Below are 251,756 nucleotides of genomic sequence, written 5' to 3' on the forward strand. Positions count from 1 at the left end.
GAGGTGGGGGAAGTCCCTTCAACAAAGAAGAAAATTAATATTCTACAGCACTAAATGCAACGTATGTATTTCAATGCATATTGTGTGTCTACTGTATTTCCGCTAGCTGAAATTCCAGAGCGCTGATTAAAAATGGGATTGAAACTTCAGCAAACCAATTATTTTTAAATACTCTTTTAGGTCCCAACCCCGCAAAGATTAACTTAAACAGATTAGGTTCACTCAAATGAGCAGCTGTGAAAGCTCTTCAAGTTTGTGAAGTCAAATGTGTGCACAAGTCTTGGCAAAATCAAATTCTTTGTACACAGGTCTGGCCCCAGCCAAATTATTTTCACTGTTTTCACTGATGTTGGTTAAGAACTGATTCTTGTCCTTGGAGCCAACTCTGTTAGGTACTGAGCATCCTTGACCATAGTTCAGACTTTACACTATTTCCCCTGGTGTCTGAAAAAGTTCAAGACTTTCCAAGACATGCTCAAGACTGATTTTTAGTTATAAACTAATGTGTAACTCAGATGAGAGTTGATGTATATGAAGTTCATGTATATGAAGACATGAAAAATTGCCACATAAAAGTACAACTAGGTGCATGTCACCCAGGAACATAATGTTATACAGTTGGCTTTGGGAATTCCTTTTTTTTTTTTTTTTTTTTTTTTTTTTTTTTTACATTTCATGGCAGAATAAAGAGAAAACACCTCATTTCCTATTAAAACCAAGGAAAATTGCAGTAATCTTAGCTGTAGTGTTCAATCTTTGCAGCTGTAGAATAAAATTATATACATAATTTACATTTTTACTTACTTTTTAAGTATTTGCTGATCTAGGGATTAACTTCTTGTCCAGGGCAGGATTATTTCACTTAGCAGGCATTGGCCCAACCCAGCAATTTAATGTATTATCCTCACTAAGATGTATGAAAGCTGTGACAGTTCACTTTTGCAAGAGGTTTAGAGGTTTTCAGAGTGCTACAGAATTAAGTAAATGTCAATTCTCATCTTCCAAAATATGAACCAAGTTAAAACTATTAACATCACTTGGCAGTTTTAATTTTTTTTTTTTCCCTCCTTATTTCTTTTTTATTATTTTTTTTTAAACAGGATGGATTCTGAGTCATTAGCACCAACGCTTTTATTTGCACAGGCCCATGAAATTCAGTAGGGATACTTCTGTGGATAGCAACTACTCATTTACTAGTCACACAAAATTAAGGGCCAGCTGCAATTACTAACTTCACATTATGGTCATAAAGATGTAACCTGCACCGAAGAGTCAGCGGAGTTCACATCACCCAAGCCAGAAGCAGTATCAAACCACTAAAATGGCATCCAACCTGAACTAACTAATCCTTCCCAGGGATAGGGCTTATTAATTTGGATACCATTCTATAGTCATAGAATCATCGAATAGTTTGGGTTGGAAGGGACCTTTAAAAGTCATCTAGTCCAACCCCCCTGCAATGAGCAGGGACATCTTCAACCCCAACCAACCTGACCTTGAACACTTCCAGGGATGGGGCATCTACCACCTCTCTGGGCAACCTGTTCCAGTGTTTCACCACTCTCATGGTAAAAAAAATTTCTTCCTCATGTCTAGTCTGAATCTACCCTCTTTTAGTTTAAAACCATTACCCCTTGTCCTATCACTACAGGCCCTGCTAAAAAGTTTGTCCCCGTCTTTCTTATAAGCCCCCTTTAAGTATTAAAAGGCTGCAATAAGCTCGCCCCAGAGCCTCCTCTTGTCCAGTCTGAATAACCCCAACTCTCACCCTTTACTCTTATTATTTTAGATCTTTACAGTAATGAGCGGCATACATATACCTGCCTTCATCAGCCCTAAGCCAAAGGTCTTCACATCACGCTCTGTTATAAGGTACAGACACACCCCATGTTACTCTGGGTTTGTGTGAGCCCAACAGCCTTGGCATCAGCCACATTCTTGAGTGCCCAACATACCAGATATCCACTATGGAGCTCAGCTTAGCACATTTACCACTGATTCAACAAAAAACTTCAAGCACATAATTTTAAGCAGACACTACTGAAGATCACATAGCGTTATTTATAGTTAACCAATGCTGTTTTATTGAACCAAAGCCACAGCGTTCAACTTCTTGTGAAATCAAATTTCACATAAACTAACATTTTTTTTAATAGATTTGAGTTTAACAGCAGAATTAAAGTTCACTTGTTCTCAAAACCTTACCATACTAAAAACATTATTGCCTGGGTAATTTCCACAGTTTTAAGAAACACAGAATCCTCTCTGCCTTCTGTAATGACGCTAGACTGGGGCCTTGAGACTAGACACGGAGCTAGGGACTACGTGCTGTAGTTGGTATGGCATTGAATATACGTCCTGCTAATGAACATATTCTTACGATGAATCCGCTGCCACATGTACAAGTGGGCTTTAAATAGTTACTGCAGGATGTAGGCATCTGATGATCACTTGCCTATTTATAGCACTATTTAAAAGTACTTCACCTACCAAAAGAAATGGAGGGTACAATAGCTCTACAAAATGTTTATTCTCAAATTGACTTGCAGACTCTAATCCTGAAAGCACAGACTTCCATAAAAGAGCAACTTAGTATGAAAATGTTTTCCTGTCATAAAGTATTTCAATATCACAGAAATTATTCTCAGACATTAGTAAGGACTAATTCTCACAAAATGCTGTCTTACTTTATACAGTGTCTAGAATCTTTTCAAGGCTAAAAGACTGTCCCACCCCCTATAGCATTAAAAAAAACCAAACCACAAACAACCAACAACAACAAAAAAACCCCAGAGATAGGAAGGACCACACTGTTCTAAGAACTGCTTGACCATTTGCTTTTAAATTTATCTATCTTGTACTATTCTACATTAAGTCAGGTTACAGGTTCTGTAACCCTGGATGCAGAAAACAGGCCAGCAGCTATATTCTTGAAATACTAGAGAAGCATTGGTAGTTTTGAAAGTCCACAAGAGAGTAAATATCCCAATTTGCTAAATTTCCAAAAAGAAATGGATGAGTAGGCATCTTGCAAGTACATCTTTCACATAAGGCTGGTTTGGAACTGGGATCAAGCACAAGGAATATGTTTAGATGAGTGCAGTTATTGTCCAGGTCGCCCATTCTGTCCCTCTCTGCTGTAAAATGCTATTATTTAAAATTAACTTTGTGTTTTAAGGTAAAGTGTTTTATTGTGCAGCTGGAGGCAGGGAAAGGAAAGGTCAGTAGGTTGCTGACTAGATATGGGTTGTTATGCTGCAATAACTTCATCATTACAGTTATATGACTCTACCCATGCAACCTTTAATAGGAAGGTTCAATTAATAAAATTAAGCCATTAAAAGCTTCTTAGGAAATAACTCATTAATACAAAATAATGAGGTAAAATTCTACATTCCTTACTGAATGATCCTGCATTCCTTAAACACCTAAAACTTTTGCCAAAGGTAAGTAAATGTTAGTGTTGAACTGTTAGGCTTGTCTACACTTGAAAATTACTTTGGATTGAGGCAGGGAATGAATTTCAAGTGCAGCAGCAAATCTGGAGTAATTCCAAACACAGACAAGTCATATACGACCCGATCATGGAAGGTACCATGGGTTTTGAACTCAAAACTGATGCTACATATCCAATTCAAATAACACATTCTTAAAGACTTCAGATTAAAAAAAAAAGGAAGGAAAAAGACCAAAACCCTCCAGCATGTCTAACCATCCCCTTTGTACCTCCCATTCTTTCCTGCGTGCCTTGCACAGGCTCCCCTATACCCAGCACTCCTCTTTTACTGACTCTGATATGCCCCTTACCCTCCTTCCAACATTTTTCTGATAAGATGTTTATAGGCCCTCAACCTAACAAGTGCAAACACAATAGACCAGAAGAGGGAGGAAAGAAAGGGAGATTGTATGAGAGAAGGGAAAAATCAACAAAAGATCAAACAAGAAAAATGTGAAACTAGCATACCTTCACTGCTCAATCACTTCTTTCTGGCTGGATCCCATTCCTCATATTGCATGTTGTCTGTTTAGAGCTCAATCCAAAATCTAATCAAATAGGTAGAAGTTAATAGGTGACTTTAAACTCTTCAGTTCTGGACAATTCTCTTTACGTTTGATCATAACACACCTAGAACTTAGTCATATAAAAATTATTTCATAAATAACATATACACATACTTTCAGATTCAAGCCCACATATTAAATAACTCATATTCACCCCTGTTAATACTTAAAATATGGAATTACACATATGAATAAAATTGCACATGTGGTTTGCAGGATCAGGTCCCAAACTGCTGTATTCTGTTTTGAAATTTATACTGCATGGTTGTGGTTTCAAGACCATATTATGGGTGGATTTCTTTGCAGCCAAGATGTAAATATCACAGGCTAAAATCTTCTCGTGTACACAATGGCCTAATTACTTTATTGGGTTTTATTTATATAATATCCACAGGGTGGCAAATGTTTCACTGAAAAACTTCACGACAAAGCTGCTGCATAGACACCCAACAACTTCAGTTAGCAAAGGTAAGTGAAAGAAAGGAATGCAAAATGAAGTAATTGAGCATTGAAGCTTGACACATTGTATTAGTTATGTGGCTTGGATATTTTCTCTTAGCCCTTTTGATCTTTTGTTGATTTCTTTTTCTCTTTTTCCTCCCTTCCCAATCTGATTTGATTGCAAGGACACAATCCACTGGGTCATGACACAGAAATGGAAGGAAACTCAAGTACAGTCTGCCTCACAGATGAAGCAGAGCCAAAAATCAAGCAGCTAGGTACATAGTCATTATCTTTCATAAGGTAAATTTCATCCAGCACAGTAAAAATGCCTGAAATAAAACTGCTTAAGTGATATTTCTGTCCCAAACCAAAATTGGCTAGATGTTCAGAATCTTGCTGTAAGTCCCAGTAAAATTAGAAAATTTCATGTGAATTAAAAAAAAAAAAAAAAAAAAAACACAAAAAAACCCAAAACACAAAACCAAAACCAACACAAAAATAGAAAAAACAACCAACCAAAAAAAAACAGAAGTTGCACGTCCTTATGTTATATAAAGCTACCATTTTATTATCAGTCTGTTTGCAAAGGGGCTTGAGGATGAGGAGGTCACTAGATGTTTATAAGATGATACAGTATGATATTTTTGGAGCCCCAATGAGTCTCTCTTTAGTATACAGTTTGTTTCCAAAATTGCTCCCCCACAAGGAAAAGTCACTCATTTAAACCTACTAGCTATATGAACTTAAATACCAACCTGTGGCAGAATTTCTGGATTTGGGAATCACTGCGTGATGTATCACCCAGGCTCAAGTTTATCTCTTGTTTGAACTTCAAAAGTTCAAGGAAGGAATTCTGCACTGCTGCTCTGTGCTCATGTTTAGAACTGCCCCTGGAGAACACATCTTTATTTTTCTTTTGTAATGGAAATTACCAATACTACTACAAAAGAAATGTGTAAAAGTGCTTAATTTTATACCTTCCTATGTGACTTAGAGTTTAGATCCGTCTGGAATTATGAATTAATGTAAAAGCTTTTCTTCCACATATACTGTGCAGTGTTAAACTATTTCAGAGGACATATTCTTTTGTCTTTGTGTATAAGAGTTAGAGTCTTTTTGCAAGCGTAGGATCTCAATTTCATCCCTCCAAGTGATCTGTAATACTTTACATTCCTCATTTTGCTTTAGACTGCTACTGATTAGTGTCTAATGTTGGATATTTGTTTTTCCCATGTGTTAGTTCATCATCCTTGGAATTACAATAACACATGTGCCAGGGAATATGACCTATCAATCTTAACTGTCCTCCATTAAGTCTGAGTGGAGATATAAGACAAGTGCATACATAAAATATTTGAAGGGTTTATGCTTAAATTTGACACATAATTTACTGCTGGAAGACTTTCATGTCATACATTGATTCATAAAGTATCAATTATTTAGTGTAGGTGTGTGTGAATTGCTATCAAAATCCATTCTTTGTTGCCATTCACACATTAAAAAAAGCCAAATGCAAGTTTCCTTTTCCTACACAAAAGATCAAGAGAGGGAGGAGGTAAAACAACCTAACCTCCTATCTGCTGCTTTACCAAACCTTGAGAGAAAAGATTGGTCTATCCAGATGTTGGGTCCCTTGATTGCACTAGTGAGAATGGGGCTTGTGGGGAAAGACAATCTTTCAACATGGAAGTCCATGCAAATAAGCTGAAAGCACCTTGAAACAAGCTGACTGACAACAGCAATCATAGCACACATCCAAAGACAAGCAGTCCAGAGTATATTCAACTAGCTGTATTTTCATTACTATTCCTCACTAAGGGCCCAAACACAAGCCTTGGTAATTACCGCAGCTGCTTCTTGTAACCCACCAACATTCCCTGCCTTGCACAATTTAACAAAAATTTTATGTATTTCTGAATTACTTGTTCCACAGAACTGACACTGTCAAATATGAAGGCGATAATGAGCTGAAGGACATCAGCAAATGTAGTACATCAGAGCCAAGTGACCCCAGTGTTATCACATGGAAATTGCCTAAAAGCAAGGACAATCCAGGCCCTGCTGTATCACAGGGCCGAGAACCTTTTGTACAAAACAGGTTGCTTACACTCGCCACATGTGAGCTGTGCATCTGTTGAGCCATCTGAAGTATATCAGACAGACAACAAAATTCCACACTCAGTGCTGTTGAAAGCCATGGACAAAAAGAAACAATCAAAGGCAAGTTATACTTTTAGCAGAGATCATAAATTTCCGTATCCACATATGAATTTGCTATTTGGGTCTTTCAATTTTGCTGTTGCCTTAAGGATTAATTTTATCTTGAGGACTGGGAGCTCCCTCTGCACCAAAAATCTTTTTTCTGAGGTATTTACAGCCTGGCATGGTAGGTGTCCACCATAGCAATATAGGCTGCAGGAGGTTTCAAAGCTCATACTGAAAAATGTATGCTTTTCTGAACTAGCCAAAATGTACCTAAAAAATTCAACTTGCATAGGGTGTAACAGACCAAAATTACTATAAAAGAAGCATCATGTGCTTGCATTTTCTTTTTGATACTTCATTTGTTTCATTCAATTGCTCTTGGGGGAGGGGAGGGAGAAAAGAAAAAAAAAAAAACCAAAACCAAAACACAAACCATTTCTACACAACATACTCTTTTTAAAACATGGAAGGATAATATTAACCTACTCTAGAAAACATACTGATCCATCCAAGTACATATAGACAGAGAAGATGTAGATGTCACGATATTTTGATATAAAGAAGCAACAGAAGCAGAATAGTTAACTATATTTAAAATTGTTCCTAATGTGCGAGCCACAAAACTATCACTATGAGGGTGAGAAAGGCCTCATGCTAAAGAACATTGGCTGGCCTCCATCTGTCTCATCCTGTTTCTCCCATGAAATAGACCAACCACTTTGTTAATGAACAGTAATTAATTCCAGAAGGAATAGGAGATACAAGAACAGATTCCCATAATCATTTTTAAAAAGAACAAGACGTATTAATGATCAGACTGTGGGTATCTCTCTATTAACAACTAGCGCAGGACAACAGGAAGGGGTCTACAGAACAAAACTGTATGTGTTGAGGGTCTGAAGTCTACTATACACACAGTTTATGGGGAGGTTTCCAACCATTCCAGTGTGGACTGCACGTCCATTAGTTGTTGGAGCATGTTAGGTCCTGGGTCACAGTTTAATTTCACCCAGGAGGAATCCCATTTGTGTACTCTGAGACTGCAAACCATCTTGCGAACCAAAGCCCCACATGTGGGAATGGCCAGGAGGTTCATTTCCAAAGCCTGCTCCTGATCCAACCTAAAATGCTGAAATAGGCATTTCCTATTATCCCAATACCTCACAGGACACAATTTTAGTCTAACTGCTCTACAGGGACCCACATGGGCCAGAGAAACTTGCAGACCAGATACTGCAGGGCACTGACAGCACTAACACTTGCTGCCTGCCAAATAGATGCATCTGATACTATTCTGAGATGTTCACACTCAAAGTGAATACAAATTCACAAAACATTTTTAGATCTCTGCTTCTAGGGGTTGAAATCTATGCCAATGCAGAGAAACAGCTTTCATGTACTGCTCTGCCCTTCTTCATTCCTGTTTTGACTCCATGTGGCGTCCAGGCTTTGTACTGGCCCTCTGCTAGGGAGAACTTCATTGACTGTCCATGAAGGGATTGTAGAATCCTTCTCCCCAGCCCTCTTTCTCCTCTCAAACAAAACACAAATGACTCTTGCATTACACTTGGAACCTTACGTATCCATACATGTATGTGTGAGGCATATATACCAGAGGAGATACTGTCTTGTGCTTACCTTTATTTCTTAAATGCTTTTACTTCTTCACGGTAAAAATATTCAACACAGTCCTATTTCATTGTATGGAATAGAACTCAGATCCCTGAAAAGAAAGCAGCTGAATTCTTTGGGTCCAAATTTTCAATGTTAGAAATCTAAAAGGTAGCAAATTCTCTTTAATGCAGAAGGGATTACAAAGGTAATTTCTTAATGGGTGCATAATAAATCCCACATACATTCATGATAAAACAGATTTATTTAGCATAGGTATGAGAACACTTTTGGGGTTTTTTTTTAACCAAAACCAAGAGTGTTTTCTCCGATGCAATATACTTTCTTTTACCTTTTATGTACAAAAGCATGATGGCAAGAAATGAAACCATCCATCCAGCAGAAAGGCTAAGTTAGCATCTGTTAGGTCAACTTAGCAAAAAGACAGACAAAACATATGACTGAGTTGCTCTCTTTTCCAATTACAAGAAATGCAGTTAATGTTTGAGAGTAATTCCTATCCTAAGTAGTAAAACTAAAGCCCATATTGTTTTTTTTGTATTTGTTGAATTTCTGTGGGTAAAAAAAAGTCCAAACCAACATATTCAGCAGTTTAGTTGAATTTTCTTGTTCTACATGTAGTTTTTCAAATACAGGTTTGTGGTACTACTCAAAACTTAGTCCTTGGTAACTATTAGCATTTTATTAACAACGCCTATGTGTACATTTTTTTACTGTAACCATATATATCTCTCATAGGGGCATAAGCTGGGGACCATCCTTAGCTCATAGCTGTTTTCCCCATGCAGCCACACATGTGGTGAACAGCTGTAGAAGTTGTAAAATTGTCTTTACACATTGCACATGCTGTTGAATATAATATGCATACACATTATGTATGAAGCAAGTCCTGAAGCAAAATAAAGCACTGAATATTTTTTTTTACTTATTTTTGTAAATATTTGGCTTTCTTTAAATGAAGACAAATGTTTCTTGCCTAATTTTTTTCAACAAAATAATAGCACTTCATTATTCAGAATTGCAGGCTTACCAGTTCTTACCATGAGCAAGCCTTTTAACCACCTCCACTATGGCAAAGAATCAAATGCTGTCAAAAGTGAAGCTGCAAAGCAACTGTTACTATGGTATTGTGACCAGCTCCGCTGCAATAAAGTATAGAAATGAAAATGTAAATTGTTACTTAGATATACATTTTTCTCCAGGGTGCTATAAGCAAAAATTGAAAACAGCTGACACTGAGTCACCCTTCTAGATAATAAATATTGCTAATATGAATCTGATGTGTTAAAGGGTGGGAGGAAGCTCCAGAGACTAACACTCCCCTCGTTAATATACTATCACCAAATTGAAAGAAAGGTGAGGTGATTTCCTCACCTCTGGTGAGTGCAGCTAAATCAATCCCCACAGAGATACGTTATCTGCAAGGCTCAGGAAAAAATATCTGAAGAGTAAATGGTTAGCATTTGGAATGGACCACACTGCACGAAGTAACAGCTATTTCATAAGAGATTCCCCATGGTAGATATTCCCAAACCCAACTACAAGGTCTTTGCTCCCACACCCACCACAAATGATATTATTTGAATGCTGTGCTATACTATTAATATGCTCAGGGCAATTTTAAGCAACAAAGTACATATAGGCAAGCACACTAAAAGGATACCTTATTTCTTGGTTATTATTAAGAAAAAGAAAGCAGATCCATTTAAATGAGAAAAACCTCCCTCTGCTCCCATCTTCCATCTGCCAACAAATACAGATATTGCACGTGGGGCTTATCACACACTCGAAAGGAAAGCGTTATACAAGCCCACTGTTAATTTAGCTATGTAAATGTGAGCAAGATTTTTTTGGTTCAACCCTTTTTCTGCTTACAGTCCTTGTAACATGTTCAAAAGAATAAGCATTATATTGAAAACTTTCAAAATTATTTGTATTTTAATTCTATTTTGATCAACTATATACTGTAGAAATGTATCACTTCAATTTTAAAGTTAGCATGTATGAAAAGAGAAGCAATCAATTGCACATTTGTCTGCAAGTTTTTCACACTTACCTACCACACGTTTTCTGTGTACACTAAAACTGGTCAGATTAAACTTAAATATCTTTCCATTTTAAAAAAAAAAATAGCAAAAATCAATTTCATCTGATTTATGGATCTGACAAAAGAGTTTACAAAAATTGTCAGCTAATTTGAGAAATTTCACAAAATATTTTCATTTTAATATCTAATTACATTGCTCTTTCCCTTTTCTGTATACTATATGTCCAAAAAAAAACCCAACCCAACTTTTACAAAGTGGTTTTACTTTACTACTTTTAGTACCAACATATGTTTGTTCTGCATGCATGCTAGAACAGTGCATGGATTATTCTGGTACTCTGATTTAGGGTACTATCTTACCCATCTCTGCCAGTGAAGTTTTTAGGGAACTTTCTCCATAATGCACATCTTTGTTAAGCCCCAGTTCAACCAATTACTGATGTGTTTACCAATAAGTTAATAAGTTGTTCCCCTCAGAGTTAATGAAATTGCTTGAGTGTCCAAGTTCTGTTGACTAAATCTGTAATGAGTTCATCTGCCTGGAGAGATGCAAGTTGGAACCCCTCACTATTTCAGTTTACATTAGTTCAGATCTCCTAGTGGTACTAGCAAACAAATACTAGCCAAAGACCAAGACTCAAACAAAGATGAGACTCAGGCCAAAATAAGCGAAGAAAAAAGTACATACTATTTTGTAGGATGCTGTATTTTGTTCCTTGTAGGACACTGCATTACTCAGCCAAGGCCCCAGTCCTGGTAGCTCTGCTTATTGGGAAAATTCACACATTATCTGACACAACTAAGAGTGACTGAATCAGGCCACTTCAGATTAAAGAGCCTGCGAACTTTAGCTTTTAGACAAATGTTCACCAGGCGATTTCCTCTCCCAAAAGTTCGGGATTTTTCTATTATCGCAGTAATTTTCATGTCGTTAAGCCATTGTTGATACACAGGAGAGAGACCGGACTTCTACCGTAAGGATTATCTGCATAGCTACTATAAGAGATATAAGAACCAGTTTCTTCAAACATAGAGGGGCTGGCTGTTTTTTCCAGCAGAGATCTGGGAGAAGGGGAGGAGGGGAGAGTTGGAGAGATCCTTCACCCAGGAATGTAACTTCCAATAATGACTTACAGATGTCAGAGTAATGTTCTAGGATCTTCCTATTAGTCCAAAGCTATTATTTGTAACATATGCAGAATAAAAGCCCCTTGCATAAGACTGTAAACAAACTTCTCTACTGAACTAGTTGTGGCTAAGCCGATTTCAGTCCTGGAGGTAGGGAGGGGCAAAGGTGGTAAAAGGGGCCTAATTTTGTAGTATCAGACTCAGTTTTTCTTAAGATGTTGCCATTACTTTAGAGAGGAGATGCCTCTACTATTTAGGTTCCAAATCACCACCACAAAACTATTGGAAATGCCAATGATAAAGCAAGTAAAACCACACTCAGCATTATAAGAGAGATATTTGAATTTAGACATGCAACAGTAATGAGAAAAGATGGGAGTTTTCACTTAGAATGTATGAAATTCACTGCCAAATGAGAGAATGAAAAAGCATCCAAGTTGGGCAGCTCATATATGTCGAGGAGACTATATGTTTAAGGGCATCCAGCTTTCACAGTAAATAGCATAGTATAAAATTACTTATATTTCAGCAGTAAATGTTAAGATGCTGAATACCTTATTTACTATAAAGCGCTTTCAAGGTTTCATTTTCAGATAGTCTCATTCATAGAAGCTGTTTAATAGAAATTATTTGTATAAATTAAAATCAACATTTGGTCTTCATGCTGGTTCTTAATTTTCAGACAAAACTCTCAACAGTGTGTCTTTGATGTAAAGCAGGGTCACATTGGAGGTGACATATTTCCTTTACACATGAAAATAAACTGTTTACAGCATGTGTCACCACAGAAGAGACTTGTTACCACATGCACTTCAGGATCAACAAGAGACAATTTGATTGCATCAATTAGATTTTCATTAGGATGCCAATCAGCATTTTTTACCAGCAAAAAGACACTAGAGTGTGCCTGGAAGCATCAACTGTGTCTGTCACCAAGGTTTGCTGAAAGGGGAGCAGACAAGGAAAGAAAAGGCACACCTGGAGTCTTACAGACCACCATGGTGGAGGTTAGCAGAAGGTGGCCCAATACTCCCTTTCCCCAGTCCTAAGCAGTAACTATGGCAAGATGTACCTGGCAATGCCCTGTCTCTGCAGAGGGTCACAGGCCTCCTGGCAGGAGGAATGGAAGCTCCTGCTCCTCACCACCTATGCAGGAGTCAGCACAACCTGTGTACCTGGTGAACTTACTCAAACTACATTTATGTCTCCAAAACTGCAGTAGCAGTTTTTAACACCTGGTGCTTCTACAAGCTAGGGCAATGTAGGAGGTTGAGCTGGACTTCTCTTACCTGGTTGTGATGGGTTGACCCTGGCTGAATGCCAGGTGCCCACCAAAGCCGCTCTATCACTCTCCCTTCTCAGCTGGACAGGGGAGAGAAAAATATAACAAAAAAGCTTGTGGGTCGAGATAAGGACGGGAGAGATCAATTAGATCACTAATTACCATCACGGGCAAAACAGACTCAGCTTGGGGAAAATTAGCTCAATTTATTACAAATCAGCCAGAGTAAGGTAATGAGAAATAAAACCAAATCTCAGAACACCTTCCCTCCACCCCTCACTTCTTCCCGGGCACAACTTCACTCCCGGATTCCTTCACCAAGCCCCCCCAGCGGCACAAGGCGGACGGGGATGGGGTTTACGGTCATCACACGTTATTTTCTGCCGCTAATCCTTCTCAGGGGGAGGGCTCATCACACTCTTCCCCTGCTCCAGCGTGGGGTCCCACCCACGAGAGACAGTCCCTCCATGAACTTCTCCAATGTGGGTCCTTCCCACGGGCTGCAGTTCTTCACGAACTGCTCCAGCATGGGTCCTTTCCACAGTGTGCAGTCCTTCAGGAGCACACTGCTCCAGCGTGGGTCCCCCACGGGGTCACAAGTCCTGCCAGAAAACCTGCTCCAGTGTGGGCTCCTCTCTCCACAGATCCACAGGTCCTGCCAGGAGTCTGCTCCAGCACAGGCTTCCCACGGGGTCACAGCCTCCTGTGGGCATCCCCCTGCTCTGGCGTGGGGTCCTCCCCGGGCTGCAGGTGGATATCTGCTCCCCTGTGGACCTCCCTGGACTGCAGGGGGACAGCCTGCCTCACCAGGGTCTTCACCACAGGCTGCAGGGGAATCTTCGCTCTGGCGCCTGGAGCATCTCCTCCCCCTTCTTCTTCACTGACCTTGGTGTCCGCAGGCTTGTTTCTCTTACATGTTCTCACTCCTTGCTCCGGCGGCTGTTTCTCTGCGTCCCAACTTTTTTTTCCTTCTTAAAAATTTTATCACAGAGGCGTTACCGCTATCACAGATTGGCTCGGCCTTGGCCAGCGGCGGGTCCGTCTTAGAGCCGGCTGGTATAGGCTCTCTCTCGAACACAGGGGAAGCTTCCAGCAGCTTCTTACAGAAGCCACCTCTGTACACACACACACACACACACACACACCCCCGCTACCAAAACCTTGCCACACAAAACCAATATACTGGTACTACCTAGGAAACTGCCCTCTTTGCACACACGCCCATTCCCCCTAAAACTAGTAGGTGCCAGGGCACTGCAAGGACCTCATTCTACACCATGGGGGAATTATTGCTATCGGAGTGGAGGTGTAACAATTGTTGTGCTGGATCAGGCCCGTGGTTCAGCTGGTGCAGAGCTTTGTCCTTGGCCACAGCTGTTTCATAAAACTTCAAGGAGTTTTGCAAGAGGTAGTTAGGTCACATCTGCCTCAGGTGAAGATTCTTCTAGACCCTGTGAGTCAGTAACATAAGAATTTATCTCGTCTAAAATACTTAAATCTTTACTTAACAGTATGTCAAATCTGAGTAAGCTTGGGTTTTAGTTTTGTTTTGTTGGGATTTTTTCATTGCCAACTCCTTTTCTAGATCCCACTGAACTCTAGATATCAAACAGTATCCTGAAATACTGATTTCCCCAAGGAAAATACACATTGTATGAAAAAACTTCCTTTCAATTTTGCAGGCAAAACATTTCAGTTTCATTAATATCTTAATCACCATGTTTTGTAAGATAAAGTGAATAGCCATTCCTGCTCTAACTTATCAACATTTGCTATTACTTTGTAAAAGACTAGATGCATCCTGGCACAGCTTATTTATCTAAGGTATATAATTATCATAATCAGAGTTTCTCACCTCTCTTAGTTTGAAAGCTTTTCTGTGTTTTTATCATTCTTTTTTTGACCAAACTGGTCTTGCTGTAGCCTGCTGTAATTTGGGGCGAGAAAGATGTTGCGGCCGCAGGAGTCTTATCAACATATGTGACATACTCTGTCTTTTCCACTCCTTTTAAATTCACAGTACACAATGACATGATGCAGGGAAAGTGCCTTGCATGAGTGGACACATAGGGAATTGAGGATGTCTTGCAAGCAGCAGCACCTGGCTTTCTCTGTTTGTAGATGTCAAACAGGCAAGTAACAATATCTCTATAATTTTACTTAGGGGCAAAACATATTGCCCAACAGCTACAGAGGACTGTTTCCTTCTGTAATAACAAGAAGCAGCAATGCAGAAAAGTGAAATGTTTCCAGCACTGAGGTTGATCATTTTAGGACAAGTCCAATAGCCCTTGTTCAGAAACTCTGCAGAACTGAGGACTGGCATTTGACAAAATTTTTGATTGTAAGGGAACACTGAAAGAATTGAAAACTATTTCAAATTAATGGACAAGTACGTGGCATGTTAAAAACTTTACAGAATATCACTTCAAAAGAGCTTCAGCAGCAACATTCAATTTAAGTTTCCTATGAGCCTCAAAAAAAGAAAGTATTGAATAGGCCTTTATTCATATTTCATGAACTATTGGAATTATTTATGTTCTTACGTAATTTTGCTGAAAACTACAGCTAACTGAGCACCACCTGAGAAATTTACATATTCTGTGTAAAAATCATACAGACAATACAAGATTTCTTCATGTTGTAAAATCTGCTTTGGTCCTCAGATCCTCACTACAGGACAATAATACCTGAACATAAGCAGATTTTACACTGAAAAACCAATCTGAGATTTATCTCAGTGTTTCATTTTTCTTAATAGCACAGCCAATGAGCAGGTGCTTATTCTGCAAGAATTCCTTGATTTCGGCTTCTCTAAGCTGTCATAACCCTCATATTTACAAACTGCAGCAGCTGTAATGAAGCTCATTCCAGCTCTGTTCATCGCATCTATCAACACATAACACTTCTCAAAATTTACCATTAATGCATGTAGTACAAAGTGTTCACAGAATATCTTAAGTGTCCTGTAAGACTCCACTTCAGCTCCTCAATCTATCTGTTCAACTGCCTATAAATAAATTGTTCAGAATTATTACCATAGAGTTTACAATTACGCAGCTTTAAAATTAATGAGATGCAATATGAAATGCTAAACCAGATTTTCATTTATTCATACTTTCCTAGATCATAATTTCTAATAAATAGAAGTAGAAGGGACAAGACCAAAATCTCAATTACAGTTAATAGTATAAATACTTCTATTAAAAAAAATCAATAATTGCATAAACAGTATACGTATGGATCTATACATGTGTAATATTTTTTCTTCATTCTAAGCAGTGCAATGTCTCAGTTATAGGATTAGATAAATACAAAGGAAGAATACTGGCCATACTACAGAAATAACTGCTGTCTCTGTTCTGTGGCAGCAACAAAAGAAGAAAAATATCTGTGAAAATGCAAACAAACAAACAAACAAATTCTATCTCACTTCCAGCAATTTGTAAATTATATTGCAACTGCAATTCAATAAAATGTTTTTAAAAGGGCAGTAAATTATTTATTATTCTACTATAAACCTATTTGCACTGTCAGCCTGAGATTTTAGCTTGATAAAGATTGATACCTTTATCTGATTAACTTCTTTTCATTTTAGATACAATTGTAAAATATATAGTTTTGTATTCCTAAACTGACCTTTGTCTCTGTTTCAGTAGTTCTCCTGTAAGAAGAAACAGTATAGCAGGACCTGAAATAATGTAAGGTATTTGGTTAATTAAAAAAGGTTTAATAAAGCAAGTTTTACCATGTTAAATCTACCCAGGAGTTATTTCTTCTTTAGTGAATAGAAAGATATAGTTCATAATTATTCAGTTGTAATTCTTGATTAGTAAAGTCAAGAGCTGTGGTGCCTCATGAGAGCTGTAAGAAGTCCTCGGTTTGATCCAGATCTTATTAACTTTAACAGCAGCTGAAGCAGGCTCCATTTTTCCTTTGATATCTCCACAGTACTACAGGCAAACAATCCTTTTTAATTTCTATTCTTTCACCCTTCCAGAGATTATATATACTTGTCCATAACAAAGTAAAAAAAATATTTCCTGCTTAATATAGGGATATATTCTTAGTCACTTTTTGATATTATTGATTCTTTCTAATAATTTTTAAGTTGATTAATTGGATTAATCAAATACATCATTACACCTTCCACTGAATTACAGGGGTTTAGATATATCCAAGTACTAAACCCTCAACATGTAACATTCTTGGCTATAATTTTATCTGCCACTCACATAGCACAAGAACCTACACAAATAACTGAAAATATACAAAGTACCTGGACATAATTTTTTGCTTCAGTATGGACATTGTACACATTGTATTCAAAATGATAAGTACACAAAGTACAGTGGGATTTGCCCCCTGCACACAGAAATTTTTACAAATAGAGAATGCTGAAAGGTCACACTGTTAATGAGTCACATTATTTCTCCACATTTAGAATATTCCAGTGCTGGATGGATACTACAGTGGATTTATGTTTGCAGGAATCACCTGGAAAAGGTATAGGAAGAAATGAAAATAAGTTGCACAGTTTTTGTTACTCAGAAGCAGAAAAGCTGTCCAGAACAATTTGCTCTTAATGGCTGTTTTAGCTCAAAAGAGGCCCTGAAGTGAAGAATAAACAAACTGTCACAGGAACAGAGAGTAAGTCTCTTAAGATCAGGGTTAAGGTTCATTGGTACAATTGCTCTAAGGCAAAACATTACCGCATCTTGGATTAATCTTGGCATGTAGATAAATATAAAGGTACAGCAGTAATGCACATATAGTGCCTTTTTTGTAACCCTTGCACGTGCAATACAGCCAAATGCATAACACAAAATGTAGTGTCTTGTGAAAATGAAATAGGAATTCTAAATATGTTGAAATGTAGAAATCCAGAAAACTAGATAATAATAATAAAAGATAAATATGCTGTGCTGTCACAGTCTTACACAAGTTGTATTACCCTTGTTTCAGCTAAAACACAGACCCCAGCCAGCCATCTATCTCACAAAAAAAAAAATTTCCCATCTACAACTTGCCTTCAGCTTCTTTCTCCTCAACAAAGCCTCAACATTTTATTTTTTTGTTTTAAAAGGTTATTTTAACATATTTTGACCCTCCCATGAAGAAAACCAGATTGCATAGTGCAATTCAGTGTTGGAAGACCAAGTGCAGGATTTAGAGAATCAGACACAGAAGCTTCTGCCCACACCCTGTGAAGGGGTTAGTCCTCCACATTTATTTAAATATTATTATATCATGTTACTGAACCAACATTCAATTTAGCATCAGTTAAAAGAAAGATTGTACCAAAACCCTCTTCCCTTCTCTCTGCTCATTATTGATTGTCCATGAGTACCAGAGTCAAGAATTTAGCCACATGTCTCTCACCCCCTCCAGAAACATGCCTCTCCATACACTCCTCTGGCCATTCCAGCTAAAGGCATTTCTGCTCTCGGAGCTGGGTCAGAAGCATCAGCACACAGGCTGCAGTCTCAACCCAAATCATTTGTTCTCCTTTGCCACCTTCAAAGCTGCCCCCGTATCAATTGCTCAGCTTCAGCTGCGTCCAAGGACGTGCAGAAGTTGGGACAGTCCTAGCTGCGAGAGTTAGACTTGGCAAGGACCTCTCATCTCATCACATGTGAGGTTCCTCATTCCCTCGCTATGGGCTGTAGTTTTAGTTAACACCTCACCCCATGCAAAAGTCACATATTGCCATACCGGTACAGTGATACACATGTCTAACTAGTGAAGGACTGTTACTATTGCAAGAACAGAGCTGTATAAAGCTGTATGTCCACACTGCTTATCCTTCCTCATTTTTTGCAGAACATAGCTGAGATAAGAGGATGAAGGGGGAGAAGCCATTCTTCCAGTAGCAAGCATCTGCATCCCAGTGCAGCATTCCATTATCATTTCTCCTCCCTAATAAGTAATGCTGGCCAGCATTATTTATTAGAGCAAGAGCAGTAACAGTCTATCAGATTTCTGGACAGGGCAAACTCCTGAGGGCTGCACTGGTCACTTACTAAGCCTCTCCATTTGCTGATACATGGCTCCCTTCACAGGCTCCTTGGCACAGAGAGGTGGAATATTCCCACTGGCCTCAAATATTAGTTCTTTTTTCCGTTATGGTATTTTGGCAACTGTTATGCTCTCCAGGACTTCTCTGGCCTGAAACAAAGTTAGAACCGGCACTGGTAACAGAGGTTTTCCCAGGCCAAATTCTAACATTATTAAACTGTTCTTAACATAATGTGCCTGTAGACACTAATAGCAAGAGCTGCTGCTGACATGCACAGAGGGAGGAGTATTTAGCGATGGAGGAAATTCAAGCAGGCCTTGGATGAGTTTTCCACAAAGTGGATGCAAAATGCACAGGCAGAAATTGCAGGGCAGGTTCCTTGCAGGACAGAGGCTTAGGAGCAGGACCTTGTGCTCGTGAAATCACTCACCAGTCTGTGGCCAAGAGCTTGAAAATGCAGTTTCATAGCAGCTTCTCTACCAGGTTCAATACCAGTGCCACTGCTCTGAATCACCAGCATCCATACACTCAGCTTCAAGCCACTTCATACAAGCAGTTATAGGAGCTGCTAAAATCTGGGGATGGGCAAGAAGTGGAAAAGTTCTTCAGATAGCCATTACCAAAGAGACTGACCTTCAATAATCTTATTTGTGACTCACATAATTTCACTATAACTATTTTAGGTGTTCTGAGCACATAAACATACAGGTCATTTTAATTCACACTGCACATGAGTTATTTTCTCTGTATATGAACAAGCAGCTAATAGGCTTAGAATGGCTTGGCTTTAATTGAATAGTTAATGATTTGGTTTGTTTTTAAAATATGTTTCTACATGGGTTCTGCACATGCAGAAGAGCCAAGGAACAGATTACTAAGCTTTAAAAAAGTTGCAAAATGTCACAATCACCTAAAAGCTGAAGCCATATTAAGCCTGTAAAAACATATGGTCATTTAACACTTAAAAATCTCACTAAACCTATAATCCCATAAACCCTGTGACAAATTAACTGATGGTTGTATAGTGAAATCTAATTACAAATTGATTAAAATTGTTCAAACCATTATAGCCCCCCTCAGAAACTCACATCCTGTGTCACTTGGATGTAGGTGTGCAGGCGTCTCATAATTCCCCACCTGCCTTGATCCAGCCCCAGGAACGAAGGGACTCTCTCTGGTTGCCCTTATCAGCTCTGTAAACAAGCAGGCTCCTGGAAACACCCATATGAAAATACGTCTGGATCTACAGGTGCAGGGTTTGTTAGCTCAATCTAATTGATGTCCCCGACCACACTGGTGTCCAAATGCATTTTTGTCACCAGCATCACCCTTCACTCAGCTCAACAAAATCACCCTCTTGCCACTGTCAAACATGTACAGCCAGTTCTACTGTGCCTCGCCTTCTGACGTTAAAGAAGTACTGTTTGTTGGGCAATGGCAATAGTGACAAAGCCTTCCCCCCAAAAAGTAATGACACATGGTAAGCAGCAATGTTACTGGAGTCAAGTTTTTAAGCAAACAGGCAGTTAATCTCCTAAAGACCTTGGAACTGTGCAAATTGACTTTTCTGAATTTGATATATTGGTATTCACAATTGTGCATTGAGCTAGGCCACAGTCTGCAAAATAAGGAATAACATTCCCTTGGAACTGATGTATCCATTTTCTCTTTTTAGAGGACCAAGTGAGAGCAGGTATGCCATCTATAAGACACTTACCAGTTCAAAAGGCCTAATCTCTGAAAATCATCCTTTATTTCTTATCCTCATGAATGTTGAGGCGACACATCCTTAATCACTTTACAGACTCCATGGTACTAGTTCAGAGAACTGAACAGCCAACACAAGTTCAATTTTAACTTATACATGTACTTATAATTTGTAATATACCTAACATAAATCGGCCTGTGATAGCCACCCATTAGTAGGAGCATGCTGGCGTCAGGGAGCAGCAGGAGCTGGCTGCTCCACCAGGGAAGGTGAGCATGGAGCCAGCGGTGATGGCCTCACCAGCAAGGTCCCCATCCCAAAGCCCCCACGCAAGGTGAGCAGAGCAGGTCTGACAAGAGGAACCAGGGTCAGCTGATAGTCCAGGGATCTCAGACAAGTTCGTGGTGACAAGGCAGGTCCTAGGCCAAGCTAGGAAGCCAGCTGGGGGTAAGGACTAGCAGGCACATGGCCAGGCATGGGCACAGGTACCACAGAGCTCAGGCAAGGGCAAGGGCCTGAGCCAAAAGGGGGAGATCCCGAGGAGGCCCCTTCCTCACACTGCACTTTTCACAGCAGTCTCAGCCAAGGCGACACAGCTGCCCTGTGTCAGGGCTGGCCTCGAACACAGGCAGGCAAACCCACTCTCAGGCAAGCAGAAGGGGCTGCCGAGGCTGCTGGTGCGCTCAGGGTCCTGACAGCTGGGAGGAAGCTCCTCATTCAGCCCCATGGTCTAGTTCCTGGTTGCCCCACTGTTGGTTCTCCCAGATGTGTACAACAACGCGGCTTCGGCCCATCCCAAAGCCCCAGTCCCTCCACAGAACTGCACGGTAACTGCAGAACTGGCACACCTGGTAAGTCTGTGTCCTTGTCCTCCATGCCCTCTGCCTCCTGCATTTCAAGGGGAGAAAACATTTCTGGATGCCACTAATTTCACCAAACATCTACTCCACGGCATAAACAGCTCACCTGCAAGTCAGACGAACCAATCCAATTCTAAAATGCCAATTTAGGCAGGCAAGGCTCAGAAACACACGCGATAGGAAGAGCCTTGGTTAGATGTGATGGTGGGCTAAAGTCACTGCCTCACAGGGCACAGCAAGCTCTCCCAGCATACCACAGACCAACTCAGCATAGCTCCATGGCTGAGGCACTAAGATCTCTGGGGTAGGCCTCCAGAAGTCCTCAGGAGAAATAGCTACAGCAGCATGGAAAGTGTGGGAATATACTAATAGCATGCTTCTATCCCTGAAGCAGGAATTCCTCAACCTAAGACTGACCGTCCCATACATGCTAGCTCACAAAACACAGGAACACACTGAAGCAAGAACAAGTCCTAAGAGAATGGTAGTAAGTCTTTCTGTCTGTCTGGAGAGCAGATGCCATAAAGCAAGCAGAGACAGCATTACAGCACCCATCTCCACAGTACATAGTGAAATATAACTCTTCCTGTTCCAGCATGTGGTTGTACATACAGTGCCACGCTACTCTAGAGACCAATGGTCAAATTTTTGCCTCTCAGATGATGTTCCAGGAATATATACAAGCTACAAATAGCCCTATAATTCCAAGGGGAAAAAAAACTCACAACAGAGCAGTACAGACCAAGCACATCCACCCTCACATTGTCTCGCAGGGGTAACCAGTTCACTGGCGAAGAGACTCCCCCGAATGCTCCGGTAATTCCGTTTCTGGCAGCATAGAGGCTGCCACAAATTACTACCGCCCTCTGCTCCACAGTGGTTCCTTTGCCCTGGCTTATTAGTTTAATCTAGAAGTATGTTGACTTGGAACTAGAGTCTGATCTTGAAAAATCTTTCCTTAAAGTTTAATAACTAGCAGAATAACTGGCTTTCTGTTTTCAATCACACATTTATTCAGCCTGAATTCTCTCTTTACAAATGTCACAGTGTGCAAATGTCACACTGGTCATACGTTGAATGTCTGAGTATCATGCTTTCTGATGTTCTGAACAAACAATCTGATATTAAAAGTCAAGGCCAAAGCCACAGAACCACTAATTTTAATTACCTTGAAACAAACAGAATAAACTTTCACCAGTTCTGAGCTGACATCTACTGGTAAAAGATTGCAACAGTTTAGGACCCTGGACAATGAGGAAACGCATGGCAAGATATTTTGTTAAGGATCACCAAGTGGTACCTGGTGAATGATCTGGGACTGGAAAGGATGAGAGGTCATAAAAGTATAAATTTCATGCAATTCTGTTGTGAGGGTAGTAATCTCTTGCAGAGGGATCAGGCACATAGCTGGGGGATGTAACTCGTCAACCATCACCTCAAGTTTTGCATTTCAAGCATAACTTTGAGACAATTTTATTAATGCAAGCAATTGTGCTGAAATTAATTTTAGTCAGATCTGCTTTGGGTTAGCTTAGATCATGAAGGGTATGAGCACATAATATCTTGCAACTGTGTTAGAGCAGTTCAAAAAGTTCTTCAGTCTCAGCTGAGGCACAGTAATTAATAACATGCACATCCTCCTAGCCAGCTGCAATGTAGAGTCAAGCTAGCTTGCACAAAGCCACCATTGAAGAGGGTTTAAAAATTCAAATTATGCTGAAATAAACCATTACTAAATCAGAAAAAGATTGTTTTCTCAGGGACTTGAACTAGTGCAAGGACAATACTTCAACAAAATCAGTTCAGTATGCAGGTAAGGCTGCAGATGCACCTTTTCCACCTTCAGTTTCTCACATAGCATAATGAAGAGATTGGCAGCGTGGGGAGCTTCCAGACCTTTCAATACACATGAAAGTGGCACTCAAATTCTCTGGAGTCAGTCATATGACAGCAGCACTGCCACACCATAGCTGCACTTGAAAATTACTGCCACAGATTCTGTCCAAACTACTATAAGTTACATGATTTAACATTTTTTACATAAGAAAAATTAGATCCCTAATTTATGACTAAGCACTGTTCATGTACTGTTGCTTTAGGTGACATTAGAGGACCCCTTAGAAAAGAACAGCTCCCTTTCTGACATATTCAAAGAGGGCATCCCATGAAGAAAAAGGTGAAATTCAGACTCAGTACAGTATTTTGTTTCTCCTTTTCTTTGCACCCTTTGGTTCTAATAACCACAAACTTTACACAAATTTAGTGCTGATATGGAGTATCAACATCCTGGGGAGTACAAAAATATACTGAACAACCCAGTCATTTTCCCTTGGCAACCTATTTAAATCTTTGTTCTAAAATGCATGCTGAGAATTTGGTTCTGCTAGTTTTACACACCATGAAGAGAGTCCCCTTTTCCACATCAGGGGAGTTTGTAAATTTTTTTTCCCATTCTCTCTGTATGCCTAAAGGTCATGGGATGTGACAAGAACTGATATGTACTTGAACTCTTCAGAAAAATGCATTGAAGTCCTATATAGGGAAGACTGCACACCAATCTTCTAGTAACCAAGGGCTTCTTCTCATGCTCAGTGTACACAGTAATGGGCGCTTTCACAGGATTCCCTCCCTTTCAAAGCAGAGCAGCCCCATGTCTGCATTCAGGCATGATCGCTGGAAGTACAGAAGCAAGCTAGCTGTCACAAGTGAAGGCCTGACCAGAGAGAAATTATTTTGAGGAGGTAATTAGTGAAGGAAATATGGGTAAAGAAATAACTTAGAAGATCCAAGGAGTAAGCAGACATCCATTACAAGCCCAATGAACAATAAGGCCAGGTGGGAGCAAAGCAGCTGGAGGGACACGCTTGTTCTGGGTGAGAAGATGAAGTGCCAGAAGGGAAAGCACAGCAGAGGAGACTGCTCGTCCACAGGCTGGCAGAGACCAGGAGAGCAGAAGCAGGGGTACAGGGAGCATCTCTCTGGCTGAATGTCAGAAATAATTGACTCAATTGTAATGAAAGAGTTTAGAAATTAATTTTCAGGGAGAGAAATAGGTAGGTGCCAGCTCCATCAGCTGATGATGTAATATAGCCCCAATCAGGGATCATTCTGCAATAGTCCCTTGGTTGGACACTAGCTGAAGGCTGAGTTAATGAGGCGTGAGATTTCTTTAGCAAGTGAGACCACCCTACTGGGTCAGAAAGGCAGCAGTAAGCAGGAACAGCACAGCTTTCTGGGATGGAGGAATTTTTTCACTGTCATTTCCTGTATGTGCCAAAGACCTGGCTGTACAGCTTTCATGGGTACTCTGCCAGAGAGTCTCAGATGGACATAGTTATAAATAACTAGGAAAATGATACAATGAGTTAAATGACTAGCATAGGGCAATGACATTTTGCTATCATTTACCCTGAGAGAAACCTAAGGCAACTCTGTTGAAGTTAGTAGAGTTATTACAAATTTACAGTGGTATTTGAAAGCCAAATTTGGCCTATAAATTAAAGCAGTAGTCATCAACTTCAATTTCTGTGTCTTGCTGTGATGCAGAGCTGACTCCTGCAATCACAATTTGTTTATGGGGAGCTTCAGTCCCCGTTACTCTGTTGCCCATGGTTTTTGAAGTATTTGTTACTTGCATAGTTATGTGTCCTGTCACACAGCATTCACAGCATGAAGCAGTGCTTTAAATGCTCACTGGGAGAACAAAATTAACATGCTCTAAGTGAATACTTTTGGGAAATACCATTCAACTGTAATAAATTAAAACAAATCAAAGTCTTCATTCACAAGGTTTCAATTTTGATTGCATTTTGTGTGTTGCAAGGCTGATTCAGCAGTCTCAGAGCAACAGCCAAAAGCACAAAGCATATATCAATGTGAATTATTAACATATGCATCAAATTAACGCTACTATCTAGGATAGTGCTTTCCATACATGAACAAACCTAGAAAGTGCTAAAATGTAAGTACAGGGCAAGGGCAAAGAAAAAAAAACCCACAAACAACCAAACAAAAATCAGGAATCTGATTTATAAATGATTTATAAATGATCTTGCCTCACTTATCCCCATTTCTCAAGATCTTATTTGCAGAACACAGCCCATACAATTCTGCAAAGCATTTGCCTTTGTTCAATGTTCTGTTCCAAACAGAGACAATATTGCTGAAATGCAGTAATAAGTGCAGCAGCACCTTGAGGGTTGTTTGTAAACTAATAATAGGAAGTAATGCTACAGCAGCTCAGACACCGTGTCATGAAACCCTATTCAGGACAGATCTAGGTGGGTACAATAGAGAGAACTGCTACGGGAATGACACTGTCAGCACTCTTGCCAGTGCACTGTCTCGAGGGAAGTACCCGAGCATTTTAGAATAAGTACAATAGATAGGAAGACTATAGGCAGCTGCTGGTATGTTAACCACAACATCACCTTACATTATTATAAGGGAGGGATAGCAGAGGGTTCTTTTAGTATAGACAACTATGAAAATACAGCTTCCCGTTTCCTTTTTCTTCTTCCATTGAGTATTTTAAAGTTACTAGAAAGAACAGGATCCATTTCTAAGAACTTAGTTCTGACCCAAACATATCACCTTCCTTATCACAAAGACTCCAGTATTATAAATTGTTGGTTTACATTGCCAAAGCATGATAACCTCCATGCTTCTAAATCAAACTAACTCTTTATATGAAAATTTTATCCAGATAATGACTATAATCACTATCCTTTGTCCACAAAGACTGATTTCTTGTCACCTTCTTCGTGTGCCTTCCTCCTGCAACCAGGGATCTCTCCTTCCCAGCTTCACATTGATTGCACATTCAGTATTAAAACTACGTCACGTATACAACACATTTATAGCTTTGCTTAGCCTCTTGCTACTGGTCCAGGAATAATAATAAGGAAACCTGGCCATTGCCAAAGACAAGATTGCATTTATCACCAAAGTTATATATGGTAAAGGTGTATCAGTGGCAGACAAAGGTTTTCATAAAGGAGAATTTCTACTGGATGGCACACACTACAGCAACTCTAGAAACTATACTTGGAATATGAACTTATATGAAAGATACAAGGATTAGTCAATGAAACAATAATAGAGTTCCAAATGCTAAGGAACAGGGGCTGAAAATCCAGCTATCCTTAAGACATAGCCTAAACATTTTATGAGGGATAAAAGACATGGTTGCTGGTGACAAGAGGAGATTGAAATCAGTGAGGTCCTTCCAGTCACAGTTTAAAAAAAAAACAACAACAAAACAAAACCAAACAACAAACCCCTCCTTGTTAGCTCAAACTGGTGCCCAAATTTCTTTTTGACAATACTCTTTTTTAATTCCTGAACCTGTGCTGTCAACACATAATGATCCAGTATGCAACTGGCATTGTTTATCATCACTAGACAATTTTTACATGGATATTTATAATCAGGAAGAGTTCATCATGATTCAGGGATAAATGACTATCTAAAAGAAATTTTCACCAGAATGTATAAAACTTGCAAACCTCAGCTAACATGTTCTATAGCAACTGAAAAACGTACCCTGTAGCAAGATACCATTTTTTATTTACAGATGACAAGAAATAGATACTTCCCTATTTCACATCTCCTTAGCAAGCATTTAAAAATTTACCTTCTACCCACAGGACCTTCAAATGCCTCTCTCAAACCTTTGTTCAGTAGGTCAGATCCCAATCATAACATATTTTCTACCTTTGTAGACATTTAGGAATGATCAGTGATACTTGCTTTAACATTCTAAACAGATGAATAATTCCAAATATAATGCCCAATCCAGAGTCATCAATCTATTTTCATGTCATGGAGTCTCAGGCTACTACCTCAGACATTATCTTACAGTCCCCGAGGTAGAAGTGATTAAAAGTTTTTACAGAATAAGATATGTTCCAAAAGATACAGTCTAACCCACTGCAGGAAGAGAGAACTGTCAAGAAGTCTGCCACTGAAATACTACTCCATCTCAGCCATCCTATCAGACTTGCAAAAATTCATTTTCTGGAGCATGTCAGTAGTGTCATTCCAGTCTCTCATGTAAGTGGATGGCACTAGGACCGTTCTGGAAATAGTAGATACTGGGTGAGGACAAAAGCATAGAGGTGACCACCTCTTTCCACTCTTTTGTTGTCCTCTTCTCCTCTCTACTCAATTATCACCTTTGGGAGAACTGCCAAAAGTATTGTTGGCAGCTACTTGCCTACAGCTCAGAGACAGCCAGAATCAGAACTTGTAGCAAGTGCTGCAACTGCGGAGCCAGCAAGGAATATTGCAATATTTTTCAAGTCTTTTTTTCAACAGCATATTTAAATTAATCAACAGTTACTGTAGTACGCTCTTTTTCAGCTTATTTTAACATCAGATACACAAAGATAGTGATTTCGTTAAAACTCAGTTTTCCAAGTGATTACAAACCAAACCAGTATAATTTTCAAACATAGTGTTTCCCCATTCACGACATAGTCTAACAAATCCAGCTGACAAAGTTTTTCAAGACAAAAACAGATTCAAAGGAGGATTAAGCAGTTACAGTCTGAAAGTTAAAGGCAGAAAGCAGAATAAGACAGCAAACAAGTATGCTTAATGGACAGCAGCTTCTCTTTTCTTTTGCCACTGATGGGATTTTTGCCAGTAGCCTTCCCATCTCACTGCCCAATCCTACCAATAGAAGAAAACCTCACACTGCCCAATAACAGTATGCTAGCGAGATCACTCAGTTCAGCAAACTTTGAGACCTACTTACAGAGAATTCTACTCACATTCCTTGCTTTGCTTTATTGAGCAAGGTTTCTGTTACTCATCCTGCTTCAAATACAGGAATTGATTCCACCCCAGTAAAAATATCCCCTTCCTGTCACCTGTAAAGAATAAACTTTGCATTACCTTCTCCCAGCTCAGTAGAGGTACCAGAGGAAGCGGCTGTTTGCTGCTTCCCCCAATGACTTAATCCATATGTTCCTAACAGATTGGGCTGCTTAAGTCAGAATACATGCTGGATCTACCTAGATATTTTAGATCCTATACCAGTACTTCATACTTTTGCCAGAAAAACAAGGTCATCCAAGTAAAGTTGGTCCATTCACCAGGATATCTTGCTGAAAAAAAAAAAAAAAAAAAAAAAAAAAGAGGGAAATCACTTGGGTGATAAGAATCTAAGCAAGTTTTGGTCCCAAGTTGACACATGCACCCGAATGGAACAACATATTAAATGCAAATGTGATTTTGCAGAGCTACCTTGCACTACAACACACTGGGGATGAAGTTTTCAGGTGTAATGAGAAAAACAAAAGCTTAGTCAATAGACAAACAGCTTCAAAACAAGCTGGCTAAATTCCAAATCTTTGTAGTTTTAATGACAACAAATCAAATTTATTAGGAAACAATGTGTTCCTCATTTTTATGCTACCATGCATTTACTAAATATATTTGGTTTTTAATTTAAGTAATGGATCTGTAGAGCAGAGGAAGGTGTGAATACAGTACAGCCCTAAACCAGACATACTATTTATGCATCCCTCATGTCATAAGACAATATGACCCAGCATAATAAATAAAATATAAGTATTTCCATTACCTTAAACTTAAGACTTTAAAGCTAAGAAAATCAAACCAAAACTGATCTAAGTAGAATCACTCATCTTTTTGCATCTCTCCACTTTGTTTTATTGACTAACTAGTGAGTAGGTCTAACATAAATAACCATCTGGTATATCTTAGCCCTTAGCAGCTGTTCCTATTTTATACTGATAACTTCCCAACGAGAACTCTTGATAGGGCAGGTTTTAGTCAGGGTTGCAGGTGTGTGGCTGAGTTAGTACTAGAGAACAAAAGAAGGGAGTGAGTAGACTATAAAGACTTCTCTATCTTTTTTTCTAAAACACTGTTTTTTCTTTCACCTATTAGGTGGGGAGGAAGTGCATTGTGGTTTTCCCTAAAACTAAGGTAAAAAGATGTCTAGTCTGTTCTGAGGGTGGTAGTTCAGTTTTGAATTGCCTGAAGTTAGTAAGGCTTGTTGATTATGGTAGTAGCTCTAAGTCAGTGGTTTCTCAGGATCTAATATTTATATGGCTTGTCATTATAACTAATGTTTAATGTATCCCAGGAGATGTCTTAAGAGTAATGAAATGCTGTTTTATGGGTATCCGTAAGGAGATAGCTGTCCTAAAAGAAGAGATTGTGCTACTTAGGATAAGAAAGCTGTGCTCTGGTTTGGGTGGCCTTAATATATCAACCTAAGGGGTGTTTCAATATTGTTTATAAAATTTTGATGTGATAATTGATTATCAGATAAACAAAACTTGTTAAAAAGGTCTTGAAGAATGAAATGTTTGTAGTGTGTAGAGTACGGTAGACTGTATGCTTCTGTTCTCTATGTGGTATGCTATAATTTCTCAGAGTTGCTGTTCCTGACAAGTGGGATGATATATACAAGTTCTATGCTGGTAGTTATAATGCTGAGCTGAAATAAGGGGAAGTATCTGCCTTTTCAGTAAGCTAGTTAATGTATGCTTTTAGAGAGCTATCAGTGATAGTAAATAATCTTTTCTTAAAAAAAAAAAAAGTTTGATTCTCACAAGATGCGTTATTTTGTCAAAAGCCTTGAACTCTCTAGTGTAGTAATTTATGTGAGCTATTTCCTTTTTACTTTTAATCTTAAAAAACATACCTCCATCAGGTTAGCTAAAAATTTCAAATTGGGCCTTAAGGAAACACTTAAGGTTTCTCTTTGGAGACTGCTTGACCTTTGGGACCTGCCTCAGTAGCTCAAGGACACATGTAGCTGGGAAGGGGTGCTTCGAAAAATATTGAACAATTTAGCTGGCTGGAATCCGATCACACTTTTGCTTCAATATACAAACTTAAGTTTTATTTTAAGCTAGAGAAGAGTGCTATGTGACCAGGGAGAAGGTGAGGGGGAGGGATTGACCAAAACATAAACCCTTGTCTGTCCTTCAGAAGATGCAGTCTTAGCTCTTTTGTTGGCATGGAAGTTAATTTCCACAGCAAAAATTAAGGTTTTAAAAGCTAGGCATCTAGGCCCAAGACACTGTGTTATGTACACAAAACTTCAGTTTCCTGGTTTCCTCGGGCACTCTTAATGCCAAGTTTGAGCTTCCTTCAATTCCTTCCTGCTAATTTATAAAATGTTCAAGAAATTAGATGTTATTTTATGTTCTTATTTCAGTCTTAAATGTTGTTTATTTGCTTTTTATGATGTGATTTATTTTTTTTTTAAGTTCAAACCGTAGCCTTTTCCTTTCTGTCTTCAATTTCTAGCCTCTGTGCTTCAGATGGGGAAGGTGAACAATTTGCAGTTTATATCATATAATGTTTTTTTTGGCAGAAAGAATCAGGGAGAAATGATAGCGTGGCCTAATAGATGAAGGCAGTGAATGATGGACTCGGCTGGGTTATGGGGTTCTTAAAACTGCTTCAGAACTTTCCCTGGTTCTTCTAACACTGACCAGTTATAGGAGAGGCAAATCCTCTGTGTGTCTGGATTTTTCCATTCTGAGATATATACATTGGTGAAAACGTTAGCGTTTAGCACAATGTGTGATGGTGTAAACTATATGCACTCTCCTTTTCTAAGGTATAATATATATGGAGCTCAACTTAAGTTTTTCAGCTTTTTGGCTTGTTTTAACTTCTATTGTAAGCTCTTGCTGGTGCAAGAAATGCCATACTGCGGTAGAAATGGTTTATATTCAAAGCAGCTGCTCTTGGGACTGCCTGCAGCTGTATGTTGTTTGGGCGTGGGAGTGTACGTTCCTTTAAATATGAAACATATATTGGGGTGGAGGGAATGGAGAATACCACTTCGTTGTTTGTGCATGTTGTTATAAAATCTCTGTGTGTCTGTATTGCTAGAAAGGATGAGGAAACTGCAGCTTCTGCAGCTGTTATTCCCTTCATCTTTGTGCTCTCGTCCTTCCTTTCCTCCCCCTCTTGCTACAGTACACAAGACAACTCAATATTTGGAATTTACTTGGCCTTCCAGACTCTTAAGTTCAGCATAAAACTTTCTATTAAGTTCTGGTCCTTTCTTGGTTTGGATACTGCTACCTGCTTGTGCGTCTCCATCTGAATAAAAGACATGCAAAGCTTGAGACTGTACTTGGTAATAAAAATTACATTTGCAATCACTTTTCATATCGGGCAGCTTTTGCTGTCTTCCAAGGCATGTGAACTCTAAATGTGCAGCAAACTCCAGAAAACGAATGGATGTTGCTTGTGCAGAGGGAGAGCAATATGGATGCCCGAACTGTGGTACGGCATCAACAGAAGGTGTCCAGCGAGCTTGCCGCTGCCTCGTGCCAGGAGGCAGGCAGGGCTCTGCACTGACTGGAAGGACAGTGCCAGTAAGGCTGTTCTCAACAACCCAGCTGGTTGAGTTCCCTCTGGGTAGCTGCAGACATCTCCAACTGTACAGAATGAGTGGTCGAAAAGAGCAGGTTAGTCTGATACCAGCCTTTCCCTAGGAGAAAATAAGTTGCTGCAAGACTGACAACTGCAAAAATGCAACATGTTTTGTGCTGTATTGTTAATGCCTCAGCACCTGAGGCCAAAATGATACCTAACAGTTTAAAACTGCTAACTTTTCTGTAAGAAGGTAGCTGGGACTTCAGTATTTTACGGGGAAGCATTGTGAGTTATGGTGTTTCTAAGCATCTCTGGAAGGAAAGAGTGTGAACAGCGGGGAAAATAATTAGACTGTGAAGTCACTTCTGAATTAAGGAGACCAAGTTCCCTTCAGCAGCATACTCCAGTATCTACCACTGCATCAACTAGCTTTGCAAAAGCAGGCAGCAGAGAAATGCCTAACTTCAGAGTTAGCACGCTGTTAAGCACAAGGTAGGCTCTATCTTCTCCGTCTGTAGCGTGCAAGCCGTTTTGCAAATACCATACCCTAGGAGTTGAGTATCTTATTCCAGGAAAACTAGGTTCTCTTTGGGTTTTCTGAAATTTGCTTTAGAGCAAGTGCTAGATTTGGTTTCATCAGAAGACACAGGTGACGGAGGATGATTATTCTCCAATTTAAAATTAACACAAATTGTCATTTATGACTTGAAACTAGAACTTCATGCCTAAACTATTAAAATTGTCCTATCAAGTGAAATCAGTATTATGAAAAATCACAGTAGTTTTGATACCTGCTTTACTGTGGACCTCAAAATAATCTGATCTTGTACTAAATTTGTTACTGATGTAGTGTCTACGTAGGTATGCTGGCTCATACCCCAGAACTGTTCCTGGTGTTAACAACTCGGGTTTGATACACTTTCCTTTTTTAAGAAAAAAGAAAACTTTTGCCTTGGTAGCAGTACTGCTCATTGAAAAGACATCTGCGTTCTGTAAATGACTAGACTGAACACATGGGGGAGAAAACAGTACAGCTCTTTAGCTTCAAGAGCTGTTCGAGAAGAGGCATGCTTCTGAATGCTGAAATAAAGAACAAAGATGAAAATGTAAGATGTATGATATGTAATGCCTGATGGGATGTTACAGTTGTTGTCAGAATGGGGCATAGATACTATTCAAGTAGTGTGCTGATAACAGTAGCTATCTAGCTTATTATGACCTGTTCTGAAACTCATTAAATACCTTATAACATGATGAAAAGCAGGTTATTGGATTTTTTTTTAGCAGAAAGCAGGACAAATGGAGAATGGAATAAGTAATGTTTGATCAAATGAATGCACAAAAAGAAACCATTACATTAGTAAACCAAGGAACTAATATTAGAATGAGAAAATATGGTGCTTTTTTTCTTAATGGGGAGAAGAAAGTGAGACCCTTGACTGAGTGTTTGTAACTCGGTGATGAGTTAAGGAGGTGGGCAAGGACTGCAACATCTGTAGTTATGCTCGGCGATGGTCTTGCCTAGCTTAGTGCTGGTGTTATGCACCACAAAACACAGTCTCTGCCATTCCTAAGTACCTGCACGTTCTGCTCCAGCGCAGCAACATTGCATTGGCTAAAGACAAATTACCATGGTTACTCCTTGCAGTAATCTTTAAATGATCCAGAACTGTTTTGTCAGGGGAATGAACCTTTTATAGTCCTCTGGTACATAACAAAGCTGATGCACAGTGGCAGAAAATACTGTTGTCAATATACACAGACTTGAAAAACACCATTTCAAAATACACTTATGCTAAAATGTTTTATCGGCAGTTGTCGGACTTCTGCGTGGTGATTTGCTGAGATGCATGAGGAAGGTAATACCTAGCTATTGCTGTGTGCTAAGTAAGACTTGCAGTGTGTGCTGTAAAGCTGCTTCTTAGGTTAAACCTCTTCTATAGGACTCCATCTGTGGAGGGGGAGGCAGAGGATGTATTCCTAGGCTCTAGCAGTCCAGCACATCCAGTTATGCACTGTAAGACAAATGGGTCTTGATTAAACTATGAAGGTATCCCTGTGACTACAGTATTGACACTCTACAAACAGAAGTGAACATGTAAACAGCATTAAATCTAGGTATCTTCACTGAATACTATTTATTTTTCCTTTCCCCACCCCAGGTTAGACGTATAATGAAGATCTTTGAACCAGCGGATATACAAACTTGCTAAAGATGTCTGTTCCAAGCCAACACCGTTCTATTATTATTAACCCTCCCCCGCCAGAATATATAAATAACAACAGTAGTGGTTGTCAAACAAACCAACTTCAGTACTTACAGAGGGTGGTCATGAAAGCCATGTGGAGACACAACTTTTCCTGGCCGTTTCACCAGCCTGTAGATGCAGCAGCACTGAACCTTCCTGTAAGAACCATTTTGGAATTGGAGTATCAGTATATAAAGTATTACAGGACTTATGAATTGATGTTAGTTTAAAAGAGTTTTTGTCTGATGCAACAGATCATGGAAGTCTACTTTTGTATATGAAGTGCTTTCATTAATCCAAGTCTGCAAGAAAACTGTGGTTTTCTCTGGTTCATGCTAAATACTGTATCTTTGTTCATTTGCTTTCTGATCTGAGACTGTAGTAAATCAATATTTCTAAGAGATAATAAGAATGCTTAGACAGGCCTCTTGGAGTTTCTGGATGTTGGTATTCTGTCTTGTCTTCTTTCCACCTCCCTGCTGGTTTAGCCATATCTCTTAACAACAGCATATGATGAGTATTTTCTGTTGTCTTTGAGATTTTTATTTTCAATAGGAGGCAGCTAGCCTCTTTCAATGTCAAATACTTTATGATGGGAAAGCAGACCTGATTGACCCTAAAGTCAATAGGCAAATCTGGACGCAGTTTGGTGCATAGAAGTAATTACACTTGTAGTACTTCTTAATTTCAAATCAACTTTGGCATCTTGCTCTGAAGTTTCTAGAGGAATTGAATGTCCCTGCAAAAATAGGGAAGAGAGAGATGTGGTGTTATCATTGTACCACAGTGGTAGAATATTCTAGGAAATAGAAGATATGATGCTTAAATTCTTGTTCTGTATTGCCTGGTGGGTTTTATTTACATTACAATTTAATTGCAACAAAGTGAATCAATATAATGTCTTGTGACAAATTGTTTTAATTCAGGTATCTTTAGACTCCAGTTTTGGTTCACCCCAGCTTTTTCAGTCAAATGAAAACATTGCTTATTTACACAGTGGTATTTCAAATGACCTGGAAGATACTGCTCTTGGTAGAGAAGTAGAAAGGTGTGAAATAAAACCATGGTACATTTCCTTTTTTTTTTTCTTTCTTTCTCCTCCAGCTTAAGCAATTTTATTTAGTTCTCTCAAATTGAGAGACTAATTCTACAAAATCATTGATTCTGTTTAGAGCAGACAAAAGCCTTTATCTGCAACTGTTTCTCATGACAAACTCATTTTGTCAGTTTGTCCAAAAGCACAGACTAAGTGACTATCTTTCTGTGTCTTTTCTTACCCTTTTTCCTTCTTGGAAGGAACTGTCACTTAAGGTTAATATTAAGGGTCATTCAATCAGAGTTGCAAACATTTGCAGCTGGCCTCAGGCCAGTTCTGCCTCTCTGGATTTCGAAGGCAGCCACTTAACTTCCTAAAAGTATGTGTTAGTTCAACCACTGCACAATAACAAGCAAACCTCTGGCTCCGTGGCAAAGACAGTTAAGGCATTTGCCTCCTTTGCCCCTCTCCTCCATGTGTTAGAAATGCAGAATGGACAATATTTAATTATTAGCTGCATTATTTAAAAGTTTCCTTGGTTTTGTTTTAGTAAATCCAACAGTCTGCATTTAGCTTTTTTTATTTCACTGAAACAGTTTGTTAGCACAGCTTTAGAAGACTCCTGAAGTAGTAGTAACTTAGTAATACTGTTACTTAGTAGTAACAGTAGTAACCCAATTACGATGCATATGTGAATTTGGTGGGGATATTCTTGTTCTGGTTTCTTAAATGTGCCAGCAGGGAATTAGCCTCATGCTGTTAATCATAAATTTTTAGCTATGCTACTGAAATAATCACAATAGTTCACATTCCAGCTGCCTTTCAGTCATTGCCACATCTTCACTAGACTAACCCTGAGAGGAGAGGAAATATAGCCCAGGGGATGAAGTATTTGATCAGCTACTGTGAAAACTCAGCGGCTTCTTTTTGTCAGTGACTGAGTCTTTGTCAAAGTCTGTCTTTGGCTTCTTTTCCCCCTGTTCTGTAAACTGGAGTGCTACTTCAAGTAAATGGCTTTGAGATAACAAATGAGAAGTACGTATACTTTTCATAAGTACTGCTACTACCAGTATAGCTTTGGATCCTATTGAAATTAATATTCTTTGGGGCTTTGAATGGTGGATTTTATATAAAAGAGCAAGGAGGAAAATATGAGGTGAAGAGTTCCTGAACACTTACTTCTGTGGTACCTACGATTATAGTTTTCCTTTAAATAAAATATTCATTCTAACATAAATTGCAAGAGAGAATTGCATTAACTTTCATAACTTGATGTGTCAGAATCTTCATGTCCTAATATTAAAGATATCTGTTGTGTGACTAACTCTTTCAAAACCACAGGATTATTACAGTATTATAAAGAAACCTATGGACTTGAGCACCATTAAAAAGCGTCTGGAACACAATTACTACACAAAAGCTGCAGAATGCATTGAAGACTTTAAAACTATGTTCTTGAACTGCTACATATATAACAAGGTATGTGAAACGCAACCTCTTACCAGTAACCAATTCTATTGAACAATACAAGTTTAAAACAATCAAATAGTTATTAGAGCCTGTGCTAAATCAATGTCTTCATGATTTTTTTCGAACTATTTTCTCTGAAAGGTGGGAAGGATTTGTTGCTAGGCTTGACTGAGGGCGTGTAAGGGATGTCTAGCCTGCTGTTACAACTAAGTGCATAGTCTTTTCTGCACAAGGATTCCACCTGCAAAACCTCTGGGTTTTAGTTGCAGAGCCCATGAACAGCAAGCACCATGTAACTTCTGTACAAGTTTAAGGCTAGTACCCTTGGCTTGGGTTTAAGGCTAGCCATGCTCTGCTCCTTCAACAAGTTTAACCAACCTTGAAGTATGAGCGTCTCCCTGTGCTTGGATGTTTGTTGGCTCTGTCTTCATACATTTAAGCTTCAACAGCTTTCTTCAGAACATAGGAATGAATAAAGGAGTTACAGATCTGCCCCCTTTTCCCTTTGCTGTGGAAAGTATGTGGATATAAAACAAGTAGGACTGTGCAATGGAACAGTGGGAGAAAAAGTATTTCAATAAAGAAGCAACTTGTATTAGAGTGAGTTGGGGGTGGGGGGGGCAGGGATTGCAAGGACTTGTAGATCCCTCTGGTACTGGTGGCTTCTTTCAATCTGTTGGCGTAGGATGCTGTAGACTGTTTATTTTATGAGGTAGCCCTCCATTACTGCAGCCTCTCCTTTACTCTGAATGTTACTGACTATATTTTGCAGCCAGGTGATGACATTGTGTTTATGGCCCAAGAACTAGAAAAAGTATTTATGCAGAAAATAGCCCAAATGCCACCAGAAGAAAAATTAGTGACTCTCAACAAAGGAAAGAGGAAAGGAAAGAAGCCAGAAGGTAAGGCCTGTATTATGTGTTGAATTGTCAATATATTAAACAAGCAAAACTGGAAACAGGGAATCCTCTGTAGCTTGTCACAACTCAACCCTGGGGCAGTCAGGGTGTTCTCCACTCTTCCCAGAACGTATCAGACAAATAACAACATTGCTACAAGGCTTTAGCAGATTCAGAGCAACCATAATATTTTCATAGGTACTAGCTAAATTTCCTGTTTTCTACTAATGAAGTATGTTTAAGACAGGGTAAAAATCAGAATTAACAACTTCATCAGTAGTGTGATAGCATAGCTTCACATGCAGACTTCCAGTAAAATGCAGTGCTCTTGCCCACAAAAAGGATGATTCGGTCAAGACATCTCAAACTTTTGAGGAAATTGCATAGGAATTGCTTGAAGCAACATTGGGAAGCCTAATTGCAAGCGGCCAGGTGATTAGCTGCAGCTTATTACTCATCACTGAGTTCCTATGTCTTTTTAATTGCTCTTACAACCTGTTTCACTTGTACAAAGTACTCGTTTCTACATCTAAGCTCTCAACATTTTCAAAGAACAAATATTTATATTGATAGAAGTAAGACTATATAGTGCCAGGAATCACATGTGCATCTCAATGGGTTAACTTGGAGACCTCCAAGGTAGTATTCTAAATTGGCCTGGAGGTACTGCTGTCAGTTGTTGGGGAAATCTTAGCTGTGTTTTGAAAGAGCTGCAACAGTTCTTTACCCCTATATCTCTTAATTATTTGCCTTCTGACAGCCATAGAGCAGGGATGATCTTGGCTAGCTCAGTTCTTACTGGGTCACTTAACAGATGCTCTTGATGCAACTATACAGCTCTTCAGGGTCTCCTGATGAATTAATTTGCTTCCTGTTACTGCTCTTTGTGGTGCAGTGGTCCTTGTTGCTGGTAGTATATGAAACAAATATTTCTTCAAAATAGTATTACAGTTTGATAGATCTCTGTAGCTTTCTCCTCAAGGTATGTTTGAGGAGCAACACTACCTTTCAGTGATCTGGTAGACAGATATGGAAAAACAGTGGGTTTCTTGGTCCTTTCAAGAATTTTTAGGGGGTTAGGAGGAAGAGCCTACTCAGCTGCCTTCCTGCTCTTACTAGCATATTTGAGTAAAATCTCAAGCAATTCATTGCCTTGGCAGAGTATCTTGATTGAAGAGGTAGAAGTGACTCCCAGAAAAGATTTCTGTTGAGAAATGTGTTGGAAGCTGAGTTAGCTTTTTGGTTCTCAAATGATTGCAACAATTTATTGAGATGCTTTTGTAACACCATCTTGCTGGTATTAATGCTGTTTAAGTCCCCTCATTCCTTTTGCGCACACAAACATGCAGCCTGTACAAATTTTGAAATGTTCTAAGCACTTCTTGAAGTGGATAGTAGAGCACACTGCTATGATCAAGGAAATATTTCTGTCCTGTCTTCGCAGACTTTGGCTCTAGAGACAGACCTATACACACAGTTTATTTCCCTTTAAAAAAAAAAAAGGCAACCGAATTCCATTTCAGAGAATGTTATGGTGTTTCTCAGTGTTGTGTTGTATAAACTAACAGGTGTGAACATTTGTGGGAACTAAACAATCACACAGCTGGAAAAGACATTACTAATCTAACCAGCCAAATCAAATGCAGAAAAACATTGGTCTAAACTGTCCTCAAATCAGTGATGGAGATCTGTAATATGGCTAAGCAATATATGCAGGTCTTAACTATGCTTATAAAACTTGAACTTTCCTGATGCAGTTTGATGCACCCTTTGCTGCTTGGTCTTTGTCCTGGTTTTGGCTGGGATAGAGTTAATTTGCTTTCTATTAGCTGGTATTGTGTTATGTTTTGGATTCAGTATGAGAAGAATGTTGATAACACACTGATGTTTACAGTTGTTGCTAAGTGTTGTTTAGACTAAGTCAAGGATTTTGCAGTTTCTCATGCCCAGCCAGTAGGAAGGCTGGAGGGGCACAAGAACTTGGGAGGAGACACAGCCAGGACAGCTGCCCAAACTGGCCAAAGGGGTATTCCATACCATGTGACATCATGCCCAGTATATAAACTGGGAGGAGTTGGCCGGGGGGGGGGATGGGGAATCACTGCTTGGGAGCTAACTGGGCATTGGCTGGCGAGTGATGAGCAACTGCATTGTGCATCACTTGTTTTGTATATTCCAATGCTTTTATTATTGTAATTTTTTTATTATTATTATCAACATTATTATTTTCTTCTTTTTTGTCCTATTAAACTGTTCTTATCTCAACCCGCAAGTTTTATCTCTCCCCCTGCCCCCCTGCCCCAATTCTCTCCCCTATCCTACTGGGTGGAGGAGAAGTGAGTGAGTGGCTGTGTGGTGCTTAGTTGCTGGCTGAGGTTAAACCACAACAATGCGTATGTAGAAAACAATTTGATTCTGTTGGCAAGAACATTTTTACAATGTACAGATTTTAGTGTGATGTCTCTTTAATCTTCCCCCTGAGGTTAATCCACAGCTTAGCTGAAACCAAATATGCACAACTTGGTACAATATTCTAGCTGAGGTACTAATGGTGCTGAGTAGAGGAGGATACTAATATTGCTATATGTAACACTGCTCATTTGTATTTATTTGTATAGTTTTGGTGTGGAAGAGTGGTTCTGTTGACAACTGCTCCATTTGATCATGAAAGAAATTACCTGCAACGTTTAAGATCTAACTTTAAAACTTTGTTTTAAAATAATCAGAAACACAGCAATCCAACCCTGGGACTTCAAACGAACAAAGCGCAATGCAGAAACAAGCTAAAAGCAATGAGCAGCCTCCAGTGATGACTCAAGAGCTACAGCAGGTTACACTAGCTCCTTTGTCTGCAGCTCAGCTGACTGCTTTAATGCCAGCTGCAGTCCGTATAACAAAAGTAAGTTTCCTCAAATAACGTTCAGAAAGAAAGGTATTGAAATTGATCCTTCAGGCAGTAATAGCAAAGCCATAGGAGCCATGCTTATTGCAGTATCTTCTCAAAATTTCTATTGTGTTAGAAGATAGTAAGAGATCTCTATTAAATCTTCTAGGTCTCTGCTAAATAACTGGGCCAGTATTAATTCTAGAAACTAAGCAGAAATTGGGATGACTGCTTGGCACCTCTTTTCTTATAAATGTGGTTTTAAAAATGTTGTTCTCAAAGAAACAAAGTGAACTTTAAGATGGTCATTCTTGAAGTATACTACTATACTTCTACAAGCTTCACGTTGATGTAGAAACTATTCTTTTCTTGAGGTGTAGATAATGGTTTTAGTATTAAAATAAAGCTCTTTCGAAGTCTGCTTAATAACTTCTCATGGTTTTCAACATAAATCAAATGCTTGATTTCCCAAAAATAGCATGTTAGCTTAAATGCTGTGTAACTAGCCTGGAAGGTGTTTGTAGCTCACAAAAGCAAATTCTTGTTAACTGTAATCTGAATTGTATGTGAACATCTGACATTTTCATCAGATAAACACTCTTGTATTGACTTAGTCTTGGTTTTGCTCTTCCAATGAGGAGTAGGGACGAGTGCCAGGCTCTCCTACAGTGTATATTTACACTTTACTGAGAAGTCTGAACAGTGATGACAAAGCGCAAGTTGTACCACTTCCAAACCAAATACCACCCAGGTTAAAGAAAAATAGAGATAAACCTTGTACGTAAAGCCCTCAACTAGGCTTAAAATGAATTGCAGTAATGTTTCCCCTTCCAATGGCAGTCATCCTGTGGTAACTTTATAACCTACCAGCTTCTTGGAGTCTTCTCAATTGGCTACAAACTGACCACAACCTGACCTGCAGGTACACCCTGTTCTTTCCTTTACATCTAAGATTGTGTTTGGCATGATGATCTTGTAATGCCTTGTAGGTTTTCAGCCTAAACTTGGGGAAGTGCCACATTCTGCTCTGACTTCAGTAGCTGTAAAAGTTCTGACACTTGTGTGTAGTCTGAAATCTGACCGTTCTCTCACTGTGTTTTAGACTGTAAATACACCTGTATTTTAGACTGTAAAATTTTCTTTTCCTAGGCAAAAAAAGGTGTGAAAAGGAAGGCTGACACTACAACTCCTACTACTTCAATATTCACAGCAAGCGGTGAAGCTTCTACAACGTTTAATGAAAGAAAAGCTGTTAAAGCATACAGAGGTGAAAATGAATGTATGATACCAAATAAACTTCAGAAGAGACGCTTGCCAGATTCTCAGCAGTCACCTGAAATTCTTAAAAAGATTCAGTTGCCAGAACAACTAAAACATTGTAATGAAATACTTAAAGAAATGTTTTCAAAGAAACATGCAGCGTATGCGTGGCCTTTCTTAAAACCTGATGTTGCATCTTTCTCACTTGGTGAGAACCAAGGGATTGCCAAGCATCCTACAGACCTGGGAACCATTAAAGTAAGTATGTTTAAGACAGAGTTGGACTACTTGTGTGCTTGCTTGAATAACTTGTGTAATGACTGGATTTTAATAGTGTTAGCTGAAAAGGTGTCATGAAAGCTGCTTCTCCTTTGAAAGAAATAATGGGCATAGAAACCATAATACATTTATCTCTCTCAACAAACTAAGCCACAGCTCACTGAAGAAAGTCTTCTAAATCTCGTTGTGACTATGTGCACAGTGGCTAATCTACTTACCTGTTGAACAAGCTAATGTAAGTAGCAAGGGAATTGCCATCTTCATGAAGCACTTCCAAGCAGGCTGCATATTATGTATCTTTCAGTCTGTATACACAATGCTGTTGCTAATGCCCTATAAAACAAAATACAATTCTGTAATGTCAACTTCTGCTTCTCTCTGAATCTCATTATCCTTGCTGAAGTGCCCTGGAACATCAACACTGGATATTTATGTGGCACCTTTCAGATTTTCTGTGAAAATGAACACTTCTAGATGGAGTTATGTGGCCAGTGCTTTGTGAACACAAGGCACATCTGTCTGGGGTTGAAGTATTTAGCCATGTTAAGATCCACCTTTTGTGGGGAGGGTTGAATTTCAATAGTCTATTGAATTATGTTGAAAACTGGCTTGCACAATATAATGGTTATTTCCCAATTTCTAGCCCATTACTTTGAGTCAAACAAGGATGAAATAGGCTTTATATAAATACCATGCCTAGAATCAAAAACAAGTGCTGAGTACATGCCCAAATCAACTCACCTGAACATTGTTGTCTGGACCTAGTGCTGAAACTAGTACTACAAAGTCCTTGGAGCAATTACAGCTAGCAAGTCTTTTTAAAAGAGGAATTCTCTTACTTTGTTAAAGTGACAATGCTGAAATGAGAAGCAGGTCTTTCCATAAAGGCTCTTACAATATTTATTGTCTTGATACAAGCCAAACCTTATACTGGATGTCAAAATTCTCGTTCCTCCTCTTTCTGCCAGTTCATGGTGATGCTCTCTACCTTTAAGCTCTAAACGTGTGTTAATTTTCTTTTCCTCTAGAAGAAAATGGATAATTTTGAATATAGTGATATACAAGAATTTGCTACTGATGTTAGATTAATGTTCATGAGCTGCTACAAACATAATTCTCCAGACCATGAAATAGTTGCTATGGCAAGAAAACTTCAGGTGAGTTATCACTTAAGTCAGATTTGAAAAAGAGTAGGACTATGAGATTCCTTTGCAGAAATCTCATACCCTGATGTAGCATCTACTAATGTTACCAACTACTGTGTTGCTGTGTAGCCCTAGAAAACAAGCAGCAACTTCATAATGCTTTTAGAAATCTGAAAAACGTGCTGATCTCTCTGGTGTTCCCAAACCTAACTCTTTAGGATGTTTTTGAGATGCACTTTGCCAAAATTCCCGATGAAGCTGTTGCAAGTGTTCCTTTGCCACAGCCTACAAGAGAAATGACAGAAGCTTATTCCAGTGAGAGCAGTAATGATGACTCTTCAGAAGAAAAATCATTCGAAGACTCTGAACAAGAGAGAACAGTGCACCTTGCAAAGCTTCAGGAGCAAGTAAGCATTAGTAGTCAATGTGCATGACTCTTATAATGTCTCTGATAGTGCCACTTGCAATTGTCCATTCGAAGGCTTAGTACCAAGAATCAGTATTTAAAAGATTCTGTAGTCATTTGCTTTTCTTAATACAGAACTTCATTCCTGTTTGGAAGCACCTGAATAGTGCCTTAGCAAACACATGTGAACTGGTTTTAGTGAATCATTGCTTTAGTACTCTTGCCTACCATTTTTTGCTCAAACTTTTAAAAAATAAAACTGTGTTGCTGTGGTATGATGAGAGCATTCAAATACTCTACACATAGCTTAGTGGCATATTCTTCTAACAATGGCATTTCCTTCAAATGGTTAAAGAGCTCTGTTCTTATGCTCAGTCTCTTTTGAGCCACACCTAAGCAAGTCATTAAGTTCTACTTCAGAAAGCTCAGTATGAAGTAAAATTGAAGGAATCTCATGCTAATGTGAAGCATGGCTTTGCTTCACTGGTTAAGAGTGGAATGGGTCTTGCTTTTTCTTGAACATAATGCTTTAACCTGCTGCTGCTATATTCATAAACTGTGGGGAAAATTACAATTTGTTCTGCTAGTCGAATGAGGGACAGTTTAGTTTTCAGTATTTGTCAGAGTAGCATCTACAACCTCAACTTATGAATACAGGCATGAGGACAACTGAAAGTCTACAAGAAAGCCTTTGCAACAGTGAAGTATTTCAGTGTGTCTGAATTCTAATTCTCATCATCTGTCCATCTTCCTTCTAATTCCTATGAGGTTTAAACAAACTTGCATTAGCTCTTTCTCTGAAGCTGTTCTTCCCAACTAGCCATTTTATATCGCAAAATATCTGGGGTTTATGCATTGAAGATGCACAAGCCCAGTCCCACTAGCCTAATTCAATAATGCTGTAGAGATCTAACCTAATAAGGCACTTATGTGCTTCCCAAATGCTTGAAATTAGAGAGGCTGCTGGATACTCCCACAGTGATTCTTCTTTTTATTTTTTTTAATTCTTCACAGGATGCTAGAAGACATATGTTGTTAGAAATGCCTACATAAAATAAGTAGCCTTACATCTTCCATATCCATAGGCAGTGACTAATCTATAATATAGTAAGATGCTTGGAAAATAAACCTCATTTGGAAAGCAAACATCCTATTAATATCCACTCAGCTGCTATAAATCTCCTGTGATATTTAGGACCAGTTTATTGTTCTTCCTATACTGCCTAAGATTATCAGCTTTTTTTTTTGCTTTTGATAGCTTAAAGCAGTTCACCAGCAGTTGCGGGCTTTGACAAGAGCATACTTACCTAGACTGAAAAAGAAAAGGGAGAAGGCTAAAAGGGAGAAAAGTAAAAACAAGGAAAAAGCTAAAATAAAAAGCCTGATTCAAAAGAAGAAAAATCTAAAACACAAGAAGAAATCTAAGAAAAAGCTGTCTTTAAACATGTAAGTGTGTGGGACTTGTGTGGGTGTCAAATTATTTTAAAGTGCTGTCACTGCAGTATCCTTTTTTCTTGCAGTCAATCAAAGAAAACCATGCAGCAGGTCTTGTTGGCACGTAAGTCAGAAGATGAAGATGGTGCCAAACCTATGAATTATGATGAAAAGCGACAGTTGAGTTTGGACATAAATAGGCTCCCTGGAGATAAGCTTGGGAAGGTAGTCCATATAATACAGTCAAGAGAACCTTCACTGAGGAACTCTAACCCTGATGAGATTGAAATAGACTTTGAAACTTTAAAGGCTTCAACACTCAGAGAACTAGAAAAGTATGTGGCAACCTGTTTGAGGAAGAGACCAAGAAAGCAGCGGGGTATGTAGCATAAATGATGCTTTAAAAAAAAAAAAAAAAAAAACAACCACAAAACAACAACTAGATTTGTTTTCTGGTTTGCTGCAATGTTAACTTCTGTTTCACAAGCAGCTGAAAAAACAACAAAGTCAAAAGAACAACCTAATTCCAAGAGGAAACAAGAGCTAGAGAAGAGACTACTGGATGTCAATGGTCAACTGAACCCAAAGAAGGAGAACTTCAAGTGTAATGTTACCCTTACTTTTATTCATTTGCAACAGAAATAGCTTAAAGTGGCATTCTCCACTTGAACTTATGTACTGTTAGACAGCTGGGGACTTTCTCCTCAGAACAGTTGAGGTCTTAAGCTTCCCATTGCTGGTCTTAAGATTCTTCCGATGTTGAGTGAGCTGGAGTTACAGCAGTAAATTTGATCAGTTACTTGTCCTGTCTAAAACAACTTCCTTATTCTTTACCTAACCCTTTATTACAGGTAAAGATGATAACAGCTTCAGAGCTTAAGGGGCACTGAACACCTTCCTTACACTGACATATGAAAACATGGTGGGGAGGAGTGTCCCAAAGACTATGTATTTGTTTGAAATTCACTTTTTGTGTCTTAGAGATTCAAGAATAACAAAATCTAATTATACTTGTTATATTACAGCCTCACTAATGGTGTCACACTAGCAAAACTTCTGCATCAGTGACAGGTGTGCCATGTTGTCCTAGTCTTAAAGAAGTACCCTAGGAGAACTAATTCAGTTTTTCAGGCAATAATGTGTTTCAATATCAAAGCCAGAAATTCAGTAGATACTTGAGCATATCTACACTTACCAGTGGTTCTTGTCAGGGACTGAGAACAGATCAATGCAGCTGATGCAACCAGTAAGGTCGAGTTGCTCCTTATTAAACTAGTGAGTGCTATTATTGCCCTCTATTGGATATCTATATCTATTAAGCAGTTATAAAACTAGTTAGCTAAAATGATAGAAGCAGCCCTGCAAGACACAGGCTTGCATCCAGCATTAGTTCAGCCAACAGTCTTCCTGTCTGGTATACATGATGGCTTGAAACCATCCTAGAAAGAAAAGCTTCAAGAAGCAGCTGAAATCAATTGTGAAGGATATGTTGCAGGGAGAGGTAGGAGGCAGGCCAAGGAATCTTTACAACTGGCATCTGGCTTGTTTACAAGGAAGGGCTTAAGCTGGCCCTTAAAGAGTTGTGTCCAGGGAAACAGGTATCCATGTAGCTTCTTGCTTTCAAAGCTTCCATCAGAGCAACACACTTTGAAAAAGCTTTTTGACTGCAAAATCACTAGAAACAGAGTTAAATCAACCCTGCAGATGCAAAATAGTCAGATGGTGGGGAGGTGGTAAAAGATGACAATTTTGGCTTGGGAAAGAGGAGAGTTGGCTATAGACAAAGACCTCAGCATGCAAGTATCTCATCAGCAGCAAGCACAGAAACAGGCTCTTAACTGTGGGAAAATTTATGGGGGAAAATTGGTTGAATTGTGTTTTAAGACAGCACAGTTTTAACCCACTTTAGGGTTGTAAGCTGCGTGATTACAGCTCCTCCTTGGCTATTTCATTCATTCAGCTAGCTTGCTGCTGGTAAATGTTCCTCTATAAAAGTCTCAAATCTACTGCTAAATGGATAGTGGACAAGGAAATGGCAGATGATCAACTGTTATGTGGGAGAATAGACCTAACAAGGTTGATCCTAGTCTTGTATGCAAAGACTGCTCTACTGCAGGTTGTTCTAAACTCTTTCTTTTTCTCCTGCAGTTGAGAACAACGCTGAGTCCAGTATGGGGCCAAGCAGACTAAGTGACAGCAGTAACAGCAGCAGCTCCTTAGACTCTGGCAGCAGTACTAGCAGTGGTTCTGGTTCTAGCTCCTCAGATAGCAGTGACCCTGAATCAGGTCAGAAAGCTTTATTTTGTGTTTGTGTAGGCAAAACATCTGCTTTCTCAGTTAGCATCTACTGTTCTGCATGCTTACCAAGGATTTCAGTTACCCTTGTAGGTTTGCTCCATGTTGAAGGCTCAATTCCAGTGCTATTAAATGTCTTAATGCTGAGTTTGTAGGTTAAAAACCCCAAAAACCCCAAACACTACAACATCCTACACTACAACATGACTTATCAGTGAAAAACTCCAGGGACCAAAATCAGCTAGCAAGAGGTTTGTGTGTCTAACCTGGAGACTTGACTATTAGGTTATAGCTTACTCTTGTGGTTTTTATTCCTTTTTGAAAGTGTATTTACTTTATTTTCATCTTCTGGTCTGCAGCATGAAGGGTGCCTTACCTTGTGGGTAAGGCTTAGTCTGTAAGCTGAGGGACAAAAGTGCCAACAGCATTGACTGTAGAGCCGAAGTCTACCATGGTGCTTAAGCTGTCCCAAGCTTGTTCAAGGAACAAGCTGCAGCATCAGGATATCAGAATGTTGTTTCTCTTTGTACACAGAGCTCTTTAGTTTTCTAGGACAGAATAGATCTGCCAAACTGGAGGTCTACAACGTAGATCTCTGTGTGAAGTAATGGTGTAAGGTGAGATGAATGCTCAACCTTCTGCAGTGTGGGGAAGCAAACACAGTGAAGTCATTGATGGTAGCAAAGGCCTTGATCCTGCAGTAATCTTTGTGGTCTCTTTTTATATCTGGGAGAAGCTCTCTAAACATATCAAGCTGAAGTTAAAGTATTCAAGATAAGAATGTTCCTTTCACTGTGAGGTTTGGCTCTCTACATAAAACTGCAACTCACATCTTGTATGTGTGAATAATGAAACATATGCGAATAACTGATTTTTTTTTTTTCTCCTCTATCCCCCTCTTTCTGCCCACCTCGCGGTATTTACAGTTACAGAAACCTGCTCAAAACAGACTGGAGCCATGCAGAACTGTCCAACTTCTATGGAAAAGCCTAAGGTAAACTGATTGGAACAGATACAACATTTTTGCCCTAAAGTTATTTGTTACATACAATGGTACTGGAAATGACACAATTTTATCAGGAAATAATGAATACGGCTTGAATGCTACTTGTTCTTTAGGATTGATTTACATGGAGATGTAAAATCTGCTATTTAAGAGTAGCTTATGTATCTATATAGAAACTGATGTACTGGGAGAACTCCTTAGGCTTTTACCTCTTAAAATCATTGTGAAAATTCCATGCTGGGTGGAGGAGAAAGGAAAAGAGGGGAAGAATGCTCCACACACCCCCAAAAAAGGAAAATTCTCTCCAACTTGATCTCAGAGTATAGAATTGACCTAATAAACAGTGTGTACCCCACTTAAATATTTTTTCTTTATCTATGAATAACCTCACTTCTACACATGAAAATAAATAAATTGTACAATATACTAGTCATTTTGGGGGTATTTTATATTACTTATTACTATGGTATTATTATGAGAAACAGCAGTTTTTATGTAGAAATAATTTTTAATGCCTCTAAGACTGACTTGCTCTATTCCTGTATATACAGTGGGTGTTAATTTTTGTCAGGGTTAGGTGCCTTTCACAATTTCCTTTGAAGCTACCAGAGATAGAGACCTTGGATTTCAAATCAAGATCACGGCAAAGCCTTCATTCTTCTTGCAATAGGCTAGCTTTCACTTAAAGTGCTTAGCTGGATACAGGAAACCAGGCTGCAAACTTATTCAGCTGCTCCTTCTGCATCTTCATAAGCAAAGACTGAGGGGAGGAATTATGCAACACCCTTTTTTTTTTTTTGTTGTTGTTGTTTAAAAAGTGCAGCCTCTGCAGTAACAGAATGACAGCAATAAACTTGAGAAAACAGGATACAGGAATTAAGCTTTGGCTTGGTTATAACAGCCCCAACCGACTTTGAGTAACAACAAACATCATACTTCAGATCCTCACATTACATTTTGTTCTTATGGGTCTTCTGTATCTGTCAGACCAAGGCAGTCCACTTTACCTCATGCGTTTTTGTCATCTAAACTCTCAGAAAATGCTAGACTAGTATTGCAATACAAGGGGATAGGGGATCAAATAGCTATAAAAATTAAGATTTGGCTGTATTAACTACGGCAATCTATTTCTAGAGAATACCGCTGTGTTTACAGAGGACATCCTGCAATGCTGTTCTGCAAGCACAACCCTCACCTCATACTAGTAGCTTGCAAAATCGTGGATCATCTGAACTCCAGCAGCCACCTCCCAATGTACTGCAGAGGCTCCAGCCTTTACAGAATAGATCATTTAAACCACCAGAACAAAATGTCCTGTCTCCCTCAGGTAACATCTTTATGGCAAAAATCATGGCTATATTTGACTGCTGAAGAAAGAGATGGCAGGACTAATGTTTGTATTGCCCAATAAGTTTATCTTGGGGTTTTGGAGGCTATCAAGTAGGTAATAGAAAAAGTTCTTGCAGGGTATGGATTATACAGAGCATGATGTAAATACAAGTGTGGCAGCACTGAGGGTTGGCTAGGATTTCAGATTACTGGGGCACTTGTGGTGGGGCAGAATAGTATTAAAACAGGAAGTGTTCGTGCCTCCTTCTGATGAGATGGAAAATGATACCTTAATGAATCTAGGGTTACAGGAAGTGCTGAACATCTTAAGGCAGGAATTAGGTGCTTAAACCCATCACCACCACTCAAGTTCACGCTGGAAATCCCTATTAGCTGAATTTAAGGCTTGGTGCCATAGGCCCTCTGAATTGATTGCTGTTGTCCAGACATATCAAATATTAACTTGCTTAGAAACTTGATCCAAGCAGCTATTCTTTTCCCTCCCTCACTTCAAAAGGTCTAATAGCTTCAGACACTTCTGAGTTTTTGGTAAAAGACAACTTGAGCTGCTAGCTGATTAACTCAAATCCATTAAATACTAATTAAAAATTACTGTCTCAAATCATACAGCTAGGATCCATATCTCCATATCCAGTTAATCCACAGATCTAAACAGTGTCCTAATTTTGAGATGTAGGACTGCACTTTGCATGTTGGGGGAAAACATACACTACTTCTTCCTCAGGTATAATTTCAGCTGTATCTGCTCTGCATGGTGCTCCAGACCAGCAAACTCCTCAGAGTACTTCAAGGACAAATCAGTCTTCTGTCACCCAGTGCACACATGCTTTTCCAGAGGTGAATACATGCTTCTCTCCATGCATTAATTTCAAATAACTTGTTTAAAGCATGTTCTTATTCCTTTAAGATTTAAATAAGATTCCAGGCTTGAATTTGATGCAATGAAGGCCACCTAACTGTTGTTGTGAACCTTATCTAAAACCCCACTAACAAAGTGATTCTTATTCTTTAATAGGGCATTAATTCATTGACTGTTGGCTGCAACACAAGAAAAGAGTTTGGCTTATCAATGTATCAAGTTCATAATGTACTATAAAGCTTACTTCATTTCTTTTTGGTGCTATAGCCTAAACTTAAGTAATTCTTGCACACTTACAGGTTAAAAGCCCACCTACAGTTTCACAAAAGAAATGGGCAGTTTATATCATATATTCCTGTTTTCTAGAAATATCAATCTCATAGGCTCAGTAATACTCTGAAGACTCCAGGGGCTATCCTGGAAATGTGTGTTACTTTTTCTTCCTGTTCCTAAAGCCATGGAAACTGTGGCTTTCAGGGTCAGAGATGAGGTTGTGAAATATTTAGTCACTGTTGATTTCTGTCTCGGTGTGTTCTTAGAGAGTATCCTGGTTAGAAGGGCCTCTGTGTTACAACGGAAACTATTCATGTGACTGCAGCAGCATCATCTCTTCCATATTAAGATGTTTAACTATCTTTCTCAACATGGCTTCAAACATAGCTGCTTTAGCCAGGTTTTAATAGCTTTTATTTTTTGAAATGGATAGAAATTACCTCTATGAGTACAAGAAGGTGTTTTGCAAGAAAGGAAGAAAAGCAACTCCCCCTTTTCCAGTTGCGTCCACTATCCAAGGCAGCAAGTAGCATATGTTATGAGACTCGGGTTTGTGCAACAGTTTCTCTTGTTCAAGGGGATTACTACACAATCTTGCACAGAGAAAAACTACCACTGAACTGAAGTAATACAGCTGCCCTTCACCCTGATCCATAAGCTAGAGTGAAGCAACTGGCTTTACAACAGTCAAAGCCAACTCCTATTATGTTGTACCATGTTAAAGAACTTCTATCAGTTTCTCATACTCTACCCACTCTATCACTTGGGATCTCTGAGCAGTTTGTGTGCTAAATTCAAAGTGTTAATGCAAGAACTTGCTTTGACTACCATAGTATGAATGAAATCAAATTCTGTCCTCGTGTTTACAGAAGCTAGAGCTGCAACAATTTACTGCTCTAAGCTTTTAAATCTTTAATCCTGCTGCTGTATAATAAAAATCTAAGTATTTAGCACTTCAGAATGTATTTTGAAGTCTAACTTGTCTTCTAGGTATCCAATGCAACTTCTCAGGTTGACAGTGCTGATTGGAGTAAACAAGATGAGAAAACAATACATCTAGACAAATCAAATAAACTTCAGAACAAGGCCAGTGAGAGAACTGCTGATTCAATATCCATAAGTCAAGGAGAGAGTATGTATTGTCATAATAAAAACTGTAACCGCTATCAGGGGTGCAAAGTTAAAAATGTATAAGAACCTGGTTTAAAGAAATAAAATGCTGAACACTTGTACATTAATAAGTTTGCAGAATAATGGAGGGGGTACAGTTTTCCTTGCTCTTTCTTTTTCTTTTTGGTTTGCTGCTTTAAAAAAAAAAGTTAAATGAATGCTTGGTTCTTGTTCTGTGTTAAGATATATAAAACATATGACTTTGATTTAAGAACTTAGCTTTCTGAATTTAGTACTAGGGGTAAGTAACCTAGTCTTCCAGGAAATCTGAGAGAACCGATGCTCCAATCTGTTGAACTTCACTGGCCTTTAAGCTGTCTTCTACTGAAGCTTCATGGAGTTCTTTTCCCAGGGCACTTTGTGTGTATTTTGAGTTACCACCTCCAGCTCTTGGTGACAAGGATCTGACAGTAAAGCAATGTCAAACATGCTTTCACCATGGAACAAACTTGCAATTATTACAAGAACACAGGTTCTCTGAAAGCTGCATTCCATATAGAGATGCATCAGACTTCATACATCTTTCAGATAAAGAATTCTGAACTGGACACTGAACATCTGTGCTGAGAGCCTAGTGTTACCAGACATGACCATTTTGGTTCCTCTGTTACTCTCTCTCTAGACTATCTGTATAGGCTTGAACAGGGGAGGGAACAAGCTTCTGAAAACTTGATGAAAATAAAAGGCACAGCCTTATTACTGATGAACTCTTTAATTGTTGCCAAAGAATAACTGAGTTCTTGAGTTGTATTAAAGCAGCTCTAAAAATGGAGATTTAATTCTCTAAGATGTTTTACTCGGTATTTTCATGGTCTTAACACACCTATCCATATACCTACTGACCCCTTTTGTTTAGATTTGTAGCAGCTGGAGCTGGTACATGGGTTCCATGTATTCAGCTAATGATCTTCACTTATAAAGTGTTGAGGCTGCCCAAAACTTGAATTCCTGTCCTGTATACTGCATGACTGTAACTATCAAGATTCTAGTGTTATCTTAATATGTTAAAGAGCTGTGAAAAATGAGCAGGAATAAATCAAGCTCACTGTTCTAATATTCATAGAAAAAAAGCATAGCCAAAATTTTTGAGAAAGCTTGCTCCCTTCCACACTTAATTGTTTACTGCTTAGTCTTTATTCCTCTTAAATGAGGATTAGGAATAGAAACTTAAGTTGTACTCTATCTATCTCTTCGCCTTTTTCAAGAGACAGTTGTGTGGACAGTTGTAGAGGACCTCCCGTGTTGAATACAGGAACTATCCAGTAATGAGACTCTGCCTTTGAGTACACTTGAACTTCACCATTATGTTGCATAACAGAACTTATAATGCTGTTATGTGAGTGTAGTTATCTGCCCCCTTCCATAATACAGTGGTGTTTAACTGTTCCTGCAATGATACATGCCCCAGCTGTGTTCAGTATTGGTATCTTAGCATTTCTGCTATTAACTTCTGTAGAAAACAAGAAGGAGGCGGGGGGGGGGGGGGGGGGAAGACAGGATTTTCGCTTTTGTTTTTTTGAACAACAACAAAAACTTTGCTAATCTGGAACTGTTGTAGGGCATGTAATCTATTGATAGAAAAGTGTAGAGAGTGCTCAGTACTGTATGTGTCTGCTTAGATCAAACCAAGGAAACTCATTTTAGAATTGGATGCTTACAGCAACTTGTTGAATTTTGTAGAGAATCCCACAGTCTCAGGCATTTCTGTGAGGTAGGTTACATCTTTGAAGCGAGTTCTTGACTTTAGGCTTGTGACGCCTCCGATGGTATGGGTGCAGGCTTGGTGTATTGCTGAATTCAGTGGTGGCTTGATGAAACTGGTAACCACAAGCTTCCCTTCAGATTAAAAAGCAGTGTCTTTCAATGAGAGGTTCTGTGAAGGCTGATATTGCTGTAAATAGCTCTAAAATGCACGTTTCAAAGCCCATGGCTGCAAATGCTTTTGATGCAGCCTCACCTTCCTGTGTTGTATCTAGAGCTTTAAGACAGACATGACTATAAACTTAAATTCATCTTAAGTTTGCTTCAGGTAGATCTTCTTGGTGGGTATAACAGGTTGATCGAATTGATCTTAACAATGGGGTTAGACATTTCTGGGTATGTGAAACTCTTGCTTTTTTGTGGGGGGGGAGTATTCAGTGCTCAAGACTGTCAAGCTTCTTACGTGAAAATTCAAGCTGCCTGTATGACAAAAAAAATGATTGATGAAAGAAAGATGACTATTGTATTGAGGGATACCTTAATACACTAGTCCTCTATTCTGGAGGAGAACAAGTCTCTGGTAACAGAATTTGTTCTAGGTAGACTTTGCTTAACTGGACCTGGAATCTACAAGAATGGAAATATCAGGATTTGGAACACTCCTCAATTGTACTTGAGTGACTTCGGAGATCTTTATTTTATTCCACTGTATAGTAAAAACTCTCCTGCTCACTTGCAATTATACTATCTCACAGGCAATGCAAGGGAGCATAGGGTAAAGGCCAGGCATTGTTCTTGTCTTGACTTTTGGAGGCTGTGAGGTCTTTCTGAAAACACCTTTTAAGACAAACTGGCTGGGGGTTTGATACTCTGCCTTCAGCATTCTAGATTCAAACATCCAAAAGCTTCATCCTTAGCATAAAAAAAAAAAGTTATCTTAAGTTTCTTATTAAACATTCACTTAAAATAAATACTGAAACATCTCAAACTGCAGTAGAGGATCATTGCTGAATGATATAAAATATGTGTTGTTTATATGGGGTTCTAAAATAGTGGCTTTTTCAGAGTATACCTAAATTTTTATCCCAGAAGCTCTTTAGAAAAGGAATATAACAAAGTAGTACATAAAATTAAAAAAACAAAACAAAAAACCTACCCTGCAATACATGGCTTTTGTTAACCATGTGGTATTCTGGCCCACCCCTACTATTACAAAAGTCTATTTTCAGGCTTACCATAAGGACTGTAGGATATTTTATGTGTTCCTGCATTTAAAAAGTTTTTTGAAGTCTTAAAAGGTTTGTGGAGGGTAGCATGGATCTTCTACAGTAACACAGCATATCAGAACTGTTAATCTGAAGTTAGTATTCTCAAAATAGCATTTCTGCTTTGTCTGTGTAAGTGTTGGGGACTTTTTCCCTCACAAGTAATAAAGAGGTAACAGCATGGAGCATTCATGCATCCTGTAGGCAACTGGAAATGTGATGACTAGCTCTTACTGGCTGACCTATCTGCTTTTTTTAAAAAACCAAACAAAGCCAACAAAAAAGGAAATAGGCTGGAGAGCTTTAGGCAAAATAAGTTTACATGATGAATAAGGCTGGAATCAAAATGAAAGAGGGCTGGGTGGGGAGGGAACAGGAGGTGAGAAACTGGCAAGGTGCTGCGTTGAGACTTTCTCACAAAACTTTTTGGGCATTCTGCTGGGACCTCTCCCAGAATTAACCAGAAGTTAATTTCTCATCTGTAGTTGAGCTTAACCATTCCTTTCTCTGCCCCAAACTGGAGGGAAGTGGTCCAGTTCAATTTAAGCTTAGGAAATCTTTGGGAGCATATGTGTCTTTCTGAACTAAATAGAAAAAACTGTAGTGTAAATTCTTAAGTCAATTTCTAGAATGACTAAATTTTTATCACTTTAATTTGAGGAAACATAGTCCATAAAATCAATACGAGCAAAAAATCTTTTTTATTCTTCCGTCAGGTCATCGTACACCTAATGATAAACCTAATGATAAAAACATGCTAAAGCTAAATTCCAAAATTCTTCCAAGACAGGTAAGTGTTGCTCAAGTCCTGTTTGATAAGGGCTTGAGTATACTTACTAGGATCAGCAATTCCTTGTCCTGGGATCTTCTCTGAAAATCTGGTCTTTGATTCAAATATTTAGTGTCTGATAGGTCTTGGGCATTGTTATAACTTGTACAGATTTATCTCATTTCTAGTGCTAAAAAAAACCCAAAAAATCTATGGGCTTTGATCATTTCAGAAGGTAAATTACAGAAGATTGTTAAAAATAACATATTCATATTTTCGTAAAAAATATGGGTTATGTTATCTAGTTTCAATACTTAAACAAGAATCTAGAGTTCCTTCATTTGGTTCTAATATTCAAGCTATCAGTGTGCTTTCCTTTGCTGATCAAGTAACAAAAATAAGACTAGTGTGGAATATAGCCTTGGGTACTATTGAAAAACCTGTTCTGAAAAAGGATGGTTCACTTTTGATGACATTATCACAATTGGGAAATAATCTGGAGGTTTTTATGGAAGTTAAGCAAAATATTTCCCAGCATACAATAGGTTATCTTAAATGGAGGAACAGAGGAATTTTCTTATCTGTTATTTAAATTATTCTGTGGTAATCAGCTATTAGAAAACATCAGATCAGAATTACTAGTCTAAGTAATTAATTGTGTCAGTCTCCCAACCTGAAAAGTTTGTATACAGTCTGTTGAATTAAAATATTCTTAGGATTTTTCTTTAGGCACTTGGCTTTCAGAAAGCTATTAACTAACTTATTGAATTAAATTCCAAATATATCTTTCCTTCATAAACATGTGACCTTCTACTAGAAGCAATACTTCTTAAGAATACTGTGTTTATGCTGTTTTATACTGTGAAGAAAATGCTATGGGTGGGAGAAAACACAGATATTTAAAAGAGACAAAATCCACAAGGCTAACACAAAACTGTTGTTATGTAAGGACTATGTATAGAAATGAGATGGATGTTCTCTGTATTAAAATATTGTCAATGGACCTTGCATAAGCTCAGTCTTGTGAATTCATATGTTCTGTAGTTAAAAAATGGAGAAGTGGACATAAAGGTTTGGGTAAGAATAGCTACAAATGCTAATGATCTTTAGCGTGTTGCTAAAGAATCTCAAAGTTGATGAGAACACATATTGAAGTCTGCTTAGATTGCTGTATTTGCACTAATATTCTGCCAAAGTAAGGATATTTTGTTGTAGGTATTCCCAAATAGGTCCACTCAAAGCAGCATTGTGCTAATGTAAGAGTTAAGCAGATAATGGATGATAAGTAGTTGTAGAGTATTTTTGCCTCTTCCATGTTTTCCTTTTTCTAATAACTTCAGGATACAGGATTTAAGAATATAGATTCCTGGGTAAGCTTATGTAAAACAATGATGCTTCCAGCTCCAATAAAAACATCTGCTGAGAATTTCAAACAGTTCAGGAAAGCAGCATTAAAGAAAAAGAGTGGGCAAGCACAGGAGTTAAAAAGGCCTCTGGTGCAAGCTGAGAGGGAAATGCACAACCTTCCTCAAGAAAAAGAGAGGTTTGTAACCACGTATGTTTAAATATTATTCTATTTTTTGCTTGTATGGTACTGGGTTATTCAGCCTATGGGCTTAGTTATTCAGCAACAAGTGGTTTGCATTAGGTAATTGCCAGGTGTCAGCTGAAAGGGGGAGCTGTACCACTCTAAGCACAACTGCACATCCAAAATGCACGAAGTGGCTCTTTTTCCCTTGCAAATCAGTTTAATTTCAGCAGTCAAAGAAACTCCTCAGGTACTTTTTTTTTTTTTTTTTTTTTTTTTTTTTTTTTTTTGCTCCTGGAGCACTCAATTCCTCTGGTCATGACCAGAATTCACACCTGTCCTCAGTATCTTACTTCCCTATACCTGTAGCCAGGAAAATCCCCATCTTATTGGTGTCATAAGGGGGGAAGCAGGATAATCTAGTCTTCAAGAACTTGGTGTTCACATAGCTAAAGGAGTTCCAGTATGCACCACTTCAGACAGCAGAATTCTTTGCAATGCTGTAGAAAAATATATTCAATAGGCTACTGCTGTAGTATTCTTCCCTGGTTTTTTTGCAACCACTGTTTTAGTGAGTGCCTACATATGTAGCCCAGTCTGAGGTCTATTAATATGCTGAGTAGGATAAGTGACTACCTACTAATTACTGCATTGCAGTTATATCTTAGATTGCTGTTTGCCACCTTTTCGAAACTCCTGCTTCCTGTAATATTTCCCACTTCAGGAGTGTTAATTTTTTTTCTTGTCTGTTTGACCCAGTGAAAGATAAATGCGAGCTGGTTCTTAAATTCTCCTGCTCCTGCCCATTGCTGGCTGTATTAGAATAGGAAACTTGTCTGGAGTGTATTATTTTAATAAACAGAGCATTTGAGAGACTTAAGAGTACGCTGCTTGTTCAGAATGCATAGTGAGCAGTCCAGGTACCTTCAGCTACTACAGGTTTCCAAGAGGAGGAAACCAGGCACGTAGCTCTATGGAATAAGACATTACAGATGCTTGCCTTAAGTAAGTGAGCTCTACCTTAAACTAGTTGAAGAGGAGTAAGGAGAAGCAAAACATCAGGGGGCAAGAAAGTAACAAAAAATCAAGCGTGTATGTCTTTCAAAGAAAGTGCATGTAAGTTTTGTGTAGCATATACGTAAGTCCTGTGTGCATATAGATTGGAAATGGAACACAGGAAACCTTAACTTACTGCAGCCCAACAATTGCGTGCACATACCTTTTGCAAAGGGAAATTAGTGTGAATCAACATGTAAAATAGAACCACAGTTTGAATGCTATGCACTGATTTAAATTATTTGCAGAACTCCTGTTCAGGTGCAAAGGCTTGTTATGAAGAAAAAGAAACAACTTTCATCCTATACCAATCTCTTTTCCTGTCTTTAAAGGGGCCATGAAGGCACAGGATTGGATGCCATAGCAGTGACAGACTGTGAGCCCCAAAAAGAAGGGCATAAGAGCAAACAACTGCCTGAAGCTCAACAAGGTACTCTTGTTCAAGACCGTAATTTGGCTAGAAAAATGGAACAAGAACGCAGGAGGAGAGAAGCAGTAAGTTGCTGACTCTTGCCAGCTGATTTTGTTTCAACTTCAGTAGAGAATAAAAAAATGTTAGTTCAGGTCCTTATTTTAAAGGAATATTAAAAAAAAAAAAAACTATCTGCTTGGTCCTATTACTCCCATAAGCTTAGAATAATTGTGTGGTAAAATGAAGTTTTAAAGAGGAGTCCCTGCCCTCTGAATAATTTCAAACCTCAAGTCTTGCAAGCTGTCTATCCTCTTTAATATATTCCATGTCAACAAAAGTGGTAGTCATACTGTTCTGGTCTGAAATATCAAAACTGAGCCTTTTCAAAACTAACTTACTGGCTTTATTGGTGTAGGTAACGAATGTTTTTTAATTGCTACTTTTTTTTTTTAGATTAAAATTTTTTTTAAAAATTCATAATATTGTGTAACGGAATGTGAGAACTGCAGTACGCGATCATGCTAGATTCAGATAAGGTCTACTGAAGCTTTTGTCCTGTTCAGCTCTTTTCAGAGGATTTCAACAACATACGCACTCAAACTTGTAATAACAGAGCAAGTATACACTTTTGGGGAAGAAGCTTTGTAGTTTTTTCTTAAATCTTTAAATACTTGACCTGCATAGTATTCATTAATGTCTGATTGCTCTGAAAATACACTAATTTGCTTTCTTGCAGATGGCTTGTATAATTGATATGAATCTGCAGAGTGATATTATGGCATCTTTTGAAGAATATCTTGAGTGAAAGCTGTGGTTAATATAGAACTTCAACACTACTACAAACTGTACAACTTTGAAAATGTACTAGTTAGAAGCTTAAACGTTAAAACCACTTTAAAGACCATGTAAGCTCCCCTAAAATGCTTAATATTAAAAGCTTGTTCATTGACACCTGAAGCATCACAAGATCTTTTTGCTGCTTGTTTATAATATATGTAATCTAGTCTGCTACACAGTGGACTGTAGTTATTTCGATTACAGTTTCATATGTTGTGTGTGTGTATATATATATATGAGAAAATACCAGCTTTTTGATTCTTTTCTCATTTTTTTAAACCAATTTTTTTCAGAAGCACTTGAGAATCTGTTATACCAAGCATAGCCAAACTCTTGTTTGACTGTATTAAATCATAGTATGCTAACTATGCACCTACAGAAACTACTTTAAACCAAGGTCTTGTCAATTATGTGATTGCTATTAAAACAATCACTTTACTATGACACACTTGCACAGAATCTGGGCTCTGACAAAAGACCTCTATAATAGTGATAATTTCTAAAGGGTGTGTAAGATTATTTGTAATTGTAAAAAAAAAAAAAAAATGTTTCCTGGAACTCTAATTTCAGCAGCAAATCCTGTATACTTGCATGTCTTTTTTAAGGCCCAGACACGTTTAATGTATTTTATGTTAACGTAACATTTGGATAAGGGTGCCAGCATGTTTGCCAGATAGTTCTGGTTCTTCACAGAAGGAAATTAGCTAAAACATTCCACCTCTGGCTCCAGTTTGAAAGGCTTTCTGATATAATGCAAGTTTTTATTAATGTTGGGATACTTGTCTGAAGTAGAAACTACAGTGTAAAAACCTTATGTTCTCATTGATTACATATAGCTATCTCAAATAAAGTATGGGACTAATAAAACATTGTTTTATAAAATTAATACCAAAACACAATGTGTATTACAAAAATGTTGGGTGGAAGGGGCCTCCTTCAGATAATCTAGTTCAGTGGTCTCCAAACTTTTTTTTGTCATGCAGCCCATTATTAAAAAATTTTAAGCATGCATCCCAAGATGTGTATACAATTTATAAATGAATAAATACATGTTCTACTGTACTAATATATTATTTACATTATTTTAAAAATACACAAAAGGGGAAACTAAAAATATTTTAAGTAGTGTTTACTTAATTTTGCTTAGTTATTTTAATTTTGTTTATTTTGTAAATTAAAAAAAGTTTTGTATTAAATGTTTTCGTCCCACACTCCACTTTGGAGGCCACTGATCTAGTTGAACCTACCCCTCAAAACTCTCTCTCCCTATGGAGACCTCTGGTCTGTCAAGCTCCTGGATCAAGCTTGGAAGTGAAGGTAACACTGCCAGTGTTGTGGTGAGGGTCTGCCACAGACACCCAACTAAGTGGACAAGACCTTCTACAAAATAACTGAATTTTCAGACAAAGGAAATAAATTTCATCTAAAGTCATAAATGACAGCTAAAGTGTGCCTAAAAATGGTAGCCTGGTCTTTCAGGTAGCAGGCTGATGAGCTAGTGCTACCTCCAAAATACCTATTCTGCAGTCTCTTCTGCCATTGTTGGAATGGTAGGATTTCATTCAATAGCAGAAAGAGCTGTATACTGACAAATGCTCAGATTGGGGTATCGCCCCTTGAAACGTCTAAGGAGGTCTTCCTACCTGAGCCGTGCCAGGACGCATGCTCAAGTGTATGGTGTTTGGGAGATCTGAAGTACTTGGCTAGGAAGGGGACTTAGGGTGAAAGGTGGGTTGTAATGTAAAGTGGTGCTGTTAGGATGTCGTGTTTTATATCCACATCAAAAGTGATTTAGGCCTGCCTTCACTTATAGTTTATACATCATTAATAGCTATTTGCCCTGCAATCAAGTATTACCGTTCACGTTCAGGACTCCCTACCTTGCTGTCATCTGGACATACTTTCTGACTGGGTTAATGAAAACTCAAGATCTCTTGCTTTGGAAATACAAGGTGACAGAGGGAAGGGCAAGAATTTATCCTCTGCGTTTCATCCCTTCTATATGACTATATGGGCATTGCTAATGGTATGAACTGGTACTTTCACTCCTTCAAACGCTAATTCCAGCTTCCATGACTCTATATGGTCATGATGACTTAAAAGTCACAATGTCAGTGCTGCTAATGCTAATCTGATAAACCCTTTATTTGCAACCCACAAGTCACTTAAAGACGATAATCAGCTCCTACCTCCAGACAGAAGGCTGAGTTCAGGGGAAAGGGAGATGGCCTCCAAATGTAAGTGAGCAGCAAGCACTGTGTTTGCCCAAAGCTGTCACTACACTGAAGAAGTACCACTTGTCTAGATACCCCCTGCAAACAACAAGCTGCTTAAACAGACTAAATATTGTTAGTTACCTAACAGTTAAAATGTGTACTAAGTTCTGTCATGCCATTAATTCACCTTGATCATTTGTGAAAATAGCTGCACTAATGTGTCATTTTTATACTTGTGTTTACACTAGGAGATTGTATCTACACATTAATGATGGGTAAGATAGTTAAAGCTTTAAAAAGTTCCTCTGTCACTAATAAACAGAGCATGTTAAATTTTTTACTATCAGCTATGAGTTGGTCAGGCTGGAGGCAGAGTCAGCGATGTGCAAAGTTGTCCTCTTTTGTCTCAGAGAAATGGGATTAGTTAAACTGACAAAAGATAAGCAGGCAGATGGCAAATTATGGAGGGCAAAGCACACTGTCAAAGCACTTAAGACAATCTGCCCTGGGGTTGGTTTGGCTTGGCACCCATTAGAACAATAATTTAGAGCAGAAGATGAGAAAATCAAAATATAAGGAAGACAGAAAAATAACTGTTGGCGTTCTCAATTTTTCTTATTCATATGGGATATATAGAAGATTCTAAGCTTTTTTTTCTGCAAAATGTTGGAAAACGTGTGGAAGGTATTTGCCTTCTACAAACAGGTTTGCCACACATACGTAGACAGTGTGGTCCTAGATTACAAAGAAAGCCCTCCTCATTAAAAGAGGAATTCTATCACTTCCTTGGCAAACAGGCCACCTAAGGTAGCACAGCTGGAGGTGCCTAGAAATGCTGAGCTAGGGTGTGTAGCAGGGTGTGCAGCAATCTCATTGTGCAAAAGCTGCTCAGAACTGCTAGGTCCCCAGCACCATCTTTTTCTCAGCTCTGATACTGGATCCATATCTAATATCTGAAGATAACATAGCTAAATTCCACAAGCAAAAGGTTTGTATAATGTAGAAGTTTGACATAGAACTACCTAGGTAGTTAGTGATGTATAAACTAAAAATAGACTTAGTTCCATTCTTGTGGAAAAATTAGCTCTCCTGTTTGTACAAGAAATATGGTATAGCTTGGCCAAATACCTGCTTGTAATAAGACACATCATGGTTCCCTCTTTAATCCTTCTTGTATTCTAGCTGGCTACTATAATTCTGTGAATGCTGTGTCTAACCTGTTGCTGAGTTTTCACCAACCTTTCTTTAGAGGTAAGCGGAAGCTTGTGGTCAACTCCAGGATTTCCAACCTTGGTTTCCCAGGGTTTTTTAGGGGATGTTTTCTACCAATTCATTCTGATTACAGGTTTATTAAGGAATTTGATGACTTCTGCGATATAAACAACGACATTGGTTGCTGTGCTCCTGCCAAACTTTCTAATTCATCTAACTGGGTTGCTGGTTTACTGAGGTGCACTTTAAGGGGAAAATCCTGCTGCAGCTAGTCTGCTCTTGAGAAGCTGTGAAGGCTTCTTCCCTACAAAAAAAAGGTTATTAGTACAAAGTCTGATGCATAAAAAATTAGCTATATGCTAATCCTGGGGTTGGTGGTGTGACTAATCTGAGCATGAACGGAAGGCTCAGGCTTGGTAGGCATGATTCATATAATCCTACTGGAGTCTGCAGAGGTTAGTGTCTTAACTGAATCATCAGCTTCTGATGTTGTTCCTTCTCTTCTCGCCCGAGAGAAGGAAGGAGCCTTAAACAGCCTAGCAGCTTTTTCCCAGCAGCCTGATAAAGCTCCTGACCTTAAGTTTGTAGGGCTCACATTCAAAGAGCAGGGATCGAGAACAGCGTGATTCAGCGTTGTCAGCTGATGTGTGTTGCTGATAAGTTCATTCGTGTTATTGATAAGAGGAAGCTAGGCAGCTTTTTACAGCAACTTGAAGATGTTATCTTTAGGAGTAAAAAATAAATTCAGAGAATGGTTTTGTATCTTATTTAAACTTTAGAACGCATGAAAATGCAGCAATGGGCAATTCTTTGTAACATTCCTTTCTGCTGCTTAGGCTTTTTATTTGATTTTTTAAAAAGAAGAATTTTGAACTTGTTGAAACAGGCATTAATTCTGTCACTGCCTTCAGTGGGACTAGGATTCAACATCAGCGTCTATATTTGTAAGTCTGAATTTAGAACAAGTAGGAGAAAGCATTTGGTATGTTACAGACAAAAATTGTCTACAAGCTGTGTTCCATGCACAGTGAAAAATTATATATATTCTGTTCGCATACATGCTTATCCAATTTGTGTTTTGAAAATAGCTCGTTAAATTACATATCTTAGAGCTAAGAGATGCATGGTGTCTTTCTACCAGCTTCTACTTGCACTGCCGGACAGAGCAAAAAAAAATTTCTTGGAAGCTAAGTTCTAATCCTCCAAATTCACCTGAACCAAGAAAACGTTGTAGTCTTCATCAAATTCCAAGTAAAATTTGGCAGCACCACCCCCGCCCCCAAAGGCAGGCAGTTGCACATAGGCCTATGTTATTAGCTGTGACTCTCAGGTGGTCTCTACAAGTCTCGAACCTGGCTGTACCCTCTAGTCTGAGAAGCAAGGGGTTAGATCAAGGAGTAAAGGCGAGCAGGCTGTGCAGTGAGGTGGATCAGGACTTGTCAGGATTCGACATGCAAGCTCAATTCCACTTTTCTTGCAGTCAGCAACTACAGTGTCCACATTCCGTTATCTCCCAGAACTAATAAACTCATTTTTCACAACCTGCATTTTTATAACCTGTAGAATCAACTGCTTAAAATAGGTATGCTTTTTCTTACATTTTTGGATGACACGAACCATTCTCATTCAAAATTACCCACTTTCCCACTCTGTGTATCAGTATGTCAGTAACAGATACGTGCCAACCGGAGCCTCTCTCCTTACCCCAGCATCTGCGGCCTCGTATATGACTGTGACTCCTTGGCTTGTCCACGTAGCAATTTACAGCTAACGGACAGGCGTAAGATTGTTCAGCTTCTACCGTCAGCTGAGATCTCGGTACTAAATTAACTCTGCGGGAACAGAGTTAGTAATGGTGATCCCACTTCCTCCAGGAGCAAATTTCTCTATTGGAGTAAGTGAAGTTTAAAACACTATAAATTTTGGTGCTGGAGCTGGAAGTTTGTATCTTTTTAAGAAATACTGTAATAACTGAAATCGTCGCACGTTTACAAAATCATCTTTAAACGGCAGCGGTGTAAGCGGCACTGAAAGAACGTACAGTCTCGAAAAGCACTAAATTGCACCCGCACCGCCGCATACCTACGCGCTTCCCTTCCCACGACAACAAGGCAAGTGCGAGGGGGTGCGTGGGGCGAGGGGGTGCGTGGGGCGAGCGGGCGAAGCCATCGCCTGCAAGGACCTCGGGCGGGCACCGGCGGCGGCGGCGGCGGCGGGGCCGTCCCGCGTAGCCCCGGCGCGCTTTTCGCAGCGACATTTCGCGTGAGTTTGGGTGTATTTGGCAGCTCTGTCAGCTCCTTCGCTCCGGGGGCCCATTCTCCTTACTTCGCTACGGCACAGCTGGGGGGGCTGGGGGGAGCCCTCCGTGGCCGAGCGGCTGGGCGCACCCCCGGCCGCGGCGCCGCCGCCCCCGCCGCGCCGCCCGGGGCCTAGCGCGCCCGGGCCGCGGCAGCCGGGCGGGGCGGGCGGTGCTGTGCCGCGCCGCGCCGCGCCCGCCGGCGGCGAGGGCCGCGGGGGGCCGCGGGGCGGGCGGGCGAGCGCGCCGCCGCTGCCGGTGCCGCCGCTCCCGGTGCCTCCGCTCGGGCGGCTCCTGGCGGCGGCGGCGGCGCTCCGAGCCCCTTGCCGGCCGGCGGGGACGGCGGCGGCGGGGCCCGATGGCGAGACCCGGCGCCGCGTGCCCGCCGCCCGCCCGCCGGGTGATGGTGGCCGCCCGGGCGCTGCTCTTCTGGGCGCTGGTGTACAGCTACTGCGGGCTCTGCGCCTGCATCGCCGGGCTGCGCCTGCTCTGGAGCATCGGCCGGCGGCCGGGCGAGACCTTCCGCCGGGTGGTGCGGGAGAACCCCCCCGCCTGCCTCAACGACCCCTCCCTGGGCACCCACTGCTACGTCCGGATCAAGGTGAGGGCGAGGGCGGGGGCGGGGGGAGCGGGCCCCGCGGTGCGCACACGCGTCCCTGCCGCGCAGGGCAGCCCTGCCCGCCCTCCGGGGCACGCGTGTGCACGGGCAGCGTGCGCGCTCCCCTTCGCACACCTGCGCGCCCCCGTGCGCCTGCCCCCCTCCCCCTGCCCCTGCCCCCAGGGAGCGGGGCCGGGCTCGCTGGGGCGCGGCGCGGTGCGGCGCAGGCCGGGCCCGGCCCGGCTGCCCGGGGAGGGAGCGGCGCCCGGCGGGCGGGCGGCCGGGGCGCGGGGCGCCTCGGCGGGCGGGAAGGGCGCCGGGCCACCCCCGGTGTGTCGCAGCCCGCCTGCGAATTACGTGCGCCGTCGCGCCCCGCACCCCCGTTATTTACGGCGTGCCTGGTGGCGGGCGGGAGCGCCTGTCGTGCGTCAGGGTGGCGGGGAGAACGGAGCGCGCAGGGCGAAGCCCCGTCCCCGAGGTGGTGCGATTAAAGCCGCCCGTCGGTTCCTACGCTTGTCTCGGACCTCTGCCCGCGCTTTGCTCCTCCGCCGAATGCTCTCAGTGAAGTTGGTTGCGCTAGCTGGGCTTCTTTCGTAGTTAGGGGTGAGCAAAGAACACGCAGCAGATTTTGTGGAGCGTTGTTTTTCATAAAACGAGCGCGAAGATCTCGGGGATCTGGGCGGACGGTTTTGTGCCAGGCAGTACTAATGCGAATTATTGAGCCTCGCCGTTTCTCGCGATTGGCTCGTTTTCTTTTTCGAGCGTTATTAGGGGGCACGTGCGCGCTTTTTTTACTCCTGTGCCACGTTCGTGGCAGTAAGTGAATGGGCTGGTGGGGAAATGAGGGGTAGAGCGGTAATAAAAGAGCATTTGGGGGCAAGACAAATGGCTGTCAATATGGCAGTCTCGCTCGTTTCAGGAAATACGAAAACTCTTGCCGCTGGGTAACAGCAGGCTAACGTGTTACCTCCCAAACACGTGTACCCTACCGATCTGTACAGATGTCAACACGACAAAGAAAAGAGTCTGTTTTAGGAAAGATGGCAACATCCTATGACTGTTTGGGGGGGGGGGGGGCATAAAAAAGGGGACAGAAAGGAGCAACTGAAAAGGTAGAGGATGGGCTTAGTTGGGGGCACATGACCTTTAAACTGCTGCTGTGCAAGTGGTGACTGAATTTGTATGAGTAAAGGGGATGCCCTTAAAAGTAATAAATAGATTAAAGTAAAAACTTTGAGTGTAAATCCCTAGAGGACACTAACTGAAAGCAGCAGGATGGAGAAGGGCTTACCCGCTACTCACTAACTTGAGAAGAGAAACTGTGGAAGGAAACTGAGAAAATTCTACTTTTTTAAGTATAAAAGGATCAAAGGAAGAGTGATATGAAGAATGGTGAAGGTGATGTAATGGCCTTAAAATTTACTAGGAATTTATTTTTACCTCTAGGGACTTCAACTTCATTGGCACCCCAGAGGAGAAATATCAGTGTAATTTGGGGCAGAACTGAGCAAAAGTCCCTATTATATCCCTAGTGAGTAGAAAAAAACCCCTAGATGTTCCCTTTTCAGAGCCCTTTCAGAAATCCAGACATAAGTTAATGGGTTTGTAGCTGGTTAGTGAACTTAGCAGTGCTAAGGTAGCTCAGAGAATTTGAAGCATCTCTGGCAAGAAAAACTTGTTGTTTGTGTTGGTGATCCTTGGCCTGATATAAGCCCTTGATGTACAGCAAAGGCCTGGGGTTTTCTCCCCTTTTTAGAACAGCAGAGATGGTGCAGGCTCGTGACATTTGTTCAGGAGCTGTACAACCTTTCTTCCTGCAGTTTCCTTCACTTGACTTCTAAACAGCATGTTGTATTTTGTGAGATAGCTCTTTTCCCAACTTCTGTATCTACTTCTGTGCCAGAATTCAGTAAACCCTCTAGGTCATAATTTCAGTTTATTTAAATTCTACTGGATTCGACCTTGAGTTAATGTAAGTTTGTGTACATCCATTCAGTTCAATGGCATTTCAGTGTTCAGCCTCTGCACTGCTAACAATAAGTAACTTGCCTGCCGGTAATTCTTATAGGACCCATTTTCTTAAAAGATGCATCAGAAATAGTGACTATAGACAGGGCAGAAAGAAAACTATAACATTAAGGCTTTCTTTTCTGAAGCAAGTCTGAACCCTTGAACAGTAAAACCGAGCAAAAACTACTTGCTTTCCAGTAACTTAATTTTGATTGCTTTTGGTTCTTAAGAATCCACGCAGTCCTTTATTGTGCCAGAATGCAATGTGATTGTTTTAAATAGTTGCATAATCTTACAAAGTAACTGAAAGTTTGAAAGTGCATTTAAAGTATACTGTCTGTTAAAGTCTTTCCACAAAGCACGTGACTTGTGTCCGTGTGAAAGCAAGGTGCTAACTTCAAGAATAATCTGCATTTCCTAGCCACCGTGCCAGGAGCGTTAGCATGCTCATGGCTGAACTGGCACATAGTCAACGTAGCCTGACATGTATTAAAGATGGTCCTCCCTGGAAGAAGCTGTGGCAGCCGGGCGGGGTGGGGAATACTCAAAATTGCCAGGGTGTAGCAGATACCCGATCTCAGAATTGCAGAAGACTTCAGCTTCAAAACCTGACAATTTGATATTTTTTTTTTCAGGGGCAATATATTGTTTCTTAGAATATTGTCTGAAACCATATTCATTCTCAAATCCCAGTATAGCAGTACTATGCAGCAATAAAACCATGCTTCTTTTTCTCTCGTTTTAGGATTCAGGGTTAAGATTCCACTATGTGGCTGCTGGAGAAAGGGGTAAACCACTCATGCTGCTGCTTCATGGCTTTCCAGAATTCTGGTAAAACTCCCTACATGCTTTTCTTGTATAAAAGAGGCTGCTTAAGATACCCAAGAGTGATCATCTCAAGCTTAAGTATCCCCAGTGTGATCCATTTTATGTATCTATGAGTACTAACCAATGGGATGAATTTTTAGTAGTGAACAAACCATTCAAACATTTTTTGACTGCAGCATCCACAAAAAATTCCTGCAGGCTAACGCAAACCAACCATCTTTTTTTGCACAGTCAGTCCATTTTTCCCCAAGTATGTACACTTCTCTTCAAACTTTGGGGAGGAGCTGCTCACTTTTAATGAATTTCCTGTTTGAATAACATTGGTACTATATGGCTAAACTTATGAACTATAGCAGAGGGTGTTAAATAAGGATCCATTGTATGTTAAGTGCAATATGGGTTGCTACATTTATTAAAAATTTAATTTTTAACTAGGGGAGGGGAAGAAGAACTATGAGTTCTATAGGCCTGATTTCAGAATGCTACTCAGGGAAAAAGGTTCTATTATTAGTTCATCACAAGATGAATGATGCATCAAACCCAATCCTAAATGTTTGTTTATAACAATGAAAAGCAGTCATGTGTCTAATGATTTAACCAAATTGCTCAGGCTGTCATTGCCAGGTTTAACTAGTGAAGCATGGCTTACATAACTGGCACTGAAAAAACAGTAAGGGAGTAGGGGAAGTGATAGTGCCAGTAATTCAGCCAGTTAAACGATCCTTTTCCTTTCTAAACTCAGATATGGAGTTAGGGTCCACTGTTGGAATTGTGATCTTTCAAGCGGGACTCAGGTCATTCCATGATAAATTGACCCAGGTAAAGCAGAGGTCAGTTCTCTTCCCTTAGCAATTTCCTATAGATACTAATGGCCTTGAGAATGACGGTAGAAAGTCATATTTATTTTAAGATAAATTTTTGAAGAGGTAGATTGTCCTAATAAGAAATTGCTATCTAAAATGATTAAAACTGTAAACTTTCATTAAAAAGACAGTTAGATGGGGGGGTGCATATTCTATGCAAGCATTATGCATACCTGGCATAACACATATTCTAATACAGTAAGACAGCTGAGACTACAGCTGATGTCCCCTACAGTGGGAATAATAACAGAAAATTTAGCATTTTTATATACGTATTCTACTGAGATCTGGTATATTACTTTCAAAAAGCAGAAAGCCATTCTTACAGTTCAGAATGGTGAGTCATGCTTTAAGTGACAGTTAATATATTTTATTATCTGACCATTCAAAAGGAATTAGTAAGAAACTGTTATATGGGTCACTGGGACCACCAATAGATAGTTTATGTAACTGTTTTTAAAAAGAAGACTACATGCTAATAGTCTATAAAATAGTCATGCTACCAATACTGATATTGGTTTGTTGATTCAATCAGTGAAGAATTTTGTATGCAAGAATACAGATTATTCTGAGAGCAGAAGATAAAATAATCACAATTTAAGAGATATCTAAAGCAGTGTCAAATTTGTATTGTTTGGTTAGGAAAAAAAAAAAAGGATATGATTTGTAGTTACAATTCTTAATTGTAACAAATCTCTGCCTTCCAGTGTCTCAAGGTTATAAGTAGGACAACCATAACTGGACAATACTAACCTTAGCGAGTGATTGAGAATGTCTGAAGATGAACGATCACTTAAGAATATAATGCTCCAGAGCCATTAAGTGCTTTAGTTGTATAAGAACTTGAAAATCAGTACCAATGTTGTGGAAAGACAAAATATTTGAAATTGGGCATAATGTGTTGAGGCAGCTGGGTACCTGTAAGACCTGTGTGTGAGCTGCTGAATTTTGTACAAGCTGCCTTTCAGAAATAATGTGATCAGAAAGTCACAAAATAGTTTCCACGATTCCACCGCATGAACATGAAAGCATTCACCAACATTTCCAAATTCTGCTTGCAAAGCAGCTGTCCAATAGTTACATTTCATATGTTGTAAAAGGATTTCTTTGAATATAAAACCTACCCATTCAGTAGGTCAGACATTTGGTGATTGTTGGACTGTTGTGAAAATGGAAGATGAGGATAGGAAGTAGACATTTTCTTAAAACAAAAACAGTATATTTATTTATTTATGGCCCTCCTTGTTTCTTCTTAGTGAAATATATAGGATAGCTACAGCAGTTACCATGGCAAATTCAGCTTCCAAATCATTGTATAATGCCTTTAAAAATTTCGTTCTTGGAGATCTCAGCTAAATCTTGTGTTTGCATTATGACGCTGGAATGAAAAGGTTCTGACTGTTCTGTTTATATGAATACAAATTTCTATAATTTATCAGTGTTACTGTAACATTACCTATGTCCCTAACAGGCTGGAGGCAAAGCTAAGGTGGAAGAGCCAATGGTCTGATATAGACACTGTTTGAATTGAGGTAGAATTCTGTGCATCACTCTTAGGATCGCTGATGATCCAAATGTTACATAATGTTTATCTGAGACTGTTGAAACAAGCGGAAGTAAAAGCTAGATCCTAGCAGAGAGGGATGCAGCCATTATTGTATATGCCTAGAAGGATCATGTTTTTTGTATATCTTATATTGCAGTATAAGATAAGACCGTGTCTGTCTTGGTACTGGCTATTCTGTAATTTATTGGGTTTCAATAACAGTTGAAGGGCAGGTAGTTCTTGCAGGATGAGACCCACTATTTTCTTGTTATTTTTGCTTCATAACACACATCTAGTCACTACATACTATTACAGAATGAGGAATAGCCTTTGCCTTTGTCTGAGCTTGTAATTTTGTATGTCTTTTGATATGTGTAATGTTACCACTCTCTTCCATAGAAACACAAGCAATGAAATACTTTCTGTAGTACCAACACATTGAGAGATAGTTCTAGAACAATTCTGGTAGTATAGAGACACAGATGAAAGTGTACGTAATATAAATCATATAAACTTCACCAAGTTCATGTGATATTCATTGTATTTCTTTCTTTGGTTTATTTAGTGTATGAATTATCTGCCATTCCTTTTCTGAAAAGGAAAAAAAAAAAAACACACACATGCCTTGAGGCGTGTTTCCCTACTCCATCAAAATGCGTGAGCACGCCAGGGAGAAGAGAAAGCTTTTCAGACCTTACTTTTTTGATGGTACTATAGCTGCAGGGATAAAACAGAATAGTCCTCTGCATGCTCTGGTTTCTGCCTGCTTCCTTTGCAGCAAAGGGACCATGCCAGGAACTGCTGAAAAACCCAGGCTCTGGCCATGCCCCCTTTCTGACAGCCACACTTCCTTACTGGGGAATTCAAGAAGGGAGCACAAAAGTGTTATAGCCACAAAGGACCACCAGCGTACCACAGAAGGAAAAAAGAATCTTGTTGCAAAGCCATGCTAATTTACCCTCAACTATTTGGGAGCAAAAGCATTGAGTACTTTTTGGTATCATACTGCTTGACCTTATAACTCCAACTTCTTTTTTTCCCCTTTGTTAGGTATTCTTGGCGCCATCAATTGCGGGAATTTAAAAGTGAATATCGAGTGGTGGCCCTGGATTTGAGAGGTTATGGAGAAACAGATGCTCCTTCTCACAAAGAAAATTACAAGTTAGATTGCCTGATAACAGATATAAAGGATATTTTGGAATCTCTAGGTGCGTTAGTAGAAGACAAACTACTCGGCTCATAGATGACTTGATTTTCTGGCAAAAATCCCATAAAGATCTAGCAGTGATTTTTTTTAAAAACTGCATTCTCTTTAATATATACACATAACAGATATGTATAGATAAAAATCTAAGGATACTCATATTTTATGGACTGTTATCAATGAAAAAGGTTTGTTTTCTAATTATGATGCGTATGTCAGTGTAAACAATATGTAAAGATGCTTTTCCATCATGGGTTTAAAAAAAATCTTCCCTATGTGCTGTGAAATCCAGCAGTACAAACCTATGGTCTTCTTCCCTAAGAAGGTCTTTGCTTACTCCTAACTATTGCACTTAGTGGATAATGTTCTGAATTAGAGTCTAATAGCACTTGTAGACCAAAGAATTTAAATCAGGTGACATTTTTCTTGCACAAACAAGATAGAATAAATACTGTGGGCTTTATAAAGATGATGACAGTGCATCTGCTGTATTAAAAAATAATCCCAAAATACTACTCCTGCACAGTAGTCAGTTCTCAAGAGCTGAATCACTCTGTCTTATACACCAGTGAGAAGAACAGAAGGGAGAACAAGGGGCACATTGCTGCTCCCTGTGGCAAACACACAGTGTAATGGTCTAGAGCTGAAGTGGGTCTGCAAAATTTGCCCCTCCGAGTTCAGTTTGAAGTGTAGCTGTTCTGGCGATAAATTTTAATACCTAGTGAAGGGTATTTCCCTTCCATTCCAATAGCAAGACAAGGGATTAGACTGTCATTCCCTGATTCATTGTAATTTCCTGGGTACTCTAGGGATAGTGAAACAACTTGCTGTATTTCACATGAAGAAATAGTAAAACAGTGATTCCAGTTCTAAAATCGGAGTTTAGGATTTGCTCTGCTTGTGATGTTTGAATATTGTCAAAAGATTGGGCAGGCAGTCTCCACACTGTGTTTACGTGTTCCAACCTTTGCTGGTTGTGTTAATCTCCATGGTAATGCCATGGTTATGCTTGAGAAGCGCTCTCGTCATAATTCAATTTCATAGGGATTTAAAATTTTTTTTGGAAAAGTATTTCTGAGGCTTGTTATCTTTGTTTGTTCTAACCCCACATTAAATTCTTTTGGAGATCTTGATTACATCAAAAGTGCTCCAGAAGATTTCTATTCAAGAGAGGGGTTATAAGGTGCGTTGATAACTGTGTCCAAATTTATGTCAGAATTCTAAACAGTTTGGCTTTTATACATTTCATTTGTAGTGTATGTGCTCAGCATTACAATCCTCAATGAGGAGGGTGATGGTATCTGACACTATAGTATGTATTCCAGCAGTTAGGCTTTCAAAAACTCAGTCATGATTCCTCTCCCCCCTTTCATTGCTGTTAAATTGCCATTTTTATCGATGGAAGAGTAAGTATGTGAATACCGAGAACTTTAAAAATTGCCATCAAAACAGTATATGGAGAAAAGCTACAGGTCTACTAAGTATATAAATATGTGTATTTATGTGTGTATATATATACATGCTATATATGTGGCTATTAAGTATAATGCCCACTTTTTGCATAATGATGATGTTCAGTGCTTAGATAACCTCTCATACTCAGTGAAATTCATAAGGATTAGTTTTGTTCAGGAGGGGCTCAGGAGATGGCTTAGTCTTTCTGTCTGCAGTTTTAAACTCCAAATACCCTAAACGTACGTGCATTATAATGGCTGCAATTTGAATTGTATATCTGACCCTACATTGGCCAAGATGTGAACAGGGTGGCCATTTGCATACCAAGTGACTTTAGTTTGACATTGAGGTAGCATAGTTAAAGTGTAATTGAAGTCCAATTAAATAATTTTAATTATCAGTTAATTTTTTAACTATAATAGTGCAATATTTTTTCTTGCCATTAGTAATGGAAGCAGTGTGGTATTAAATAGTTACATTAATAAATGTGCTGGACCACCTATTTTGCCTAATAATTATTTTATTGTATGTGATAATTTGTATGGATACAAACTCTACTGAAATAAAAGCACAAATCTGTGTTTATTTGATAGGATACAACAAGTGTGTGTTGATTGGCCATGACTGGGGAGGAATGATCGCTTGGTTAGTGGCTATATGTTACCCTGAAATGGTGACTAAGCTGATTGTGGTTAATTTCCCTCATCCTTCTGTGTTTACAGGTGAGTTTTATAGTAGTCTTTGTTAATCCAGAGCATCTGCATTTTCATTATGATTCAGAGTGTTTGCTTTGAGGTTGCTAAAGAAGAACAAGCTACTTGCCCCTTTAGATATTCAGTAGGTAAGTTGCCCATACTCAGTGCCTGTCACGATGTGGACTGTATGTTAGGAAGCAGTAAGGTATCAAGTATTTGACTTTTGGAAATAATTTATTGTAGGAAGTGGGAGTGCTTGCAACCAAACTTACTGATGTTTTTCTTAATCCTTGAAGATTCACAAATATAATTTTCATATACATGAATCTGTTTTATACCACTTTGGCAGGATAAAATTCCCTGAAGAAGGGTGTATATTGTATTACACCTAGGTTAAGGCCTCACTGCATTATTAAGTCTGCATAAAACAGCCTTTGTATAAATGTGAATCAGACATTAGAATTTAATCCTGATTTAGATGACAAGTGACAACTTATGATCTGGTACAATATTCATTGGAACAAGACAGCCTTTCCGGGCCACTTACTAGAGGCTCAGGAAGGTACTATTAGTGAGCTGAATTCAGGATTTAGGTGCACTAGGAGAATTTGTTGTGTGATAGGCTTTGAGCTTGTCTGCTACCCAGAATTACAAAACATTTCATAGGGATTAGATCAACATTCAGTAATTAAAATGGAAGTAATATCTCACTGATTTTAATTTCTTCAGTTGCTGACCTTACCCTATTTCCATTTAAAAATTCATCCCATTTACCCAGAAATAGTTAAGAATATTTAGTGCAGCTTTCATTTTCTTTTCAGTTGAATGTAAATCTGACCTTACACCACCCTGGAATCAGAACCATTCACACATGTTGTTCTCACAGTGTTCTTGAGCACCTTTCTAGGATATTAAAGAACATTTTGCCAGGTAGTTAGGCCTCACTTACCCAAGGAAAGGTCTGTTCACCACCACCTGAGCAAGCAGGAGCTTTTTGCGGTATTTTCACTGAGAACAGAAGCCAGGCTGTATGGAAGACAAATACATTTTAGTATAGTATTTCTTCGTATTCGTTTGGATATTTGTTAAAGTACAAAATCTGTTCTGTAGCTTGATAAAGTCTCCCTGGATCAAATTTGTTGTACTGTGGATTAAATGAAAATACACAGTTTATAAATTGTGAGGAAAAGTGAACAGTGTTGATGATGCTCCATCAAGGAAAAATATAACGGGTGATGCAATTTAAGAATGTATAAGATAGGAAAGCTTAGAAGATAGCTGACACTTCAATTTATTTGTTTTAAAACCCATTTTTGTTCACCCAATTTTGTTTTAAAACCCAAGTTGTTCAAAATTAATATTTCAGAGAGATCTCCTATGTTGGGAGTGCAATTTTGCCTTCCTGAATTTGCATCTGTACAGGATAAGTTCTAGACTTCCTAGCGCCTGCATACATTCTGTGCTTGCTTTGAGGAAGTTAGGTATTTGAATGTCATGTTGGCTCTGCAACTCATTGGAGACACAAAATTATAATTGAAAAAAAAAAAAAAAAGACTTAATGCAAATTTGGCTATATCATTTTCTTTTGTTACATATGCTTCAATGTCTTTAAAAAGTGATGCTATGTAATCTCGATTACGGTCCCTGAAATTGCCAAGAAGGCAACTGTTAGAAAAATTCTGTACTTTCATGAATAAGATTGATGCTGTCTTTAGAATGTAAGTGGATTATCATCTACAGATTTCTGTGCATCACGTCTTTGATGAGAGAAATACTTAAAGACTTCTATTTATGCCTCTTATTCCACAGCTGACAAAAATGCTTTGGACTAGCTACACAAATAGATCTCTCAGTGAAAACCTATGATGCAATTAAACTCTCCAGTGTCACTGCCCTCCCCTAATCTTTGGCAGGCTTCTGGTTTCCTGACTGTTTCTGTTAACACATATAAAAGATGTTTTAATGGCCACATCATATACTTACTCCTGAAACAATAATCATCTTTTGTCACATAGCATGCTCTAATGTAATATTTTTAGAACATGCCTTTTAAGTTTAAAAAATAGTAATATTAACAGTAATTTTGTTTGAATCATCAGTTTTCATTTTTAATTCATGGGCATTTTTGTTTCAGAATACATTCTACGACATCCATCACAATTGATTAAATCTGGTTACTACTTCTTTTTCCAAATGCCATGGTTTCCTGAATTCATGTTTACAGTAAATGATTTCAAGGTGAGCAAAATGAGTGCTCTTGTTTATATATTTAACTATGAGTGATTGAAGAATTGCTTCCTATGTTCATCTCTTCTGATGTAGTTATAATTACTGGAAAAAATACAGAGCTTTCTGATTTTTCTTATTTAGCTTTATATAAAGTAGGATATAAGTGTGTATAGTCTCTGAGATTAACTCCTGCTTTTGCGTTTCTGGGAGGTGTTCAGGTACATACTTTTAACCTCCATCACTACAGTGCATAACTCCACCTGGACAGTCAGCTGGTTTTACTTGTGCCCATGCCAGTGGGACACATTTGGTGCTTGGGGAACTCCTGCTGACTTACCTGAAGCTCCTGTGTGCAGTGGGATATCCTCTTATCCCTCAGAGCCTGCTACAAGGCAGGCAGCCTGGGAGTCTGGGCATCAAATTCAGCCAGGTGATTAATTCTGCCTGAGGAACCAACAAGGCCAACACCTTGTATAACCTTAAAAAAATAAGTACAAGTGTATAAAAAGGGAAAAATCGGCTGCGGGCGTGCATCCTCCTACATGCATACAGCCCAGTGCGGAGCTCCAAGTGCTGCATGCACACAGGGCACAGCAAGCTGGGGAGGTCCTGAATCATTCTCCCTCCCACCCTGTCAGCTGCTGGGATCCATCCCAAAGAAAAGTCTGTGCCTGCGCTTGCCTTTGCCTGTCACAGGTGGCAGGTCAGGGTGCAAAACTGAGTAACTTGGTAATGCTGGTATTTGGCTGTACTTGATAATTCTGAATTAAGTTATACCAGAAATAAGTTTACTGTGTGCTTTACACATAGCTCTCTAAAAAAGCATTTAAACCATTCATTATACTCTAAACAATGCATAAATAGATTTTAGAAAGATGTGTCCTGTTAAAGGAGAGAAATCACGTTTTCTAGCTATCTTACATAGTGGCTGCTTATGCTTCCTTTTGTAGGTTCTGAAAAGTTTATTTACTAGCCAGGCCACTGGAATTGGAAGGAAAGGCTGCAGATTAACAGCAGAGGATATTGAAGCTTATCTCTATGTCTTTTCACAACCTGGAGCATTAACTGGACCCATTAACCATTACAGAAGTATTTTCAGGTCAGTATAACATTCTCAAACAAGGTAAAATATTCTAGGGACCCCTGGAGGCCAAAAGTGGTATTGCACCTTCTGCCGCTGAAGTAGAAGAAAAACCGCAAATTCTGAAGTCTCGCCAGGTAACAAATGCATTCAGTGTCAAGCAGTGTGATGCAAAGTGAATTGTATGATGTATCCACACAAAACGGTGAAACAGCCCGAGTGCAGATAAGGAAAAGCTTTGTTTCAAAATCTAATAAAGCAAAGGCCCTTCCTTGTTCACAGAAACCCTGGCAATCACAAAAACATCTCTAAATAATACTTACAAAATTAACATCAATTAATTGTTGGCATTACAGTTCATATTATCTAATAATAAGATCTATGAAGAGCTTATTATTAGATAATACTGCTAGATAATATGGCATCCAAGTACGTTGCCCTCACTTGTAACTTTACAAAACCATGTCTGACTTTAATTTTATTCTGTGTGGGCTGGTTTGTTGTGGGTTTTTTTTTAAAGATGGGGTAATTTGTTTTGTAACTAAGCCTAAAACTTTTATTATTTTTTTTGTTGTTGTTCCTGCATTGGTCTCGTCAGACTCACTGGCAGCAGTGAGCACATATAGCAGGAAGCATGCGTAGACTAAAATTGAGAGATAGTATCATAATAGGAAATATTTTTGCAAGCTTAATTTTTATTTTATTTTCTCAAACAGTTTTCTAATGGTTTTAACTTTCTTGGAAGGAGTTGGCTTGGCCTTAGAGACTGACACCCCCTTTTTATCTACCAAAAACTTAACAGGGACAGAAGGTCTTTCAATCTGCATATACTCTATTTATGACTTACAGCCCTAACTTGAAGGACTATACCAAGAAGAGTGGGACTGAACTCTTCTTTCCTTTACTGTCTCCAGTCTTCAACAGTGCTAAATCTCCTGCATGCTTCTCTAACACAAGAACAGCTTCCCAATATTCTTTAAAAATGACAATTCTCTTCATTCCCTGAACTCAGGCAGTAGGTGTTTGAAGTAGATTAACCTTTCATTGTCCCTGGTCTAATTTAGTGCTACCTTTACTGCTCTTTCTGTGCCTTCCATGCTGTCACTGTCAGGAGAGCGGTCAGCAGGGAAATACTGGGAGGAAAATAGGGATCTGAGCTAGGTGCTGCCTTGTACAGGCTAAGAAACAAAACTGGAACGAGAAAGTAGAGAGGTGGTATATTTTCTTCTAAACCCCAAGCACAGATGCCAATGGGGAATAAATGAGATGGCTGTGCTGGTAACATTATACTTATTTAAAGCTATGCAGAGAGTGGCTGAGGACATCAGCTGGCACGTCCAAGGGTGACTGGGGGAGCTCTGCGGCTGCATGGCAGCTCCCTGGCCCTGCAACTGCACTGCAGGAGCCCCAAGGGTAGGGCTAATGAGGAGCTGGAGAGGCATGGGCGCTCCGAGCCTTGTTTGTTACGTTTGCCACAGCACCTCGCATCAGTGAGTGTGCGTATTAACCAGATGCTTCTCTGACAATAACAGTGAAATATCTGTGATAGCTGATAGCTGAATTGCTATGGGATTCAGATAAGATGAATGTAAGAGTTGCATATGTTTAAACTATTGTTCCAGGCCTTTTCAGGCTCAAAAAAAAGCCTAGTATCAGTTATTAATCAGAACGTATCTTTACAGATATTAATTCCTCTGTGTGTATGTTTGTGCACTGTTTGCTTTATTTTCCTAATGAAAGTATATCTGTACTGAATTCAGAGAATATTATTTTAGGTGCTGTCAGCCACAATTCAGCAGGCTTTGGACTAGAAGGAAAAGATTAGTCTTCAGCTCATTCAGTTCTTGCCACCAATTTTGATGGTCACACTTTATGGGATCTGAATCATTAAATATTAAAACTGGATTGAAATTTTCACTTCCTCTCATATAAGCCATTAAGCAGCACTTAGATGCTAATGACTTGTATTCACCGTAACTCCCAGTGGGCTGGCACTGGTGACCTACATGTTAGAGGTTTCCAACTCATTACTATCCACCTGGAGTTTCATTCTTCAGAGCTTAATTTTTCTGGAAAGTTATTTCCAAAGAGACGATTGAAATCACCTACTTCCACCCATCACCAACACATCCTTTTATAAAGAGCACAGCAATTGTTCCTTTCACTATACTTTAGATACAAACACTTTTGTAACAAAATCATAAAGCTTTTGTGTCATGCTTGGTTAAGAGAGATAGGTAAGCATTTGAAGCTTGAATTTCTTCTGATACGCCATTTTTTTAGAAAATGGGATTAGTTCTCTTATAGCAGTTAAGTATTTCACTTGTTTACAGAAAAACTGTATAACAGTGCTGTATGAAGGTTTGAGTCTGTTTTTCAAAGACTTAAACTTCACAAGTGGAACTTCCCTTTCTAAATGTGAAATCTGCATGTTAATCCTTGTTAAAGGAGATTTCTAGAAACTTCAGGCATGATACCATGTCCCATACTCCAGGCTGAAAAGAAATATTGCTCATAGGCAATGAAAAATGACAGGTTGTTTACCTATGCAGCATGTGTAAAAAGCCCAGAAGAGTTTTCCTAAGTGAGGCTACAAATCTCGCAAGGCACTTAGACACAAAAGAAAAATAGTAAACCCTACAGTAGTGAAAAAATACACATATAAATAGTGAAGAGATCCAGGATACTGGATTTAAAAGGCAAAGGGGTTAGTCTAAATGCACTGAATCAGATTATCACATTATCAATTTTTAAAACTGATACTATGAGTAAGCTATGGTTCAGTGGGTGAGGTCAGGTGCTTGCAAAATGAGATTTTAAATCCACTGCTACAAAAGCCATTTTAAGAATTTTCCTAATTTATCAATGAAAAATTAAATTATTATTTAAAGTGACTTTTTATTAATATTTCTTGACATCGTGTGTAAGTAGAGAGGAAGAATGGCTTCAAATTCTCTATTTCTTTGTCTTATTTTAAACTAATGCATGCCATCTTCTTTGTCTTTCCCTTTTTACAGAGCATAGTCTCTTAACTAACTCCTAAGTTTCAACCTAGCACTTAAGTATGTAATTAAATTTTTTTCCGAAACCCTTTTTTATACATTACTGGTTTAAAATAATTGTGTTTGAGCATTAATATAATAGAGATTTGTGTCTGATCAGATGGAATCTGTTTCAAATTGTCACAGCTAGTCTGTTACAATATGTGGCTAAGATTAAACAATTCAAGCATAAATTAGATAAATTTTTCAGTATCTCTAAAATAGATGAGCTGGAATAAATTCTGGTGGGTTAGTATTGTTTATGTTGAAATAGTCTTTCATTTCTAGCTACTTGTATCTTTCATAATGCCTACCTTTAATGTGAGGAAGTATTTATAAATATTCCACTTAAAAGAATTGTATTAAGAAAAAATAATAAATTTTTACTGAAAGTTTAAATAGGTCATTGTGGTGGTATAATTTTTATTAACATTTTACTTTCTAAGGGCTTTTCTTGAAAGTACTCTTCAAATGTCTTATAATGTATTTATCTTTAAATGCTTTCTAGTATGCCAAAGCTTTAGGTTGTGATGTTGCAGTTTTAAAGAGGTTATGACTCCATGAAAAGCAAATTTTTAAGGAACAGTTTTCTTTCACTGTGTACGGTTGTAGGTATGTAAGTCCAAGGCCTTCAAAAACATACTGTAGCTCTTTGTAAAGGGAACTCTGATGCACTTTGAATGTTAGCGTGAATTTCGTAGATGAGTGAATGTAACAGAATTCAGTTCAGCATTTCAGACATCAGTGTTCTATAGAACATCTTTTTCTACAAATATTTTTATTTTTAGCTGTACTACATGATATTTAATTTTGAATAAGTCTGAAACACTCTAGCTGGTATCTTCCATAGTGTCCAAAAATGGCAGCCTGCCATTTCCTGGACGACTGTTTTCTGGTAAGACAATTTGGCTACTCAGCTAGCTAGATGCCTTGAATACTGTAGTATAAATGTGATTCAAAGCATCATATTGCATTAAAACCTACTTGCAGTAAATAATGCAGGTTCAGAAATTTGCCATAGCATTCATCCACCAAGGGAAAGCCACTGACCTACAAAATTCTGGCCATGTTGTTCCACATTCGCTTTTACAGGTATCATGGGGTTCCTGAGCTGTGCATCATGCTGAAACATCATTCATGTTCCAAAAGTAGGACCTCTGTTGCAATCCACCGCTAGTTACAGACATGTTACAGTAAAAGTATCTTCTGACAATTTCACCATCCTTAAAAACAAAGGACTTTGAGTCACAGGAGTGTTTTCTGGGTATTGTAGGAGATATCCTGCAACCTAGAACACTTGCCGTGAGATTCACTGTGTTGATTTCAAAAGCGAAGTTGACTGAATTCTGTCTTGGTGATTTCTTTGTTAAAATAAGACCTAAATAAGTGTGTTTTATTTTTTAAGCTGCCTACCTCTGCAGCACCATGAAGTCATCATGCCAACCCTGCTGTTATGGGGAGAAAGAGATGCGTTTATGGAAGTTGAGATGGCAGAAATTACACGGATTTATGTTAAAAACCATTTCAGATTAACTATTTTGTCTGAAGCCAGTCACTGGCTCCAGCAGGATCAACCTGACATAGTGAACAAGTTGATATGGACCTTTCTAAAGGAAGAGACAACAAGAAAAAGAGAATGACTGTTCATACATGTTTTAAGGGGTCTACATAAAAGCTTTTCAGATTTAAAAACTAATTGTTATCAGGGCCATATTTCCAGCCTGCCTTCTATTTTGAGCTCTGTTAGAGAAAAGTGTTTTCAATGTACTGTACATTTGGACACCAATGTTACTGCTAAAAGAAGTGGCGAGTATGAGAATGTATGATACCAACATTGGTTCTACCTGTGTACTTGTATTTTGCACATAAAAACACCTGCCTTAAGATATATATGTATTTGTACAGAAAGAAAATCATGGAAAGTTGCTTGGTTTTGTTTTCTCCCTTGCTTTACAGTTTTCATGTGTGGTGCCTTTTACAAATTTATAATGAAACAATAGAGTGGTGCCATACTGAAGGAAGTCATGAGTTTTCATTCTAGATTCACCTGAATTTTTTTAATGTATTTTGCCATTAAACAGTAACTAACTCTTTTTATTGTCTATATTTTAGCATACTGAATGATTGAAAAATTTCTGGGCACATTTCTAGTCTTCAAGTGAATAATGATATGTATCTTGTTGTATTGTTGAATGCAGCTGCTTTGTGCGATGTGTTTTTCTTTCATGACTAAAAAATGGGAAACCTGTACACTCGACAAGTCTGAACAAGGAGAATGGAAAATTAACTGATAACATGTATCAAATCCACCTCTGTCTAATAAAAAGCAACTTACACTACTCCCTTTATCTGACTTGCTATGGAGAGATTTCTTAAGCTAAGAACTGGGTTTGAATAGCTGAAGCGTGTGTCCGCTGTGTGGCCCTCCTCATGCTACGATTGTTGTAGTTTCTTGGAAATAATGCCTCATTGTTGGCATTATCCTTCCTATGTTAGCAACTACTGTTCTTGTCTCCAAGAACTGCTGCCAAGTTCCTGTGTTTATAGGAGGAAGAGACACAGTCATTATGGAAACAGAGGGTAGAATTAACTGGCGTGTGGTGGCAGGGGAGAAGAAACGTGGATGCTAACTACAAAGAAGAAAAGAAGCACGAAATGTGAGTCCCCAGAAGAGGTGAGTCACTTGCCCATAGGGTTTCCAGAGGCTCCCACTTCACCTGCAGAGCCAAGCGCGGTGCCCTGGGAACAGGCGAGGATGAACGAGGACCCACGGGGGTAGGCAGCGGAGCCAGCGGAGCCTGAAGCAGCTTTCCACGCCAGAGTAGAAGAGAGCTGACAGTTACCGGGGAGTCCCAACGACGCCCACACCGCCCCGTGCACCGTCTCTCGCGAGCCAGCATGTCGCTAGGCGCAGGTACGTGGCGCAGCCCCTGCTGGCGTCGCGCTGGCGTAACGCTCGCAAGAGAGTGGGTGCGGGGGTGCTGCGGGCCGGGCACCACCTGGTGGCTGGTGATCTGCTTCCTCTGTGTGCAGTGTGCAAAATCTGAGGAAGCGTCCCCTCAGGACCGCGATGACGGTATCGATCTCGCCTTTTCCACCCACGGCTGGTACCGGCCTTTCAAGGATAACTTTCCCCCGACTATTTTCAGCGTTTATCAACTTAAATGGTTACATGCTGCTTCTAGTCGAAGTCGGAAAGGCCCTTCCTCGCCTCAGAAGGGTGTTGTAGAGCGACTTCTATCGCCTACGCAACAGCTTAATGTCTTGGCAAGAAAGCGGGCGCTGGGGAGCACGGTTTTTCCTGAGGAGCACCAACCCGCTGGCTGGGACCCGCTGGCCGCCAGCGCGGCCGCGGGGGACTGCCCACCCCACCGGAGCTGCGGCTTGCGGGCCGGTGCTCCTGTTCTCGGCCAGAAGCGCAGCAGGTGGCCTCGTAGCGGGCGCCAACTCAGAGCCAGGCTCTGCTTTTACGGCAGCCGGCGCTGCTGTCCCGGGCGGGGCAGGCACCGGTTCCGTGCGATGGCGTTACTCTTCTTCTCGGAAAGAGAGCGGCAGGGAAAAGACGGGCCTCTACGGCCACCGAGGCGCGGACGCCGGGCCCTGCCCGGCGCGGGGCGGCGGCCGGCAGAGGGCTCCCCCACTGCGGCCGCCGAGGCTCCTGCCGGCCCCGCCCCCCGCCCCTTGCAGGCCGGTACCGCCCCGCCCCCCGCAGGGGAGGGAAGCGGTGGGGGGGCCGGGCCCTCCCGCCCCTCGCCGGGGAGCCCGCGGCGAAGGGTGGGGCCAGGCGGAGCGCCGCTGGCCCTCATTGGCGGAGGCCGCTGCTGGCCGCGCCCCCCGAGAGGGAGCGGGGAAGGCGGCGCAGCCCGCAGCGCGGGGCCCCCGCGGCTTGTCGAGAGACGGTGCCTTGGCTGCCCGGCGGGGCTGGCGTTGGCGGGAAGGGAGGCGCCGCCCCGGTTGTTTTCGTGAATACGGCGGGCCGCCCCTTCGGCGGCGTCGCTAAGGGACCGTCTGTCAGGCCCCGCCCCGCGTTGCCGCCGCCGCGCCGGGCGCGGAGCGGAGCGGAGGCTGGCACATGGCGCGCTGCGGCAGCGGCGGCGGCGCCGCCGCCGCGCCGAAGGGCCCCGGCCCGGCGGCGGTGGTGGAGCGGCAGCGGCTGAAGCAGGCGCTGGCCGAGCAGCTCCGGCAGGACCTCGGCAGGTAGGCGCGGGGCGGTGGCCGAGCCCGGAGGGGCGGCTCCAGGCGGGGCGGCGGGGCCGGGCCGGGCCGGGCCGGGCCGGGCGGGGAGACGGCGGTAACGGTGCGCTCCCGCAGGCTGCTGACGGAGGGGACGCGCTCCGACGTGACCATCCGTGTGGGCGAGGCGGCGCTGCGGGCGCACCGGGCGGTGCTGCTGGCGCGGGCGCCGCGGCTCTTCGCCGGGCTGGGCCGGGGGCGGCCGCCCCGCGAGGTGCTGCGGCTGGACGGCGTGGGGCCCGCGGAGTTCCGGCGCTTCCTGCGGTGAGTGGGCGGCCGCGGCGGGCGGGAGCGCCGGGGCAGCGGGCACTAGCCTGGCTCTCCTCGGGCTGAGGGGCTGCTGGCCTCAGCACTACTTCTCCTGTGTCCTTCCTCTTCTTTTTTCCCCAGTATGAACGCCTGTTCTAAAGCTTTCCCGTTCAGAGCAGTATCTTCGTAGCCTTCCTGCAGCGTTTGCAGAGGACTTTCCTGTAACTTACTAACTACCCTCTGCCTTCGCCCCTCTGCTGACAGCACACAGGTATACTCTCCACCGTAGCGTGTTTTTTATGGTATGTAAGGCTTTGCAATAGAACAAGAGAAAAAACAGCAAAAAATCTTGAGTGTGTCCTTTAAAGTTGTCTGTGCTTGCTAATACCCTTGTTAGCAAGATTACTGAGTGAAAACAACAAACAAAGACCACTCTAGTGTCGTGTTAAAAAAAAAAACAACCCAAAAAAACAAGTTATGAATCCGGAGAGCTAGGAGGACTTAGTCAAGTTAGATGAAGATACATCAAGAGGATGCATCTAGTTAGAAACTGCGTGGTTATCACTTAAGTCCCAGCGATCCATGGCCTAGGCCAAACACAGCACAGCTTTCCTACCAAACTGGGATCCCAGAGCGAGGCATGCCACGCTGCCGGTGCAGCGTGGGGGCTGGCTGCTCCCCAGGGACTGGCACAAGGGCCACCGTGTTTTCCCATTGCCAGCTATTACCACGTATCTGACGTCTCGCTTGTCTTGCTCCAAGCCTTAGGTGAGTACATCAGGGGTGTTGGCCGGTGCTGCCACCAGACCTTGCAATCCTTCTTGCCTGTAAGTGCCTCTAATCCTTCTTTCAAAGAACTGGGCAGCGCGTGTTTTTCTTTAATAAAGCTGTGGTGGTGCCACCTACCTTCTATAAAACAGCGTCGATGTTAGAGCCGATCCGCACTTTGGGGCATGCACCGGAGCAGTGGTAGGCATTCTGGGATTTCAGATGAATTCAGGATGTGCCTAGAAAATGTATGGACTTGGAGGCTCCTGGAACTGTTGGCAAGAGGAAGGGGAAGGTGTTGGCAGTTCTAAAGTTTAGTGCCTAAAATATAACCTAGGCTGACCTCTTCCTATTGGTTTCACTCATTCTCTCCTTAAATTTGTAAATAAGGCAGCAGATGGCTAAAAAAATGTATTCAGAGTACTAAAGTTTTAATAAGTATGAAAGAACTTTTTGAACTGAGAGTAGTATCTAAACTGTGGAATCATTGTAGTTGAACAGGCTGATAAACTGGCATTTTTTAGGTTACTGTCAAAGTCTGGCAGGAGCATTAGCAAAAGAAGAGGTAAGAAACAAAATAACATGGGTTTTGTTTCATATTTTTCTTAACGCCATTATTTCTTCCATTTTGTTAATTTGCTTCACATTCATCTAAGTGGTGGTACAGAAGACTTTCATACAGAAGCATGACAATGCATATTTTTTAAAAATCCAAATTATTTTAATTTGGAAATCAGGAAATAATTATTTTGAATAATTATTTTAATTATTAATATACTGTTGTATCATTCCTTTGTTTTCCTAATGGTAGGCACTTAATATGTCTACAGTTCACTGATACTTGCTTTCAATTTTGTCTGTGTTTGCTGGAAGGCAAGTAATGATCTCTAGAGTCCTGCATGTTCTCCAAAAAACATGGTATTGAAAACACCCTTAAACTCAAAACAGCTCATGTAATTATGAGCCTTTTATTTTTTCACTGTGTGTTTAGATTCTTCAGATGAACACCCCTCTATATTCTGAGGTATGTGTGAAGGACATTTTGCAAGATGGTTGTTTTTTCTTAACTTTGTCTTCAGTGCTGTTTGATACTTCAGCCTTTGAATCCCCTAACCTAGCACATTCTGTGAAAATTTGTGTACCAGAATGCACTGGAGTTTGTCCACAGTGAACTGCTTTGGACCAAGGAAAGAAAGCAGCTTTGGTTGAAAATAGCCTTATTTCATTGTTCAGATGATGATTTCTGCTAGTATCAGTGGCTGTTGAATCTCAGTGGTTTCTTATTGTTAAGATGCAAATTAATTGGATCTTCACAAATCCAAAACAGTGCCTGAAATTACAACCTGAAGTTTACTGGAAGCTAGCCTAGTTCTTGGAGCACGTGAATAGCCATGATGAGTTGTAACAAAGACCTGTAGCTGCAGTTGAGCTCCTGAGAAAAAATTCTACAAAAGTACTAGGTATTCTGGTTATGAATATTGTTTCCCTGTAGAATAGAAGTGGAATACTAGTACCGTATTGGAAGAGTTCATCAAAGCTATAAAAAAAATCTCATTCCTTTTCCTGTTTGTATTCAGCTCTTCTTTTATCTTCCCAAGCAAAAATCATCTTTCCTTGGGGATTTGGGGATTTTTTTTTTTCTCACAAGCTATATCTGGCGTGCATCTCAGTGAGATGTACTTCCTTTGGTCCTCTGTCTTTCTTAATCAGGAGAGATGTGGGCTATGTGTCACTTGTGTGCTGAAGGCTGTGCAGCTCCTCTTGCCAAACTTCTGAGTGTTTTTGAGCAGGATGGAGGACATGGTGACCCCACACTGATCTTTCTGCATTGCCTCAGCATGAAATAGATGCAAGCACTGCTTTGTTTCCTTCCCTATATTTGCACTGTCTGAGGACACCACCAAGAAACTGCTGGTCACCAAGAAATGCAGCATCCGTATTGTAGACACCATTCACCTTATGTTTTTGCCTGATGAAGCTAATGTAATATTGACTCTGCCCTCCAGTAGCCTTCCGTCACTCTCCATAACACAACTAGAAAAAGGTCAACAATTTCAAGTACATTGATGGCAGGAGATTACTGCTCAAGCAGGGTTCTGCAGTCTGCCTCAAGAAGAGAGAAATTTAGCATCCCTGAAGGACAACAGCCTGTTGCAAATCATTAATAGGTTGCCTGCTAAGAGGCAAACTGCTTTTTATCCTTTAAGTTGGAAAAAATATAGCTTTAGAAATAAAAATCTAGTTATTATTCTCATTGTCTCCTGATATTTGTATTAGAGGAATCTGATTTAAGAAAGGACAGAGAAGGACGTGCTGACAGTCACATCCAGTTAAAAAGCAATACATACGGGTCAAATACAAAGGAATACAATTGTCATTGTGACGTTTACTGCCACAGGGGTTAATTTGCAGTACCAGCAGCTGATTCAAAGTAGACAGCCAAGGCTTCGACCGTGCTATGTTTGTATAGTTCTGTACTAGGCAGTAGAAGGATGCTGCATCTGGCTGAAGTGCAGGCAAAACCATTCCTGAAGGTAAACTCCTAGACAGCGTGGTGACAGTAACTTCTTTCTGTAGACTTTATGCACACCTTTCCTTTGTAGGAAAAAATCTTAGGCTGTAGCAACTTCTATTAATACAACAGATACCATATAGCATTGTTCCAGTTTCATCTGTCACTTAGTCACACCTCTTGCAATCTCATTGTTGCTCATATCTATCAGAATCTTTTCGGGGAGGGAGGGGGGGGGGGGAACGAGCCAGAAGGTCGGGTACCTGTTAAAATTACATGACATCAGACTGATACTACAGAAAATGATGGCTTAGCTCTACTTTCAGCTTGACCTTCTCTTGCATGTGAGGTGTTCATAAAGCAGTTGCACCAAATACAACACAACTTGTTTGTGAATATTTGTTCTTTGAATACAGTTCCATAGCATTGGATTACAAAACAGTGAAAAAGGGAAATATTTCTTTAAATAACCTGTGCACGAGATTATTCTTGCTGATTGCTAGATTGTCATAGTCCCCATTGGATACTGGCTATTTTGGAAGAAACAAATGTGATTTCTGCTCATGTACACTGAATTCCTTTACACTTATGCCTTAGCAATCACCCTTAATATCTAGGCTTGTGCATTCCCCTCTTGTGGGTTATGATTGCAGGCCACTGTTTCAGAAGAACAGCATGCCTCCCATATTCTTGAGACTTTGTGGGTTATACAGTTTATTCTGATATGGTCCTTCCCTATTATCCTCTTATTACTTGTGCCTGTTGATGTGGTGTACCCTACCATGCAAGGAGTATCTTCTCTTGAGTGACTGATTCATGTAACTTGAAAACAAGCTAACTGCAAAAAATGCTTTCTGTGGCACTTGCAGGTGCATTTTTTGGCTCAACAGCTATTCTTTTCCTTGTGTTAAGACATAATCAGCAATATAGCTGAAAAAAATCATCCCTCCCAAAACAAATGGAATTAACAAACCCCACCCTACAAATATGGGTAACATGGAAGATTTGATGTGACTGTTGTAAACTTTGTGAAACAATAAATCCTGAATTGTGGAAGTTAAAATGCTCCGTAAAGGCTTATCTCCAGTGAACAGTGAAAACTGAGAAAGTTAAGAACAAATTATTGTGAACCAAAGTGTTTATTTCCCAAGTTAAGGGATTAAGGAATTTGCTCCTCTGAATAGCTAAGCTGTTCAAACTTAATGGCTTTCATTTATACAACCATATTCTCTGGTCTAAGTTTGTTACTACAGCACCAAGTTAGTTTGTGGTTATAAATATGAGCTAAGCTAGTCATGAGAATAATTACACTTTGCTAAGCAAGGAAAGAGGGAGGGAAATAAGTAAGATACTACATGAAGCTTGTAGTTTAGATTTTATTCTATATCCTGTTGTGGGAAGAAAGTCTTCACCTTGATGACTTGTTTCTTTTGATGAAAACAGGCTTTAAACACATGCCAAAGAATGGCAAGCTTATCTCCTTTCCACATACATAGAAACAATGAGTTTGTCTTTTTTCTTATTGGATTTATTTTTTTGATCTATGTTTATATCTAATCTCAGTTTCTCAGAGGAAGTTGAGAAGCTAAACTGTCAACTCGCAGTATATTCGGTATGTGTGTGATATTAACATCTTGCTTTGGAAAACATAGTAACAATTGCCATGGATTTATGCCCCAAGAAAAAAAAAGTAATTCAATTTGTGAGAAATGGGTAGAAACCTTGCAGTGGGACCATGACTGCTTAAGGTCCAGATTCTTCTGCTTTGTCTGAAATGCTTAGCTTTCACAAGAAATCAGAAAATTTAATCAACACCTGTGTGGGGCAGCAAAGCAGTTGATGTTGCATCTCATGAGAAATTACTGAAATACTTGTCTCAAGAAATCAATTAAGTTAAAATAACCATCTTAGCTGCAAAAATCAAGCAGATGGTTCTTTTAGCAAACCTAAAGGGAACTGGAAGAATCTGAAGTGATTAAGATAGGTTGAAGTTGTGCATATGACATGCCTAACTTGCACTAACAAAGATTCACTGCTATAGGTGTATTGCTGAAATATTTTTGCAAGCCCACCAAGATTAAATGCAGCACGTGAGAGTATTTGCTGCAGTTGGGTTTGCTAAACCCATCAATGCATTAAAACCATGGGCATGGAGTAGTTTAGAGACTTCCTACATTCTCGGTGTTATTGTTATTAACAAATGTTAATAGATCTTGTTTTTATTTTGGCATTTAATTGTGACAACACATAGCTTTATTTAAGTAAAACTGTATAATATGGTATTTTACACATGTACAGAAGATATTTCAGCGCTCATCTAGTTACTACATGAGGTTCTGGTATGTGCTATGCGTAGTTCCTATTGAAAACAATACACAGTATCTATACAACTTGTAAATAAAAGAAAATCATAATTTGTTTTGTCTGTTTTCATTAATTGTGTTATCCCTCACACTACCAAGTAAGTATCCTGTTTTGGGCATCTGTACTTGTCCCTCTATTCTAAAGTTACCATACTATCTTTTTTTCAGGGCAATTAAACTGATGCACTGTCAAACAGCAGAATTTCCTCTTTTCCTGTGTGTCAGACTGTTGTGCTGACAGCTGCTTGTTATCCATAGTACTTATGATGGAGAAGTTTCTGATTTTGATAGATTTTAATGTTACCAATCAGTTTGTGTTGCTAGCTGATAGAAAAAAAAAAACATCCAAGATTGAAAAAAAAACCAAAAAACAAAACACCAAAGCAAACACCTCTCCCCTGGCATTAATAGCTTTTGTTCAAGCCTACTTTGTAATCTCTATACTAATGCTCTGCAAATTTGGGCATATATGCAACATATCCATAACAAAACGTACAAGCTCCTGTCTGTTCAAACAGCTAGTGTCTAAGAATTCAAAAGCACTTCTCTGGTGACATCAATGACGTGTGTATGTATAACTTTAAGGAGAACATGGGTAAGGAGAAGATGGCAGGTAACTCTTCTCCAGATGCGCTCTTGGTGAAGAATTCTCACTGGGAGCAAGTGGATGCTGCTGTAGGGAGCATTTGAAAGGCAGATGCCTAATTAGTTGAGAAATGTTATTTAGTTAGTTAGTTAACGACTACTTTGGGACAATGGAAAAGGCTGTTCTAACAGCTTTCAGTAAAGTTGGTGATGATGGTGTTAATTCCAGTGACTTTCAGTGTTCTTGGAAATAACAAAAAATGGGTTCCTCATGCTTTTAAATATGGGATTTCATGAGAATAAAACTGCCCTCTTTCACTTCCCTTCTTATTTGTGTTATTTCTATGGTCATTAGTGGCATACAACATTTCTGTTTGGGATTTTGTTAGTCTTTCAGACAGTGGGTGTGGCCCACAGTAAGGAAATGTACCTCTTGACTCGAAGGACCAAAGAAGTGGATCATAACTCAAAATTCTTTTTCAACCAAAATTATTAGCTTAGGATTTTCTTGTGATCATGTTTTTTATATTTTTAGTAAGCATAAAAATGTCTTACTGATTCTAGTCAGTATTGGCTTTGTGGCTGTTCTGAGAACAGAATTGCATGATTGTTCTTCTAATAAGACTTGTATGGTTTTCAAGACTGTGTGGAGTCATGCATCAACAATTGATAGAAAGAGGTGGGCCTTAGAGAGTTCTAAGGCTGAGAAACTTCCCAAAGAATTTAGCCTAAGTGATTTGGAATGAGAAGAGAGGTAACTTCATGATACCTTTAAAACCAAAACTGAATAAAATCTTTACACGCGCAAAAGTAAGTTTGTTTGGGCTACTTATGTGTTTTCTTAGTACTTTGCAAACTACCCATAACATGCTTTTCTTCAAAGTACATTTTTGAGATGTCTATGTAGGCTATGTGTTGTTACAAAAACAAAATAATTCCATACTGGTTTTATGTTCTAGGAAGCTGTTTGGTCACAGTGAGTACAATCTAGTACTTTGCTGATCATCATTAGGGATGTTGGAAGAACTGGAACATTTTTTATGTTGTCTTAGATTGTTCAGATAACTATGAAAACTGCTTTCTTCTAAATACCTAATTCAGTTCAAAACTGGTCAAGCTCTAAGACCTCCTGATGATAGCTCTATCTGATTTAAAGAAGAAATTTGTAACTTTATAGAGTTGTAATCTTCTGTATTTTAACTTGCTAAATTAAGGTGTCACATTGAATGATGCCCACTTAAGACGTTTGGAACAGTAAAAACTATTCATATCATAATTCTGCAGTAAGGGTCCTGGTTTCTTACAACAGCTGTGTTTTAAAGAGATAATTTTACATTATCACTAAAACATCTGAGCTCCAAGGTCCGAGCTATGCATTTTGCTGTGGATGAAAGATTTCCCTAGCTTTTATTCATGCAGGAAGGCACCCTTTGACACTCTGTAGAAGACAGTCTAGAAAACTTCACTCAGCCTTTAGAAATGAGCCTATAAAATAAAGGGTGTTGCCAAGCCATGTTTTCTATAACAGGTTTTAGAAAACTGCGGAATCTTCCATTATGGAAAGAACATCTAATGGGATTTAGCTGAGATAAAGGAAAATTTCTAAAAGATGTGCCAAAATCATTATTGCTGTCTGTGAAGCAGAATAATGGATGCTTCCATGAGACTTTCTAAGTAGTAAATTTACAGTCTGTATTAAGCAGGACTCTAGTATACAGATACTTGGCTGAGTTTCTGGAAGTAATAAATCCAGGACTGTGGCTGGATTTTAAATGTTAACTGAAATAATCAAGGTTCCTTGACTTTTTACGGGAAAAATCTTATTTCAAATACAATAACTTTTTCAGATCTAGAAACCAGTTACTTAGTTCTGCTTTAACAACATGCCACTTGTTTTATTTACAGAATTTCTAGTTGTGGTAAGGGTGCCATTTGTATTGACTTAAGCCTAGTGATAATAAAATTGCATTCCTGAGGTTTCTTATGTAGATTATCTGAAAATACCCTGAGGATTCCCAGGAGATTGTTGCCTCACTGCCTAGCTAATCAGATTCCCTATGGATATGTTTTTCAGGTACTGGCAGAAAGCAAGAAAATTAAAATAATTAATTTATGACAAAGCAGTGTATCTGTTGCCACTAATCTTCTTTCTCCCTCAAAGTCAATTTGTACTGGTTTTACCTGTTGAATATGTAATAGCTCTGCAGCAACAGAAAAGTGAATAAGTAACGTTCCAGTGCAAATTTAACCTAACATGAAACCCTTACTAGGGATCTTCCTGCAGTTTTTCACATTCCGTATGTGTTACCAGTTTACTTCTGTAATTGTGGTATTTGCTTACATCTGGTGAAGATGCAGGGATAAAGTGGGAATGATTGGATTTTGTCTAGTAGTGGCATTTTCTATGTGACTTTTAAGTGACGTTCTTGGAAGATCTAATGTGGAGAAACAACTTGAAGACAATACTTCAGAATACTTCTGTGGAATTTTAAAATGTTTAGGTTAATTGGGTTTCTACTCTGAATTTCTTTTCTTGAGTCCTACTGCAATAGTCCTAGTTAACATACAAATGTTAAGTACTGAGAAGCATAGTGAATGGGGAAAATGTGTGGAAGTCATGGTCTTGAATTTTCTGAAGAATTTCAAGTCTCCCTGTTCCAGTAAGCAACTTGTGGTCCTGTTCTTGGTAATATGGCATGTTATTGTCTTTCCCTCATGCTATTGTTACACTGGGTTGGAAAGCACTGTAAATGGGAAAAGCAATAGATGGTTGGGCCAAATTCGCAGGTTAGGAGTCCTGAAAGCACATACAGGTACAAGAACCTTAAAAAACCATGTAAAGAGGGTCTACCAATCTTACTCTTTCAATGTGAAATTTTATTGCTCCTGTCACACATTTTCCTGGACCTTGCTTTCAAAATATAATAAAATATTAAAATTCCCATTCCCTACATTCTTGTTTCTTGTCATTCTCTTTTGGGTGAAAACCTGTATCACACAGACAAAAAAATTCTACCTAACTCAATCCTTTAAATACAGAACTTAAGAAGGAAGATGATTTCTTTGTATGTTTTCTCTGCCTCTTTAGAGGACAGTGTTCAAATAGCATACTCAAATTATTATGTTCCCAGTATTGACAATAAAGCTTCTTTGCCATGGAATGAGTGACTAAATGCAGATCTGTAAGTACATGTCTGCTAAATCCAAAGTAACTGTAGCTCTTCTGTTAAACTTTGCTAACTTCATCTATATGGCATGAAAGCACTGATAAAGCATGTTATCTGTTCACATTGACTTTTTAAGGCTCCATTAAGTTGCTAGAGTGCAGTATCTTTCTATAAATACGAGATCTTTGCAGTCACAGACTGTGGGCTTTGTTAGCCTTTCCAGATCTTGAGCCCAAAATAAGCTGGTGAAACAGATGGGAAAGTGGGAAGCTGGAATTACATGGGCAAAGTGAAAGCTCTTGGGTAATCTTAACTGCAAATTTTCATGCTTTCAAGCACTTCCCTTGAAATTAAAATTTATATCTCTAATGCCATTCATTTATATCTTTATACCATTCTTACGGTTAAGTACTTGTAACCTGGATGTTAGAAGGTTTGTATTTTGGACTTTGTAAATGTCATTATATTAAAGCACAATCAAATGCCTTCTCTTGGTTATTCTAAGACTTATAAATCAGTCATCTGTAATTACTGATAAAGCTTGCTTCTGCTTTTGCCAGTAGATTATTACAGTAGATGAGCTATAAATAGCAGACAGAAGTTTGATTTTAAGAGCAAAGTGAGTGAGAGAAACCTTTGTTCCTTTTAACCTGATACTACATTTTACTTGTAATGCTTGTTTATGCTTTTCAAAGCATTGCAGAAATAAGTTTTCCAGAGATAGTTTTAAAAAAGGGGGGTTTATTATTAAGCACTGTAGAGTCCAGCTTTTGTTTTCTGGTCATGAACTTTGTTAGACAGAAAAGGTTGGGTTTTATTTGTTTGCTTTGATTAATTAACAAATTACAGGAATAAACGTAGTGTCATCTTCTAGGCTTGTATATTCATCTGATAAAAATCTGAAAGAAGCTGAGGAGCTGGCTATGATGAAAAAAGTATTGGAACCCAAATTAATACAAGAAAACAACATTGCTACTCTTCAGAATACTCAAACAAATGTAAATTGTCTTGGAGATGGTAAAAAAACACTTGTTGATCAGAATACTCTAAGTGGAGCTGTGCAGAAAGAAGTTGCTTGTTCATCCTGTATTGAAGATGAAATTCCAGAAGTAGTCACTGATGCAGAAAGCAACAAAGCCACTGCAGGTAGCTTTGGAATTATACTTTTGTTTGTTTATTTTTGTCTTTTAAATAATTATCCAAAGACTTATACAGATGTAAAAATGCAGGCAAACATAAAAGCTATTGTTATAACACAAGTTACATGGATATTCTTTGCTATGGTCTACCTCATTCTCTCGCTCTTTGAAAAAATGAATTGCTGCAGAAGTTTGGCAGGAGTGGTTCCCAGCCAATGTGCAGCATAATAAGACAGGACTTGCAAGGCATCGGGCACGTTCATCGGCATTGTGTCCAGTCTTTTCTCTGTAATATGGCAAACTTAAGTATTCACCACGTGGTACTTCCACAGAGCAGAATCCCTCCATTCCTTTCCTTTTCCAGCAAATTAGAGTAGTTCCACTTGTTTTGTGAGGATTTTGGAATCTTTCAGAACCTTCCCTACTACAACCATGAATGAAGTAACACAAGGAAATGTGTAATTGCATCTACACCAGAAGTGGCTGCTACAGCTGTGTCAGTAAGACAGGATCAAGCAACAAATCTGTTCAGGCAGAAGCTTGTAGCACTACATGACCCTGAACTTCTTCAGAGTCTACTTTTCTTTATTGCAGAGTTACCAGATCTCTGTAGAAAAAATGAACTGGCTACATAATCTTACAAAAGAGTAACTGTAGCACTTCTATAGATGTCAAATATGAAGCATTGGTCAAATTTCTGATATCTCAAGTCAAAACAAGAAGTAAAATGCAAGGTCTAGAAAACCTTTCAGGAAAATTCTAGCTTGAATATGTAATGTTTAAAAAAATTATGTCAGATTCTTCTTTTCAAATATTTTAAGTTGTCTGTACTGTCAGTAGTCTAGTCTACACCGGACAAAGTGGAAATAGCTGTTTCTCTCCATCTGCAGGTAATTCCAAACTAGAAACTGCATCTGTGTTAGGAGAAGACTTAATGATGCTCTACAAGAAGTGCTGTTGTCCAGATATTAATATTTGCATAGAAGGCAAAGATTTTCAAGCTCACAGGTACATAAGTATTTACTGTAAAGTATTTCAACCAAAATCCTTCTCGTATAAAATGCTGCTGGTATTCTGTATCTATAGTAAGTTATTGCTGGTGCTGTTATCTAGCTGTGAACCATTATAGTTTTTAGGTCTTATGTGAGAAGTGGCCATACTTTGATACTCAGGAAAATTATTTATCTCATTAACAGCAACTATTGTGAAAACAACTGCATTTTTAGCACTTCTAAGATTGCCACTGTAAACTCATATGAGTACATACTTGTGTATAAATATTGTGTAGGTTTTCTTTGCTAACCTTTTTTTAAATAGTCTGTGCTCTCTGAAGAAAATGAAAAATTGATCAATAAACTATTCAGCTATTAATGCTGAATAAAATTACCATACAGGTAGAAAGTTTCTGGAGTAGTAATTTTTTCTGCTTTTCAGAACTGCATATGGAATCTGATTCTACTCTCATTACTTCAGTCATGTAGATGTAAAGATTGTCAGCAGCCTTTAGTAGGTCTGAAGTCCAAGACCATTTAAGAACTTCGGCTTATCCTAACCTTCTGTAGGTTGGGAAAGCAAATAAAAGTGTCAGTACCATTCCTTGTACCTTTGATATGAGTCTGTTCGCATTTGAGGTAGCAAACTAGACAGCCTGTATTTTGTTCCCTTTGAGTATATAAATAACAGAAAGATTATAAAAAACCTTTACCACTTTTAATATTTTCTCAACACAAAACCATTGGGGGGGTTATATTACTGACGTTACAAATATCTTTGCAGAAGATATGTCATAATGGGGCGGGGGTATTTATTTTTTTAAATAATAGAATTAGGATATATACTACATTTCCAGAATGTAATTAGACAGATTTCTTTCTTCTGGTCTACACTGTAAGAAGACATGTTCTCAGGTCTGTAACTTTGCGAAATGAATAGTTTATGCAAAAAGAAAGTCAACAAAAAGATTCCATCAGCAGAGCTTCTTTAATTTAGGCCATTTGCTGCCTGGAGCAATGTATCTACTCTAACCAGCATCAAAAAATATGGAGTAAATCAAAGAGAAAACAAGGGTGTTCTGAAACAGGCACAAGACTTGCTTATTTTAATACTGTATCATGTGAACAGTAGGAGTCAATAAGGGAAATCTAACTTTGGGTATAACTGTGGTGAAAGCACCTGTATGATTTACTTATTTTAAGGTGTTTTTTTTAGGTTCTCACCCAGAAGACAGTTTAAGTCCCCATGCTCGCCCACCCACTTATCTCAGTATTCCTTACTTTCTCATTAAGTCCTATGAACTTCCAATAGACTTTACAGTGTGAGCAGCAGTGCTGTGAGAGAGTTGCCAAGTTACATCTTCCTAGTACTGTGTTGCATTCTTACAGAGCTCTGAGTGGAGCAAGTCAAATTTGTGGCATAAACCATGACAGTAGGAAAGCAGAGACAATTTTACTTCAAATTAATTTGGTATCTCGATGTATTTTATAAGTTGAAATTTTATCAATGTATATTTAGGTAATACATACTTGTCCACATTCTACTGAGTAGCTGACTTATTTAAAATGAGTCTTTGAAATATCTACTTCAACTATGCTCTTGAAACTGATCTAGCCCTGTTCATTTCTAAAATTTATTTGGAAGAGGATGACAAGTTTGGAGATAGTGTACTTCATATCTCCATGATATTGTGTTACTGTATCTTACGCACATGCGATCCTGTTTTCATATTCAAAATTTCAAATACTCAAAGTTGTGATGTAATGCCCATTTACGTGTGGACATACTTCACACTGAGAAATGAAACATTCTGTAAAAGCATTATTATTATTATTATTGCTGGATGAATCACAGGAGGAATGTGCGAGCAGTTCCTAATTTAAAGTTTTGAGACTTCCGAAGCAGGAGGAGGGAAGAGAGATGAGAGATTCCAGAATATATAATGACTACAAAAAAGACCATAAATAGCGTTCTTACTTCTTCCTACGCAAAATGAGAGTGCTCTGAAACATTTTAAGAGCCAAAAAATACATGTAAGAGAAAGGATTCTCATGCTTGATATAACACTTTGCTTTTTCTGCCACAGGAAATACATTACATAAAGTAATTTTATAAATAATAGGAAGCTTAGTAAGTGTCAGGAAAAAACCGTATGTATGAGAATATTACTACAGCTGTGATAGCCCAGATAAGATACATAAAAGCTAACACTATAACTGCTGTAAATCTGGAAGGGCGAAATCATAAAGCAATTTTCATTCACCATCTTCTCTTCCTTTCTGCCCTTCCACTTCCACCTTGAGAAGCTCCTGTTGCAAAGGTCTTCTCATCTGGTTTTTTGAAGACTGCGATACTGGTGGAGATACTGAGATACACAGACTACTGGTCTGGGGTTTCTTTATTGTCTGATGGAAGTAGTAGTAAATCAAATTAGCCCCTTTATGGCCAGTTATGCTTTTAAATATACAAGGGCGGTAAGTCTAAACAGAAGTAATTGATAGTTTTTCTTAAACAGTGCTGGAAACACACATCATATTGTTGTATCAGATGTTAGTATGAAGTTTGTTTGACTTTTATGATGTGCTGGTAGGTGGCCAGCCAATTTTGAGTAAGAGAAGTTTTATACTTCTCTTTTCATTTTAATAAATACACGTTCTGTAGTATAGAAAGAATTTAAAAGATTCAGGGTATAATTATTTGGCTAAAATGGGCTGTATAAACAACATTGTTTATTGTTATTTGGTAAATAAACCAGAAGAAATAAATTTGCAATTTGATATCGTGTAAAAGGAAAATGCTTGTGATAATAGGTTTCCTCTGTGTGAATGTTGAAGTCACCCTAGAAAAAAGTTTTAACTGAGAAACTTAGAATACTGTTTGTTTTTTTTTTTTCTCTAGCATATTTTGAAATTCCAAACATACTGGAAGAAAAGGCATGCAGTATACAGATGACACCTTAACGCATAAAGGGCAAAGATTTAAGTCAATGTTATCAAAGAGTCTCATAATAAATATTTGTATCTAGTGGAATAATGTTTACTTTTTCTCTCTCAGGGCCATTTTATGTGCCAGATCTAGTTACTTTGCTGCTATGCTGAGTGGAAGTTGGGCTGAAAGCTCCCAAGAGCACATCACTCTTCAAGGGTAAGTGTTGTCTTTGCAAGTCATGTGGGAGCAAAGGTAGGCAATTTAAAATCACTGCAAATATGTAACAACTGTGCTGTGTATAGAGCGCTGAAGATTAATCTGCCTTGACACTTTTCTTCAACCTGATCCATTTCCTGAGTACTGTTTTGACTTCAGTATGAAACAGCTTGTGTGGTGTATTTGTTAATATTGTCAGATGGTTCAGGGAAGAAGAAGTCTCTTTCATCAGCAGAAGAGTACTAATCCTTTTTTGTAGAGTAAGTTTTAGTATTCACAGTCTATTTTACAATTATATTCTTTCACTTCATGCTGTACATGTCGTGAAAAGTATTACAAATGTCTGAACAGTGTAATTTATTTTCATATCTATTTGTACAGTAAGAGTATATTTACAATGTAAAGATGAATAAACAATTACATTTCTTTAATAGTGTTTAATAATGATATTTCAGCATCATACACTAAAATAATTTTGACTAATGTGCTTGTTCGCAATGGCTTCCTGTGTGAGAGCTGAAAATAATGGAGCTGTCAGTGTAGGATAAATACTTAAGACTTCAAAGATAAACTGGGGACTGCCAGGTTAGTTCTTTTCAGTATCAGAAAAATCAACTGAAATATATTAAATTTTCTTTAAAAGCAAACTAATACTGATACTTGTACGTGTTAGCCTTTTTTGTTCAGGCATGATGTTGGCTGACTTGGCTTTCTTCAGAAAGAACTGTGTACCTTGCAGTGCTGCAAAATATAATTTGTGTTAATATAAAATTGCTTGGCCAAGTGATACTTTATCCTATTTTCATAATTTTAGTTTTCTGTCAGTGTAATAATACTGCTGCAAAATCAGGAAGGTTATCTGTTGATTTGTTTATAACTTCCTAATCCTTATAAAACAATACACTTCTAATTTAATTGATTCCTTATCTTTTATGCTATATAGAGTATGTTTTAGAGGCTGATAATCAACAATTACTCCGGTATTTATACTTCTCTCCCTGTAATTGATTTCTACATGGTTAAGAACTTTTTTGCCCTTATTTTTCAGTAGAGGCTTTTTTCTGAGAAGTACTTAATCTTTATAGAGTATATTCTCATGCCAATATCTCTTAATTTCTGTAATTAAGAATCATATCCATAATTTTACCTTTCCTAGTTCAGTTTTCTGTTTGGTGCAGATTTCCATGCTGTGTTTTTAAACACTTATAAATAAAGTACATATGGCTTACTCTGAAATAATGAAAATTCTACATAGGTAACAGCTGTCAAGACTGCGGGAAACTCCTTCTTGCTGATTTTATGGCTATCACGTACTGATATGCCGAGGCACAACTGTGCTGATTTCACTTCTTAGGGTGTTGCAACATGGTGGCTTTTTTCCTTTTGATTTTAGTCATCAATGTCTGTAGCTTAAACATCTAATGTTTTAAGGGTCTTAGCTCAATCTGCATGACTATATTCCATTTATACTAATGTACACAGCAATTGTGGGTTCTGAAGATTGCACACCAAGATGTACATATGTAAATACAATAATGTATTGTTCAGGAGATCGTGTCCACCATTTAAAATAGACATTCTGTGCTTTTCTGCATTATGGTATTGGGATGATGCAAGGATGCAAACATTACTCTGTGTAAGAATTCCATATTTCTTAATCTAAATCTAGGCATAAAGATCTTTTCTAAGTAATTTGAAATGCAAAATTCCTACTTAGCATTGCAATGAAACTGTTAAATGTATTTTTTATTGTGGGAAAAGCTTAAATATATCATAAAATCAATCATTTTAAAAAATCATTGTAAAACAATTTTTTAATATATGATTGCTTAATAATTGACTTATTACTAGTAAAGAGCTTGGAGATGATGAAAAAATCCTTTGTATTATCAGTGTAAATAATCTAGATACTAGTATTAGTCTGTTTATGACTTACATTCAAAGATTTAAAGTATTACAAAGTTTCAGCAAGACTATTGAGTAGCAAAATTCACCCAAAATATAGTCCATCTAGATACTTTCACGTTGCAGTTATCTTGAAAATAGCTTTAAATTTATCAGATCATTTACCTTCCATTCACAGAACAGCTGGATGATATATCAGGCTTTTGACCAACTTCCTTTGGCTAAGAAATGTGATGCGTTTTATTCTGGACACGTCTTCATTTGTATTTTTTTCCTTTCTTTTTTGCAGCATAAGCCATGTAGAAATGAGTGTCATCTTGCATTTTATATATGGAGCTATTATGGACTTCCCCGACAAAGTTGATGTTGGGTATATGTCAACTTTTATTATTTTTTTTAATTGTAATTTGTGCTTGTTCTGTATTTTCTCAGTTAAAAGTCAAAAGGAAAATCCTTCATATAATATAAATAAGACAAAGATGTCAAATATAATAATCATTACACCTAAACATACTTGAGGAAATTCAAAAAATAAAGCTGCTGAAGAAATCTTATTTATTTGACAGCTACTGGAAAAAGTGTGCCACCCATTTTTGGAATATTATATGAGGAGAGTGGAAAAACAAGAGGGTGTTTTATACCAAAATAATTCCCAATTTGCCTGTACGTTCCTTTTAATTTTCAGAATAATATATACAATGTGTGATAATAAGTAACAGTTAATATTTGGAATTTATTTTTAAATAATCAGTTGGGTTGATGCAAAGGCTAAGTAGTTAATCTTAGATCCATAAAAGATGATACATAGCAACCAATGTAAATGTTGGCATTTTCTTCTGGGATGGTTTTTAATCACAGTTTAATACATAATTGTGTATTAGTGAAGTAGGTTCTGACGTGTAAATTCCCTGAAACCATTTATATATTAGCTGTTGAACTCTGCCACTAAACATTAAAATGCTACAATTTCTTAATGTTAGAAATTGTTCAAAGCTTGTCTATCTAAAATAAAAATATGCAATTGTTTATAATATGCCCCAATGTCAATGCTTAGGTAACTAATTGATACAGAAAATAAAACTATGGTGTTGATTATTATATAACATAATTAATAGTTTGCTCACTGTGCTTTTTAGTATTTGGAAGGGACATAATTCTCAGATACGATGACATCAATAACATTTTACATAATCCTTGGAAAAAAACTACAAAAAAACCCCACCTCTGCTGGCACAAATATATTTTTCACTTGCTACCTTTAAAATAGAGAAACTGAGAGTCTTCTAAAGAGTTTCTCAGTCAATGGCTGAGGCTTGCTTTTATATAGACTGAATTCAGTGGTTGGGAGATTATTATTAGGTCAATACGTGTTCCTGTTTGAAGATTATTCTTTGGCAAGTTTCACACTTGGTTATCAATCCATTTCTGAAGTAAATTCTGACTGAACAAAGAGGTGAAATTAGCATGTAAATTGTCTTGTAAGCAAAATGCATATATCAAAATTATTTTTGATTCCTGTTGCTACTGCTTTCTCTTTAGTCGCATGTTGGGCATTGCAGATATGTATGGGCTAGATGGGCTGAAAGAAGTAGCTATCTACATTTTGAAAAGAGATTACTGCAATTTTTTCCAAAAGGTATGTCAGTTCTCATGCTACTTCATGAGCTGTAAAGCTTAAGAAGAATTTTGGTTTTATTACTTACACATCACATTGACGAGATACTTAACTGTGTGGTCAAGGTGTCAACTTTAGTCAACGGACCCTATTCTTATGTGTAAATCTGCTAAATTCACTGTGATTGATGATGGGAGTAAGGCCTGTGGTTATCATCCACATATTTATAGAAACTTGTAAACCACAATTGATGAAAAGCAGTATTTCACACAATTCAATATATTAAATTACATGGAGTATAATTTAATACATCCCATTGTATATGTAATTGTACTTTAATAGGAATATGGAAATACTACATATTTGCATATCAGGTTTCCTGGGCATATACTTAGAAAATATTTCTGTTCAATTATTTTGAAAACAAACAACTGCTCAGAGGTGAGCATTTTCTTGCACTAGGCTTACTAGACTGAATACTACTTTATTGACATGTGTGGAAACAGATGACTTCCCTATTCTACATAAAGGCAAACAAACTTAAATATCATAGTAGCTAACAGTCCTTCTGTTTTAACTGAAGATTTTGTACTTCTGTACAGTCTCTTCTGTAAGTCAGAATGTACAATAATTGTGACAATTTGCTAACAATTCTAGCCTGTTCCTGGAAAACAGCAACCTGTACTAGAGTGCATGGCTATTGCTTATTCATTGGGAGTGGAAAACCTATATGCTGCTTGCATGAAGTAAGTAAAATAAAATAAATTATGGTTTATGTTTTTCATTCCTTTGCTTTCTGTTGAAATTATTTTATTTCGCAAGATTGGGTTTATTTTGGCATATAAAATGTTCACATTTAAAACATTTTTTTTCTTCACAATACTTTAGAGGCATCATTTATGCTAACAAGTGAAGATGGATCATTTTTCATCTTCCTTACCTAAGAAAGGCTCTCTTTTCAACAGATGGGTAGGAAAACATTTTGCAAAATGTTTGTCAGAGAGAAGCTTTGCCGGTTTACCTACTGAACTTCAAAACAACTGTCTTGTTATGTTGATTAACTCTTTGGTAAGTAGTATATAGCGTGCTTTATATAAAACTAGAACAATGTAAATTTTTTCCTTATTTAGCTGTACAATGTAATTCAAGACATAATATAGTATTTAAAATCTGTAGTACACCTAAACTATGTAAAAAATCCCATTAAAATAACAATTTACAAACAGATTTTGATGTGCAGATGTCATTGTTATGCTTCAGGGCAGACAGTCTAGTGATAATCACATCCAAGTCCAGCATAATAATACAAAATAAGTTTTTGAAACACAGCTGTGACATCATAGCACAACATTATGTATTCAGATAGCGGGGAACAGCAAATTGATTTATCAATTTCTATGTTAGGTGGCGGCATACATCATCTGTGATTGCCTTTTCCTCTTCACCTATGTTCTAATTTGGAAAAAATGTACTTTTTTTTTCAGACTTCAGATGATCACTGCCATTTGTTTATAGGCAAGGTGACTTTTCAAAAATAAAGTAACAGTATAGTATACATTTCTTCTACTTCTCAGATAGCAGTACTGAATTGGTCCCCTCAAAGCTTGGCATTCATTTTTTGTGGCACATACTTACATTGTTCCGTTTCAGGTCTGCCTAAACTTAAGTATTTTTTGTGTTTCTGTATAAAACTAGGCTCAGAGCTGACTTAAAGTAACTGATTTGAACTAGACCTATTAACAGGAATTTGGTCCAGTAATTAGCCTATAAATGCACTCAATTGGAACAGAGATATGAAGAGTACGTAGAGGAGCTAAAGGTGAATCTGTACAGCTGCTGCCAAGCATGACTATGTATGTGGCTGTAATGTGGATTGGCATATGTGAAGTTTAATCTAACTAACTCGGGTAACATTCACAGGACAGCTTTGGTTCTAGCACACACCAGACAGCTAAGGATGTGATGTCTCGTATATCTCATGCTGAAGTCCTTGGCCCCATGTCTCTGTTATTGTTGTTATCCAAGCTAAATAGCTCAGGTACGGCTACCCATGCTGCCAAACATATCTGCAGTTCAAGAGATGCACTCTTAAATGGTTCTGGCCAAAAGCTGCCCCCCACTGAGAGGCCTGTGAAGGCTTCTTGGGACAGTTTTTTCTCAGGACTTCTTTGATAGAGTACTTGCCCCATCAAGTGCTGAGGCCAGCAGGTCAGCTGTGAGTGGTGGCTGCTACTGCATATTCAGGTGGAAGCCTGAAAAATGAGATTTCAGAGCTATGTGGCTGTACCCAGAGAAGCTTGAGAGTATCCACAGTTAACAGAAACCAAACAGTCCTTCTGCCAGAATGCATAAATTCTAACAGAATAAAGATAGTAGCTGTAGCTCTTAAGATATTATGTGTTCTGCCACTATATTAGATCAGTATACTCAGTTGTTCCTAGAATATATATGTAGCTTTGTATGTCATATGTTGTATAAATATTTGAGAAGTTTTCAGTTCATTCTGATCTACAGGTGTTCTTAGTTACACCGTCACGCATCTCTAAACTAGCTTAGGTATGTACTGTAGCCAAGAGTGTATGTAGACACAGTTCTAGGCTCTTCTCCAGGCACCCTTGTGCAACATTATCGGAACAACTTACAGGTAAACCTAAGGCACTTCAGGCTTTCCTTCACCTCTGTGCCTGTTATATCAAGATGCTGTGGTTACAGTTTGTGTTGAAAAAGCTACCAGCATTTGCACTGTGGTCCTTAGTACTGCTCCAGTTGTGTACCCAGCTTCTCTGGAAGATTTTCGCAGTCTGGACTAAACTGTGTTTTGGTTCCCATTTTACTGACTTAAAATTTGTGTTGGTGTGCCTTTCCAAGATTCAGTGGTATTTTATGGACTGAAGCCTCGAAAGCTTTCAGAATTGCAAAATTAAAAATAAAGCATAAGCCTCTTCTGCCCACAGAACAGTTCTGGGGAGTGATCATTAACTCTGAGCTCTTAAGACACCCAGTCCAAAAACTTGTGGAACTCCCAGCGGAGTTTTTCACAGTCTGCAAAAATGCTTAAGGCTGCCTGAGGGAGAAAGAAGAAAAGGTCTGACATTAATTTTGCAGGGGATACTCTATGTTTTACAATCATCTTTTCTCTGCTGCTACAATTCTCTGCTGTAAAACTTGTCAACAGTTACACCCAGTTAAACAGTATGACTCTACTGATCCTTTCCTTTACCAGTCTTGGAAATGTAAAACAATGTGGGGCAGCCCTTCAGAGGAAGAAAAAGTGCAAAGAAAAGGAGATTGCTGATCAGGAAATCTCTGGGAAGCCACAATGATGAACACAGAAACATTAAAAAGGGAGTGCAGTTTAAAACACTGTTCAGGTACTTATCCCTGGTGTCTAAACTACCTGCAAGAAAATTACCATTTTTTTAGATAAGTGGACTCCACTTTAGAATGGTTAGGAAAGAAATATAACAAGAGAAGTAAAATTCAGTTAGAGCCACTCCTACGAAGTACTGATTTAATTAGAAGTCAGTTAAGGCATTTTCTGTTTCACTGGAAGTGTGTAATGGAGTAAATGCTTATTGCCTTGTGAGCAGGGGCTGAATTCTGGACAATTCAAAAAACTTGTAATTGAGTCCAGTAGGTGCAAGATCAAATAATAAGCATATACTTAATCTTTAATCTACTTTATATGCATAGAAGCAAACTGGTTTTGCCCACAGATGAGTAAGATGAGTAAAATGATAAAATACAGTTGAACAATGCCTGGCCAGATTTTATGTTTTAACTATAATATGCATGAGGAAAATCCTCCCTGCTTTCTACTTTGCATGGGACAAACATGATTATAATCTGAATTTACAGCAGGGGGTTTTGTGTCAAATATTTATCTGAATTGTTGCTTTCTCCAGTGTTACTGATCTTACTGCATAATTTATCAGTGACATGCTAGGCCATGTTGAGTAGAGCTTTCAATCCATTCTAATGTGGATAACAATAAATTGCAAGTCTTTTTAAGTGATGTGTTAGCCAGTAGAAGTTGCCCTCAGGTACCGTGCTGATGCAATGCATGCATGTAGTGCATGAAAGACACAGAGCAGGGGGATAAATATTAGCAAATCTGTTTGTTGGTTTCAAATGTAACTATAAAGATAACAGTTATGTTGCTTAGAGAAACATTAGACAACAAAGAGGGTAAGTTCAATTAAAACTCTATCTGGGAAGTCAAGTATTTGATGTCCAACTCTTTTAAATAAAGCAAAAGGATTCATAACTATGAAAACGCTTGGGTATTTCTGTATCCCAAATGCTAGGCCATCCATACTCACCGAAAACTTTCACTTCCCCATTTTACTACATCTTTCAGTGACCTAAAAGGTTCTTCTCTATTCAGTTTCTCCCATTAACATTTGCCTTACATTGTTCAGGACTGCAGTATGTAATGATACACAGTTGAAAAAATAACAGTAAAAGCCACTGAAAACTTTACTGCCTAACTTCAGCAGGCAAAACAGAAGCAGTAGATTTTTCTTCTGCTGTTTTAGTTTCAAAGGTAGGTATAATGTTCAGAATTATCAAAATCCAGATTTACTTAAAGAAGGGAAATAAGTACATGATTGGATCCTTGTGTAAGTGTTCAGTAATTGAACAGAAACTATTTTAGAGCAGCAATTCTTTAGATGATTACTTGGCAACAGGCTAATTTCTGGTTTTATTTTAAGAACAACAAGAATGCTGCTTTCCTTTTGATGGAGAGTGACCGGCTGATCAATAGTCTTCCCCAAGTGAAATGGACAGAGACAGCTGTGGCCTTGGCATCTAGGCTACAAGAAGAATGTGTAACATTTATTGTGGCAAACTTCCTACACGTAGTACAAAGTGAAGGCTTCTCTATTTTGTTGCAGGTAAAAGTGCCCTCAAGTTATTGTATGCTTCCAAATTGAATTGTATCACACTTTGGATAGTTCAGGCTGCTAAATAATCAAAATACTTTCAACTTGTGCTTTAAAGTACAATTCTATGGAAAATTAAAAAAAAAAAAAAAAAAAGGCAGTGCTCAGGTTTTTTTGGCGGTGGTTTGGTTGGGTTTTTTTCACTGTGGTTTTAAAACACGTTAATACTTTGATATGCAGGGTTGATACTGCGTTCTGGTTATGTGCCTCTGTTAAGCAAAAGTTCTAGTGAATTTACTGGGACAGTTGCTGTGTTGGAAAGAGGTAAATATATACATAAACTTCGAAAAAGCTTTCAGACCCCTAGAACAACAGCATGTTCTTACAAGAATGATCATGAGTATTGGCAGTATACTCAAACTTCTACTGATTTTTGTTGCAAGTTGCAAGAATGTGGCAATGCTGCAAGTCCTAGTAAAAACACACCTAGTCATCTAGCTGGTTCATTTCTCCCAAGAAAGATTGCTTTAATATGTATAGCGGATTAAAAAAATAAATAGGGAGATGTTAAAACATTTTGCCTTTGAATCTAGAGTTGCATGTGGCTGTAAATTCATCAGTGTGCTTGCTCCTAAAATTTGGGTTAGTGAGAAGCCTGAGGATGATTTGCTAGAGGCCTGGAGAGGGGTGGGGTTACGGAATGGATACAAAGGAAGATGCTCAGCTTTGGAATACCTCCTGCACAGCGTGATAGCAGATTGCTCAGTAATGCTTTTGCATACGAAGTACACGCTTTTGTTTTAAACGGCTGCCTTTTGTTGTTTCCTCAGGCACAGGCGATGAGCAGCAAACCTGACCTTCTAGAACTAATTTTTAATGCAATTGAAAAAAGTATTAATAATGAAAATAGCTGCTTGCTTCTTGTAGCTGTGGATACATTGTTGGACTCCACAAATGTGAAGGAGATGGTAGGTTTTTCAATGTGCAGTGTTTGTAGGAAAAACTATTCTGGTATTGTTTCGTGCAGTGGTTCAAATCAAATGATGTGGTTTGAGCTCAGGTGGCTTCTGCATAAATCCAAGGTCCTGTTGGAAGTGCAGAAAATGTTGGCATTTGTTTACTGGATATTAACACTTTTTTCCTTTAAAGAGAAACCCTATCTCTGGCAACAAAAAAATTTATTATCTATTACTGAGAATGTAAGTCCCATGGGCACCACTGCTCTGCTGATCTTTACTATCACTTTAAATTTGTGATGAGAAAAAAACTTATCAAAATGTTGCATTACCTTAAATTTACAGGGGAAGAGAGCTTATTTTCCTTCTATGTATCTTTGCCCCCCTTTTTCTAAGTTACAGCTACATTTGCTTTTGTTTAAGACTGTCCTCTGAAGCAAGGACTGCCTCTTAATCTAGGGTCTGGTTTTTCGGATTGGGGGGAGGTGTCAGTCTCCATATGTGTAATATACCATGTATATCTGCACAATCTAAATAATGGTATTTAAGCTGTGGTTGACTGTAATGCTGGGGATAATTCATGAATAGCATGACATACTGATTAAAATCCAGAATGATGCTACAAGCAAAGAATCAAAAATAAATGCAAAATGATTTACTGCAATCTGGTGTTATTGTAGATCTTCGTGGTTAAAGCAATGAAAATTTAATCAGATACATTATTTTTCCCTAGAGTATTTGACCTTGTTGTGACACAGCTGACAGTAAAAAGCTATTATGGGGTTCATTTATTAAAAAAAAAAAAAAAAAGAAAGAAAAGAAAGGGAAAAAAGAGCAATGTGGTGTTTTCTAGTGCTGTAGTATGCCTGGGTTCTAAAGTACTGTAAAAATCACTGTGGTGGGCAATAATCCTTCAAAACCAGCATCTCCATCCACCAGACCATTATAAAATATAAGTGATGACATCATTGATCTAGCTTAGGGAGTAAGTAGATTCTGAAAGGAATAATGACTGGTTGCTATGACAATATGCCCCTCGCCAGCTGCTGATTTGTTACTTGAACACAGGGTTTTACGTGCAAGATCCAGGCTCTGCGTGATAAGCTCTGGGTCTTCCTCGTTCAGTCTTTTTATGCTGTTCGTCACACAGAAAGCTGGAAGCTGATGAGGCCAGACCATCAACATAAAATACAAGCAGGTATGTCTGGCATCAAATGGCATTAGAATTTTTTAGCAGTTTGTTTAGTAGATAAAATGTAGGTGGTATTGTGGATCCAGATACAAATTAAAGCAATGTTTGTGATGCTCTAGGTTTTTGAAGTGGTATTTTAGAATACAAGCATGATAGCATGCTTAGCTTGTTTCAAACATGGAAATCAGTAAGTCATTTTCTGTGAAGAGTCTCCCCCTTTTTTTCTTTTTAGCAGTGCATGTAATAGGAACCAAAACCATGTAGATTGTTTCTATTCTTATTTACAGCTACTCTAAATTATTGAAAATACTGCAGTAGGATTAAAAACCTTATCTGTCTCATTTTTAAGGAGATAAGCACTGTGGATTAATTAAATTTGCACAAAGCAGATTATGTGTTCTATGAATTCAGTTTCTATCCTTTACTATTTTCTCCATAATGTATAAATATTGCTTGTCTCTTGCATAATGCTTATCTCATGCACTGTGAGTAAATGCAGATAGCTTGAGTTCACAGTTGATTGGTATTGTGATATTGTGTATGCTACTGCAGAGAGCCCCTAAGGAGCTGCATAGTGTTCTCTCCAAATTTTAACAGACAGCACTCCCAAGAAAAAGGAGGTTTTGTTCTGAATGTTTCTTTGTTTTGAAGTACGCAAGTATTCTGAGGATGCGGAACTGATGATGGAGTTCGGGTTATGGTTGAATATTAGCTTTGACAGTACAGTGTTATAAAAGAATGTGTTGAAGGCTTCTCTAAAATCAAATTAGTTTTGATTCAAAAGAGTTTGGGTGTCCTTTTTGTTAAAGATATTAGTAGCTAGGATATGATAGTTATAAAATTGTTTATGCCTATAGGTAGATGAAAATTTTATTCTACAATTGCATGCTGAGAGAAGGATGCAGTGACAGTCTTTCTAAGCATGATTTAGGGATGTAGTCAAATAACATTTCACTGCTGCTGTATAAAACAGGTTTATGATTTCTTTCTGGATTATAAAATCCTTCAGAAGCTTAGGAGCTGTCTTTAGAAACAAGTGTGTGGGGTTTTGTTTTGTTTTGTTTTTTTATTTGAGGTGTTTTAGTTTTAGGATGATCATGTCCTTATTGTAAATAATGTTTAGGCTGCTTTGCACTAGTGCTTTCAATACAAAAAAATATGTAAGACCAAGGTGTGCCTTAGTTGTCCAAAGTGCATCTTGCCAGAAATTGTTTTGTTTTCTTTTAGATTAAATTATAACTCTGAGCTAGCATACATTTTATATGTAAACAGACAGGCTGAAATGTTTGCATAAATTATCTGGTTTTAATTACAGCCAAAATGATTACACAATACTGGTGGACAGATTTTAATCTTCAGTTGAATTATGTCTGGGATAACTTAAATCAACTTTCATCTTAAAGACTTCTGGTGGTGCCTTATCTTCTAGAGGTTTAACCTATATAGAATTAGAAGGCTATAATAGAGGAGGAAACATGCCAAAATAAGACAGATGATATTGTGGGTTTTTTTCATTCACAATGTGTCTTGTGTTTTCTTAGGCACAAGTTTATATGGATTTTGTCTTAATATATTGGTATGTATTAATGTGCAGAGTCATTGCTAGAAAAAGGATTAGATCCCTGGGGTGCCATTTTCAGCATACCTTTTGTGTGATTTTTACAGACCTATATAAAAATTATTTTTAGTATCTTCAATAAGAATTCAGCAGAATTTTTATTTGTGTTATATATACAAAAAAATGTATCCATGTATAAATAGTATGTCACAACATAAGGCACTGAATGCTTAAATTTGTTAATACGTTTTTTGCAAAACCTTTTTCCAGTTGAAATATTAGTACAAACAAAAATGAAACCTTATCGATTCTGGGTCTGTACACTGTCTATAAATATCCTTTTTGTATTCTACAAGCGCAATTGATTTAAAGGCTTTATTGAAAAATGCTTCCCTTCCAGAGTAGACCCGTCAAAAAAAAAGGGGGGAGGGGGGCATTCACTGCCTGAAAATTCCACATGACAATCACAGGGATAACTCTCATGACATTATGCTGCATGCAATCTAAAGAGGCACTATGATCTTACTGTGTACATTTAGATATTTTGGCTTTACCACTTTTGAAAACTGATGTAATTTGCTTTAATGTAATTAATCTCTTCTTTAAATAGTATAAATAAATATTCTATAAATTACAGTACATCCCTTAAAAGTCATTAGTACTCTAAATTTGAAGGTCTCTTTTTTTTTGTAAATTGTGTACACTTCCAAAGGTCTCAGTGCACTGCAAGCTTTAAGTGAGCTGAGCTTGGATAAACAAAAGTGTGTCTTACTATGGAAATGGGGAAACAGAACAGTTAAACAATGTGCTTATGGCCATGTGACCTCATTACAGATACCACATTTTTTGTTCTGAGCATAAAACCATGTATTTCCACTTAACATTTGCCATGTCACCAAAATTAGCCTTCCTAGAATAATTACAGGACCCAAAGAACTGCTTTCTGATTTCAGATGATGTTAATTGAGTAGGCTGGATTGTTTCTGACTCCCTTCTTTTCTGCTAAATAGTAAAGAAACCACTTGTTTCTTTTACAGCTGCATTTGACAAGGGTGATGACCGAAGACTTGGTAAAAAACCTGTATTCAGTAGTTCTCAGGTAAACATTTATATCCAAACATTAAAAATACTCAGAAGCTTGCAAACAAAATTATTTTCATCATGTGTTTTAAATTAAATATTAATTTGTAGTATTACTTAATGGAACTTGCTTTTAAAAAAATTTATTTTTTTCATGAACTGTTATTTCTGCAGAATCAGTAATGTCCATTACTGGAAACATCTTAGGACTCAGCCTATGGTCTGCTACATTTTCAAACAGATAATCTCAAATAAAAGACAGGAATTTGTGTTCAGAATCTCACATTCCCCTGTTGCTACGTAATGAAACTGATCTGTTTCCCAGTGCAAATGGTTTGCTACTGAGCTAATGATTCTCTGCTATTATCACAAGCCACCACAGCACTGAGTCTGTTACGCTCCCTGCCCTGAAAAAATATTTTTTAAGTGTCCTCGACAACTCTTCTGCAGAGACTCACACTCAAACCTACATTACTATTTGGTAGAAAAACAGTATGGGTTTGACATGATTTGATGGTCTTGGATATGCTGCAATGACACTGGTATCTCAAAGTTTCCATTTCATGCATTTAATTCTCGATGTTTCAGTATATGTCTTTACCTGAGAGAGAGAATAAATGTTGTCATTTATCTGGTGGGTACACTGGTGGTAATGGTTAAAAACATCACATGTATTATAAATTAATTTGGTGGGTTTTGTTTGTAATAATTCATATTCTTTATTCCTCTTTGGAAAATATGCACATATAACCCATCAGCAGACACTAATAATATAAATAAATATTACAGAGTAATTTGTCCATAGGAAAAGTGAAACTCTACTTAGATATTTCTATATCTTCCATATAGAGCAGTATTTCACATGAGATTTACTAGACATTTTAGTTATTTCTGGTACTTTTATATGTTTGAAAGCCAGCAGTCTGAGCTAAATTTTTTTTTTATTATTATTATTTCTATGCTGAATCTTGTTGGTTTGGATTCATGTACTACTTTAAAAGTAGCTGTGTTTCAGAAATGAAAGATTATGGATAGTTTGTTATAAATGTCTTCTGTTTTTTGTTTGGTTTTCTTTTCACTGATGCTTTTTTTTCTAGCTAAACAAATCTATTACCGACTCTGTTGTTATAAGGAATACTTCCTGGACAGAACACAGCAGGAAAGATTGCTGGGGAGATTCTTCCACTAATCAGGATAAAATGAAATCTGATGGATTAGGAGCATCTGGACATACGTCCAGCACCAATAGAAACACTGTTAATAAGGCTTCAAAGCATGAGGATGTTAAAGGGAAAGATGGCAAAAAAATGGTTTCCAAGATTACTAAGGATTCAAAACCTGGGGAAAAGGCCTCTTCACCAAAGGCTAGAGCTGTTATAAAGACAAAAATAGAAAATAATGGAAATGTGAAGGCTGAAAGCATGCTTACCAAGCAAGATATAGAAAAGACATCATCTGCAAGTGGACAAAAAAATTCCGGAAGTGGCAAAGGACTAAAGAACCATGAAGGAAAAATTGCAGGTGCCAGACCTAAAGTGCTCACAGTAACATCAAGCATGCAGATCAAAACAAAACCGTTGAAAAAAACTACAGGGAAGGAATCTCCCTCCTTAGTGACTGTTGCAGGAACTTCCAGCAAGTCAGCAAACTCAAACATAGATACCCAGACTGCCACTGAACAGGCAGAGGAAGTCAAAGAGGATAAACTGGTAGAGGAAGGGAAAAAACAGACTGGTAATTTTTTTTAATTCTTTTTTTCTTTTTTCTTTTTTTTTTTTTTTTTAACATTTGTCCCAGGCTGGTCATGCACTGAAAAACCAGCCTGGGAAGCTTTAAAAAAATCTATAGATGGATGAGAGTCACCTTATTCCCCTGTAAATGAATATTAACTTGAGATAAGAATATTACATTTCTCCTCTATTAACGGACTTAATTTTATTATCAACTGATAGCTATATAAAATAGTACAAGTTTTACAAGTTTAGCATCTATGTTGTTTTCAATAGCTCATCTTCATATATTATAATTTTTTCAGTTCTTATATGCAATGCATTTCCCCTTATAATTAACTTTGAATTTACTTTACAATAGTAAAAACAAAGCCATCTGTGAAGACACCAAATGGAGTTGCTAACAAAAAAAAAAAGACTGAGCTTGAGGCTAATGTCACAACAAGCAGGTATGTTACAAACCAATATGCTGTGTTACATGTATGTATGTGTGTGTGTATATGTTTGTGAAAAAAGCTTCAGGTGAACTGTTAAACTTACTGTTAAGTCAACATGTTCTTTTTAATCTGAGAATGGTTGTCTATTACATGTTATTAGCAAAACAATTTGAGTTAGATATTGGAAACATTGCTGTGAAGATAAAATTGGTTTGGCTTTTGTGTTTGATTGTTCCATGTGAATAATTTTAAAATTGTTATAGGTCATTCAGAATTCTGCATACTGGAACAGTTAATTATTACACAAGGTGGTGTAAACTTACTCTAAACTTTCTGGGATAGCTTAGATTAAATTGGACAGGAAGACAGCTGAAGCACTATGAAATTGTGAAATAGGTCATTTACAAAAATAGATACATACATACAGATTTTATTTTCAGAAAGTATACCTTTTAGGTTACATTTCCAATGTTTATATATGTGTGCATATGAAAACACATATATTGCTTTTTTAAATGTAATTAAACATTGCCAAATCTTAAGCTTGGAAATAATGGATATAGTAATTTCTTTGCAGTCTGACAAAAAAATCAACTGGAAAAGGGTGTAATGAACAAAATGTACAAGCTGTTCTAAAGAAAAAAGTGAATGTGAGTAGCAATTCTGCAGCACAGCAAAAGGCTCAAAACACACCTACCAATTCTCCCAAGAACCAAGGTAAAGTTTCCTACCGCAATGAAATGGTCTGCCATTGTTATGTAAATCTTTGGTTGTTGGGTGTTTTTTTTTCTTTTTTTCATGGAAGCATTTGGCAAAATCTACAGACCAATTCTGTCTGTTTCCCATATTTCACTTTTGGTGACAATCCTAAACTGTAAAATGCAAATGAATGTGTTTCAACTTCAAAATATTTAAAAGATGGTCTTCACTGCCAGTTGGTGTTTTCTTCGCCTTGTTTAATCTGCTTTGCAGAGTCTTTTATTCACTGATCCCCTGCACTTCTGCACTTGGAACCATGACTGAATTCAATAGAAATTCTGTAGGTCAAGCATTTATAATATGCATCAAAGATCTGGACTGCAGACTCCTTTATGAACTGTTAGCTCACACCTCCCTTTTTTTGGTGATCCCCCCTAGCAGTAGCGCTACTGATACTGACCTACCCCACAAAGGAACACTTGATTTCAACAGCTATTTATATCAAGTGTGAGAAATGACATTGTAGACCACAGACAGGAAACCCTGCTTTTATAAAGATACAAAGTGTTAAGGATGGAGCTCTCTTTAATCCCATTTGGACTTGGCAATTACTGGTTGGGGAAGAAGAAAAAATATTCAAGTTAGATTATCTTAAATGCATTATGGTACAGAAAACACAGGTCCTGTCAATTTGTGGTCATTAAAGATATGGCAGTATTTTCTGACTGAGCAGGGACATTAATTCTGGTATTCTAATCCCATTATAACTAATGTAATTATTTTCTGCCTAGTTTCATTTCCTCTACAATATAAATTGAATATAGTACTCATCACTTCCTGTGCTAAGCTGCTGTGCAGTGCTTCTATGCACTACTAGATAGCTGCTGCTTTCTACTCCAGTGATGACTACTTCGGTTACAGGTTGAAGTAATTCCTTTACGTATAGTCTATGAAGTGCTTTAGTTTTAAAGATGGCAGGTAAATGCAAGATGGTATTTTTGTCTACTATTTAAGATCTCAATTCTTAATTCTTTAACAAGCCTTAAATCCCTAAGTTACATAAAAAGTTAAGTAACTTGCTTCTCAACATAAACAAACACTAACATAAATTTGGTGAATATACTTTGACTAGCATATACAACCTTTATAGTCTTTTTTTTACTGTTTGTCAGGACCTCAGGGAGAATCACCAAATTCAGTGAAATCAGGAATGTCTCCAAAACATAATGAAGAAAAAAATGTGTTGCAACATCTTGTTCAGACAACACTCCCAGAAAAACATCCTTCAGCCAAGAAGAGGAGCATTAAGCAGTCACAAACACCTGTAGCAAAAGCCACCGCAAAAGTAACACCTAAAACTTTGGTTCCGTCAAAGCATGCTGAGATGATGAATAACAAAGACCCAAAACCAAAAATGGCTGGGCAATCTGTATTAAAATCTCAGTCCTCTGCCCAAAAATATTCAAGGAGTGAATCTCCTGTTGTCCAGAAGAATGTGCACACCTCTGAGCACAGAAATTCAGGACAGAAACTTGAAAAAAACATGGCTGATGCTGTGGCAGGTCAGCTTCATGACAGTAATGAATGCTATTCTGCAAAGCAAAGTGAATCTTTAAAATCTGGGATGGAAAGTAGCAGTGAAGATAAACTGCTGGCATCCTGTCAACCCAATAAACAAAAATTATCAGATCCTTCTGAAAACGTGGAATACAAAATACAATCCGAATCTTCTTCTCCACTAATTACAGAAGAAACTATTTCTAAACTGCATATTTCACTGCAAAATGAAATGGAAGCAAGACAAATCTGTGGAGATCAGACTGGAATTAAACAGATTAAAGATAGAGAGAAAGATGATAATGCAGCTGAATTTCACTGTCATGCACAGCCTTCCAGTGATGGATACTCAGACTTTTCCAAGGAAACGAATCAAAAGGCTACTGCTTCAGGAGAACTGGTGAAACATTCAAGAGCAACTGAAGTCTGTACTAAGCAAAGTAATAAATTAAACTCTGAAACAGACCTTAACTACAGTGAAAATGTTTTACCAAGCTTTTCCAGAATGATAACCAATAAAGAGGATGAGACATCTCCTCAGATTCATATGGAGGGATTTCTTAGAGCTGATGAGCTGCATGATACATCAGCCTTGACTGAATACAAATCAGTTACAGCAGATTTAGATGATGTTTCGGAATGTTCTACAGAACAAATAACAGAAAAATGTTCACCTAGTTACACAGAGCCTATAGATCCTACAGAAATGCCAGAAAACCAAGAAAATGCAGAAATTCCCTTTGTGGACCACTGGAGTACCGGTGCACTAGATCCAAAAGAGAGTCCCGAGTCAGATACTGGCAGTGCAACCACATCCTCTGATGATATAAAACCAAGATCAGAAGATTATGACGCTGGAGGCTCTCAGGATGATGAAGGATCCAATGAAAGAGGGATTTCTAAATGCAGCACTATGTTATGCCACGATTTTCTTGGAAGAAGCAGCAGTGACACAAGTACACCTGAGGAATTAAAAATTTATGACAGCAGCCTAAGAATAGAAGTGAAAATGAAAAAAGAGGGTTCTGATCTCTTCCGTGTTAATTCAACAAGTGATGATGAAATACCAAGAAAAAGACCTGAAATCTGGTCCCATCAAGAAAGTGCAAGGACCAATACTAGAGAAAGCAAAAGTTCTACTTTTGGTAATGCACAGTTTACTCAGGAAGCAGACCAAGTTTCTTCTTCTGCTGATGAAACAGAAGATGACAGATCTGAAGCAGAGAATGTTGCAGAAAACTTTCCTCCATCAAATGTTCCTACTCAACAGTTCCAAGGAATTGATAATTTAGCTTTTGAAGATGCAACAGAAAATGATACTGCAAGTCATGAGTTTTCTAAAACTAAAAATTTCAAACGTTCTGTTTTACTTTCAGTAGATGAATGCGAAGAACTGGGATCTGATGATAAAGTGGAAACTCACACTTCACATCAGCATTCAATAGATTCTCTTACTCCTTCAGAAGTATTTGACAGTGTTTCTCAAGAGCACCATGGAAAGACTTTTTATTCAAGATACTCAGTGGAAATTGAAGATGGATTCCTAGACTGCAAACAGCATAAGGATAGAGACAATAGATCGGATAAAACTGAAAGTTCTTTCCTACATCTTCATGGCACTGAAATCCCAGGGAAGGAGAATCAAGGTGCTTCAATGACTGAACAAAATTGCCCAGAGAAAGTATATTCAGCAGCTAGTCCATGTACAGGAGAAAAACAAAAAGTAAATACGAAGAACGAGGTGGCTAGTGAATTTCACCAGTGCAATAAATACTTAGACAATGATGCAAAATCTCAAGAAAGACCATGTCATTTGGATCTTCATCAGAGAGAAACTAATTCTGATGTGCAAAAGAGCAGCTCTGCAAAACCTGTAGAAGCCAGTAAGAATCAGATACTGACTCAGGAAGGTCAAGTGAGAGACAGTCAACCAGCAACTACTGAATGCGCTAATACTGATTTACTTCCAGGTAATGTACAGAAATAGAAACATTCAGTCATTCAAAAACAAAGTAATAGGGAAAGCTTTGGCAATTTGTCTGGGATTGAATCCTGAACTGAAGTAATTTTGGCTGAAACTATATTAAATTTAAATATTTTTAAGTATTTCACTTGGGTAGAGAATGCTTGTCCGTTTGAAATATCCGTCAATACCCTGCTGTTCAATGAGAAACTTCACTACAAGAAAAGAGATTTTACATAATGCTAAAAGAAAGATTGGATGCAGTTGTCTGTACTTCAGTTATTTTTGATCCAATCTAACATTGACAGCATCAGCTTTTGATGGAATCTTAGTATTTGTTTTGTCTGCTTGACAACATATAGTATGTCTGAATGGGATGTGCAATAACTAAAGTAATAACCTTAACTAAAGCGCACTGAACTGTTTACCTGAAACAGCTATATGCATTATTGTTGTAATTTATTTATTTATATATTATACACAAACTTGGATCCTTCTCCCACTGACTATAACTGAATATTTGCCATATACATCAGTGGGAGCAGGTTTGAACTCTGATTTAGAGCTGATATGTCTAAAATTCTAAATTTTACCAGTAAAAGCTTATTTCCTAAAACAGAGATTATACTTAGAACTAATGCTTATATACAGAGAAGTTCTAACTTGTTTCATGTAGTTGGATAACTACTTGTCTAGTTTTGTGTTTTGTCTTCTTTATACCAATAATTCAGTCTGTTTTATCCCATCAAAAATATGCAATAGTGTTGATTACAACTATTGTGTATTCAAGAGTAATGAAATGCTGATGATGATCTATGTTCAGCCAGACCACAGAACAAGAAGACATTAAAAGTTGTACTATTTTATTTTAAGTTTGCTTGCCCTTGCCTGCAGCTGCCCTTGCATGTGCAATTTAGAAATAAGCCTGTGGATAAACAATTTTGTTTTTAATTCTCTTCTAAGCTGGCATAGCTTAAGTCACCATTCAGTAATCATTCTCTATTAATTCCCTCCATGCACCTCCTGGTCTAAATTTAATTTATGTAGTAAATGAGAAATTTCATGTGCATTAAGTGTATATTTACATTGTCATTTTCTGTATCAGAAACTTAATTATGGAGGTTATTGTTAATTACCAGTGGTGATTGCTGCTTTAATTTATAAATCATACTTTGTTTTTTACATAGGAAATAAATGCCTCAAATTTTGTCAATTTTGTATAACCCTTCACCCCCTTTTTTTAACCTGGTTGGATTGTCCTTCCTGAATGAGTTAAATTTTGCTCTACACAGCCCTGAGGGGAGGATCATCTGCAATTTTTACATTGTACAGTATTGTGAATTATTTCAGGAGACATAGATGATTATGACACAATGGCACAAACCTGCATGTATGAGCATCGGCCTTCAAAAACCCTTTCTCCAATATATGAGATGGATGTTGGAGAAGCAATTGAGCAGAGGATGGATTCAGAAACAGCAGTTCTAGATGTGGATTTTGAAGATCAGCAGTTTGCAGAACAGGACTGGACTCTTCTCAGGCAATTGTTATCTGAGCAGGACTCAAATATAGGTTTCAAAAACTCTGTTCCTGAAGACCTTAACTTAGCACAATGTCTTATCAATCAGACACTGTTTCTGGCACGAGATGGTTCGAATCCTCAGGGTACATCACAAGTTGACACATTCAGTAGGTGGACTGAACTAATGTCTCCACTTGATGATTCTTCAGCAAGCATTACAGTGGCAAGCTTTTCATCTGAAGACTGTTCGTCCCCTCAAGGGGAATGGACAATTCTTGAACTGGAAACCCATCATTAAGGTGATCAACTGTTTGCAGCTGAACTCCAACCCACTCCCCAAATCTATTTTTGATGAGTTGTTTCCAAACAGTAATGAAATACTGCATCAGTCAAGAACAAGCAATTCTTGATACTGAGGTCAATCTTTCTGATATAATGAGGTAAATACGTTAATTTATAATCTAGATTTAATCACAAGTACAAGAATTTTTCAAGACTTACATGTATGTCTTTTCTAAAAATGAACTTTGAGCATGTATTTTCTAGAATTGTTAGAAAAATTAGATGACATGAAAGAAAAATCTCAGTTTCCAGTCTCCCTTTTATCTTCCTTTCTGACATTTAAATACTCTCATTGAGCAAGAATTTAAAGATGACTGCACCATTAGTAGAGCTATTCCCCTCTCTTCTTTCCCCATCTCTATATGGTGACTCCATTTTACAACAATAAAGATTCAGAATGGTTGTGTTGAAAGGTGATGTGTGCCAACACTGCTTTAAATGATGGAAATACATACTTACATTCAAAGAAAAAGTTTCAATATGAATTTGCCTTGGACCTCATTAATATGAGCAGCTTGTTTCATCTGTTTCTTCCAGATTTGATTTTTGTATTTGGTTTGTTTTGTTTAGAATTTTCCAATAAATTTTTTAAATTGTCTTTCCTTTAAGTATAAGACTTCTGAGGGTCTGTGCTATAGGAAAAGCACTGTTTCTTTCTTGGAAATGCACATATTTAAGTAAATATTTTAATGGCATAGTGCATGAATTCAGAGGAGTTGATAGAATGCTGCTCCTGTTCTAAAAAAAACAGTATGTCTGATATCTCCAGAAGTATATCTCAGTCTGAAATCATGGTCAGTGTTACATTAGAAGTCTGATGTTGACTAGAATTGCTTTCAGGCTTCAATTCATTATACTTGCACCCTTCTGATGCTGTTTGAGGCATAGCAAGATTCTCAGGAATTTTGTTTTGTTTGTTCTCATAGATGCTACATTTTTTTGAGGGGTAACGGGATTCTTGCATCTTCATTAATACCTCTAGTGTAGCTTTTATATTGAGACTAAATGTCAACATAACTATTCTTCTGACCAAGAGTGAAATAGGATATATTCAGTAGTGCTCATTATGCTGCTTTTGGCTATTAATTTGGGTGTGGATAGGACTGTTTATTGTCTTTTCTAATTTGATGGGGGAGGAAGGGAGTAAGAAACTATTTGTAATTCTTGCCAAGTCAAGCTGCTCCTGAAACATATAGGGGTTTTTCCCTGTAAAGGTTAGGCCCTCTAAGATATTTGCATTATGAAAATGGTAAGGCTTGTCTTTCACACAGCTTAAAATCTAAACAGGAGATATTCTACCATCTCTTAGTCATTAACAGAAGTGCCTTCAGAGGTGGGTGCCATATGGCAGTAAAAGGCTACTAACAGGTGGGGGGTTTTGTTAAAACTATTTAAGATAAGAGCACAACTTAAGCTGACTGTAACCACTGATAATATGGTCAGTTTTGCAAGCTTTTGCACAATTCCAACAGTGCACCCTGATTTTCTTTAAAAGCTTCATTTCTTTTTATCCATAGTCAGAAACTCTTCAGTTCTGTGGAAGTATGAATGTGCCCCAGCATATGACTGAACAAGCTATAGCTTGTCTTGTCTTTGGACTTGACATAATTAGGAGCTCTGAGGCAAAATAATTTATCTAGAAAGCCACTTTGTTGAACTTCTGATACAGAAGTGATGTTTTATTTTCCCAAAAATAAATGGAGGAAGAATTTTATGTTATTCTTTAATATCAAGGCAGGAAAAAAAAGGAAAGCCTTCCTTTCTCTCTGTGTCAGTGCAGAAGCAGGACTCTAAATTCAGGGAAGGAAGATGTTCAGTCTCATAATAAAAATCTTTCCCCTAGTCTTTTAGCGTTTAGCAGCATAAATAGTTTGAGATATTATAATTCAAAATATTTAAAATGTAATATGCTGTATTTACCCCAGTCTTCATATTGAGGGAGTTAGAAGAACCTTTAAAAGCATAAATCATCAAGAAAACCTCTTTTTCACCTTCAAGTTTACAAGGTATAGCGATAGTGGGTAATCTTTTGGATAAATGAAATAACTATATTATTAGCCATAATAAAAGATGAAACTCTATAGAAGCTTTCATAGAAGGCTTGAGGAATGGTGTTTTCTCAGTTTCTATGTAAGAGACTAAAGTAAAAGTTATTTACAACAAAGTTTAATCAACTTTAAAATCCTGATGATGTTCTGGTAGTGGGCATTCACATGTTAAACAACATCACATCATGGAAAGGAGAAGGTAAAAGATTAGGAAAAGTAACAATAAGCAAAATAAGGGTTCCTTTTGTCTATTTTTTGCTTTGCCCAGATTTTTAACTTCTTACTGAATTGAAAAAGTAACACTGAAGCGGCACACGAATTTCCATGTTTGTCATGTGAAATAAAATCATATATAGGGGTTTTTAAATTGTTTCTTTTCTTTGCATTTACTTTTCCAGTTGTATGAAAATTTAATTAGCTTCTCTTTTCAAGTCCCCAATGATGTTGTTGCAATTCCGTTAATAGTTTTGCAGTAGACCAGTGATTAAGATTTGGTGTATTGTTCAGCTGGTACGTATGCAGCCATAGATTCAGCTTCACACAGCCAAATAGTCTCTGTAGAAATAGCAGGAATAGAAAGCGGTGTTGTTTTTAATTCGTGTTACCAGAGTGCCTGTGAGGCTTAATCAGCCCAGCATCCCACTGGCTAGACATTATACAAACACAGAACAAAACCAAAGACTTCCCACAGAGTGGTTATAATCCAAGTTAAGACAAAAGACAAAAAAAGAAAGGATGGAAAAGTAAAATGAGAGCATCGATATTTGTCTAGCTGATTAGCAATGGTTTCAGCACACCATCAGTTTAAATACTGTCATTTTTTTTCTTCTATATGCATTACAAGAAGGGGAAAGCAGAGGGTGAGATTTGGAGGGTGGGTAAGAAGGGAGCTGTAAGAATCTATATTCCTGACCAGCCCTGTGTGCCATCTAAACTCTGCTCCTGTTTGACCTTGTTTAGTAGTCCCTCCTTATTCAGGAGGATGTTCAAACTTCAAGCAAGCGTAGGTGGCTATCTGTTTAATAGTATCAGCCATCTGAGTTCTCTGGAGTCCTGCTCATGCTTCCTGACAGTGATTTTGCCAGTGTATTGGCCTCTTCTCTAAAACATGAGAGAATGGACAAAGGTTTGTTTGAAAACTTCATATATAAACAACCAAAAGCTAGTGTCATGGGCTCCAAGTGAATAGTGATTAAGAGGTCCTGAGTGACCTCTAAAGTAAGGCAAGGTATGTATATCTGATGAAGCAGTGAAGAAACTAAAGAAAAAGATGGCATTGTCAAAATGATGTTTAAGAATTTACCTTTGCAGTGGTATTTTGAATGAGTAAGAGCAGTAAAATTGCTTTGTCAAAGCCTGAGAAGACAATGTTGCAGTCAACAGGTGATACTGATAGCTTACATGAGACTGTTATGTGAATGGGTAAAGATGTCTGTATCCTACAGGTAGTAACAAGAAATTTAGTGAAATATCAGTGAAATTTAGAGAAGACCCAGAAATCAGAGTTTAAGATAATGACCCTGGTTTTGCCTACCTTGAATGACATGTTATGAAAGTGAAAAATAAGGAGGGATGTTTTATGTGTATGGATGCATTAAGTTTAAAATAGGCTAGACCTCCAAAGAGCGATGTCGCTAGGCATAATTACCTTTTTTGCTTGGAAAATTAAGAGTCTAGTCTGGAATGGAGAAGCCATTCTGCAAGTTTTTCCACATATAGATGCTAGCTAAAATAGTATTTGTGGAATAAATCACCAAAAGACATATTGTGGAGGGAAAAATTAGGAAATGGAGGCCCAAATACTTGGAACCTTACAGGAAACTGAGGAAAGTGGAGGTTCTTCCAAATGATCTGCTCAAAAAAAAAAAAACAATTAGGGAAGCAAAGGACATAAACACGGTGACAGGAGTCAAATGAAGATGACAGGATATAAGGAAAAATGCACTATATTTGGCTTCACTGAAGATGGCCCACAAGAAGATGAGTATAAAATAGCAGTTTTGAGACTGGTTAAGAACATGTTCTTAGGGACTGTGATCAAAATGAGAAATTGGCTTCCTCAGAATGAAAGGCAGACAGATGCCAGTTTGGTAGAGTATGACAGAATTACAGGAAGGAAACTGAGCTTAGTCATTAAGAGAGAGGCAACAGTTAGAAAAGCATGTCAGTTAACAATATATTTTGGGTTGTTTTTTAAAGGCATAAGGTTATACCATATTTATATACTGTGACAAAAGAGACGAGGAGACAGACCTAAAGTGAAGATCAGGAGAGATTAAGTATGCATGAAATGAGATCAGCGGGCAGTCTGGGCTGCTACCACAAGTGATCAGATAAGAGCGTAAGAAAAGACAAACATCTGCTTTTGTGGTAGGGGTATTGGAAAGGACACTCCATATATTCATCATTTTTCCTCTTAGAAAAACTTGCTGTAGAATAATACAGAAAAAATGCAGAAAACCCATGGAACTACAGAAAAAACACAGGCTTGAAGGGACCTTCAAAGGTCTCTAGTCTAACCTGCTAAAAGCAGGGCGTAAGTTCAAAGTTAGATCAGGTTATTAGGGCCTTATCAAGGTCCATAGCACGTAAAACAGTAATAAAGTCAGCAGGCAGGAACATGGTGCTCACGGGAAATAGTTATTTGAGATAAAAATATTCTCATTCTAATAAAACTACTTTAGCATTGTTGGAAAAGATTAGTAATGAAGTACAAAAAATATGGCTTGCTTAGCAATATTTTGAAGTTCTAGATGATATGTGACTGAACTGTACACGTTTAATAATCTTATTCCACACTTTTTAAGGTTTTAAATTATTTCAAAGTTACACTGAATTTTTTGAGTTTGCACATTTTATTATTATTTTTGAGGAACTAGTGGGCAAGAGAACTTCCCATATTTCTCACAAAGACTGTCCATAGGATCTGTTCCCCTAGCATTGTCTATCTCAGTTTCTTTCAGGGAATATGTATAAGAAAAATTAAGGCACCTGTTCTAGGTACAGATTGTAGGAGACTATTTTAAAACTTCGAATATATATTGTTGCCATCTGGAAAATAATTAGCAGCATGCTTATTGCACTTTGCTCCAGAAAATCTAAACCTTTGCATGAAGGAATTAAGAACTGCTATTATGTTGTTCATCTGTTGCTCAGAACAAAGACATTTAAGAAGTCATTATTTTGCTTCCACTAATATCAAAAGAAAAACTCCTGTTGACCTCAGCTGAAGCAGGTTCAGGGCTTACCTATATTAAATGCATGTACTAGAAATGCTATTTTTCCAATATGTCTAGTTCATAGTTTTCTAGTTTTACTCTAATAACATTGTACAATTGTAGACATGACAAATTGCAGCTAGAAAGACTTCAATTTAGGAGTCATAATTGTATGCATTCTGTTAATATTTCATGACTGGGATGATTTAACATTTGTACGTTGATAGATGATATTCTTGCCGGGACTACACAGGAATTGAGGACAAAAGACAGAATGAGAAGTAGCAGCTTTATTAAAATGGATCATTCCATGCAAGTGGGCTTTTAGATTTGAAATCCAGTATAATTAGAAGCATTCATCTCTTGCAGAAAAATCCATACTGATTTTCAGCCCTATCTCTTGAACACAAGCTATATATGCTGTTTTGGAAAAATAAGCGTTAATGTGTGCAATTTTGCAAAAAAAAATTACAGCTCAAATCTATTCTTTGGCTAATTTAAAACCAAGCTTCCTATTGACAACTACTACGCATGTTTAAGGAAACTAAACCTATAACAGAGGAAAGTGATTTATATAAAAAGTGGCTATCAGTTGGGGAAAAATACTGGGTTTGGTAATATTTTATTTTTTTTACCTTTGGTAACTAGTAACTGAAGAAGCTATACAATCCATGCATGCACACACACACCCCTATTTATTTCTTGCATTTGACCCTCCTTTTATACTTTGCTTTGCAATCAATACTGTGTGGTCAGTTAGGCCACAGTTCTGCAAACATGAGAACAAATCCACTCAAACATTTGTGGATTGGCTTTCAGGTTAACATTCACTTTTCAGAAAGGGTAATGGAACTGGCACTGGGGGCAGGCACTGTGCGTACTTGTGGTTTCATTTGGTACTCAATGAGGTTCTAATCCCGATGAACCATCTGCACACAGTTAAAGTATGAAATAATAACGGAATTCCATTAAGTTGCTTCCCTGTTCTCCTTAATTTGTCACTGAAGTTCCCAGCTCAGAAGACTGCTCCATTAGAGAAATCAAAGTCCTAAAAAGTCTAACTTTTTCGCATTACATGCAAACAAAAGATCTTTCGCTATTGCACAGTAAAATATGAATACTGATCAGATCTTCAGTAACTGAAGCCTCAATATTTTTTGGGGGGGGGGGGGGGGGGGGGGGGGGTGACTCAGTAACTAGACTGATAAGGATCTGATTTAATAAGGACATTGATGGTCAAAATAGGTTTTGTATGTTAACAGAAGATGACTTAACAGGATTAGAGTAAGTGCGTATTCTGGTGAACCTGAACAGAGGCTCACATGTGCAAATCTGGGGACTCAGTCTGGGTAGTAAAAAAAGTGGTATAAAACCCATCAGGTTTTATATTTATGAACGCAAGTGACTTGGCTTTTTCTCAACTCCCACTGAAATAAGTGAGTGGTATCCGATCTACATTTATAAAAATCAGGATATTTTTAAGTGTCTGAACAGAAAGACTGGCAACCCAAGTAAAAATTTTGGCTCATGTAACTTACTTTCTAACTGTATGAGCCCGTTTTGAGACTGATCTCACCAAATTACTTTAATCTACAGCATCCTCATTTATGCAATCCTTATTTAGTAATTTGTGTGATTTTCTTACACTTGTGTTTAATGGAATCATTTTAGTTCTTCACTTCTTATTTTATAACCCTCTTTTCAGTGTGGCATGGCATCCTGCCTCTCAGTAGAATTGTATCAATGTGCTTAAGATCAGTATAAATAGGACAAACCATATGTACATGCCAGATTCAGTGTAGGTAGCATAAAAACTTTTTGGTTACCTTCATAGAATGAGGTAATTTTCATGGTGTCAACGTGAGACCTACCTATAAGTCAAACCTCCTACCTGCAACAAAATGTCCTCCTCTATCTTTGTGGTAGAGAAGGAAACTTCAATCTCTACTTTCTGGATTATCATGTTCTAGTAATCAAGATAATTCCTATATATGTGTAACAGGATGCATCTGGAGAAAAGTCTGAGTCACTACCTGTAGTCCATGACTTTATGGTCCTAGAATATTTTGACCACTCAGTATTTGGGAGGGTGTTAAGCTCTCAAACTGAATGCTTGCATGTTTTCCACCTGCTTGCTTTTCAAACCCAGATAATTAGCTGGGGCCCAAGTAACCATATTTCCAAATGACTCCTTGTGAACATGGTCTTCTGTTTCCAGAATCTCTGTACAGTTGCATAGTCCCACAAGCTTTCTTCTCCATGCTACATACTGAAGATTCTTAGTTGATTTCTGTATGACAGAAAACAATAAATCCTATGTGTAACTTAAAACATTGAGTCATTGTACTTCATTGAACTTGTGGACTGCTGCCATCAATTTTTATCTGTGCTCCATAAATTGCAAAGCATTACCTTCCTCTTCTATCTGTTTAGTGGACCTTCATTCCTTTTTCTCCTCTAAACAGAAAAAGCTGCTTTTTCTTGGATCATGTCATCAGAGAACAAGACAGGTGATGTGTGTGAAGATGAACAATCAGTTCTCACGTAAAAATCTATAGAGAAGGAAGATACCTATGTAACTGCCCTGCAAAATCAAAAAATGGTGGTGATTTAGAACATAATGGGATATGGCCCAGGAGAGTACAGAGAAACACTAATTTGATGAAAGATTTTGCCTTGTCATAAATTATTCATGCAAATGCTTAAGCCATTATCTTCATCATACGGGAGTATTAATCCCAAGATCCTTCTGTTCCTGCCTAAATGGGGTTCTCTGCTCTGCTCCCAGAAGTTATTTGATATGCTACCAGACACAGCCCTATTCTTTCCCTCTCTTGCAGCTTCACCTGTATGTGAAATGCACCATGTGGGTGTGTGGAAAAGGAATGTTTTGAGATTTAAAGCTAAGACTAGCAAAATGTCAGAAACTGTCACAGCAGAGATAACTGTAATAAATTTAGCTCATCAGGTAGCACAGGATCCCTCAAAGTCACTTTCTGGAAGGGAAACTACTGGGGAGAAGAATGCTCTGAAGAATTGTGCAATCCAGAAAAAACTGTTTTCTTCGAGTCCAAGCTCTATTTCATTAGCCTTCTGACATTAGGCTGGTAAAAAGAGAAAGCCAAGTCACATAGTGAGATTCAGACTCAAATGGCATTGTAAAATAACCTACTACCAGAACTGTCCCTTAAGCAGTTCCTAGCCCAGGGGCTCAGCATGTCCCATTGCATAAGACTTGGGCCAGACAAGTGTTAGGCTGGGGTGGCTCTTACACAGGAGGCAGTGGGGTCTGTTCCCCTCAGAAGTTTCTAACTCAGAAAGAGTCTTATTTTTATTTCAAATAGGAACTATTGTCAAATGTAATGACAGGCAGAAATATATTCAATTAAGTTTCCAGTGTAACTTTTTGTCAACTGAAATTAAGATACACAAAATTTACCCATTAAAATGTAACAACTGGAGTCAAAATACTGACAGGAAGCAGTTTCTGTTAAGGTTTTGGTTTTTCTCCTTGTCCCATATTTATCCATCATTGTACTTTGATGCCTCTCAAGTGGGTATTTTGACTTGGGGGATAGGGAGTGTCCAACTTCATGTATGATAAATGGCTATCAGGGAAAGAGGCATCTGCTGGTATCGCAGGAACCTAAATCCAGTGTTTAAATTTATCTGTAAATTGTTTCTTTAAAACCTATTATGTACCATACATTTCTAACAGTATTACACTGAAGGAAACAAAAATCTACTCACCTGTTAAAGATATTTACACTGTGAATCGTCTTTTATTCCATGCTATTCTCTCCCATTATTTTTTCTCCATCTGAATTGTTGTAATTCAATTAATGCATGTACATTAGACATATTCCAAAATATGAATTCAGATACACTATAGCGTTATAAATCAAGTGTAACCACTACAACAAAACAGTTCCTACTTTCTACCCCTGGTATTTCACTAGTACTGACACACAAATTCATTTATAGTGTGTATGAATTCAAAATTCACGTTGGCAGATGTCAGTGGGATCATCAAACCTCATCATAAAACTGCCTTTTTATTTTATAATTGTATTTTAAATTAACTCCTGATGTTCTTAACTCCCTGATTTTTGTATGCAGAGCATGTGGCTCCACTGTGTTACAGGAAATGGCTTCACAGTTTGTTGTTCCTGTCCCAGATCTCCAGAACACTGCAGTCGGGATACCTTATACATATGTTATTTTCCTTTAATTTGCTGACTTTCATATTTATAATCCACAGAAATGTAAAAACTCAGTATTAGAAATACTTGACTTACTATCAAAAGTAGCATGACATTTCTGTACCCTTGCAGTGAGGGGTAACTGTAACTCAGGTGCATTTGACTGAGAGAGGCAGGAAATCAGATACGAATCCACTTCTTGTCTGAAACAAAAAGGAGAAGAGTCATTTTTAAATCAATAAGATGTCTAAGTCTTTCTAAGCAAGCCCAACAATTTGCTATTTAAATGTATCATTTTTAATATATAAATGAGGTCACTTTCTTCCATTTCAAAATACTCTAAAAAGAGTTTAAAAGGGAAAAGCTTTTACTACAATAGCAGATTTTGAGTAAAAATACCGGTTTCAGTAGATAGGCCTGAGTCTAGATTCACATACTGGCTGAAGAGCAGAGCTGGAAATCAGTGCTCTTTATCAGAAGTTTTAACAGCTCTGCACTCCAGCTCTTCTTTACCATGTAAAATAAGTACTGTTTCCTCTCATATGATGAAAAAAGAAGCTCCAACATTCTCAGTATTTCTTTTACTGAAAGTGGTGCTGTTTCTTTCTTTCACATTTTTGTACTGTATAACTTCTCTATTTAGAGTATCACAGAAAATAATTTGGAATATTGTTCCCCAGAAATAGCTGCAGAATTAGCTGTCCATTAGAAACATTCCCTCACGATTTTTGTCCTAGGCAAAAGTAGACTTATTACCATCACTGTTCATAACACCCTCTTGTCCTGCCTGGTGTCCTTCCACGTTCTTGTCCATTCAGTCCTTTTTATCATCTAAAAATGTCACACAACCTGTACTTGCACGGTAGCAGTCTCTCAGGCTGACATCGAGTTTCTGGAAGATTTTTATGGGGACACTCACAAGATGACAGGGTTTTCAGCAGCATCCCAGCAGAAGCCAGTCCCCATATGCTGCAGGGCAACACGGAGCAGCAGACAGGAGTCGAGTGAGCCAGTGGAAAGGCAAGCGGCTTCGGTGCTTCTTCACTTCCCACCAAGGCCCGAGTTACTTTCCTAACAGCAAGTTATGTGCGCTTCATTTAGTTGTTGAGAGCTTTTGTTTGTCGTCTCTTAATTCCTCAGACCTGTGAAGTAAGGTTGGTTTCAGCTGCCGCACGTCCCCGGTAAGGAGCAACCGGGGCTCCTCCTGAGGGCTGCGGGAAGGAGACGGGGCCCCCGCAGGGGCCCGGCCACCCCCCCTGCCGACGACCGACCTGCCCGAGCGCTGCGGCACACTTGATGCCGAAGGGCTCCGCGCCCAGCTGCAAGGCCGAGAGACACTGAGGCGGCACCTGGAGGCGGCACCTGGTAGGCGGCACCTGGAGGCGGCACCTGGTAGGCGGCACCTGAGGCGGCACGGCCGCCCGCGCGGCATGGCGGCGGTGTGCCTGGAGGGCGGGAAGCGCGGGGCGGGCGGTCCCTGCCTGCTGCTGGGGCTGCTGCCGCTGCTGCCCCGCCGGGCCGCGGGGATTTCATTTTAGAGCCTTACCAGGTTTTTAAGACGTGAAGAGGCCCGCTTAAAACTGATATTGGGAACCACCTGGCACGAGGGTTTCGTAGAAACCAGCTCTCCCGCCTCGGGCAGGTGCCTCGGAGATGTGAGGCGAGGCCAGGCCCAGTCCCCAGGTTGCCTCACGCTCTAGCCAGGGAGTTTCAGTCTCCCCGACTGCACCACATGAGCCTTAGAAGTGCCTGCCAAGCTAGATATGCAGGAATATTTTCAGAAGAGTGAAATGGAAACGTACATGAAAAGAGCTAGTACTCATGGTGGGCCGCTCCAGGCCGGGCAGGAGGCCCGGGGCAGTCTTCCCAAAAGCATCTTAGTGTAAAACGTGCACAGTGACAGACGTGCCCTTTGAAAATAGGGCAAATGGTCCTTAGTAATTTTAAGTGCTTTTAGGAGTGTTTTTCTGAAGTCCTTTATTTGTTACGCTGCTATGCCTTATAAAGGAAGCCCTCTCAGATGCAGGGTTTTTTAAAGCCATTTAGATGCCTAATTGCCATGTTAAATTAGTTGAGTGGTAGTGGGCACCTGCATACCTTTTAGAGAATTGGGTAGTGCCCTGGTTTTTAATCAGAATTTTAATGGATCTGTGTGCCTTAAACCTCTTTAATTGGCAGGTAACATCTGTCATCTTCCTTTTTCCAAGCTTTTCAGAAGGTGGCACCTGAGATTTCACTGCAGAGCCATTAAACCCTTGAAAAAAAATGACAGAAAGTGGTGGGCAGGAACAGTCAAGATGGATAACAACAGTTATTATGAGCACAGCTCTGCAGGTACAATACCACTTGTCAAGAGCAATATCTGACTCACTAAGAAATGCTGAAAGCAGCATTTCCTATATTCTGTATGTGGAAATATTCTATGCAATGAAAATTAATATAGTTTTTTGAGGATAAAAGAGTGATAGTAGTCTGAAGTTACTTCTACTATAGTACTGGTTCTTTCTTGTGTGTGTGTGGTTTTAGTCCTAGCTACTTATGTACCTATTTAGTATTCTTACCACGTGCTATTCTGAGTTATACCGTTATAGAATTGTCCTCCTGACTCATCACTTTTGCACTGCACTGATGCTGCTTTCAATTAGCACTATAAATAATTTCATCAGAAACATTTTTAATTTTCCGAAAACACTTTATTTTCTATTACACAGTGTCAACATTGGGGTAGACTATTACTCAGTAAGTGTGCAATTCAGTTTAAAATGGTGAGTCTTACAGATATATTTATTATCTGTTAATATCAGAAGCCTAGACTGTGTTCCCCAGTAAAGTGAAAGGGTACGTCAAGGAGCTGGTAATTAGTTTCTGCAGCTGAGGCCAATTTCATGCCAGCTGGAGAGAATTTAGAGGCAAAGAGGGCTTTGATTCACAAGCAAGGATATCTTATGCTAGCTTGGCTGACAAGGTTATCACCCCATCTCTGCTGTATAAATGGGTGAATGGTGTTGAAGTAATTCCTGAATCATCTCAGTTTAAAGCCTGTTCTTATTTGCCTGCTTGTCTTGGAATGACAGCCTGTAAGCTGTTCCAGTCTGGGAACTGCTTCAAGACCAACTTAATCTTTAATACGGTGAGAGGCATCGGAGGGCAGTGATCTCATCAGCTATACCAGCATAACTCACTCCTATTAATAAGAGCCCCAGCTCTACTCAAAACTACTGCTGTTAGTAAGGACTCCTAGTGAGCAAAGATATGGAAATAGCTGAATACAAATCTAAGATGGCTTTTCTTTTATAAAGGTAGTGCTTTGTATCAGTTTTGGTTATGAGCTTTCTCCTTTCCCTGTGCAGCTATTATATATCTTATACCTGTTATTTATATTTGTACATTAAATAATTCACTATCGGCAGTGGCTTTGAAGCAGAAAGTTTTTCCAAAATTGTAGTTAGACCTCATAAGCAGCTGTCATTGAGTGCTCCCCCTTTCCAGACCAATTGAAAGCATAACATTTCTGGTTACTGTCTCCTTCAGGGTTTGCTTGCTGTCCTGACTTTACTTTGTACTCTTCAGCTAAATCACACTACTTCCCTATATAGGCAGGTTGGCTACATTTAAATGGGTAGGTTGAAGAACATGTTATCAGCTAAAAAGGATTTGGTGATTTAATCTTTAAAATGTGTCTGTTTGAGCAGCTTCAGTAGAACATACTGCAGAAATGCTTTTTGCAGGCTGAAAAATATATCCAAACCCACCATTCTGTAGATTATTATATTGCATAGTGCAATGTTCTAGTTTTCCTGAGTGAATTGCATTCTGTCAAAAAGCTTTAAAGAAAATCATGTCCCATACAGATTTTCTGAACTATCTTCCAAATGAAATGCTGACATCTGTGAAAATAATGCAGTCTAATTAACTGGAGTCATAGAAGCACACTACTGTATGTTCCTCACTTCTGCAAATCCTCCTTTAGCACATCTTACAAAAATAGACTGTAAAATGTTTGAGCTTCTTTATGTATTATGCAAGAGTTTCCTGAGGCAAACTGAATGTATGCATACAAAATTGTCATTCAGTGTTTGATAATTTCCAATGCAAATATTTCAAAATTCCATTAACTGAAAAAGTTTGATTAACATTTTACTACTTTTTTATTGCGAGTAGAAGAAAAAATATTTTTTAAACAATGACCGTAAAGTTCTGTCTATAAAGGTTCAGATGATGCTTTAAGACTTTTTCTATCATCTAACTTGTTGGCTGAAAATATACTTTAAAAATAACCTTTTAAAATTTATTTAGAATCATGAAATTGCTACAATTCTACAAAGGCAACAACACCGAGTTCGATATTCAGAATCAGTGGAAATGGGATCCGTGATTTTTTCTCTTTCTGGTACAGTACTTTGAAGTTTATGCTTTTAAACTCCTGAACTCTAATGAGGTACATGATCAGGCCCTGTTGTAGGCTACACTGAACTGAATAAAAGCTGCCTTGTTGGAATGTCATGCAATAGTGGGAGGAGCTGTGCTGTGATAGCCTGTAAATCAGAGGATGGAGCAGAGAACTTTGGGGGGTTAAACATTTTCATTGGTTTTTACTTTTTTTGGACTTATTGTAGAACAGCTACATTAGATTTGGTGATCATCAGCCAAATTGTTTAGTAAATTCTTGTTATAACTGAGCAAACATATTGAGTGCCACTCTGTGCAAGACAGCCAATCAAGATCTTTAGTATTCATGGCTACAAACACAAGAGTGAATCAAGACCCTTGGCTTTCATCTTCCAAGTTGAGTTTGCAGATCTGGTGGTAGTAGAGGAGCTAGGGAAAGGATTCTTTGAGCAGGTTTGATTAGGAAATCACTGAAACGGCAAACATAAAATATCTATCCTTCCTTTTTAGAGCAGAAGATGTTTTAGACAGACAGGTAGACAAGATCCTTTCTCTGAAGTTTTCCTGAACTATGAGGATTAAAAAGGCATGCATTGGCCTCATCTTTTGCATCCTTGATTGTTAAGACTCCTAAACTTCAGCCTTCTTAACTTTCCCTTTCAGAATAACTTAGTTGACAGGGTTATGATTCCATTTTTCACGGCAGACAGTTTAGCTAACTTTTAAGATGTTACATGTGTCTTTATCTCATTTAGAAATGGAACTTCCTGAGCTCTTCAATCAATCTTTGCATTTGTCCTAAATTAATTCCTTTATAGCAGTTGCTTGTTCCTGAAGCTTGTACTTTCAAAGGCATTCACATGTCTGTACTTTGAGCATATTGAACAGTTGGGGGTTTTTTTGATGTTATGGTAGAAACTAACCTCTGAGTTATTTGTAGTTTTATCTTAAAATTACTAGTCATCACTGACCAAATCTCATGATTGCATTTCCCTGTCAAGATGTGTAAATTCATTCACATCTTTTGTTCCATCGCCTTTTAAACTAATGGTTGAATAAGAATTCTGCTTCCTGGGTTGTGGTGAGAACTTAATCACCTTACTGCCATGATGTGTACATTTACATCAGTTTCTTCAGTAGGTGTTGCATTTATACTGTCAGACATTCAAGAATTGCTTATGACAGGGGAAGAACAGTTTTCCAAAAGAATTCAGAAGTTCATAAACATTCATCGGAACAGTTTTTTGGTTTTGTCAGCTGCTCTTCATGGACCAGAAGAATGGAATGTCACGTTTAGGATTCAAAGAAGGTATGATTTCAACATCAAACCAGATTTTTTATTGCTAGGAAGAAATGAAGTAGCAGTCCTAGATTTGGGGATATTATTTTAGGAATTATTTTCAGGAATGTGAATTTCATTTTGCTAATGCACTGCAAAATTATTTAAAGCATATGTTTATGAATGGCAAATGAAAATAATACAAAGTGAATTAATCTGACATGTCATAGGTAACAAAAGAGGACATTCCTCAAAATATAGCAAATAACATCCATTTCAATCGTTTTAGGGCTATGTACTATAATTTTTTTTAAAGTTTTCTCTTGCCTGGAAAATTAGGCAGTTTTCTTAGCTCTGTCAACATCTTTTCATAGTAATTTTCAAAACAGAACAGGCAAGTTTCCTTCATGAGAAAAGGCTTCATTGTAAAACACAGATTCTTTACCAGCTTTTAAATGTTTCCTTGGAACAGTGTCTGTTATACAGAGCTAGAACAATTGAAATAATTAATGTTATTTTACATCAAAAGTATAAAACTGGACATTAAAACTGGTTTGTTTAAAACTTTGTGATTTCTAATGAATCCTGAAAACTTGCATGTTTCAGTACGTACCTGCTGACAACAGTTATCAGATTGTACTCCATACTTGTAGTCAAAACTATTTTCTGGTAGGTATGGTAGTCCTAACTACAGTTGATTTTTGCTCAAGATGAGTGCAGTCTTTGATCTGTACCTCCTTGAAATTAGCACCAGCTTCATTAAATGCTGGGCACACTGCCAAATGCTGATGAGTAGCAGAGTGTATGGGATGAAATGTAGGAAATCTATTACCCATTTGTGAAAATTCCATAAATTTCCATGAAAGGTCTTAAAAGCTCTGCCACCATTCAGCAAGACATGTTATTCAGCTGATGGCAATGCAAACTGTCAATATCTGCTTTGTGGTTATGTACAACGGATGTGTTGATCACTAACAAATGCGATGTTTTGAAACTGTATTCCATTTGGCAAGTCAGTAATTTTATTAAAATAAAAATAATAGTTTTGTCAGTGCAGGCCATACCAAATTGATGTTGACAAGGCACAATTATATTCTATATGCATGTGGTTTTCTACTACCTGGCAGCTTGGAGTTCTGCTATTATATGTAAATCACTGACTGAGCTTTTGCACTGGTGGGGTTGAAACTTGTGCCATATTCTCTCAAACTACAAGTCGGCTATTGGATTTGTTAAAAAACAAAGTCCCCTGGTATTTTCAGGTCTTTCTGTATTACTGTTTCTTTCTGCTTCTCTATGGTTTTGTTGCAATTGCAGAAGGTTTATTTTTTTATTATTATTAACAAGAAGGTTATAGGATTGTTGTTCAACAGCATAAACACTTTATGTAGGGTTGTGTGTATCATGGGGGAAGTGGGAGAAAAGCAATCTTTATCATCACAGCTCAAACGAGCATTCCACTAATATCCTCAGTAAATCTCTATGTTAACTTTTAAACACCTTGGAGCAAAGACCAGCCATTTGTTCTAATGGCCAGTGTTCTGCCCATTGATCAAATTAATAAAATACAAACTAAATTTAGACTTGCAGTAATTGGAAGCAAAACTATTGATAGAAATGGATTTTCATGGATCTAAGTACATGTAATTGTTTCTTTGTTGCACCTCATTCATTCATGCTTTGCTTAGCCCATTGCTTGTATTAATGAAGTTGCATCCATTTGATTTACATCCATTGATGTAAATCAAACCAGTTTCTGCATCAGATTTTAGCAAAACTCAACAGTGACCAGAGTAACTACTCAGCACCTGCCTATAACATTTATTTTTGCTAATTATAAGAATAAGCAGCCAGGTTCAGATCAGATACTTAACCAGCATGGGTCTTAATGTGAATGAGTCCAAGTCATAAAACAGATTGAGGGGACAAACAGGTGGTAGTCACTAGGGGACATCACAGGGGAGTATACAATTGAGCAGCTGGGCACTTTGTTTGGATTAAATTTTTGATTATTTAATACTACTCATTCTTTGTTGTTAAGTCCCTATCATGTTTTGGCTCTACAACAAAAGTTTGGCAGCAATATTACCTTTGTTGTCATTGGTACAACACACTTAAGATGCAAATGTTAAGGAGAGTCTCTCTGCTTGCTTAAGCTTTGATGTCTCTCTTTTCCATGACTGCACTGAATGACAACTGATGCTAATATTTTAAATCTTCAGATTTCATTCTCAAGAATGAATACATATGAATAACATTATTTATAGAAAGAGAAGGAATTTCAGGGTAAATTATTTGAATGAAAAAGACTTTACATTAAATTCTTATGAGAATTATCCCATTATCTTAATCACATCTGACGTACAGATTGCTACATTTAGATAGTACATGACAAAGATTTAGTTCAAATTCTGAAGTATTTTTAGCACAGTGTTTTTTAGATACTTTCCTGTGTTCTTTCAAAGCCATAAAGAAAACCCAAACATTTTTTTACTGGCACTGAGAATGGACAGTCTTCAACAATATAGCAGAAGAGGGTTTAGTTCTCTGAATGTACACATGCTTAAGAACTGTTGACTGATTGTCAAAGAGCCCTAGAAAAAGAAATGAGCCCTTCCAAATCCCACCTAAATGGGACAGATGGCTATACAAACAGCATGAACTCTCTAGTTGCCTTTAAAGATAAAAGCAATCTTCCATGTACTTGTGGAAGAAGTTGTTCACATCATGTAGGAATGCTTTTTGAGTTTTATGGTTTAACAAATTAAATGTGCATTCTAAAAGTAACTTTAATATATTTTGATGTGCAGATTCCTGGGCAGTAATTTACGTGTAATACCAGTTCATAATACTGCTGAAACTGTGAAGTTAATGCTAACTATAGCTAAGGTAAGTCTGGGTGCATATAATTAAAAATATTAGTTCTGAGTATATTAGAGCCAGAAAAAGCCAAGAACCATAAAATATTTATTTTTCCTTAATGGAACTTTTTGGGTCATATTGACCACAATCCATGCAATACACTGAGGTTGGACTGTTACTCTGATGCTTTAGCTGAGTCTTTATTGTTAAAGTAACTTTAAAAAGCTCTTAATAGCATCTATGAAGACAAATTAGATATTTAAGAGCTAATTCGGCTTTTATTTACCACTGTTAAGTTAGGAAGTCTTCACTTACTAGTGCAGAACCACCATGAGATCTAAATATGTAATGACTTCAACTTAAAGTAAAAATACCAATCTGAAAACTCTAATTACTTATGTATTTTTAATGATGCACATACTAGTATATTATTTCTACAGCTTAATGAGTGTATTTTTTCTGTGTTTCTGCAACATATCCTGCATGCATCAACACATTATTAATTAATCTATTTACTGAACCTCTTTAAAGAACAGTTTTCCATGAAAATTCTAACTAACTATAACAGTACTACCAGCATCCCATGTACCAAAAATAAGAGCAGGTTGAATGACATGTTAGGGATCAAATACGAATTTACATTTTATCCTTTTCTGAAATGGGCATCTCAAAATAATAAGCATTAACCCATTCAGAGTATTTATCATTTTTTAAATGCGTAAGCTACATCTTGCTTATTATATATGGCAAAAGTTGTTAAATACTTATTACAATGTTGAACACTGTACTTAAACATTTTATGGAATCTACTGATGTCTGGCCCCATCTCTTAATGCAAACACTTTTCAGATTACTGCTGATCATATAAACTTGAATTTGCTTTTCTACTTGTTCAGAATGTTTACACCAAATTTCAACAGGAGAGCCCCATAAGAAGTGATGATAGTATATACCACAAATCTATTGGTTGTCATTACATTATTTCTTTCTGATGCAGTACAGAGCCAGTTTAACGAGCTCATCTTTTGCCAGACAATCCCTTAACTGGTATAGGCCCTAAAAAATTAACTTTTTTGCCTCAGGTTAACAGACATGGCCAAGGGAACAATACCATCCAACCAATCCTGGGCTACCATACCCAACTCCTGTTGAAATACTATCCAGATAATCAGATGCAATGCTGACAGGACTGGTTATTTTAGGACTGGTCTTGCACCTAAAGGGATACATCACATCACCTCTGTGTGCATCACTCCTGATTATCTACCTCAGAAAACATGATTCAGATTGCACTGCTGGATAATTTTACATTTGTACTGTTTGAAAAACAAGATGTTGAATATTTTATTACCTAAGAGTTACTGTGTCCTACTCATAATATTTTTCTTTCCTCTAAGGTAACTTCCAAGCCACAAGCAGATAATACTCGTTACAAAATAGCAATGACAAGAGCCCAAATAATAGAAAACAGTCCAGTTTGGAAGATGCTTCAGGACTACCAGTTGCATTGTAATTAATTTAGTATTTGGGGTTTTATTCATAAATAGAGTGGCTACATTTTAAACAAAATACTGAATGTTCTTAAAAATATAGTTACATTTCAAAAGACTATATACAACTTATGCATTTGGAATGGAAATTTATATTAAATAACTATACAGTGAAAAATGGCATACATTATACCAAATGTGCATTCTAAGAAAAAAAAAAAGTTGTTTAACTGCACTATAGAAAAGCCATCCTTATTTTAAACCTGATTCTGAACTTATAAGCTCATCTGTTTATAATAATTTCCCAAAATATTTAATATATCTTAAGGAAAACTCTATCATTAAAGATAAGGATGATCAAAACAATACCAAAATATAGGTTTCCCATCTATAAACAGGTATATGTATTAAATCTTACACAGCGTGTTTTTTAAACACAAGTGTTATCTGTTGTGTTACTAAGTTTTAACATCTTACTTGGCTCCAAGCTGATGTGTTTTTCTTTAAACCTGGTTTCCTTTGCCATAGGAACTTACAGTCCTGTTTGTAAATATAGAAGCTTGTTTGTCAACATTAAAAAGCGCTAATAAAAATACCTTGTGCTTAAACAGTGCTTTTTAATTATGGTTCTTCAATCACTTTATAAAAATCTTTGCAATTCACAACACCAGTCAGCAACTATTATCTAACAAATTTTGAAAATTAACAGAAAAATAAATGCACAACCATAACTCCTTGCCACAGCATAAGAACAAAAAACTCCCTTGTTTTTAGTTTCTAAACTTAAAGAGCATCAAATTCTGAAGATGAATACTTTAGTAAATACGCCATTTCTGTGAATCGCATACAACAATAGCAAAATAAAAAAAACCAAAGCAGCAACAAGACTTATGAAGAGCAGCATTTGCAATTCTTCTAGAGGCCACTCTAATTGCTCTTCCTTAAGGGTTAGTAGCCTCCTTTTCAACTAAAGTCTCATAGTCAAAGTGATCTTGTAAGAAGCATACTAACTCCAATACTTCAGCTGACCTAACTATTTTCATCCATTACAGCTTTTATTTTCACTTCAATGAGTTCTTCTACTCGAGCTAGAACACTTTCTATTAAATCAAATGTGAAGAGGGCCGAGTGTAAAACCTGTAATGACAAAAGAAATTAGGTTTTTTGTTGTTTTGTGTTTTTTTTTTTTTAACCACTGTACATGTATGTTTGTCTCCAGATTGAAAAGAAAATTTCAATACTTCTGAATAACTTTGAAGGAAATGCAAACTCACCTGAAGCTGCATTTCAGTAGTCATAGCAGGCATCTTTTCCCCACTAACAGTTACAGAACAAACTGTGTTAGAACTGTGTGCCTCTGTAGAAGAAAATAACCAACCAGAGATCAGGCTGCTGTTTCACATAACTTTTGGAGTGAAAAGAGTATTTAATGTATTAGCATTTCTAGACAGTAACTGTTAAAAAACACAAACGTAGGGACTGACCAAACATAGGACAGAAAGTGCTGAACCTTAAGAGGAAGACAGTTTGAGCTGGATGCTATCTCTAAGCTTTCTATAACACATATGACTACATTACTAAACAGGCAATATCTGCAACTCAGAACAATTTTATATGGCTAAAATGCTCCTTAAAAGAAAAAAAAAGTTATTAAATCTGGTCTTTTTTTGACACATTTTTAATATTTCCACATCCAGAGAGATAGTATGAGGTTCTTCAGCTTGACTTAATGAATCCAGACATGAAATACTTATTTTATTAAGTAAAGGCTGCAGGCTTCTCTGTTCCAGGCAGATTACTTGCAGGAGGCAAAACTACAAGGACAAGTCTGAAAATTAAGGGGAAAACCTCTTACATTCAGACTACATATTTGAAATTCAGCATAATGCTTACAGAGACTATACATTGGGGAAAAAGGCTAAACCATTTACTGTTACAAGTTAGATGTTCTCTCCCAAACACAAATCTCTTTATGCTTTGTCAAAGGCTAGAGAAACGTAGGAGGGACTTAAAGAAAAAGCTTCTGGATTAATTGTAAAGGATTCCCTTTAGAAAGATATGCACAGGTTGCCTTCAGAAAAATTCCCCTTCTCTGCCTCATACTTACATAGTTTACAACAACAGAAGAGGATAAACCTAGAGGCAAAAAGCTGTACTGACATTTTTGGTAGCAGAAGCAAGTTCCTTGGGCTGTCGTAATTATAATGGAGACCACAAAGGAACAAAAGATCTGACATACATAGGGATCACCTAAAGCAGCCACAGCTCTTATGCCCTGTGGAATTTGTCTGCTTAACCCAGAGCAGAATCTGATTCTTTGTGTCAGATTAAAAAAAAAATTAAAAAAAAATAAAAAAAATGTAATCCTTCCGTCTTTAAGAGAGCACCTATTTGCTGTGTGAATTATTTCTTCTCTTGTTAACCTCCCCACACATAGTATGAAACCTAAGGGCTATAGATTCAGAGATACTTAGATGCTCCTGTCTAACCTTAAAATCAAAAGTATAAATACAGAACAAGCTTTGAAGGTCTTCATGTGACATTTCTATCAGGTTTCCATAAGGTTTAAAAATGTGATGAGAGATAAACAAGTTGAGGTTTTTCTGACCAATTATTAAAATTACTAATATCAAATATAGCAACTACTTAATTATTATTTGAAATTTGGAATAGTGTCAATAGTTAAATAAAACACAGTCTATATAGCACTCACCAATTCTTTGCTTCCAGAGGATTTCTAAATTTTCTAAATATGAACAAAGCTAAGAAAAAAGAGAACAACTAACCTCTTCTGTTTTCTTTCTTATTCTTTATTTCTGCTTCATAGTGTGCTTTTGACATATTGAGTCCTACATGCAGTGGTTTTAAAAAATTCTGCTCAATCTTGGCAAGCGTGGTCCATATACCAGTCTATTCAAACAGAACAGAGAAGTTTACAAATCAGTTTGAATGAAGCATTGCAATACTAAGTTTTCGAGCACAAGTTTTCAGAGTAGTCTTTATAACATACACTTCTGTGCTGGGAGAAAAAAAAAAAAGTAGATTCATGCATTTAGGCATGAATAGCATCATGATGGATATTTAAGCTCCTCTCCCTCTCTCTTATTTGTCAAAAACTGGAGGATGAAGTAGTCAGAAAAAATAAAGGGGGGACACACAACAAACTTGGTATGTAGGCTGATAACTACAGCAATGGAAACACAAATTTTCAACTTGTTCTTGTAAGCAAAGCTGAAAGGATCTTGGGATGTTGGAGGTGGGTACTAGCCACTTTCTCAGGCTAGAATCTCTACAGTGAGTGAACAGCAGTTGTAGATTCCTCTAAGATAATTTAGCAGCAAAACAACGCAAATATTTAAATTCATGTTTCTGAATTAACACTGTATTGTGATGCCAAATGAAAACTCTGATGAATGTCAAGCTCCCCAAATATATAAGGGTTTTTTGTCTATATTGCATTCAGTTTAAAAAGCATTGTAGGAATGTTACTGGATATGCTGCTATCCCATCCTTAGGCACATTAGCCAAAGTGACCATGAACTTCTCCCCAGTTTGGCATGGGTGCAAGGAGTTTACAATAATGACACTCAGGAAGAGTATCAGGACAACATATCAGGAACAGACACAAGGAAAAAATGCTCAAAAGCCAGGCTGTTCAAGGTTATACAGCACAAGAGGAAAACTTCTCTGCCTTGGCACCTTATAAGCTTGTAGTTACAAAATTGCTGTAGAAGGAAACAAATACAAAGCAGTCTTTGTGTCTTTAGATATAGGAGCCATTTATATGACTCCCTTCTTCAGGCAGTATCCTTAAAGGGCAGACTAAGGATGATGAAAATAAGAATTCTCAGTGTTAAATAGCATTGTTGATTACAGTGGAAAATTCACCAAATTTTAGTGTTAAATGATACAAAGTTAACTAGTCAAATAAGAAAAATGGTAATTACTTCCACCAGAATGGGGTTAAAAATGAAGAAATAACTCTCCAGAAAAACAGTGTTTTTTAAACTTGATTAATCAAAGTGCTTGTTACACAGCAATCAAAACATCTGCACTGACCTGAAAGGAGGCATTTTATTTCTGCCACACTTGCACTATTATGAAGGGAGACAGGGAGGAAGTAAAAAAGAACTGGCAGGGCTTAAATTTAAGGGAAAACTTCAGAAGAGGTGATGCTATTTTCTCCTCAAACTGTAGGGACAGTCTTTATGCCAGGTACTAGACAGTACTATTACAGAAATTGTGTGCTACTATGTATAAATTTTTAATAACAATAAAAGAGGAATTCTCTCTTTTCTTACAAAGCTATGCATTTACATGAAACTGAGTGGACCATAATGAGCACTTAAATAGTAATAACTCCTTAAATCTGAGAAACAGATATAGTCTATCAATACTAACTAATTACATAAATAGTAAATTAGAAATGGACCAAATGAAAGCTATTTTTGCTATTCATTTTTATTATGGTTTTGGTAATCAGTGCAAGCTATATTATTATTCTACCTAGACTAGACGTAATTAGGCACTTATAAAAACTTGTATTCATAGATCTTAAAGTGCTCTAAAAGTAGATCAGAATTTTTCCTGTATTTTGGAAAACAGAAAATTATGTGCTGAAATCCATTACTCCAAATCATAAAATCAAGGAACTGGAGGAGACCAACAAAAACCTTATTATACTTACCTGCTAGAAGAAGGTTAGAATATTAATCTGACCATGATATTGCTTATTCAAGTGAAGAAAGGCTTTATGGTACTTTAAAACTGAAAATCAATTTTTCTTTAAATTGTCACTAATTTAAACAAGTATTTTAAAGCAAAAATCAAAACATTTAGTACTAAGGAGATAGACGATACTTGTTCGCTACATGATATAGTGGATAAAAAGCTCCTGAGTCACATAAATTAGAGGAATGGTGGAACATAATGATTTTCAAGATTCAAAAGAAGTTGCATTTACTATTAGAATAAGTAGCCATTTGGTAGGGGAATGTAACTGAAAAACTAAACACAAATAATTCCACCAGCTCTTCAATGCTGTAGCGACACAGTCCAAGTCAGAACACCTATAAATCAGCTGTTAGAATATGGAATCCATGTATTGATCCAGTTGTGAAATTCAAACAAGTTTCCCCTTGAGAATCCAGGAACACATTTCCATCAACTGCAGGTGGACAGGACTGACTGTACACAAAACCAGCAGATCCATCATAATATAATACATCGAATAGCCATATAGCAGCTGAGTAATAAATTCACTTTACACTGATCTACCAGTAACAAATGTGTCAGACAGAAAAGAGCTAAACAAAACAGAAAAGAAAGAGGTGGGATTACAACTAAAGCTATAAAATCCTGCTTTAAACTGAGGTAGCATAATATTACATGGGTAAAATACATAAGGGTAGTTTCAATTTTTTTAAATACTCTGCATATTTAAACTTTGCAGTATATTTCTGAAATATCTACATTCAAACATCCACACACAGGAGAATGAAGGTGAAGAGGTATACCTGTAATAAAAACATAGGTAAACTGCAGTGGTGGGCAGTTTATGCTGGCAAAAAACATTCTAGGCTGCTTCCAGTAAAGCAACGTAGCAGAAAATTGGATGGGTCTGGCCATTCCTTTTGTTACTTCAGCAGATGGATCTTGCAGACAAGAATTTTTTTGATGCTAATACCTAGAGAAGCTTTTAACGTGTACCTATCATGCACCTGCACAGCTGCTGTAAATATATTGTTTTGCACAGCTAAAAACTATTTAAATATAATTAAATACTTTCTGAGAAATCCTAATACTAACAACTTTTAGCATATTGCACAAAAAGTATTTTGCCTAAAGATGAATAAAATGGATCTCTTGAACTGCAAAGGTTTGTATTAGTAGTATTATTATTATTATAAAGAAATCCACCTGGAGGCTTAAGGGGTACCAGCGAATAAATAAGCAAAAGTAACAAATATTTTTTCTCATGGGAATATTTGATAAAGATGTGACTTTATGGTGATATACTGTAAAATTATGGACCACAGTTCATCAGGCAGAGTAAAAGGATTAGCTTTTTTACAGTAACAGTTAAGCATGAATGCAATCAAATCTCATCAGAATAAAATAACACGTCACATATCTCCTAATGTAGTTAATAAAAGCATCACTTCTGGATTATTGACCATTGCAAAAAAAAAATGCAAAAACCATGATCAAGGATAACAGTGCTCACATGAATCCAGCTCTCCCCTCAGCTAATCAGTCATTTTCAAATCAATTAGTACTTACTTGATTATCACTTTCACAATCCTTAATGACTAAGTATCTCAGTAGATTTAGTGACGCCATAATCCTGTGAATTAAAAATGTACTATTTATCACTTAGAGTGCAGATTTATATCACAGGGATAATAATTTAAATTGCCCATTAGCCAGACATCCTAAAAATACCCATTTGTACAAAATGCAACCACCCATCTGTTGACCAATATAGCTTAGTCTAGACCACGAGCGTGCAAACATGCATGTTACAATGGTTGACACTTTGCAATTAAAACTGTCAGCAGATTGAAGTAGGCTGGTGATTGTGAGGGAAAGTTCTCTTCAGAGATGGAACCTTATTACAGAATTTGTAACACACATCACTGGTGATCCAAAGTTGATTTGAAACTAGTGTTACTGTATTGAAATTCTACTTTTGAGTGCTTTTTAAAATACACTTTTTGCTTTTGTTTTACCATACATCTTAGCAGAAACTATTTATTGCTTTTTCCAGACAAACAGTACAATTACAGATCATACATCTGAGATTTTAAGTAGTTATGTGTCTATCTGGACACCATCACCCTACTGATTTACAAGCCCAACGATTACTCGTTATATAGGAAAAGACTAGTCCTATACAGGAGATTTTCAGAGACATTTCAGTTATTTTTATATTACTCAATACACATATTTGCTGTTCAGGTAGTTTTGTATTCCCACTCACGACATACTCTATTCCCAGCAGCAATCTGTGAAACAGTCTCAAAAAGGCTTTGTGCTATTTAGTTGTATCTGATAATTATTATTCCCCTGTATCATCTAAGACAACATACCACATTTCTTTTGGTCCTCCAATTGCTTCTGCAGAAAGCTGACAAACCATATATTCCTGAATAAATAATGCTTTACCAATTAGTTCTATAATTTGACATCTAAGGCCTTATATCCTCAGGGAATGGAGGAGGAATTCCTTTCTTATTGTTAAAATCAATGTAAAAGCATTGTGACATTCTTCTATACAGAATTAGTTGAAAAGATGGTTGAAATAAGTGATCATTTCCATTTCTAGTCCCAAAAATTTAAAATACATTGATGTTGTCACCTCATTAATTACATTGTAGTAAGATAGTTTGAAGACTTTTTAAATTATTAAACAAGGAGAAAAGTCCCTAACTGCAATTACAACTCACCTATCTGAGTTTTGCAGTAGATCTGTCTCAGCACCTTCTGGAAGCAAAAGCACTAAATCTAGAAGGGAGATCAGGTGATGTCCTGTAAACCAAATGTTGTCACATGCCCTCTGAAAAAAATGATATAAAAAGTTTAGCTGAGTACAAATTTAAATCTTAAAGGTATCTTAAATAAACCTTAAATAATGTAACAATAGTTGTGGGAAAACAGAAAAGAAAAAAAAAAAATCAAACACTAGAAGCAATATTTTCTAATTACTACATATGAGTGAAGTATAAAAAACTAGTCTTTTCATAATCCTCCCTACTTTATCTCTCCATGCCAAGCTGTTCTTTTCAATTTAATCAGAATAGATTCTCCACCTCTTCAGAATACCACCATCAATATAGTTAATATTTATTTACATAAACTTAGTATACTGTAGTGGGCACTCTCTTTTTTTTTAATATGGAGGTATGAAACAATTAGCTATCTTTACCAGAGACTCTATTCATTTCACAATAGCAGCGTCACATTTTTTTTTTTTTTAAAAAGATCATCAGGTGGTTTAAGTTTTCTTTGCATATTTCTAAACCTAGAAACGGACTGGAAGGAAAACTGAGATTAGATAAGGAGATAAGAAGTGTAACTGTCCGTTAAGTCAGACCAGATGATGGACCTGGAAAGATTAAGACTACCTGGGCACAAAAACTAAGATGAAATAAATTGATAGCAATAGGAAATTGTTATCATTATGTTTATAACAGAATTCTTTGCATTAAACAGAGAATATTAAAATCCATGATGAAATCTTAAAATTATTTGTCTTTTTGACAGCCAGGGAACTCTGCACAGATGTTAAGAGAATTCTGAAGCTGCATAGTCAAAAAATTAATTAGTACGGGAATTTCAGAATATAGTTTCACCTATTCAATTTTAATGCAAGCCCCTTTTGGAACAGTTTTCATATTACCATCTTCTCCACCCCTGCTGATTCAATATACAGGACAGACTATGATCTAATAAATAGTATGTTTTCTAACATAATTATGCTAGCATAAAATATGCATAATTTTACTATATTGTCCTAATTGACAAAAGGAAGTATCCTTGAGAATCAAATTTGGTTTGGAAAAGGCCCTAAGCAGTTAAAAAAAAAAAAAAAAAGAGAGAGAAAAAGTTAATAATTTATTTATTTTCAATTAATTTTTCCAACTTCCTGGTATAAATTATTATAAAATATGGTATTTAAATGGCTTTGATCTAGTTCAACCCTTTCTGAAGAATTTAATGTTTGTGAAGCACTCATAATATAATGCTGACTGTCATCAACTGGGGTTGTTTAGTCTGGAGAAAAGGAGGCTGAGGGGAGACCTTATCGCTCTCTACAACTACCTGAAGGGGGGTTGTAGTGAGGTGGGTGCTGTTCTCTTCTATCAAGTAACTAGTGATAGGACGAGAGGAAATGGCCTCAAGTTGTGCCAGGGGAGGTTTAGATTGGGTATTAGGAAAAATTTCTTTACTGAAAGGGTTGTCAGGCATTGCAACAGGCTGTCCAGGGAAGTGGTGGAGTCACCATCCCTGGAGGTGTTTAAAAGATGCATAGATGTGGCACTTCAGGACATGGTTTAGTGGGCATGGTGGTGTTGGGTTGACAGTTGGAGTCAAAGATCTTAAACTTCTTTTCCAACCTAGACAAATCTATGATCATAAAAACCAAGAAAAAATTAATAAGTCTGTCTGAACTGGAGCATTTGAATTATATTCAAGAAATGAGGACTGTGAGGATAAAACAAAATACTGAATAGTTCTTCTTTAATAAAGTAGCAGGTATTTTCAAGCACAGAAAAGGTAATAACAACTTCTTAGAAAAATAGAGTAAAATTTTGCAATTAAAGAATACAATTGTAAAATTACAATGTAAAATCACATATGCAGAAAAAAGAAAAATTAATATTTTTAATTATACAACTTCCCAATCTTAGGTTTTGTTTCAAAGTGGATTTTTTTAATGCATCACTCGAAGCTTAAGCTGTACACATTTTCTCAACATAATACTCATAGAATTTTTAGATGGCAACTTGTTTTTTAGTGGTAATACCCTCACCGTTAACGATAAGTGAATCTGATCTTTTATATTTTTAATAATGTATCCTTCCACACCAGCATGGTTGCTTGTCTTCAGTAAACACCTTCAAACAAACAAAAAAAAGATATTATCTCTTCAAAGCTGCCTATATAGATAGCTCAAAACTTAGATGACATTATGGCCTTATTCACTAAGGGGGAGTTTTACCACAGAAAAATAAGATGACTATGTAACCTTTAAACACTAGCTTACGTAAGACAGCTGATTTTATGTGACACAATTGAAATTAATTATTTATCCAAAAATTAACATAGTAAAATTAATGTCGTTTACCAGATAGAAACTCTGACAGAAATCATTGTCTACACAATTGAGATGCAATAAGGCTGACATTACACAATCTACAGTAATTTGGATGCATACCTGAATAATGTATATTTTCCCTCTGTGTCAAACTTGTCTATGAACAACTGCAAAATATGTAAACTCTTCTTTCTCTAAAGAAAAAAAAAGGATGTTATCAGATTAATTCTAATTAAATAAATTCAGCACTTAACTGATTCTGTAGGTCACATTACATACCAGCTGCTCTATGGGACAAAGGGTCATAACTTTCACCAAATCCTGCAGTTGGACAAAGAAAACATAATTTCTAATTGCATACAGATTATTACATTACATTACTCTGACTAAAATCTACTCAAAACGTTAAAAAAACCAAAACAAACAAAAAACCCCCACAAACCACAAAACCATGCTTATGCGAAGATTCTCATCAGAGAAATTCATATTAGCTTCAGTAGTTGAAATCCCAGGGTTGATATATAAAAGCATCATCTTTCAGCTACGATCAATGCCCACCTGCTTCAGTGGCCTGTACATACACTAAGTATATTTTAATTGTCACTGAAACTTCATGCTGTAGCGGGTAGAAAAGACAATCAATTCTGTACAGCAAGACACTGAAGTTTTCAATTTAACAACACAAGTGTATAAAGCTTCAGTAGTATGTCCTCTCTCTAACACCTAGAAGACAGCTAGATATTATTTATAATCAAACTTTAAAGACATCTGTATGTTGCTTCTTATTACCTGAGGTACATTAATAAAATCTCTGAGTTCTAAATACTGATGCAGAAGGCTATTATCTTCCATTCTCAATAAACAGCTCTCAAACAGATCCTGCAGGTGGGGGACAAAAAAAAACAAAACACAAAAAACTGCCAACATTTTGCACATATATAAAACATTAATCTATATGCCTAACATTTCATGGCTAAAATCACCTTCACTATAAATGTTCATTCAGATATCCAAAGTTCCTAGGAGATATGAATGTAAGTGATGGTGGTAATTTAAACGTTTATGCATGTGTGTAAAGTTCAATAAATAGAAGTGTTTGTAAGACTGAAGAATACCTAATTAAGCCTCAAAATATTTCTGAAACTGTTATCTGAACTATGATTTGCACCTTTCTTAGAAAGGGAAACTACAGTTTTACCATTACTTAAATTGGAAAAAATAAACATTCTAACATTGAAAATTTCATCAAAAGAAAACTTACAAGTCCTTTAGATAACATAGATTCTTCTGTTCTAGAAAAAAAAGAAACATTATCAAATTTAAGTTGTTGATTAAAAAGACACTGTTGATATTTCAGAAGAAACACTAGAACAGAGATCAAAAAGAACTTGTCCCTCAACAATTTTCATTCTGTTTTCTAAATATAGTATCTTTGTTATTCCTCTCAAAGATTTTTAGGATAAGCTGGCTTATGGAAAAGTTGAAAATTAGACTCCTCTCTTCAGAGTCAAAAATTACTTTTTTTTTCCCCTTAATTTTTTATAAATGTTCAGAAGCAGCATCTCGTATCTCACAGGTATCAAGACATGGATTAACAAAGAAAATGAAACTTTTTCCAGATGATTCCATTTGCATAGTTCTGCAAGCCTAAGAAAAACAGAGCAGAGCCTAAACTGAAGAGACCAGGAAGCCTTGTTTAATCAGATTAACCTTTAATCAGATTACATATTGTATCAGAATACATTCAAATAAATACTATCATGATAGTCTTCTCTAGTAGTAAACTAATTGTTACAGAAGTACAAGTAAATACACAACCTAATTATTCTGCGTGTGTTTAAAAGATCTTAATTTTGCATTTTCAGAATAAAGTTTCTAAAAATGGTATCACAATACAAGCTGAAAATAGTAAATAAATGTTTTAGACAACTTCTCATACTTCCTAGTAAAAGAAACCATCTTGTTGTGGAACTTGCCATTTTAACTCTCAGGTTTAAAAACCTCCTCTGAACTTATCTGGTATATTCAAATGTTGATTCTATTAAATACTATAAAAATCACACGCACTATCTAGAACTCCAAATGCCATAAAACCTACCTTTTCAGTAGCACTTCAATGTGTGTCATATTGCATTGCAGAAGGTATGATGGACTAAAAGAGAAAAATTAGGTTTACATTAAATTGCATAAGCCATATATATTTGCACATAGTTAATACATTTTACAGGATTCATCTTTTTTAAAAAAATTATAAAAATATCTTTATAAAATTAGTAATTTTGAATTAGACACAAAATATTAAGTCAAATTGCTCTTAAGAACTGTTACGTGGAAACTGTCTATAAATGCAACTGTGTCCTGGTTTCAGCTGGGATAGAGTTAACTGTCTTCCTAGTAGCTGGTACAGTGCTATGTTTTGAGTTCAGCATGCAAAGAATGTTGATAACACTGATGTTTTCAGTTGTTGCTCAGTAGTGTTAGACTATAGTCAAGGATTTTTCAGCTTCTCATGCCCAGCCAGGGCACAAGAAGTTGGCACAGGACACAACCAAGGCACCTGACCCAAACTGGCCAACGGTGTATTCCATACCATGGGACGTCCCATCTAGTTTAGGAACTGGGAAGTGGGGGCAGTGAATCGCCGCTTGGGGACTGGCTGGGTGTCGGTCGGCGGGTGGTGAGCTATTGCCCTGCGCATCATTTGTAAATTCCAATCCTTTTATTACTACTGTTGTCATTTTATTAGTGTTATCATTATCATTATTAGTTTCTTCTTTTCTGTTCTATTAAACCGTTCTTATCTCAACCCAGGAGTTTTACTTTTTTTTCCCGATTGTCTCCCCCATCCAGTGGGATGGGGGGGAGTGAGTGAGCGGCTGTGTGGTGCTTAGTTGCTGGCTGGGCTGAAACCACGACAAACTGAAATTTAATACATGTTTAATACATGAAATTTAACACATGACTAATTCTTCCCGTTTCTTTAAAAAGACAGCTCATCTGAAATTAAACCATGATAGAGTAATCTGCAGGACTGGAATATGTTCTTATGTATATAATATAAGCTACACAAAATATAAATACATAAAGGTTGACATAAAACAAATACTAGTGAAATACAGTTTTCATTCATAACTATTGACAAATAAAAAGTTTTCTTCTGCTCAGAAAGAATCTTCAAAGTAAAGACTTAGGATAAATGAGGAAGAATAGTTCTTACCTAAATACCATTGGAAAGCAATCAATACCAAAATGCTGAACAAACATCAGATATGACAGACATGCCAAAGAATCTGCAGAATTCTTTCGCTCTATGTCTGCAAACTCTTCATTCTTCCAGTGTGGACTTATGCTTTTATGATGTAAAAACACCAGTGGTATTAATTCTTTTATATCCCACAAAATGTCCTAAAAAAAAAAAAAAATCCTATAGTTACCTTTAAAAGGCCTGTACACCCATTAAGTTTCAAAGCTTTAACTGTATTTACAGTATACTCTTACATAGCATAAATTAATATAACTATTTTGTGAGTATTTATGATATATACACATACACAAAAAAGACCCTGCAGGAAAAATAACTACTGTTAGAAGAATGTTACTAAGATAGCAAAGTCAAGCACTCAAAAGTTAGTAAAAGAGGAAGTCACCCTGCAAACCCCTAGTTTGGCTCCCTTATCCACAACGCTATGAATAACGACAGCTTCATGATCACATTATGCCACAGGACCCCTGTGTTTTTCAGATCACAGAATGATCGGTATTTTGTTTTCTGCTCACTCAATATGCAACATAACGCTTATCTGCTGAAGGCAAGTCCCGCTTTGAAGTTAGAATCACTCTGTATGGCCCTTCTTTCCAGTGCACAACACAATGAAACCCAAGAACTTCACAAATACTAGTGTGGTGTGTCCCCCCGCCATTCACGGGAATTAGGAGGTAGTGTAACTCCTATTGTACATACTATGAAGAAACAGTGAGATCAAGGTTAACTCCCTATTCTGGGGTTGTCCAAACTGAACATCCACGATCTCACATTTTGGAAAACTAGGATTACACAAGATGTCATATAGTCAGAGCATGACTGTACTGACCTTAGCTGCAGCTCTCATTACCCAATTCCACAAACAGCAGAAGTGAATTTCTTGAGAAAATCAAGATAATGTAATTCACAATTAGCATAAAAAACATGGTTTCAGACTGTGGCCAACAGGAAAGGCAGAATAAAAAGCCAGTTTTTCAGAGAACCCTTCAACTATCTTAACCATGAGATCATCTTCTGGTAATCCCTGCCTCCTTAACTGCACACCCTGAAAGTTGTGCAATAAATGAAGGTCTCGGAGACAAGATTCTCTTTCATTGCACAACTCCCAATTGATCCCTATACCAGTTCCATCCTATGCTGAGACATGCTGTGGAAAAAAGTGGATGTGATCATGATAGAAAACCTAATTATTGTTGAAAAACAACCAAAAGTTTTGTTCTGCTAACTGCTTAGTGTGTTTTACTTTACAATCTTAACATTTGGATGTAGAATTCTGTGTGCAAAAACGCTTAGATTTTTAAACACAAATTGGAGAAGAGTTGCATCACATGGCAACTTCCAGACTTCCTCTGCATGCATGCACATTTGCACACATATAATACATTTACACATACTTTCCTCACTCCAAATGGCTCCAACTCTTCCTTCTGAAACTCATCAAGTCTTAGTGTGCCATTCCCTGCCCAAAAATGACACCCTGACCCAGTCCCTCTGCTCTTTTAGGACTAATTCCTCCACTATATCATATAAAATGCTGTCTGTCTTCTAACTCCCTAGTTCATCGTTCACAGCCATTTCAGCCATCTTCCTCCGATAGCTGGATTTCCTCTACCGTCTTGGTAACTTCCATTTCCCTCTTACATAGTTCCAGACATTCTTTGACTTTTGTCTTTCTGTATTTGACTTGTGAATTTTTCTCCTCTAACCAGGGATAATAAGGTAGAACAAAGTCCAAAGCTCAAACTTAACTCTTCTTTCATACAGTCAACATTAACATGAGAAACAAGTATATCCATAGTTAAGAAAACAATTTACAGAAAAGAATTGTAATGGCCAGTTATCAAAAGCAGAATTGTATTTTTGTTAAAGGTAAATATTAATAACCACTTAATAGTCATTTAATGCTTACTTCTTCTATACTTCTAAAAAGGTCAGCTTCTTTTATAAGAGTTGAAGACATTAGCTGCAATCTTGATACAAATGAGCTGTGACTGTCTATTCAGTGTTATCCAACTAGTGGCCCGTTGGCTATCCTGAGGGAAGACTCCGTTTAGTACTAACAATATTTTCTACTCTTATATTTCATTACAAGATTTACCAGCCTGCTTCTGAATAAACTGTTATAAAATAATCCAGCACCTGGCTGTCCAGGAGGTTCCTTCATTTCAACAGCCCAACACAAATCATTGTATAACCATGCATTTGAAAATTAGAGGCAACTGCTATTTACAAATACTTTAAATTTGGTGCACTGGTTTTGGCTGCCATGGAGTTGATTTTCTTCATGGCAGCCTGTCCTGGGTTCAGCTGGGACAGAGTTAATTTTTACAGGAACCTGGGAGGTGGGGAGCATAGCCGGGGCAGCTGACCTGAACTAGCCAAGGAGCTATTCCATACCATGTACCATCATGCTCAGTATATAAATGGGGAGCGGGCCGGGGGGGTGCTCTCAACTTTCAGTGGGGGAAGTGGCGGAGCGTCAGGTCCCGGGTGGTGAGCAGTTGCACTGTGCATCACTCTTCTTGTATATTCTTTCATTAGTGCCGTTGTTGTTGTTGTAATTTCTTTGTGTTGTCCCAGTAAACTGCCTTTATCTCAACCCTCGAGGTTCCAGGTTTTTTTTTTTCTTTTCTCTCCTCGGTCTCCTCCCCATCCACTGGAGGGGGGGGAGGAGTGAGTGAGCGAGCGGCTGCGTGGTCCTTTGTTACCGGCTGGGCTGAAACCACGACACACAGCCCATATGGTGCTGTGTTTTAGATTTGTGACCAAAACAGCATTGATAATGCCAGTGCTTCAGCTATTGCTGAACAGTGCTTGCACAACATCAAGGCCTTCTGTTTCTTACCCTGCCCCTCAGCAAGCCAGCAGAAGGCAGGTGAGAAGCTGGGAGGGAACACAGCTGGGACAGCCGACCCAGGCCAATGAAATTGATATTCCATACCATATAACATCATGTTCAGCAACAAACTGGAGGTGGGCAGGGGGAGGATGAAGCAGTATTTTTCAGATTAACTGCTGTTCAGAGACTAGCTAGGCATCAGTCTGCTGGTAGGAGGTGATGAGTGACTGCTGTTACATCACTTGGGTTTTTTCCCTTCACTTACTAAATTGTCTTTTTCTCTACCCATGAGTTTTCCTTGCTTTTGCTCTTCAGATTCTCTTCCCCATTCTGCTAGGGGGGGCCTAAGTGAGTGACTGGGTGGGAGCTTAGCTCCCAGGTGGGGTCAAACCATTACATCTGGATATGTGCAGGAGAGGAAATACTCTTTATCACAGTCAAAACATGAACAAAGCACAGCTCTACTTTCTGTAATTATATTAATCACACCTGGTCCTATTTCTGAAAACATACACATATTAGGTGCAGTCCATGCACGGATTGGAACACACATCTCCTTATAAGGCTTGGTTTTGCTGCAAATTTAAATACAATTATCTATACCCACAATAACCTTGCTCTAATAAAACACAGCTTCTATGTAAAACATTCAAAACCAGAGTAACAGCATTGGTAGCATGGAGTGGACATGTTCCCACTGAATTTCCAGCTATAGCATCAGCAGCAGTCAAGCATCAATTTATAGTCTTTAATAGTCGGCTGGCACTGCATTAGGCACATTAGAGATTCCTCTCTGTGCAACACTTGGATTAAAGGTAACATGTAGATCTTACCTTGACATAATACTGCAGCAAAGACAATCCTTTAGATATTCTAATAAATTCACACATCACCAAGAAAAAGAAGCAGTTACAGCAAAGTAAGAGCTACTGATTCAGACAGCAGTCCAAACTGGTTTATCAAGGAGCAAAACTGCGTCTGCAAGATTTGTAATTTCCAGAGATGGGACCTGGAACTGTTCTAGAACTTTATCTACCTGCATTATCTTACAAAGCCCAGGAAGGCATCCCGCTAATCAATAAAAGAAGCAAAATGAGCTCTAGAATGAATTACAGGTAATTCTGAACTACACCACTGCTTTTGCAAACATTGCAATTAATTTTAACTGCACTTACTATAATTTCAGTTGCAAAATGCCGAAAAGGATGCTCTTCAATGCCTTCAAGTTGTTCAAGCTGAGCTGTCAATAATGGGTATTTCAGGCATTTCATACAGCTGAAATAAAAATGGGATGAAACTAAATCACCAATATGGTCACAAATACAGACTATAATAGTGTCACAGATAACCAAGAATAAAGTCTATACTCGTATCAGCTGCTGCTATTCCTGATATTTCAGGGAGAATAAAAAAAAGACCATCTTCTGTAGAAGCATTCCTTAGACTTCACTTCCAGAATATGATTATCCTCACTGTTGTAATTTGAGAAGGAATAGAAGAATATCAAATCAGCTTCACAGCACAGAGACCGAGATTTCTTTACTATTTCCCTGTACTAAAAAATAAATAAATTATTTTTACCTTTTTTCTCTCACTCCATAAATATGTAAGGCATATTTAGGTTTCTTTTTTCTTTTTTGAAATACCACATTAGTTAATATAAGTTGGCAGCATTATAAAACATTAAGATGATTTATTTACTGCCTATGTAATAAAAGCCTACATCCATTTTGTTAAGTTACATGAATATATTACACTGACATAAAATGCTCACAATTTTAATAATTCTTCTTTCAGCTCCATGTCATTGTATTCTGATGACTTTTCCATGTTTTTAATAACTTCATTCACAAAAGGTTTAGTAAAGTCCACCACTGCATTACAACATTGACAGAGACCAAGTTTATCTTCCCGTATTTGTTGTTTTGTATAAGGTACAGGTAAGGGAGTAAGCTGATTCATAATCATAGCCAAAGATAAACCCAATGAGTAGGCCTTCTTGTTCTGAAGTTTCAAAAGCACTGGGGGAAAAGAAAAAAAAAAAAAAAGGAAAAAAAAAAGGGGAAAAAAAAAAAAAAGAGAGAAAGAACATTTTGAGACATTAAGTTATTTCTTACTCAGTAGAGAAAAATGTGAAGAAAAACAATGTAACTACATAAGAAAGCCTTTAGTTTCAGAGAAGGGGAGGGACTGATACCTGAAATCACATGAGCAAATCCAGCAAGACTAAATGTCATCAGCTAGTTTAATATGCTGTAGTTAAGATGACCATATATTTGAGAATGACAAATATTAAAGCAGTCATGCATTTCAACACATTCTTCCTTTCTCTGTAGCACCATGGTTGAGTACTGAAAAAAATCTTTCTAGAAGTAGTCTAAGTGAGGTAATACTCATTTATCTGACCTGGAGAACTCACCTATTGCTTGACTCCTTCTGTACTTGGCAAAATCAGAGACCATGGCCCAACTTTTCTGCTGGGATCTGACTCTACCTGAAGCAGCTCAGAACTATTCCATACCCCATGGCAGAACCAACAGAGGGGCTCACAGACTGAGGAAGCAGCACAAGTGGCTCTCCACTTAAACTGCACTCAGTGCAGGCTAACTGCAGATTGGCTATCCAAAAAAACACATACTTCTAATTACCAAAATGCTTCTCTTGTTAAATTCTAACATAACACATCTCAGAGACTGATACAATCAGACTTAAACTTGATAGACAAGTTGATTTCATCTCGCATATCAAAACAGAAACTAGTTGTTACCTACTTAATGGGTGTCCAAAACCAACATTTTTAGGTTTTATATGTAAGCCAAAAGAATGCTTCCCCCTCACCAATCAAATGTTTCAACCTGCTTCAATCTGAACTAAATGTTTTATACTATGAAAATATGGAACTGTATGTTTTAAAAGTTAAATAATGAAGAATTCCACAAACCCATGTAATTCTCTGTAACAACAGTATGAATTGTCTACATCTCTAACTATAATGTCACAGGACCACATTCTCTTGTAAATGATGAAAAATAGCCGAGTATTGTTTTTTCAACTGATGTTATTAATCCCATCTAAAATCTTTTTCTAACAGGCCAATATAAGCATGAAAGTTATACCTTTATGTTATTTTGCAGAATGTAATAGACTGTAAAGCCTGTCAAGACAGATGTGTTCTGAAGCTATTCCAGCAAAGGCTAAACTAAATTGACAAATAAACGAGAAAATAATTTAATTCAGAAATCACATGAGAAACTGAATCTTACCTGTCTGCAAAGGCTGAAGCAATAACATGACAGTTTGGCATGCTTGCTCTCCAGACGCCTGCTCAATCTGCTCAAGTAAACCCAAAAAAAGTTCCTTCGGATTGCATAGCTGCCAGAGAGGAACAATGCATATTTTTTAATAACCATGGTCATAAGCTAAAAAACTCTTCACAAGGAAACTTCAATACAGAAGTTCCTGAACGTCAAGAAAGCAGATCTGAACATCCAAGACAATCTTTAAGAAAACAAATATGAAACAGTAAGTACTTCCCTATAATTAATGTCTTCTGTACAGTGTATATGTGTGTACACTTCTATATAAGCTGAAAAAATATAACAATAAACAACAACACTAAACTTGATTTCTATGGTCTATAAAAACCTCACAGTACCTTAGCAAAGTAATCCTTAGGAGTAGAGAGAAAGAAAAACTTCAGTGCGAATTTAATTCAAGCTATCGAGTTTACAAGCTGTTTTTTAAGTACATGAATGAAAGGGAACTAGCTGTCTACAGATTAAGACTTTTCCCCTACTACTCCATCAGAATCATCAGGTAATCATTGTCACACTGTATCTGCAGTAGACAAGAGGCAGTATTGTTGCGGCTGTTCTGACTGCAGCAGCTGGCTATCAAAAATTTCATGAGTTCTGTCTCCCTTTTTCTTCTGTGTAATGCTGTCTCTTTGTTTTGCCCAGTTACTAATTCCACAAAATTTGTAAGAGGTCAATTATCTCCGAGAGCATTAAGCCTGTGTCTACTTCAGATGAAATAGGCTCATGAGTTTAAAAGTTACAGGAAATGGACAGAAGAACCCAGAATTATTCATGACTTGGTTTTTTTGGAAATCAGGGAAAAATAGGACCTCTCCCTTCCCTACAATTATTGTATTATAAGCATATATTTAAAAAAAAAAATACCTGTGCCAACTGATCTAGTATCTTCAGGCAGTGTTCTCGCTTATCATCTTCCTGTTTATACATGAAAATACATCTAACAAGAGGAGAGATGAGATTCCAACCCATATTTTTGATGATAACCTAAAAAACAGATTTTTCAGAGAATAAACCAAAACTGGACATCTTCTAAACCCAGAAAGATTGTATATACAAAGGTGAAAAAAGACAACAGTTCCATGTCCTGGTTGTAACCAACACCACAATGATATCATTGAAAATTTAACAACTATTACCATAAAGTTCTGTATTTGACATTCATTGTATTCTCTCCCCATACCTATAAACACAGCTGCATACATTGCATAGTTATCTTCAATGGATTAATTCTAACATGTCAATATATTTTTCTAAGAATTTATATGACAATACATTTAAAACAGGACTGAGTAGAGGAGTTTTGCTGAAAGAAAGAATGTTTAGACAAATTATGTTTAACCTGAGGGGATCGAGATCTTCAGTTGTTACTCCAAACTCACAAAATTCAAAACCAGGCTGTGAACTCCATGTAACATTGCCAAAACTTTCCACCCTTCACTTTCTTCCTGAACTTCCTATTTATCTGTGTACCATTTAGTATATACTCCCAGATCCCCAAAGTGCCTACAGATGTTAGCATCTCTTACATTAGCATCAGCTTAGTTGGCTTTTACAGTTTTGGCCAATATTATTATATCCATCTGTGGTGGGTTGACCCCAGACAGCAACTGAGTACCCACCAGCTGCTTGCTCGCTCTCCTCTCCCAGTGGGATGGGAGAAAGAAAAGAGCAAAACAGAGTAACTCATGGGTCAAAATAAGGAAAATTTAATAAGTGAAGGACAAAAGAGAGCAGGGGGTGGGAGAGGGAATGACACAAACCAACTCCCACTGGCAGACCAATGTCCAACCAGTCTCCAAGCAACAACTACTTTGGAACGGGTCCCCGTCCCCATCTCCATCTGTTTTGATTGCTAAGTATGTCGTTATATGGTATGGTACCTCTCTTTCATCAGTTCAGGTCAGCTATCCCAGCTGTGTTCCCTCCCAACTTCCCTGCTTACTGAGGAGGCTGAGGGAGAAACGGAGAAGGCCTTGACACTGTACAAGCACTGATCAGCAATAGCTGAAACACTGGCATATTACCAACACTGTTTTAGTGACCAATCTGAAACACAGCACCATACAGGCTGCCATGAAGAAAATCAACTCCATGCCAGCCAGACCCAGTCCCCCATCTGAAATCCTGTCCTGCAAAAGAGGGACACTGTCACTTTCTCTTAATTATGCTTTTGTTTTCTCTTTTCTCTTTGCTTAACCCACTGAAAAAGTTATTAATGGTTTTGTTAAGATTACCATGACTTAGTTTCTGTGAGTTACCTGAAGTTACACAAGTACACGCGCTTTACACAGAGCAACTTATTAACTGTTCATATGCACAGCCTTGCTCCACAGTGAAAGTGGCTTTCCCTTTTTAATAAGCAGTTTTATCTATTTAACAGTGTCAGTGCACAACTAACACATAGTGCAAACTTAAACTCACCTTATTTTTCTCATTTTGAATTACTTCTAATAACTGAGCTGCATACCCATCTTCTAAACATTTCTGACCTGCTACCTGAAACAGACTAAAATCTTCTCCTTTGAAATCATCTTCTTCCAGAATTTGCTAGAAAGAAAATATGCATGTTTAACTCCATACTTACAAAAGGCAAATAAGAAAATCCAAGCTTTCATTTCAAAATTAAATGTAGTGTCATTGTAACTTACCTCTTCTTACATACATCTTTCACATATTAAAAAAGCTACCAAGAGCTACTACAGAAGACACAGCGGTATTTCAATAGCACTTTCTAAGTCTAGACTACAGCACACTGCTTGGAAGATACATTTTCTACAACAACCTGCTAGGGTTTTGTTCCTTCAGACAGGTACTGTTCAGTACCAGAACACTTCTTTCTCCATAAAGCAGAAGTTATCAAGCATCTTGGGATAAGCACCATAGAGAATTCAATGAAAGATGGAGGCTGAACTTAGCTTCCCTATGAAGAGTTCTGCTAACAACTAACTGTCTTGTGTTTCGGGGTCGTTTTGGTTTTAATTATAATATATGAACAGAAACACACACTACTTACACTTGCTACTTTTATGGAAAGAAAACTACTTACACATCTTTGTATTATTGCTTGAAGTTCATCAACTGCCATTATAGTTTGACTTTGTTCTGGCATTGAAAACTATTATAAATTAAAGAGTGCAGTATTAAAACACATGAAGTAAAAACAAAGATAGAAAAATAATCACACTACCCAAAAAACACCAATAGAGGAATAAGAACAACCTAACCAGACAGATATTATGAAGCTCACATGATAAAAAAACCAGGGAAAATGCATTTTTAAAAAGCGTACACTGTATTATTCTACCCCCCATATTTGCAAGAAGCAGTATTACAGACAAGAAACAACCTGCATTTTATGTATAAGGAGGCAATTTTTCAAGTAGTATCAAGGTCATCTTACGAAGTTAGGAGGCCTCAGCTACTGCTTGGGTACATACATTGAAAACTGCAGCAAATACAGAGTAAGTCTGGATTCCTTGCGTACCAAGTGCAGATGCCCATGATATACTACATTTTCTGTGACTATTCTCACCAGAGGAGCTCCTGCTCAGCCTTGACTGGAGCACTCTAACCTGATGCCTGGGATGTGCACAGCTGATCCAACTACCATGCCGGTTTATATCAACAGTCCAATCAAGATTACATACGCACTATCATTTATTTCATTCTAGTGTCTAGGTTAGGCTAGTTCAGTGGCCTTTTACCTCCAGATACTATAGCAAGAAAGTTTTAACCTATAAACTAGTAAGTTAAACATTTGACTAATGTTAAGTACATACAAAGTTTTACACAGTCAGGATCAGGACCATGAATTACAAATAAAGTCAAGCTTGGTTATCCCATGTGATATATCAGAGCAGCAGTCATAACCTTTAGTTTTAAGTAATGCCATGTGCCTAAACCTGGTTATACGATCACTATGAGAGTCAATTACCTCTACACCTGGATAATTATCTAACTATTCATCAAAAGACCCACGTTCCAGATTTATACAGACATCTCTATGTAACATACTCAATCATTCCTTATGTTTGACCTCGGCTACAGCACACAACATCTCGATAACTACGCTACCTGGATGTTTACAAAAAACAGGCAAATCACAGAAGCTTAAAAAGCATCTGTGTATGAATTTTATTATTCAAAGAATAAACAACTCACTTTCTATTCTCAACGGCCTATTTTAATATTTTTACGTCACTGCAATCTATCAATGTATCCAGCCTGTCATTTTAATTTGGTCGTTATCATACACTTTACTACCACACGTTGTACTATTTGAGCTCTTCATTTTACAGGATGTTAGTAATCCTCCCAAAACAGTTTAAATACACTTTTGAACGCTAACATTCTTGCATTTTCAGCCCTCAGTAACTTTACAATGTACTTACAGCCTTGAAACACGCCCTGAGCTGTTCCAGAGATTTACCAGCTGAGCCCGCAGACGATCTCAGGCCTTAATACTTAATCCAGTTTCTAATTAAATCTTTTCAGAGGTTTCAGCGGCAGGTGGGCAGCGTCTGAATCATATGAAACTTTCTACTACTAACACTCATCAAACTGCCTCCTCTCTAACAAACATCTACCTCAGCCCCTTCCCTAGGCGGGGTACAACACGCAAGCCAGTACGAAGAGGCTGCCAACGCAAGCCCTTAACGCACGGCTGAGTTAAAAAAAAACACCACAGGCCACCCCACGCCCCGCCTCACCTCAGCGGGCCGTCAGTAGAGCCGCCGTCCCTCCCCGCCGCAGCCCTGACCGTGCCCGCCGCTCCACACGACCGCGCCGCCGCCGCCGCCGCCGCCTCTCTCTGCTCCCGGCCCGGGCCACGCCGCGCCCGCGGCTCCGCCTCCCGGGTGAGAGGTCAGGGGGAGGGAGCAGGTGGCCACGATGATGGCGGCCGGGAAGCTGGAGGGCGGCGCGCCGGGGAAGCCCAGCCGGCGGCGCGCAGGTAGGTTACAGGCTCCGCGCGCCGGTCCCCCCGCCCGGCGCTTTAGGCTCTCCCTGTGCCCTCAGGCCGGCACAGCGGACTCGCCCAACTCGCTATACCGGGGGGAGCGGCGGGCCGGCCGCGGTCGGCGGGCCGGGCACGCAGCAGCGAGCTCGGTGGGCCTCGGCCGGGCCGGGCCGGCTGTGTGTTCGGGGCCGGCGAGCGGCGGCTGGCGGCGGCGGCGGCGGCTCGGACGAGGCGGTGCCGGGCGCCCCGCTGTCCCCTCTGGGTGCGCGGGGGCTGCGCGGCCGGCTTCCGCAGCGCCGGCAGCCCGCCCGGCTCTGAGCGTCAGGAGCGCCGCGCGTGACAGCGATCGTGCAGCTGGTCAGAAAACCGCGTCCTCGTGTTTTAGGTTTAACAGTCCATTATGTTCCCTCCCTGTCGCCCTTGTCTTGAGGGAGCGGCTGCCCGAGTCCTCTACGTCGGTAGCCGAGTCAGGGCGGGCAGAGACCTAGGCCAGTCCAGCGGTGGGATGTGCAGGGGTAAAGCTGGGCTGGAGAGCCAGTGGAGAACCAGGGTGAGTGTGGTTGGCACAAAATTATTGTCAGAATTATTTTTCCTTTAGCTTTCTGAGTATACAAAACATGATGAACGAGATTATGAAGAGAGTTGGGCCTGTCTGTCCGGGTACTTAGAAAAAAGCATGTCTAACTAGTTGCTGAACGGTTACTGGCTTACTGAAGTCACTCTCGGGCACCAAAAGCAAGTTTCTAAGCAATTCTTTTGATTGTGTTTACAGTTCAGAGGTTTTAATATTTCTCAGTTTCCAATATTTTCCGCTGCTAAAGGAAGAAAGTACACTAATTTCTGTATTTCTACATTTGTATGCTTGATTTCTAGGAAACAAGCATTCAGCTTCTCTGAAGAATGAAGATGCTGCTCAAAGGTATAATTTCTAACAATATGTGGCATTCATGTTGTTTTGTCTCACTTTGAAATTGCATTCTCTGCCTCTCATGTTTTTTTGCTTTCTCAGAGGAGATTGCCAGCAGCAATGTGATGCAGGCTTATTTGGAGTGATGCTGTGTAACTTCTAACATGCGCATGTATAATATGCAAAAAGTTTATGAATCTAATCTCCGCAGGTGTATTTCCTTACTTTATAGTGCTTGCTTTTTGCCATCTTAATTTCTTTCCATACCTGCCATTTTAGTTTATTCACTTTAAAAAACAAACTTGAGAGGAAAAAAACACTTTCTGCTATGGACAATTACCTGAATATTCATTTGATTCTGTCATAGAGCTAGACTTCCAGGTGAATAGCATAGACCTCTATAAGTTAAGACAGCAGAATGACTGTACATTGACAGCCTCTGTGCTGACAATAGAATAGTGGCAAGACTCAGGAACACTCAGGAAATATACTGTAGTGGTATTTATTTGATTTATTCCTTCCTTTACTTTGTAGCCTCACACTCAGTCTTGTCCCAGTCCTTTTTTCTTCCTCCTCTTCATGTCTCATCCAGCTCCCATTCTCCTGGCAACACTCAATAAATTGTTTGTCACAGGCTGTTTGTCCAGCCAGTTCTGGGTTTTCCTCTCTTGCAAGAAGAGTTGGGTAACCTTGTATGGAAGTACCGCAATGCAATAAGAGTCAATACTTTTCCAGACCGGAGTGGAATTAAAGCAAACCAAGGTTGGAAACTCCTTTGTGGTTATTACAGAATTACTAGTCCAGTTACTTGTTACTTTGTTTGGCCAACATGGTGTAATGCAGAAAAATGTAAACTACTGTATTGCAGAAAAAAGATAAAGATACAGTTGGAGAGTTGTTTATGGAAATCTGCCCTCTGTGTCTGTTCTGTTACAGGAAAGCAGCTCTGGAAGCTGCTATGAGAAAGAAGATTGAATTTGAGAAAAAAGCATTGTGTGTTGTTGAGCAGCTCCTGGAAGAGAACATTACTGAAGAGTTCCTTCTGAATTCTGTAGGTGTTGCAAGTTTTTATACTACTTTGTATCTTAGTGTTCAACTTTTTTTTTACTTTTTTTTTAAAAAGTTCTTGGAACAATTTGTTGCAGTTTAAAGTAGACAAACCATTTATTCCCCCTCCCATCAGCTCTCCTGATGATTGCCTTATTTTCAAGGGTTCTGCGGTGAAAACGTGCCCTAGTTTTACAGGACCGTGTGCATTATGAATCCTCACATTACCACAGCCTTTGTTTATGCCTCTGTGGTTCTGGACTGATAGATGAAGTATAAAAAGTTAGGTCTACATCACGTCATCTCTGAATTTAGACAAAGCCTCTATAATACACCACAGTTTATCTGGCAGGACAGTTCTGCTGGAATAGTGTGATGATTACTCCTCTTAAGGTTATAAATAGGCTGGTAAATAGGTGTACAAATCATGTAAATAGAGGAAGATTATGAAAATCGGTGCCACGCTAGAAGCAAAATTATGAAGCTCTTGTATATGTAAAAAGTAGTGCCCATGTCTTTCTTCTTTCCCTGTTTACCCTTTTACCATTTTTACTGTGTAGTTGCTAAACGGTGTTTATTAAACTTACTAGATAACTGTTACAAAATTAAAAGATATTTATTTGCTTATGAGATGTTTCGAGTACAACAAATGACAGATTTTCCACTATCCAGTTATTGAACTATTTTCTTGTCATTTTAGGGAAAATTTATTACTCCATCTCACTATAAAGACATTGTTGATGAACGGTCTATCATCAAACTATGTGGTTATCCTCTATGTCCAAATAAACTGGAAAATGTAAGTTGCTTTTTATTAATGCTGTTACCATAAGAATCTCTTCACAATTTTTATTCTCTTGCATTTTCTTTTTAATTTTAAACTTAGAATATTAAACATAGATTAAAACACTGTCAAGTAATGGGCCAGGCATCATATCATTCCATTTCAGTATAATCCTTCTGAAGTAAAAGGTAAAATTTGATCAGTTGACAGCCATTACTGTATGACAGAATCAGTTAGCACCTACTTTGACAGTAATAAAGATGAATGAAGTATGGCTTCATGGCCTTCCTTTGTGCATGCAGAAGCTTTCTAATTTTGTTCCCTCTTCAGTGTAACCACATATCTCTGAGAAGGATTGAAGTGAAGAAATAATACAATGCAGGGATATTACTATGTGAATGCATATGCATCTGCTCTAAAAATGTATGTTACCTGCTTCAAAGTCATAGTCACACTTATTTAGGTATGTTATGTCAGAGCTTAAGCAGATAACCTCAAGTTAGATAACCTGTGATGTAATACCAGTTCTGGTATCTGAAAAAAATCTACTCAAGTACAAAAAATTTTACTGTTTTGAAATTCATATGCCCCCACAGAAGTTCACACAGAAACTGTATTATATTTTATGTAAGTTCCTCTCTGGGTTTGTCTGGGTAATGGTGGGGGTCTCTGACAGTACAGTCTCACATGCATATAAATCGATATGGATTAAAGAAGGACCTGTCTGTAACTGCGCAACACTTATACATACTTATACGTGGAGGAGTTTCTACCATGGCAACTCCATTGTTTTATGTTCAGCACTAGCTTTCCTGTAGATCTGAAGTTGTCCTCTACTGTTAGTGAGATGTAAATGATTAAAGATAAATTGGCATTCTTACATCTGAGAAGGTACAATATCAAAAGAACTGAGAGAAAAGGTGGTTGTAGTATGCAATTCATTTAAAACAGAACATATTACACCAATTAAAATATGTGAATTAAGAATGAAATTTTATGTAAAGTCATGATGGAAGTAACAGTCTTGCTGATGAAAGCGTATTGTTTTAGGTGCCAAAACAGAAATACAGAATTTCAACAAAAACGAACAGAGTTTATGATATCACTGAAAGAAAGGTATAGTAATAAATCCATTTCTCAAATGTGTTTAATATTATCTCAACATCAGAAATGCATTTTGTAACAGAATTCATATAGTGGCTTGATTCAGAGCCAGGATGTTTGGTTCTTATGAAAATAATTTTTGTGAGCTGTTAGAATATGAAGTTTTTTGTGCATTTCAGTTTCTAGATGCTCTTCAGAAAGACAACCACTTATTTTCTTTTCTAAATTTAAACATAACATGGAAAGTTTTACTTGGATAGCAGTTTGAATGTGGTACAGCTGATCCATTAAAGACTTTTGTGAAGAAGTGTTCTCTATTTTGCTGCAGTATAGTCAATGAGCTTTAGGGTCAAAGTGCACATCCTTTTCATTCACTGCATCTTATGCATTCTTTAGTGTGACTACCTTTAGGGTTCTTCTTGAGGACTTTTCAACATAAAACCTATCTCTTCACAAAGTCTGTTTCTTTCTTGAAGCATATTCACGAGTGTGGTTGCGTAAAAGTCGTCTTTGCCTGCTCACAGTATATACAATCACCTACAGGTGCTTAGACGCTAAATTGTAGGATAAATGTTTGTAGTTCCAGAACAAATTTCTTCAACAAGTTACTTCAATGCTAGTATACCTTCCTTTCCTCTGGTTACAACTCTGGGATACACAAAATTCTGGAAATTTCTTTTACCAGGTAAGACTCCAAGAAGAAGTGGGATGTTTCGTCTTGTTCCGTGATGCAAGTGTGCAAGTTATTTTTTCAAGATGCTACAAAATTTTAGGTGGTGTTCTGAGTATTGCAAAATATCCAAGTTCTGTTGCTAACGAAAATTTTCGTTATTAAATAAATGAATTTTATTGAATGTCTTTTAAACTGTATGACCATCTTGTTGGGTTAGGGATTGCTCTTTGAACAGTTCTGGGTTTTGTTGGTTTGATTTTTTTTTAAATTATTGCTAAGTAGAATCCAACACTGGTTTACTTCTTAGTATGTAATTAAAGTGCAAAAAGCAGAAAAGTGGGGAAAAAAGAAGCAGCTATAAGTGGCTTGTGGGGAATGGGATAGACCTATTTGATAGGTTTGGTGTCTCAGGTGAATTAAAAACCTGGTCATAGGCTTAAAAAGAAAAATGAATTGGTACTTAATCTTACGGGCATAAAAAACAATGACTTTTGTACCTTTTTGTGAGTATTAAAGTTGTCTTTAGTCATATTTTCTTGCTTTCTATCTTATTTCCAGTGCTTTTGCAGCAACTTTTGCTATAGAGCATCTAAATACTTTGAAGCCCAAATTTCCAAAAGTCCGGTATGGATGCGAGAAGAAGAAAAGTAAGTGTAATCTTATACATTCATTGCTCCTTTTGAGAATATTATTTTCTCTATCCAAGCTGCAATGCTAATTAATTAGCTGCAGTACATCAAAATCATTCAGCTGTAGCAGAGGTAACTGATATGAACATGTTAGCTTAGCATGGAGTTTGTTTTAAAAAGTGTTCTTGCCATATTGATTACAATAATTGACATGAGTCAGTACTACTCATGACTACTTAGTAGACATGACCATGATAATTTAGGGGGCAGACTAGTCATAAATAATAGTCAACTCCTGTTAACTTAAAAATGTATTTATTAGGACTGGATTTTTACAAACCATATAATGTACAGGATGAATTCATCCTGTTACAAGAGATTTGCTAATTTTAGCACAGCACTTGGCATTGGTCTTAAGGCTAGACTGTGAATGTGTGCACCTGAACTATACTGACTATAACATGAAGAGATTCTTTATCCTGTCTAAATTTCAGATTGCCCATTTCCTGTTGTTACTGCAATACGCGTTTTGGAACAATGTGATGCAGTCCATGTTCTTCCTAGCTTAGGAAACATAGGCTTGCAAATAATGAATTGAGCCAATGGGTGTCACTGTTTAACAATAAATACTTGCCTAGAGATTGTTCAGCTGAATTTATTCAGCTTTTGTTCTCCAAGACACTACTTCTTATAGTCTCCTGGTTTTCAACAAAAGGAACTAGCTGAAATTACATGTGTGAGCTCATTTTCACAGTTCAGATCAGTCATATGAAATACCTGGTCAATGAGAGAAGAGATTTAGAGCAGCCTGATCTGGTCTGAGGGATTCTAGTAGGTAAAACTAGTCTCTCCATTAAATGTTTTAAGTAAGTTTACCAGTATTTTTGTGCTATTGTTTTGCTGTCTTTAAAGAAAGTATTTCTAAATTCTCCCTTTATTCTTAACATAGAAAGTGTATAGTTCTGATATGCCTGACGTAGTTAATTATTTATGCTGTGTGGTGGTTTTCAAAAAAAAACCAAACAAAACCGCAGATAGTTTATGGCTAGGTATATCTGTTTGCACAACCACATACATGTGTACACACTGATACATGTTTACACATTAGGATACCTGAAATTCTTTTGAAACAAAAGGGTACAACCTTCACTTAAAACTCTGAAGAGGAGTTATATGGAGTTAATAATTTAAATAATTGTATGTTATGACCTTTAGTTCCCAGACTCAATTCATTCATATGAGTGGTGCAGCTTTCATCTTTTTAAACCTGTGGGGGTTTTTATACACTGTCTGAGAGGTGTTAGTGCATTGACTTGGATTTAGTGCATGCTTAAAAGGTTTTCTTTCATTCATAGGACAGGTGGGTGAGGATTTCAACGTTTAGCATTGGATAAAATGAATATCATTGTGGTGCTGTCTCATAACTGAATTGAAGCAGATTAACTGCAAGCAGAGCTTTGGCAAGAAACCCATCAGAATTTGTTCAGTAATGTTTCTTAGAGTTTCTGGAAACCTTTGAACTCCATTTTCTTAAAGCAGTATAACTTAATCCTAATTTTTAACAAAGTAAAATTTTAAATAAGTAAAGATATCCTGAATATTGGGGGTTTGGTTGGGTTTTTTTCATTAATCTGGAACATTTTCCTATAAACAGCCCAGGATTTTTTTACTATTGGAACTTTGTGACCTATGAGGATCTTGGCATGTTTACTTTGTTGAAGAAGAAACCAAAGGGTGATCTGAAAACAGTCTACAACTACTTGAAAAAAAGTTACAAAGATTACAGAGCCAAACTATTCATGGTTGATGGCAGAAAACTTAACAAGAGGTGATGGCCACAAATTATCACATGGATGGTTCAGGTTGGACATTAGGAAAAAAAATTGCACTAGGGTTATGGTGGAATGAAACAGGATACTCAATGTTTTGAAATCTCCATCTTTGGAGGTTTTCAAGATTTAAACATCATGACCTGATCTAGTGCTGGTGACAATTGCATTACAAGTAGGAGGTGAGAGTAGAGACTTCTGGAGGTCCTTTCTGACTTAACGTTTGTGTGACCTGTTGAGTCTGTTAAATGTTGTTCAACGTAACAGCATTGTGCTGGAGGCACGAGTCACACTCTGTGAACATGTATGTATAAACCTGCTTTCGCTAATCCTGCTTTGAACAGCAGGGTTTGGACTAGAAGGTCCTCAAATGTCCCTTCTAAACTCAAGTATGTATTTTCTGTATTAATGTGTATTTCAAGAGTATTGATTTAGCAGGAAAATCTTCATTCTGTGTCTTCTTTTTGCAGACCACCAGACATAGAGCTGCTGAAGGAGGGACAGAGGTACACTGAACAGTAATTTTTCTTGTTATATGCACTTATAGTTAGCAATATTAACATCATATCAGGTGAAAGGGGAATCTTTGATTTCCTGTCTTATAGAAAAGACCTTGTTAGAACCTACACAAAGGGTTATTTCTCTTGTTTAGTTTTGTCCTTTGTGATTCTAAACCAGCATATTTGATCTGTATGATTTAGTGTACAGCTGCTCTTGGCCTGTATGTCTTAATTGAGCCTGTTGAAATCTGAAACAAATACACTGTTTGTACTTTGCAAATTTTATACCATCTATTCTTTATAAAGAAAATAGTACCAATTATATGTGATGAAAGCTTCTGTACTTCTTAATCTAAAACATCTATATCAGCTAAAATGAAACGCTGCTCTGTCATCTCTCTGTACCTTGCTGTGTATTGTGACTTTTTGTTTGTTTTCTTTTGCAACACGTGGCCATTAGGTGGCAAACTTACATATGCTAAAAACAGCTCTGCTGTCCCCCTGATTTTAGGGTACAATATTCCCATATATGTTAAGATGCCTATCTTAATTTTAAAATTGCACTATTGAACTTGCTAAGTCTGACATTATTTTATTGTCTTTAATAATATCTTGTCTACTATTCTTTTCTAACTGCCAATAAGCAACTGAGAACTCACTTCTGTAAATAGCGTCTGTACTTGTCATTTTGACCGCAGAACATTACAACTCTCTGAGTTCAAGAAGACTTTTAGAAGAGCAGATATGATTCTTGAAGCAAAAAAGTACACTTCTACTATAAGGGAAAAATGCTTTATTTATCTTTCTTACACGAGAATGAAAAGCTATTACAGGTAAGGCCCATTTGTTATTTCATTGATGGCTTGTGTTTTCTGTTACAGTGGACAGTCTGGAGAAGAGGTGAAACTACGTGATGAAGTAATTAAAACATCTGACATTGAAAATCCTAGGACATCTTCAAATCCATGTGAATCTGGTTCTCATGACACAGCCACTGACAGCAGTAGTGATACTGAACAAGAATTTGTTTCTTCTGTCCTATCAGGAAGTCAGTCAAGTTCAGCCAATTTTGCACAGCAATTGCACAGAAGCATCATCCTCAAAAAGGAGCATGCTCTGAAAGTCTATTCCAGCCCTAAAACTGAAGACTCAGATGTGGTAGAAGCCACTGAAGGACTGTCTAATTGTACATTAGATGCTCAGGAAGAAATCCATGCTGGCTCTGTTCATAATAAAATAACTGCACAGCCTTCAAAAAATACTACTCTAGGGAAATCAAGTGCTCCAGAAAACTATGAAAATACCTGTGGTTCACAGATAGTTTTTCTAGGTGTGAGCAAAAGAGGCGCAGAACATCTTAAAAGAACACTAGCTAACTCAAAAGAACATCAAAAACCTGAACTGAGGCATCCAGTTAATTCCAAAGGCAGTTTGTTAGAAGTGCTTAAGAAAACACTTACGGAATGGAGAACTGAGGAAACTTTAAAATTTCTCTATGGCCCAAACTATACTTCTTCGTGTTCATCAGAGTCCATATCAACTGCCAACCAGGAGGGTGAAGAACTTGATGAGGATGACTTAGATACAGCTGATGATCTTAACAGTGTTGCTATAGGGGAGTCTGAAAACAGTTTGAACTATTCTTTACCTTTCACAAGCCCAGGTGGAATAGTTAAGCCTGTGCCTAGCTACGAAAAGTTAAAAGAAGAAACAGAGTTCCTAGAACTCCGAGTAAAAGAGTTCTATAAAGGAAAGTGCATCTTGGCTGAAGAGGTGGTGACACAAGCGCAAGCAGAGGAACATCCAAACAAAGACAAAGTAAGTGTCCATTGGAATAGTGTTGAGGCTGTATAAAGCCTGCCTTCAGATAATTATTACAAGCTCTTTGTTTCTGTCATCATAAGTGAATAAGTATCTAGCACAGGGAAGGGGAAAAGTAGGTTAGCTGCACACTGTATGTTGGGTCAGATTGAGCAAACTTCTGTCCATTAAGAAATTACTGGTTGGGGGTTTTTTCTATTCAGAGAGAAGAGTTTTCTTATGTTTAAACATTTATTGATGACCTGTGACTATTTTGATGCATTGACTTTTAATTAAATACTAGGTTATAGCTGTTAAAGTTTTTTTGTCTAATACAGGATGATCAACAGGAAGATCTCACCTTCCCACTTGTTGATTCAAATGCACAAATGCAGATTAGAAAGCGAATCGTCCTTGAAAAACTGAGAAAAGCGTAAGTATCCTTTACTTTGGTATAAGTCAAGCTGAAGTTGATGCTCATTCATTATTATTTTAAGTAAGACACTGTCCAAGGACATTCTGGCTTTTTTTAGGTGGCCTTATTCATAACTTACACCCATTACTGCCCTAAAGAACTTACTTATTTCTGAGACAGTCATCTGCAGTCCAGTTGCAAATGTCAGTTTGCACAGCCTGCTGAGGTAGATGTCAGAACCTCACTACTAAGGTCTTCTCTAGAAGAAAACTGTCCCTTCCTACAAGCATTGAAGCTTGTAGTTGACAGCATTCCAGGCTGGCATGGCACCATGTTCCCACTCTTCCGTAGTTGGCAGAAGTCAATACAATTGTGCCATTACACTGAAAATTTCTATGGTTTTTGGATCTAAATGCTGGTATAACACATGGAGCTTAAAATGAGAATATGTGCTTAAAAAAAAAATTCCACAGCAAACTCTTTAATTATCATCATCCTTTCCCTCAGTTATCTGGAAATAGTCTAAGCTATTTGGATTCTTGTAAGTTGTCTAAAAGCAGATTCTGATGTACATAAAATATGAAATATTTAACTAGCTGTATATACCAACTTCTCAAGTCTAAACTGAAAAACTTGACGTTGATTGGGAGGAGTGCAAATATTTGTCCTGTATATTAAGCATACTGCTACTGGTAAACAAATTACACAGAAGGAAGCTGTGTTTTCAGACCTCTTAACAGTTTAGGCAAAGGTCTTATTAAGAGAGTTTCTAGTCCATGTTTGGATGGCTGGTATCAGTATGCCTCTAGCTACAACCATATAAGGCCCTCAGAATTGAATCTTAAAACTTTACAAACACCAGACATTTTTCACATACATAAAAGGGCTTTGGAGTCCCAGAAAAGAGATTAAGGCATCTCTGCTGTACCTGTTAAAATTATTAAATTGTCAAAGTTGAGAGGACCTTGAAAATACTCCTGTTGTCAAGGCAGTGCAGATAAACAAGGGTTTGAAGGCCATGATTGTGGTGTTTTTGTCAGAGGTATTTTGCTTTTATATGGTTGTAGTTTGTTTTAGCTAGCCAAACTAGTTTTTGCAGAATCTTTTTTTTTTTTAAATAAGAACCCCCACAACTGAAACTCCCCCAAAACCCAAAAAAACCACTCCGTTCTGCTTCTCTCTACCTGCAACAGGCCTGAGACAGGCCACAAACATGGAATCAAACCATGCTGCAAGAAAGGTGGCTATCTCTGATCTTTCTGTAAGTGTCAACGTTACAGAGTCCAAGGAATACTACTATATGGTAAAGCAGTTTCTCTGCTGCTTCGAATTTTTCCACAAGTTTGTCAGTCATTTTTAGCTTCTAGCAAAATTTCTGTTGAACTTAAAAGTCAGGTACTCCATGAATAGAGGATAAGAAAGACCGAATTTTTTTTTCTTTGTTTCTTCGGAGGTTTTGTCCTGGACTATCCCCTTCTTTAGTTGATCATTTTAAATTTCATGAGGTGATGCAGTAGTCATGTCACACTGAAGTAAGAGAGACAATTTTCATTTTGATAAAGCAATGACTTGTTAGTGTGTTCACATGAAGTCAGCAGGAATATGAGTATGCCCAACATCATAAGAGTCCTGTGTTCAGTTTTTGTAAAACATGCAGCGATGTAAAGGAGAATAGAAATCTTGATTTTCCCAGCAACATTGATGCACCATGCATATAAATGTAAATAACTGGATATTCAAATGCAAGAGGATATTAACTATTAAGCCAGTAAAGAGAGGCAAAAGTTAAATCCCAAATGTGAAAAACAATGCATGTTGTTTCCAGCATTTTGGGGATACTGACAACTAGTTAAACAGTATGTGTGGTTTGTTGTGTGCTTCAATTTTTACGCAGTCAAGTAGGGAGGAAATCTGTCTTTTTTTTATTTATTTTTCTTTTTTTTTTTCTCTTTTGAAATTTTCTAATTACCCTACTGTCATCTTAATTCCAACTATCAGGCTTGCAGTGGAATGTTATTTCTGTTGCATCTATGTGAGTCTGAGGTTAGCAGATACATTCTCTGTGCAAACCTCATTTAGACATGTAGTTTCCTTTTATACTGTTATTTTTGAACCAGGTAAATAGAAATATTTGAAACATTTATGAGGCCTGGAATTCTAATCCTCGTAATGTAAACACTTTGATGATGAATGTCTTGTCAGAACTGAAATGTGAAGTTGATAAAAGAGTATGCATGTAAAACTACATTTCATTTCTTCTTCACACTGAACTAGAGCTGCTTATTTTTAAAAACAAGCTGTCGTAAAGTGAAGGTGTTGCCCAAACACCACTCAGAGGAATCTGAAATGTAAACTGCTGGCCTGATCTGCTACACAAAAATCAATCTCTTTTTATTAACTTCCATGAGCTTTGGTGGAAGTACTACTTGAGATGAGAAAGAGAGAAAATGTATATTGACCAGTGTGTTTTGCATTCTAGATTACCTGCCGTTTTGGGCCCTCTTCAGATTACTCCAGGTGATGTTTACACAGAGCTAAAAAACCTTGTCAAAACTTTCCAGTGAGTATTGGTCTTTATTTAAAGATTCTTCTTGATTGATTAATTAATCAATGCTGTTGAATGATTTGTGGTTTGGGCACAGAGAGTGCCCCATCGCAGATTTGCCCTTTTCTAGCTGTGTGTTCATGTAGGTAATGTCACATTCCCTGTGGACTAACAAGTCAACCCTTTCCCTCCTCCTGACAGTGGCTAGGTCACCAGGAGTATTTGTAGATTTTTAAAAACTAGGCCAGTGGTCTCTGGAGGAGGATGGTGAGTCTTTTAAAGGTTCTGCTACCTCGTCACCTCCTATTAAGCCTGAGTTTCTGAGATCTGTCACTTTCTTTTGCTCTGGCTCCCTACAGCCAGGCTAAATGGTTTTAATGTGATTAATAGTTGTTACCACTAACTTCTAGAGCCAGGAAGAAGGTCCAGTTTGACCTGTCTCGTTCCCAATTTCAAGGGCAAGTAGATCTAGCAGACACTTCATCAACACAAATGAAGCTTCTGCTTCAGTCAGAAGCACTAAAGGCAGTATTTGGAAACACTAGGATAAAGAAGAAGGGAAAACAGAATGGTTGTACCTCTGAATATTTTTAGCTTTTCTTTAGGACACAGCTCTCATAACTTGGACCTAGTCATGTCCTGCATCTTGAGGTATTGTCAGGAAAAGGAGCAACAATGGTTTCTAGCTCTATGTACATTTTTGCTCTTGAAATTTCCCCCCTCCCCCCCCCCCCCCATCCCCAACCTGCATGAGGTTTACATGTAAATTTTCCAAATTTCATTTATGTGGCGTTTGCCACAAGGAATCTAGGCTCTGGTGAATAGAAACCCAGCTCTACCTGATTCCTTATGATTTATCTCATGCCCGGAAGGACAGCACTAAAACACAGATCTCTATAAGCAGGATTTCTTACTACGAAAGACACTCTTCCTTTCTGGTGACTCTGTGCATGATCTTTTTTATTTAACAGAATTATTAGTGTTTGAACATGATTCTGTAGTTGCAGTCTTAAGTTGTGATTAATCTTTTATTTTAACAACAACAACAATGAAACCAGGGAAAGAAGTTTTTGGTTACATTGGAGCAGCAGGTATATGCTGTATGTGTAGTTACTATTAAAAAAGACCTTTGTGCCTTAAAACAGGTTTGTTGCTCTGCAGTCTAAATGCCTAATAGTCAATTTAGCTTTTGGATTGATAGAACTGGAAAAACTACATTTGGTCTCTTTCAATCTACTTTTGTATAGTTGATTATGTAAGAAGTCCTGGAGGTTCTCAAAAGCAGAACGTCTACTTTAAATTATTTTTGCTATTCAAAACCAATGTGGCCTGAATATGAAGTTTAAAAAGTGGTTTATAGCAAAGGAGCCTTGAAGCCAAAATGGACTTCTAAAAACATATATATGTATACATCTGTGGATTTACAGAATGGAACCAAGTCTAATTAACTTGGACTTTGATCCCAATACCTGGCTCCTGTAGCAATATTTTAAAAGTCTCCCTGATCTATTTCTGATGCCTCAGGTAACACTTCATGAGTTTATTTTTAAGTCTTTTTTGTTAGGAAGTAAGTTGAAGGTAATGGTAGCCAGTTCTTGGGGCTCTCTTAGTGTGAAGATTCCAGATAAATTGCTTTGAAATTCAGTATTTTGGGCGGACGATGGTTGAAGACAATTATGGGCACTACACAAGAATTTGTAAGTACCTTTATATATATATATATATATATATATATATATCTCAAAATAAATGGAGTTCTATTGTCACTGATAGTCAAACAATGCAAAAATACAGGAGATAGGGAAGCAATAAAAACCTTTGGGCCCTTAATCCTTCTTGCATTTCTGATATGGAAGGGTCTGTTGATACACAAAAGCTAGCTCATGGATATTAAGATGAAGGTGTAGGTTTGAATCTCCAGTTCTGTACATAGGTTTGAATTCACTTAATATGAGTGGTCTCTCTGATTTTAGGTTACATGCTTTAGCAGGGGGACCCGGGATAAATTTTAAATGGTGTTTATGTTTGCAGGGTATAGAAATTTAAAGGTTACTTTCTTTGTTAATGTGGTTAAAATGCTTAATGACTATGGAGGGAGCACTGACAAATGCTAGTGCTCTTTCCTGCTTTTTGTACTGGAAATATTTCAGGCTGAAGAACTTGCCAAAGAGGGTAGGAGATAAAACACATGGCTGTAGTAGAGCTTAGCTGGAGAAGGGTAAAAGAGCATGTGGTGAACTAAGCAACAACGATTTTCAGCTCCATTGGTTTTTTAAAGGAACGCTTGCAGTTCAGCCTCCTTTGGGCAGCATTTTATTCAATCACCACTGCTGGGAAACGCACTAGAGGGATCTCAAGAGACATTTTAGAATGGTTAGAGCTCTTCCCAAACAAAGTCCCTCAGTGCCTGTAAGCTTTTGTTACGAAAACTGAGATGTCAAATAATTCTCCAGAGTGTGTAAGGGCGCTTTGTTGAAAGAACAAGAGAAAATTAGTTATTTATATATAAATCGAGGCTTAATGATTAAGTTTGTGAATGTATGGTTGTGTGTTTTTTTAAGCATAATATTCCATACTGAATATAGAACTTCATCTGAATGTTGTGGTTGCAAGTATTTTAATTCCTTTCATGGAGCTTATTGTTGACATTGAACTCTGTCATTGAATATGATGCAGTTGTTTCCTAAAGATGTGTTCAAGACTTTTTTTTACAGGTTTGTCTTACCTTGTTTCCAAGAATATTTTCGCTTTTAAATATGTATCATGAGTGTATGTTATCTAGTGTATATGCTTGCTAATAAGCTTTTACGTATTAGCCTTGTTAAGTGGAATTTTAGGTTCTGGATTTCAAGTCAATCAGCAATACTTTGTCGTAGACAAGGTTATGTACAGAAATGTGTAAGTACCAGAATGTTAATGACCTTTTCTCAAGTAAATGGGCTTCTCTTGAAGAGACCCTAAAGTTATAATAGTAACTCATCAAACTAAATTATACTACAGTACATAAATATGTTGCTCTTTTTCAGGGGGTAGAGAAGCTGTCTTTTATGGTTAAATTGGTCTCATTGAAGCCTGAAGAAAAATGATCTATGCTTTAGTATTTGCCTGTGTTGACGTGGTTAGTTAAACTTTGCTCATCTTAGTGCAAGTTTTGGAAAAACTGTAGATAGCTGGGGTCCCCTAAAGCTACAACTTTATGTCCTAATCCCAGAAGTCAGCTTTCTGCATTGCAGAATAGGCAAATGGCCAAACTTAACAGGTCAGATTCTTGAACGGAAGTTACATATGCCTACACCTGGGAATCTCAATGTGTGAACAAAAAAGCTGCTTCATTTGCAAAGATGCTAATGACTTCACTTTGCAACAAAGATAAATTGTAAAATGGAAAAAAAAAAAAGACAATCTTCTCCATTTGGGGCACATTTTTTTCTTTTTCTCCCAGTGTAAGAACATGGACTTACTAGGTAAAACTGAAAGACAGCAAGCATGGACCTGTTCAAAGGAATGTTTATTTCACCAAATGTACAATTAGTAGCAATAACTCATAGCTACTAAGTTATTAGTCAAATTCATAGCAACATGTTAAAAAATGAGCTCATAGATGACAAGTATATTCTCATTGTAAGGATAAACAAATTTCTAGAAAAGGAAATAACACTCAAGTCTATAATTTATCAATAGGTATAAAGAAAAATATAATTTTTAAAGATTGATTTATATTAACCAGTTACATTTACTTGCATCGCGTTCATAGTATCCAGATGCTAGGGTTCTATTAGGGGATTACTATTTAGCATAATAATCCTGGTGTCCATCTGCCATTCCCTGTTGGACAGTGTTACTTTTATCAAATTGTTTCCTAGAAATCCCAGGAAATGTAATCCTGCTGAGGAAAGGGTGGTGAGCTCCTGCATTGCTGAGTTTCTTTCCTTCAAGTCTGTTGCAGTCCCTGTCCTAGTTCTTGCACAGGTACCTAAGGGATGTGCTTAAATCGGCTGTCACAGCAGGCACTGTTTACAAATCAGGCCATCATTTGCTAATGGAGTTCTGCTAGCAAAATTCACAGCTGATGGTAATTAAATAGGAAGATAACTAGAGGAAAAGAAGTAGAACCAACTGTGTATGGTCTTTTGCTGCCATTTTTGGGTTTACTTTTTTTATTTACTGGTTACTTTAACCTTGGACTCCACTGTATTCCTACAACTTCACTATCAGAGTTCACTTTCTTTGCAGGCTGGGTACTAGTCAGTTATTGGGAGGTCATTTGGGATGGAATTTTTATGCATCTTACTCTTTAGTCCTTTATCCTGTCAGCTTCTGCCACTTGGATCCATCTGCTCAGTCTGAGCTCCTTCATAGAGTATTAAAACTCCAGCTGCCTACTAGATGGTGGAAGCAGTCCAGTCCAGCTGCAGTGAATCTTGCTGGGTTGAACCACAACATGCACAAACTAGCAACTAAGCAACCCACGCAGCTGTTTGGGATCATCCAACTTCTTGGCTTAGCTATCCTGCCCCACAGAGGCCAAGAAAGTAGAGGTGTTCTGTTTTGGAAAGTTGCATGTTGTTTTTGGGGTTTTTTTTCCCTTTGGGTAGGTGAGGGAGAATTTATCCAAACTCTTTAACAGAAAATATTTCACTCTAAAACTCAAATCATGTATATGAAGTTTTGTACAGTTTTAACATTTCCACATTATATGTTTATGACAGAAATCTAGTGACCTCTCTCATGGATTGTTCTGAAGTTACAGTTTTGGCTAGAGTCAAGACAAAGAATTAATGAACCATTTTTACAGAGGACTTGCACTTCCCTGTTTTCTGAAAGCTTTGCTCTTCAGAGGCCTTGGTGTTGACACACAGCTTGTTTTTGAAAGTGACTGCCCTTCCACTGCTCCTTATTATTTAAGGCTTCACACCTGTAGGTTGCTAGCTTTAGTCTGATCTGCCTGAAATGTTTTTTTTTTTCAGGTGCACAAGTGTTTTAGGACAGGTGTTGTACTGAAAGGTTACTCATTGTGGAAGCCTGACTGTTCATCCAGTCCAGTGACAGTAGTACATCAGCAGATCCATACTGCTGTATCCTGCTGGTTATCTGTGTCTTTTGACTACCTCCTTCATAAATAGCATATTGATGGCAATGACTAGTGTTCAGACCTTGCCAATCAATACTAACATTGAATAAGAGTTAATTGACACAAATAACTGCATCTCTCAGTTTGTGTACAAGAATGACACCTTCCTGTGCTCTAATCAATAATAACTCCTTGTAGAGCATTGAAATAAAGCTGCTTTCTCTATTTGACAGAGTTTTCCCAGGTGGCTTAGAGCTGTCTCTTCCATTGTGTCTCATCATAGCAGATTAACTGGAACGTTACATATGAATTGCCTGTCAAGATGATTCCATCAGGCATTTGTTGGTAGTATTTACCACTGTCATCAGTGTTGAGTCAAGATGTTCAGTCTTTGTTTTGTCTCTTGTTCTAGAAAAATGTAACAGTTTACCAGGTACAAGCTTTGTTGCCAGCTATTTAAAATAGTAATTGGTAAACATGAATCTTTTAATAACAAAAATAATCTGTATTTGCTGGAACTATTGTTTCTAGTTTGACATGACAATTCCTGTACATGTAGTACAAAACATTGCTTTTCCTTTCATCATTTAACAAAACTCAGGCTGTGGAGACACTATTTGAATAATCATTGCTTCAAAATCTTATTTTGGTTGGAAGACTTGGAGATTCGAGGAGAAAACTAGGATAATATTGCTTTAATCGTTACTATCCTTAAATAAAATTGAATTTTATTAATTTAACAATTGCAAGTACAAATACAAATACTTCTGTATACTTGCCCAAAGAAATTTAAAAAAAAAAAATCTTACTGAGGAAGAAAAGCCTAGATTTGAATTTGTTGCCAGGTATTTAATTTTAAGCAACCTCCCATCTTCACTAGTGTGTGTAGAAGTGGGTATGAATGACAGGGTAGCTTCATTCTGGATCTGAATTTATACAAGTCTGCATAGAATGGAAGCTGAGAGCAAGAAGGGATCATTCCCCCAAACATGGGGAGGCACTTGCCCCTCAGTATTTCTGTTGGATGGTGCTGTCTGTCTGAATAATATTAATTCTGCTAGCCTTTTTGGGTGCCTGTATAGCCACAGCTTTGTTTTTAGCTGTGACTTTTCCATGAAATTGCTTGTCTTCAACACCATGGGTCATGCCGAAATTCAGCCATAGCAATTCATATATGAATTGTTTTAAGTCAGATTAACATGTGCCTTAAAGCAGATCTGGCTTATTACAAAGTTCAGCCAAATGGGTCAGCAGGTATAAAATCAGCAGCACTTTTGTTGAGCACCCATGTGTTTCTTGATTCACACCTCATTTTCTTGCTCTGATACCTGCACTGGGTCCCATGGCATAAATTAGAATTCCAAGTTTCCATTTTAAAAACAAGAATCATCAGAGGATTGTCTCCAGTATCTTATAAAATCCAGTCTGTTTCTGCAACATTAGCTTTTACAGCAAATCTGGATCTGAAGCCAACAGGGGAGAAACTAAGTGTAAGACAACCCATCTTTTCAGAAACGCATGTGCAGTTCCTGGGAATTTCCCAGTGGATATGAGTGAGAGCTGAGCCTTCACAGCAGCCAGGACTATTTGTGAGATAATTCAAAAAATTAGCTTCTGTTCAATCTTCCCCATCCCACTTTCATGTAGAAAAAAGAGACATATTGGGAATTATGCAATTAGTCCATTACAGGGTAAGATGAGAGAGAAGTCTGCAAGTTGGTGAATTGCTTAGATACATCTTAACTGCTACATTGTAACTCAGTGTATTAAGTCTTTCAATGGTAGACTTAAATCAAAATTCTGTAGTTAAAATCTGTTTAATTTTACTCAGAAATGTTCTGATTTTTTTTATTATTATTTTTCAGGTTAACAAACAGAAATATTATTCACAAAATGCCTGAATGGACTCTAATTGCTATTGTTTTGTTATCTGTGTAAGTACCCTTTAATGTCAAATATTGTCATACACAACTGTCTTAACAAGCCTATTGAGACAAGATTTAATTTTCAGATAAAAGGAGGAAAAGATTTCTTTAAATTAACTGGGGAATCAACAGAAATATTTTTTTCATGAAAATAACTAAATTATCTTGACAAAACAGTATTGTCCCACTTACAACAACATGTTAACAATGGACAAACTTAACGTTATGTTAAAAAAAGAAAAGTTAAGCTTTAGGGGTTTTTAAAGAGGGTTGGTGGGGTGAAGGAGGAGTATGCTTTACTCTCTTCCATTTGCTGCTAACAGACATTCTTCCCCTCTCTGACAGTAGGACAAAATGACATTTGTATTGTATTATTTGGATTTGGCATAACTGTCACACTTTTCATTTCTCATTTTATTTCTAATTTCTTAAAAGATTTCATTTTCATTATTAAAGTCAAATTATTTCCATAAAGATATGGTATGCTTCTAAATATGTTCATTTGAATATTCTAGCAATCTTAACTTTGAGAGGGGAAAGCTTTCTTAGCAGCTCCCAAATTTCTGAAAGGAATATTGGGACCCAGTATTTTATTTTTATGAGGATTAGCTTTATTGCTTAAGATTATGATACTACAGTGCCTATAGTCCTTGTTAGCTGTTTTCTACTTACTGTGGAATTAAATTCTTTCCAAGGGTTTTCCTGATGGGAAGTCTGATTTTATTATAGTGTCTTTCAGTAAACTTCTACACAGAGGCATGATCTATAAAAGCTGTAGTCATATGCATCAAGTAACTTCTTTAATTTATATTTTCCAAATTAATGTACATTTCTGAAGTTAAAGATATGAACTTTGTACTGCATAAAACAGTTCTCTCACAAATTCATATTAAACATTTAACATTAGTTCACCTTTTAAGAAATCACTGGTGGTTTCACACAGTGTCAGGCCCTGCCTTTCAGTAGGGTTAAACCATCAAGCAGTCTTTGTATGTCTTTCAGCTTGAATTACAAGACTGCAAAAATCTTATTCCAGAGACTGTTTATTACCGCACTGCTGCTATTTCTTTTGGGCTTCCTGGGTCACTGGAGCCTGTAGGACAGAGGAGTACTTACAGACATTCACAGGTCAAGAAGTGTTGTGGGCCAACCTCATAGCATCCCCAGTACTGCACTTACTTTCCTTGATATTACTTCAGTCTGACACATTGTTCTGGCTTTCCTGTCCCAAGGAAGACTATACCAGCAGGCATTAGAGTAGGCTTCAGCGAGCCTTACATCTGTGTCACCCAGCCAGATACCGCTCAAATGATTCATTAAATCAGAACACAGAAAGTAACTTTACTTGAATGCCTTGGCATAAATCTTTTATCAACTATAAGAACAAATCTTTTGTCATTTTTACTATATATTCTTATGGTTGAATTGGTAATTTGTGAAACAGATCTTATGAATTTTTCAAGTAGTTTCTGTACATTTAAGGAAACGGTGACTCTTTTGATCGGAAGTTAAAATATGTTGCTGGTCTCTCCACGTATGATGAGCTCTAAACGTTTACATACCTAATGATGGTTTTACAATTGCTTTAAAATGTTATACAAGTAGCAGGCAGTCTTGGTAGCAATCAGTATAAGGCAATTATAAGTCTCTTTACGTTTGCTTTCTAAGGGTATACCCCTAAACAAATGAATTATATTTGATCCGAAAATAGAGTAGATTTTATTTCTAATATTATTCTAGTGAAATCATGAATAAAACTCCTGTGGACTTCAGTTTATTTTAAGGTTCTTGCAAGCTCATGATCTTCAGATTTTGAACAACTTCTCTCAGTCCCCTTTTAGGAGAGGATGTGGAAGAACGTAGATGGGGTAGAATGAGTGTTACGATTGCTCTAAGATGATGATCGAGTGTTGCATCATTTCCAGAAAGATTACAACAGAACATTTAATTTTTTGGAAATTCTAATAAAACTTTAATATTTAGTGGAAGCCAGAAGTGTACAAGGAAATGCTACTGAGGACCTGGGCAACCCCTCGCAGACAGGTCTTCAGATTGTGGCCCTTTCTCACCTCCTGCAGTCTGCCAAGGAGTCTGTCATATCTTACTAATATTGCTCATAAAAAGAATTGCACTCTATTAAAGTCTCCTCCGGCTTCCCCTTAGCTATACTGAGAGATGATGCATTTTGCAGCACGTGCAATGTCATTTAGATCACAGAGTTGTATGGGGCCTGAGTTAGTGACTCTTTACTAGCTTCTGTCAGTGAAAGAGGAGAACGTTTTCAGAATATGTATTCACAGGTCTTGACCTGGTCCCAGACACAGGATGGACATTTTACTCCTAACACTAAACAGTGAAGTAGCATAAGCAACACCCTGGAAGAGGATAATACTTCCTCTTTCCAGGAAGATGAAAGACCGTATTACAGGTACCTCGGGGTGCAAGAGGTATGAAAACAGAGACTACAGAAGGCAGAGTGAGCATGGGATTTCAGTGTATACCTCAAAAAAACCTATTAAGACCTCAAGTATTTTTTGTTTTGTTTGGAAGGGGGCAGGGTTGTTTTGTTTAAAGTAGCAACTGTTGGACTTCGCTTGTACCCCATTTTGTGCATCGATATTGTGGCTCACCACTTCCTTCTCATATATGGCCAGCGTGTGTTGAGGACTCAAACAGTGCACCTAACTTCACAGTGCACTTTCAGAGTGCCCCAACCCTTTTTTTGTTATGCTACTGGGCAGAATAACTATTATCATTACTGCTGTATTAAATTCAAGTGTCATCACTGCTTAATACTTTGTATTATGTTGGGGTAATACTATCCTCTCTTCATTGGAGTGTCCATATTAACTCTTTGTAGGATACACCATGTTGGATAGTCATAACACCTAATTTTGGTGCTTAAATTAGACCTAGGCTCCCTTTATAGTCTGCAGGTCCTTGAGAAGCTATTAAAAGTACTTACGTGTCCTTGAGTCTATTGACAAAGAAACCTGGGATTCTAATTCATTGCTCTGAAATAAAGTGCCTGAAACTAGACAGTGTGACTGTCTTTCTCCAAGTATAAAATGTTCGAGATCACAATAGTGGAGCACTTCCTGTTCCTAGTGAACAGCTGGATTTATTCAATCAAATTAGCATATAAAGTTATGAACAGCCAGACTCAGCCTTTATTGCAAATCTAGCCTGAGGCACTCCTGTCTTTACGACCAGCACATTCAGCAATGCCATATCAACCTTCTTAGAGTACGCTTTGACAGCCAGAGAATTATGTTCAAGTAATTACATTCATGCCTATCATGGAGTGGCTAAAATGATCTGTAGATCAAATTTCTTATTTATTTGCCATTTGTAAAAATTTTGGCAGTGGTAGATTTTTGTGTCTTCCTGTTGCAATGTTTACTATGTTAAGCAGAGTTTTTTATTATAGTAATAGCTGCTTTATAATGTACTGTAAAACAGAATACAGAAGTTGCATCTTTTTCCCCCAAAGAACTTCGCAAGATATCAAATGAAGCAGATAGACAGATACAAATACGGTAGTTCAAGAAAGAATGGAGAAAGCAGTGGGAAGATTGGTTGCTATACAAGCACGGGCACTTGCTGTTTTTAGTGTATACCCCTGGTACAGTCTAATGGAAAGCTTTCAAGATATTTTCAGGAAATGTCTGCTTTCATCTTACTTATCTGAGCTGGCTGGTTCCAGTGAACTGTGGTCAGCTTCATTTACAAAGCCTATGCAAGAGGTTCCCCCACTAAAAGCTTTGAAGCATTTCAAAATGTTCTGGGATTAGTTTATAAGCATTCAGCTGCAGTATTTAAACAAACTCAAAATGACCATGATCACTAAACAAAAGCCATCATTATATGTGTGCAGCCACTTTAGATAAATGTGTCATGTGGAGACGTACTCTAGAGGTTTACTCTCTTGGAGATAACAGTTCAGGAACTGGAGAATCTTGGGTTCAAGTAGGCATTTTTACTTCTTTGCACACGAGAGCACATCTATTGCTCAACACTGACATTTCTAAATTAGTTTAAGAGGAATTCAGATGTTTGTGGTATCACTACTGTGTTCTTGTCTGAAAATGTCTGAATGCTTGAAATGTACAAATCTAACGTACAAATACATATTGCGTATGAATCAGACTTGCAGAGTGACTCTTTTTCCTACAGAAACCACATACAAGTCAGCTGGATGGTCGTTTATTTAGCAAGTCTGATGATAGAAGATTGGTTCCAGGTTTCAGCTGAGAAAAATCATTTATCATCAAGCTAGAAATATAGTTATTTCCCATTTTGAAACAGAGTTTGCAGGACCAAAAATCTAAAAAGTCTTTATTTTATAAAAGTGTTTGAATGTGGTCATAGTATTGTCTCTACTCTTGGTCTCTGTATCTATAGAGATATCTGTAGAGTTATATTATTGTGTGAAATAGAGAAAAGGCAAGTTTGTCTTAACACATTAGAAAATTAAAAAGTATATTCTTCCCTTTTTCTCTCTTAATAATTTTAGGTTGTCATTTGGTGAGTGTGAACTCAAATAGGTTTTCTGTTAAGCAGTTCTTACTTATCAGCACTTTCTGAGCAAACTCAAATCTGTTTGTTTGGCATATTGTGGAGGAGATCAGTATTACTTTACTTCCTCCTAGCATGTTCCAGTATTACTTAGGAAACATATACAGAACAGTATTTTGAGGGATTTGCAGTGTTGTTAATCAGGACATTAATCAGTGCCAACTTTAAATATCGTCATCATTCATAAGGGAGAAAATAGAATAAGAAACTTTAGCAGCTTCAAAGAAGGTGTTTCTCCTTATACAAAAAACCCACACTGTGTTGCTGTAGTGCTGTTACACAGGAAAAGTGACACTGTGGATTTCATTGCAGCACACACAGCTGCAGTCTCTTTCCATTCTAGTATTTCTCATGGATAGCCTTCTGAATGGGAGATTTGGGTGTGCTGTGTAACTTTCATGCATGCCCAGCACAAACTCTCTGAGGTGAGTCCAGGATAATTAGTTCCCCTTTACAGTTCTGGTCCTTGACCTCAGCAGCAGGAGTGGAGCCTTAGCACACGCTGTCTCCTGGACTTCTGTTGCATGGAGTTAGGGGGGTTGGCTCAGAAAGCTGTCTTCTCTGCACCTGCCGGTTTTGCTGCCCAGCACAAGGGAAGAGCAGGGTCATGGCTTTCTCCCAAATGTCTTGGAAATCCCTCCAAGAGAGAGGAATCTTCATGTTCCCAGCAGCTGTATGTGTGGGCATTCAGACTGAAGTCAGGCCCAACTGTGCAAAGCTGGTGTGCAAAGTCCATCACCAGTATTAAATTGTCCTTCATGGTGGTATTCTTCTGACTAATCTTTTTGTTAGAATCTAGAAATACTTTTATGTTGAACATAATTTTGGATCTTCTGCTTTCGTCACCCTGGGAACTTTATATTCCAAATGTATTTGTGAATTAAGAATATGGTAGTAGGGAAAGTACTTTCCTCTGCCTTTTGTGTAAGTAAACAAGAGATTTTTGTTGCAACTTCTGTTTCAACCCTCTGAAAGATAGCATGCTAGATTTCAGAAGACTGCTTTATCATGTTGACTCTTTGGGGAGCGAACTCAGTCAGTGAAGTTCATGTCCTATTGAACTCTATACCACAACTATGTGCTGATCAAGCAGATGGAAAAATTGCCCAGCCCTATTAGAGAGAGAACCATTTTAAATTTATGTTTCTTGAGAAGGTATATATTTAGAAGATTTCTTTTGTAATGTCATGTTTTTCCTCATTCCATAATTGCTGCATACAGCTTTGCTTATTGGAAGTCATGTAGCACAGAGTAAGTTGTACAGTTACATGGTAATATAGACAGTTCTGAACTAATGCTGCAAGTAAGACCTAAGTAATCCACACTGTTAACAGCTGCCCTAAACTTAGTTTTAAACTAAATGTATTTTAACTTCATCCAATGAGCAAACAGAACTGTTAATTTTGCAACTGAATCCTGAAGCTGTAGCCCTATGAAAATATACTTGCTTCCTTATTAATAATTAATCTTAATACATTCAATGCAAACATTTTTTTATCATGAAACATTACCCATCTGTTAAAAGAAAAACATGACTTTGACACACACTTGCATCTTTTATTTTCAGAGTTTTATCTTAGTAAACTTTCTAAAGAACAGCCTACATTAATAGGGACATGACACATCGGCAGTGTTTTTGACTTACAGGAAACTTCATCGTCAGATGAAAATCAGTGTTTATTTGGCTTGCTGTTTCTGAACTGAAAAAAATGTAGAGGTACACATCATTGGAAAAGTTACTACGGCTTCCTAGCACGTGATCCCCAGGCATTTTGTACCAGCAGAGTTTTTAGCATGGGTTTTGGATTAATTGGTTTGGTTCTATGCAGTCATAATGGTACCTCTACTAGGCTAAGTGGTGTGTCATTGTCTTCTTTGGCACTTAAATAAATTGTGCCCAAAGTAGAAATATTGTATTCCTTAACTCTTTTGGAACCACTATAACAGAAGAACGTTGATTGTAGAAAATCCCTGAAAGAGCATTATCTTTTGAAGATCTAATCATTCCTCTCCTTAGAGTGCTTGATGCAGATTATGGAATATAAAGCCTTGTAATGCTAGATAGTAAGACAGGCTGTCCAGAAAGACAATACTTAATTCTGGTGGTCCTAGTTTGCTTTGTCATATTGCAGTTGAAAGTGTCAGACCTGACGTGGCAGACAATGTTTTTGCTATGAAGTGTATAATGGTTTTTAAGGAGGAAGAATCCTGAAAGTGATTAAAAACTATGAAGATCTTAAAAATCTTGCTTTATGAATGAATTATGTCTTAGAAAACAAAATTAATTGAATAACTGAGTTAAATTATAGTTTGCTTGGATCAGAACAGTTTAAGTAGTCCACAGACCTTCTTAAAGACCCATGCGTCAAAGATCTATGTCAGTTAAGGGGACATAGCGACATGCATTTTATTAGCTTTCATATTGATAATGTTATGTTGGAGAATGTTGGTGTTCCTATAATATTCTACAGTGACCAGGGATAAACTAAAAATTACTCAGAGGCATGAAAAATATGGAGGGGAGAGGAGAAGATTACAACTAATTAATTCAGAAAGGGGCAAATTATTTTTTATGTGATTATTGATAGTAGGCAGTACATTGATGAACTGGAGACTTGTTTTCATTTCCTAATACTATAGGAATCCAGTGCAGAGGAAGTTTGTACTTCTTGTTAGCTTGTTACTTTTTGAGATACAAAAACATTTTGCACCCACTGGTCTCATGGGTCTGGCAATTAAGTTCTGATCCTGATGTGGGATGTTAACAGTGAAGGCAAAATATGTACAGTATTTTCTGAAATGTGTTCCTTTCATATTTATGAAAACAGAAAATACAGCCTCTTTGGGGAAGGAAGGAAGGAAATGCATGTCACTGACAAGCAGATGATGTATAAAGTGTATCGTTAGGTGATGAGCTATAATGAAGCTCTTGGAATTTACAGACAATCCAAGCTAGCAGATAGAGCATCAGGGTGCAGGTGGCTCTTTTGATATGAAGCAGATAATTAAAATAAATACTTGGGCTAAGATGGCAACCAACAGTTAACCAGAATGTTGTATATATAAACATAAAATAACTATATATTCATAAAATTTTGCATGGCATAATACAAAGAACCTGGAACAATCGTGTCCATAACAGCCCATGTTCTTCTCTTCCCATTCCTCCCCAAAAGCAAAAGTGTGCTTTAATTGGCTGGTAGCAAACATAGCTAACCAGTATATGGGAGCTTAATCCAGAAACTGCAAAGTGTATATGTATAATTACGTACTACTAGGTGCAAAACCAGCACTGATGCAAAAACTGTACAGATGCTCAGTCGTTTAGATGCTCAGTTGTTACTGGGATCTCAGTATGTTTCGTTTCATTCTGAGGTATACCATGCTTATAACCTATGTTCCACAGAAATGCATCTCTCTTCCACCCTCTCTGTCCATCTCTATCCATCTGAACGTTTTAGGAAGACACTGCATAGATCTAGACTCATTCATCATAAAACTCAGTATTTCTGAGATGAGGTATTCAATTTTTTAAAAGGATAAAGAATAGTTGAGATTCATGTGGCTCTACATATTTGTTTCAAACCTCATCACATATTGCTGCCTTTTTTAGGTATACATTTAGGTCAGTATACTTTCACAAATCAGTGTTAATAGTGTTCTTCTGTTATGGTAAAGTCGAGATTAAGAGTAGAAAAGTGATTTACTGGAGATCATCAAGTCAGTAATAGATCTGGAAATAAACAGGAGAAGGGTTTGGGGTTGGGTTTTGGTTTTTTGTTGGTTTTTTTTTTTTTTTTTTTAACTTACTGTGAGCTGGCATGTCTGGGAAAAGGTGTTTTGGAGGATTTTTAAGAATCTAATTTCGAGGGGTCCAAAACTGCACTGGCATTTGTTTTCAAAACTGGGAAAGGCAAGTAGAAAACTGTTGAGGTCCTTATGTTTAACTTCTGAAGAAAAAAAAATTCGGACACGGTTGAAGCCAGTCTATTCCTAGCAGGTCTCTTTACTCAGCTGCGTTATTTGAGGTGTTTGATCTGTATATTGGACTGTAAGGCCAATCAAGTAACAATGTTAGAAAGTTATGAAACTAAACTATGATCAATTTTATGATCATTGTTTCCATAGTAACTGAGTACAGTTGAGTACATTTTATAAAGTCAAGTATTGACAAATTATCTACCTAAGCATATTACGTTGTAGTTGTTTTAACTGTAAGACGGTATTATTATTTATTTTGCATGTCACTGAGATAATGAATTGACAGGAATAGATTACCAGTATGTGGCAACAAAAAAATCCATCAGTTGCAAAAAATGGATTAAACAATGTTTAATTCATAAAATGTACCAGGTTTGCATATAAAAAGCATCTTTTAGATACAAAGTTGTCCCACTGTATGTGCACAATAATTTATACAACAGTGTATATTTTACAAAGTACTTAAAAGGTTCAGGCTTTCAAAAGCATCTTAGCAATTTTTAATCTTACAGAGACTTATACCTGTGCTTAATTTCATGTAGCTGAGTAACCCAAAGACTTCAATGGCATAGATTCCAGTATTTGAGAGTGTCACAAGAAAACTTTGTGGAACATAAAAAGTAAGGAATAGAAGACTGAAAAGGATGAAAGGATCAATTTTAAAATAAATTTTTAATTTATTAAATTTAAAATTTTGATTAAGTTGAAAAAGAGGGAAAAATGGGAACAAATGGTTTGATCTGTCAGCTGGTTAGCAGGAAACAGACTTCAAATAAATGGAGCTTTTTAAACAAGGCCTGTCCTTGAAATGTGTACCTAAGAAACTTCGATTTGTTAGAGAGAAACAGCTGATAGTGATTTCTTCTGGGTTTATATTGTAAACTTTTTTTTGCTTTGGCTTTATGCAGATAAGTAAGCTAAATTGAAACATTTTGGAACAAATCCCTGTATGAATATAAGTGCTTTAAATGGCGCACAGTATTACAGAAGTTCTGATGCTTCATGTCTGTGAACCAATGTTGTATTAATAACTTGGAATATGGTGATGTAAAGGTGAGTACCATACTCCATTTGGTTTTTAAAAAATCATCCTGCAGTCATATCTATTATGCAAAATGGTGAAATACAATCTCTGATCCAGCTAAACTTTGTATGAAGAGTACTTTGGATAAGAAACCATAGATGTTGTTGAGCTGGTTTTGCTGCTTCTTTTGGTGTTCTTGTCTGGCTAGAGGTTTTTCTAATCTCCTGTTAAAGAAATCTGGAAACTCTGTTTTGCATATGATCGCTGAAGTAATTGGTTTTTGCCAGACCTATATGGTATCTGTGTTGATGACAGTCTTGGTAGTCATTTTAAAATAAGTGTTTGAAAATAGGGTTCCTAAATATCACTATAACAGGAGGCAAATAGAACCATTACGTACTATTACTGTAGCTTTAAAGGAGTCATGGGTCCCTGAATTTTTGTCACTGGCATTGTAACATCAAAGTATTTCCAGAGTGTTGGCAGTCTTGTCTCATTAGACAGGCTAAGCCTGGGTTAAAAACAGTGATCCACGAGTACTTAACAAAGCCATTTGCTTAGCGGTACAGGATCAGCATAATGCTAGCAAATGCTTGCAAAGAATGTGATGTCATTTTGCACCTGCTGAATGTTCTGAGATGTGTAGTTCCTTTCCTGGACAATTGCTGAGGGAACTGACTTTGTTTTATGTGTGCATATACAAGGTCAGGAAACTTGCTCAGAAGGAACATTATAGCAGTGATACTGTGTGAGAAGAAACAGTGTTGATGTTTGCATTGCAAAGGATAAAATAATTGTACAAAGCAATAGACTTGTAAATTTTCTCTCAGATGAATAGAAATTGTTGCTGTCGTGCTGAAGTGCTACTGGTCGCTCACAGGGAACTGAAAAATGGGAATAGTGAGAAATGCCATTTTCTAGTTACTTGCTGAGAAGATTTGTATTATATATGTTGTGGTAAGATAGTATGTTACATGAACTGAGAGTTTCAGATGCTTATCTAATTTTTGAGGCATTTTTAATTTTTTTTTCAGTTATTCATATATACAGTGTACATTCTAAGGTATGTTGTCTTCAAGTATTTAATGTTCAGAACTGACACAAATAGCAATACATGGCTATACTAAATTGTTACACCATTTGATGAAATGTCTGACCATAGTTTCTTTGAACACATTATGTATTTTCAGACTTATTTTGGGTGGTCCTTTGCATTAGACTTTTACTTTGCCTGTAAAATTAATTACTGACCTAATGATGCAAATAGAATGTTTTTATATATAAGGCAGTGTTTTACTTGTCCTTCATCAAAAGTCAAAGGTCATCTATCTTACCAGAATTTAATATTTTGAGGACAGTCTGCATTTACTTGAGGTTTTTTTCCTTTTCTGTATCTTGTTGTATCAGTGTGACATTATTATAAAACCTTTTCGTTGCAGGACCTTTGAAGTTATACAGCTGGCTGTTAGAAGTAACAGCTGGCAGCTGATAGAGCGATCCTTAACTTTCAGGGGAGAGGAAAAAAGTGGCGTAAACAACACATGCAAATAGTTTGTTCGTTAGGTTTAAAAAAATACAAAGATCCAGAACATTTGCATTTTATTAAATCCACTTTAAATAAACAGTTTCTGTACCTGATAAGGTAGCTATAAGCCTGTTGCCTCAACATGTCTCCCCTGCATACTACAGTTAAAACACAGGGGTGCTTTTCCAAAAAAATTCCTTATGCAGCTTGACAGAAGAACAGAGTAGAACCAGTATTTTGCAAATGCTCACATGGCCTCCAAAGCCCATGCGAGGAGAGCACGCTATGACACGAGGGAACTCTGCTGCACAGCCTGCTCCTAAAGGCCTGACCACTGCCCTTGAAAGCAGTGGTGCTCGGGCTAGTACAGCTTTAGGTGCGCCTCAGATTGTTTTCTGAATTGCCAGTTGCCTATTTGGATACAAATAACTGGTTGGGGGAATGGGGGGAAGGAAGGAGTAAGCAAATCCGTTGTCTCTTTTTCAGTTGTTAGTAAGCACTTTTATCAAATGGTTAGATAAACCCTTGTTACTATAGGAATGCCTTCCTTTTACTGTTAGTTGTATCCATCTGGCTGCACCACAAGTGAAATTTTGGCACCATTAAAAGGGAATGGAAGGTGACTTATGTCTGGACACCAACTATATGAAGAGTGTGTGTGGAAGGTGAACTTAAAGGAAGAAAAATATGTATTTTGTTTAAGTATATACATAAACATGTATCAAAGAGAACATTTCTCTTGAACAGACTTGTAGAAGCTGCATAGGAACAAATGAAGGTAAGTGGAAACAACTAACAGAGTTAACTTTTGAATGAACCTTAAGTTTTGCTGTATACTTGGATTATGTAGGAATTCCAGTCGTTGATTTTGAATCAGTGTTTGTAGCATTGATTTAAATGTAGTGGACAAAAATTTTAAATGATGAATAATTTAGTTTCTGTTGCCATCAGAGGATTAAAGTGTCTGTGCTGGGTTCTGTGGACAAGTCAGTACACAATAATGAAAGGAAGTTAAATAAATAAAACATAAGTTGCACTTTAGCTACAAAATTCTTGTCTTTATGATGAGAACAGGATCTTCAGGCTGTATTTAAAACTAGACCAGAAGTAGCTTTTTTCCCTCAGTAAGAAAATTGCCTGTTTATTTCTGTCAGTTGTTACGATTCAACACTGTGGGCTTTAGAGTGTTTTATCTTTCATTAAGAAAGCAGAATATAGGAATAAATTTGGGGAGATTAAAGAAAACTGCCCCTGAATACCTACTTCCCTCTCTGACCGATAGGGTATGCTAACAAAGGGCCCCAAATTAGAGGTTGCTTTAATTTCAGTTGCAAATTACACTGATCATTACTACTTTTTTTTTTCAGCAATTAGTATTGTTTAATTTAAAAGAAGACTTAATTCCAGAGATATAGTTAAATACTTCTGCATCTTGTTTTTAAGTTAGATGCTTCCAGTTCAAGACCGTCTGTCAAATATTAATGTGTTCTAATGGTAAATGTTCACTCTAGAGACAGTCTTTTGCTTTTAAGGTTCTTTTTAAAATGTTGAGCTTTTTAAATCGTGCTCAAACTGAAGTTATAAGAAACAAGTGGGTTTTTTAACCAAAACTGTGAGCATAACAGCTAAATTAGCTAAGTTGAGGCTGTGATGTTTTCTGATTTCTGACTGTATCTTAAAACAGTATGATTGTGTAACCACTTAATTATACCAAGGGTTATAATTTTGTTAAGCTCCCTGGTGTTGCATCTTTCTTTAACTTAGAACTACACTCACGTCATGCTTCAGATTAGCTTTCTGTCCGATACTGACTTTTGCCTGATGGATGAATTATGCTTTAAGGTCTGTGAAAATCTCTGCTGTGATTTAAGATACTTTACTAACAAAATTGCTGTCCCTAGACAAGTGTACTGTATCCAGTGATATACTGGTAAGTGAGGGGACTCTACCTCAAATAAGCAGTCAATATGTTGTGAAGAACAGTCAGAATTACAGTGATGCTTTGACTTACTCTGTCAAAATGTCTGAGCCCCTTTTGGTAGGGTTCATGAAATAGATAAATGCAGCAAGAGTTTCAGTTCACCCCATCAACTGTTATTAAGTGATTGATACATTGGCAACACTCCAGTTGTACGTACAGGCAGATGGTCTATAGGCTGCAATGCACGTCTATTTCAATGAATTTTATTGCTGATCTGTAACATTTGTTGTATTGACTCAGTCTAGCCATTTGTCTTAAACAAAACAATTACTTTTGTTTAATCAGTTGTGTTGGAGACTTCCTTCATAGGAACATAATTAAAATGGAATCTAAGACTGTATTCTATAAAACTGCTATATTAAAAGAATGGCATTTCTGATTAATAACATTTTTATTGCATTGCTCAGCCTATCAAACCTGTAACATGATTAGTGTAAATACATTTGAAGTATTTAAAAAAAAAAAAAAACCACCAAACCACAAAACCAAAACACCCCAGTCCTTGTGCGTTGACGCAAGTAGAACACATTATAATGGCATGGTTGTCCCCATTCATTCATTCAACATGGCTTTGTGTATTTCTAGAGGATTTTTAACACTAAATGAGTTGAACTATTACTGAGAATGACCTGCAGTATCATACTGATACTTAGTTTTTATAAATCTGCTCAAAAGTTTATTTAAATCTGTGGATGAGGTTTTGTGCTCGCTCTTCTCCTTGAAATGCAAGGAGTGGGAAGTTTACTGCAGATAGCTGCTGAAGGAGTCTTGGGCTGTTTATGAATTCAAAGTACCTTGTATTACTGAAACAACTTTAGGGGCTCCTGTCTAAGTAATGGAATCCTCTTTAGTACTGCCTTATAGCCTGCCTTTGGTCCAAGAGGTGGTACAATATGCTCAGCTTAGCTGTGCAGTGCAGAAGGGCTTGTTCTGGGCTCCCCAGTGGAGCACCTTTTCACAGCGTCTTCTACAGGGTCAGTTTGAAAAACAGTCCCTATTCTACCACTTGCCAGCTGACATTGCTGCACATGGCTTGTTTTGATCCATGCAGTACCATTCCAATTCTTTATACCTTGTAGAAGCAATCAGAGATGATTTCCCTCACGATTTCAATTCAAAATGGTAGCTACAGAGCTGGGAAGAAGAGTATGTTAATACTCTTCAGAAACACACTTGATATTTAGGTAATACTGTCCCAAATGTTTAAAAAAACCCAACATGTGGAGGGTGGGCAAAGCTGAAAATCTTGTGGGTTTACGGCCTTGTAACTTAATTCTTCTAAGTACATAAAGATGGGCTGTCTTGCATTCATGACTTCGATTTTCCAAATCCGGAATTGACTCGTAATAGTCTTGCAAGTGTGAGTTTTGAATGGAAATTTGACAGACTTCCAAATTAATTTCCATTTTCTGTGACCCACACAATGGTGGTATTCCCTGCTTTTGAATTAAACACTGAGACTTCGATAAGCTGTTCTGCTTTTGGAGCCATTTGATCACACACACAAAAAGAGCACTGGATCACTAACCAGTCCTTGCCAAATCCCAGCAACACACTTCAATGCAGAGTTTCCATTAAAATATTTTTCATTTGTCTCTGAATATTGGCAATACCCTGGAAGACTTTTAATATAAAGGGGTTTTTTTCTATTCAGATAGGGTCCTATTTAATGCTTTATTGTAGTAGTTGACAGATAATGATTGATGGCACTCCACAGAGTGTCTCCTGCATGGTTATGCTTCCTCATGTTTTTTAGCATTGTTTCTCCTTAAATCAGTCCTTGTTAACAATGTGACATGACTTTATGTCATAGCAATGGAGCAAATATACTTTAGCATAGTGCTAACAGCACACTGCTGGAATGGCTGATTGATCTCTCGGAACCTTTAATAGCTATGTTAAATCACCCGAACTGATGTTAGAGGCTTGTAAGCATTTTTATTCTTTGTTAAGTGTACATAGTGCATGTTGCCAGACTTTCAGCTAAACTGCTTGTAGGATGAGAGGACTAAATTGCTCATAGTCCAATTTGTGACTGTCCAAAGGCAGCAAAAAATGCATTGGACTTACTTGCAGGTAGGGACCCTTAGCAAGAGTCTTTTGATGGCACCTTGTTCAGAGGCTTGTTGGCACCCTCTCTAGCATATATATGTGGTAGTCTGTGTCTGTGGTTTTGGTGGGGAAGGAAAAATAAAATGTGCTGCCTATAGATGCTGCCAGCTCTTGCTTCACTTCCATGTATTGAAATGAGTGATCAGGAAACTTTTGTGATCATTAGTGCAACTCTGTCATTCTGATAGAAGAATAGGTATCAGTCATCCTGGTTATGATGCTCTTAAAAAAAAATTCAGTCTTAAGAGCCTTTCTATGGAAGGACAGGTGGTGCTGGCCTCTTCCGTCATATTGCTTTGTAATTCTGTTCTTGTTCAAGTTCCAAGCATGCCGAACAAGATAATAATTATGTTCATATCTATGGCTTCTGCCACGATCACTGACTTATTTTTTTAAGCTTCTGCCATTAGAAAAAGTTAGGAAGAGTGGCAATGCTTACCTTTTTCTAGGAGGAGCTTATTATTACTCTTTTGAGAATAAGCATACTGCTTTGCTTCATGAGTATACAAGTGCTTTGCATGATATTGGGTAAATTTATGTGCACTCAAATTCTCAACACTTTTCGTGTAATTTTAAGTGACTAAGTTTGGGGAATGGAAGGGAACACAACTCTTAGGTGGTTGTGTTCCTGCCTCTGTTTTGAGGTGTCTATTTCAAAGAGTTGTAGCTGGCTGACATGACGGTGGCTTTGAAAATTTTAACTTTTTTCAAAGGGGATCACAGAATTAATCTTAAACAAAAAGTCCAGAAAGGTTTTCCTGAAGTCCAATATCTGAGGGGAGGATGGTACTGTACAATTAGGGGTTTTTTAGAAAGGATATTCACACCTTTGGCTAGGAAGTGCCAGTTAGTGCTTTTAACTACATAAAAACATTACTCCACCATCATCTTTTCTGAATGTATTCAGCTGTCTTTTTCTTAGATCTATGCATACCTTAACCAAGTTGTGCACACTACCATACCAATTAATGAAATTTACGCCACATAATGTGACTGACTTCTAAAAATATTGTAATTTAGGTTAAACTCCTAAATATACTTGTCAAATGTTTTTGTAAGGCGACTAATTCATAGAAAGATTGGGTTTTGAGTTGAAGGACTGAAACTATGTAAACTTTTTGCAATAGCCAGATGTCATTTAATAGCTTGGTCTTCACATGAATTTCACTTTTTTTTTTCCTTGAACGTGTAACACATGTGGAATAGCCAGCAAATATGAATTTTATCAATCAGATATAGTTTGACATTTTTAACACTTTGTAAAGTTTAAAAAAAGACCTGTTTACCATATGGCGTAAGTGGGTGTGCAGGAAACGGCACTGTTTCATGAAGTCTGATACATGCTGTACTACTTTTCCATGAACTGAGCATGAACATTTCCTTTTAACGGGTGTGCTGAAGGCAAGCCTTTGAAGCATGGGTGATTAACTTTGGACAGTAACTTTTATGTTTGTGTGCTTCTGTAGGTGATTGTTTTAAAATCACATAATCCTTTCGCTTTTCTTATTTTTATTTGTCTTTATTCATAGAAGTTTGTTCCATACTAATGCTGCAACAAGTGAAAGAAGTAACAGAAAAGCAGAATTTATATTTTTCTTTTCATTGTTGGAGTAGCCAGTTGTTATGATTGTGGTCCCAAGTATCCTATTTCTTATTTGCATTCTGTGTCTTTTCAAGATGCTGCAGAGTGTCAAGGCAATTCCATGATCCTTGAACTGAAATCCTGTGTATCATTAAATTGAATTAGTCATGATAGTTTCTTCAGAGATAGAGTCATTGCAGCTTTCAGTGACTTGAAGATACTGATTCTGAATACTGTTCTGGCTTATTTGCATACAATTGTGGTTTAATTCAGTTAGCATTTCATGCAAGTATGAGAGCACAGCTCTTAAAGCTCTGTTGTCCAGTGCCTCCTTGGGCCAGTGTTACCTACAGCACGGAACTTACCACTCAGTCCAAACTAGCAACTTGCGCTTGCTCCTTTTTCAGACAAAAGCTGCTGCTTCTGTTCCAACAGCACTTAAAAGTAGACAAGTACTCGATGATAACTGCTTTTCAAATTACAAGTTAAAGCATCATTTAAATGCTGAAAGGACACAGTTTTCCAAGATTAAAGTATTTGTACATATATTTGTAAATGTTTCACATGTCCCATCTAGACACAGATTTTAACTAATTGCTAGAAACTTACACATGCCTCTCTGAAATTACTTTTTGATTTAGTCTCCTGCTTATCGGATAATTAGTAGCTTAACCAGTTTTTAAACAAAATTCAGATAAGGAAAAAAATTGATCCCCAGCTAAAACGTGCCTGGCAGTTTCTCTGACAATAGCAATACCTTCTTCTTTCTTAGTGTGGGCTAGAATAGCTACTCTTTAAACAGAGTGTCTTAAACAGGGTCTGATAGTTAGGACATGTTTGTAATTCATGAAACTATGTAATATCACAAACTGCAATTCCAAAAAAAACCCAAAAAAACCAGACTGCTTGAGCTTCATGGTATAAAGATTTTAGATTTAGAATATTACTTAAAACTGCACAAGTCTTCTGCTCTTTTGGAAAAATAATGTTCTTATTAATGTGCTCTTAAGCCCAAGGCAGGAGGAAGAAAATTCGGCTAAAAATGCATGTAAGCCTACAACATTGCCAAGAGAGTGTTTCACAGTGTTACAGCCACCTGGCACCAGCACTCAGGAAGTCATGACTGTTTATGCCACCAGTCTTTTTTCATATATAACCTACTTAATCCTGAGAAAGGTGGATTAAGGACTGGTAATAATGCATCTCCAGGTCTTTCTCCCACTATCCTTGTCTCCAGACTAACACTCCGAAATGGTTACTCTGATCCTCTATCAGCACCTCCTCTGCTCTCCTGCTGATAAAAGCATCATAATGCAAAAATCAACCTCCAGATCGTCAACCCTGGGCAGAGGCACTCCGTTTTCCCAGTTTAAATAGTAACTGCTATACCTCTCACCGGGAAAGAAACAACTCAGTCCTGTCTGTCATGAAGTACATTACAAAAACTAGCGGCCTCAGTCCAAAAATCACAAATCTAACTGTGAATCCTTCTCTTTTGTGGGAGGGTTTATATAGCAGAGTTTGTGCATAAGTCTGTTTCTTTCCACACTATGTCCTTACTTTGAGCATCTTTTAAAGTCCTTCTCACCAAGCATCAGTGTTTGGTAGCTGAAATATTTAGCTAAATGTACACACTGAAATGGAATCCAAAAAGAAATGGAGAATAATTTAACTCATTAGAAGTCTATTAATCAAACTTTTTTGTAAATTTATTTTTGTATTAAGGGACTCTATTTACTATGTCTTGTAAGATCCTTTGTTTGTGTTCTATCGCTATTTTTGCTTAATTTAAAATATTCTTTTATGTGCAGCTGTAAGTGGAGATGGTCTTAATACCAGTGACTGCAGGGTGATTGATCTCAGTTGTAACTCACGTAAAGGCTTTCTGAGCTGGGAAGTTTTTAGGAAGCTGTAGACCACCTTGAGTTTCTTATTAAAAGTACATCATTTCACAAACATAGTCTAAAATAACTCTTTTGTATATGGTATCAATGGCACTATTTATCTAAATACAGTATTCAAGATGAAGTAACTGTTGTTGGGATACGAGTTCTTGTTAAGCGATCTTGTAACGTTTGGTGTTGAAGTTACTTAACATTCAGCTTAAGTTTTAATACTTGATTTTGTTCATTAAAGATTTTTTTACATATATATTTATGCTTAGGAAGTAAATTCAGCTATCACTACCTTTGCAATATTTTGCAATAGAATTATGAGAAAAAGGACTTTAGGATAAAAATAGATTCAAATAAAATTAAAGCACAAATGAAAACCGACAGCTCAACTGTTCACCTCATCTCCATACAGATATTATATATGTAGATGATCTGCATGGTGATAGCTCCTTCCAAACTGGGGAATGCATTTTAGCAGCAGCACTATGCATGTTTGGGTTTGGATCCTTTGAAGATTATGCCTTCCGTTGCTGTTCTTGTTGATTCTGGAACTAAATGCAATATACAGTAATGCATGCCTTGCAGTTTCCATTATTTCAGCTGATTAATAACATTCTCTTTCACGATGTGCACTAATGCCCTATTTATTTCCATTGTCTGTTCTCATGTATATACTTTATGCTCCTAGTTGGCAACTCCTTTCAGCTTTCCATTCACTGTTATTTTTAAAATCAGTGGAAACTGGATGAACTCCATCTACTCAGCAGTTCAGAAAATCAGGCCCAAATGCAGGATTTTCTGTAAAATGTTGTTGCTAAATAGCAAATTTTGGAAAGTCAAGTATTGTTTGAATTTTAAAGCTGAACTTCATGAGCTGAATTCAGAAATACAGTTTCTTCCCCCTCACTCCCCCTTTGATTCTCTTATTTTTCTGAAGCACTCAAGACTGCAGCCACTTTGAGACTTTAGGCACTTAATTTTGTTACCAAAACAGAAAATAGTTTCACTATAGCAAATCTTTGCTATAGTATCAGCTTTAAAACTGAAGATTAGTATCCTGTATAAAAACTTCTCAAGATTAAATGAGGCTTCTATGTGTTTGGAGAAATCTCAGATTGAAGCAAAATACATTTGCTGTTTTGACAGACTGTGTTTTATGGCATGCAGAACAGGGGGAGAATAGTCCAAGTGACCAACCTTCTTGAATGTCTTTATGAATTTTGACAGTGTATGACTTACCAACTAAGTACAACTTCTGTCAAGGAGCCTTGTTAATAATTTGTAGTTAAAATATTCTTCTTGGTTACTTTAAGGTGGAATTTTATAGCTCTTTTATAGTTCTTTGTATTAGTAAAATATAAAACTTTTACAGTGTGAATGTTTAAAAGCTTTTTGGTAAAGAAGAAAATAATGACGGATATCTTTCCTTTCTTATGTGTAATTACATAACATTTTGCACTTTGAATTTTGTTTGTCTACATTATATAACATTATACAACTGATTAGAGGCATACAAACTACTAGCTCTTTTTTCTAATTAGATTTTTTTTTAGTTTCACTACATCTTAATAGAAATTCATATTTTGGTACAGATCATACTGTATATAATACATACAATCTTACATACTGTAGTGAATCAAGTGTGGCATTATAAACTGCCTTTCTTCAATACAGTCGTTCAAATTCACAAGCTTTGCTTTTTTTACATCTGACACTGAAAAGTCACTTTTCTGTATCAAGTATGTTTTGGGGTTTTTTTGCCAGATTGTCACAAGTTACTCCACTTTTCAAGAATACTCAGACAAGCCCAATCTACACACAGTTCTTGACTACGTTGCTGGAAGAACTGCATTTCAAAAATGAAGATCTGGAAAGTTTAACGAGAATATTTAGAAAGGACTGCCTACTTGAATGGTCAGTCAATTTTAAGCTATCTTGCATGTCATAAAACTAAGCCAGTTAACAACAGTTTTAATTTTCAGCATTTTGTAAGTATGCACAGTTAATGCAGATCATATCAGCCAGAGTAGAAAATGTGTAAAGTACATTTTAAAGTAAAGAAATATATATGGTATGGAAATGAGTGTCATCATTTTGTCACTTACAGTAAATGCCAGCTGCTTACTTATCACTTTAATCTTTTGCGAATATATAGCTGGTTTATATATAGTTGGTTTACTGCAATTTTGGGAGGAATTTTTACTTAAGTTCTACTACAATTTATTTAAAAAAAAATTCTGTGTGGCTACAATGGCTAAGTCTCAGCGGGGTTTCTTAATTATTGAAACGAAGTTGTTGTGTCCAGTCTTTGTGATATAAAATTGAGCTAAAAGCCATGTATTTTTTGCATACTACTAAGATTAGATTTTGCATTCGAGGTAGGCTGAAAAATTTAAGAGCAAGTACTTTATTTATGTTGATCATATTCAACAGATTCGATGAATATAGCATTATAGGATGTAATTAAGTAATTAGTGTATTAACATTACTGACCTCACTCCTTTGTTCCCCACAGAATAAGGTGATCGTCTTAACATCTCCTACTATCATTTCAGATATTCACTATTTCAAGTGGCACAGAGAACAAAAGAACACCTTCAATTATTGGAACTTTTTTTAGATGAAAAATGAAATTTAGTATTAATTGTACTGCTTGTACTTCTGCTTTTTCATTTCCTTCCTGTAAATAAGAATTTTGAAGTCTTGTGGAGAAGTTGACCATAACAGCAGTTGTTTCAAGGTATGCATGAAGACTAGTTAAAATACGGGTCATCTGAAAACTGTCTGTTTAAAAGCAGTAGAAAGGAATTTGGATTGGTTTGGTTTTTTCTTGCTTTGGAAATTTTCAGCCAAAATTTGTCTACAGGAATTGGGGGGAGGGGGGGGGTGCGTATATTAGACTGGTGTGTTAAGAACACTGCTGCTGACATTTTTCCAGTTGACCCAATGCATGGAGCAATGATCCTTAAGAATGATGACGACGGTACACAAAGATGTCTGATCTAAAGCCTGTTTATCTTGCTACTTCTAAGAAAAGGGTTGGTTTTTGAACTTGTGTAAAAGTTATTTTTAAACAGCCTCTAACTGTTACTAATTTGGACTTTAAAATATATTTTAATAACTAAAAACTTAATTTTTTCTTTCAGTAGTCATTTCATTTAAGAGTTGTGTTGTTTAGACTGAGTGTGTTTAGGCTTGCTTCTGTCACTAACTGATCATAAAATGCAATTTAAAACTAATCCACTAGTAATTCTTAATGATTCCATAATATAGTTTATTGCACAGTTCTCACTTCATAGGCCACTGTCCTTTGACAGACTTGAGAAGAAAGTTATAACTGACAGTGCTCAGTCTGCAGCGAATGACAGCACTAGTTAAGGCTGAAGCAAGACTTACCAGGGCTCCACATAGCAACTCCGTTCAAAAAAACAGAGTTTATTCCCTTTGTTTTGTTTCTGTAATTAGACACCAAAAGGGAACTCTGCACTCAGTTTATTGCTGTGTAGTTCCTTCATGATAATCAGGATAAATATGTTGATTGCCCCCAACACACAGAAGCCCATGCAGCTTTTCCCTGGAAGCTTCATTGTGCAGTAGAGTTTATTTAGGTGATGCTTCACTTTTCCTAACTTACCTTGTAATGGGAAGTTATGTTCAGTACAACTTGTAAAAGCAACAGTTTAGAATGAGGAAAGCCTTTAATGCAGAGTTAAAGCTATGCATTTTTCTAAGTATGCAATAGGAAAAAAATACCCATTGTGATCAGAGCATGTCTGATATCAAATTCATAAGAATGCATGATGTAATCTGGATAGAAGGTACATTGGTGTTGTACCATGATGGAAAACTTTTTACTTGTTACATATGCAAAGAAGGGGCAAGACCTTACCAAAAGATAAGCTTATAGAAGACTGAGTAATAGGTATGATACTCTGAGCAAAACTTAAACCTTGAATTTATATCTATCTGCTTCTGATTTTGGAAATTAAATATATTTCTATTTTTAGCTAGTACTTCACTGTAGATTCTGAGCAAGCTATTGTTCTGTTCCATGTACATTTACCTTGGGGCATAAAGATTACAATGCTGCTATACTGCGTACGCCTAGAAGGCATTACAAATGCACATCATACCAGGAACATGACTGTGTTTCATCAGGTTCGATGGCTCTCATTTGGAAAGTTTTTACATTTCCTGTCAGTTTAGTGGTGTCATTTTTTTGTTAGTTATTTTTAGGTTTGGTATTCAGCACTTACTGTGTAGGAAACGTATGATCTTGTATAAGAGTGAATAGGTCACAGGCCCAAAGACCTCTTTATCAGGGTTCACTGTATCTGCTTTAATGTCTGGCTTAGCAACTCAAAAAAGTAAGCTTCCAGGATTTTTGCATCTCCGCGGCTGCTGTGTAGTAAGCTCACTCATTCTTTTCCTTGCCCTAAGAGAACGGAATAACCTTTCTCCTTCTATGACCTTCTTCACCAGTCCTGAAGACAGACTTCCATAATATGCTGGAAATGCCCTGAAGGGATATTCTTCACTTACCTTTAATGATTTCATCTCCCTTAGACGTGACTAAAACACGTGTTAAAAAAAAAATATGCAGAAGATATACATACATCCATTACTTTTGAGTAGGAGAAAGGCTGTAGACTCATCTCAAAAGGATCTTTCATACTATCAACCTTATCTTGTGGCACAAAGAGCACAACTCAAGCACCAGAAATTAAGTTCATCTGTGTAGTTTTCTTATGAGCGTGTTTTATAACAGCTTAACTGCTTAGAAATGTTCAAATCTACACCTCATTTATGAGCTTAAGGCTAATTTCTGCCACAACTATCTGTCCTCTAACAGACTTTACTCTTTCTCAGCTCACTTTCCCCCACCCTTCATATTTTGGTTATGTTTGCAGGCAGATTGTCTCCTTGTGGCCTTGCTGCTGTGCTTACTGTTTTTCCTTCCTATGTTAGTTGAGCAGATGAGAACAGTTGACACTCGGTTCAGTGGTGGGTTTAAGCCTTACCTCAGATATGCTAAATTTTAGTGACTTGTGAGCTGTAGGCCTGTAGGGACATTATGGATCTGGGGCTTAGGGTAGGTAGGACGTAAGCCTCTACTTCTGAACAGCTCTCTGAAAGGGGCATGAGTTTGGGAAAGCCATCAGCTGGTTAGAACATAAGGATCATAAAGTCATGGAAGTCTGTTGCTGTGACCATGTAAAGCATCCAAGCCTATCGGGCAGTGGACCTGCAGCAAGGCAAACATGGTATGATGTGTTTCTTAATAGCAGGGGGGAAACCAGACTTCTACTGTGATTTATTTTTTTTTCTGACATATATAAAGGATATAGTAAAGAATAGAAAAACACTTTAGTTTAAAGCTTAAAGCAAAGCCCACTTCATGCTGTTGCAAGCTTCTCAGCATCAAAGGAGGAATGTGTGACATACCTGAATAGTGCAGATACGGATTTCTTACTGAGTTTTCTATTGATGTAATGAATTAATCTCAGGAAGAGAGCAGTGTTGTTAATAAAACCACATATACAGACAAAATCAAATTGTTCAAAGTCATTCAAAGCAGCCTTTGTGCTGGCTAAACAGGATGGAGGAAAAGCTTTTGTGTCTATTTTCACACCAAGGTTCAGTTCACAGTCCTGTAAATACTGTCAGTGTAAGTACTGCATTCTGTAGTACTGGATTTCCTAGTGCAGAGCCCTTCATTGCTGCTGTTCAATTCTTTGTGCCCACTGACCAAGCTTGCTGATTTATCTTGGGTTTTGGAGGGAAGAAAGGGATTCAGAGTGGTTCACTTGATAGTCACTATTTCAGGAAACTGGGCAAGTCATAGCATAACCTGTAAATTACCAGGTATTCAAAGAGATTACCCTGCATCTTTGTGAAGTTTGCAAATCATGTTATGCTTATATATGGTAATGCAAAATTCTGCCATACAACAATCGGAAGAGAGCTTGATTTATGTAATTGAAGACTACTAAAACAAAAAAGTGCCTTAGTAGATCTAGACCAGCATAACTGAGAAGGCTGCGCTGCTGTCTAAACCCAAAACTGGAAAGTTACACCTACCCTGTCTTTAAAGCAGGGAGCAACAAAGAGCATGGTACATACATGAGAGACATCTGGGGCCTCAAAGGCTGTGTCCACACAACACATAGAAGATTCACCTATATTTTCACTCCTCAGTCTCAGTGAGTAGTTTAACAGTGAGACATCTGTTGTGGTTTTGGCAGGGGGGGGGAGGGGGCAGAGAATAACGATCCTGCGAATCTTGGTGTAGAACCTGCATGCCCTACCCTTCTCTCCCTAGTCTGAGAGAATGTGGAGTCTACAAAATACAAGAGGGATGAGCAGCTCAGCGGGACATTAAGTGTCAGCTGACCTTTACCTGCTGGAGAGAAAAGGACTAACACATCAGAGGGGAAAAAAAAGGAAGAGAGAAGGGGAAAGCGGTATTCACACCTTCTAAATTTAGGCATCCAACCTTAGGTACCTGCCTGTCTCCATTTACTTCAGAGAGAACTGATGCTCTTAAATTTAGGTTCTCCAAATCATATCTTAGTGCAGTGCATGAAGTTGGTGGTGTTAATGCCTCTGCCCCTATTCCCTGGTGGCAGAAAGAAATCAGAAAAGTCAGCTGAGAACTTTGACTATAGTAAACTGGCTCTCCCTGGAGTAATTCATTTAGTAATAGCGTGGCACAAAACTGAATGGGGACCTGGGCCTGCAAAGTAGGAAGTTTCTAAGCAATCTGATCCTTTGTTCAGCTGTTTTGATGGCTACTACATCACACAGAATTTTTTCTTAACCTGTAAGAGTTAAAACCAAAAGAATTAAAGTGAGTGGCAGTCTTTAGGAAAAAAATAATGCCACTGTGTTGGAAGTTACATCCAGGAGGTTACACTCTAGTTCTGCAGTTTGCCTCTAAGCTTTCCGTACTTGCTGTTTATTTCTGCACTTGCTTAGGAACACCCAGTACTGTGGGTGGGGTTTAGCTTGATCTCATTGGGGTAGCAGGTAAGGCTGAACTGTCATTTCCAATGAGCATTAAATATTGAAAACACAACATCATCCTCTCTGTGGCAAGTCTTAAGTTTCCATAAGCAGCAGATGGTATACAAGGCAGGGCTAGGCACCTATAAAGACCTCTGTTTCTCAACTGCATATCTCTACCACCTGACAGCCAGCCATCCTCTGATTAGAGTCAGAGGAAGTGGGTGTGCCTGCCATTAGCAAAGACAAAGTAATATTGCTAGAGACTTTTCCTCTTGTGAGCTTTCTTTTTGTGACTTTTCATCTTAGAACCACTTCTCTGCACAGGCTGCAGACAGTGCTTTGGGAGACAAGCTGCCTGAAAGACGCTGCAGAATGTGAACTGTGGCATTGTGGTGCTAAACAGGATTTGGTGAGGTGGGGGGAGAGAGCTAGAAACCTATGTCTTCAAGTAGCTCTTACTTGAGCACTCTGGTTTCAAAAAGCAAGTGAAAGCATACATGGCCTCAGTGGCTGATCTGTATGTGTGTGATAAATGTCAGTCATTCCCCCTTGGTTGCTTGCAGCTGTAGAGCAAGGAGCAAGGCAACCTGGAGTTCTGAAAAAATAGACAAGACTAGCCAAAAAGAGTAATAATTAGCAAGAAGAAAGGTGAGAAACAAGCACAAGCTTTTTTTAAACTGTTCTTGCTGTGGAAAACAGGCAATATTGTGAGATACCTTTTGGGCATCCTCCTCAAAATAGTCTCTTCGGTATAGCATCACATTTGGGGCAGCATTAACAGTAGTGGTAGGGCTAGAAAGGCCAGCAACAAAGGCCACCAGCTTTCTGACCACTGTTTCTGAGATTTGTGAGCCAGGTTTATCTTCCCACTGACTTTGCCACTGTAGTTGAATGTGTAGACTTAAGTCCTAGACTTAGGAAGGCTTATCAGAATAATACATTAAGTGTGGCCCCTTGTAACACTTCAGATGTCCACCTGTTTGTTAGTTTTACTGTGCTATCCTGTGGTTACCCAAGACGAGAGCTCCCTAATGAGTCCCTTCTCCAAGAACAGACTAGAGCTGACTCATCGGTGATCATAAGGCAGTCACACCTCGCCAGTATGAAAACTCCCCCCCCATAGAAGTCAGTCCCCAGAATGCTTTGGTAGCCTATACTTTAAAGGCAAAGTCTTCAGTATGTTTTTGCATGCTGTGATTACCTGCAGGAGCTGCATGTAAAGATCAGAGAACAAAGCCAGTGTGGCTACTGACAGGTACATCCTGCATCATTGCAAGCCACATCAAATCAATGCCATTTCTGGTACTTTTTCGCCTCTTAAATTTTATGGGTATGTAACTGAATTGGACACATAATGGGACAGCAGCAGCTTCCTGGAGAGTCCTACAATTGGGTTAGAACTAGTCATCGCCACAGAGAGTTTGAAAGACTTTGGATACAGCTTTAATAAGCTGCAAACACTTAGATCAGGATTTACATCATAAATCTTGCCTTTTTGTTCTACTCAAATGGGAGTGTCTACAAATCAGGTTAATATAATTTAACAGTACAGTAGTTAAGTAACAAAAAAGATCATTATTGGTAGTATTATCTAAGAGCTAGAACTACCCTGCTTACAACTGCCAGCTAAGATCTGACTCATCTAAGGTATTTTATAGCAACCATATGTTAGGCATGTCTATCTCCCCTATTATGCAAAAAACCGATAACATTTGCTAATCAGGATTTGCCACTGAGCAGGATTTTCCATAAACATCTCAGTATTGCAAGCACTATCCACAGCTAGGAGAAAGCCTTTTGCAGACACTTCCGATTTGTTATTTTAACAGAATAAATGGCTACAAATCTGTAGCTAGTACTGATGCAGTAAGGCTGGCTGTAGTTCAAAGTATAGGTGTGTTACTTTGGCAGTTGACATGTTAAAACATCACCTAGGAATTCTGTGTTAGAAGGCAATTTCAGAATGCCTGCACTTCTTATGCAAAAAAACCCAGGTGTTTCAAATTGAAGACACTAGCAGGAACAAACATGTGATACATTAAAAATACTTCACTGAGATGGTGCAAGCAAAGTTATATTGGTATAGTATATTCACCTGCATAGCCAGAAAAGAGAGGGTGAATTCATATCAGTACTGGAGAGAAAGATTAAAAATTAAGTTTGAAAATATTAAGGTCTTTTGACAACAATGCAATTGGTTAAGCTAGAATAATCATTGCATTTTAACAAAGGCAGACACTGTTGTAGACCCCGTTGGCTGTTGATTTTTGAGCAAGTTTTACATCCAGTTCACTTTTACACAGAAACCTGCCTAAGCCTACACCCCTCCGCAGTCTGACTTGAGTCCTCCTTGCACAAAGACTGGTTCAATGTTCATCAGCCTTAACTATTCCTAGGCTTTTGCTGCAGTATCCAAGTGGTCTAAAGGAGTAATATGGAGGATGAAGCTGCAGTCCCGACACTCCCTTCTGTTCTCAAAAGGGCAGTAGTTTTACTGCTTAAAGCTCTGATGACAAAGCTCCTGTTGATGCCAATGAGAGCAGACTGTTTTCTTGGTAATCACATACCTTGTTTAGGAATCACAATCTTTCATTTTTAGAAGAGAATACCTTCACTTAAAAGCTTTTTTGAATACATTCTCTTTTTCTGAACTGTGGGCTCTCATTAAATAAAATAAAAAGCAAAGTAGGTATTTTTGCTGCTTAAGATCCTTGGCTTATTATAGAATTTCACAACTAGAAGTGTAGTTAAAGTGTTTCTTCCTTATTAAGATAATTTCTCCAGAGGGCATTTGAAAACTTGGAAAATAAGTGGTTTTACAGATACTACATTAGCCCTCAACAGCTCTGGGTCAAATACATGTCATCTCTGCTAACTATTCATTTCTAAGATCCTCCCAAGCTCTGCTTTTTTGTACACCGAACATCTGATGCTTCTTGTTTTTCTTCTATAACCACAGATGTGCCCTCTTCAAAAACTCACAATCTCAAAATACTAAACTGACAAGCTGAGTGTCAAACCACACACCCCAAGCAGCAAGCAGTGCTGAAGAAAAACAGAATCACGCTTGAAGAAAAACAGAAGAAATCACACAAATTGTTTCCAAAGAATGAATCTGAAACATTTTCAACTCACTGCAAGCATTGTTTCTTAAGAATCCAAATGCCACTTGATGCTTTTCGGTTTTATCCTCACTTACTGTATAAGCAGAGGCTGCTTTCAGAAAGAAGAGATTAATTTGAACACCACTTTATGTATTTGTGTTAAGATGAGTTTTATCTCTCTCTGAGCTAAACTGGAGCCTTGCTATGGGACCAAGATGGGTCACCTTGTTTGCCAAAAAAGCAGCATGAGTGTTCCTGTGCTAGCTGAGTTACACACTAGGTTAAGTGAGACCTCTTCACTGGGAACGTGTGGTCTGTGTGCACCACAGAGCCTCTCTGCATCAGACCGCCCCATGTGTTGCTCACCAAGAGCACACCAGAGAGCTGGACAGGAGCTGAGCAAAGCTCCTGTTGTGAGCAAGCAGCCCCACAGCTACCAGTTTGCTGTAGCAAGTCCCTACATTACAGAAGGCTATTTGAGCACAAGGGAGTGAAGTGATTTGTCCAGGTCTTCATGGACAGGCTATAGCAGGACCCACAGCTCTTTCAGCTGTAGTGCCTATCTGCAAGCCATCCCTCCTCCCACCGCAGGGCCTGATGTGGGACAAGATTTGGTCCACAATGCTCTAGTGCTAAGGTGCCAAATACTTATAATTCAGCTTGGCAGTAATGCTATGAGTTATCCAAAAGGCCTCATGATACTGTCCTGCAAACAATGGCATGTAGAAGCGGTAGAAGGGGTCATTTTCATACTGAAAAAATATATAAGACCAGCTAGCTGGTTTCTTAATTAAACTGTCAAGCACACTTCACACTTTGCAGCATGCTGTCACCTTATCTCTACAGTTCAAATTTGTCATAGCATTAAAAAAAAAAAGTTAAAATTTAAAAGCATAGCTATAAATGTGTATTTAGCTGCTTTGAAGGCTCTCTGTCAATATGCAGTTGTAAGTTAATGCTGTTGTGCAGGTTTCACTGAAAGAAACGTCCTTTTTTTTTAAATCTGGTGATTCAAAGGTAAAACACTGACCTTCAGTTCTGGTACTTGATTGCTGATCTTCAGTAAAGATCTGTGTAAGAGTAATGCTGCATTCTGAGTTACATCATTTGTATTTTAAGGGTGCGAGTCAAAAGCTGGATTTCATTTTTCCTAGTTCATCTCTATCTGATAACCTTGACTACAAGAGAGATGATGCCTGAAGCAAAGCTGATAAAGTCACCAGTACTAAGAAGCTGGGGGGGGGGGGGGGGGGGGGGGCGCACAACAGCATAGATATTTATCTTACATCCTTATTTCCTTTACAAATGGAGGAAGGAAGTTCCTTGCAGGTTAGCCCAAGAACATCGGCTCTTACAGCCTGAGAGGTAGCAAAGTACAATTTCCAAGAGCCACAGGCTTTTAAAAATACTGAATTCAGTATTTCACACATAATACTCCATCAAGATTTTTCTATACCTAGTGCTACTGAAAGCCTTTTACTAAAAATTCACAACTGGGTATCACATCCATCAGACTTACAGACACCCCACCCTGTTTCATATCTCTACTCTGTTCCTGTCTCTTCCCTCTTCTTTCAAATCTTTCCTATTCTTCCCATCCCAGTGCCTGGCCATTCCTCTCCACTTCACCCCTTCACTAATTCCAGCAGCTGGCACTAATCCTCCTGCCTCCTCCCTGTCTGCCACTGTAAAGATCCCACCCAACAGTCAGTTTCCATGGCAGGAGACCCCTGGGCTTCTCACCCCACACGCTGGCTCCCTACACCCCACAAAGGGAAGAAGAGGAAGGGACAGCGCTGCCTGGCAAGGGCTGCCACGTGCCTCCCACCCTCCCATCCGCACACCGAGCTACTGTGGGGAACCTGCTGCAGGGCTCATTTTTTCAGCACAGGGTGGTGAACAGGCCATCTCTCCCCTCGCTCCTTGAAGAGGCTCACGTGTGTCATTGGTTTGGTGCCCATTTACACACACAGCCTCTTTAAAGCTAGGAGGATGCTGCCCTGGGGCCACATGACTGTTGCTGGACGGACGAAGATACTCATATAATGATTCTTACAACAGCATCTATAGATTATTATGAAACTTGTCTCTAAAACAGATAAGAATCACCCAACAGCTACAGCAGTGTTCCTGTGCAGAGATGATTAAGAATTTTTATGCAACTTCTTTAATCAGAAGAGGCCTACTTGGTTGAAAATGAAACCTCTGCAGGAAAAGGTTGGTTTTGATTAATTTCTCAACCTGAAAAAGCATCCAAATTGTCAGTGTGTTTCACTTCAACATTTCTAAACACAGAGAAAAGGGGGCGGGGGGGGGGGGGGAGAAAAATTAAGTTTAAAGTCACTTCTCATTTTAAGATAGGTTAAATTTCATTCTGATCAACTAGTATCCAGCCATTTTAACACACTTTACACCATTAATTTTTTGTTTGCAAAAATTTACATTTTCACTTGTCTTCCCAAATTCTTTATTGTAGGTTAGACTATATGAACACTCAAATGTATTTTTCCTTTGTAGAAGTACAGTATTTATTTATAAAACTAAATGTGATGAGGAGCAATAGCAGCTTTGTTCAGAATTTCTTGCTATATAGGAATCCCCAGATAACAGCCCCTGTATCTCTATAGGCTGTTACCTATCAAAAGCCATTATCTTTCATAATGCAACCTCAGGGAAGATTTTATTGCTGAAAGAAGAGATGCATTCCTACTTTTAACTAATTGAAAGAAATTGTCTAGTTTCAGAACTTTGACCAAGATTACAAATTCATCACTGAAGATGGATCAAACTGATCAGTGATTACACAGGATTGTGCTTATTTTTAGTTGCTAATTTTTTTTTGACTGAGCTAATGGTCTTCTTATGGTACATTTACATGTATTGAGGTGAGCTCTTCACCATGAGGACTCTTTTAAGAGGATTATCAATTAGCAGTTTCATCATCAATTTCAAAGCATTTTCCAAAGATAGATAACCCCTTTTCACAGAAAAGGAAAGTGAAAGGGGAGTGGAGTGACTCATCCAGGCACGTGGACTATGTCAGACGCAGAGCCAGAAATAGATTCTGAGCTCCTGGTACCCACACTCATCACCTGGGGACTAACATGGCTTTCACCGAAGCTGATAGCAGGCATCCCACCATTTTGCAAAGGAACATCCCTTTCTGGTAGAACATGCATTTGAAATTCAAAACATACTTTGCTTTCTTCTTGGTGATACATGCTGTAATACCTCCCTTACTCTTTTGCCTAACCTTACCTACCCAGAGCTGAAAGAAAAATAGAAGTTCATTGAGCATATTTTTCCGTATCAGTTGCTTTGCCTTGATGTTGCTGATACTATGAACTTGGCTCCACACCAAACAGAAACATTACAGCTGAATTGGGTCAGATTTTTGTAAGTATTCACCACCAGATTTGGGTCATATCTGTAGATACACCCACTGCAACCTTTAGACTCGATTTTGAACATGGTTAGGTATGTTGAGGTCAGGCACTTTAAAATAAAAAGAGACTACAAGCAGGCCATTTGCTTTGGCCTCAATTGTGAATGCTGAGGTCTCTGAGGAATCCGGGCCACTTTGTCCATCTTCTTGTCTATTTATAACCTTCCTGCCCATTGAAGAAGACAAGATGAGGCTACAGATGTAAGAGGGAGCCGATGGCTGGGAGAGAGCTACATGGGAGACGTCTGGAGAGCACAGGACAGGAGCACTGTGAGGACAGAGAGTTTGAGATCCTCTGGCTCAGTGCTGCTCATTGCAGCCACCTAACAATAAACTCACTGGGTTAGCCCAGGGGCTTTAAACAGACCGTGGGGAGACGATAATGTGGCCACTGTGATACAGTGGACTGTTATAGGCTATCTAAGAAAGAAACCAGGAGGATGTTGTCCTTTTCTGTGACACTGTGGACAGACTAGACCAACTAATGTTAGTTTTTAAGAGTCTTGCAAAACTGGAGTACGTTTGAAACCAGCAACGAATTTCAGTACGTTTCCAGTAGTAAAAGATGAAAGAGGGTATGAGAGACGGTCCAAGGAATCCTAAGCCAGGTGGTCTGACAGTAGTAGTTCTGGGTTAATTTGGGACCACGAAGGAAGAAATAGATGCATGGGGATTGGGCATAGGTAGAAGCTCTTCTTAGAAAGTAGTAAGACTGCAAATCTTGAGTTTCTTCTACCAGGCATACTTGTTAAAAATAAACCCTTCTGTTAGGGAGGGGAAAAAAAAAAAAGAGGGACACATTAAGTGTATTGAAAATCAGCTTGCTGATGAACCTCAGAGTGGAATCCAGTAGTAAATGGGGCTGAATATGAGCAAAGATTGTAAGTATTAGTTCTTGGTGAAAATGCTTCTCAGCAGGTGGGTTGTTTTGTGGGGTCGGTTGGGGGGGTATTTTACTTTTTTTAAATCCAGACCATCAGTATGGAGGCATTTTTCATTCAGTGAATTGCATCAGCACAACAGGCAAGGTACATACAGTGTGTGACAGCAGACCAACAGCTTTTGCCGAACTTCCCAGCTTAGAGCCCCTGACTAGCACTTGTTCAGACAGACGGATAAGGAAGTGCCAGCACCAGGTGCTGTGTGGAAACTTCAGCCACATGAGTGTAAGAGGAGAGAAGACAGCAGCAGAGGCTTAGGGAAGAGGAGGAGGATGACAACACAGGTTTGGTAGATAAGGTGGGCACAGCAGATGAGCTCGCAGTGAGGAGAAAGGGGTATGGGGAAGAAGCTGCAATGTTAGAAATCTGTAACAGTAGAATTGACAGAGAACATTAGAGCATGTGGAGGGTAGGTCAGTGTTACAGTGTAATCCGAATTGCACAGTCACAAAATGTGTTTTAATACAACCAGATGCAAGAGAACCCACCTGGGAGAAAAGAGAGCAAGCTCCTGTGGTAGGATGAAAATCTGCCTCTGAAAGCAATGATGGATACTACTGTATGAAGTCTGCCTGGACAACTAAATGCTCAGCACAAAAGCGTAATTGTGTTTTTAGCATCTGTATCTACGTATCAATGTTATGTACTACTTATCTCTGTACAGATGGTTCTTTAAGTACAGTTGTAATTATAAATAGGAGAACCACCACAAAATCAGCACAAGCATCGTAGACCTGTGAAACCATTGCAGAGCCAAGCCACGCTGCAGATGGCAAAATACAGTGTTGCGTGGGAGTTAACTATTTCCACATTAACGTTATTCAATCACAGTGGCCCATTTTCACATAGCTTGCTGAACTTAAAAAAGTTTGCACAAAGGTTAAGGTTTGACATTTTGAGACAGAATAGCTTAGTCCTCTATCCTGTAGTGAGAGCTACAATAAATAATCAATAATAGAAGAGAAACAGAGACCCTTACTTCATCCCTTTCCAGAGTGGAAGCACTGGAAACATGGGGTTTTTGACACAAATGCTTATTCTGAGGTCTTCATTACCAGGATTTCCAGTAAAATAGCCATAGGCAAGAAAGCACTTAATCTGTTACATTAGGCTTCCTGAAACCACAGGTAGGTGTACTTGTGAGTGCAGGCATAAGAAAATGTCCTCAAACTTCTAATGGACTAACAGAATGATATTTCTATCAATATGTAAGGTTGTGATGAGATCCTACATAAAGGGTTGTCATTTAGTGCATTAGGATTTCTTTTATTTTTTAACTGGTGTGACTTCTGTGTTAGTTTATGCAAAGCATGCCTCTAAGAATGAAATGGATTGAGACAGGTCATAATGCCTTGTTCACAACAGCCTAATTCATGACTGCACTCAGAAATCACTTCTCTCTTTAGATTTAGGTATCGGTTTAGAGATGCTTACTTCTAGAAAGCAGTATTCTCCCTGAAACACTCAGTTCTACAAATCCCTAATTATGTGTTTAGCTAATTTATTGCTGCTGCACATCTGTTATTTCTGCAGTAGAGGGTAGATACAGCACACCTTCAGTGTTATTACCATCACAGAAACACCATATCTATAGGTGTCTGCACCACTTCTGAATCAGAACTTTCCAGTTCTAACAGGATTGGTGCAATAATTCACTCCTAACACCTAAACCAGACATCCTTCAATTGGACAATTTTACCACCAAAAGACATGCATCCTTCATCATAATATGCTTAGGGGTAAACTGTTGTCTTCTGAAATGGCTTCCACCACATTTCACTGCAAGTTTTCTTGTCCTCACTTAATGCTCACAAATGGGTGTCATGTATTTGGCTGTTGGGGGTATTCTCAGTTTTCAGAGCTGGGACCACAGAGCGCACATTGCCCACGGCGGTGTCACAGTCACTGTGACAGAGCAGAAGTCCAACCTGACCGTAACAAACCACGCAGCCCCTCCAAACCAAGAGTTAGACCAGCCTCTGCATCACACCAGCCACTACAAAGCCTCCATGGCTTGGTGCTGCCCGTTAGCAGCATGACTGCTAGTTTAGCTTTCCACTGCATGCATGAAGGAAGTGGTACCCTGCAAAATCCCCTATGCTCCAGAAGTCTTCCACCTGTGTCCCACCCTTCTCACCCTGGCATTTGGTGTCCTGAGGCTGCGGGAAGAGGAGGGTGACCCTGGAGGTAGTCTGCCTGTTCTCACCTCTGCTTCCTGGATGCAAGGAACCATCTTGAGGGAATTTAGCTGCAGAGACCTTGAAAGTCTCCACCAAACCTGTATGAATTGTGGGTTCCCAGCTTGCAGTAGTCTTGCAGATTGGACAGAGGTAGAACTCTGATGCTAAACCCAAGATCTTTGCTACAGCCTTGATCCCAATGTCCTGGAACAATGAAAGAGCAACAGACACACCAAACTTACTCATCACCAACACTGCAGGAGTCAAAAGACCTCTGGTCTGTGTGGCAGTGTCAAGTCAGTAGCTGAAGCCAGCTGCACAGTGATTTCCTGCTACATAGCTGAGAGTCACTGCTTTGCTCTAGGAAGGGACTGCAGCAAACCCAGTGGTCTCATCCAGACACCACTCACAGGCATGCAGGTAGAAGCATGATGTAGAGGTAATTGGCAGTGTCATTAAGGAAAGTCCATACTCCCTAGTCTCCCCAGGTATAGGTCCCATTTCCCTGTCATGCACCTTGAAGGAACAAAGTGGCCATCTCAGAACAGCAGCTTGAGAGCTATGAACTCTTTCAGGTGCTTGTACCCCCTTGGCACAAAGAAGTTCTGCAGGAACCCTCCAAACAGGAGTGTTGAGAGAAGGGAAGACATCCCACCCAACATGCCACGAGAGGGAACTGCAGCTTCATAAAGAGAAGGGCACAGAGCCAGAGTGACATTTCCCCAAGACCTTGTTCTCAGCGATTGCTGAACCACAGCGACTGCATGTAACCCAAGCAGACAGCAACATAAAAGTTCAAGCACTGACATAAGAGAGTTCAACCTACTTCATTAGTCTGACAGTTACAGGCAAATGAGAACAGGGACCATAACACCAACTGTTAGGCAACTTTTAAACATGCGGTGTATAGTCATAACATACAGCAATCACCAGGAGTAACTTCTCTTCGCATGTAATGACTGCTAAGTCACCCACAACGAAAAAAAAAAAAAAAAGCACTGAACAATTCTGCTTTTTAAATGCAACAAAGAGATCCCAAAAAAGGCATTTGAAATAAGTAAGTTGGACCAACCCGCACCCCAAACCACAAAGCATTTAGGCAGGGTGTAATCCCACTGCAAGGAGGCTCCTGTCACACAGTAACCTCCCCTCTCCGCTGAGGTTGGTTTCTGACCAGGAGTGGGTTCATCCTTCGCCCTGGCTTCTGAGGATTAACTGTTTTGTGGTAGCATTGGATATGCCACTTCCAGTTTAATGCAATGAATTTCAGGCTGACCACAATCTGGCGTGCAGCTACTGAGCCCAAGTTCTCTCTCCAGGAAGGTTTAAGAGTAGTCCTTAGTGTTATGTTAGTTCCCAGCCTTGAGGAAGAGCAGAGTGAAAAACAGATGCTGCCATAAGCACAAACCCCAGAATGTGCTGAGCCACACAGAATTGCAGCGGAAGTACTGGAGATAAGAGTAACGCCTATTGACCTGGCATTTCCAATAGTCAGCAGTGACCAGGAAACAACCGTTTTCCCCCAGTAGACAGATCATTGCTGAGTTTAGCCTGCAGAAACACCCGCCAGCACCAGTGAAACTCTTGCTATATCAGTTAGATGCAGTCCATGTATTACTGACTGGGTTACGGAGCTACAAACAGGTTCAGTTCAGTGTAGAGCACAGACCACTCAGATTTACCCTAAATATGACAGATTAGATGTAGGTCATCCTACAGTCAGGTTCTTGCTCTTTGATTTCAGTTAGAGTAAGACAAATCTGTCACATGTGAGTCAGCTCCTAAATGTTCTTGGGGCAATGGGAGTTTGCCTATATACAGAACTATGTAAATACTAAAAAGGAAACTAAAGATTTGACCTTTGTTTACCCAAGCGAGTCTCAATTGACCAAAAGGCAAGTCAGATTTTAATACCATTTCTAGGATTGATTCAGCTCTGAATTAGGCCAACTTCCACAACTCAGCTGCAAGTACAGCACGTCTGTCAGCAGAAAGCCTACGCAGAGACTGCAGTGGCACCAGGAACCCGCAAGTCACACAAAGTAATCAGTTTGGTGCAAAAATCTGGAACGGGAGCACAACACACCAGAATGCACTGATTTATTCACTGCCTTCACTCAGGTGAGGAGCCCTCTGCTGCAAACATCTCCACCATGTCTGGCTGCCCCAGGGGAATGCCCAGCAGGTCAGAGAAGGTGCACAAGCAGTGCCAGTCCCCCAGCAGCACCAGTGATGAGTCAGGCCCTATCTGCTCAAGTGCACAGGGGCCAGTCATCAAGGGGGCCATCTGAAACTATTGCTAGCACCAGCAGTGCAGGACCAGCGGTGTCAGAGACACCCTACCACAAAGCTCTGTGTCCCTTTGCTCACACATAAGTCCAACACCAATCCTCAATGAGGGCACTTTTCCCTTTAGTCAGAACTTCATGACCGTCTTTGTAATACCTTAGGCAAATATTGACTCGGATTCAACAGACTGAAAATATTTGGTTTGCACCAGATGTGGTGCGTATATATCTTTGAAACATTAGCTAAAGGAGTGATTTGGGAAAATAAAAATTCTAGGTGGATGTGTTTATTATGCAAGGTTGTTCATGTTGTGCTCAGGTCCCAGAAGCGTGAGTGAAGGCTTTAACCACAGGAGGAAAGCCAGCTGTAAGTGCCACAATGCACAGTAAAACTGTGCACGCACGTGCATTCCTGCATCTGCAGCTCACCCACATGATAGCTGAAGCGCTGAGGATCACCAAGGAGTATGTTAATGAGTCCATACATTCCTGCCCTGAAGAGACCCAAAAAGGTCTGTCAGGTGACGAAGAAATTACAGAGCTCATCACTTCAGGACACATCCTCCAAAGTACTTGGCATCTAATGCTGGGTCTGCTTTTTGCAAGAACTTGAGCACCATTTCCCTGGCTCCCAACTGACAGCAACTTTTGGAAATGTGGACACTGATCCAAGGGAAGGGAAAGTAACTGCCCCCTCCCCTCCCATTTCTCTTGCCCCAGCTAATTAGAAAGAGTTCAAGTAAAAAGTGCACATCTAAGCAGAGAAACTGCTTTTGTCAGAAGGTTGAAAGCAACAGAGAGGTAGTTTGAGTGGTTTAAGTTGCTTCAGTTTTCAATTCTTAGCTCCAATCTCGCCCCAAGTGTCAATTCCCCGTGTGTGTCTACTGTCTCCTGCTAAAAATCTTCAGTCAGGTGTGGCTGTGGCAGTTGCAGAGCTTGCATTATGGGAACTGGGGGAGGGAGGGAAAGCAACATGGGAACTAGAGCAAAAGCACTTCAGCACCATTCAGTAACCTATGGATATTCCTTCTGTCTGATAGTTTAATTTTGGGAGTCGATGGGCATTCATTTTGGGGGCCTTTCAGAACGAACGGGAGTGTGAAAAGAGGCTATTTTCCATATTTACCAAATAAGCATAAAAGAAAAGAAAACACATAGAATAGTGAAATTATTTGTTTTCTGGACAACTTAGGGCCAAACTCAATAGGTAGAAGTTTGTACAGAACAGAATTATTCTTTGGGGCTGTTGGACTGTAAATTCATTAACAATGCTCGTAGACCACCTCTCTTAAAACAATCCTCTTTGAGCCTGCAACACATCCCAGGCAGCACTTGAGAAGTACAAGAGTAATGTTTTGCTGAGTCTTTTTCCACAAGTGAATCTCTTCATCAGATATACAACACACCTGACACCTGGGGCTCTTGTGCCCTCTGAACAGTCAACAGATATTGCCCAGAGCAACAAAAATGAGCAAGCCACACACTGATCCACACGTACACCTACCTCTAATGGACTGCTTCTCAACCCCACTGGAAATTCAGGGGTGTTGGAGCTTTCCTGGTCATGAAGGACTACCACAGCAGCCAACCCCTCCCTCCAGACCTACAGGCCCCCTGTGAATCCCTGCAGGAAACTAACCCCGAAAACTTCACTCGGATACTAAGCTTGCATTGAAATCCATCTGATAACACTCGGAAGCTGCAGGAACATCACACACCCCCAAAAGGGAATTACAGATTGGTTTCAACATGATAATCAGTTAAACCAGCACTAGAAAAGAGACTGAAACTTTGGCTGTATGTTTCCTTGAAAATATTCCCTTGTGCCACAAGTTCACTACCAGAGGCCAACACACTTCATAGTAATATACCACGCGTTCAGGAAATAAGGTTATTTTAGAGGACCCCCTAGAAAGACACTTTTCTGTACTCATGGTAAGGCAGTAAAGCTCAGGCCACAGTGTCACAGCAGCATGCAGATTCTCCTAATGCAGCTGTAAATCCAGAAACTCTTGAGATATGTTACAGTCAATATGCCTCATACCTGGAAGTTCCTCAGCCATCATCCCCACCAGTAATGCTATGCACACCCCCCTCCCCAGCTAATTATTGATGGTCCAGCAGCTCTTAGCTCTGTGTGTCCAAGTGAGTTCAGCCTAGGTTTTCCTTCCTCAGGATCGCAGCACGTATTTGAGTACTCCATCTCCCAAGTCACATCAGGTCATATTCCCCCTTCAAGGTGTTTGAGGCATTGCCGTGGAGAAATCAAATTGCTCCAGCACCACCTCACAAATCATTAGCCCAATGTTTCTGGCTACAGCTGCCCAGAGCCTGGACGTGCCAGAGGCACTTGCTGCACACACATTTTCTCGCAGGTACTGTGGTGGAGTTTCCTCCAACCTCTTTGTCAACCACTGTTACAACATACAACTGAACACCACCGTCAGCAAGATGTGCAATTACCCTATTTGAAATGTCTCTGCCAAGTTTATAGGACTGCAAACACACAAGGAGTTCCTAGCAGGCCTCTGTATGCTGTGGACTGGTGGAGCTAAACACGATCTCCCCTGGCCCACAGCTTTCTCATATTGATGGCATCTTCCCTACTCCCCCACTCCCCCTGCTCCTCTGCCCTGACCAGCCTTCACACAAAGGGTCATTTTAGTTTGTTTTTGTCCTACAGGAGTGAATTTCAGTCCTCAGGGCATCATATAAAGCTGTTAAGTCAGATTCTCAGTCAGCCAAAGACAGCTTTGTACAGAGCTAACAATAAAAAGGATGTTTGAAAAGCCCTTTTACTGCCAGATGAGGAATTAGGCCCATTTCACACTTGTTTAAGTTGACAAAATACTGTGTTATGCTGTGAAGAACATGAAACCTCCCAGAAGCATGGCTGGGGCAGCTGCAGTGTCAATGCTGTCAGAGATTATGCTGTGTCCCCTGGCTACTGTGGGCCGTGCTAAAGAGGTACTTTAGCTCCTTTAGCCCATACACCTGATTTCAGTCACCACCCTTTATTTACAATAAACATAAGAGCACCCTTTTGGATTAAAGGGACTGAAATAATAGGGAAGAGAGCACTCAAAACACAGGCCAGATGCGTGGCAGGCCATGGACAGGGCTGCGCAGTCACAGGCCTGTCCCTGCCATGCATTGGCCTGGCTGGGAGCCCACATGTGGGACCCAGCTCTTAGCAAGGGCATCTGCCACCAGCTCTCACATAGACGTGACCCTCCACTCTCACAGCATGGGGGGTCAGGGAAAACACATGGCACTGAATCACCCCACAGCAGCAGCAGAGAACAGGCACAGCAACACCCACAGCCCAGCTAGGAGAAAGATAAGCAGCAGCTTTTTGGGTAGGAAGTGAGGCTCAGTATTTGTTGGCTTCTACAGCACTCAGGAAAATAAAGCTCAAGGAAACAAAGGGGGGGGGTGTTGTTGGAGTTGTTTTACCTTTTATCCCCCACTGCAAAATCAAGCCCACCAGACCTCCAGCATTGCCAGGTCACTCCAGTAAAGAGGCAGTGGTACCACCATTGGAGACTCGATTTACCTGCCAATACTTGTGCCCTCAGGGAGCTTCACTGATTATCAGCTGAATTCCCACCACACAGCTAACAAGGAGGAGGATCAGACAGAGGGTAATAACATTTACCCAGCAGACTCTCACTACCAGCAACAACAGACACCCTCACTGTACACACATACTACACATCTAGTCATGCTGCTTAATTGTAGCATTTCCCCCGATTTGGATGAACAGTGGCAGAACCAAACAAGCCAGTGCAGTTGTCCTTCATGTTACTCTTCACTGTATGGGATCCTTAGGATCCAACACACTTCCTGGGTTGAGAACCATGACTCCTTATGCCTGCGTTTTGCAGAGAACTCCTTGGGTCTCCAGCCACTACTGAGATCTAAAACACCAGCAAAGAGAACGAGATCCTTAACCTTGCCAGAGCATCAGTACAAAGGCTGCGGCAGCCTTCTCCATCATGTGGAGGCCCACAGAAAAAATTGCTCAAACATGAGATTTCAGCAACCGAACATGCAGAGGAACAAAACGGACATCCAAATGGCAAGTTGAAAGAGCCACAGTTAAAACCAAACCACAGCAGTCTCAAAAGAGAGAAGTAACAGTCAAACATCTCCCCCTCTGAAATTATTTGGTGCCTAGCAGTTTGAAGCACTTCACACTTAGGCAGGCACATGGTCCTCCATGGCCCCACATCTGGCTGGAGTCCCACCGAGAGCAGCGTGAAAGGTTTCAGACAGAGGTATTTAGAATTTAGGGAAGAGTAAGAAAGGATGGAGCTCACTCCACTTGCATAAAACCCCTTCCTCCCATAAATGCAACCGTTCTTTTCCATCCCTGCAAGGGTCTGTGACGCAACTTGGGCTGGGGAAACTGGGACGGAAGCACCCGCTGGAACATCACCCCCCTCGCCTGGGATGAAGGGAGAGATGGCAAACGGCCTTGCCACCTCAACTGGCCACAGAAATCAGTCCAGAGATTGCCAAATCCCTGTAGGAAACAACAGCAGCAAGCCCCACCAGAGCCAGGCCCAGCTTGACAAACGGCAGGGAGGGAGGAAGGCTACCCAGCTCCCGGGGCAGCGGAGCTCACAAGCAAAACACCTCAGCCGCGGTGGAAATATCACACAGGAAGGAGACTCTTCTCAATTGCCATTAATGTTAATTTAAGCTACTGAAAACACAAATAATTCCAAAACTGACTGACAGCAGATACATAGAGTACACAGCAGAGCTCAGCAAAGGTCAGGCCCCTGCAGCACAAAGCCTGGCACAAGCACACAGGAAGACCCAGCTCTCTGCTCTCAGAGCTCAAGGCACTGGCGCCCTGACTCACACCCACTATTACTCAGTGCAAGGAAGAGCATCCTGGTCCAGCAGGTCCCAGCTACCCGACCACCAGGTCTGCAATATAAGGGATGTCTACACCCGCAACTGATGCTCCTGCACCAGCTCAAAGAGTTGGAACAGCTGCATAAAGAGGATCAAGACCATTTTTCACCTATTCCCTTTTCAGGAGCTGGTTTCGCCCTCCTGCCCACCTATGCACGTTGCTGTGTTTCAGAGCGGCAAAAGGCAACAGTAGAGGCAGAGCTGACAGTTAGTGAAATTGGGAATTTAGCAGGTTTAACAGATAACATAAGATCCTTTGGCTTAAATCAGGGTAAATTAATCACTAGAAGCAGCCACTGCAAGCAATTTAGACCAAGTAAATGTCTAATCTCTTCTGACTGATCACTTAATGAAATACAATTAATTTGCTGTGGCTTTTCACTGCAATACTTAAAGCTTTCCTATATGAAACACTGAAAACATCTGTTTTGCCTCTTGTCAGACGAGTGTATTCTTTTGAACCGCAGGAGTTCAGCTTCCTGTCTCTGGCATTGATACCTCTTTTTCCCCTTTGAACTTGCCCGTTGAGTCTATCGGTGAGTTTTAGAAATTTATTATTCACACGGGGGAAAAAAAAAAGTAAAAAACATAAGGTATATCATACTGAACTGTCAATCACCTCAGAGGATTACAATTTCCCTTTAATGCCAGCTGGCTACATTGCAGTAACTAAATCAATGGAATACATTGGCCATTTTAAATGCATGCTGCGCTGCCCTCCTGCCAGTGTCCTTGGCTGACCAGCCACCTCTGTCCTGTACACTGAGGAGGGAGCTGGCAGGACAAGCCAGCAGGCAAGGTGCTTTCTGGGCTGCTTGAGAGGAGTCCTGTCACCACTGCAGCAACTGTTGCCAGTGTCTTGGCAAGTTGGGCCTGGGCGGACGTGCCCCATGCATGGTAGTAGCCAGCTGGCTGGGAGATCACACACATGTCAAAGCTGGCTGGATGGTATTAAGAGAAGGAAATAATTTCATTAGCTGTCACATTATTTTCTTTCTAGATTTGTCTTATTCAGTATTCTTTTGTTGTGTCATCTCTACTAAAAAAAAAAATATCCAGATGAGAAGAAGTATGTTGAAACAAGCACACAAAAATGGCTTGTTTTCATCTTATTTGAAAGATTTATCACATGCTCCAGGTTGCCATTAGGCAACATTACTCTAACAAGGTGTGGCCAGCATTTTTATAGTGTATGAAACATTTTCTTTGAGATTTATGTGCTCCCTCTATTTATAGTCCATACGTTGTGTATGTTACAAACTCGTGTGAAAAAGACTCAGGAAATTTTCTGAGACTCGTGTTGGGTTCTTTTTTCTTCCCCCAGTAAAGAAGTCATAGACACAACTAGATACCCATACCCAATGCATATTCAGATGCGTCTGCAGCTTTTGATGTGCAAATAGCTTTTCAAATCTGTTTCCATCACTTTATGTGCCTTATAATGCATTACAGAAGTTTACATGCCTTAAATCTATTTCGACTGCTTTATTACTCAGAAGAAAAAAAATACTGAAAACTACCACTATCCTGTTGACAACTTGGGGGGGGGGGGGGGGGAGGGCTGGGGAATAACCCTTGGCATTCTCAGAAGCCATCTCCACTGCAGGTGAAAACAGACAGACAGACAGGATGTGGCTTGGCAATGGAGTGAGCTCTAGGATTCAGCAGGGAAAATCTCTGGTATTTTAACTCTGAGCAGGCATCTCATAAGGTCCCTGCTAGAGAAGCACTTCATTGACTTACATGCATATTTCAGTGCTTTTCTAAATCAGAATTCCCTCAAAGGGCTGTATGCTGAGCTATATTTCACTATTAAGTTTAGAGTAAGACCCAAATCATAAATAAAGGCAAAATCCATTCCTGATGTGAACTGGGGTTACACTGGAGATGAATTTGACACAACTGACCTGTTTGGTTTTTCTCTCTTATGGAAGGAAAACGCAGAGACTTGAGGAGCACTCCTTTGTCAATGTGCAACAACAGCACAGCTTGCAAATGCAGTTGCACGAGTCTCGCAATCTTTCACCCAGGGCTTATTCTAGAAACCTCTTCCTCCCTCACCCCCATCAACTGCAACAAAAGTTTTGGTTGAGGAAGGAGCAAGGCCCAGAAGAGCTGCTCTCTCCCTCATGTTGCAATATCCAATCTGAGTGTTACTATCAGCTTTTGGAAACTGACTGTATAGAAAACACAGATGATGTTTGCATATTTTAATTTTAAACATCTCTGCTCGGCATAAGGATGAAACCTAATAAGTTGCTTTGTTTCTGCCTCATGAATTAATTCAGCCTGCTAACTGATTTGGATAAAGCATTTTGATTCCAAGTAATAAATTTGTCTTCTGGGCAGGCAAAACAACTTTTGGACGCAAAGTAACAAGTTCATCTGCTTGCCAGGAGAAGTACTTTTATAATACGTATAAGGAATAGACTTTTTCTTTTTCTAACCCACTTGTTCCACCCATGTCTTCTAAATCAATCAGATAAATTCACCTTGTTTTTCAATGCCCTGAATCCTGATAGCTCTGCACACTTGATAGGTAATTTAATCATCGTTGGTGTGGATGAACACAAGCTCAAATTAGCTTCTGAAAGGCTTAGTCGTCCTGTAGATAGCTCTGCCTTTCCACTTTTATGCAGGAACTGAGCTTCACCAACTGGTTAGCTAGAGGTGTCATTAAAAATTTACAGAAAGAAACAAAGGTGTGCTCCAGCATCTCTCCTTACCCTTTCTACTGTTACTCTGGCAGACAAAAGGTATGGAACCTGCTTCATGAATAATGAGTCATGTAATATGCATAATGCATTTTTAATGGCACGCAGTAATAACATTGAGAGAGATATTTCCAATCTTCAGACTTGCACCACAGCCTCTCAGTAGCCTGTTCTGATTCTCCCCACATAGATCTTCTTTTCCTCCTCTTCATTTTAAATTCCCCACCTTAAAGCCATAACTTTTTCCCAGAGGCAGCCACATTTCACCCAAATCAGCAGCTGAGCTGGCGCCTGTTGCAAGCAGGGCTGGTGAGGCGGGGAGCGCCCTCCCATGCAGCCATGCAGGGCCCATTCAAAGGGGTTTGGGCCTGAGCAACGGCTCGACACTGGTGCCCCGAGGTATACCAGTAAGTTGCAAGACGCTCTGGGGGAACACACACTTAAACCAATAAAAACACCTGCCGAGTTTCTTCCCTTGAAGAACAGGCTTGCCCTCCCACCCCGCCAGCCGCTGCCTCCCCTGGCTGCCCACCCCCAGCCGGCAGGTCAGCACTAGGCTCAAACCACACTAGTTGTCCTGTTTGAAAATGAGACACTGTGGGGGGGGGGGGGGGGGGGGGCAGGCACACATTGCTGTCGTAGTTTTAAAGGTAAGTACCAGTAACTGAGCCTGCTCAGGGCCTGCTGGAGTAAGGCCTGCCTGCCAGGAGGGAGGCTGTGCCTGGCAGGAAGAGGCCCTCCTGAGGGCAGAGGGGCTGGGGCCAGCTCCTGCACCCCAGCCACCCTGTGCCGGGTACACCCGGCCAGCACTCGCTTCACCTACAACAGCAGCTTCCCTGTAAAATAAACATCAAGCACCATCCCAGGGGCAGCCCCAAGCCTACCTGCGTGCCTGCTGAGCTGCTCCTCAGAACATCCCTTGGTCTGGGCAGGGCCCAGGGCATCACCCGGCCTACCCCATTACCACTTAGTCTTCTACAGGGATCTTCTGCATTAATTAACCCAGCATAATGGGTCTAATGTGGTCTTCAGAACACCTGGCACCTCCTGCGGTGCCTGTGCCACAGCCTCTCACCCTGACCACTGTGATTGTGTGCCACATTTCTGTTTAATAAAAGTCGTGCCTGTGAAGCCTGGGTGTGGGCAACCGTGTGTGGAAGAGCCGACCCCTGCCCAAGTGGCACATGCTGGGTTAGCCCTGCAGAGGTACAGTTCCGCCACAGCCTGCAAGGGCAACCCTGTGAGGAAGGGCCTGCAGCTGAAGTTGTCAGAGGTGGCAGAAAGCAGAAGCACAGAGGGACCTGGGTGGCACCATGGCAGAGGGAGTGCCACAGCCCTCAGGTGGGCAGGGTGCTGCAAAGGCTGGGCCAGCCCAGCAGTGGCCTCTGCTCACAGGTTTTATCCAGAATAAAAGCACAAAGCTGGAAACAACAGTATGTATCCATGTAGGCACACAAGGTTATGTGCACATGTAAAAGCCCAGGCTGCCATGCTGTGCTCTGCTGGGAAAAGGACAAGGGACCCCTCCATCATCCTCCTGCTTCTCTTTTGTATAGGCTGTGACTGCCAGATGGAGCAAGCCCTGCTGACAAGGCAGGCAGGTAAAAGGCAATTCTGTGAGTCCTAACAGGCTTAAGTATAAATGACACACCTGCTGCTCAGGTGTCCCTACAAACTCCCAGGCACAGACATTTAATCTTGCGGGAGGACATTCAAGTTCCTCCTGGTTTAAGTGGGGAATTCTGCCAGTCTATGTTTTCAAAGCAGACGCTTAAAACTGCTGTTTCCCCTCTAAACCCTTTTATGGTGATAGTTCTAAGCACAGTATACCCCAGTCTCCAAAAGTGTGAAGTATTTTAACTGAAATCAGTGGAAGTTGGACAAATAAATATGGCTGTGTTCTTTAATCACCAGAGCACTTGTGCAAATTCTGCTACGCCTGCATTCCCTCCTTCAATGCCATATCCCTGGCCATCACTGTGGTATATTGTTGTAACAGCTGACATTCACAAATGTGCTGAAGTTACATATTAAATAAAAATCACTCTGGACCATCCTCAATACTTTATTAACTTAAAACATTGTTCCAATAAATATGTACCAATAAACATAAGACACTCCATAAAATCTAAATAAGGACATTTACAAACCTGTCGAGTAAAAACAGCATTTTTTTAAACTGAGGTACATGCAGGGTCATTTAAGGCAAATTCAGTCAATTATACTTTTATAATGATTCCTGCCCACCTCAGCTGAGTTTCCCTTTAAAAATTAAAAAAAAAAACCAAAAACAAATATACAAATGATGCTATTGAGTAGCTATTTTCCAGTTATTAGAACAAGCCCAGAGTGCAGAAGCCAGTAATGGTTCTGGACAGAAAGTCTGTGCCTCCCTGTGCTCCTGCCCTCCTCAGTCAGAATCACTTGTTGGATGGGTTTCCAGTTACAAGACGTAACTCTGTGCTTTGGCCTTTCCACTTGTCTTTCACAAGCTTCCTTCTCCCCAGTGGATGCAGCAAGAAGTAACCCCTCATGCCTCAAACAGACACGCACACAGCCAGGCCTTGCACAGAGAGATGGCTCTGGGAGGATAGAAAGGGCCTCTCTATAACTGTTAATGCAGCTCCTGATTTGCACCAGAACAAGTGAGAGCAGGATCAGGCTCAAGCTGGTACCCCTGCTAAAAACCAGCAAGATGTAAAACTGCACTGTTCAGTCCTGATCCTCCAGGTTTTCCTGACAGGAAACCAAGAGTGAAGCCATTCAGCACTGCAACTCAACCAAGGCAAGCACTCCCTACACCACATGCTGATGGCTCTCTGTCATTACCATGTAAACACTGTTATAGCCATGTTTCCCTGCAAGGCGATTCAAGCTACTGAAAACTTCTGGGGGTTCATCTTGGCCATGGGAGAAATATTTTCCAGCTTACAGATATTTGGTAGCTCATCCATCTTTGGAGTATCAGGTTTCATATCTAATAGGCTTATTTTCCAGTGTTATTTCAGAAACAGAGAGGGGAAGAGAAAGAGAGAAACCCCAGCCTTTAATTTCCGCTTTCACAGTCATTCGGGTTGAGCTATCAATGCATGACCCTGTCCTCTTCTTTCCTCTCCAAGCTCCTGGTCAGAAAGGTAATGCCAGGGTCTGTGCTCAGGACAGGGCTTGGGTCCAGCGGGGAAGCCAAGGGAGTCTGTTCTGATAGTGTTGTAGGTGCTTTCCATATTGCAGATGTGAGTCATTTCAGGCCGTGCTGTGTCTCCCGGTGTCTCCGTAAATCCACCTTTCGTTGGAAGCCTTTGCCACACAGATCACAGCCAAAGGGCTTGAAGCCTGTGTGCTTCCGACTGTGGGTGATGAGGTTGGAGCTCTGACTAAAGGCTTTTCCACACACCTGGCACTTGTGAGGCTTCTCACCTACAAGCAGAAGGCAGGAGAGAAAGGGTGTGAAAGAGGCAACATGCTGCTTATGCCGGACCAGAGCAAACACACTGGGCCTTGAAGCTAATCAAGGGGATTCCTTTATGATTACCAAAGAAGTCATCCTTACAAAAAACATGCAATTGGGAGCCCCAAAGCATTAGCTGAGCGTGCACTGCAGATGAGCAGGCCTGGACTTGGCTGCACCTCCATTGGCCCAGTATAGTCTTGGGAGCACCCTGAAGCACAGAGTGCTCCGAGGACACTGTAACTTGTGAACACATTTGGCTGCATGGGCTCTGTGTGATTTAAACTGCCTTTGTGTCCTAGAAACATGAGGAACTCCTGGAAAGACCCGCAGGTCATGGTGAATCCCTGACATCAATTATTATAGCATCAGCGTGGGGGCAGGTGGAATAGATAGATGGAGGTTGCGAAGCCAAACCCAGTGAGCTGGGGTCTGTCCCCAAAGAAAATATGAGGGCTCTTAAGTGAACCCTGACGGGCAGGGTTCATCCAGACATCTGCTCTTTTCTGTTACCCACGCTGAAATGCTAGCAGTCACCCGAACCAGCCCTGAAGTTCTCCTGCAGGCAAGTAATGTAAATGGGAATAAATCCAGCCTCTGGAACTTCTCCTACTGAGGGGTCAGTGGCAAAACTCCACTGGCCTCCATGGGAGCAGGATCTCAGTGCATTTTCATAGCGTTTATTATCAAATAACATATAAAAGGGAACCCAATCACAAAACCAAGCCTGATTTTCAGAGTGGCTTTGCACCTGCAGAGCCCACTGACTTCAGCTGGAGCAACAAACTCTTTGCAAATTTGAAGATCAGATTCTTAGAAACATAAAATAATACAAAGTGTGCTGAAGGCTCAGTTCACAAGTGTATGCTGCATATGAAAGGGATCCCTGATTCAGTTAAGGACCTGGTTTTATATTAGCAATTTAAAAGCCCAGGCACAGTTTCTGATCTCACAACAAAATAATGGTTTTGATTGATTCAGAATTTGGCTGAAATTCTACTTAATCAAGCCTCATTTGAAAAAGTTACTATGGAAATACTTTTTATGTTGCTTCCTAAATACTTCATTTTCATCCAGCAAACATCTGGTGGAAAATCTTTCTAAGTAACATTTATTGTTCACTGCTCGTCATCTAAAAAAGTCACAACCAAGCAGTGCTACGTATAATGCCATCTTTCTACATATTTCCCATTTTTAGGCTTCACCCATGATATCTGCTAGTGGTCACTATCAGGAAGCAGGATTTTGGTCATCTGAACCTTGGGTTTGGCCAGTACAGCTGTTATTTCATCTCTACAAATGCTTCTGCATCTCACACATCATTCATTTCCCTCTACTTTAAGTGAATGGTGCAGGTCTGAAAGGCAAGATTTTCTTTTAAAGATTTCTGACAAACCTGCCTTCTCACTGAATGGTATTTTTAAAACAATTTCCTTTGGTGATTCACCTGCAGTTTATTAGTTTCCATGTTTGTTACTAACAGTGAAACTTGAGAACTCTGCACCTCTCCTTCCATTCTGTATCAAACTGCAGCCATTTCTCAGAAAGTCTGGGTGGAAATGCAGACAATCTCTGAACAAATATTTAGACTAAGAGTTGGACCCTAGGCCCTCCAATTTAGTGTTTGGTCTAGAGGAGGAGACTCCTGTTGTTCCTATTGTAAATTGGTAGATCCTGCAAAAAAAAATGCTGCAGTCAAATTCACCTGTCATTTTCCAGGGACCTCAGCTGTAAATCAAGGCTACACGAATATAATACTCTACAAATCGTCTTACACAAAAGCCCTTTGAATAAATATTGGTGGATCCCATTAAGGGAACACTGATTGGATTGTGAGGATTTGGGTTATTTTGCAGCTGCTGTTCATAAAACCACATTCAAATCACCCTTCTTCGCAAGAGTAGAGCTCAGATAGCATGAATAGCAGCAGGGCAGTGAGAAGCATGGGGAGATGCATGTATTGTCCCAGCTGAGGAGGAATGGACTGCTGCAGAGAGACCTCTTCAGAGACCTGCCCTTATGGTTGGAGCTGAACACCAGCAGCTGCAGGGCTGACCTGTGTGAATGAAGGTGTGTTTCTTCATATCGGATTTCTGGTGGAACCGCTTCCCACAGTACTGGCACGGATAGGGCCGAGTGTCTGAGTGGATGAGCAGGTGGGTGGACAGAGTAGAAGATCTCTTGAAACTCTTGCCACAAATCTTACAATCAAAGCTGCGTTCCTGCAGAGAGAGGAGCCCAAACACATGTTACACCACACCAGCGATCCCACCAGCAACAAACTGCCCAGCAGCACATCAGTGTTGCCCCTTCTGCCTTAGCAAGCACCTCCACTTCTCCAGAGAGCTGGACTGGCCTGCAGAGACGCTAACACTAGCATGATAGCACCACATGATAAAAAAGATAATGCACCCTCTCCCAGTGCTGTGCACCACTCCTCACAGAAATTTAATTGAACAGCTTTTCCTGCTGGGAGGAATGGCCAGGTGGGAGCAGCCCTGACTGGGCAGACTCTGCCTGCACATTTCAACAGAGCCCAAGACATGATCACGCTACTGGGAAGCCCAACAGCTGCAGCACTGTTCAGAGGCCACCTCTCCACTGTACAGAGGGAAGTGGGTGCTGAGGTCTACTTGGGTCTCCTGGGAAATGTCTGTGGCAGGCTGACTTCTGCTGGCAGGGTAACAATTAACTGCTTATTTGTAGTTCCATTGAAATTCAAGTGAAAGGTACCTAGACCACCTGAGGATAACAGCTTTTCGGCTTACCACTTTAACATATCAAAACAAATGCATTAAGACCTTGCTGCTTCTCTCCTCGCTCCCCACACTCCTCTCCACCACTTTCTTCTACCATAAATCATCTCTTCTTTCCATCCCTTAACTACCATCACACCTTCCTCTTCCTGCTATGCTTTCATACAATCACCTTAGTTTATTTGGCTTTTAACGCACTCTCCCTGAAATGCCGTCCCCTCCATGGATGCAATACGCAGTGCTGCTCCTTCCACCATTATTTAATGGGTGATGAGGTGTTTCCCCTCATTGTGTGTTCTGCTGTTGCACACTCATGAAATTGTAAATAAAACAGTTAGCAAAAAACCACTGCTGTAACTCTATCCTCTAAAAGCCAATGTGAAGAAGGAAGATTTGCCAAATCAAGTGGGTGGGTGAAGGGGAAATATGGCACAATATCAGCAGGTGGAAAATGTTACAAGTCCTCCTACCAAAATTAACTACCATATTCTTTTGGTGTGTGACTCAGAGTGTGTCGAGACGGGTGAAGTCTGTGCTCTATACCTGACTGGTCGTTCAGATGTTCCCTGCACAGACACAATGACTACAAACAAGGGAGGACTCACTTCTCTGGGGGAGGGGAGGAGAAAGAATGAGGAGAGTTGCGTCAAAAGAAAGCACAGTGCATTGCTTTAGCTGTTAAAGAAAGTCCACATCCACATTACAACTTCCAGCTCCGAGAGTGAAAATTTATTATTTATTATCTGTTACTTCTGGAGTGCCAAAAGTGCCTATTGCTTAATACAGATGCACGCAAGGTCTGGGAAATGCAAACAAAGCCTGTGTTCTTTAATTCGTTGATTTGCTCCTTTGCTCACTAGCTGTCCACCATTTCCTCTGCCTGCCACCATATTCTTCACCCACAACTGCCCACTGCAGCCCTACCATGTTCTCTTCCTCTCCTCAGTTTAGATGCTCACCTACAGCCCTGTGACTGCTTCATGGCTTCCCCAGAGCCAGCTGAAGCAAGCAGCTGGCCCTGGCCCTTGGACCTTCATCCTGGCAGTTCGCCCTGCTCTCACCTGTGAGTGCACGGCCTTGTGCTGCTCCAGGCTGACTGCATGGCCGAAGGTCTTGCCACACATGTCACAGGCAAAGGGCCTCGTGCCACTGTGTGAGCGGCGCACATGTACCTCAAGGCCATGCGGCGTGGAGAAGACCTGAGGGGAGAAAGCACACAGGGTCAGGCTTGCCAGGGAGAAGGGGCTGAGGAAGAGTCATAACCAGCATAGGAGAAAGGGACCCCTACCTTGCTGCACTTGACACACTTGTAAGAGCCAGTGCTGATGAGCAATGGGCGGCACAAGAGGTCTGACTCCACTTTGATGCCACCTCGCCCCTTCTCTTGCTGCAGCCTGGGCTGCGTCTCGGCATAGAGTCCAGGGGCTGCTGCCGGCGGCCGCTCAAACAGCCCTGGGCCTGGGGAGCCGAAGTCACCATAAAGTCCGAGGGAAGAGCTACACTCCGCACTGTAGAGGGCAGGCTCCGAGCCTCGCTCGCAGAAGAGCCCCAGGGCTGAGGTTCCCTCCAGCGTCGGGCAGGGTCTGTAGCTTTGCACAAGGTGCCTCAGCTCGGAGCCACCCAGGCTGTTCCACATGTATGGTTTGAAGGGCACCGAGAAGGGGGGTGCTTCATCTAGGGACGGACACACAGATCGCTCTGAGGCTGCAGAAACACAAGGGCATAGGAATTAGTGTGCCTCACAGTCCAGCCACTATCGTGGCGCAGAATCATCTCAGCGCTCAACTTGTGCTCAGCACCCTGTACTGCACATTAAGGCTGCCCTTTCATCTCTAATGGGAGGACATTTTATATTGCACAGTAGGGTCTGTGCATCCAGTACTACATACTCACCTGCTGTCACAGCCAAACTATTTAAAGCAGCCACCGATTTTGTCTGCCTCCATCTCTGGGTGCCCAGGTGTGTACACACTGATCTGACTGTTGAGACACTAAACAACTCAGTCTGCAACTTCCTTTGGTTTTATCTGCAGCTCCCCAGAAAAGTGTATCTTACTTTGTCCCAAGATGGGCATCAAAGCTGACAGTCCATGTTTAAGCTCTGATGTAGATCTCACATATCCATATAGAAAATATGATATTACAGAGGTGCCAGAAGGAGCAAGCGTGCCGAGATTTACCTGTTCAACAAAACTAAAAACTGCTTGTTGCACAATTTAATGCCCAAATCTAGTCTCTCAACTTCATGCCACAACTGTCTGTAACTGTACTACAGCACACTTGAAATAAAGAACAGCTTCTGAGGTGCTTGAATATCATGTCTCAATTTTTCAGAAAAAAAGATAAACTAAAATCAGTCCTCATCTGAAAGAAAATCATGGTTGTTTCAAATTTCTCCGAGTTTCTCCAGGTAAAGAAACTGAGCCCACCTAAAACATAGAGCTTTGCAAAGAGACAAAAAGATTTTCCTAGCAGTCATAATCAAAGCGATCTTTCACCAGGACAGGCTCAGATGGCTTCAGTTGGCTCTGACAGGCTCACCTTTGGCAATAGCATCTGACCAAGGCAGTGGGCACCACAAGATGAATCACCAAGATGAGGGCCCACAGTGGAGTCTGATGCAATGGCAGGAACACAGCCTTTGAGATCAGTGTCTAAAGGCACAAACGCTCAGGGAGCCTCACATAGAGGAAAGCACAGTTGGGCAGGGAACTTGAGGGACCAGACCCCAATTGTGTCTGTCAGAGATGCTGATTAATGCCCGAGATGCTCTGCTTTCACTCTTCATCACAACAACCAGCAGCACTGGGAGAGACAAATGTCTCCACCGGACAAGTGTTTTACTGAACCAAGGAAAAGGTGAACCAATTAACTGCTGAAGTGCCGATGCCTTCATAGATATATTGACACCCCTTACAACCTGGGCTTCCAGAATAACCTCCCTTACCCAAAAACTCGTCCACGCACAATTTCTCTTTTGCTTTTTCTCATTCCTGTCAGCTTCACAGTTCCCATGGCTTTCTCAGCCTTCCGCAAACCAAAATAACCAGGGGCGGGCTTGGGAAGGAAGGCATGATGTGTTAGGCTATCCATTTGGATAGGCAGGTGGTCACAGAGGGTTACAGAACAGAGTGGGAAATGAGGTGAAAATTGAGCTTTGAATGACTTGACTGTTTCCTATCTTTTACATAATTTCAGATGTTAACAGTCTCAAATTCTTCCAGTGAAATCAGTGGTCTTTTGGTTGGAAATACATGCGCACGTACCAAATGGGACATTTGAACAAAGCGATGAAATCAAATTAGCTGACATGGTGCTGAGCATGATTTTTCCTGTTCTGCACTGACTGCAAAGTTGTGGTCAGCGTCACATCATCTATTTTGTGTCTTTGCAACCAGTTTCAGTGTTGCCATCTCTCACGATTTTATCGCAAGATTCAAAACTATCTTAAAGCCCCAGCTCTTGAAACTGCATGATTTCATCAGGTCCTCAGCTTTCCTTTTGTTTGCTTGTTCTCATTTTAACTTTTTTTTTTTCCTTCTTAAAGTCAACTTCTAGCCCAGACTGTAAAGAAAAGCGTGAAAACGTAAACCCTCAATATTTCAACACTAGAACTGAATATCCATAAGGTATTACTTACAATCTTGATTCCTAAGCCAGTCCGTTGAGTGAGAGGAGAGGGAAGACTGACCTGATTTTTGAGCCCTTGGAATTGGCAACACCAGACATGGTAAACGCTGCACCACAGATCAGTTTGCATGCAATGTTCCTTCCATCACCTCACATGCTTTGGAGACCTCTCAAGCACAAGTGCAGGGGAGTCACTCATGCTATACTTCTCAGGGGCAAGCTCAAGCCATCCGAGACCTGTACCCAGTGTCAAGGCGACCTGCAAACCCTGCTCTGCCACACTGCAGGGCACATCCCTCTGCCCTCCCTCAGCTCCACAGCATCTAGGCTTCAAAGGGGTGAGCAGGGAGGGAGAGACAGATTGTCCCTCCTCTTCCTAGCAATTCTGTGCTGCCTTTACATAGACCACTTCTGGGAGAAAAAACATTAATGGAAGGCAAGGCAAACTCAACCTGAAATGGTTGGGAACAGATTGATATGCACAGCAAAGAAAGATTCAAGTGTCCTCCACAGACCACAAAACACCACGCTTCTGCACAACTCCATCATACTCACTAAAAGCCTCCAAGACTGCAGCATCAACAGGCTAATATACTGCTGCACTGAGCTATCAGGCACCTGTATATGCAAACGCATGTGATTACAGACACACGTAGAAAGTGAGGATAAATAAAAAAGTGATTTGCACTGATGGAGTCAACAACGTATTAGTGTTAACAGGTATTGTGTCTGTGCATGCCCGCCTGGATTGGCAGCACAGCACTCAAAAATAAACCTGAAATCTGCATTTCACTGCATATTGAATTGCAACCTGCACCTATGTTCACTTCTAGGGATAAGGGGGTGATAGTACTACTCACTGCACCTGCCCTGAGCATGATTTAGAAACATAAATTTCTCATCTGCCCTGCCTGTCAAAGCACAGAAACTGTGCCCCACCCAGACAAACACAATCATAGAAATCCAGTCTCTCACCAGTGCATCTTGCAGAAGTGACCTAGGCACAAATTCCATTGGGGGCGAGGTGGGCAGCTGTGGGAGAAAGGCCAGCTATCTAATCCTGGCCACTGCCTTCATCATTAACGTAACAGCACCTCTCTCAAAGCACCGAGGTTCATTTAACAAAGCTCTTTCCTTCCTTACAGTACTTGGCAGTCCCTGACCTTCCCGTTCCTCCTGTGAATGGGATCAGATAGTCCCAGGACCACCCTCCCCCACCGCCCCTGAAAAATCTTGGTCTGGGAACGTAACCCTCATTTTGCAAAAATACCTTCCCTGGGTAGCTGGATGGTTGGCTGGGAGCTAATGAATCCCACAGCAGAGGAGGAAATAAGTGGGGAGGATGAAAAGCCAGAGCCGCCCTGGTAAATACCTGCTCCATTTTACATCTTTTAGACACCTTGTGAAAACGGGATGTTTCCCCTACAGAAATTGTAATTATTTGGGGAAGGAGAAGCAGGACAAATTCATGAGAACCAAAATTACACACATTGCTACATTTTGTGCAGAAATATTAGCAAAAGAGAGACTGCTGCATTGCTGCATTTGGTCTGGTCTGTCATTTCCACAGACTGAAACTCCCGTGGCTGGCTGTGATGATACTGGGCAGCATTTTGAACGGCCCCTCAAAGGGCTTTAGGACTCTTAAAGGAGGGAGAGGGTTTAAAAATGCAAACCTGCATTATTACAATCAGCCGCTGATATGCGAGGACACTATAAAGACAAAGTGAGAAGATCGGTGGGGAAACGGGAGTATTCGTTTGCATCTGCTGTCAGTTGGTAAAGCTGAGACAATTTTTCCTTCACTAAAACAGAAATTGTTCTTTTTTCCAGCTGTCACTTTTTAACTGAGGCAATAAAAAGTGGGGTTTATATATACATATTTTTGTTATAAAATGACACCATTGTATTTTTAAACAAGATAAGTGTTCACGCCAGTCTGGGGACAGCATCTCCCACTGCTCCAACCACATCAAAGGCAGGACGAGGGAGCTAGAGACAGGCGCTGCAGCCATAAGTGTGAGTTTCCTGGATTTGGGGTGTTTAAATCTGACCATCATTATTTTCCTCTGTTTTTTACGAATGCGTTTTTAGAAAAGCGGGGGGGGGGGGGGGGGGGGAAGAGGGAGTGAGAGAGAGAGAAGGGGGGGGAAGGAAAGATCATTTTCATAGGCAAGAGGCAAGAAATAACCTGAAAGGGAGTTAGGGAAAATGTCTAGCAGGTAGCACAAAACACAAAGTCAATGCTGTTTACTACAGGTATATAGATAGCCTAATAGAAATTTTTACTGTCTTAAAAAACTTCTGAGCGCCAGGTAGCAGGACCCTGTAGAAAAATGCCGGGCCCTTTAAAACATAACCGGCTTGCCTCTAGCAATTAATCAGAAACAAAAAAATCAACGCCCGATGGCATCACAACTTTCCTACAGCCTGTCACCGGCTGCTCCCTCAGCAGTGGGAGACGGGCTGGAAAAGCAACCCAAAAGAGAAAACCTGAAAACGAGCGGAAAAGGCAGATCTCCGTGGGAAAAGGCAAATCTGTCCCTTCCACTCGTTTTCGACAGCAGCGCCCAGCCATGAGACATTGCCCCACAGCACCGACACAGACTCACAGTCGGACCCTCGCCCAGTGCTGCTCGCCCCGGTCCTACCTGGCGAGACGGAGGGCGAGGGAGGTCTCCAGAAATCCTCAAATTCGGACACCCTGTCACAGACGCTGCCCTCGCAGCTGGGCGCCGACTCGGAGGTGCCATCGGCAGCCTCGGTAAGGTGGGATTCCGGGGAGAAGCGCCCCCGGGAAGGCTCCGGATCGGGCAGGACGGTGCGGCACAGCCCCGCGTCCTCGGGGATCTTGCTGTCTGCAGGGTAAAGGCGGGGAGGGGGCTCCTCAGTGCGGGTCGGCGGTGGGAGCCAGCCACCTCCCGCGGCGGCCCCGCTCCCACCAAGGTGTGCTGCCGGACCCGCTCCAGCCCCGCACCGGCCCCTCCGGCGTCCCGCGGGGGCTGCGGTGCCGGGGAGCTGCACAGCTACCGGCCGGTGCCGGTGCCGCGGGCAGCGGGGCAGTGCGGGCGGGTGGGCTGTGTCCGGCGCAAGCGAGTCTGCGACCGACGGACTCCTACCTGCACAGATCTGGGCTAGCACCGTCTCCAGCCGCAGGCTGTAGTCCTCGTCGGCGGAGCGGGGCTGGTGGTAGCTGTGCGCTTTCTTGCTCTTCACTAGGAAGGACCTCGGCATGGTGGGGTGCTGCCACGGCCGGCGCGGCCGCACTCCCTCTCCAAAAGCCGGGCACGGCGGCGGCGAGCGTCACCCCCGACTCTCCCGCGGGGCGGCGGCGGGGAGGCGACCTGCGGGGAGGCGCCGAGCCCGCCGGTGAGGGCCGGGGGCGCCGGCCGGGAGGGGCCGCTCGCCGGGGGCGGCGCGCCAGGTGGCGGCGCGCAGGTGGCTCCGGCCGCCGCCCCCGGCCCCGCTCGCCTCGCTCCCCCCCGCCCCCTTCTCGGAGCGCAGCTACTCAGCCTCCCGCCGCCCGCGGCCAACGCTGCCCTCCCCCCTCCCCCGGGTACCCCTGGGGCCGCCCCGGCCACGGACCGACGGACCGGCGGACCGGCGGCCCGACGGCGAGCGGTGCCCGGCCCGTCGGAGGAGGGATGCCGGCCCGACGGCGGCTGCCAGATTGCGGGGAACAGGCCCCAGCAGCGGCCGGGCACCGTTCCTCGGACGAGCGGGGCCTGAGGGAGCCGGGGGGGCGGTCATGTGCACCCCCGTCCCTCCGCGGGAGCGCGGCCGCACTCGGCGGAGTGGGCGCACCGCGCCTCCATGTTTGCGTCCGCGCCGGCAGCCGCGGCAGCAGCGGCGCCAGCTGAACGCACCCCGAAACGTCTTATCGCTCCCCGCCACCCAGAACGGGCTGGACGGCGCAGGGCTGCCGACGAGACGGGCGGGAGAGTCGTTAGAAACTCGACAGCCTAAACCCGACGCCTGAGAGGCTGTTGCTGTCGGAGGGACTGATTCACCCATCCAGCCCGAACCACGATAAGGCGAAAACGAACAAAACGGAATCTCTCCTGCAGCCCGCAGCTGTTGGCGCCACGGCACCTTGCAGCTGCGGGCACCGAAAGCCGGGCGGGGAGAGAGACGAGGTGGGAAACCTCCGGGGGGGGGGGCCTGTGGGGAGCCGAGGGAGACGGGGACTGCGTTAACCAGAGCTGCCCCGAGCCTGCTCCTCGACGGAAGGCGGGCGAGGTTCACTCGAACCCGTCCAGCGCCGCGCCGCCTCTGCCGTGACACTTGACACTTTGCCGAAAGCGAGTTTAAACCACATTTGTTTGGATCTTTTGGGGGACTTAGGGAGGTTGCTTTTTTTAACTTTTTTTTTTTCTTTTTAATTTCCCTCCCGTCAGTGGCCTCGGGTTTGCGAACGGGGAAAGGAGGGAATGGGCCCGGCCCCGCCTGCCCCGGCCGGAGCGGAGCCCGTCAGTGGGGCCGGGGGAGCTTCCCCGCAGGTGGCGACCCTGGCTTCGCCGCGAAGCACCAGCCCGCCCGCGCCCGGCGGGGGCAGGGCCGCTCCACGCCGCCGGGGGAGGCACCGCCCCCGGGCACGGCAGCGGGCGGGCGTGCGGGTGGGAGCGTTGCTGCCCAGGCCCACCTGCGCCTCAGTTCATCCTTGAGCGGGGGCCGGCAGCTAGCGGGCCCGCGCAAAAGGGGGGCGAGAAATCAAAGCGGCCCGATAACGCATCGCCCTCCCCGACAGCAACGGCAGCCGCAGCCCTAGGGGGGGGCTGCGGGCGCCGGCGCCGCTTCTGCCGCGCGTTTTTCGTCCCGGCGCGGCGCTTTTCCCTCCAAAAGCCACGCCGCGGAGGCGCGGCCGCACTCCCCCCCCCCCCCCCGCCCCGCCGCCCAAGGCCGGAGCCTTGCCAGGCTGGGGCTGGGCCCGGGCCCGTGGGAAGGCGAGTCCCTCTGCCCACCTGGCCGCCGCTCCGCCGCGGGCACCTGCCCCCCGCTCGCCTCCCCGCCGGTCGTTGGCCCGAGGGCCGCGCGCGGCCGCCGCCTGCGCCTGGCGGCACGCGGGGCTCGGGCCCGCTAACGGCCGCCACTGTGGGGGCGCGAGGCCGGCGCCTCCCCCAGGCGCCACGGCTGAGGCAGCCCCAGAGCGGCGCGGGGGGCGGGCGGCGAGGAGAGGAGAGGCGAGGGGTCGCTGACACCCCGGCCCGGCCGCCGGCAGCTGCCTACGCGAGGCGAGAAAAGCAAGAGCTTACCCATTTGGAGGGGAGAAGGAAGCTGGGCTGCAGACGGGGTTTGCGCCGCAGCCTGCTAGTTTGGGTGACTTTAAATTTAGCCTCCCTTTAAGGAGCAATGGTGCTTAAGTTGGCTTTTTTTTTTTCTTTTCTGTCTCTCTCAACTCCTTCAGAGCTCGGCCCCCTAAACCACAAATTCCACTTCCTGAGCGTTAGGAGCTTCTGCAAGAACCCAAAAAAAAAAAAAAAAAAAAAAAAAAAGCTTAAAAAAAAAAAAAAAAGCCAGGGCCTCACAGATCAGCACTGTTCCCCCTCCTCTGTTTCTCTCTCATTTTTCCTTAAATGAAAATGTCTTACCGTATTCCACCTCACAGGGCTCGCTGAAGTGACATCAAAGTGTCATTCTGGAATCGGGCGTTTCATTTCTCTCGGGGTTCTGCTCTAGAAATTACACACATCTATCTGAACTATTCTTGGATCCCCTTCAACTTCCGCAACGAGAACAAGTCACAGATTCAAAACACAGATTGACTCAAGGCGGGCAGAGGCAGAGGGCAGGGGACGAAGGAGCCGGCGCCCGCCCTGCCGAGCCCGCTCCGCGCAGCATCCCTGGCCCCGGCCGGGCAGCGGGGGGACGCGCCTCCCGCCGCCATCGAGCCGTGCGTGGCGTTATAATCGGGGCTAAGGCAGGGCCCTGGGCGACGGAGACCTCCCCTCGACTAGAAATAACTTGTTGTGGAAAACTCTTTTGGGATAAATACGCCCAACGGCGCTGAAAATACCTTAAGACCCAAGCCTAGAGGTTTGCTCATTTCCCTTCGGATTTAGGTAATGGTTAAATATGGAAGGGGTAGGCGAGATCCCCCCCACCCCCCGCCTCCCCGGCGCACGGTGGGTACTGTAGCTTGAGAGCGATTCAAACACGGAGGCGAGAGGGAAGCGTGCCGGTCCTCAGGCTGCTAACCCGGGGAGGATCCGTAGGGCAGGCACCGGCGGCGAGCATGGTGGCGGGGGTCCGCGGCAGGCAGCGCCCCGCACCGCCCGCACCCGCGGGGACCCCCGCGCTGCGCAGCCAGGAAGCCCGCTCCCTTCTGCAAAGAGAAAAAAGGCTCGCCTTGCTTTACACACACACCCCGAGCCCAAAACACAGATTTCCAGGTCTAGCCTCGGATTCCTGATGCAGCCAGGAAATCCGGCTCGGGTCTCCGGTAACTTTCTGGGGTGGTTCTCGGCTTCGCCCTCAGACATCTCAGGCCACCAGCAACTTCCTTTCGATGACTGCAGGGCCGCCCGAAGTACGGCTCTGCAGTGAGCGAATCGAGGTTTGCCACCACTTCCCGGTCAGAAACGACTGCAACTGAAGTCGGACAAGGCAGGAGCAAGCAAGCTTCAGCCTCCCTCACGCCCAGGAGGCTTTGCGAACAGGTGCTTTTCTTCACCACCAGCCCACCCCCGAAGTATTCACAGAAAAATTAGTTACTTTGTGCCTGTGAGCTCGTGCGGAACATAGGATTAAGCAGACTTCCCAAAATCTAACTAAGCAAGCAAACACCACCACGAGAAAAACTGACCAGCCTTTGGCGTGATGCTTTAGTAGTGACACAAAAGGAAGTTGAAGAACACGACTTGACACATCGCCCTTAACACCTTCATTGTTGCCGGAAAGTTCCTGGTGCTGGGCACAGCAGTTTTACTTACGGCATCTGTGAACCGCGGTCTCCTTGCTGCGCCTTTGGTTGATTGCTCTGAAAACCATTCACGCCGTCAGCTTCAAAAATAAACGCTGGAATCAGTAGAAATAACCAGGTTAGAAAAAGTCAGTGTAATTTCATGTGTGCGTCTTCGTTGACTCACCGTTGGTGACTTTTTAAGGAACAATCTTTCTCGTTTGCCTCTGAAGCGGGATTATAAACTCATCGGTGACCTTGCTAAACAGCGCTTTGACCGTGTCATGAAAGCAACAGAAAACACTACTGTAAATTACTATTAGCGCTCATTAACAATTCAGCCCTGGTTACAGTGAAATACATATTCGTCCTTATACATCGAAGTTCAAAATGTATACAGGTGCTTTGGGGCGTTTCCGTGCGGCAGGCGCTCGCTGCCTGCCGAGGCGCTGGATGCGCTGCCGGGCGGCGGAGAGCCCGCGCCGGGCGGCTCCGCTCGGGGCTCTCCTGCGGGAGCCACCGCGCCGAGCCCCCTTATGCTTAGCCCACCTGCAGTCGGCACTTTCTCTCTCACCTACCCCTTCCTCAGCTGTCTACAAGCCTTCAGCGAACATAAGGAAGTCGAACGAGTGAATCAAGGGAATGCTTAGTTCAGCGTGTAATCTCTCAGGGAAGGGTGGATGGTGCACGGGCACCAGGAGCAGACATGCGGCTCCTGGGGCGTCAGCTGTCTCAAACGACTGGAGGAGAAAGGGTACGAAAACGGCTTTGTTTCGTGATTTGCAAAACCAACTCGTGCCCGAAACGCACCCCGCCTTCCCAGGGATTCGCCAGGACGGACGATTTGCTTTACGCCGGCCGCTGAGGACGGGGAAAAGCGGAACGCGGGCGCTGCCCGCCGAGCCGTGCGGAGGACGACCCGAGGCTCCCGCGGGCGCCGTGTGCCGGCTCAGCTCTGTGTCCGGAAGGTGCGCGGCCAGCAGCCTCCCGCCGGGACGCGGCCGGCTCCGGGTACCGGAGCACAGGCTGGCGCTACCGGGGCCCGGCGGCTCCCCGCCACGCCGCTCCGCCTCGTGCGCGCGCCGGCGCCGCCGCGCCACGTGCCCGAGGGCGGCGGCGCGAGGCCCGGCGAGGCGGGAAGCGGCCCCTCCTGCCTCGGCGCCCCTGAGGGGAGCCGTCAGGGGAGCGTCCGCCGCGCGCCCCGCCGGGGAGCGGGGGCGGCCCGGAGCTGCCCCGCCGCCCGCGGTTTTGCCGGCTGCTCTGCACCCGCGGGTGCCTCGGCGCGGGGAGCCGGCGGGCGGTGCTGCTCCCGGGGCTTTGCCGGCCCCGGCTCGCGCCGCAACGCGTGAGCTTCTTTCATCTCGTGGACTTCCAGCCCCTTCGGTCGGGAACTCGCCCCTCACGCGTTTTACCTTGCAACCCAGAAATACCGCTGGGCTGCTGCCTCTGCGGAAGGCGGGACTGAAGGAAAAGCGCTGCGATCTGTAGGTAGGGCCCGAAGGCGATTCCACTCCGTAGCCTCCGACAGCCGTCGTCCCAGGGCTCTTTCCACCCCCGAGAGGAGCTTGTTAGCTGTCGTAACAGCACCCTGAAGAGAGGCGGAGGGACTAAGCTCTTATTATTTTCTCGGTTTATGGTGTGACCTATGTGCCGCAGTTCGGTAGCCTTTAAAAAGGATGGTCTTGTGTATGCGGTGGTCGTCACGTGGCACTGCAAGAGCTATGTGACAGGACCAAGTATTCTGTATCCCAGTGTGAAGAAACCAACAGCCAACGGTCCTGAGTTGGTGGAGGGATGTAATTCATGTCAAGTGTAAGGGATGGGTTTTAATAGAGCTGCTCTAATGCTTCCCCCGAAGGGAGTGTGGTACTCAAAACATAAAAACTTGGTAAGATACAGTTGAATGCGATGGTAAGTAAATGATCGTTACCCCATAGTGACAAAAGAGGGGAAGAAATAAAAGGAGGGGTTTAAACTAGGGTGGAATTACGTTGTAGTCGTGCTTCAGACTGAAGGAGCTACTCAATGTAATTTACCGCACTGTTCACAGCAGCTGCCTGATGTCACCAGATAAGGCACCAAAGGTGATGGGATGCAGAGGAGATCTTCACGTTCAGAAGTGATGAGACGCTTTGTAACAAGAGGAAGGATTTGAAGAACAGGATCTGACAGGTTAGCTGCTTGGTATGTAGGGGAGGAGGAGCAATTTGTTGTGTGTGGAAGTCAGGACTGGGAGAAGGCAGCGAAGAGGGTGATGCTGTGGGGAGCTCGTAACATACACACTTTAAAGTGATAAAACCTGAGACCACAGTTATCCAGAACACTTTCACTATGAGAAGCTGCTAGAACTTGTAGCACTGTGCATTCTGTTGGGAAGTGTGTCTTTTTGTATGTGTGTGTGTGTGTGTGTAAATATTTAATTATTTTTAACATATCCTGCTTATTGTTTATTTTTTTTCCCCCAGTATCTTGTCAGTACCTTCTTTATGTTTCTCCTTGTGGCATAAACATGTGCTGTAAATATGTGAGACATTAGTCAGTGATTTTGATAGCAATTTTTTTGATTGCTGGGGAAACCAAAGTAACTTCTGCTGCTCTCAAAGCAGATTAGAAAAGTAGCGATCACTGTGAGCACGAGCTGGAGAGGGAAGGTGACAGTACACTGTGGTGTTGAACGCTGGGATGAAAAGAGGGATTCCAACTTTGGTAAGGAGTGGACCCAGAACTTAAATCTCCATTATGAATAGAAGGAAGTTGAACCAATGGGTTACAGAATGTAGACTATGCAAAATGGTCTCAGGAATTTTAGTTCTCATAGCGGAACACTAGAAATTTCAGTCACTTATGCAACCGTATACAATTCTAAGAGCATGCCACATTGCTTTTTTTTTCATAATTGTGAAAGGAGATATTAATTGCTGGAAAGGGAGGGTGTTAAGCTGTTGTATCTTGCATCTAGCGGTTGTATCTTAGTCAATCCATGTCCATGTATGCATAGGCATCTGTTAGCATGTTTTCTCCACTCTCAAGGTGAGTGCTATATATAACCTCATACTATATAGAGGTTATGTTGAAAGTCAGTTTACCCTGTGCTTTTCAGTCCATCATTCAGAATCTCTAGTTCTATGGGCTACTGTGTAAATGTATTTATTTCACTGATTTTTTTCTTATGTCTTGAGCTAGTCTGTAAGAAAAACCCAAACCAACAACCAACCAAACCTATCAGAGAATTACAAAAAATACATATTGGTACAATTATATTGGTAAAAGTATTTCACAGAACAAAAATGAGCTTCATTAAATCCAGAACTAATGGATTGGTACTTGATACATAGCTTTCCTCTTCCCTCTCAATACACAGAGTCAGTAGCTGGTGCATAATTAAACATAACACTGTAGTTTCCACTTAGATTGTACTAACCTCTATTTTATAGGTTGATTTTTTAATTTTAGTCTCCAGGACTAGCCTAATGGCTTTCCTGGGGGATTTATATTACCCTCTACATTCCCCCAAAATGAGTTACATTATTTGGAGCCTCTACAGATAAAGGAATTAGCAGCACATCCAGTCTGAAGTGTGGATATTTTTATGCTAACGTATCTTTAGGCCATTCTAGCTTAAAATATAAATGTTGTATGAGCATCAGCTTTCACTAAGTCACTAGCATAGTCTCTGATATAGAACAGTGATTACATTAAAAACCCCAGAGAAACACACAATTCCTTCTGCGTTGCAGTTCCACAAAAGATTAAATTCAATAATACAAGATTTACAAAGTGGTTTTGTTAAATTTATGCAAACCCCTATGTGGATACTTCTTTTAATCACTTTCATAGTAATTTATTTTAGTTAAAATAATATAGGAAATTGCACATACAGTTGAAAATTTAGTAGAACCCCCCCCTACTTCGTGAATGTGTGTGAAGATGAGGCCTGCATTTTGTCAAAAAAATGACGAACATGAACAAACAAACAGTTGTTGACCCATGAATGTAATAAATGCTTCTTAACTTCACAGAAGCACTGTCTCCCAGCTAGTCACGTTCCCAATTTTTCACAAATGTTACAAACTTCTAGTACATGAAATGAAATGACTTAAGTAAAAAGAGATCTAACCATAAATGCTATTAGGAACTAATATACTCATTCCCTTAGCCTGGAGAAATAAGAAAATATAAATATTGAGGCTTCTTGAGCTAGTGATGACATCTGATTATCAGATAGGGAAAGCAGAACCATTTTCACTACCAAACATAAAACATGATTTACATGGAAACTCTGTATATAGCAGGGCATGCCCCTTCCCTATTTCACCTGTCTTCTTGGCTGCAGCACTTGCATATTCAAGAATCTTAAGTTTTCATGTTTACGTGCTTTTTTTACACTGAGCTCTTACAGCCTGTATGTAAGAGCAAATCTAAGAGAACAGTAATGTTTGTTAGAAGGTCACGCAAGCAAGGTCATGGTGTGTAGTGTAATTAGTATGCTTTATTTATTGACATATTAGTAAATCTATTATCTATGCTGTTGATGATCTGACATTATTCTGGTGCACATTCAAATTATAATACCCATATGTAAAGAGCTTAGTGTCATTTATTTCTGGCAGAATAGTTGCAGAAAAAGCAGGATGATTCTGAACAGCCTCTCTTGGTTTGTCTTCCTAGGATATTCTGTGTGTATCTAAGTCTTCTGAAACTCCAGCATGTCCAGCGATTCACCTTCATCACTAGAAGAGATGCAGTTAGTTGGCTAATGACTTTTGCTTTTCCCTTGATATTTTTATTTATGCTGTTATTCAGTATCAGTATTTATTCTATTATTATACTTTAAAACCACAAAAGTTCAGGAAATAACCCTTGCCAACTAATCTCATTTGCTATCACTTGAACAGTAAGGCAGTTATTGCAAAATCATAACACTTCACTGTTCAAACAGACAGGATTTTTATGACTCTCCAACTGAATTTTGCTCCTGCCACTTACTGCAAAACATTACCTTTAAGAGAAACTTGCAGCTGGTATTGATGACAGACAACAAGACATTTGTCACCTATCCTCTTGGGCAACAATTATCCAGGTGCAAACATAAGTTACGAGATGCTCATTGGAAGGAAAAAAAGGTAACTCTTACTTGTTAGTGGATAAAAGTCCTCCTGATTTGGTTTTGCATATATCAAATTTCCAACAGGGATCAGAATAAGCTAAGCTGCCTCAGAGATGGCAATCTCAACAGGCTATACTGGAAGCTATGTATGTACTGATAAGATGTGGGGAAATTTTGTAGAAATACTGAAGCAAGTTAGGAGCTGCAGAAATGAGTAACTTGGAATTTGTCACCCACCTGCTTTAAGATTTAAATTAGATTGCACCGGGGCAGATAATACTGTTGAGAGGCCCAGAATGTGCTGCTTCCATGCAGCCTTCCCTATCATTCTTTGAACATTTGTTCATGTCCTCAGTTGTGCTGTTTCTTTCCGAGGACACATTCAAAATAAAAGTAAAGGAAATGCCTAACAGGACTAGCAGATGCATTCAGTGGTATGCTTCCCCACTTTTGCAATTTTAAACAACTACACTGCCTCTCATGGGTAGCAAGATGGTTA

The 251,756-nt window shown here is 39.4% G+C and overlaps 7 protein-coding genes across 20 annotated transcripts; 5 read left to right on the forward strand and 2 right to left on the reverse strand.

Annotated features, from left to right (window-relative positions):
• The first annotated feature begins 33,982 nt into the window (after positions 1-33,982).
• On the forward strand, positions 33,983-59,318 carry BRDT (bromodomain testis associated). Its single transcript, XM_049808326.1, has 19 exons — positions 33,983-34,174; positions 36,394-36,531; positions 37,295-37,424; positions 40,148-40,320; positions 41,455-41,823; positions 42,873-43,001; positions 43,208-43,396; positions 44,654-44,841; positions 44,916-45,208; positions 45,320-45,433; positions 46,978-47,115; positions 48,057-48,118; positions 49,265-49,457; positions 50,205-50,317; positions 51,603-51,744; positions 55,465-55,538; positions 56,858-57,060; positions 58,434-58,596; positions 59,250-59,318. The coding sequence occupies exons 1-19, from the start codon at positions 33,983-33,985 to the stop codon at positions 59,316-59,318; spliced, it is 3,072 nt and encodes a 1,023-aa protein (XP_049664283.1).
• A 6,111-nt stretch (positions 59,319-65,429) lies between these two features.
• EPHX4 (epoxide hydrolase 4) lies at positions 65,430-83,496 on the forward strand. The gene is made up of 7 exons (XM_049808347.1): positions 65,430-65,675; positions 68,428-68,513; positions 71,970-72,127; positions 74,172-74,300; positions 76,408-76,511; positions 77,453-77,601; positions 82,030-83,496. The coding sequence occupies exons 1-7, from the start codon at positions 65,433-65,435 to the stop codon at positions 82,262-82,264; spliced, it is 1,104 nt and encodes a 367-aa protein (XP_049664304.1). The 5' UTR covers positions 65,430-65,432; the 3' UTR covers positions 82,265-83,496.
• A 1,049-nt stretch (positions 83,497-84,545) lies between these two features.
• Positions 84,546-125,117, forward strand: BTBD8 (BTB domain containing 8). Of its 5 annotated transcripts, none has more exons than XM_049808307.1 (18): positions 84,546-84,821; positions 84,936-85,121; positions 95,376-95,647; positions 96,531-96,648; positions 99,688-99,777; positions 101,972-102,052; positions 103,222-103,318; positions 103,955-104,043; positions 104,263-104,365; positions 108,013-108,195; positions 109,014-109,151; positions 110,208-110,337; positions 112,927-112,988; positions 114,067-114,703; positions 115,061-115,148; positions 115,714-115,853; positions 117,008-119,362; positions 120,706-125,117. In XM_049808307.1, the coding sequence occupies exons 1-18, from the start codon at positions 84,697-84,699 to the stop codon at positions 121,173-121,175; spliced, it is 5,364 nt and encodes a 1,787-aa protein (XP_049664264.1). In that variant the 5' UTR covers positions 84,546-84,696; the 3' UTR covers positions 121,176-125,117. The 5 variants fall into 5 exon arrangements, with proteins under 5 accessions (XP_049664264.1, XP_049664265.1, XP_049664266.1 ...); XM_049808308.1 differs by having other exon boundaries at positions 120,543-120,824; XM_049808309.1 differs by lacking the exons at positions 84,546-84,821; positions 84,936-85,121; positions 95,376-95,647; ... (1 more) ...; positions 99,688-99,777; positions 101,972-102,052 and adding an exon at positions 102,207-102,345.
• Positions 125,118-132,675: 7,558 nt separating this feature from the next.
• Positions 132,676-140,752, forward strand: C8H1orf146 (chromosome 8 C1orf146 homolog). The gene is made up of 5 exons (XM_049808348.1): positions 132,676-133,021; positions 134,984-135,077; positions 136,217-136,385; positions 139,166-139,244; positions 140,615-140,752. The coding sequence occupies exons 1-5, from the start codon at positions 132,953-132,955 to the stop codon at positions 140,732-140,734; spliced, it is 531 nt and encodes a 176-aa protein (XP_049664305.1). The 5' UTR covers positions 132,676-132,952; the 3' UTR covers positions 140,735-140,752.
• A 54-nt stretch (positions 140,753-140,806) lies between these two features.
• Positions 140,807-164,760, reverse strand: GLMN (glomulin, FKBP associated protein). 4 transcript variants are annotated; one of them, XM_049808334.1, is made up of 19 exons: positions 164,655-164,760; positions 162,992-163,060; positions 162,367-162,492; positions 160,810-160,929; positions 159,892-160,000; positions 158,403-158,649; positions 157,804-157,903; positions 153,745-153,932; positions 152,626-152,679; positions 151,789-151,819; positions 151,317-151,406; positions 150,807-150,848; positions 150,648-150,721; positions 150,243-150,327; positions 148,156-148,265; positions 146,990-147,053; positions 143,494-143,617; positions 141,982-142,064; positions 140,807-141,844 (listed from the first exon to the last, which is right to left on the reverse strand). In XM_049808334.1, the coding sequence occupies exons 2-19, from the start codon at positions 163,052-163,054 to the stop codon at positions 141,737-141,739; spliced, it is 1,818 nt and encodes a 605-aa protein (XP_049664291.1). In that variant the 5' UTR covers positions 163,055-163,060; positions 164,655-164,760; the 3' UTR covers positions 140,807-141,736. The 4 variants fall into 4 exon arrangements, with proteins under 4 accessions (XP_049664291.1, XP_049664292.1, XP_049664293.1 ...); XM_049808335.1 differs by lacking the exon at positions 164,655-164,760 and adding an exon at positions 164,337-164,436; XM_049808336.1 differs by lacking the exons at positions 162,992-163,060; positions 164,655-164,760 and adding an exon at positions 161,826-161,895 and having other exon boundaries at positions 140,809-141,844; positions 162,367-162,415.
• Positions 164,761-164,818: 58 nt separating this feature from the next.
• RPAP2 (RNA polymerase II associated protein 2) lies at positions 164,819-214,085 on the forward strand. 5 transcript variants are annotated; one of them, XR_007507025.1, is made up of 15 exons: positions 164,819-164,896; positions 165,776-165,821; positions 166,746-166,860; positions 167,557-167,655; positions 168,691-168,756; positions 169,976-170,064; positions 171,701-171,874; positions 172,346-172,381; positions 173,257-174,193; positions 174,514-174,608; positions 177,070-177,150; positions 184,072-184,140; positions 204,574-204,723; positions 205,325-205,549; positions 212,777-214,085. XR_007507025.1 is itself a non-coding variant. In XM_049808329.1 (14 exons), coding segments are annotated over exons 1-14 (2,019 nt in total). In that variant the 5' UTR covers positions 164,819-164,835; the 3' UTR covers positions 205,326-206,663. The 5 variants fall into 5 exon arrangements, 4 of the variants coding, with proteins under 4 accessions (XP_049664286.1, XP_049664287.1, XP_049664290.1 ...); XM_049808329.1 differs by lacking the exon at positions 212,777-214,085 and having other exon boundaries at positions 205,325-206,663; XM_049808330.1 differs by lacking the exons at positions 184,072-184,140; positions 212,777-214,085 and having other exon boundaries at positions 205,325-206,664.
• A 17,378-nt stretch (positions 214,086-231,463) lies between these two features.
• GFI1 (growth factor independent 1 transcriptional repressor) lies at positions 231,464-246,269 on the reverse strand. 3 transcript variants are annotated; one of them, XM_049809006.1, is made up of 7 exons: positions 246,182-246,269; positions 242,372-242,596; positions 241,904-242,110; positions 236,911-237,326; positions 236,684-236,821; positions 234,923-235,088; positions 231,464-232,835 (listed from the first exon to the last, which is right to left on the reverse strand). In XM_049809006.1, the coding sequence occupies exons 2-7, from the start codon at positions 242,484-242,486 to the stop codon at positions 232,657-232,659; spliced, it is 1,221 nt and encodes a 406-aa protein (XP_049664963.1). In that variant the 5' UTR covers positions 242,487-242,596; positions 246,182-246,269; the 3' UTR covers positions 231,464-232,656. The 3 variants fall into 3 exon arrangements, with proteins under 3 accessions (XP_049664963.1, XP_049664962.1, XP_049664964.1); XM_049809005.1 differs by lacking the exon at positions 246,182-246,269 and adding an exon at positions 244,505-244,532; XM_049809007.1 differs by lacking the exon at positions 246,182-246,269 and adding an exon at positions 243,119-243,334.
• Positions 246,270-251,756: the final 5,487 nt, after the last annotated feature.

Source organism: Accipiter gentilis, chromosome 8 (assembly GCF_929443795.1).
Source record: "Accipiter gentilis chromosome 8, bAccGen1.1, whole genome shotgun sequence".
NCBI lineage: Eukaryota > Metazoa > Chordata > Aves > Accipitriformes > Accipitridae > Astur > Astur gentilis.

Coding starts and splice junctions, on each gene's coding strand:
- GLMN (XM_049808334.1), bottom strand. CDS start 163,054: ATGCCAGAACAAAGTCAAACTATAATGGCAGTTGATGAACTTCAAGCA. Junction 160,930..162,366: donor TTCAAAATGAGAAAAATAAG/GTGAGTTTAAGT, acceptor TCTGTTTTTTAG/GTTATCATCAAAAATATGGG. Junction 151,820..152,625: donor ATTGAAGTGCTACTGAAAAG/GTAGGTTTTATG, acceptor TTTTTTTTCTAG/AACAGAAGAATCTATGTTAT.
- BTBD8 (XM_049808307.1), top strand. CDS start 84,697: ATGGCGCGCTGCGGCAGCGGCGGCGGCGCCGCCGCCGCGCCGAAGGGC. Junction 85,122..95,375: donor GAGTTCCGGCGCTTCCTGCG/GTGAGTGGGCGG, acceptor GTCATCTTCTAG/GCTTGTATATTCATCTGATA. Junction 115,854..117,007: donor CAATTCTCCCAAGAACCAAG/GTAAAGTTTCCT, acceptor ACTGTTTGTCAG/GACCTCAGGGAGAATCACCA.
- EPHX4 (XM_049808347.1), top strand. CDS start 65,433: ATGGCGAGACCCGGCGCCGCGTGCCCGCCGCCCGCCCGCCGGGTGATG. Junction 72,128..74,171: donor GGATATTTTGGAATCTCTAG/GTGCGTTAGTAG, acceptor TTTATTTGATAG/GATACAACAAGTGTGTGTTG. Junction 77,602..82,029: donor CATTACAGAAGTATTTTCAG/GTCAGTATAACA, acceptor TTATTTTTTAAG/CTGCCTACCTCTGCAGCACC.
- RPAP2 (XM_049808329.1), top strand. CDS start 164,836: ATGATGGCGGCCGGGAAGCTGGAGGGCGGCGCGCCGGGGAAGCCCAGC. Junction 174,194..174,513: donor AACATCCAAACAAAGACAAA/GTAAGTGTCCAT, acceptor TGTCTAATACAG/GATGATCAACAGGAAGATCT. Junction 184,141..204,573: donor GCTATTGTTTTGTTATCTGT/GTAAGTACCCTT, acceptor TTTTTTTGCCAG/ATTGTCACAAGTTACTCCAC.
- BRDT (XM_049808326.1), top strand. CDS start 33,983: ATGTCTGTTCCAAGCCAACACCGTTCTATTATTATTAACCCTCCCCCG. Junction 43,397..44,653: donor TTGCAAAGCTTCAGGAGCAA/GTAAGCATTAGT, acceptor TGCTTTTGATAG/CTTAAAGCAGTTCACCAGCA. Junction 57,061..58,433: donor CTTCCTCAAGAAAAAGAGAG/GTTTGTAACCAC, acceptor CTGTCTTTAAAG/GGGCCATGAAGGCACAGGAT.
- GFI1 (XM_049809006.1), bottom strand. CDS start 242,486: ATGCCGAGGTCCTTCCTAGTGAAGAGCAAGAAAGCGCACAGCTACCAC. Junction 237,327..241,903: donor CTCGCCCTCCGTCTCGCCAG/GTAGGACCGGGG, acceptor GTGTTTCTGCAG/CCTCAGAGCGATCTGTGTGT. Junction 232,836..234,922: donor ACACACCTTCATTCACACAG/GTCAGCCCTGCA, acceptor TTCTGCTTGTAG/GTGAGAAGCCTCACAAGTGC.
- C8H1orf146 (XM_049808348.1), top strand. CDS start 132,953: ATGACAGAAAGTGGTGGGCAGGAACAGTCAAGATGGATAACAACAGTT. Junction 136,386..139,165: donor ACGTTTAGGATTCAAAGAAG/GTATGATTTCAA, acceptor TTTGATGTGCAG/ATTCCTGGGCAGTAATTTAC. Junction 139,245..140,614: donor TAATGCTAACTATAGCTAAG/GTAAGTCTGGGT, acceptor CTTTCCTCTAAG/GTAACTTCCAAGCCACAAGC.